Source organism: Mustela putorius, unplaced genomic scaffold (genome assembly GCF_011764305.1).
Source record: "Mustela putorius furo isolate JIRA1106 unplaced genomic scaffold, ASM1176430v1.1 tig00003957_pilon_pilon_pilon, whole genome shotgun sequence".
NCBI lineage: Eukaryota > Metazoa > Chordata > Mammalia > Carnivora > Mustelidae > Mustela > Mustela putorius.
Genome location: NW_025422101.1, coordinates 885,244 through 1,173,601, shown reverse-complemented (window position 1 = coordinate 1,173,601; position 288,358 = coordinate 885,244).

Genomic DNA, 288,358 nt, shown 5'->3' with positions numbered 1-288,358 from the left:
CTGGGCACTAATGCACTGTCTGACAACCTGAGCACAGACCTCGTGACCAACACCCAGACAGCTGTCCGCACCCTGAGCACATCAGACCCGCCATGGCCTTAGGTCATCATCTCTTCCCTACCTTTGTTTTCAGGCTTCAGAACCTAGACCTTATCTCCAATCACTGCCCAGGGGTGACTGTGATGCAGAAATCAGAACTCTTCCTTACCCATGGAAAGAAACCTTGTGGTTGGCATGTTGTCCAACGTTCAGTGTAGGAGAAACCAGCATTCACCCTGAGGGCCCGCCCAACCTTGAGTGCGACGAGGGCATAAACACACATTGTGACCCTCAGCGTGAGTCCTGTCCTCTAGTACGTCCTCTCAGTGGCTGGAACATTAGATGTCATAATGGGCTTGACATGTCCCTAGGCCCCAATTTTTAATCAGATTTATGGTTGTCCAGTCGCCCCTCCCCAGAGCTCTACTCTGGAATCCCTCATTTGTTGGGACACCTGAGGTTGAAAAACAGAACAAAACAAATCATAACAACAGAACAACGGACTTCTTCCATCCCACAGAATGATTCCAAACTCTTTGGACGGGGCCAAAGCCCCAGAGAGTAAGACCCGTCCATTTCCCATGAAGTCACCCGGAAATTTCACGACCATGAGTGACACGATATCCAGAGACAAAAACTTGAGCAAGAGCCTCACACTCGCCCTTTTTTCATATCCCGAAGAGTTCTCCTCATGATCTGTAGATCAGTCCTGCCATACCTATGACCCGAAACACAAGCCGAGTTTGTGTTTTCAGACAACTGTCCATCAGCCCTGGCCTACACACCCTAGAGGCTCAGGCCCCTGGAGCCAAACCTGACGACTGTGCTTGCCCTGTCCAAGAGACTTGTATGTGCCCATTCCAATGGCCACAACCCTACTAAGAGTATAAACCTCCAAAGTCCCTGAGGCCTTCCCAATATTTGTGGCTTCCCAAGACAAACAGGGGCAATCTGGGCCCATCTGAGCACCCACTTGCACTCAGATCCGTAGACTGATGTACCCCGAGTTAAAAAGGAACGAACAGGCCCCTAGGCACCTATCAGATCCATTGCTTTGGTTTCTAGGCATCTCTCCTCAGAGGCCTGAATTTCAATAACAGCATATGGCTGTTTCTAGACTCACCAACAGAACAAATTTCATCTACACATGGGAATGTGAGGTGTGCTACCCCAGCCATCCATCCTAGGAACCGTGCTCGGAGTCGTTGTCCTGGAGCCAACCAACAGGTCTCAATTGTCCTGCAGAAGAATCTTTGCAGTTGGGAGCTTTTCACAACTCCCATCTTGGGAAAACCCTCATGGCCTCGTGATCCACCCCCCCCTTCAAGAAGGGGCCATCAGGGACGAATGTCCAACTTGAGCGATCGGCTGATCCTCGCCCTCACTTCAGATGCACGAGATTCGATTCAGGTCTGCAGATTGTGCCTGCCATATCCTCACCCAGAAACCTAGGCCTAGCTTGGGTTCCCAGACTTCCGTCCTCAGACTACTGGCCCACAAGCCCTCCAATTTGGCAATTCAGACCTACAATGCAGCACTCTGCCTGCTGTCCTGAAGAACAGTATTGCCGTCTGGGGCTACCCAGGAACCCCAAATGAGGATCAACGGGGCACGCAATTCGGCTGTACCCCCAATATAGTCTGACCTGGGCACTAATGCCCTTTCTGACACAGCTTGATCCTGGACCTCCTGGCCCCACCAGACAGCTGGCCGCACACTGAGCACATCGGACCCGCCATGGCCTTAGGTCATCATCTCTTCCCTTCCTCAGTTTTCTTAGGTCGTCATCTCTTGTTAACCTCGGTTTTCAGGCTTCAGAACCTAGACCTTATCTGCAATCACGGCCCGGGTTTGAAAATGATGAAGAAATCAGAACTCTTTCCCCATGGCAAGAAAACTTGTGGTTGGCATGTTGTCCAAAGTTCAGTGTAGGAGAAACCAGCATTCACCCTGAGGCCCCGCCCATTCTTGAGTGCGACGAGGGCATAAACACGCATTGTGACCCTCAGCGTGAGTCCTGTCCTCTAGTACGTCCTCTCAGTGGCTGGACCATTAGATGGCATAATGGGCTTGACATGTCCCTAGGCCCCAATTTTTAACTGGATTTCTGGATGTCCAGACGCCCCTCCCTAGGGCTCTTCTCTGTAATCCCTCTTTTGTGGGACACACCTGAGGTTGAAAAACAAAACAAACAAATCAACAACAACAGAACAACGGACATCTTCCATCCCACAGAATGACCCCAAACTCTTTGGACGGGGCCAAGCTCCCAGGGAGTACGACTCGTCCATTTCCCATGAAGTCACCCGTAAATTTCACGACCATGAGTGACACGATATCCAGAGACAAAACTTGAGCAAGAGCCTCACACTCGCCCTTTTTTCATATCCTGAAGTCTTCTCCTCATGGTCTGTAGATCAGTGTGCCATACCTATGACCCGAAACATAAGCCGAGTTTGTGTTTTCAGACAACTGTCCAAACAGCCCTGACCTACACACCCAACAGGCTCAGACCCCTGGAGCCAAACCTGACGACTGTGATTGCCCGCTCCAAGGGAATTATATCTACCCATTCCAATGGCACAACCCTACTAAGAGTATAAACCTCCAAAGTCCCTGAGGCCATCCCAATATTTGTGGCTTCCCAGGAAAACAGGGGCAATCTGGGCCCATCTGAGCAACTACCGGCACTCAGACCCGTAGACTGATGTGCCCAGAGGGAAAAAGGAAAGAACAGGCACCTAGGCACCTATCGGATCCATTGCTTTGGTTTCCAGGCATCTCTCCTCAGAGGCCTGGATTTAATAACAGCATATGGCTGTTAATTGACTCACCCATCAGATAAAATCTCATCTACACATGGGAACCTTGCACGATGGAGCAATGTGAAAGCCTCTCTTTAGGAGAACCCTTCAGGGCCCCAGTGCCACCGCTTCATTCCAAGGTCTCCATAGACACAAAATCAAATTAGGACACATCCACGGGAGAGTCCATTTCAACTCAGCCTCCTCGGTTGCTCCCGCAGATCCAGCAGATCTAACCTGTCTTGTTGCTTGCAGACAATTGGAATGCGTGGTGGGCTACCCAGCCATCCATCCTTAGAACCCTGCTCGGAATCGTTGTCCTGGAGCCAACCAACAGGTCTCAATTGTCCTGCAGAAGAATCTTTGCAGTTGTGAGCTTCTCACAACTCCCATCGTGGGAAAACCCCCATGGCCTCGTGATCCACCCCCCCTTCAAGAAGGGGCCTTCAGGGACAGAATGTCTAACCTGAGCGATCGTCTGATCCTCGCCCTGACTTTAGATGCACGAGATCTCGATTCAGGTCTGTAGATTGTGCCTGCCATAACCTCACCCAGAAACCTAGGCCTAGCTTGGGTTCTCAGACTTCCGTCCTCAGACTATTGGTCCACAAGCGCTCCAGTTTGGCAATCCAGAACTACAATGCAGCACTCTGCCAGCCCTCCAGAAGAAAAACATTGCCCTCTGGGGCTACCCAGAATTCCCAAATGAGGATCAACCTGTACGCCATTCGGCTGTACCCCAAATATATAGGCTTACCTGGCCACTAATACCATTTCTGACACAGCCTGAGCCTGGGCCTCCTGGCCCCACACAGACAGTTGGCCGCACACTAAACAAATCAGACCCGCCATGTCCTTAGGTCGTTATCTCTTCTCAAACTCAGTTTTCAGGATTCAGAACCTAGACCTTATCTCCAATCATGGCCCGGGTTTGAAAAGGATGCAGAAATCAGAACTCTTTCCCGATGGCAAGAAACCTTGTGGTTGGCATGTTGTCCAAGGTTCAGTGTAGTTGAAATCAGTGTGGCCCATGAGGACCCGCCCATGCTTTCGGGCCACATTGGTCACAAACACTCATTGTGACATTCAGCCTGAGCCCAGTCCTCAGGTACGGCCTCTCAGTGGCTGGATGGAGAGACAGCATATTGGGCTTGCCATGCCCCTAGGCCCCAATTTTTAACCATAGTTCGGGTTGTCCCTTCACTCTTCCCCAGGGCTCTGCTTTGGAATTCCTCTTTTAGTGGGACACCTGATGTAACAAACCTGAAAGGAGTCCTCCCATACCACAGATTGACGAAAAACAATTGGGATCGGGCCAAATCCACAGAGAGCAAGATTCGTCCATGGCCCATGAGGCCTTCCCAACATTCCACCGCCATTGCTGCTACAGAATCCAGAGACAAAAGCCTGAGAATGAGCCTCAGACTCGCTCATTCTTCATATCCTGAAGAGTTCTTCAGATAAGAACCTACACGGCACTCGAATGCACCCAAAATATAGAGTCCAACCTGGGCACTAATGCACTGTCTCACAACCTGAGCCCGGACCTCATGACCAACACCCAGACAGCTGACCGCACACTGAGCACATCAGACCCGCCATGGCCTTAGGTCATCATCTCTTCCCTACCTCTGTTTTCAGGCTTCAGAACCTAGACCTTATCTCCAATCACTGCCCAGGGGTGACTGTGATGCAGAAATCAGAACTCTTCCTTACCCATGGCAAGAAACCTTGTGGTTGGCATGTTGTCCAACGTTCAGTGTAGGAGGAACCAGCATTCACCCTGAGGCCCCGCCCATTCTTGAGTGCGACGAGGGAATAAACACGCATTGCGATCCTCAGCATGAGTCCTGTCCTCTAGTACGTCCTCTCAGTGGCTGGACCATTAGATGTCATAATAAGCTTTACATGTCCCTAGGACCCAATTTATCGCCAGATTTCTGGATGTCCAGTCGCCCATCCCCAGGGCTCTACTCTGGAATCCCTCATTTGGTGGGACACCGGAGGTTGAAAAACAAAACAAAACAAATCAATAACAACAGAACAACGGACTTCTTCCATTCCACAGGATGACCCCAAACTTTTGGACGGGGCCAACGCCCAGAGTGTAAGACACGTCAATTTCCCATGAAGTCACCCGGAAATTTCACGACCATGAGTGACACGATATCCAGAGACAAAAACGTGAGCAAGGGCCTCACACTCGCCCTTTTTTCATATCCCGAAGAGTTCTCCTCATGGTCTGTAGTTCAGTCTTGCCATAACTATGACCCGAAACATACCCGAGTTTGTGTGTTCACACAACTGTCCAAACAGCCCTGGCCTACACACCCTACAGTCTCAGGCCCCTGGAGCCAATGTTGACGACTGTGCTTGCCCTCTCCAAGGGAATTGTATGTGCCCATTCCAATGGCCACAACCCTACTAAGAGGTTAAACCTCCAAAGTCCCAGAGGCTATCCCAATATTTGTGGCTTCCCAGGACAAACAGGGGCATACTGGGCCCATCTGAGCACCTACCTGCACTCAGACCCGTAGACTGATGTCCCCAGAGGGAAAAAGGAACGTACAGGCCCCTAGGCACCTATCAGATCCATTGCTTTGGTTTCCAGGCATCTCTCCTCAGAGGCCTGGATTTCAATAACAGCATATGGCTGTTTCTTGACTCACCCATCAGAACAAATCTCATCTACACATGGGAAACTTGCACGATGGAGCTGTGTGAAAGCCTCTCTTTAGGAGAACCCTTCAGGGCCCCAGTGCCACCGCTTCATTCCAAGGTCTCCATAGACACAAAATCATATTAGGACACATCCACGGGAGAGTCCATTTCAACTCAGCCTCCTTGGTTGCTCTCCCAGATCCAGCAGATCTAACCCGTCTTGTTGCTTGGAGACAATTGGAATTCCAGGTGGGCTACCCTGCCATCCATCTTTAGAACCCCTGCTCGGATCGTTGGCCTGGATCCAAAAAAACAGGCCTCAATTATCCTGCAGAAGAATCTTTGCAGTTGGGATCTTCTCAGAACTCCCATTGTGGGAAAACCCCCATGGCCTCGTGATCCACCCCCCCTTCAAGAAGGGGCCATCCTGAGCGATCGTCTGATCCTCGCCATGACTTCAGATGCACGAGATCTCGATTCAGGTTTGTAGATTGTGCCTGCCATATCCTCACCCAGAAACCTAGGCCTAGCTTGGGTTCTCAGACTTCCGTCCTCAGACAACTGGCCCACAAGCCCGCCAGTTTGGCAATCCAGAACTTCAATGCAGCACTCTGCCAGCCCTCCAGAAGAAAAACATTGCCCTCTGGGGCTACCCAGAAACCCCAAATGAGGATCAACCTGCACGCCATTCGGCTGTACCCCAAATATATAGGCTGACCTGGGCACTAATGCCCTTTCTGACACAGCCAAAGCCTGGACCTCCTGGCCCCACCCAGACAGCTGGCCGCACACTGAGCACATCGGACACGCCATGGCCTTAGTTCGTCATCTCTTCTCAATCTCGGTTTTCAGGCTACACAACCTAGACCTAATCCCCAATCACGGCCCGGGTTTGAAAATGATGCAGAAAATTAGAACTCTTTCCCCATGGCAAGAAACCTTGTGGTTGGCATGTTGTCCAAGGTTCATTGTACTTGAAACTAGTGTGGCCCATGAGGCCTCGCCTATGCCTTCGGACCACATTGGTCACAAACACACATTGTGACCCACAGCCAGAGCCTAGTCCTCAGGTAAGGCCTCTCAGTGGCTGGATGGAGAGACAGCATATTGGGCTTGCCATCCCCCTAGGCCCCAGTTTTTAACCGTAGTTCAGGTTGTCCCTTCACTCTTCCCCAGGGATCTCCTTTGAAATTACTCTTTTGGTGGGACACCTGAGGTAACACACCTGAAAGGAGTCTCCCATCCCACAGATTGACGGAAAAACAATTGGGATCGGGCCAAGTCCACAGAGAACAAGATTCGTCCATGGCCCATGAGGCCTCCCCAACATTCCACGGCCATCGCTGATACAAAATCCAGAGACAAAAGTCTTAGTTCATGCTTCAGACTCGCTCATTCTTCATATCCTGAAGAGTTCTTCAGATAAGAACCTACACGGCACTCTAAGGCACCCAAAATACATAGTCTAACCTGGGCACTAATGCATTATCTGACAACCAAACTGGAGGGCTTGTGAGCCAGTAGTCTGAGGACGGAAGTCTGAGAACCCTAGCAGGGCTCGGTTTCTGGGTGAGGATATAGCAGGCACAATCTCCAGACCTGAATCGCGATCTCGTCTATCTGACGTCAGGGCGAGGATCAGATTATCGCTCGGGTTGGACATTCTGTCCCTGATGGCCCCTTCTTGAGGGGGGGGGTTGATAACGAGGCCATGGGGGTTTTCCCAAGATGGGAGATGTGTGAAGCTCCCAACTGCAAAGATTCTTCTGCAGGGCAATTGAGACCTGTTGGTTGGCTCCAGGACAACAATTCCGAGCAGGGTTCTAAGGATGGATGCCTGGGTAGCCCACCTTCGCATTCCATTTGTCTCCAAGCAACAAGACAGGTTAGATCTGCTGGATCTGGGGGAGCAACCGAGGAGGCTGAGTAGAAATGGACTCTCCCGTGGATGTGTCCTAATATGATTTTGTGTCTATGGAGACCTTGGAATGAAGCGGTGGCACAGGGGCCCTGAAGGGTTCTCCTAAAGAGAGGCTATCACACAGCTCCATCCTGCAAGTTTCCCATGTGTAGATGAGATTTGTTCTGATGGGTGAGTCACGAAACAGCCATATGCTGTTATTGAAATCCAAGCCTCTGAGGAGAGATGCCTGTAAACCAAAGCAATGGATCCGATTGGTGCCTAGGGGCCTGTCCATTCCTTTTTACCTCTGGGGACATCAGTCTACGGGTCTGAGTTCCGGTAGGTGCTCAGATGGGCCCAGATTGCCCCTGTTTGTCCTGGGAAGCCACTAATATTGGGATGGCCTCAGGGACTTTGGAGATTTATCCTCTTAGTAGGGTTGTGGCCATTGGAATGGGCACATACAATTACCTTGGAGAGGGCAAGCACAGTCGTCAGGTGTGGCTCCAGGGGCCTGAGCCTGTAGGGTGTGTAGGTCAGGGCTCTTTGGACAGTTGTCTGAAGACACAAACTCAGCTTATATTTCGGGTCATACGTATGGCAGGACTGACCTCCAGACCATGAGGAGAACTCTTCGGGATATGAAAAAAGGGCGAGTGTGAGGCTCTTGCTCAAGTTTTTGTCTCTGGATATCGTGTCACTCATGGTTGTGAAATTTCCGGGTGACTTCATGGGAAATGGACGAGTATTACTCTAGGGATTTGGCCCCGTCCAAAATGTTTGGCGTCATTCTGTGGGATGGAAGAAGTCCGTTGTTCTGTTGTTGTTGATTTGTTTTGTTTTGTTTTTCAACCTCAGGTGTCCCAGCAAATGAGGGATTCCAGAGTAGAGCCCTGGGGAGGGGCGACTGGACAACCAGAAATCTGGTTAAAAATTGGGGCCAAGGGACATGTCAAGCCCATTATGACATCTAATGGCCCAGCCACTGAGAGGACGTTCTAGAGGACAGGACTCACGCTGAGGGTCACAGAGCGTGTTTATGTCCTCGTCGCATCAAGAATGGGCGGGGCCTCAGGGTGAATGCTGGTTTCTCCTACACTGAACGTTGGACAACATGCCAACCACAAGGTTTCTTGCCATGGGTAAGGAAGAGTTCTGATTCTGCATCATAGTCACCCCTGGGCAGTGATTGGAGATAAGGTCTAGGTTTGAAGCCTGAAAACTGAGGTAGGGAAGAGATGATGACCTAAGGCCATGGCGGGTCTGATGTGCTCAGTGTGCGGTCAGCTATCTGGGTTTTCGGCACTAGGTCCGGGCTCAGGTTGTCAGACAGTGCATTAGTGCCCAGGTTAGACTATATTTTTGAGTGCATTTGAGTGCCGTTTAGGTTCTGATCTGAAGAACTCTTCAGGATATGAAGAATGAGCGAGTCTGAGGCGCGTGCTCAGGCTTTTGTCTCTGGAGTTTGTATCAGCGATGGCCGTGGAATGTTGGGGAGGTCTCATGAGCCATGGACGAATCTTGCTCTCTGTGGATTTGGCCCGATCCCAATTGTTTTTCGTCAATCTGTGGGATTGGAGGACTCCGTTCAGGTTTGTTACCTCAGGTGTCCCACCAAAAGAGGAATTCCAAAGCAGAGCCCTGGGGAAGAGTGAAGGGACAACCCGAACTACGGTTAAAAATTGGGGCCTAGGGGCATGGCAAGCCCAAAATGCTGTCTCTCCATCCAGCCACTGAGAGGCCTTGCCTGAGGACTGGGCTCAGGCTGAGGGCTCACAATGCGTATTTGTGACCATTGTGGCCCGCAAGCATGGTCAGGGCCACATGGGCCACACTGGTTTCCACTACACTGAACCTTGGACAACATGCCAACCAGAAGGTTTCTTGCCATGTGGAAAGAGTTCTGATTTCTGCATCATTTGAAATCCGGGCCATGATGGGGGATAAGGTCTAGGTTCTGAAGCCTGAAAACCGAGGTTGAGAAGAGATGACGACCTAAGGCCATGGCGGGTCCGATGTGCTCAGTGTGCGGCCAGGTGTCTGGGTGGGGCCAGGAGGTCCAGGCTCAGGCTTTGTCAGAAAGTACATTAGTGCCCAGGTCAGACTATATATTTGGGGTAGAGCCGAATGGCGTGCAGGTTGATCCTCTTTTGCGGTTTCCGGGTAGCCCGAGAGGGCAATGTTTTTCTTCTGGAGGGCAGGCAGAGTGCTGCATTGTAGTTCTGGATTGCCACACTGGAGGGCTTGTGGGCCAGTAGTCTGAGGACGGAAGTCTGAGCACCCAAGCTAGGCCTAGGTTTCTGGGTGACATGAATCGAGATCTCGTGCATATGAAGTCAGGGCGAGGATCAGACGATCGCTCAGGTTGGACATTCTGTCCCTGATGGACCTTCTTGAAGTGGGGGTGGATCACGAGGGCATGGGGGTTTTCCCATGATGGGAGTTGTTAGAAGCTCCCAACTGCAAAGATTCTTCTGCAGGACAATTGAGACCTGTTGGTTGGCTCCAGGACAATGATTCGGAGCACGGTTCTAAGGATGGATGGCTGGGTAGCCCACCTCGTATTCCAATTGTCTCCAAGCAACAAGACAGGTTAGAACTGCTGGATCTGAGGGAGCAACCGAGGAGACTGAGAAGAAATGGACTCTCCTGTTGATGTGTCATAATATGATTTTGTGTCTATAGAGACCTTGGAATGAAGCAGTGGCCCTGGGGCCCTGAAGGGTTCTCCTAAAGAGAGGCTTTCACATAGCTCCATTGTCCAAGTTTCCCAAGTGTAGATGAGATTTGTTCTGATGGGTGAGTCAAGAAACAGCCATATGCTGTTATTAAAATCCAGGCCTCTGAGGAGAGATGCCTGGAAACCAAAGCAATGGATCCGATAGGTGACTAGGGGCCTGTTCGTTCCTTTTTACCTCTGGGCACATCAGTCTACGGGTCTGAGTGCCGGTAGGTGCTCAGATGGGGCCAGATTGCCCCATTTGTCCTGGGAAGCCACAAATATTGGGATGGCCTCAGGGACTTTGGAGGTTTATACTCTTAGTAGGGTTGTGGCCATTGGAATGGGCAGATACAATACCCTTGGAGAGGGCAATCACAGTCGTCAGGATTGGCTTCAGGGGCATGAGCCTGTAGGGTGTGTAGGCCAGGGCTATTGGACAGTTGTCTGAAAACACAAACTCGTTTTATGTTTCGGGTCATAGGTATGGCAGGACTGATCTACAGACCATGAGGAGAACTCTTCAGGATATGAAAAATGAGCGAGTGTGAGGCTCTGCTTAAGTTTTTGTCTCTGGATATCGTGTGACTCATGGTTGTGAAATCTCCGGGGACTTCATGGGAAATGGACAAGTCTTACTATCTGGAGGTTTGTCCCCGTCCAAAGATTTTGGGGTCATTCTGTGGGATGGAAGAAGGCCGTTGCTCTGTTGTTGTTGATTTGTTTTGTTTTGTTTTTCAACCTCAGGTGTCCCAGCAAATGAGGGATTCAAGAGTAGAGCCCTGGGGACGCGCGACTGGACTACCTGAAATCTGGTTAAAAATTGGGGCCTATGGACATGTCAAACCCATTATGACATCTAATGGTCCAGCCACTGAGAGGACGAACTAGAGGACAGGACTCACGCTGAGGGTCACAATGCGTGTTTATGCCCTCGTCGCACTCAAGAATGGGCGGGGCCTCAGGGTGGATGCTGGTTTCTCCTACACTGAACGTTGGACAATATGCCAACCGCAAGGTTTCTTGCCATGGGTAAGGATGAGATCTGATTTCTGCATCAAAGTCACCCCTGGGCAGTGATAGGAGATACGGTCTAGGTTCAGAAGCCTGAAAACTGAGATAGGGAAGAGATGATGACCTAAGGCCATGGCGGGTCTGATGTGCTCAGTGTGCGGTCAGCTGTCTGGGTGTTGGTCACAAGGTCCGGGCTCAGGTTGTCAGACAGTGCATTAGTGCCCAGGTTAGACTATATATTTTGGGTGCATTCGACTGCCCTGTAGGTTCTTATCTGAAGAACTCTTCAGGATATGAAGAATGAGCGAGTCTGAGGCGCATGCTCAGGCTTTTGTCTCTGGATATTGTATCAACGATATCCGTGGAATGTTGGGGAGGCCTCATGGGCTATGGGCGAATCTTGCTCTCTGTGGATTTGACCCGATCCCAATTGTTTTTCGTCAATCTGTGTGATGGGAGGACTCCTTTCAGGTTTGTTACCTCAGGGGTCCCACCAAAAGAGGAATTCCAAAGCAGAGCCCTGGGGAAGAGTGAAGGGACAACTCGAACTATCGTTAAAAATTGGGGCCTAGGGGCATGGCAAGCCCAATATGCTGTCACTCCATCCAGCCACTGACAGGCCTTACCGGAGGACTGGGCTCAGGCTGAAGGTCACAATGTGTGTTTGTGACCAATGTGGCCCACAAGCATGGGCGGGGCCTCATGGGCCACACTGGTTTCATGTACACTGAACTTTGGACAACATGCCAACCACAAGGTTTCTTGCCATGGGGAAAGAGTTCTGATTTCTGCATCATTTTCAAACCCGGGCCGTGATTGGAGATAAGGTCTAGGTTCTGAAGCCTGAAAACCGAGATTGAGGGGAGATAACGACCTAAGGCCATGGCGGGTACGAGGAGCTCAGGGTGCGGCCAGATGTCTGGGTGGGGCCAGGAGATCTAGGCTCAGGCTATGTCAGAAAGGGCATTAGTGCCCAGGTCAGCCCATGTATTTGGGGTACAGCCGAATGGCGTGCAGGATGATCCTCATTTGGGGTTTCTGGGTAGCCCCAGAGAGCAATGTTTTTCTTCTGGAGGGCAGGCAGAGTGCTGCATTGTAGTTCTGGATTGCCAAACTGGAGGGCTTGTGGGCCAGTAGTCTGAGGACGGAGAACTGAGAACCCAAGCAGGCCTCGGTTTCTGGGTGAGGATATGGCAGGCACAATCTACAGACCTGAATCGAGATCTCGTGCATCTGAAGTCAGGGCGAGGATCCGACGATCGCTCAGGTTGGACATTCTGTCCCTGATGGCCCCTTCTTGAGAGGGGGGTGGATCACGAGGCCATGGGTGTTTTCCCACGATGGGAGTTGTGAGAAGCTCCCAACTGCAAAGATTCTTCTGCAGGACCATTGAGACCTGTTGGTTGGCTCCACGACAATGATTCCGAACAGGGTTCTAAGGATGGATGACTGGGTAGCCCACCTCGCATTCCAATAGTCTCCAAGCAACAGGACAAGATAGATCTGCTGTACCTGGGGGAGCAACCGAGGAGGCTGAGTTGAAATGGACTCTCCCGTGGATGTGTCCTAATATGATTTTGTGTCTATGGAGACCTTGGAATGAAGCGGTGGCACTGGGGCCCTGAAGGGTTCTCCTAAAGAGAGGATTTCACATAGCTCCGTCGAGCAAGTATCCCATGTGTAGATGAGATTTGTTCTGATGGGTGAATCAAGAAAGCCATATGCTGTTATTGAAATCCAGGCCTCTGAGGAGAGATGCCTGGAAACCAAAGCAATGGATCCGATAGGTGCCTAGGGGCCTCTTCGTTCCTTTTTACCTCTGGGCATATCAGACTACGGGTCTGAATGCCGGTAGGTACTCAGATGGGCCGAGATTGCCCCATTTGTCCTGGGAAGCCACAAATATTGGGATGGCCTCAGGGACTTTTGAGGTTTATACTCTTAGTAGGGTTGTGGCCTTTGGAATGGGCACATACAATTCCCTTGGAGAGGGCAATGACAGTCATCAGGTTGGCTCCAGGGGCTGGAGCCTGTAGGGTGTGTAGGCCAGGGCTGTTTTGACAGTTGTCTGAAAACACAAACTCGGCTTATGTTTCGGGTCATAGGTATGGCAGGACTGATCTACAGACCATGAGGAGAACTCTTCGGGATATGAAAAAAGGGCTAGTGTGAGGCTCTTGCTCAAGTATTTATCTCTTGATATCATGCCATTCATGGTCATGAAATTTCCGGGTGACTTCATGGGAAATGGACGAGTCTTACTCTCTGGGGGTTTGCCCGAATCCAAAGAGTTTGGTGTCATTCTGTGGGACGGAAGAAGTCCGATTTTTTGTTTGTTGTTGTTTTTTTTTGTTTTTTTTTTCAAACTCAGGGGACCCACCAATGAGGGATTCCAGAGTAGAGCCCTTGGGAGGGGCGATTGGACAACCAGAAATCTGGTTAAAATTGGGTCCTAGTGACAGCTAGACTTGGGATTCAGGGCGAGGGAACGGCATGTACCCCCTGAAGATCTGAAGCAATATCTCATGCATCTGAAGTCAGAGCGAGGATCAGACGTTGGCTCAGCTTGAATTTTCTGTTCATGACGGCCCCTTCATAAAGGGAGCTGAATCTCGAGGCCGTGGAGTTTTTCCCACGTTGCGAGTGGTGGGATGCCCCCTCCAAGGATTCCTTCTGCGGAACAATTGAGACCTGTTGGACAGCTCCAGGACATCCCATATGGATGAGTCCAGACCAACGTTCGAGGATGGATGCCTGGGAAGCACGCCTCGCATTCCAATTGTCTCCTAGCGACAAGACAGTTTAGATCTGATGGCTCTGCGGGAGCAACCGGGGTGGCTGAGTTGAAATGGAAATTCCTGAGGATGGGTCTAATGTGTGTTTGTGTCCATGAGGGCCTTGGAATGGGGCGGTGGCACAAGGACCCTGAAGTATTCTCCTAAGCATTTGACATAGCTCCCCACACAAGTTTCCTTGTGGAGACGAGGATTGCTCTGATGGGTGGCTCAGGAAAAGCCCAATGCTGGTATTGGAATCCAGGGTTTTGAGGAGATATGCCTGTAAACCAAAGCAATGGATCCGATTTTGGCCTAGGGTCCTGTCTGGTTCAATCTTCTTCTCTGGGGACATCCTTCTAGGGTATGAGTGGAGTTAGATGCTCAGCTGGTGTCAGACTGCCCTTTTTTGTCCCGGGCGACTTATGGTATTAGGATGGCCTCAGGGACTTTGGAGGGTTCTCCTAATTTGTACGATTTTGGACAATGGAATGGGCAGAATTCCCATGGATTGGGTAGGCACAGTCCTAATGTGTGGCTCCAGGGTCCCCAGCCTGGAGGGTATGTGGCCCAGAACTTTGAGGACAGAAGTCTGAAAACACAATCTCAGCTTATGTTTGGGGACGAGGTATGGCAGGCCCGATCTACAAACCGTGACAAGGCATCTTCAGGATATGAAGATAGTGCGAGTCTGAGGTGCTTGCTTAGGCTTTTGTCTCTGGATTTTGTATCAGCGATGGCCGTGGAATGTCGAGGAGGCCTCATGGGCCATGGAGGAATCTTGCTCTCTGTGGATTTGGCCCGATCCCAATTGTTTTTCGTCAATCTGTTGGATGGAGGACTCCTTTCAGTGTTGTTACATCAGGTGTCCCCCCAAAAGAGGAATTCCAAAGCAGAGTCCTGGGGAAGAGTGAAGGGACAACACGAACTATGGTTAAAAATTGGGGCCTAGTGGCATGGCAGGCCCAATATGCTGTCTCTTCATCCAGCCACTGAGAGGCCTTACCTGAGGACTGGGCTCAGGCTGAGGGTCACAATGTGTGTTTGCTACCTATCTGGACTGCGATCATTGGCGGGGCCTCAAGGGACACACTGGTTTCCACTACACTGAACGTTGGACAACAAGCCAATCACAAGTTTTCTTGCCATCGGGAAGGAGTTCTAATCTGCAACATTTTCAAACCTGGGCAGTGATTCGAGATAAGGTCTAGGTTCTGAAGCCTGAAAACTGAGGTTGGGAAGGGATAATGACCTAAGGCCATGGGGGGTGTGAAGTTCTCAGTTTGTAGCTAGCTGTCTGGGTGGGCCTAGGAGGTCCAGGCTCAGGCTGTGTCTGAAAAGGGCATTATTGCCCAGGTCATCCTATATATTTTGGGTATAGCCAAGTGTCGTGCAGGTTGATCTTCATTTGGGGTTTCTAGCGAGCCCCCAGAGGGCAATGTATTTCTTCTGCAGGGCAGGTAGAGTGCTGCATTGTAGTTCTGGATTGCCAAACTGGAGGGCTTGTGAGCCAGTAGTCTGTGGACAGAAGTCTGAGACACAAGCAAGGCTTAGGTTTCTGGGTGAGGACATGGCAGGCACAATCTACAGACCTGAACCGAGATCTCCTGCATGTGAAGTCAGGGTGAGGATCAGACGATCGCTCAGTTTGGACCTTATGTCACTGATGGCCCCTTTATGAAGTGGGGGGGGGATCATGTGACCATAGGGTTCTCTCACGATGGGAGTTCTGAGAAGCTCCCAACTGCAAAGATTCTTCTGCAGGACAATTGAGACCTGTTGGTTGGCTCCAGGCCAACGATTTCGAGCAGGGTTTTAAGGATGGATGGCGGGGTAGGCCACCTCACATTCCAATTGTCTCCTAGCAACAAGACAAGTTAGATCTGCTGGATCTCGCGGAGCAACCGAATATGCTGAGTTGAATTGGACTCTCCCGTGCATGTGTCCTAATATGATTTTGTGTCTAAGGAGACCTGGAATGAAGCGGTGGCACTGGGGCCCTGAAGGGATCTCCTAAAAAGAGGCTTTGACACACCTCCCACGTGCAAGTTTCCCATGTTTAGATGAGTTTTGTTCTGATGGGTGAGTTAAGAAACAGCCATATGCTGGTACTGAAATCCAGGCCTCTGAGGAAGATGCCTGGAAACCAAAGCAATGGATCCGATTAGGGCCTAGGGGCCTGTTCATTCCTTTTTAACTCTGGGATATCAGTCTACGAGTGTGAGTGCAGGTAGGTTCTCAGATGGGCTCAGATTGCTCCTGTTTGTCCTGGGAAGCCACCACTATTGGGATGGCCTCAGGGACTTTGGAGGTTTATTCTATTAGTAGGGTTGTGGCCATTGGAATGGGCACACAGAATTCCCTTGGAGAGGGCAAGTACAGTCCTCAGGATTGCTCCAGGGGCCTGAGCCTTAGGGTGTGTAGGCCTGGGCTATTTGGACAGTTGTCTGAAAACACAAACTCGGATTATGTTTCGGGTCATAGGTATGGCAGGACTGATCTACAGACCATGAGGAGAACTCTTCAGGATATGAAAAAAGGGCGAGTGTGAGGCTCTTGCTCAAGTTTTTATCTCTGGATATCGTGCCATTCATGGTCATGAAATATCCGGGAGACTTCATGGGAAATGGAGGAGTCTTACTCTCTGGGGGTTTGGCCCCGTCCAAAGAGTTTGGGGTCATTCTGTGGGATCGAAGAAGTCCGTTTTTTTTTGTGTGTGTGTGTGTGTGTTGTTGTTGTTGTTTTTTTTTTTTTTTTTCAAACCCCACCAAATGAGGGATTCCAGAGTAGAGCCCTGGGGAGGGGCGATTGGACAACGAGAAATCTGGTTAAAAATTGGGGCCTAGGGACATGTCAAGCCCATTATGACATCTAATGGTCCAGCCACTGAGAGGACGTACTAGAGGACAGGACTCACGCTGAGGGTCCCAATGCGTGTTTATGCCCTCGTCGCACTCAAGAATGGGCGGGGCCTTAGTGTGAATGCTGGTTTCTCCTACACTGAACGTTGGACAACATGCCAACCACAAAGTTTCTTGCCATGGGTAAGGAAGAGTTCTGATTTCTGCATCACAGTCACCCCTGGGCAGTTATTGGAGATAAGGTCTAGGTTCTGAAGCCTGAAAACTGAGGTAGGGAAGAGATGATGACCTAAGGCCATGGCGGGTCTGATGCGCTCAGTGTGCGGTCAGCTGTCTGGGTGTTGGTCACGAGGTCCGGGCTCAGGTTGTCAGACAGTGCATTAGTGCCCAGGTTAGACTATATATTTTGGGTGCATTCGAGTGCTGTGTAGGTTCTTATCTGAAGAACTCTTCAGGATATGAAGAATGAGCGAGTCTGAGGCGCATGCTCAGGCTTTTGTCTCTGGATTTTGCATCAGAAATGGCCGTGGAATGTTGGGGGGCCTCAGGGGCCATGGACGAATCTTGCTCTCTGTGGACTTGGCACGATGCCAATTGTTTTTCGTCAATCTGTGGGATGGGAGGACTCCTTTCAGGTTTGTTACCTCAGGGGTCCCACCAAAAGAGGAATTCCAAAGCAGAGCCCTGGGGAAGAGTGAAGGGAAAACCCGAACTATGATTAAAAATGGGGCCTAGGGGCATGGCAAGCCCAATATGCTGTCTCTCCATCCAGCCACTGAGAGGCCTTACCTGTGGACTGGGCTCAGGCTGAGGGTCACAATGTTTGTTTGTGACCAATGTGGCCCGCAAGCATGGGCGGGGACTCATGGGCCACACTGGTTTCAACTACACTGAACCTTGGACAACATGCCAACCATAAGGTCTCTTGCCATGGGGAAAGCCTTCTGGGAAAGACTTCTGATTTCTGCATCATTTTCAAACCCGGGCCATGCTTGGAGATAAGGTCTAGGTTCTGAAGCCTGAAAACCGAGATTGAGAAGAGATGACGACCTAAGGCCATGGCGGATCCGATGTGCTCAGTGTGCGGCCAGCTGTCTGGGTGGGGCCAGGAGGTCCACACTCAGGCTGTCTCAGAAAGGGAATTAGTGCCCAAGTCAGCCTATATATTTGGGGTACAGCCGAATGGCGTGCAGGTTGATCCTCATTTGGGGTTTCTGGGTAGCCCCAGAAGGCAATGTTTTTATTATGGAGAACAGGCAGAGTGCTGCATTGAAGTTCTGGATTGCCAAACTGTAGGGCTTGTGGGCCAGTAGTCTGAGCACTGAAGTCTGAGAACCCAAGCTAGGCCTACGTTTCTGGGTGAGACCTGTATCGAGATCTCGTGCATCTGAAGTCAGGGCGAGGATCAGACGATCGCTCAGGTTGGACATTCTGTCCCTGATGGCCCCTTCTTGAAGGGGGGGGGGGTCGATCACGAGGCCACGGGGGTTTTCCCACGATCGGAGTTCTGAGAAGCTCCCAACTGCAAAGGTTCTTCTGCAGGACAATTGAGACTTGTTGGTTGGCTCCAGGACAACGATTCCGAGCAGGGTTCTAAGGATGGATGGCTGGGTAGCCCACCTCGCATTCCAATTGTCTCCAAGCAACAAGACAGGTTAGATCTGCTGAATCTGGGGGAGCAACCGAGGAGGCTGAGTTGAAATGGACTCTCCCGTGAATGTGTCCTAATATGATTTTGTGTCTATGGAGATCTTGGAATGAAGAGGTGGCACTGGGGCACTGAAGAGTTCTCCTAAAGAGAGGCTTTCACACAGCTCCATCATGCAAGTTTCCCATGTGTAGATGAGCTTTGTTCTGATGGGTGAGTCAAGAAACAGCCATGTGCTGTTATTGAAACCCAGGCCTCTGAGGAGAGATGCCTGGAAACCAAAGCTATGGATCCGATAGGTTCCTAGGGGCCTGTTCGTTCCTTTTTACTTCTGGGTACATCAGTCTACGGTCTGAGTGCAGGTAGGTGCTCAGATCGTCCCAGATTGCCCCTGTTTGTCCTGGGAAGCCACAAGTATTGGGATGGCCTCAGGGACTTTGGACGTTTATTCTATTAGTAGGGTTGTGGCCATTGGAATGGGCACACACAATTCCCTTGGAGAGGGCAAGCACAGTCGTCAGGTTTGGCTCCAGGGGCCTGAGCCTGTAGGGTGTTATGTCAGGGCTGTTTGGACAGTTGTCTGAAAACACAAACTCGGCTTATGTTTCGGGTCAGAGGTATGGCAGGACTGATCTACAGACCATGAGGAGAACTCTTCGGGATATGAAAAAAGGGCGAGTGTGAGGCTCTTGCTCAAGTTTTTGTCTCTGTATATCGTGTCACTCATCGTCGTGAAATTTCCGGGTGACTTCATGGGAAATGGAGGAGTCTTACTCTCTGGGGGTTTGGCCCTGTCCAAAGAGTTTGGGTTCATTTTGTGGGATGGAAGAAGTCCGTGGTTCTCTTGTTGTTGATTTGTTTTGTTTTGTTTTTCAACCTCAGGTGTCCCAACAAATGAGGGATTCCAGAGTCGAGCCCTGGGGAGGGGCGACTGGACAACCAGAAATCTGGTTAAATATTGGGTCCTAGGGACATGTCAAGCCCATTACGACATCTAATGGTCCAGCCACTGAGAGGACGTACAAGAGGACAGGACTCACGCTGAGGGTCCTAGGGACAGCTAGACTTGGGTTTCAGGGCGAGGGCACGGCATGTACCCCTTGAAGATCTGAAGCAATATCTCATGCATCTGAAGTCAGAGCGAGGATCAGACGTTGGCTCAGCTTGGATTTTCTGTTCATGACGGCCCCTTCATAAAGGGAGCTGAATCTCGAGGCCGTGGAGGTTTTCCCACGTCGGGAGTGGTGGGATGCCCCCTCCAAGGATTCCTTCTACGGGACAATTGAGACCTGTTGGACAGCTCCAGGACATCCCATATGGATGAGTCCAGACCAACGTTCGAGGATGGATGCCTGGGAAGCCCGCCTCGCATTCCAATTGTCTCCTAGCGACAAGACAGTTTAGATCTGATGGCTCTGCCGGATCAACCGGGGTGGCTGAGTTGAAATGGACTTTCCTGAGGATGGGTCTAATGAGTGTTTGTGTCCATGAGGGCCTTGGAATGGGGCGGTGGGAACCGGGACCCTGAAGTATTCCCCTAAGCTTTTGACATAGCTCCCATGCACAAGTTTCCTTGTGGAGACGAGGTTTGTTCTGATGGGTGCCTCAGGAAAACCCCAATGCTGGTATTGGAACCCAGGGTTTTGAGGAGACATGCCTGTAAACCAAAGCAATGGATCCGATTTTGGCCTAGGGTCCTGTCTGGTTCAATCTTCTTCTCTGGGGACATCCTTCTAGGGTATGAGTGGAGTTAGATGCTCAGCTTGTGTCAGACTGCCCTTTTTTGTCCCGGGCGGCCTATACTAGTAGGATGGCTTCAGGGTCTTTGGAGGGTTCTCCTAATTTGTACGATTTTGGAACTTTGAGGACAGAAGTCTGAAAACACAAACTCAGCTTATGTTTGGGGACGTAGGTATGGCAGGCCCGATCTACAAACCATGCGAAGGCAACTTCAGGATGTGAAGATAGTGTGAGTCTGAGGCGCTTGCTTAGGCTTTTGTCTCTGGATTTTGTATCAGCGATGGCCATGGAATGTTGGGGAGGCCTCATGGGCCATGGACTAATTTTGCTCTCTGTGGATTTGGCCCGATCCCAATTGTTTTTTTCGTCAATCTGTTGGATGGAGGACTCCTTTCAGGGTTGTTACATCAGGTGTCCCTCCAAAAGAGGAATTCCAAAGCAGAGCCCTGGGGAAGAGTGAAGGGACAACACGAACTATGGTTTAAAATTGGGGCCTAGGGGCATGGCAAGCCCAATATGCTGTCTTTCATCCAGCCACTGAGAGGCCTTACCTGAGGACTGGGGTAAGGCTGAGGGTAACAATGTGTGTTTGCTACCTATCTGGACCGCGAGCAATGGCGGGGCCTCAAGGGACACACTGGTTTCCACTAAACTGAACGTTGGACAACAAGCCAACCACAAGTTTTCCTGCCATTGGGAAGGAGTACTAATTTCTGCATCATTTTCAAACCTGGGCAGTGATTCGAGATAAGGTCTAGGTTCTGAAGCCTGAAAACTGAGGTTGGGAAGGGATAACGACCTAAGGCCATGGGGGGTCTGAAGTTCTCAGTTTGTAGCCAGCTGTCTGGGTGGGCCTAGGAGGTCCAGGCTCAGGCTGTGTCAGAAAGGGCATTATTGCCCATGTCATCCTATATATTTTGGGTATAGCCAAGTGTTGTGCAGGTTGATCTTCATTTGGGGTTTCTAGGTAGCCCCAGAATGCAATGTATTTCTTCTGCAGGGCAGGTAGAGTGCTGCATTGTAGTTCTGGATTGCCAAACTGAAGGGCTTGTGAGCCAGTAGTCTGTGGACAGAAGTCTGAGGACACAAGCAAGGCTTAGGTTTCTAGGTGAGGACATGGCAGGCACAATCTACAGACCTGAACCGAGATATCGTGCATCTGAAGTCAGGGTGAGGATCAGACGATCGCTCAGGTTGGACCTTATGTCACTGATGGCCCCTTTATGAAGGGGGGGGATCATGTGGCCATGGGGGTTCTCTCACGATTGGAGTTCTGAGAAGCTCCCAACTGCAAACATTCTTCTGCAGGACAATTGAGACCTGTTGGTTGGCTCCAGGCCCACGATTCTGAGCAGGGTTTTAAGGATGGATGGCGGGGTAGGCCACATCACATTCCAATTGTCTCCTAGCAACAAAACAAGTTAGATCTGCTGGATCTCGCGCAGCAACCGAATACGCTCAGTTGAAATGGACTCTCCTGTGGATGGGTCCTAATGTGTTTTTTGTGTCTATGGAGACCTTGTAATGGGGCAGTGGCACACAGGCCCTGAAGGATTCTCCTAACTGGAGGTTTTGAGACATCTTCAAAGGACAATTTTCCCATGTGGCGAAGAGATTTGTTCTGATTGCTGCCTCATGAAATCCCCATATGCTAATACTGGAAACCAGGCCTCTGAAGAGAGATACCTGTAACCGAAAGCAATGAATCTGATTCAGGCCTAGGGGCCTGTCTGATTCAATCTTCTTCTCTGGGCACATCCATCTACGTTGAGTAGAGGTAGATGCTCAGCTGGTTTCAGATGACCCTTGTTTGTCCTGGGCAGCCTACATTATTGGGATGTCCTTGGGGACTCTGGAGGTTTTTCCTAATTTGTACGATTGTGGACAATGGAATGGGCAGAATTCCCGTGGTATGGACAGGCACAGTCTTGATGTGTGGCTCCAGGCGCCCCAGCCTGAAGGGTCTGTGGGCCAGGAATGTGGGGACAGAAGTCTGAAAACACAAACTCGGCTTAGGTTTGAGAAGTAGGTATGGCAGGCCCGATTTACAGACCCTGAGGGGAACTCTTCGGGATACGACAAAAGAGCGAGTGTGAGGCGCTTGCTCAGACTTTTGTCTCTGGATTTGTTGTCAACGATGGCTGTGGAATCTCAGGGAGGCCTCTTGGGCCATGGACGAGACTTCCTCTCTGTGAATTTGGTTGAATCCCAATTGTTTTGGGTCAATCTGAAGGATGGGAGGAGTCCTTTTATTTTTTTTACCTCAGGCGTCCCACCAAAAGAGGGATTCCAAAGCAGAGCTCTGGGGAGAGATGAATGGACAACCCGAACAATCCAATTGGGGTGAGGTCGAGAACCGAGCAGGTTGATCCTCATTTGGGGTTTATGGAGATCCCCATAGAGCAACGTTTTTCTTCTGGAGGGCCAGCATAGGGCTGCATTTTGGTTCCAGAATTCCAAGTCTTGAGGACATGTTTGCCAGGAGTGTGAGGAAGGAAGTCTGAAAACACAAGGTAGCACGAGGTTTGGGCCCACTGTGCAGAGGCTGAATCGAGATCTCCTCCATCTGAGGTCAGGGCGAGTATCAGATGTTGCCTCAAGCTGGAGTTTGTGTCCATGACGGCCCCTTCCTGAAGGGGGTGGGGGCGTCATGAGGCCAGGGAGGTTTTCCCTACGCTGGGAGCTGTGAGCTGCTCCAAACTTCAAAGTTTCCTTCTTCAGGACAGTCGAGTACTATTGGATGGTTCCAGGATGCCCCATACAGAAAGACTCGGGAGCAGGGGCCTAAGCATGGATGCCGAGAAACGCCAACTCACCTTCCCATTGCCTGGTCAAGACAAGGCACGCTCAATCTGCGGGCTCTTGGGTGAGCTACCCAGAAGGATGAGTTTAAATGGACTTTCCTGAGGATGAGTCATAATGTGGGTTGGTGGCCATGGAGAACTTGGAATGTGGCAGTAGCTAAGTGACACTGCAGGATTCTCCAACCCGAAGGGTTTGACACAACTCCAACAAGGAAGCTTTCCATGCGGAGATGAGAGGTGTTCTGTCTGGTGCCTCCGGATTGCCCCATATGCTGGTCTTCGAACCCAGGCCTCTGAGGAGTGATACCTGGACACCAAAGCAAGAGTTCATAATAGGGCCTAGGGGCCTGTCTGGTTCAATCTTCTGTCTCTGCGGATATCAGTCTGTGTGTCTGCATGGAGGTAGTAGTTGCTCAGCTGGTGTCATAATGCCCCTGTTTGTCTAGTGCGGCTTGCGGTAGTGGGATGTCCTTGGGGACCTTGTGGTTTCTACTATTTTGTAGAGTTGTGGCCAATGGAATGGGCAGTTTCTTAGGAGAGAGCAGGCACAGTTCTGTGGTGTGGGTCCAGAGACCCCAGCCTGGAGGCGGTGTGGGCCACGGCTGTGCAGACAGACATCCAGAAACCCAAACACAGCTCAGGTTTGGGGCCGAGGTTATGGCAGGCCTGATCTACAGTCCGTGAGGGGAGCTCCTCTGGATATGAAAGAAGGGTGAGAGGGAGGCAGTCGCTCAGTCTTTTGTCTCTGGATATTTTGTCCACAATGGCCGTTTAATGTAGGAGTTGCCTCATGGGTCATAAAAGTCTCCCTCTCTGGTAGTTTGTCCAGCCCCCAAGTGTTTGGGGTCATTCTGTGGGAAGGGAAGAGTCCTGTTTTCTGCTTCATGTGTCCCCCCAGTAGAGGGATTCTGGAGCATAGCAGTGGGTACTGACAACTGGAATACTCGCTCTCTGGTTAAGCCTGGGGGGCTATGGATATGACAAGCCCCATATGCAGGATCTTGGTCCAGCCACTGAGAGGCGTTACTTTAATACGGGACTCACGCTACAGGTCACAATGCATGTCTGTGCCCTAGGCGGCCCTCAAGCACTGGCAGGGCCTTTCCGACAATGCAGGTTTTCCCACATTGAACGTTGGACAACATGCCAACCACAAGGTTTCTGGCCATGGGGAAGGAGGAATTCCAATTTCTGCATCACGTTCATCCCTGGGCAGTGATTGGAGATAAGGTTTAGGTTCTGAAGCCTGAAAACCGAGGTGGGGAAGAGATGACGAACTACAGCCATAGCGGGTCCCTTGTGTCCAGGTTGGAGCCAGCTGTCTAGGTGTCGTTTGGGATGTCTTGTCTCAGGCTGTGCCAGACAGACAGGGCATTCGTATTCAGGGTAGGCTGTATATTGCTTTACAGTCGAGTGGCATGCATTAGATAATCATTTGGGGTTTCTTATTAGCAGCATAGGGCAAAGTTTTTCTTCTGGAGGGCAGGCAGAGTGCTGCATTGTGGCTTCGGAATTCCCAAACTGGAGGGCTTGTGGGCCAGGAGAGTGAGGACGGAAGTCTGAGAACACAAGCTAGGCTTAGGTTTCGGGGAATGGACATGGCAGGCACACTCTGCAGAGCTGAATTGAGATCTCATGGGTCTGAAGTCAGGTCGAGGATCAGACTTTGGCTCAGGTTGGAGTTTCTGTCCATGTTGGCCCCTTCATGAAGGGGGGGGGCATTATGAGGCCATGGGGTTTTTTTTCCCACTATTAGAGTTGTGAGATACTCCAAACCGCAAGGATTCCTTCTGTGGGACAATTAAGATTTGTTGGATGGCTCCAGGACGTCTCCTAAGGTATTTTTCCAGAACAGGGTTCTAAGTATGGATGCCTGGGCAGACAGCCTCAATTCCAATTGTCTCCTAGCAACAAGAAACGTTTGATCTGCTGGCTTGGGGTAGCATCAGAGGGGGCTGAGTGGGAATGGACTTTCCTGAGGATGGTCTTAAATGAGTTGAAATGGACTTTCCTGAGGATGGTCTTAATGTTGGTTTGAGTCCATTGAGACCTTGGTATGGGGCAGTGGCACCAGGGCCCTGAAGGATTATCCTAACCAGAGATTATAACAAAGCTCCAATGAGCAAGTTTTCCATGGGGAGACGAGATTTGTTCTTATTGGTGCCTCAGGAAACCACCATTTGCTGGTATTGGAAATGAGGCCTCTGAGGAGAGATGCCTGGAAACCAAAGCAATGGATCTGATTAGGGCCTAGGGGCCTGTCCGGTTCAATATTCTTCTCTGGGGACATCTTTTGTCTGAGTGGAGGTAGTTGCTCAGCTGGTTTGAGATCACACCTGTTTGTCCTGGGCGGCCTACACTATTGGGATGGCTTCGGTAACTTTGGAGGTTTTTCCTAATTTGCAAGGTTGTGGCCAATGGAGTGGAAGAATTCTCTTGAAAGGGAAGCACAGTCCTGAGGTGTGGCTCCAGGGACCTAAGTGTGGAGCGTGTGTGGTCCAGGGCTATTTGGACAAAAGTCTGAAAACACAAACTCCACTTAGGTTTGGGTCTGTAGGTATGGCCGGCCAGATATATAGACCGTGAGGAGAACTCGCGGGATATGAACAAAGGGCGAAAGTGAGGTACTTGCTCATGCTTATTTTTTTCTGGATATGTGTCACCGATTGCCATGGAATGTCCGGGGGTCCTCATGGGCCATCGATGAGGCTCCCTTTTTGGGGATTTGACCCAATCCCAAGAGTTTGGGGTCATTCTGTGGGAAGGGAGGAGGCCTTTCTGTTTTTTTTTTTTTACCTCAGGTGGACCACCAAAAGAGGGAATCCACAGCAGAGTCGACTGGACAACCAGAACTCTGGTTAACATTGGGACCTAAGAACATGGCAAGCCCCATATGTGGGCTCTTGGTCCAGACACTGAGAGGCCTTCCTTGAGCATAGGGCTCACATTGAGTTTCACAATGTGTTTTTGTGCCCAAGGAGCCCCTCAAGTCAGGGCGTGGCCTAATGTACCATGCTGGTTTCTCCTACACTGAACGTTGCACAATATGGCAACCACAAGGTTTCTGGCCATGGGGAAGAAGGAGTTCTAATTTCTGCAACACTTTCACTCCTGGACTCTGATTGGATTTAAGGTCTAGGTTCTGAAGCCTGAAAACTGAGGTTTGGAAGAGATGAAGACCTAAGGCCATGGTGTGACTGATGTGCTCAGTGTTCGGCCAGCTGGTGAGTGTGGGTTGGCAGGTGCAGGCTCAGGCTGCGGCAAACAGGGAATTAGTGCCCAGGCTAGACTGTATCATTGGGGTGCAGTTGAGTTTCGTGCAGGTTGGTACTCATTTGTGGTTACTGGGTAGCCCCAGAGGGCAACGTTTTTCTTCTGGAAGGAAGACACAGTGCCACATAGTGGCTCCAGAATTCCAAAACTGGAAGTCTTGTGGGCCAGGAGTGTGAGGAAAAAAAATTCTGAGAACACAAGCCAGACTTAGATTTCGGGGTGAGGGGACGGCAGGAACCCTCTGCAGAGATGATTCGAGATCCCGTGTACCTGAAGACAGAGCCAGGATCAGACGTTGGCTCAGGTTGGAGTTTCTGTCCATGACGGCCCCTTCATGAAGGGGAGGGTGTCACGAGGCCATGGAGGTTTTCCCACGATGGGAATTGTGAGATGCTCCAAACCGCAATGATTCCTTCCGTGGGACAGTCGAGACCTGCTGGATGGCTCCAGGACATCCCATAAGGAAGTTATCCAGAGCAGGGTTGTAAGGATGGATGCCTGGGTAGCCTGCCTCCCACTCCAGGTGTCTCATAGCGCCAAGGCAAGTTCGATATGCTGGATCTAGTGGAGTAACCGAGGCGGGTGTGTTGAAATGGGTGATTTGAGGATGGGTCATGATGTGCATTTGTGTCCATGGAGACCTTGGAATGGGGTGCTTGATCCGGGGCCTTGAGGGATGTTCATAACCGGAGGTTTTGATGGAGCTCTAAAGAGTACGTTTCCTATGTAGAGAAGAGAATTGTTTTGATGAGTGCCTAAGGAATCTCCCATATGCTGGTATTGGAAACCAGGCCTCTGAGGAGATATGCCTGGAAACAAAGGCATTGGATATGATTAGGGCCTAGGTGCCTGTCCGGTTCAATCTCTTTCCTGGGGATACGTGTCTATGGATCTGAGGGGAGGTAGTTGCTCGGCTTGTGTCAGATCGCCCCTTTTTGTCCTGGGCAGCCTATAATATTGGGAATGGCCTCGGGTTTTGGAGTTTCTCCTAATCTATAGGGTTGTGGCCAATGGAATGGGCAGAAATCCCCTGGAGAGGGCAGGCACAGTTCTGAGTTTGGCTCTAGGGGCCCAGCCTTAAGGGTGTGTGGGGGCCAGGCCTGTGGGGACAGAAGTCTGAAAACACAAATTCCGCTTAGGATTGGGGACATAGGTATTGCACGCCCAATCTACAGACCGTGATAACACTTCAGGATATGTAAAAGGGTGAGTTTGAGGTGCTTGCTCAGATTTTGTCTCTGGATTTGTGTCAACAATGTGGGTCGAATGCTGGCATGGCCTCATGGGTTGTGGATGGCTTTCCTTCTCTGAGGATTTAACCCAATCCCAAGAGTTTGGGTACATTCTGTGGGATGGGAGGTGTCCTTTCTGTTTTTTTATTTTATTTTATGTACCTCATGTGTGCCAATAAAAGAGGGATTCCCGAGCAGAGTCCTTGGTAGGGACAACTGGATAACCCCACCTCTGTTTAAGTTTGGGGGCCTAGGGGCATGGCAAGTCCAATGTGTGGGCTCTTGATTCAGACACTGAGAGGTCTTCCTTAAGGACAGGGCTCATGCTGAGGGTCACAGTTCCTATTTGTGCCGAACAAGGCCCTCAAGCATGGGAAGGGCCTCATGGGCCACGCTGGATTCTCCTACACTGAACGTTGGAGAATATGCCAACCACAAGGTTTCCGGCCATGGCGAAGGAAGAGTTGTGATTTCTGCATCACGTTCACCCCTGGACAGTGATTGGAGTTTAGGTCTAGGTTCTGAAACCCGAAAACCGAGGTTGGGAAGAGATGAAGACCTAAGGACCTGATGGGTACAATGAGCTCAGTGTGTGGCTAGCTGTTGAGCGTAGGTCTGGAGGTGTGGGCTCATGCTGAGTCAGACAGGGCATTAGACAGGGTAGACTGTATATTTGGGGTGCAGTCGAGTGGCGTTCAGTTGATCCTCATTCGGGTTTCTAGGTAGCTCCATAAGGCAACGTTTTTCTTCTGGAGGGCAGGCAGAGTGCTGCATTGTGGCCCCAGTATTGCCAAATTGTAGGGCTTCTGGGCCAGGGGTGTGAGGACGGTAGTCTGAGAACACAAGCTAGGCTTAGGTTTTGGCGTGAGGGCACAGAAGGCACACTCTGCAGAGCTGAATCAAGATCTCATGCACCTGAAGCCAGGGCGAATATCAGACGTTTGCTCAGGTTGGAGTTTCTGTCCATGATGGCCCCTTTATAAAGTGGAGCGTCTCAAGAGGCCATGAAGATTTTCCCACAATGGGAGTTGTGAGATGCACCAGACTGCAAAGATTCCTTCTGTGGGACACCTGAGACCTGTTGGATGGCTCTAGGATGTCCCATATGGAACGACTCCAGAGTAGGGTTCTAAGGATGGATGCCTGGGCAGCCTGCCTCCCATTCTAGTTGTCTCCTAGCAACAAGGCAGGTTTGATCTGCAGGCCCTGGGGGAGAAACCAAGGGGGATGAGTTGACATGGACTCTACCGAGGATCGATCATAATGTGGGTTTAAGTCCATGGAGACCTTGGAATGGGGCGCTTGATCCGGGGCCCTGAAAGATTCTCCTAAACAGAGGTTTTTATAGAGCTCCAAAGAGTACATTTCCTATGTGGAGACGATATTTTTCTATGAGTGCCTCAGTAATCCCCCATATGCTGGTATTGGTAACCAGGCCTCTGAGGAGAGATGCCTGGAAACAAAAGCAATGGATCTGATTAGGGCCTAAGTGCCTGTCCAGTTCAATCTTATTCTATGGGGATATCTGTCTCTGGGTCTGAGTGGAGGTAGTTTCCTAACTTGTGAAAGATCATCCCTGTTTGTCCTGGGCAGCCAACACTATTGGGATGGCCTCGGGGAGTTTGGAGGTTTCTCCTAATCTATAGGGTTGTGTCCAATGGAAATGGCAGAATTCCCCTGGAGAGTGAAGCCACAGTCCTCAGGTGTGGCTCCAGGGGCCCCAGCTTGGATGGTGTGTGGGCCAGGACTGTGGGGACAGAAGTCTGAAAACACACAAACTCAGCTTAGGTATGGGGATGTATGTATGAAGGCTCGATCTACAGACCGTGAGAATTTTCCGGGCTATGAAGAGAAAGGGCGAGTATGTGGCGTTTGCTCAGGCTCTTGTCTCTGGTTTTTGTGCCTACGGTGGCCGTGGAATCACGGGGTGTCCTCAAGGGCCATGGACAAGTCTTTCTCTGGTGATTTGCCCTCATCCCAAGTGGTTGGGATCATTCTGTGGATGGGAAGAGTCCTTTCTGTATTTTTATTTTAACTCAGGTGTCCCACCAAAGAGGGATTCCAGAGCAGTGCCCTGAGTATGGTTGACTAGACATCTCTAACTCTGGTTGAGATTGGGGGAATAGGGGCTTGGCAAGCCCCATATGTGGGCTGTTGATCCAGTCACTAAGAGGCTTTACATGAGGATAGGGCTTACGCTGAGGGTCACAATGTGTGTTTGTGTGCAAATTGTAGCCCTCAGGGATAGGTGGGGCCTCATAGTCCATGCTGCTTTCTCCTACAATGAACGTTGGACCACATGCCAACCACAAGGTTTCTTGCCATGGCGAAGGAGAAGTTCTGATTCTTGTATCACGTTCACTCCTGAGCAGTGAGTGGAGATAAGGTCTAGGTTCTGAAGATGAAAACTGAGGTTGGGTAGAGATGATGGCCGAAAGCCATTTTGGGTTTGATATGCTCAGTGTACGGCCAGCTGTCTGGGTGTTGGACTGGAGGTCTGCCTTCAGGCTGTGTCAGACAGGGCTTTAGTGCACAGGCTAGATTGTAAAATTGGGGTATGGTCGAGTGGCATGCAGGTTGTTACTCATTTGGCGTTTCTGGTTAGCCCTATAGGGCAACATTTTTCTTCGGGAGGGCAGGCAGAGTGCCGCATTGTGTCTCCAGATTTGCCAAACTGGAGGGGTGTGGCCAGGATTGTGAAGACGGAAGTCTGAGAACACAAGTTAGGCTTAGGTTTCGGGGCGAGGGCACAGCAGGCACACTCTCAAGTGCTGAATCGAGATCTCGTGCTTCTGAATTCAGGGCGCGGATCAGACTTTGGCTTAGGATGGAGTTTCTGTCCATGATGGCCCATTTATGAAGGTGTGGGGGGCATCATGAGGAAATGGAGGTTTTCTCAGAGTGGGATTGTGTGATGCTTCAAACCACAAGGATTCATTCTGCGAGACAGTCAAGACAGGTTGGTTGGATTCAAGACGTCCCATAAAGTAATTCTCCAGAGCAGGGTTCTAAGGATGGATGCCTGGGCAGCCCACTTCGCATTCCAACTGTCTCCTAGTGACAAGGCAGGTTTGATCTGCTGGCTCTGGGTGAGCAGCAGAGGGGGCTGATTTGAAATGAACTCTCCTGAGGATGGATCATAGTGTAAGTTTGTGTCCCTGGAGACCTTGGAATTGGGCCATGGTGCCAGCGCCCTGAAGGATCCTCCTAACCTGAGGTAATGACACAGCTCCAAAGAGCAAGTTTCTCATGTGGAGATGAGATCTGTTCTGATTGTTTCCTTAGGAAACCCCCATATTGTGATACTGGAAACCTGGCCTCTGAGGAGAGATACATAGAAACCAAAGCAATGGATCAGAAGTTGGCTCAGGTTGGAGTTTCTGTCCATGATGGCCCCTTTATAAAGGGGAGCACCTCATGAGGCCATGTAGGTTTTCCCACGATAGGAGTTGTGAGATGCTCCAATCTGCAAGGATTCCTTCTGCAGGACAGTCAAGACCTGTTGGAAGGCTCCCAGGACATCCCATATGGAACGGCGCCAGAGCAGGATTCCAAATATGGTTGCCTAGTGAGTCTGCTTTGCATTCCAGTTGTCTCCTAGCAACAAGGCAGTTTTGATACTCTGGCTCTGGGGGAGTAATCAACGGGGCTGAGTTGAAATGTACTCTCCTGCCGAATTTAAATAATGCGGGTTGGTTTCCATGGAGACCTTGGAATAGGGCGGTGGCTCCGGTTACCTGAAGGTTTCTCCTAACTGGAGGTTTTTTACAGAGCTCCAACGGATAAGTTTCCCATGTGGGAGACAAGATTTGTTCTAATTGGTATCTCTGGAATTCCCCATATGCTGGTATTGGAAAACAGGCCTCTGAGGAGAGATGCTAAGAAACAAAAGCAATGGAACCAATTACGTTCTAGGGGCCTGACCAGTTTAATACCTTTCTCTTGGGATATCTGTCTACGGGTGAGTTGAGGTCGTTGCTCAGCTTGTGACAGATCACCCCTCTCTTTGTACTGGGCGGCCTACACTATTGGAATGGCCTCTGGGACTTTGGAGGTTTCTCCTAATCTGTAGGGTTGTGGCCAATGGAATGGGAAGAATTTCCTTGGAGAGGGCAGGCACAGTCCTGAAGTGTGGCTCCAGGGGCCTCAGCCTGGAGGGTGTGTGGGACAGGGATGTCAGGAAAGAAGTCTGAAAACACAAACTCGGCTTAGGTTTGGGGACGTAGGTATGGCAGGCCCGATCTACAGACTATGAGGATAATTTTTTGGGCTATGACCTAAGGGTGAGGCTTATGTTTCTGGATTTTGTGACAATAGTGGCCCTGGAATGTCGGGCTCGCCTCATGGGCCATGGACGATACTTTCTCTCTGGGGATGGCCTGATCCCAAGTGATTGGGGGTCATTCTGTGGGTGGGAGGAATCCTTCCTGTGTTTACTTATTCAAATGTCCCACCAAAGAGGGATTCCTGAGCAGAGCCCTGAGTAGGGGTGACTAGATGTCTCTACCTCTGGTTAAGATTGGGTGACTTGGGGCATGGCAGGCCCCATATGCGGGCTCATGGTCCAGCCACTGAGAGGATTTACTTGAGGACAGGGCTCAAACTGAGGGTCCCAATGTGTGTTTGTGAACAATGTGGCCCGCAAGCATGGGCGGGGCCTCATGGGCCACACTGGTTTCAAGTACAATGAACCTTGGACACATGCCAACCACAAGGTTTCTTGCCATGGGGAAAGAGTTCTTATTTCTGCATCATTTTCAAACCCGGGCCGTGATAGGGGATAAGTTCTAGGTTCTGAAGCCTGAAAACCGAGGTTGAGAAGAGATGATGACCTAAGGCCATGGCGGGTCCGATGTGCTCAGTGTGCGGCCAGCTGTCTGGGTGTGGCCAGGCGGTCCAGGCTCAGGCTGTGTCAGAAAGTGCATTAGTGCCCAGGTCAGCCTATATATATGTGGGGTACAACCGAATGGCGTGCAGGTTGATCTTCATTTGGGGTTTCTGGGTAGCCCCAGAGGGCAATGTTTTACTTCTGGATTGCAGGCCGAGTGCTGCATTGTAGTTCAGGATTGCCAAACTGGAGGGCTTGTGGGCCAGTAGTCTGAGGACGGAGAACTGAGAACCCAAGCTAGGCCTAGGTTTCTGGGTGAGGATATGGCAGGCACAATCTACAGACCTGAATCGAGATCTCGTGCATCTGAAGTCAGGGCGAGGATCAGACGATCGCTCAGGTTGGACATTCTGTACCTGATGGCCCCTTCTTGAAGGGGAGGTGGATCACGAGGCCATGGGGGTTTTCCCATGATGGGAGTTGTAAGAAGCCTCCAACTGCAAAGATTCTTCTGCAGGAGAACTGAGATCTGTTGGTTGGCTCCAGGACACAATGATTCCGAGCAGGGTTCTAAGGATGGATGGTTGGGTAGCCCACATCCCATTCCCATTTTCTCCATGAAACAAGACAGGTTAGATCTGCTGGATCTGCGGAGCAACCAAAGAAACTTAGTTGAAATGGACTCTCCCGTGGATGTGTCCTAATATGATTCTGTGTCTATGGAGACCTTGGAATGAAGCGGTGGCACTGGGGCCCTGAAGGGTTCTCCTAAAGAGAGGCTTTCACACAGCTCCATCGTGCAAGTTTCCCATGTGTAGATGAGATTTGTTCTGATGGGTGAGTCAAGAAACAGCCATATGCTGTTATTGAAATCCAGGCCTCTGAGGAGAGATGCCTGGAAACCAAAGCAATGTATCCGATAGGTGCCTAGGGGCCTCTTCCTTCCTTATTACCTCTGGGGATATCAGTCTACGGGTCTGAGTGCAGGTTGGTGTTCAGATGGGCTCAGATTGCCCCTGTTTGTCCTGGGAAGCCACAACTATTGGGAAGGCCTCAGGAATTTTGGAGGTTTATCCTCGTAGTAGGGTTGTGGCCATTGGAATGGGCCTCAGGAATTTTGTGCGGTCAGTTGTCTGGGTGTTGCTCAGGAGGTCCCGGCTCAGTTTGTGTCAGACAGTGCATTACTGCCCCGGTTTTGACTATATAATTTGGGTACATTCGAGTGCCGTGTAGGTTTATTGTCATTTAATGTGCCCGCGCAGCTCATTAGGCAATATATTTTTTCTAGATGGCACGCAGAGTGCTGCAATGATGGTCCAGAATTGCTAAACTTGTGACTTCGGGGCCAGGAGTGTGAGGATGGAAGTCTGAGAACACAAGCTAGACTTGGGTTTCAGGGCGAGGGCACGGCATGTACCCCCTGAAGATCTGAAGCAATATCTCATGCATCTGAAGTCAGAGCGATGATCAGACGTTGGCTCAGCTTGGATTTTCTGTTCATGACGGCCCCTTCATGAAGGGACCAGATTCTCGAGAGAGTGGAGGTTTTCCCCCGTTGGGAGTGGTGGGATGCCCCCTCCTAGGATTCCTTCTGCGGGACAATTGAGACCTGTTGGACAGCTCCAGGACATCCCATATGGATGAGTCCAGACCAACGTTCGAGGATGGATGCCTGGGAAGCCCGCCTCACATTCCAGTTGTCTCCTAGCGACAAGACAGTTTAGATCTGATGGCTCTGCGAGAGCAACTGTGGTGGCTGAGTTGAAATGGACTTTCCTAAGGATGGGTCTAATGTGTGTCTGTGTCCATGAGGACCTTGGAATGGGGCGGTGGAACCGGGACCCTGAAGTATTCTCCTAATCTTTTGACATAGCTCCCATGCACAAGTTTCCTTGTGGAGACGAGGTTTGTTCTGATGGGTGGCTCAGGAAAACCCCAATGCTGGTATTGGAATCCAGGGTTTTGAGGAGACATGCCTGTAAAACAAAGCAATGGATCCGATTTTGGCCTATGGTCCTGTCTGGTTCAATCTTCTTCTCTGGGGACATCCTTCTAGGATATGAGTGGAGTTAGATGTTCAGCTGGTGTCAGACTGCCCTTTTTTGTCCCGGGCGACCTATACTATTGGGATGGCCTCAGAGACTTTGGAGGGTTCTCCTAATTTGTACGATTTTGGACAATGGAATGGGCAGAATTCCCATGGATTGGGTAGGCACAGTCCTAATGTGTGGCTCCAGGGTCCCCAGCCTGGAGGGTGTGTGGCCCAGGTCTTTGAGGACAGAAGTCTGAAAACACAAACTCAGCTTATGTTTGGGGACGTAGGTATGGCAGGCGTGATCTACAAACCATGAAAAGACATCCTCAGGATATGAAGATAGTGCGAGTCTGAGGGGCTTGCTTAGGCTTTTGTCTCTGGATTTTGTATCAGCGATGGCCGTGGAATATCGAGGAGGCCTCATGGGCCATGGACGAATATTGCTCTCTGTGGATTTGGCCCATTCCCAATTGTTTTTCGTCAATCTGTGGGATGGGAGGACTCCTTTCAGGTTTGTTACCTCAGGTGTCCCACCAAAAGAGGAATTCCAAAGCAGGGCCCTGGGGAAGAGTGAAGGGACAACACGAACTACGGTTAAAAATTGGGGCCTAGGGGCATGGCAAGCCCAATATGCTGTCTCTTCCTCCAGCCACTGAGAGGCCTTACCTGAGGACTGGGCTAAGGCTGAGGGTCACAATGTGTGTTTGCTACCTATCTGGCCCGCGAGCAATGGCGGGGCTCAAGAAACACACTGGTTTCATGTACACTGAACCTTGGACAACAAGCCAACCACAAGTTTTCGTCCCCCATTGGGAAGGAGTTCTGATTTCTGCATCATTTTCAATCCCGGGCCGTGATTGGAGATAAGGTCTAGGTACTGAAGCCTGAAAACTGAGTTTGGGAAGGGATAACGACCTAAGGCCATGGGGGGTCTGATGTTCTCAGTTTATAGCCAGCTGTCTGGGTGGTCCTAGGATGTCCAGGCTCAGGCTCTGTCAGAGAGGGCATTATTGCCCAGGTCATCCTATACATTTTGGGTATATCCAAGTGTCGTGCAGGTTGATCTTCATTTGGGGTTTCTAGGTAGCCCCAGATGGCAATGTATTTCTTCTGCAGGGCAGGTAGAGTGCTGCATTGTAGTTCTGGATTGCCAAACTGGAGGGCTTGTGAGCCAGTAGTCTGTGGACAAAAGTCTGAGGACACAAGCTAGGCTTAGGTTTCTGGGAGAGGAAATGGCAGGCACAATCCACAGACCTGAACCGAGATCTCGTGCATCTGAAGTCAGGGTGAGGATCAGACGATCGCGCAGGTTGGACCTTATGTCCCTGATGGCCCCTTTATGAAGGGGGGGGATGATGAGGCCATGAGGGTTCTCTCACGATGGGAGTTCTGAGAAGCTCCCAATTGCAAAGATTCTTCTGCAGGACAAATGAGACCTGTTGGTTGGCTCCAGGCCAACGATTCTGAGCAAGGTTTTAAGGATGGATGGCGGGGTAGGCCCCCCTCATATTCCAATTGTCTCCTAGAAACAAGTCAAGTTAGATCTGCTAGATCTCGCGGAGGAACCGAATACGCTCAGTTGAAATGGACTCTCCTGTGGATGGGTCCTAATGTGTTTTTGTGTCTATGGAGACCTTGGAATGAAGCGGTGGCACTGGGGCCCTGAAGGGTTCTCCTAAACAGAGGCTTTGACACAGCTCCCACGTGCAAGTTTCCCATGTGTAGATGAAATTTGTTCTGATGGGTGAGTCAAGAAACAGCCATATGCTGTTATTGAAATCCAGGCCTCTGAGGAGAGATGCCTGGAAACCAAAGCAATGTATCCGATAGGGGCCTAGGGGCCTGTTCCTTCCTTATTACCTCTGGGGATATCAGTCTACGGGTCTGAGTGCAGGTAGGTTTTCAGATAGGCTCAGATTACTACTGTTTGCCCTGGGAAGCCACCACTATTGGGATGGCCTCAGGGACTTTGGAGGTTTATCCTATTAGTAGAGTTGTGGCCATTGGAATGGGCACACAGAATTCCCTTGGAGAGGGCAAGTAGAGTCCTCAGGTTGGCTCCAGGGACCTGAACCTGTAGGGTGTTTAGGCCAGGGTTCTTTGGACAGTTGTCTGAAAACACAAACTCGTCTTATGTTTCGAGTCATAGGTATGGCAGGACTGATCTACAGAACTTGAGGCGAACTCTTCAGGATATGAAAAAAAGGGCGAGTGTGAGGATCTTGCTCAAGTTTTTGTCTCTGGATATCGTGTCACTCATGGTCGTGAAATTTCCAGGTGACTTCATGGGAAATGGATGAGTCTTATTCTCTGGGTTTTGGCCTTGTCCAAAGAGTTTGAGGTCATTCTGTGGGATGGAAGAAGTCCGTTTTTTTTTTTGTTTTGTTGTTGTTGTTTTGTGTTTTGTTTTGTTTTTTAACCTCAGGTGTCCCACCAAATGAGGGATTCCAGAGTAAAGCCCTGGGAAGGGGCGACTGGACAACCAGAAATCTGGTTAAAATTGGGGAATAGGGACATGTCAAGCCCATTATGACATCTAATGGTCCAGCCACTGAGAGGACGTACTAGAGGACAGGACTCACGCTGAGTGTCACAATGCGTGTTTATGCCCTCTTCGCACTCAAGAATGGGCGGAGCCTCAGGGTTAATGCTGGTTTCTCCTACACTGATCGTTTGACAACTTTCTAACCACAAGGCTTCTTGCCTTGGGTAAGGAGGAGTTTGATTTCTGCATCACATTCAATCCTTTTCAGGGCTTGGAGTTAAAGTCTAAGTTCTGAAGCCAAAAAGTTAGGTTGGGAAGAGATAATGAGCTAAGACCATGGCGTGTGTGATGTTCTCAGTGTGCGGTCAGCTGTCTCGGTTTTGGTCAGGAGGTCCGGGCTCACTCTGTATCAGACAGTGTATTAGTGGCCAGGTTAGACTATCTAATTTGGGTACATTCGAGTGCCGTGTATGTCTATCCTCATTTGGGTTATGTGAGAAACTCCATAGGTCAAAATTTTTCTTCTGGAAGGCAGGCATAATGCTTCATTTTGTGTCCCGAATTTCCAAATGTGAGGGCTTGGGGGCCAGGAGTGTGAGGACGGAAATCTGAGAACACAAGCTAGTCATAGGTTTCAGGGCGAGGACAAGGAAAGCACACTCTGCAGAGCTGCATCGAGATCTCGTGCATCTGAATTCAGGGTGAAGATCAGACGTTGTCTTAGGTTGGAGTTCCTGTCCATGATTTCCCCTTCATAAATGGGGGTGGGGGGCATCGCTAAGCCATCTAGATTTTCCCAGGTTGGGAGTTGTGAGATGCTCCAAAACTCAAGGATTCCTTCTACTGGACATTTGAGACCTGTTGGATGGCTCCAGGACATCCCATACGGAACGGCGCCAGAGCAGAGCTCTAAGCATGGATGGTTGGGCAGCCCGCCTCGCATTCCAATGTCTCCTAGTCAAGACAGGTTCAGTGTGCTCGCTCTGGGGGAGCAACCAAGGGAGCTGAGTTGAAATGGAATTTCCTGCGGATGGGTTCTAATGTGGATTTCTGTCCATGGAGACCTTGTAATGGGGCAGTGGCACACAGGCCCTGAAGGATTCTCCTAACTGGAGGTTTTGAGACATCTTCAAAGGATAATTTTCCCATGTGGAGAAGAGATTTGCTCTGATTGCTGCCTCATGAAATCCCCATATGCTAATATTGGAAACCAGGCCTCTGAGGAGAGATACCTGTAACCGAAAGCAATGAATCTGATTCAGGCCTAGGGGCCTGTCTGATTCAATCTTCTTCTCTGGGGACATCCATCTACGCTGAGTAGAGGTACATGCTCAGCTGGTTTCAGATGACCCTTGTTTGTCCTGGGCGGCCTACATTATTGGGATGCCCTTGGGGACTCTGGAGGTTTTTCCTAATTTGTACGATTGTGGACAATGGAATGGGCAGAATTCCCGTGGTATGGACAGGCACAGTCCTGATGTGTGGCTCCAGGGGCCCCAGCCTGAAGGGTCTGTGGGCTAGGAATGTGTGGGGACAGAAGTCTGAAAACACAAACTCGGCTTAGGTTTGGGAAGTAGGTATGGCAGGCCCGATCTACAGACCGTGAGGAGAACTCTTCGGGATACGACAAAAGAGGGAGTGTGAGGCGCTTGCTCAGACTTTTGTCTCTGGATTTGTTGTCAACGATGGCTGTGGAATCTCGGGGAGGCCTCATGGGCCATGGACGAGACTTCCTCTCTGTGAATTTGATCCAATCCCAATTGTTTGGGGTCAATCTGAAGGATGGGAGGAGTCCTTTTAGTTTTGTTACCTCAGGTGTCCCACCAAAAGAGGGATTCCAAAGCAGAGCTCTGGGGAGGGATGAATGGACAACCCGAACAATCCAATTGGGGTGAGGTCGAGAACCGAGCAGGTTGATCCTCATTTGGGGTTTATGGAGATCCCCATAGAGCAACGTTTTTCTTCTGGAGGGCCAGCATAGGGCTGCATTTTGGTTCCAGAATTCCAAGTCTTGAGGACATGTTTGCCAGGAGTGTGAGGAAGGAAGTCTGAAAACACAAGGTAGCACGAGGTTTGGGCCCACTGTGCAGAGGCTGAATCGAGATCTCCTGCATCTGAGGTCAGGGGGAGGATCAGATGTTGCCTCAAGCTGGAGTTTGTGTCCATGACGGCCCCGTCCTGAAGGGGGTGGGGGCGTCATGAGGCCCGGGAGGTTTCCCTACGCTGGGAGTTGTGAGCTGCTCCAAACTTCAAAGTTTCCTTCTTCAGGACAGTCGAGTACTATTGGATGGTTCCAGGATGCCCCATACAGAAAGACTCGAGAGCAGGGGCCTAAGCATGGATGCCGAGAAACGCCAACTCACCTTCCCATTGCCTGGTCGAGACAAGGCACGCTCAATCTGCGGGCTCTTGGGTGAGCTACCCAGAAGCCTGAGTTTAAATGGACTTTCCTGAGGATGAGTCATAATGTGGGTTGGTGGCCATGGAGACCTTGGAATGTGGCAGTAGCTAAGGGACTCTGCAGGATTCTCCAACCCGAAGGGTTTGACACAACTCCAACAAGGAAGCTTTCCATGCGGAGATGAGAGGTGTTCTGTCTGGTGCCTCATGATAGCCCCATATGCTGGTCTTCAAACCCAGGCCTCTGAGGAGTGATACCTGGACACCAAAGCCAGAGTTCATAATAGGGCCTAGGGGCCTGTCTGGTTCAATCTTCTGTCTCTGAGGATATTAGTCTGTGTGTCTGCATGGAGGTAGTAGTTGCTCAGCTGGTGTCATAATGCCCCTGTTTGTCCAGTGCGGCTTGCGGTAGTGGGATGTCCTTGGGGACCTTGAGGTTTCTACTATTTTGTAGAGTTGTGGCCAATGGAATGGGCAGTTTTTCTTAGGAGAGAGCAGGCACAGTTCTGTGGTGTGGCTCCAGAGACCCCAGCCTGGAGGCGGTGTGGGCCACGGCTGTGCAGACAGACATCCAAAAACCCAAACTCAGCTCAGGTTTGGGGCCGAGGTTATGGCAGGCCTGATCTACAGTCCGTGAGGGGAGCTCCTCTGGATATGAAAGAAGGGTGAGAGGGAGGCAGTCGCTCAGTCTTTTGTCTCTGGATATTTTGTCCACAATGGCCGTTTAATGTAGGAGTCGCCTCATGGGTTGTAGAAGTCTCCCTCTCTGGTAGTTTGTCCAGCCCCCAAGAGTTTGGGGTCATTCTGTGGGAAAGGAAGAGTCCTGTTTTCTGCTTCATGTGTCCCCCCAGTAGAGGGATTCTGGAGCATAGCAGTGGGTACTGACAACTGGAATACTCACTCTCTGGTTAAGCCTGGGGGCCTATGGATATGACAAGCCCCATATGCAGGATCTTGGTCCAGCCACTGAGAGGCGTTACTTTAATACGGGACTCACGCTACAGGTCACAATGCATGTCTGTGCCCTAGGCGGCCCTCAAGCACTGGCAGGGCCTTTCCGACAATGCAGGTTTTCCCACATTGAACGTTGGACAACATGCCAACCACAAGGTTTCTGGCCATGGGGAAGGAGGAATTCTAATTTCTGCATCACGTTCACCCCTGGTCAGTGATTGGAGATAAGGTTTAGGTTCTGAAGCCTGAAAACCGAGGTTGGGAAGAGATGACGAACTACAGCCATAGCGGGTCCCTTGTGTCCAGGTTGGAGCCAGCTGTCTAGGTGTCGTTTGGGATGTCTTGTCTCAGGCTGTGCCAGACAGGGCATTCGTATTCAGGGTAGGCTGTATATTGCTTTACAGTCGAGTGGCATGCATTAGATAATCATTTGGGGTTTCTTATTAGCAGCATAGGGCAAAGTTTTTCTTCTGGAGGGCAGGCAGAGTGCTGCATTGTGGCTTCGGAATTCCCAAACTGGAGGGCTTGTGGGCCAGGAGAGTGAGGACGGAAGTCTGAGAACACAAACTAGGCTTAGGTTTCGGGGAATGGACATGGCAGGCTCACTCTGCAGAGCTGAATTGAGATCTCATGAGTCTGAAGTCAGGTCGAGGATCAGACTTTGGCTCAGGTTGGAGTTTCTGTCCATGTTGGCCCCTTCATGAAGGGGGGGGGCATTATGAGGCCATGGGGGTTTTCCCACTATTAGAGTTGTGAGATGCTCCAAACCGCAAGGATTCCTTCTGTGGGACAATTAAGATTTGTTGGATGGCTCCAGGACGTCTCCTAAGGTATTTTTCCAGAACAGGGTTCTAAGTATGGATGCCTGGGCAGACAGCCTCAATTCCAACTGTCTCCTAGCAACAAGAAACGTTTGATCTGCTGGCTTGGGGTAGCATCAGAGGGGGCTGAGTGGGAATGGACTTTCCTGAGGATGGTCTTAAATGAGTTGAAATGGACTTTCCTGAGGATGGTCTTAATGTTGGTTTGAGTCCATTGAGACCTTGGTATGGGGCAGTGGCACCAGCGCCCTGAAGGATTCTCCTAACCAGAGGTGATAACAAAGCTCCAATGAGCAAGTTTTCCATGGGGAGACGAGATTTGTTCTTATTGGTGCCTCAGGAAACCACCATTTGCTGGTATTGGAAATGAGGCCTCTGAGGAGAGATGCCTGGAAACCAAAGCAATGGATCTGATTAGGGCCTAGGGGCTTGTCCGGTTCAATATTCTTCTCTGGGGACATCTTTTGTCTGAGTGGAGGTAGTTGCTCAGCTGGTTTGAGATCACACCTGTTTGTCCTGGGCGGCCTACACTATTGGGATGGCCTCGGTAACTTTGGAGGTTTTTCCTAATTTGCAAGGTTGTGGCCAATGGAATGGGAAGAATTCTCTTGAAAGGGAAGCACAGTCCTGAGGTGTGGCTCCAGGGACCCAAGTGTGGAGCGTGTGTGGTCCAGGGCTATTTGGACAAAAGTCTAAAAACACAAACTCCACTTAGGATTGGGTCTGTAGGTATGGCCGGCCCGATACATAGACCGTGAGGAGAACTCTTCGGGATATGAACAAAGGGCGAAAGTGAGGTGCTTGCTCATGCTTATTTTTTTCTGGATATGTGTCACCGATTGCCATGGAATGTCCGGGGGACCTTATGGGCCATCGATGAGGCTCCCTTTATGGGGATTTGACCCAATCCCAAGAGTTTGGAGTCATTCTGTGGGAAGGGAGTAGGCCGTTCTGTTTTTTTTTTTTTTTTTTTTTTTTTTACCTCAGGTGGACCACCAAAAGAGGGATTCCACAGCAGAGTCCTGGGGAGGGGCGACTGGACAACCAGAACTCTGGTTAACATTGGGACCTAAGAACATGGCGAGCCCCATATGTGGGCTCTTGGTCCAGACACTGAGAAGCCTTCCTTGAGCATAGGGCTCACATTGAGTTTCACAATGTGTTTTTGTGCCCAAGGAGCCCCTCAAGTCAGGGCGTGGCCTAATGTACCATGCTGGTTTCTCCTACACTGAACGTTGCACAATATGGCAACCACAAGTTTTCTGGCCATGGGGAAGAAGGAGTTCTAATTTCTGCAACACTTTCACTCCTGGACTGTGATTGGATTTAAGGTCTAGGTTCTGAAGCCTGAAAACTGAGGTTTGGAAGAGATGAAGACCTAAGGCCATGGTGTGACTGATGTGCTCAGTGTTCGGCCAGTTGTTGAGTGCGGGTTGGGAGGTGCAGGCTCAGGCTGTGGCAGACAGGGAATTAGTGCCCAGGCTAGACTGTATCATTGGGGTGCAGTCGAGTTTCGTGCAGGTTGGTACTCATTTGTGGTTACTGGGTAGCCCCAGAGGGCAACGTTTTTCTTCTGGAAGGAAGACACAGTGCCACATAGTGGCTCCAGAATTCCCAAACTGGAAGGCTTGTGGGCCAGGAGTGTGAGGAAAAAAATTCTGAGAACACAAGCCAGACTTAGATTTCGGGGTGAGGGGACGGCAGGAACCCTCTGCAGAGATGATTCGAGATCGCGTGTACCTGAAGACAGAGCTAGGATCAGACGTTGGCTCAGGTTGGAGTTTCTGTCCATGACGGCCCCTTCATGAAGGGGAGGGTGTCACGAGGCCATGGAGGTTTTCCCACGATGGGAATTGTGAGATGCTCCAAACCGCAATGATTCCTTCCGTGGGACAGTAGAGACCTGCTGGATGGCTCCAGGACATCCCATAAGGAAGTTATTCAGAGCAGGGTTCTAAGGATGGATGCCTGGTCAGCCCGCCTCCCATTCTAGTTGTCTCCTAGCAACAAGGCAGGTTTGATCTGCAGGCCCTGGGGGAGAAACCAAGGGGGATGAGTTGACATGGACTCTACCGAGGATAGATCATAATGTGGGTTTAAGTCCATGGAGACCTTGGAATGGGGCGCTTGATCCGGGGCCCTGAAAGATTCTCCTAAACAGAGGTTTTTATAGAGCTCCAAAGAGTACATTTCCTATGAGGAGACGAGATTTTTCTATGAGTAACTCTATAATCCCCGATATGCTGGTATTGGTAACCAGGCCTCTGAGGAGAGATGCCTGGAAACAAAAGCAATGGATCTGATTAGGGCCAAGTGCCTGTCCAGTTCAATCTCATTCTATGGGGATATCTGTCTCTGGGTCTGATGGAGTTAGTTTCCTAACTTGTGAAAGATCATAACTGTTTGTCCTGGGCAGCCAAAACTATTGGGATGGCCTCGGGGAGTTTGGAGGTTTCTCCTAATCTATAGGGTTGTGGCCAATGGGAAATGGCAGAATTCCTCTGGAGAGGGAAGCCACAGTCCTCAGGTGTGCCTCCAGGGGCCCCAGCTTGAATGGTGTGGGCCAGGACTGTGGGGACAGAAGTCTGAATACACAAACTCAGCTTAGGTTTGGGGATGTATGTATGAAGGCTCGATCTACAGACCGTGAGAATTTTCCGGGCTATGAACAAAGGGCGAGTATGTGGCGTTTGCTCAGGCTTTTGTCTCTGGATTTTGTGCCTACGGTGGCCGTGGAATGTCGGGGTGTCCTCAAGGGTCATGGACAAGTTTTTCTGTGGTGATTTGGCCTGATCCCAAGTGGTTTGGGATCATTCTGTGGATGGGAAGAGTCCTTTCTGTATGTTTTTTTTTTTTTTACTCAGGTGTCCCACCAAAGAGGGATTCCAGAGCACAGCCCTGAGTAGGGGTGACTAGACATCTGTATCTCTGGTTGAGATTGGGGGACTAGGGGCTTGGCAAGCCCCATATGTGGACTGTTGTTCCAGTCACTAAGAGGCTTTACATGAAGATAGGGCTCACGCTGAGGGTCACAATGTGTGTTTGTGCAAATTGTAGCCCTCAGGGAGAGGTGGGGCCTCATAGTCCATGCTGCTTTCTCCTACAATGAACGTTGGACCACATGCCAACCACAAAGTTTCTTGCCATGGCGAAGGAGAAAGTTCTGATTCTTGTATCCCGTTCACTCCTGAGTAGTGAGTGGAGATAAGGTCTAGGTTCTGAAGGTGAAAACTGAGGTTGGGTAGAGATGATGGCCGAAAGCCATTGTGGGTTTGATTTGCTCAGTGTACGGCCAGCTGTCTGGGTGTTGGACTGGAGGTCTGCCCTCTGGCTGTGTCAGACAGGGCTTTAGTGCACAGGCTAGATTGTATAATTGGGGTATGGTCGAGTGGCATGCAGGTTGTTACTCATTTGGCGTTTCTGGTTAGCGCTATAGGGCAACATTTTTCTTCTGGAGGGCAGGCAGAGTGCTGCATTGTGTCTCCAGAATTGCCAAACTGGAGGGGTGTGGCCAGGATTGTGAAGACGGAAGTCTGAGAACACAAGTTAGGCTTAGGTTTCGGGGCGAGGGTACTGCAGGCACACTCTCAAGTGCTGAATCGAGATCTCGTGCTTCTGAATTCAGGGCGCGGATCAGACTTTGGCTTAGGATGGAGTTTCTGTCCATGATGGCCCATTTATGAAGGTGTGGGGCATCATGAGGAAATGGAGGTTTTCTCACAGTGGGATTGTATGATGCTTCAAACCACAAGGATTCATTCTGCGAGACAGTCAAGACAGGATGGTTGGATTCAAGACGTCCCATAAAGAAATTCTCCAGAGCAGGGTTCTAAGGATGGATGCCTGGGCAGCCCACCTCGCATTCCAACTGTCTCCTAGTGACAAGGCAGGTTTGATCTGCTGGCTCTGGGTGAGCAGCCGAGGGGGCTGATTTGAAATGGACTCTCCTGAGGATGGATCATAATGTAAGTTTGTGTCCTTGGAGACCTTGGAATTGGGCCATGGTGCCAGCGCCCTGAAGGATCCTCCTAACCTGACACAGCTCCAAAGAGCAAGTTTCTCATGTGGAGATGAGATCTGTTCTGATTGTTTCCTTAGGAAACCCCCATATTCTGATATTGGAAATAAGGCCACTGAGGAGAGATACATAGTAACCAAAGCAATGGATTAGTAGTTGGCTCAGGTTGGAGTTTCTGTCCATGATGGCCCCTTTATAAAGGGGAGCATCTCATGAGGCCATGTAGGTTTTCCCACGATAGGAGTTGTGAGATGCTCCAATCTGCAAGGATTCCTTCTGCGGGACAGTCAAGACCTGTTGGAAGGCTCCCAGGACATCACATATGGAACGGCGCCAGAGCAGGATTCCAACGATGGATGCCTAGAGAGTTTGCTTTGCATTCCAGTTGTCTCCTAGCGACAAGGCAGGTTTGACATTCTGGCTCTGGGGGAGTAATCAACGGGGCTGAGTTGAATTGTACTCTCCTGCCGAATGGTCATAATGCGGGTTTGTGTCCATGGAGACCTTGGAATAGGGCGGTGGCTCCGGTTACCTGAAGGTTTCTCCTAACTGGAGGTTTTTACAGAGCTCCAAAGGATAAGTTTCCCATGTGGAGACAAGATTTGTTCTGATTGGTATCTCTGGAATCCCCCATATGCTGGTATTGGAAAACAGGCCTCTGAGGAGAGATGCTTAGAAACAAAAGCAATGGAACCAATTACGTTCTAGGGGCCTGTCCAGTTTAATACCTTTCTCTTGCGATATCTGTCTACGGGTGTGTTGAGGTCGTTGCGCAGCTTGTGACAGATCACCCCTCTTTGTACTGGGCGGCCTACACTATTGGAATGGCCTCTGGGACTTTGGAAGTTTCTCCTAATCTGTAGGGTTGTGGCCAATGGAATGGGAAGAATTTCCTTGGAGAGGGCAGGCACAGTCCTGAGGTGTGGCTCCAGGGGCCTCAGCCTGGAGGGTGTGTGGGACAGGGATGTCAGGATAGAAGTCTGAAAACACAAACTCGGCTTAGGTTTGTGGACGTAGATATGGCAGGCCCGATCTACAGACTATGAGGAGAATTTTTTGGGCTATGACCTAAGGGTGAGGCTTATGTATCTGGATTTTGTGTCAATCGTGGCCGTGGAATGTCGGGCTGGCCTCATGGGCCATGGAAAAGTCTTTCTATCTGGGGATGGCCTGATCCCAAGTGATTGGGGTCATTCTGTGGGTGGGAGGAATCCTTTCTGTGTTTACTTACCTCAAATGTCCCGCCAAAGAGGGATTCCAGAGCAGAGCCTTTTTTTTTTTTTTTTTGAGCATGGGCAGGGCCTCAGGGACCCTACACTACCCTCAGGGGCCCTACTACTACTCCTGTAGGCCCTACAGGGGTCCTACACTGAACTTTGGATAAGATGCCAACCACAAGATTCTGGCGAGAGGGAAGGAGGAGTTATGATTTCTGCATCACGTTCACCCATGGGAAATGAGTAGAGATAAGGTCTAGGTTTCTGTAGACTGAAAACCAGGATGGAAAGAGATGGCAACCTAAGGTCATGGCAGTTCAGATGTTCTCAGTGTACGGCAAACTGTCTGGGTGTCGGTTGGGAATTCAGGCCTCAGGTTGTGGCAGACAGGGCATTAGTGCACAGGCTAGACTATATAATTGGTGTACAGTTGAGTGGCATGCAGGTTTATCCTCATTTGAGGTTTCTGGGGAGACCCATAGGGCAACGTATTTATTCTAGAGGGCAGGCAGAGTGCATCACTGTGTCATCGGAAATCCCAAAATGGAGGGCGTGTGGTCCAGGAGAGTGAGTACGGAAGTCTGAGAACACTAGCTATGCTTAGGTTTTGGGGTGAAGGCACACAGAAGGTACACTCTGAAGAGCTGAATCAAGATCTCGTGCATCTGAGGTCAAGGCGAAGATCAGCCGTTGGCTCAGGTTGGAGTTTCTTTACATGATCCGCATTCATGAAGATTGGGGGCATCATTTGACCTTGGAAGCTTTCCATGATATGAGTTGTGAGGTGGTCCATGCACAAGGACTCCTGTGGGACAGTCGAGGCCTGCTGGATGGCTCAAGGATGTCCAATAAGGAACGATGCAAGAGCAGGGTTCTAAGGGTTCTAAGGATCTCTAATGAGAGATGCCTGGAAACCAAAGCAATGGATCCGATAAGTGCCTATGGGCCTGTTCGTTCCTTTTTACCTCTGGGGACATCAGTCTATGGGTCTGAGTCCCGATAGGTGCTCAGATGGGCCCAATTGCCCCTGTTTGTCCTGGGAAACCACAAATATTGGGATGGCCTCAGGGACTTTGGAGGTTTATCCTCTTAGTAGGGTTGTGGCCATTGGAGTGGGCACATACAATTCCCTTAGAGAGGGCAAGCACAGTCGTCAGGTTTGGCTCCAGGGGCCTGAGCCTGTAGGGTGTGTAGGCCAGGGCTGTTTGGACAGTTGTTTGAAAACACAAACTCGGCTTATGTTTCGGGTCATAGGTATGGCAGGACTGATCTACAGACCATGAGGAGAACTCTTCGGGATATGAAAAAAGGGCGAGTGTGAGGCAATTGCTCAAGTCAATTTCTGTGGATATCGTGTCACCATGGTCGCGAAATTTCCGGGTGACATCATGGGAAATGGACGAGTCTTACTCTCTGGGGGTTTGGCCCCGTCCAAAGTGTTGGGGGTCATTCTGTGGGATGGAAGAAGTCCGTTGTTCTGTTGTTGTTGATTTGTTTTGTTTTTCAACATCAGGTGTCCCACCAAATGAGGGATTCCAGAGTAGAGCCCTGGGGAGGGGCGACTGGACAACGAGAAATATGGTTAAAATTGTGGCCTAGGGACATGTCAAGACCATTATGACATCTAATGGTCCAGCCATTGAGAGGACGTACTACAGGACAGGACTCACGCTGAGTGTCACAGTGCGTCTTTATGCCCTCGTCGCACTCAAGAATGGGTGGGGCCTCGTGGTGAATGCTGGTTTCTCCTACACTGAACGTTGGGCAACATGCCAACCACAAGGTTTCTTGCCATGGGTAAGGAAGTGTTCTTATTTCTGCATTACAGTGACACGTGGGCAGTGATTGGAGATAAGGTCTCGGTCCTTAAGCCTGAAAAATGAGGTAGGGAAGAGATGATGACCTAAGGCCATGCGGGTCTGATGTGCTCAGTGTGCGGTCAGCTGTTGGGTGTTGGTCACGAGTTCCGGGCTCAGGTTGTCAGGCAGTGCATTAGTGCCCAGGTTACACTATATATTTTGGTGCCTTCGAGTGCCGTGTAGGTTCTAATCTGAAGAACTCTTCAGGATATGTAGAATGAGCGAGTCTGAGGCGCGTGCTCAGGCTTTTGTCTCTGGATTTTGTATAAGCGATGGCCGTGGAATGTTGGGGGTCCTCATGGGCCATGGACGAATCTTGCTCTCTGTGGACTTGGCCCGATCCTCATTGTTTTTCCTCAATCTGTTGGATGGGAGGACTCCTTTCAGGTTTGTTACTTCAGGTGTCCCAACAAAAGAGGAATTCCAATGCAGAGCCCTGAGGAAGAGTGAAGGGACAACCAGAACTATGGTTAAAAACTGGTGCCTAGGGGCATGGCAAGCCCAATATGCTGTCTCTCCATCCAGCCCCTGAGAGGCCTTACCTGAGGACTGGGCTAAGGCTGAGGGTCACAATGTGTGTTTGCTACCTATCTGGACCGCGAGCAAAGGCGGGGCCTCAAGGGACACACTGGTTTCCACTACACTGAACGTTGTACAACAAGCCAACCACAAGTTTTCCTGCCGTCGGGAAGGAGTTCTGATTTCTGCATCATTTTCAAACCTGGGCAGTGATTGGAGATAAGGTGTAGGTTCTGAAGCCTGAAAACTGAGGTTGGGAAGGAATAACGACCTAAAGCCATGGGGGGTCCGAAGTTCTCAGTTTGTAGCCAGCTGTCTGGGTGGGCCTAGGAGGTCCAGGCTCAGGCTGTGTCAGAAAGGGCATTATTGCCCAGGTCATCCTATATATTTTGGGGTATAGCCAAGTGTCGTGCAGGTTGATCTTCATTTGGGGTTTCTAGGTAGCTCCAGAGGGCAATGTATTTCTTCTGCAGGGCAGGAAGAGTGATGCATTGTAGTTCTGGATTGCCAAACGGGAGGGCTTGTGAGCCAGTAGTCTGTGTACAGAAGTCTGAGGACACAAGCAAGGCTTAGGTTTCTAGGTGAGGACATGGCAGGCATAATCTACAGACCTGAACCGAGATCTCGTGTTTCTGAAGTCAGGGTGAGGATCGACGATATTTCAGGTAGGACCTTGTGTCCCTGATGGCCCCTTTATGAAGGGGGGGGATCATGTGGCCATGGGGGTTCTCTCACGATGCGAGTTCTGAGAAGCTCCCAACTGCAAATATTCTTCTGCAGGACAATTGAGACCTGTTGGTTGGCTCCAGGCCAACGATTCCGAGGAGGGTTTTAAGGATGGATGGTGTGGTAGGCCACCTCACATTCCAATTGTCTCCTAGCAACAAGACAAGTTAGATCTGCTGGATCTCGAGGAGCAACCGAATACACTCAGTTGAAATGGACTCTCCTGTGGATGGGTCCTAATGTGTTTTTGTGTCTATGGAGACCTTGTAATGGGGCAGTGGCACACAGGCCCTGAAGGATTCTCCTAACTGGAGGTTTTGAGACATCTTCAAAGGATAATTTTCCCATGTGGAGAAGAGATTTGTTCTGATTGCTGCCTCATGAAATCCCCATATGCTAATATTGATAACCAGGCCTCTGAGGAGAGATACCTGTAACCGAAAGCAATGAATCTGATTCAGGCCTAGGGGCCTGTCTGATTCAATCTTCTTCTCTGGGGACATCCATCTACGCTGAGTAGAGGTAGGTGCTCAGCTGGTTTCAGGTGACCCTTGTTTGTCCTGGGCGGCCTACATTATTGGGATGTCCTTGGGGACTCTGGAGGTTTTTCCTAATTTGTACGATTGTGGACAATGGAATGGGCAGAATTCCCGTGTTATGGAAAGGCACAGTCCTGATGTGTGGCTCCACGGGCCCCAGCCTGAAGGGTCTGTGGGCCAGGAATGTGGGGACAGAAGTCTGAAAACACAAACTCGGCTTAGGTTTGGGAAGTAGGTATGGCAGGCCCGATCTACAGACCGTGAGGAGAACTCTTCGGGATATGACAAAAGAGGGAGTGTGAGGCGCTTGCTCAGACTTTTGTCTCTGGATTTGTTGTCAACGATGGCTGTGGAATCTCGGGGAGGCCTCATGGGCCATGGACGAGACTTCCTCTCTGTGAATTTGATCCAATCCCAATTGGTTGGGGTCAATCTGAAGGATGGGAGGATTCCTTTTAGTTTTGTTACCTCAGGCGTCCCACCAAAAGAGGGATTCCAAAGCAGAGCTCTGGGGAGGGATGAATGGACAACCCGAACAATCCAATTGGGGTGAGGTCGAGAACCGAGCAGGTTGATCCTCATGTGGGGTTCATGGAGTTCCCCATAGAGCAACGTTTTTCTTCTGGAGGGCCAGCAGAGGGCTGCATTTTGGTTCCAGAATTCCAAGTCTTGAGGACATGTTTGCCAGAAGTGTGAGGAAGGAAGTCTGAAAACACAAGGAAGCACGAGGTTTGGGCCCACTGTGCAGAGGCTGAATCGAGATCTCCTGCATCTGAGGTCAGGGCGAGTATCAGATGTTGCCTCAAGCTGGAGTTTGTGTCCATGACGGCCCCTTCCTGAAGGGGGGGGGGGCGTCATGAGGCCAGGGAGGTTTCCCTAAGCTGGGAGTTGTGAGCTGCTCCAAACTTGAAAGTTTCCTTCTTCAGGACAGTCGAGTACTATTGGATGGTTCCAGGATGCCCCATACAGAAAGACTCGAGAGCAGGGGCCTAAGCATGGATGCCGAGAAACGTCAACTCACCTTCCCATTGCCTGGTCGAGACAAGGCACGCTCAATCTGCGGGCTCTTGGGTGAGCTACCCAGAAGGCCTCGTTTAAATGGACTTTCCTGAGGATGAGTCATAATGTGGGTTGGTGGCCATGGAGACCTTGGAATGTGGCAGTAGCTAAGGGACTCTGCAGGATTCTCCAACCCGAAGGGTTTGACACAACTCCAACAAGGAAGCTTTCCATGCGGAGATGAGAGGTGTTCTGTCTGGTGCCTCCGGATAGCCCCATATGCTGGTCTTCGAACCCAGGCCTCTGAGGAGTGATACCTGGACACCAAAGCAAGAGTTCATAATAGGGCCTAGGGGCCTGTCTGGTTCAATCTTCTGTCTCTGCGGATATCAGTCTGTGTGTCTGCATGGAGGTAGTAGTTGCTCAGCTGGTGTCATAATGCCCCTGTTTGTCCAGTGCGGCTTGCGGTAGTGGGATTGTCCTTGGGGACCTTGAGGTTTCTACTATTTTGTAGAGTTGTGGCCAATGGAACGGGCAGTTTCTTAGGAGAGAGCAGGCACAGTTCTGTGGTGTGGCTCCAGAGACCCCAGCCTGGAGGCGGTGTGGGCCACGGCTGTGCAGACAGACATCCAAAAACCCAAACTCAGCTCAGGTTTGGGGCCGAGGTTATGGCAGGCCTGATCTACAGTCCGAGAGGGGAACTCCTCTGGATATGAAAGAAGGGTGAGAGGGAGGCAGTCGCTCAGTCTTTTGTCTCTGGATATTTTGTCCACAATGGCCGTTTAATGTAGGAGTTGCCTCATGGGTCGTAGAAGTCTCCCTCTCTGGTAGTTTGTCCAGCCCCCAAGAGTTTGGGGTCATTCTGTGGGAAGGGAAGAGTCCTGTTTTCTGCTTCATGTGTCCCCCCAGTAGAGGGATTCTGGAGCATAGCAGTGGGTACTGCCAACTGGAATACTCGCTCTCTGGTTAAGCCTGGGGCCTATCGATATGACAAGCCCCATATTCAGGATCTTGGTCCAGCCACTGAGAGGCGTTACTTTAATACGGGACTCAGCTCAGCTACAGGTCACAATGCATGTCTGTGCCCTAGGCGGCCCTCAAGCACTGGCAGGGCCTTTCCGACAATGCAGGTTTTCCCACATTGAACGTTGGACAACATGCCAACCACAAGGTTTCTGGCCATGGGGAAGGAGGAATTCTAATTTCTGCATCACGTTCACCCCTGGTCAGTGATTGGAGATAAGGTCTAGGTTCTGAAGCCTGAAAACCGAGGTTGGGAAGAGATGACGAACTACAGCCATAGCGGGTCCCTTGTGTCCAGGTTGGAGCCAGCTGTCTAGGTGTCGTTTGGGATGTCTTGTCTCAGGCTGTGCCACACAGGGCATTCGTATTCAGGGTAGGCTGTATAATTGCTTTACAGTCGAGTGGCATGCATTAGATAATCATTTGGGGTTTCTTATTAGCAGCATAGGGCAAAGTTTTTCTTCTGGAGGGCAGGCAGAGTGCTGCATTGTGGCTTCGGAATTCCCAAACTGGAGGGCTTGTGGGCCAGGAGAGTGAGGACGGAAGTCTGAGAAGACAAGCTAGGCTTAGGTTTCGGGGAATGGACATGGCAGGCACACTCTGCAGAGCTGAATTGAGATCTCATGAGTCTGAAGTCAGGTCGAGGATCAGACTTTGGCTCAGGTTGGAGTTTCTGTCCATGTTGGCCCCTTCATGAAGGGGGGGCATTATGAGGCCATGGGGGTTTTCCCTCTATTAGAGTTGTGAGATGTTCCAAACCGCAAGGATTCCTTCTGTGGGACAATTAAGATTTGATGGATGGCTCCAGGACGTCTCATAAGGTATTTTTCCAGAACAGGGTTCTAAGTATGGATGCCTGGGCAGACAGCCTCAATTACAATTGTCTCCTAGCAACAAGAAACGTTTGATCTGCTGGCTTGGGGTAGCATCAGAGGGGGCTGAGTTGGAATGGACTTTCCTGAGGATGGTCTTAAGTGAGTTGAAATGGACTTTCCTGAGGATGGTCTTAATGTTGGTTTGAGTCCATTGAGACCTTGGTATGGGGCAGTGGCACCAGGGCCCTGAAGGATTCTCCTAACCAGAGGTGATAACAAAGCTCCAATGAGCAAGTTTTCCATGGGGAGACGAGATTTGTTCTTATTGGTGCCTCAGGAAACCACCATTTGCTGGTATTGGAAATGAGGCCTCTGAGGAGAGATGCCTGGAAACCAAAGCAATGGATCTGCTTAGGGCCTAGGGGCCTGTCCGGTTCAATATTCTTCCCTGGGGATATCTTTTGTCTGAGTGGAGGTAGTTGCTCAGCTGGTTTGAGATCACACCTGTTTGTCCTGGACGTCCTACACTATTGGGATGGCCTCGGTAACTTTGGAGGATTTTCCTAATTTGCAAGGTTGTGGCCAATGGAATGGGAAGAATTCTCTTGAAAGGGAAGCACAGTCCTGAGGTGTGGCTCCAGGGACCCAAGTGTGGAGCGTGTGTGGTCCAGGGCTATTTGGACAAAAGTCTGAAAACACAAACTCCACTTAGGTTTGGGTCTGTAGGTATGGCCGGCCCGATATATAGACCGTGAGGAGAACTCTTCGGGATATGAACAAAGGGCGAAAGTGAGGTACTTGCTCATGCTTATTTTTTTCTGGATATGTGTCACCGATTGCCATGGAATGTCCGGGGGTCCTCATGGGCCATCGATGAGGCTCCCTTTCTGGGGATTTGACCCAATCCCAAGAGTTTGGCGTCATTCTGTGGGAAGGGCAGAGGCCTTTCTTTTTTTTTTTTTTTTTTACCTCAGGTGGACAACCAAAAGAGGGATTCCACAGCAGAGTCCTGGGGAGGGGCGACTGGACAACATGAACTCTGGTTAACATTGGGACCTAAGAACATGGCAAGCCCCATATGTAGGCTCTTGGTCCAGACACTGAGAGGCCTCCCTTGAGCATAGGGCTCACATTGAGTTTCAGTTCAATGTGTTTTTTTGTGCCCAAGGAGCCCCTCAAGTCAGGGCGTGGCCTAAGTACCATGCTGGTTTCTCCTACACTGAACATTGCACAATATGGCAACCACAAGTTTTCTGGCCATGGGGAAGAAGGAGTTCTAATTTCTGCAACACTTTCACTCCTGGACTGTGATTGGATTTAAGGTCTAGGTTCTGAAGCCTGAAAACTGAGGTTGGGAAGAGATGAAGACCTAAGGCCATGGTGTGACTGATGTGCTCCCGTTTTCGGCCAGCTGTTGTGTGTGCGTTGGGAGGTGCAGGCTCAGGCTGTGGCAGACAGGGAATTAGTGCCCAGGCTAGACTGTATCATTGGGGTGCAGTCGAGTTTCGTGCAGGTTGGTACTCATTTGTGGTTACTGGGTAGCCCCAGAGGGCAACGTTTTTCTTCTGGAAGGAAGACACAGTGCCACATAGTGGCTCCAGAATTCCCAAACTGGAAGGCTTGTGGGCCAGGAGTGTGAGGAAAAAATTCTGAGAACAAAAGCCAGACTTAGATTTCGGGGTGAGGGGACGGCAGGAACCGTCTGCAGAGATGATTCGAGATCCCGTGTACCTGAAGACAGAGCTAGGATCAGACGTTGGCTCAGGTTGGAGTTTCTGTCCATGACGGCCTCTTCATGAAGGGGAGGGTGTCACGAGGCCATGGAGGTTTTCCCACGATGGGAATTGTGAGATGCTCCAAACCGCAATGATTCCTTCCGTGGGACAGTCGAGACCTGCTGGATGGTTCCAGGACATCCCATAAGGAAGCTATCCAGAGCAGGGTTCTAAGGATGGATGCCTGGGCAGCCTGCCTCCCATTCCAGGTGTCTCATAGCACCAAGGCAAGTTCGATCTGCTGGATCTAGGGGAGTAACCGAGGCGGGTGTGTTGAAATGTGTGAGTTGAGGATGGGTCATGATGTGCATTTGTGTCCATGGAGACCTTGGAATGGGGTGCTTGATCCGGGGCCTTGAGGGATGTTCATAACCGGAGGTTTTGATGGAGCTCTAAAGAGTACGTTTCCTATGTAGAGAAGAGAATTGTTTTGATGAGTGCCTAAGGAATCTCCCATATGCTGTTATTGGAAACCAGGCCTCTGAGGAGAGATGCCTGGAAACAAAAGCATTGGATATGATTAGGGCCTAGGTGCCTGTCCGGTTCATTCTCTTTCCTGGGGATACGTGTCTATGGATCTGAGGGGAGGTAGTTGCTCGGCTTGTGTCAGATCGCCCCTGTTTGTCCTGGGCAGCCTATAATATTGGGAATGGCCTCGGGATTTTTGAGTTTCTCCTAATCTATAGGGTTGTTGCCAATGGAATGGGCAGAAATCCCTTGGAGAGGGCAGGCACAGTTCTGAGTTTGGCTCTAGGGGCCCAGCCTTGAGGGTGTGTGGGCCAGGCCTGTGGGGACAGAAGTCTGAAAACACAAATTCCGCTTAGGATTGGGGACATAGGTATGGCACGCCCAATCTACAGACCGTGATAACACTTCGGGATATGAAAAAGGGTGAGTTTGAGGTGCTTGCTCAGGTTTGTCTCTGGATTTGTGTCAACAATGTGGGTCGAATGCTGGCGTGGCCTCATGGGTTGTGGACGGCTTTTCTTCTCTGAGGATTTGACCCAATCCCAAGAGTTTGGGTACATTCTGTGGGATGGGAGGTGTCCTTTCTGTTTTTTTTTTTTATTTTATGTACCTCATGTGTGCCAATAAAAGAGGGATTCCAGAGCAGAGTCCTTGGTAGGGACAACTGGATAACCCCACCTCTGTTTAAGTTTGGGGGCCTAGGGGCATGGCAAGTCCAATATGTGGGGGCTCTTGATTCAGACACTGAGAGGTCTTCCTTGAGGACAGGGCTCATGCTGAGGGTCACAATGCCTATTTGTGCCCAACAAGGCCCTCAAGCATGGGAAGGGCCTCATGGGCCACGCTGGATTCTCCTACACTGAACGTTGGAGAATATGCCAACCACAAGGTTTCCGGCCATGGCGCGAAGGAAGAGTTGTGATTTCTGCATCACGTTCACCCCTGGACAGTGATTGGAGTTTAGGTCTAGGTTCTGAAACCCGAAAACCGAGGTTGGGAAGAGATGAAGACCTAAGGACCTGATGGGTACAATGAGCTCAGTGTGTGGCTAGCTGTTGAGCGTAGGTCTGGAGGTGTGGGCTCATGCTGTGTCAGACAGGGCATTAGACAGGGTAGACTGTATATTTGGGGTGCAGTCGAGTGGCGTTCAGTTGATCCTCATTCGGGTTTCTAGGTAGCTCCATAAGGAAATATTTTTCTTCTGGAGGGCAGGCAGAGTGCTGCATTGTGGCCCCAGTATTGCCAAATTGTAGGGCTTTTGGGCCAGGGGTGTGAGGACGGTAGTCTGAGAACACAAGCTAGGCTTAGTTTTTGGGGTGTGGGCACAGAAGGCACACTCTGCAGAGCTGAATCAAGATCTCATGCACCTGAAGCCAGGGCGAATATCAGACGTTTGCTCAGGTTGGAGTTTCTATCCATGATGGCCCCTTTATAAAGTGGAGCGTCTCAAGAGGCCATGAAGATTTTCCCACAATGGGAGTTGTGAGATGCACCAGACTGCAAAGATTCCTTCTGTGGGACACTTGAGACCTGTTGGATAGCTCTAGGATGTCCCATATGGAACGACTCCAGAGTAGGGTTTTAAGGATGGATGCCTGGGCAGCCCGCCTCCCATTCTAGTTGTCTCCTAGCAACAAGGCAGGTTTGATCTGCAGGCCCTGGGGGAGAAACCAAGGGGGATGAGTTGACATGGACTCTACAGAGGATAGATCATAATGTGGGTTTAAGTCCATGGAGACCTTGGAATGGGGCACTTGATCCGGGGCCCTGAAAGATTCTCCTAAACAGAGGTTTTTATAGAGCTCCAAAGAGTACAATTCCTATGTGGAGACGAAATTTTTCTATGAGTGCCTCAGTAATCCCCCATATGCTGGTATTGGTAACCAGGCCTCTGAGGAGAGATGCCTGGATACAAAAGCAATGGATCTCATTAGGGCCTAAGTGCCTGTCCAGTTCAATCTTATTCTATGGGGATATCTGTCTCTGGGTCTGAGTGGAGGTAGTTTCCTAACTTGTGAAAGATCATCCCTGTTTGTCCTGGGCAGCCAACACTATTGGGATGGCCTCGGGGTGTTTGGAGGTTTCTCCTAATCTATAGGGTTGTGGCCAATGGAAATGGCACAATTCCCCTGGAGAAGGAAGCCACAGTCCTCAGGTGTGGCTCCAGGGGCCCCAGCATGGATGGTGTGTGGGCCAGGACTGTGGGGACAGAAGTCTGAAAACACAAACTCAGCTTAGGTTTTGGGATGTATGTATGAAGGCTCGATCTACAGACCGTGAGAATTTTCCGTGCTATGAATAAAGGGCGAGTATGTGGCGTTTGCTCAGGCTTTTGTCTCTGGATTTTGTGCCTACGGTGGCCGTGGAACGTCGAGGTGTCCTGAAGGGCCATGGACAAGTCTTTCTCTGGTGATTTGGCCTGATCCCAAGTGGTTGGGATCATTCTGTGGATGGGAAGAGTCCTTTCTGTATTTTTTTTTTTTTTTTACCTCAGGTGTCCCACCAAAGAGGGATTCCAGAGCAGTGCCCTGAGTAGGGGTGACTAGACATCTCTAACTCTGGTTGAGATTGGGGGACTAGGGGCTTGGAAAGCCCCATATGTGGGCTGTTGTCCAGTCATTAAGAGGCTTTACATGAGGATAGGTCTTACGCTGAGGGTCACAATGTGTGTTTTTGCAAATTGTAGCCCTCAGGGATAGGTGGGGCCTCATAGTCCATGCTGCTTTCTCCTACAATGAACGTTGGACCACATGCCAACCACAAGGTTTCTTGCCATGGCGAAGTAGAAGTTCTGATTCTTGTATCACGTTCACTCCTGAGCAGTGAGTGGAGATAAGGTCTAGGTTCTGAAGGTGAAAACAGAGGTTGGGTAGAGATGATGGCCGAAAGCCATTGTGGGTTTGATATGCTCAGTGTACGGCCAGCTGTCTGGGTGTTGGAATGGAGGTCTGCCTTCAGGCTGTGTCAGACAGGGCTTTAGTGCACAGGCTAGATTGTATAATTGGGGTATGGTCGAGTGGCATGCAAGTTGTTACTCATTTGGCGTTTCTGGTTAGCCCTATAGGGCAACATTTTTCTTCTGGAGGGCAGGCAGAGTGCTGCATTGTGTCTCCAGAATTGCCAAACTGGAGGGATGTGGCCAGGATTGTGAAGACGGAAGTCTGAGAACACAAGTTAGTCTTAGGTTTCGGGGCGAGGGCACAGCAGGCACACTCTCAAGTGCTGAATTGTGATCTCGTGCTTATGAATTCAGGGCGCAGATCAGACTTTGGCTTAGGATGGAGTTTCTGTCCATGATGGCCCATTTATGAAGGTGTGGGGCATCATGAGGAAATGGAGGTTTTCTCACAGTGGGATTGTGTGATGCTTCAAACCACAAGGATTCATTCTGTGAGACAGTCAAGACAGGTTGGTTGGATTCAAGACGTCCCATAATGTAATTCTCCAGAGCAGGGTTCTAAGGATGGATGCCTGGGCAGCCCACCTCGCATTCCAACTGTCTCCTAGTGACAAGGCAGGTTTGATCTGCTGGCTCTGGGTGAGCAGCCGAGAGGGCTGATTTGAAATGGACTCTCCTGAGGATGGATCATAATGTAAGTTTGTGTCCTTGGCGACCTTGGAATTGGGCCATGGTGCCAGCGCCCTGAAGGATCCTCCTAACCTGAGGTATTGACACAGCTCCAAAGAGCAAGTTTCTCGTGTGGAGATGTGATCTGTTCTGATTGTCCTTAGGAAACCCCCATATTATTATATTTGAAACCAGGCTTCTGAGTAGAGATACATATAAACCAAAGCAATGGCTCAGAATTTGGCTCAGGTTGGAGTTTCTGTCCATGATGGCTCCTTTATAAAGGGGAGCACCTCATGAGGCCATGTAGGTTTTCCCACGATAGGAGTTGTGAGATGCTCCAATCTGCAAGGATTCCTTCTGCAGGACAGTCAAGACCTGTTGGAAGGCTCCCAGGATATCCCATATGGAAAGGCGCCAGAGCAGGATTCCAAAGATGGATGCTTAGAGAGTCTGCTTTGCATTCCAGTTGTCTCCTAGGGACAAGGCCGGTTTGATATTCTGGCTCTGGGGGAGTAATCAACGGGGCTGAGTTGAAATGTACTCTCCCGCCGAATGGTCATAATGCGGGTTTGTGTCCATGGAGACCTTGGAATAGGGCGGTGGCTCCGGTTACCTGAAGGTTTCTCCTAACTGGAGGTTTTTTACAGAGCTCCAAAGGATAAGTTTCCCATGTGGAGACAAGATTTGTTCTGATTGGTATCTCTGGAATCCCCCATATGCTGGTATTGGAAAACAGGCCTCTGAGGAGAGATGCTTAGAAACAAAAGCAATGGAACCAATTACGTTCTAGGGGCCTGTCCAGTTTAACACCTTTCTCTTGGGATATCTGTCTACGGGTGAGTTGAGGTCGTTGCTCAGCTTGTGACAGATCACCCCTCTTTGTACTGGGCGGCCTACACTATTGGAATGGCCTCTGGGACTTTGGAGGTTTCTCCTAATCTGTAGGGTTGTGGCCAATGGAATGGGAAGAATTTCCTTGGAGAGGGCAGGCACAGTCCTGAGGTGTGGCTCCAGGGGCCTCAGCCTGGAGGGTGTGTGGGACAGGGATGTCAGGATAGAAGGCTGAAAACACGGTTTGGGGACGTAGTTATGGCAGGCCCGATCTACAGACTATGAGGAGAATTTTTGGGGCTATGACCTAAGGGTGAGGTTTATGTCTCTGGATTTTGTGTCAATAGTGGCCGTGGAATGTCCGGCTGGCCTCATGGGCCATGGAGGAGTCTTTCTCTCTGGGGATGGCCTGATCCCAAGTGATTGGGGTCATTCTGTGGGTAAGAGGAATCCTTTCTGTGTTTACTTACCTCAAATGTGCCACCAAAGAGGGATTCCAGAGCAGAGCCCTGAGTAGGGGTGACTAGATGTATCTACCTCTGGTTAAGATTGGGTGACTTGGGGCATTGCAGGCCCCATATGTGGGCTCATGGTCCAGCCACTGAGAGGCTTTACTTGAGGACAGGGTTCAAACTGAATGTCCCAATGTGTGTTTGTGCCCACCGCAGCTCTTAAGCATGGGCAGGGCCTCAGGGACCCTACACTACCCTAGGGGCCCTACTACTACTCCTGTAGGCCCTACAGGGGTCCTACACTGAACTTTGGATAAGATGCCAACCACAAGATTCTGGCGAGAGGGAAGGAGGAGTTATGATTTCTGCATCACGTTCACCCATGGGAAATGAGTAGAGATAAGGTCTAGGTTTCTGTAGCCTGAAAACCAGGTTGGAAAGAGATGGCAACCTAAGGCCATGGCGGTTCTGATGTTGTCAGTGTATGGCAAGCTGTCTGGGTGTCGGTTGGGAATTCAGGCCTCAGGTTGTCAGACAGGGAATTAGTGCACAGGCTAGACTATATAATTGGTGTACAGTTGAGTGGCATGCAGGTTTATCCTCATTTGAGGTTTCTGGGGAGACCCATAGGGCAACGTTTTTCTTCTAGAGGGCAGGCAGAGTGCAGCGCTGTGTCATCAGAAATCCCAAAATGGAGGGCGTGTGGTTCAGGAGAGTGAGGAGGGAAATCTGAGAACACTAGCTATGCTTAGGTTTTGGGGTGAGGGCACAGCAGGTACACTCTGAAGAGATTAATCAAGATCTCGTTCATCTGAAGTCAAGGCGAAGATCAGCCGTTGGGTCAGGTTGGAGTTTCTTTCCATGATCCGCCTTCATGAAGATTGGGGGCATCATGTGACCTTGGAAGCTTTCCATGATATGAGTTGTGAGGTGGTCCATGCACAAGGACTCCTGTGGGACAGTCGACAACTGTTGGATGGCTCAAGGATGTCCCATAAAGAACGACGCAAGACAGGGTTCTAAGGGTTCTAATGATCTCTAAGGAGAGATGCCTGGAAACCAAAGCAATAGATCCGATAGGTGCCTATGGGCCTGCTCGTTCCTTTTTACCTCTGGGGACATCAGTGTATTGGTCTGAGTGGCAGTAGGTGCTCAGATGGGCCCAGATTGCCCCTGCTTGTCCTGAGAAGCCACAAATATTGGGATGGCCTCAGGGACTTTGGTGGTTTATCCTATTAGTAGGGTTCTGGCCATTGGAATGGGCACATACAATTCCCTTGGAGAGGGCGAGCACAGTCTTCATGTTTGGCTCCAGGGTCCTGAGCCTGTAGGGTGTGTAAGCCTGAAAACCGAGTTTGAGAAGAGTTGACAAACTAAGGCCATGACGGGTCTGATGTGCTCAGTGTATGGCCAGCTTTCTGGGTGGGAACAGGAGGTGCAGGCTCAGGCTGTCAGAGGGGCCATTAGTGCCCAGGTCAGCCTATATATTGGGGGTACAGCCGAATGGCGTGCAGGATGATCCTCATTTGGGAATTCTGGGTAGCCCCAGAGGGCAATGTTTTGCTTCTGGAGGGCAGGCAGAGTGCTGCATTGTAGTTCTGGATTGCCAAATTGGAGGGCTTGTGGGCCAGTAGTCTGAGGACGGAAGCCTGAGAACCCAAGCTAGGCCTAGGTTTCTGGGTGAGGATATGGCAGGCACAATCTACAGACCTGAATCGAGTTCACGTGCATGTGAAGTCAGGGCGAGGTTCAGACGATCGCTCAGGTTGGACATTCTGTCCATGATGGCCCCTTCTTGAAGGGGGGGTAGATCACGAGGCCATGGGAGTTTTCCGACGATGGGAGTTGTGAGAAGATCCCAACTGCAAAGATTCTTCTGCAGGACAATTGAGACCTGTTGGTTGGCTCCAGGACAACGATTCCGAGCAGGGTTCTAAGGATAGAGGGCTGGGTAGTCCACCACGCATTCCAATTGTCTCCAAGCAACAAGACAGGTTATATCTGCCGGATCTGGGGGAGCAACCGATTTGGCTGAGTTGAAATGGACTCTCCCGTGGATGTGTCCTAATATGATTTTGTGTCCATGGAGACCTTGGAATGAAGCGGTGGCACTGGGGCCCTGAAGGGTTCTCCTAAAGTGAGGCTTTCACAAAGCGCCATCGTGCAAGTTTCCCATGTGTAGATGAGATTTGTTCTGATGGGTGAGTCAAGAAACAGCCATATGCTGTTATTGAAATCCAGGTCTCTGAGGAGAGATGCCTGGAAACCAAAGCAATGTATCCGTTAGGTGCCAAGGGGCATGTTCGTGCCTTTTTACCTCTGGGGACATCATTCTACGGGTCTGAGTGCCGGTAGGTGCTCAGATGGGCCCAGATTGCCCCTGTTTGTCCTGGGAAGCTGCAAATATTGGGATGGCCTCAGGGACTTTGGAGGTTTATCCTCTTAGTAGGGTTGTGGCCATTGGAATGGGCACACACAATTCCCTTGGAGAGGGCAAGCACAGTCGTCAGGTTTGGTTCCAGGGGCCTGAGCCTGTAGGGTGTGTAGGCCAGGGCTGTTTGGACAGTTGTCTAAAAACACAAACTCGGCTTATGTTTCGGCTCATAGGTATGGCAGGACTGATCTACAGACCATGAGGAGAACTCTTCGGGATATGAAAAAAGGGCGAGTGTGAGGCTCTTGCTCAAGTTTTTGTCTCTGGATATCGTGTCACTCATGGTCGTGAAATTTCCGGGTGACTTCATGGGAAATGGACGAGTCTTACTCTTTGGGGTGTTGGTCCCGTCCAAAGACTTTGGGGTCATTCTGTGGGATGGAAGAAGTCCGGTGTTCTGTTGATGTTGATTTGTTTTGTTTTGTTTTTCAACCTCAGGTGTCCCACCAAATGAGGGATTCCAGAGTAGAGCCCTGGGGAGGGGCGACTGGACAACCAGCAAGCTGGTTAAAAACTGGGGCCTAGGGACTTGTCAAGCCCATTATGACATCTAATGGTCCAGCCACTGAGAGGACGTACTAGAGGACAGGACTCACGCTGAGGGTCTCAATGCGTGTTTATGCCCTCGTCGCACTCAAGAATGGGCGGGGCCTCAGGGTGAAAGCTGGTGTCTCCTACACTGAACGTTGGACATCATGCCAACCACAATGTTTCTTTCCATGGGTAAGGAAGAGTTCTGATTTCTGCATCACAGTCACCCCTGGGCAGTGATTGTAGATAAGGTCTAGGTTCTGAAGCCTGAAAACTGAGGTAGGGAAGAGATGATGACCTAAGGCCATGGCGGGTCTGACGTGCTCAGTGTGCGGTCAGCTGTCTGGGTGTTGGTCACGAGGTCCGGGCTCAGGTTGTCAGACAGTGCATTAGTGCCCAGGATAGACTATATCTTTTGGGTGCATTCGAGTGCCTTGTATGTTCTTATCTGAAGTATTCTTCAGGATATGAAGAATGAGAGAGTCTGAGGCGAGTGCTCAGGCTTTTGTCTCTGGATTTTGTATCAGCGATGGCCGTGGAATGTTGGGGAGGCCTCATGGGCCATGGACGAATCTTGCTCTCTGTGATTTGGCCCGATCCCAATTGTTTTTCGTCAATCTGTGGGATGGGAGTACTCTTTTTCAGGTTTGTTACCTCAGGCGTCCCACCAAAAGAGGAATTCCAAAGGAGAGAACTGGGGAAGAGTGAAGGGACAACCCGAACTATGTTTAAAAATTGGGGCCTAGGGGCATGGCAAGCCCAATATGCTGTCTCTCCATCCAGCTACTGAGAGGCCTTACCTGAGGACAGGGCTCAGGCTGAGGGTCACAATGTGTGTTTGTGACCAATGTGGCCCGCAAGCATGGGCGGGGCCTCATGGGCCACACTGGTTTCAAGTACACTGAACCGTGGACAACATGCCAACCACAAGGTTTCTTGCCATGGGGAAAGAGTTTTGATTTCTGCATCATTTCCATACCCGGGCCGTGATTGGAGATAAGGTCTAGGTTCTGAAGCCTGAAAATCGAGATTGAGAAGAGATGAGGACCTAAGGCCATGGCGGGTCCGATGTGCTCAGTGTGCGGCCAGCTGTCTGGGTGGGGCCATGAGGTCCTGGCTTAGGCTGTGTCAGAAAGGGCATTAGTGCCAAGGTCAGCCTATATATTTGGGGTACAGCCAAATGGCGTGCAGGTTGATCCTCATTTGGCTTTCTGGGAAGCCCCAGAGTGCAATGTTTTTCTTCTGTAGGGCAGGCAGAGTGCTGCATTGTACTTCTGGATTGCCAAACTCGAGGGCTTGTGGGCCAGAAGACTGATCACGGAAGTCTGAGAACCCAAGCTAGGCCTAGGTTTCTGTTTGCGGATATGGCAGGCACAATCTATGGTCCTGAATCGAGATCTCGTGCATCTGAAGTCAGGGCAAGGATAAGACGATCGCTCAGGTTAGACATTCTGTCCCTGATGGCCCCTTCTTGCAAGGGGGGTGGATCACGAGGCCATGGGGGTTTTCCCAAGATGGGAGATGAGAGAAGCTCCCAACTGCAAAGATTCTTCTATAGGGCAATTGAGACCTGTTGGTTGGCTCCAGGACAACGTTTCCGAGCAGGGTTATAAGGATGGATGGCTGGGTAGGCCACTTCGCATTCCAATTGTCTCCAAGCAACAGACAGGTTATATCTGCTGGATCTGGGGGAGCAACCGAGGAGGCTGAGTTCAAATAAACTCTCCCGTGGATGTGTCATAATATGATTTTTTTCTATGAAGACCTTGGAATGAAGCGGTGGCACTGGGGCCCTGAAGGGTTCTCATAAAGAGAGGCTTTCACACATCTCCATCGTGCAAGTTTCCCATGTGTAGATGAGATTTGTTCTGATGGGTGAGTCAAGAAACAGCCATATGCTGTTATTGAAATCCAGGCCTCTGAGGAGAGATGCCTGGAAGCCAAACCAGTGGATCCGATATGTGCCTAGGGGCCTGTTCGTTCCTTTTTACCTCTGGGGACATCAGACTACGGGTCTGAGTGCAGGTAGGTGCTCAGATGGGCCCAGATTGCCCCGTTTGTCCTGGGAAGACACAAATACTGGCATGGCCTCAGGGACTTTGGAGGTATCTTCTTAGTAGGGTTGTGACTTTGGAATGGGCACATACAATTCCCTTGGAGAGGGCAATCGCAGTCGTCAGGTTTGGCAAAAGTGGCCTGAGCCTGTATGGTGTATAGGCCAGGGCTGTTTGGACAGTTGTCTGGAAACACAAACTCGGCTTATGTTTCAGGTCATAGGTAGGGCAGGACTGATCTACAGACCATGAGGAGAACTCTTCGGTATATGAAAAAAGGGCGAGTGTGAGGCTCTTGCTCAGGTTTTTGTCTCTCGATATCGTGTCACTAATGGTCATGAAATTTCCGGGTGACTTCATGGGAAATGGACGAGTCTTACTCTCTGGGGGTTTGGCCCCGTCCAAAGACTTTGGGGTCATTCTGTCGGATGGAAGAAGTCCTTTGTTCTGTTGTTGATGATTTGTTTTGTTTTGTTTTTCAACCTCCGGTGTCCCACCAAATGAGGGATTCCAGAGTAGAGCCCTGGGGAGGGGCGAATGGACAACCAGAAATGTGGTTAAAAATTGGGGCCTAGGGACATGTCAAGCCCATTATGACATCTAATGTTCCAGCCAGTGAGAGGACGTACTAGAGGACAGGACTCACAGTGAGGGTCACAATGCGTGTTTATGCCCTCGTCGCACTCAAGAATGGGCGGGGCCTCAGGGTGAATGCTGGTTTCTCCTACACTGAACGTTGGACAACATGCCCACCAGAAGGTTTCTTGCCATGGGTAAGGAAGAGTTCAGATTTCTGCATCACAGTCAGCCCTGGGCAGTGATTGGAGATAAGGTCTAGGTTCTGAAGCCTGAAAACAGAGGTAGGGAAGAGATGATGACCTAAGGACATGGCGGGTCTGATGTACTCAGTGTGCGGTCAGCTGTCTGGGTGTTGGTCACGAGGTCCGGGCTCATGTTGTCAGACAGTGCATTAGTGCCCAGGTTAGACTATATATTTTGGGTGCATTCCAGTGCCGTGTAGGGTCTTATCTGAAGAACTCTTCAGGATATGGAGAATGAGCGAGTCTGAGGCGCGTGCTCAGGCTTTTGTCTCTGGATTTTGTTACAGCGATGGCCCTGGAATGTTGGGGAGGCCTCATGGGCCATGAACGAATCTTGCTCTCTGTGGATTTGGCCCGATCCCAATTGATTTTCGTCAATTTGTGGGATGGGAGGACACTTTTTCAGGTTTGTTACCTCAGGGGTCCCACCAAAAGAGGAATTCCAAAGCAGAGCCCTGGGGAAGAGTGAAGGGACAACCCGAGCTACGGTTAAAAATTGGGGCCTAGGGCCATGGCAAGCCCAATATGCTGTCTCTCCATCCAGCCACTGAGAGGCCTTACCTGAGGACTGGGCTCAGGCTGAGGGTCACAATGTGTGTTTGTGACCAATGTGGCCCGCAAGCATGGGCGGGGCCTCATGGGCCACACTGGTTTAAAGTACACTGAACCTTGGACAACATGCCAACCACAAGGTTTCTTGCCATGGGGAAAGAGTTTTGATTTCTGCATCATTTCCATACCCGGGCCGTGATTGGAGATAAGGTCTAGGTTCTGAAGCCTGAAAATCAAGATTGAGAAGAGATGACGACCTAAGGCCATGGCGGGTCCGATGTGCTCAGTGTGCGGCCAGCTGTCTGGGTGGGGCCAGGAGGTCCTGGCTCAGGCTTGTCAGAAAGGGCATTAGTGCCAAGGTCAGTCTATATATTTGGGGTACAGCCAAATGGGGTGCAGGTTGATCCTCATTTGGCTTTCTGGATAGCCCCAGAGGGCAATGTTTTTCTTCTGGAGGGCAGGCAGAGTGCTGCATTGTACTTCTGGATTGCCAAACTCGAAGACTTGTGGGCCAGTAGACTGATCACGGAAGTCTGAGAACCCAAGCTAGGCCTAGGTTTCTGTGTGACGATATGGCAGGCACAATCTACAGTCCTGAATCGTATCTCGTGCATCTGAAGTCAGGGCGAGGATAAGACGATCGCTCAGGTTAGACATTCTGTCCCTGATGGCCCCTTCTTGAAGGGGGGGTGGATCACGAGGCCATGGGGGTTTTCCCAATATGGGAGATGTGAGAAGCTCCCAACTGCAAAGATTCTTCTACACGATAATTGATACCTGTTGGTTGGCTCCAGGATACCATTCCGAGCAGAGTTCGAAGGATGGATGGCTGGGTAGCCCACCTCGCATTCCAATTGTCTCCAAGCAACAAGACAGTTTAGATCTGCTGGACCTGGGGGAGAAACCGAGGAGGCTGAGTTGAAATGGACTCTCCCGTGGATGTGTCCTAATATGATTTTGCGTCTATGGAGACCTAGGAATGAAGCGGTGGCACTGGGGCCCTGAAGGGTTCTCCTAAAGAGAGGCTTTCACACAGCTCCATCGTGCAAGTTTCCCATGTGTAGATGAGATTTGTTCTGATGGGTAAGTCAAGATACAGCCATATACTGTTATTGAAATCCAAACCTCTGAGGAGATATGCCTGGAAACCAAAGCAATGGATCCGATAGGTGCCTAGGGGTATGTTCGTGCCTTTTTACCTCTGGAGACATCATTCTACGAGTCTGAGTGCAGGTAGGTGCTCAGATGGGCCCAGATTGCCCCTGTTTGTCCTGGGAAGCCACAAATATTGGGATGTCCTCAGGGACTTTGGATGTTTATACTCTTAGTAGGGTTGTGGCCATTGGAATGGGCACATACAATTCCCTTGGAGAAGGCAAGCACAGTCGTCAGGTTTGGCTCGAGGGGCCTGAGCCTGTAGGGTGTGTAGGCCAGGGCTGTTTTGACAGTTGTCTGAAGACACAAACTTGGTTTATGTTTCGGGTCCTAGGTATGGCAGGACTGATCTACAGACCATGAGGAGAACTCTTCGGGATATGAAAAAAGGGCGAGTGTGAGGCTCTTGCTCAAGTTTTTGTCTCTGGATATCGTGTCACTCATGGTCATGAAATTTCCGGGTGACTTCATGGGAAATGGACGAGTCTTACTCTCTGGGGGTTTGGCCACGTCCAAAGAGTTTGGGGTCATTCTGTGGGATGGAAGAAGTCCGTTGTTCTGTTGTTGTTGATTTGTTTTGTTTTGTTTTTCAACCTCAGGTGTCCCACCAAATGAGGGATTCCAGAGTAGTGCCCTGGGGAGGGGCGAGTGCAAACCAGAAATCTGGTTAAAAATTGGTGCCCCGGGACATGTCAAGCCCATTATGACATCTAATGTTCCAGCCACTGATAGGACGTACTAGAGGACAGGACTCACGCTGAGGGTCACAATGCGTGTTTATGCCCTCGTCGCACTCAACAATGGGCGGGGCCTCAGGGTGAATGCTGGTTTCTCCTACACTGAACGTTCGACAACATGCCAACCACAAGGTTTCTTGCCATGGGTACGGAAGAGTTCTGATTTCTGCATCACAGTCACCCCTGGGCAGTGATTGGAGATAAGGTCTAGGTTCTGAAGCCTGAAAACTGAGGTAGGGAAGAGATGATGACCTAAGGCCATGGCGGTTCTGATGTGCTCAGTGCGCGGTCAGCTGTCTCGGTGTTCGTCACGAGGTCCGGCTTCAGGATGTCAAAGAGTGCATTGGGGCCCACGTTAGACTATTTATTTTGGGTGCATTCGAGTGCCGTGTAGGTTCTTATCTGAAGAAATCTTCAGGATATGGAGAATGAGCGAGTCTGAGGCGCGTGCTCAGGCTTTTTTCTCTGGATTTTGTTACAGCGATGGCCCTGGAATGTTGGGGAGTCCTCATGGGCCATGGACGAATCTTGCTCTCGGTGGATTTTGCCCGATCCCAATTGTTTTTCGTCAATCTGTGGTATGGGAAGACTCCTTTCAGGTTTGTTACCTCAGGTGTCCCACCAAAAGAGGAATTCCAAAGCAGAGCCCTGGGGAAGAGTGAAGGGACAACCCAAACTACGGTTAAAAATTTGGGCCTAGGGGCATGGCAAGCCCAATATGCTGTCTCTCCATCCAGCCACTGAGAGGCCTTACCTGGGGACTGGGCTCAAGCAGAGGGTCACAATATGTGTTTGTGACCAATGTGGCCCGCAAGCATGGGCGGGGCCTTTGGGCCACACTGGTTTCTACTACACTGATCCTTGGACAACATGCCAACCACAAGGTTTCTTGCCATGGGGAAAGAGTTCTGATTTTTGCATCGTTTTCAACCGGGGCCGTGATTGGAGATAAGGTCTATGTTCTGAAGCCTGAAAACCGAGGTTGAGAAGAGATGACGACCTAAGGCCATGGTGGGTCCGATGTACTAAGTGTGCAATCAGCTGTCTGGTTGGGGCCCGGATGTCCAGGCTCAGGCTGTGTCAGAAAGGGCATTAGTGCCCCGGTCAGCATATATTTGTGGTACAGCGGAATGCCGTGCATGTTGATCCTCATTGGGGGTTTCTGGGTAGCCCCAGAGGGCAATGTTTTTCTTCTGGAGGGCAGGCAGAGTGCTGCATTGTAGTTCTGGATTGACAAACTGGAGGGCTTGTGGGCACGTAGTCTGAGGACGGAAGTCTGTAAACTCAAGCTAGGCCTAGGTATCTGGGTGAGGATATGGCAGGCACAATCTACAGACCTGAATCGAGATCTCGTGCATCTGAAGTCAGGGCGAGGATCAGACGATCGCTCAGGTTGGACATTCTGTCCCTGATGGCCCCTTCTTGAAGGGGGGGTCATCACGAGACCATGGGGTTTTTCCCATGATGGGAGATGTGAGAAGCTCCCAACTGCAAAGATTCTTCTATAGGGCAATTGAGACCTGTAGGTTGGCTCCAGGACAACGTTTCCGTGCAGGGTTCTCAGGATGGATGGTTGTGTATGCCACTTCGCATTCCAATTGTCTCCAAGCAACAGACAGGTTATATCTGCTGGATCTGGGGGAGAAACCGAGGAGGCTGAGTTGAAATGGATTCTCCCATGGATGTGTCCTAATATGATTTTGTGTGTATGGAGACCTTGGAATGAAGCGGTGGCACTGGGGCCCTGAAGGGTTCTCCTAAAGAGAGGCTTTCACACATCTCCATCGTGCAAGTTTCCCATGTGTAGATGAGATTTGTTCTGATGGGTGAGTCAAGAAACATCCATATGCTGTTATTGAAATCCAGGCCTCTGAGGAAATATGCCTGGAAGCCAAACCAATGGATCCGATAGGTGCCAAGGGGCCTCTTCATTCCTTTTTACCTCTGGGGACATCAGTCTACGAGTCTGAGTGCAGGTAGGTGCTCAGATGGGCCCAGATTGCCCCTGTTTGTCCTGGGAAGCCACCAATATTGGGATGGCCTCAGGGACTTTGGAGGTTTATCCTCTTAGTAGGGTTGTGGCCATTGGAATGGGCACATACAATTCCCTTGGAGAAGGCAAGCACAGTCGTCAGGTTTGGCTCGAGGGGCCTGAGCATGTAGGGTGTGTATACCAGGGCTGTTTGGACAGTTGTCTGAAAGCACAAGCTCGGCTTATGTTTCGGGTCATAGGTATGGCAGGACTGATCTACAGACCATGAGGAGAACTCTTCGGGATATGAAAAAAGGGCGAGTGTGAGGCTCTTGCTCAAGTTTTTGTCTCTGGATATCGTGTCACTCATGGTCATGAAATTTCCGGGTGACTTCATGGGAAATGGACGAGTCTTACTCTCTGGGGGTTTGGCCCCGTCCAAAGAGTTTGGGGTCATTCTGTGGGATGGAAGAAGTCCTTTGTTCTGTTGTTGATGATTTGTTTTGTTTTGTTTTTCAACGTAAGGTGTCCCACCAAATGAGGGATTCCATAGTAGAGCCCTGGGGAGGGGCGACTGGACAACCAGAAATGTGGTTAAAAATTGGGGCCTAGGGACATGTCAAGCCCATTATGACATCTAATGTTCCAGCCAGTGAGAGGACGTACTAGAGGACAGGAGTCACAGTGAGGGTCACAATGCGTGTTTATGCCCTTGTCGCACTCAAGAATGGGCGGGGCCTCAGGCTGAATGCTGGTTTCTCCTACACTGAACATTTGACAACATGCCAACCACAAGGTTTCTTGCCATGGGTAAGGAAGAGTTCTGATTTCTGCATCACAGTCACCCCTGGGCAGTGATTGGAGATAAGGTCTAGGTTCTGAAGCCTGAAAACTGAGGTAGGGAAGAGATGATGACCTAAGGCCATGGCGGGTCTAATGTGCTCAGTGTGCGTCAGCTGTCTGGGTGTTCGTCACGATGTCCGGGCTCAGGATGTCAGACAGTGCATTAGTGCCCAGGTTAGACTATATATTTTGGGTGCATTTGAGTGCCGTGTAGGTTCTTATCTGAAGAACACTTAAGGATATGAAGAATGAGCAAGTCTGAGGCGCGTGCTCAGGCTATTTTCACTGGATTTTGTATCAGCGATGGCTGTGGAATGGCGGAGGCCTCAAGGGCCATGGACGAATGTTGCTCTCTATGGATTTGGCCCGATCCCAATTGCTTTTCGTCAATCTGTGGGATGGGAGGACTCCTTTCAGGTTTGTTTCGTCAGGTGTCCCACCAAAGAGGAATTAGAAAGCAGAGCCCTGTGGAAGACTGAAGGGACAATCCGAACTATGGTTAAAAATTGGGGACTAGGGTCATGGCAAGCCCAATATGCTGTCTCTCCATCCAGCCACTGAGAGGCCTTACCTGAGGACTGGGCTCAGGCTGAGGGTCACAATGTGTGTTTGTGACCAATGTGGCCCGCAAGCATGGGCGGGCCTCATGGGCCACACTGGTTTCAACTACACTGAACCTTGGACAACACCAACCACAAGGTTTCTTGCCATAGGGAAAGACGTCTGATTTCAAATCTGGGCCTTGATTGGAGATAAGGTCTAGGTTCTGAAGCCTGAAAACCGAGGTTGAGAAGAGATCACGACCTAAGTCCATGACGGTTCCGATGTGCTCAGTGTGCGGCCAGCTGTCTGGGTGGGGCCAGGATGTCCAGGCTCAGGCAGTGTCAGAAAGGGCATTAGTGCCCAGGTCAGCCTATATATTTGGGGTACAGCCGAATGGCGTGCCCCGTTGATCCTCTTTTGGGGTTTCTGGGTAGCCCCATGTGGCAATGTTTTTCTTCTGTAGGGCAGGAAGAGTGCTGCATTGTAGTTCTGGATTGCCAAACTGGAGGGCTTATGAGCCAGCAGTCTGAGGACGGAAGTCTGAGAACCCAAGCTCGGCCTAGGTTTCTGGGTGAGGATATGACAGTCACAATCTACAGTCCTGAATCGAGATCTCGTGCATCTGAATTCATGGCGAAGATCAGAAGATCACTCAGGTTGGACATTCTGTCGCTAATGGCCCCTTCTTGAAGGGGTGGTGGATCACGAGGCCATGGGGGTTTTCCCACGATGGTAGTTGTGAGAAGCTCCCAACTGCAAAGATTCTTCTGCAGGACAATTGAGACCTGTTGGTTGGCTCCAGGACAACGATTCCGAGCAGGGTTCTAAGGATGGATGGCTGCGTAGCCCACCTCGCATTCCAATTGTCTCCAAGCAACAAGACAGGTTAGATCTGCTGGATCTGGGGGAGCAACCGAGGAGGCTGAGTTGAAATGGACTCTCCCGTGGATGTGTCCTAATATGATTTTGTGTCTATGGAGACCTTGGAATGAAGCGGAGGCACTGGGGCCCTGAAGTGTTCTCCTAAAGAGAGGCTTTCACATAGCTCCATCGTGCAAGATTCCCATGTGTAAATGAGATTTGTTCTGATGGGTGAGTCAAGAAACAGCCATATGCTGTTATTGAAATACAGCCCTCTGAGGAGAGATGCCTGGAAACCAAAGCAATGAATCCGATATGTGCCTAAGGGCCTGTTCGTTCCTTTTTACTTCTGGGGACAACAGTCTAAGGGTCAGAGGGCCGGTAGGTGCTCAGATGGGCCTAGATTGCCCCGTTTGTCCTGGGAAGACACAAATACTGGCATGGCCTCAGGGACTTTGGAGGTATCTTCTTAGTAGGGTTGTGACTTTGGAATGGGCACATACAATTCCCTTGGAGAGGGCAATCGCAGTCGTCAGGTTTGGCAACAGTGGCCTGAGCCTGTATGGTGTATAGGCCAGGGCTGTTTGGACAGTTGTCTGAAAACACAAACTCGGCTTATGTTTCAGGTCATAGGTAGGGCAGGACTGACCTACAGACCATGAGGAGAACTCTTTGGGATATGAAAAAAGGGCGGGTGTGAGGCTCTTGCTCAGGTTTTTGTCTCTGGATATCGTGTCACTCATGGTCGTGAAATTTCCGGGTGACGTCATGGGAAATGGACGAGTCTTACTCTCTGGGGGTTTGGCACAGTCTAAAGAGTTTGGGGTCAATCTGTGGGATGGAAGAAGTCCGTTGTTCTGTTGTTGTTGATTTGTTTTTTTTTTTTTTTTTTTTTTTCAACCTCGGGTGTCCCACCAAATGAAGGATTCCAGAGTAGAGCCCTTGGGAGGGGCGACTGGACGAGAAATCTGGTTAAAATTTGGGGCCTAGGGACATGTCAAGCCCATTATGACATCTAATGGTCCAGCCACTGAGAGGACGTACTAGAGGACAGGACTCACGCTGAGGGTCACAATGCGTGTTTATGCCCTCGTCGCACTAAAGAATGGGCGGGGCCTAAGGGTGAATGCTGGTTTTTTTCCTACACTGAACGTTGGACAACATGCCAACCACAAGGTTTCTTGCCATGGGTAAGGAAGATTTCTGATTTCTACATCACAGTGACCCATGGGAAGTGATTGTAGATAAGATCTAGGTTCTGAAGCCTGAAAACTGAGGTAGGGAAGAGATGTTGACCTAAGGCCATGGCGGGTCTGATGTGCTCAGTGTGCGGTCAGCTGTCTGGGTGTTGGTCACGAGGTCCGGGCTCAGGTTGTCAGACAGTGCATTAGTGCCCAGGTTAGACTATATATTTTGGGTGCATTCAAGTGCCGTGTAGGTTCTTATCTGAAGAACTCTTCAGGATATGAAGAATGAGCGAGTCTGAGGCGCGTGCTCAGGCTTTTGTCTCTGGATTTTATATCAGCGATGGCCGTGGAATGTTGCGGAGGCCTCATGGGCCATGGACGAATCGTGCTCTCTGTGGACTTGGCCCGATGCCAATGGCTTTTCGTCAATCTGTGTGATGGGAGGACTCCTTTCAGGTTTGTTTCGTCAGGTGTCCCACGAAAGAGGAATTCCAAAGCAGAGCCCTGTGGAAGACTGAAGGGACAACCCGAACTATAGTTAAAAATTGGGGCCTAGGGGCATGGCAAGCCCAATATGCTGTCTCTCCATCCAGCCACTGATAGGCCTTACCTGAGGACTGGGCTCAGGCTGAGGGTCACAATGTGTGTTTGTGACCAATGGGGCCCACAAACATGGGCGGGGCTTCATTGTCCACACTGGTTTCAACTACACTGTACCTTGGACAACATGCCAACCACAAGTTTTCTTGCCATAGGGAAAGAGGTCTGATTTCAAATCCGGGCCTTGATTGGAGATAAGGTCTAGGTTCTGAAGTCTGAAAACCCAGGTTGAGAAGAGATGACGACCTTAGACCATGATGGGTCGATGTGCTCATTGTGCGGCCAGCTGTCTGGGTGGGGCCAGGAGGTCCAGGCTCAGGCTGTGTAAGAAAGGGCATTAGTGCCCAGGTGAGCCTATATATTTGGGGTACAGCCGAATGGCGTGCCCCGTTGATCCTCATATGGGGCTTCAGTGTAGCCCCAGAGGGCTTTGTTTTTATTCTGGAGGGCAGGCAGAGTGCTGCATTGTCATTCTGGATTGCCAAACTGGAGGGCTTTGGGACAGTAGTCTGAGGACGGAAGTCTGAGAACCCAAGGCAGGTCTAGGTTTCTGGGTGAGGATATGGCATACACAATCTACAGACCTGAATCGAGATCTCGTGCATCTGAAGTCAGGGCAAGGATCAGACGATCGCTCTCAGTTGGGACATTCTGTCCCTGATGGCCCCTTCTTGAAGGGGGGGTGGATCACGAGGCCATGGGTGTTCCCACGATGCTAGTTGTGAGAAGCTCTCAACTGCAAAGATTCTTCTGCAGGACAATTGAGACCTGTTGGTTGGCTCCAGGACAACGATTCGGAGCAGGGTTCTAAGGATGGATGGCTGGGTAGCCCACCTCGCATTCCAATTGTCTGCAAGCAACAAGGCAGGTTAGATCTGCTGGATCTGGGGGAGCAACCGAGGAGGCTGAGTTGAAATGGACTCTCCCGTGGATGTGTCCTAATATGGTTTTGTGTCTATGGAGACCTTGGAATGAAGCGGTGGCAATGGGGCCCTGAAGGGTTCTCATAAAGAGAGGCTTTCACACAGCTCCATCATGAAAGTTTCCCATGTGTAGATGAGATTTGTTCTGATGGGTGAGTCAAGAACAGCCATATGCTGTTATTGAAATCCAGGCCCCTGAGGAGAGATGCCTGGAAACCAAAGCAATGGATCCGATAAGTGCCTAGGGGCATGTTCGTGCCTTTTTACCTCTGGGGACATCAGTCTACGGGTGTGAGTGCAGGTAGGTGCTCAGATGGGTCCAGATTGCACCTGTTTGTCCTGGGAAGCCACAAATATTGGGATGGTCTCAGGGACTTTGGAAGTTTATCCTATTAGTAGGGTTGTGGCCATTGGAATGGGCACAAACAATTCGCTTGGAGAGGGCAAGCACAGTCGTCAGGTTTGGCTCAAAGGGCCTGAGCCTGTAGGGTGTGTAGGCCAGGGGTGTTTGGACATTTGTCTGAAAACACAAACTCGGCTTATGTTTCGGGTCATAGGTATGGCAGGACTGATCTACAGACCATGAGGAGAACACTTCGGGATATGAAAAAAGGGCGAGTGTGAAGCTCTTGCTCAAGTTTTTGTCTCTGGATATCGTGTCACTCATGGTCGTGAAATTTCCGGGTGACTTCATGGAAAATGGACGAGTCTTACTCTCTGGGGGTTTGGCCCCGTCCAAAGAGTTTGGGGTCATTCTGTGGGATGGAAGAAATCCGTTGCTCTGTTGTTCTTGATTTGTTTTGTTTTTTTTTTTTTTTCAACCTCAGGTGTCCCACCAAATGTGGGATTCCAGAGTAGAGCCCTGGGGAGTTGTGACTGGACAACCAGAAATCTGGTTAAAATTTGGGGCCTAGGGACATGTCAAGCCCATTATGACATCTAATGGTCCAGCCACTGAGAGGACGTACTAGAGGACAGTACTCACGCTGAGGGTCACAATGCGTGTTTATGCCCTCGTCGCACTGAAGAATGGGCGGGGACTCAGGGTGAATGCTGGTGTCTCCTACACTGAACATTGGACAACATGCCAACAACAAGGTTTCTTGCCATGGGTAAGGAAGATTTCTGATTTCTACATCACAGTGACCCGTGGGAAGTGATTGGAGATAAGATCTAGGTTCTGAAGCCTGAAAACTGAGGTAGGGAAGAGATGTTGACCTAAGGCCATGGCGAGTGTGTTGTGCTCAGTGTGCGGTCAGCTGTCTGGGTGTTGGTCACGAGGTCCGGGCTCATGTTGTCATACAGTGCATTAGTGCCCAGGTTAGACTATATATTTTGGGTGCATTCGAGTGACGTGTAGGTTCTTATCTGAAGAACTCTTCAGGATATGAAGAATGAGCGAGTCTGAGGCGCGTGCTCAGCCTTTTGTCTCTGGATTTTGTATGATGGATGGCCTGGAATGTTGGGGAGGCCAAATGGGCCATGGACGAATATTGCTCTCTGTGGACTTGTCCCGATGCCAATTGCTTTTCGTCAATCTGTGTGATGGGAGGATTCCTTTCAGGTTTGTTTCGTCAGGTGTCCCACCAAAGAGGAATTCCAAAGCAGAGCCCTGTGGAAGACTGAAGGGACAACCCGAACTATGGTTAAAATTTGGGGACTAGGGTCATGGCAAGCCCAATATGCTGTCTCTCCATCCAGCCACTGAGAGGCCTTACCTGAGGACTGGGCTCAGGCTGAGGGTCACAATGTGTGTTTGTGACCGATGTGGCTCGCAAGCATGGCGGGGCCTCATGGGCCACACAGGTTTCGACTACACTGAAACTTGGACAACACCAACCACAAGGTTTCTTGCCATAGGGAAAGAGGTCTGATTTCAAATCGGGGCCTTGATTGGAGATAAGGTCTAGGTTCTGAAGCCTAAAAACCCAGGATGAGAAGATAGGACGAACTAAGGCCATGACGGGTCCGATGTGCTCAGTGTGTGGCCAGCTGTCTGGGTGAGGCCAGGATATCCAGACTCAGACTGTGTAAGAAAGGGCATTAGTGCCCAGGTCAGTCTATATATTTGGGTTACAGCCGAGTAGCGTGCCCCGTTGATCCTCATTTGGGGTTTCTGGGTAGCTCCAGATGGCAATGTTTTTCTTCTGGAGGGCAGGCAAAGTGCTGCTTTGTAGTTCTGTATTGCCAAACTGGAGGGCTTGTGGGCCAGCAGTCTGAGGACGGAAGTCTGAGAACCCAAGAAAGGCTTAGGTTTCTGGGTGAGGATACGGCAGGCACAATCCACAGACCTGAATCGAGATCTCGTGCATCTGAAGTCAGGGCGAGGATCAGACAATCGCTCAGGTTGGACATTCTGTACCTGATGGCCCCTTCTTGAAGGGGGGGGGTGGATCACATGGCCATGGGGGTTTTCCCACGATGGGAGTTCTGAGAAGCTCCCAACTGCAAAGATACTTCTGCAGTACAATTGAGACCTGTGGATTGGCTCCAGGACAACGATTCCGAGCATGGTTCTAAGGATGGTTGGCTGGGTAGCCCACCTCGCATTCCAATTGTCTCCAGTCAACAAGACAGGTTACATCTGCTGGATCTGGGGGAGCAACCGAGGAGGCTGAGTTGAAATGGACTCTCCCGTGGATGTGTCCTAATATGATTTTGTGTCTATGGAGACCTTGGAATGAAGCGGTGTCACTGGGGCCCTGAAGGGTTCTCATAAAGAGAGGCTTTCACACAGTTCCATCGTGCAGGTTTCCCATGTGTAGATTAGATTTGTTCTGATGGGTGAGTCAAGAACAGACATATGCTGTTATTGAAATCCAGGCCTCTGAGGAGAGATGCCTGGAAACCAAAGCAATGGATCCGATATGTGCCTAAGGGCCTGTTCGCTCCTTTTTACTTCTGGGGACAACAGTCTACGGGTCTGAGTGCAGCTAGGTGCTCAGATGGGCCCAGATTGCCCCGTTTGTCCTGGGAAGCCACAAATATTGGGATGGCCTCAACGACTTTGGAGGTTTATACTTTAAGTAGTGTTGTGGCCATTGGAATAGGCACACACAATTCCCTTGGAGAGGGCAAGCACAGTCGTCAGGTTTGGCTGCAGAGGCCTGAGCCTGTACGGTGTGTAGGCCAGGGGTGTTTGGACATTTGTCTGAAAACACAAACTCGGCTTATGTTTCGGGTCATAGGTATGGCAGGCCTGATCTACAGACCATGAGGAGAACAGTTCGGGATATGAAAAAAGGGCGAGTGTGAGGCTCCTGCTCAAGTTTTTGTCTCTGGATATCGTGTCACTCATGGTCGTGAAATTTCCGTGTGACTTCATGGGAAATGGATAAGTCTTACTCTGTGGGGGTTTGGCCCCCTCCAAAGAGTTTGGGGTCATTCTGTGGGATGGAAGAAGTCCGTTGTTCTGTTGTTGTTGATTTGTTTTCTTTTGTTTTTCAACCTCAGGTGTCCCACCAAATGAGGGATTCCAGAGTAGAGTCTTGGGGACGGGCGACTGGACAACGAGAAATCTGGTTAAAAATTGGGGCCTAGGGACGTAACAAGCCCATTATGACATCTAATGGTCTAGCCACTGAGAGGACGTCCTAGAAGATAGGACTCACGCTGAGGGTCACAATGCGTGCTTATGCCCTCGTCGCACTCAAGAATAGGCGGGGCCTCAGGGTGAATGCTGGTTTCTCCTACACTGATCGTTGGACCACATGCCAACCACAAGGTTACTTGCCATGGGTAAGGAAGATTTCTGAATTCTGCATCACAGTCACCCCTGGGCAGTGATTGGAGATAAGGTCTAGGTTCTGAAGCCTGAAAACTGAGGTAGGGAAGAGATGATGACCTAAGGCCATGGCGGGTCTGATGGGCTCAGTGTGCGGTCAGCTGTCTGGTTGTTGGTCACGAGGTTCGGGCTCAGGTTGTCAAACAGTGCATTAGTGCCCAGGTTAGACTATATATTTTGGGTGCATTCGAGTGCCGTGTAGGTTCTTATCTGACGAACTCTTCAGGATATGAAGAATGAGCGAATCTGAGGCGCGTGCTCAGGCTTTTGTCTCTGGATTTTGTGTCAGCGATGGACGTGGAATGTTGGGGTGGCCTCATGGGCCATGGATGAATCTTGCTCTATGTGGACTTGGCCCGATCCCAATTGTTTTTCGTCAATTGGTGGGATGGGAGGACTCCTTTCAGGTTTGTTACGTCAGGTGTCCCACCAAAAGAGGAATTCCAAAGCTGAGCCCTGGGGAAGAGTGAAGGGACAACCCGAACTATGGTTAAAAATTGGGGCCTGGGGCTTGGCAAGTCCAATATGCTGTCTCTCCATCCAGCCACTGTGAGGCCTTACGTGAGGACTGGGCTCAGGCTGAGGGTCACAATGTGTGTTTGTGACCAATGGGGACCGCATGCACAGGCGGGGCATCATGGGCCACACTGGTTCAACTATACTGAACCTTGGACAACATGCCAACCACAAGGTTTATTGCCATGGGAAAAAGTTCTGATTTCTGCATCATTTTCAAACCCGGGACGTGATTGGAGATAAGGTCTAGGTTCTGAAGCCTGAAAACCGAGGTTGAGAAGAGATGACGGCCTAAGGCCAAGGCGGGTCCGATGTGCTCAGTGTGCGGCCAGCTGTCTAGGTGGGGCCAGGAGGTCCAGGCTCAGGCTGTGTCAGAAAGGGCAATAGGGCCCAGGTCAGCCTATATATTTGGGTTACAGCCGAATATCGTGCAGGTAGATCCTCATTTGGGGTTTTGGGTAGCCCCGGAGGGCAATGTTTTTCTTCTGGAGGGCAGGCAGAGTGCTGCATTGTAGTTCTGGATTGCCTAACTGGAGGGCTTGTGGGCCAGTAGTCTGAGAACGGAAGTCTGAGAACCCAAGCTAGGCCTAGGTTTCTGGGTGAAGATATGGCAGGCACAATCTACAGACCTGAATCGACATCTCGTGTATCTGAAGTCATGGCGAGGATCAAACGATCGCCTTCTTGAAGGGGGAGGTGTATCACGAACCAAGGGTTTTTCCCACCATGGGAGTTGTGAGAAGCTCCCAACTGCAAAGATTCTTCTGCAGGACAATTGAGACCTGTTGGTTGGCTCCAGGCCAATGATACCAAGCAGGGTTCTAAGGATGGAATGCTGGATAGCCCACCTCGCATTCCAATTGTCCTCAAGCAACAAGACAGGTTAGATCTGCTGGATCTGGGGACGAACCGAGGAGGCTGATTTGAAATGGACTCTCCCGTTGATGAGTCCTAATATGATTTTGTGTCTATGGAGATCTTGAAATGAAGTGGTGGAACTGGGGCCCTGAAGGGTTCTCCTAAAGAGAGGCTTTCACACGTTTCCATCGTGCAAGTTTCCCATGTGTAGATGAGATTTGTTCTGATGGGTGAGTCAAGAAACAGCCATATGCTGTTATTGAAATCCAGGCCTCTGAGGAGAAATGCGTGGAAACCAAAGTAATGTATACGATAGCTGCCTAGGGGCCTGTTCGTAACTTATTACCTCTGGGGACATCAATCTACGGTTCTGAGTGCAGGTAGGTGCTCAGTTGGGCCCAGATTGCCCCTGTTTGTCCTGGGAAGCCACAAATATTGGGATGGCCTCAGGGACTTTGGAGATTTATACTATTAGTAGGGTTGTGGCCATTGGAATGGGCACACACAATTCCCTTGGAGAGGGCAAGCACAGTCGTCAGGTTTGGCTCTAGGGGCCTGAGCCTGTAGGGTGTGTAGAGCAGGACTGTTTGGACAGTTGTCTGAAAACACAAACTCGGCTTATGTTTCGGGTCATAGGTATGGCAGGACTGATCTGCAGACCATGAGGAGAACTCTTCGGGATATGAAAAAAGGGCGAGTGTGAGGCTCTTGCTCAAGTTTTTGTCTCTGGATATCGTGTCACACATGGTCTTGAAATTTCCGGGTGACTTCATGGGAAATGGACGAGTCTTACTCTCTGTGGGTTTGGCCCCGTCCAAGGACTTTGGGGTCACTCTGTGGGATGGAAGAAGTCTGTTTTTTTTTTTTTGTTGTTGATTTGTTTTGTTTTGTTTTTCAACCTCAGGTTCCCACCAAATGAGGGATTCCAGAGTAGAGCCCTGGGGAGTTGGGACTGGACAACCAGAAATCTGGTTAAAATTTGGGGCCTGGGGACATGTCAAGCCCATTATGACATCTAATGGTCCAGCCACTGTGAGGACGTACTAGAGGACAGGATTCACGCTGAGGGTCACAATGCATGTTTATGCCCACGTCGCACTCAAGAATGGGCGGGGCCTCAGGCTGAATGCTGGTTTCTCCTACACTGAACGTTGGATAACATGCCAAGCACAAGGTTTCTTGCCATGTGTAAGGAAGAATTCTGATTTCTGCATCACAGTCACCCCTGGGCAGTGATTGAAGATAAGGACTAGATTCTGAAGCCTGAAAACTGAGGTAGGGAAGAGATGATGACCTAAGGCCATGGCGGGTCAAATGTGCTCAGTGTGCGGTCAGCTCTCTGGGTGTTTGTCACGAGGTCCTTGCTCAGGTTGTCAGACAGTGCATTAGTGCCCAGGTTAGACTATATATTTGGGGTGCATTCGAGTGCCGTGTAGGTTCTTATCTGAAGAACTCTTCAGGATATGAAGTATGAGCGAGTCTGAGGCGCGTGCTCAGTCTTTTGTCTCTGGCTTTTATATCAGCGATGGCCGTGGAATGTTGGGGAGGCCTCATGGGCCATGGACGAATCTTGCTCTCTGTGGATTTGGCCCGATCCCAATTGTTTTTCCTCAATCTGTGGGATGGGAGGACTCCTTTCAGGTTTGTTACGTCAGGAGTCCCACCAAAAGAGGAATTCCAAAGCAGAGCCCTGGGGAAGAGTGAAGGGACAACCCGAACTATGGTTAAAAATTGGGGCCTAGGGGCATGGCAAGCCCAATATGCTGTCTCTCCATCCAGCCACTGAGAGGCCTTACCTGAGGACTGGGCTCAGGCTGAGGGTCACAATGTGTGTTTGTGACCAATGGGGCCCAGGAGAATGGGCGGGGCCTCATGGCCCACACTGTTTCAAGTACACTGAACCTTGGACAACATGCCAACCACAAGGTTTCTTGCCATTGGGAAAGAGTTCTGATTTCTGCATCATTTTCAAACCCAGGCCGTGATTGGAGATAAGGTCTAGGTTCTGAAGCCTGAAAACTGAGATTGAGAAGAGATGACGACCTAAGGCCATGGCTGGTCCATGTGCTCAGTGTGCGGCCAGCTGTCTGGGTGGGGCCAGGAGGTCTAGGATCAGGCCTTGTCAGAAAGGGCATTAGTGCCAAGGTCAGCCTATATATTTGGGGTACAGCCGAACGGCGTGCAGGTTGATCCTTATTTGGGGTTTCTGCGTAGCCCCGGAGGGCAATGTTTTTCTTCTGGAGGGCAGGCAGAGTGCTGCATTGTAGTTCTGAATTGCCAAATTGGAGGTTTTTTGGGCCAGTAGTCTGAGGACGGAAGTCTGAGAACCCAGGCTAGGCCTAGGTTTCTGGGTGAGGATATGGCCGGCACAATCTATAGTCCTGAATCTAGATCTTGTGCATCTGAAGTCAGGGTGAGGATTAGACAATCGCTCAGGTTGGACATTTTTTCCCTGAGGGGCCCATATTGAAGCTGGGGGATCACGAGGCCATGGGGGTTTTCCGACGATGGGAGTTGTGAGAAGGTCCCAATTGCAAAGATTCTTTCGCAGGACAAATGAGACCTGTTTGTTGGCTCCAGGACAACGATTCCGAGCAGGGTTCTAAGGATGGATGGCTGGGTAGCCCACCTCGCATTCCAATTGTCTCCAAGCAACAAGACAGGTCAGATCGGATGGAACTGGGGGAGCAACCGAGGAGGCTGAGTTGAAATGGACTCTCCTGGTTGTGACCTAATATGATTTTGTGTCTATGGAGACCTTGGAATGAAGCGGTGGCACTGGGGCCCTGAAGAGTTCTCCTAAAGAGAGGCTTTCACACAGCTCCATCGTGCAAGTTTCCCATGTGCAGATGAGATTTGTTTCTGATGGGTGAGTCAAGAAACAGCCATATGCTGTTATTGAAATCCAGGCCTCTGAGGAGAGATGCCTCGAAACCAAAGCAATGGATCCGATAGTTGCCTAGGGGCCTATTTGTTCCTTATTACCTCTGGGGATATCAGTCTACGGGTCTGAGTGCAGGTAGGTGCTCAGATGGGCTCAGATTGCCCCTGTTTGTCCTGGGACACCACCACTATTGGGATGGCCTCAGGAATTTTGGAGGTTTATCCTCTTAGTAGGGTTGTGGCCATTGGAATGGGCACATACAATTCCCTTGGAGAGGGCAAGCACAGTCTTCAGGTTTGGCCTCAGGGGCCTGAGGCTGTAGGGTGTGTAGGCCAGAGCTGTTAGGACAGTTGTCTGAAAACACAAACTCGGCTTATGTTTCAGGTCATAGGTATGGCAGGACTGATCTACAGACCATGAGGAGGACAGTTTGGGATATGGAAAATGGGCGAGTGTGAGGCTCCTGCTCACCTTTTTGTCTCTAGATATTGTGTCACTCATTGTCGTGAAATATCCGGGTGACTTCATGGGAAATGGACGAGTCTTACTCTCTGGGGGTTTGGCCCAGTCCAAGGAGTTTGGGGTCACTAAGTGGGATGGAAGAAGTCCGGTTTTTTTGTTGTTGTTGTTGATTTGTTTTGTTTTGTTTTTCAACCTCAGGTGTCCGACCAAATGATGGTTTCCAGAGTAGAGCCCTGGGGAGTTGTGACTGGACAACCAGAAATCTGGTTAAATATTGGGGCCTAGGGACATGTCAAGCCCATTATGACATCTAATGGTCCAGCCACTGAGAGGATTTACTAGAGGTCAGGAATCACGCGGAGGGTCACAATGCGTGTTTATGCCCTCGTCGCACTCAACAATGTGCGTGACCTCAGGGTGAATGCTGGTTTCTCCTACACTGAACGTAGGACAACATGGCAACACAAGGTTTCTTGCCTTGGGAAGCAGGAGTTCTGATTTCTGCATCACAGTCACCCCTGGGCAGTGATTGTAGATAAGGTCTAGGTTCTGAAGCCTGAAAACTGAGGTAGGGCAGAGATGATGACCTAATGCCATGGCAGGTCTGATGTGCTCAGTGTGCGGTCAGCTGTCTGGGTGTTGCTCAGGAGGTCCCGGCTCAGGTTGTGTCAGACAGTGCATTAATGCCCAGGTTAGACTATATAATTTCGGTACATTCGAGTGCCGTGTAGGTTTATTCTCATTTAATGTGCCCGGGCAGCTCATTAGGCAATCTATTTTTTCTAGAGGGCAGGCAGAGCGCTGCACTGATTGTCCGGAATTGCCAAATTAGTAGGCTTCTGGGCCAGGAGTGTGAGGTTGGAAGTCTGAGAACACAAGCTAGACTTGGGTTTCAGGGCGAGGGCATGGCATGTACCCCCTGAAGATCTGAATCAATATCTCATGCATCTGAAGTCAGAGCGAGGATCAGACGTTGGCTCAGCTTGGATTTTCTGTTCATGACGGCCCCTTCATAAAGGGAGCCGAATCTCGAGGCCGTGGAGGTTTTCCCACGTTGGGAGTGGTGGGATGCCCCCTCCAAGGATTCCTTCTACAGGACAATTGAGACCTGTTGGACAGCTCCAGGACATCCCATATGGATGAGTCAAGACCAACGTTCGAGGATGGATGCCTGGGAAGCCCACCTCGCATTCCAATTGTCTCCTAGCGACAAGGCAGTTTAGATCTGATGGCTCTGCGGGAGCAACCGGGGTGGCTGAGTTGAAATGGACTTTCCGGAGGATGGGTCTAATGTGTGTTTGTGTCCATGAGGGCCTTGGAATGGGGCGGTGGCACCGGGACCCTGAAGTATTCTCCTCTGCTTTTGTCATACCTCCCATGCACAAGTTTCCTTGTGGAGACGAGTTTGGTTCTGATGGGTGCCTCAGGAAAACCCCAATGCTGGTATTGGAATCCAGGGTTTTGAGGAGACATGCCTTTAAACCAAAGCAATGGATCCAATTTTGGCCTAGGGTCCTGTGTGGTTCAATCTTCTTCTCTGGGGACATCCTTCTAGGGTATGAGTGGAGTTAGATGCTCAGCTGTTGTCAGACTGCCCTTTTTTGTCCCGGGCGACCTATACTATTGGGATGGCCTCAGGGACTTTGGAGGGTTCTCCTAATTTGTACAGTTTTGGACAATGGAATGGGCAGAATTCCCATGGATTGGGTAGGCACAGTCATAATGTGTGGCTCCAGGGTCCCCAGCCTGGAGGGTATGTGGCACAGGACTTTGAGGACAGAAGTCTGAAAACACAAACTCAGCTTATGTTTGGGGACGTAGGTATGGCAGGCCCGATCTACAAACCATTAGAAGACATCTTCAGGATGTGAAGATAGTGCGAGTCTGAGGTGCTTGCTTAGGCTTTTGTCTCTGGATTTTGTATCAGCGATGGCCGTGGAATGTCGAGGAGGCCTCATGGGCCATGGACGAATCTTGCTCTCTGTGGATTTGGCCCGATCCCAATTGTTTTTCGTCAATCTGTTGGATGGAGGACTCCTTTCAGGGTTGTTGCATCAGGTGTCCCACCAAAAGAGGAATTCCAAAGCAGAGCCCTGGGGAAGAGTGAAGGGACAACATGAACTATGGTTAAAAATTGGGACCTGGGGGCATGGCAAGCCCAATATGCTGTCTCTTCATCCAGCCACTGAGAGGCCTTAGCTGAGGACTGGGCTTAGGCTGAGGGTCACAATGTGTGTTTGCTACCTATCTCGACCACAAGAAATGGCGGGTCCTCAAAGGACACACTGGTTTCCCCTCCACTACACTGAACGTTGGACAACAAGCCAACCACAAGTTTTCCTGCCATCGGGAAGGAGTTCTGATTTCTGCATCATTTTCAAACCTGGGCAGTGATTGGAGATAAGGTCTAGGTTCTGAAGCCTGAAAACTGAGGTTGGGAAGGGATAACGACCTAAGGCCATGGGGGGTCTGAAGTTCTCAGTTTGTAGCCAGCTGTCTGGGTGGGCCCAGGAGGTCCAGGCTCAGGCTGTGTCAGAAAGGGCATTATTGCCCAGGTCATCCTATATATTTTGGGTATAGCGAAGTGTCGTGCAGGTTGATCGTCACTTGGGGTTTCTAGGTAGGCCCAGAGGGCAATGTATTTCTTCTGCAGGGCAGGTAGAGTGCTGCATTGTAGTTCTGGATTGCCAAACTGGAGGGCTTCTGCGCCAGTAGTCTGTGGACAGAAGTCTGAGGACACAAGCAAGGCTTAGGTTTCTGGGTGAGGACATGGCAGGCACAATCTACAGACCTGAACCGAGATCTCGTGTATCTGAAATCAGGGTGAGGATCAGACGATCGCTCAGGTTGGACCTTGTGTCCCTGATGGCCCCTTATGAAGGGGGGGGGATCATGTGGCCATGGGGGTTCTCTCACGATGGGAGTTCTGAGAAGCTCCCAACTGCAAAGATTCTTCTGCAGGACAATTGAGACCTGTTGGTTGGCTCCAGGCCAACGATTCCGAGCAGGGTTTTAACGATCAATGGCGGGGTAGGCCACTTCACATTCCAATTGTCTCCTAGCAACAAGACATGTTAGATCTGCTGGATCTCGAGGAGCAATCGAATACACTCAGTTGAAATGCACTCTCCTGTGGATGGGTCCTAATGTGTTTTTGTGTCAATGGAGACCTTGTAATGGGGCAGTGGCATACAGGCCCTGAAGGATTCTCCTAACTGGAGGTTTTGAGACATCTTCAAAGGATAATTTTCCCATGTGGAGAAGAGATTTGTTCTGATTGCTGCCTCATGAAATCCCCATATGCTAATATTGGAAACCAGGCCTCTGAGGAGAGATACCTGTAACCGAAAGCAATGAATCTGATTCAGGCCAAGGGGCCTGTCTGATTCAAACTTCTTCTGTGGGGACATCCATCTACGCTGAGTATAGGTAGATGCTCAGCTGGTTTCAGATGACCCTTGTTTGTCCTGGGCGGCCTACATTATTGGGATGTCCTTGGGGACTCTGGAGGTTTTTCCTAATTTGTACGATGGTGGACAAACAGGGGCAATCTGATGTCGACAGAGGTAAAAAGGAACGAACCGGCCCCTAGGCACCTATCGGATCCATTGGTTTGGCTTCCAGGCATCTCTCCTCAGAGGCCTGGATTTCAATAATAGCATATGGCTGTTTCTTGACTCACCCATCAGAACAATCTCATCTACACATGGGAAACTTGCACGATGGAGCTGTGTGAAAGCCTCTATTTAGGAGAACCCTTCAGGGCCCCAGTGCCACCGCTTCATTCCAAGGTCTCCATAGACACAAAATCATATTAGGACACATCCACGGTAGAGTTCATTTCAACTCAGCCTCCTCGGTTGCTCCCCCCAGATCCAGGAGATATGACCTGTCTTGTTGCTTGCAGACAATTGGAATGCGAGGTGGGGTACCCGGCCATCCATCCTTAGAACCCTGAATGGAAACGTTGTCCTGGAGCCAACCACTAGGTCTCAATTGTCCTGCAGAAGAATCTTTGCAATTGGGACCTTCTCACAACTCCCATCGTCGGAAAACCCCCATGGCCTCGAGAACACCCCCTTCAAGTAGGGGCCCTCAGGGACAGAATGTCCAACCTGAGCGATGGTCTGATCCTCGCCCTGACTTCAGATGCACGAGATCTAGATTCAGGACTGTAGATTGTGCCTGCCATATCCTCACCCAGAAATCTAGCCCTAGCTTGGTTTCTCAGACTTCCGTTCTCAGACATCTGAACCACAAACCTTCCAGTGTGGCAATCCAGAACTACAATGCAGCACTCCGCCTGCCCTCCAGAAGAAAAACATTGCCTTCTGGGGCTACACAGAAACCGCAAATTAGGATCAACATGAACGCCATTCGGCTGTACCACAAATATATAGGCTGACCTGGGCACTAATGCCCTTTCTGACACAGCCTGAGCCTACACCTCCTGGCCCACCCAGACTGCTGGCCGCACACTGAGCACATCGGACCCGCCATGGCCTGAGGTCGTCATCTCTTCTCAATCTCGGTTTTCAGGCTTCAGATCCTAGACCTTATCTCCAATCACGGCCCCGGTTTGAAAATGATGCAGAAATAAGAACTCTTTCCCCATGGCAAGAAACCTTGTGGTTGGCATGTTGTCCAAGGTTCAGTGTACTTGAAACCAGTAGGGCCCATGAGGCCCCACCCATGATTGGGGGCCACATTGGTCACAAACACACATTTTGACACTCAGCCTGAGCCCAGTCCTCAGGTAAGGCCTCTCAGTGGCTGGATGGAGAGACAGAATATTGGGCTTTGCCATTCCCCTAGGCCCCAATTTTTAACCATAGTTCGGGTTGTCCCTTCACTCTTCCACAGGGCTCTGCTTTGGAATTCCTCTTTTGGTGGGACTCCTGAGTTAAGAAACCTGAAAGGAGTCCTCCCATCCCACAGAATGACGAAAAACAATTGGGATCGGGCCAAATCCACAGAGAGCGAGATTCGTCCATGGCCCATGAGACCTCCCCAACATTCCATGGCCATCGCTGATACAATATCCAGAGACAAAAGCATGAGCATGCGCCTCAGACTCGCTCATTCTTCATATCCTGAAGAGTTCTTCAGATAAGAACCTACACGGCACTCGAATGCACCCAAAATATATAGTCTAACCTGGGCACTAATGCACACTCTGAAAACCTGAGCCCGGACCTCGTGACCAACACCCAGACAACTGACTGCACACTGAGCACATCTGACCCGCCATGGCCTTAGGTCATCATCTCTTCCCTACCTCAGTTTTCAGGCCTCAGAACCTAGACCTTATCTCCAATCACTCCCCAGGGGTGACTGTGATGCAGAAATCAGAACTCTTCCTTACCTATGGCAAGAAACCTTGTGGTTGGCCTGTTGTCCAACGTTCATTGTAGGAGAAACCAGCATTCACCCTGAGGCCCCTCCAATTCTTGAGTGCGACGAGGGCATAAACACGCATTGTGACCCTCAGCGTGAGTCCTGTTCTCTAGTACGTCCTCTCAGTGGCTGGATTATTAGATGTCATAATGGGCTTGACATGTCCCTAGGCCCCAATTTTTAACCAGATTTTTGGTTGTCCAGTCACAACTCCCCAGGGCGCTACTCTGGAATCTCTCATTTAGTGGGACACCTGAGGTAGAAAAACAAAACAAAACAAATCAACAACAACAAAAATGGACTTCTTCCATCCCACAGAATGACCCCAAACTCTTTGGACGGGGCCAAAGCCCCAGAGAGTAAGACTCGTCCATTTCCCAAGAATTCACCCGGAAATTTCACGACCATGAATGACACGATATCCAGAGACAAAAACTTGAGCAAGAGTCTCACTCTCGCCCTTTTTTCATATCCCGAAGAGTTCTCTTCATGGTCTGTAGATCAGTCCTGCCATACCTATGACCCGAAACATAAGCCGAGTTTATGTTTTCAGACAACTGTCCCAACAGCTCTGGCCTACACACCCTACAGGCTCAGGTCCCTGAGGCCAAACCTGAAGACTGTGCTTGCCCTATCCAAGGGAATTGTATGTGCCCATTCCAATGGCCAAAACCCACTAAGAGTATAATCCTCCAAAGTCCCTAAGGCCATCACAATATTTGTGGCTTCCCAGGACAAACTGGGGCAATCTGGCCCCATCTGAGCACCTACCTGCTCTCAGACCGTAGACTGATGTCCCCTGAGGTAAAAAGGAACGAACAGGCCCCTAGGCACCTATCAGATCCATTGGTTTGATTCCAGGCATCTCTCCTCAGAGGCCTGGATTTCAATAACAGCATATGGCTCTTTCTTGATTCACCATCAGAACAAATCTCATCTACACATGGGAAACTTGCACGATGGAGCTGTGTGACAGCCTCTCTTTAGGAGAACCCTTCAGGGCCCCAGTGCCACCGCTTCATTCCAAGGTCTCCTTAGACACAAAATCATATTAGGACACATCCACGGGAGAGTCCATTTCAACTCAGCCTCCTCATTTGCTCCCCCAGATCCAGCAGATCTGTCCTGTCTTGTTGCTTGGAGACAATTGGAATGCGAGGTGGGCTACCCAGCCATCCATCCTTAGAACCCTGCTCGGAATCGTTGTCCTGGAGCCAACCAACAGGTCTTAATAGTCCTGCAGAAGAATCTTTGCAGTTGGGAGCTTCTCACAACTCCCTTCGTTGAAAACCCCCATGGCCTCACGATCCACATTGGTCACAAACACACATTGTGACCCTCAGCCTGAGCCCAGTCCTTAGGTAAGGCCTCTCAGTGGCTGGTTGGAGAGACAGCATATTGGTCTTGCCATGCCCCTAGGCCCCAATTTTTAACCATTGTTCGGGTTTTCCCTTCAATATTCCCCAGGGCTCTGCTTTGGAATTCCTATTTTGGTGGGACTCCTGAGGTAAGAAACCTGAAAGGAGTCCTTCCATCCCACAGATTGATGAAAAACAATTGGGATCGGGCCAAATCCACAGAGAGCGAGATTCGTCCATGGCTCATGAGGCCTCCCCAACATTCCACGGCCATCGCTGATACAAAATCCAGAGACAAAAGCCTGAGCACGCGCATCAGATTCGCTCATTCTTCAGATCCTGAAGAGTTCTTCAGATAAGAACCTACACGGCACTCGAATGCACCCAAAATATATAGTCTAACCTGGGCACTAATGCACTGTCTGACAACCTGAGCCCAGACCTCGTGACCAACACCCAGACAGCTGACTGCACACTGAGCACATCAGACCCACCATGGACGTAGTTCATCATCTATTTCCTACCTCAGTTTTCAGGCTTCAGAACCTAGACCTTATCTCCAATCACTGCCCAGGGGTGACTGTGATGCAGAAATCAGAACTCTTCCTTAACAATGGCAAGAAACCTTGTGGTTGACATTTTGTCCAACGTTCAGTGTAGGAGAAACCAGCATTCACTCTGAGGCCCTGCCCATTCTTGAGTGCCACGCGGGCATAAACACGCATTGTGACCCTCAGCGTGAGTCCTGTCCTCTAGTACGTCCTCTCAGTGGCTGGATCATTAGATGTCATAATGGGCTTGACATGTGCCTAGGCCCCAATATTTAACCAGATTTCTGGTTGTCCAGGCGCCCCTCCCCAGGGCTCTACTCTGGAATCCCTCATTTGGTGGGACACCTGAGGTTGAAAAACAAAACAAAAAAACAAAATCAACAACAAAAGAACAACGGACTTCTTCCATCCCACAGAATGACCCCAAACTCTTTGGACGGGGCCAAACCCCCAGAGAGTAAGAGTCGTCCATTTCCCAAGAAGTCACCCTGGATTTTCACGAACATGAGTGACACGATATCCAGAGACTAAAACTGTAGCAAGAGCCTCACACTCGCCCTTTTTTTATATCCCGAAGATTTCTCCTCATGGTCTTTAAATCAGTCCTGCCATACCTATGACACGAAACATAAGCCGAGTTTGTGTTTTCAGACAACTGTCCAAACAACCCTGACCTACACAACCTAAAGGCTCAGGTATCTGGAGCCCAACCTGACTACTGTTTTTGCCCTCTCCAAGGGAATTCTGTGTGCCCATTCCAATGGCCACAACCCTACTAATAGGATAAACCTCCAACGTCCTTGAGGCCATCACAATATTTGTGGCTTCCCATGACAAACAGGGCATCTGGGCCCATCTGAGCACCTACCGGCACTCAGACCCGTAGACTGATGTCCCCTGAGGTAAAAAGGAACGAACAGGCCCCTAGGCACCTATCAGATCCATTGCTTTGGTTTCCAGGCATCTCTCCTCAGAGGCCTGGGTTTCAGTAACAGCATATGGCTGTTTCTTGACTCACCCATCAGAACAAATCTCATCTACACATGGGAAACTTGCACGATGGAGCTGTGTGAAAGCCTCTCTTTTGGAGAACCCTTCAGTGCCCCAGTTCCACCGCTATATTCCAAGATTTCCATCACACAAAATCATATACGGTCACATCCACGGGAGAGTCCATTTCAACTCAGCATCCTCGGTTGCTCCCCCAGAACCAGCAGATCTGACCTGTCTTGATGCTTGGAAACAATTGGAATGCGAGGTGGGCTACCCAGCCATCCATCCTTAGAACCCTGCTCGGAATCGTTGTCCTGGAGCCTACCCACAGGTCTCAATTGTCCTGCAGAAGAATCTTTGCAGTTGGGAGCTTCTCACAACTCCCATCGTGGGAAAACACCCATGGCCTCGTGATCCACCCCACCTTCAAGTGGAGCCTCAGGGACAGAATGTCCAAACTGAGCGATCGTCTGATCCTCGCCCTGACTTCAGACGCACGACATCTCGATTCAGGTATGTAGATTGTGTCTCCCATGTGCTCACCCAGAATTCTAGGACTAGCTTGGGTTCTCAGACTTCCGTCCTCAGACTACTGAGCCACAAAACCTCCAGTTTGGCAATCCAGGACTACAATGCAGCACTCTGCCTGCCCTACAGAAGAAAAACATTGCCCTCTGGGGCTACCCAGAAACCCCCAATAAGTATCTACCTGCACGGCATTCGGATGTACCCCAAAAATATAGGCTGACCTGGGCACAAATGCCTTTTCTGACACAGCCTGAGCCTGGACCTCCTGGCCCCACCCAGACAGCTGGCTGCACACTGAGCACATCGGACCCCTCATGGCCTTAGGTCGTCCTCTCTTCTCAACCTCGGTTTTCAGGCTTCAGAACCAAGACCTTATCTCCAATCACGGCCCGGGTTTGAAAATGCATGCAGAAATCAGAACTCTTTCCCCATGGCAAGAAACCTTGTGGTTGGCATGTTGTTGTCCAAGGTTCAGTGTCGTTGAAACCAGTGTGGCCCATGAGGCCCCGCCCATGCTTGCGGGCCACATTGGTCACAAACACACCTTGTGACCCTCAGCCTGAGCCCAGTCCTCAGGTAAGGTCTCTCAGTGGCTGGATGGAGAGACAGCATATTGGTCTTGCCATGGGCCTAGACCCCAATTATTAACCGTAGTTCAGGTTGTGTCTTCACTCTTCCCCAGGGCTGTGCTTTGGAATTCCTCTTTCGGTAGGACACCTGAGGTAACAAACCTGAAAGGAGTCCTCCCTTCCCTCAGATTGACGAAAAACAATTGGGATCGTGCCAAATCCACAGAGAGCAAGATTCCTCCATGGCCCATGAGGCCTCCCCAACATTCCACGGCCATCGCTGATACAAAATCCAGAGACAAAAGACTGAGCACGCACCTCTGACTCACTCATTCTTCATATCTTGAAGTTCTTCAAATAAGAACCTACACTGCTCTCTAATGCACACATAATATTTAGTCTAACCTGGGCACCAATGCACTGTCTGACAACCTGAGCCCAGACCTCGTGACTAACACCCAGTCAGCTGACCGCACACTGAGCACTTCAGACCCGCCATGGCCTTAGGTCATCATCTCTTCCCTACCTCAGTTTTCAGGCTTCAGAACCTAGACCTTATCTCCAATCACTGCCCAGGGGTGACTGTGATGCAGAAATCAGAACTCTTCCTTACCAATGGCAAGAAACCTTGTGGTTGGCATGTTGTCCAACGTTCAGTGTAGGAGAAAACAGCATTCACCCTGAGTCCCCACCAATTCTTAGTGCGACAAGGGCATAAACACGCATTGTGACCCTCCGCGTGAGTCCTTTCCTCTAGTACGTCCTCTCAGTGGCTGGACCATTAGATGTCATAATGGGCTTGACATGTCCCTAGGCCCCAATTTTTAACCAGATTTCTGGTTGTCCAGTCGCCCCTTCCCAGGGCTCTATTCTGGAATCCATCATTTGGTGGACACCTGAGGTTGAAAAACAGAACAAAACAAATCAACAACAACAGAACAGGGGACTTCTTCCATCCCACAGAATGACCCCAAACTCTTTGGACGGGGCCAAACCCCCAGAGAGTAAGACTCGTCCATTTCCCATGAAGTCACCCGGAAATTTCACGACCATGTGTGACACGATATTCACAGACAAAGACTTGAGCAAGAGACTCACACTCGCCCTTTTTTCATATCCCAAAGAGTTCTCCTCATGGTCTGTAGATCAGTCCTGCCATACCTATGAACCGAAACATAAGCCGAGTAAGTGTTTTCAGACAACTGTCCAAACAGCCCATGCATACAAACCCAACAGGCTCAGGCCCCTGGAGCCAAACCTTACGACTGTGCTTGCCCTCTCCAAGGGAATTGAATGTCCCCACTCCAATGGCCACAACCCTACTAATATGATAAACCTCCAACGTTCCTGAGGCCTTCCCAATATTTGTGGCTTCCCAGGACAAACAGGGGCAGTCTGGGCCCATCTTAGCACCTACCTGCACTCAGACCCGTAGACTGATGTCCCCAGAGGTAAAAAGGAACGAACAGGCCCATAGGCACCTATCGGATCTATTGCTTTGGTTTCCAGGCATCTCTCCTTAGACATCCTTAGAACCCTTAGAACCCTGCTCTTGCGTCTTTCCTTATGGGACATCCTTGAGCCATCCAACAGGTGTCGACTGTCCCACAGGAGTCCTTGTTCATGACCACCTCACAACTCATATCATGGAAAGCTTCCAAGGTCTCATCATGCCCCCAATCTTCATGAAGTCGGATCATGGAAAGAAACTCAAACCTGAGCCAAAGGCTGATCTTCTAACTTGACTTCAGATGCACGAAATCTTGATTAAGCTATTCAGAGTGCTCCTGCTGTGCCCTCACCCCAAAACCTAAGCATAGCTAGTGTTTTCAGACTTCCGTCCTCACTCTCCTGGACCACACGCCCTCCATTTTGGGATTTCCGATGACACAGTGCTGCACTCTGCCTGCCCTCTAGAAGAAAAACATTGCCCTATGGGTCTACCCAGAAACCTCAAATGAGGATAAACCTGCATGCCACTCAACTGTACACCAATTATATAGTCTAGCCTGTGCACTAATGCCCTGTCTGACACAACCTGAGGCCTGAATTCCCAACCGACACCCAGACACCTTGCCGTACACAGAGAACATCTGAACCGCCATGGCCTTAGGTTGCCATCTCTTTCCAAACTGATTTTCAGGCTACAGAAACTTAGACTTTATCTCTACTCATTTCCCATGGGTGAACGTGATGCAGAAATCATAACTCCTCCTTCCCTCACGCCAGAATCTTGTGGTTGGCATCTTATCCAAAGTTCAGTGTAGGACCCCTGTAGGGCCTACAGGAGTAGTAGTAGGGCCCCTGAGGGTAGTGCAGGGTCCCTGAGACCCTGCCCATGCTTAAGAGCTGCGGTGGGCACAAACACACATTGGGACCCTCAGTTTGAGCCCTGTCCTCAAGTAAAGCCTCTCAGTGGCTGGACCATGAGCCCACATATGGGGCCTGCCATGCCCCAAGTCACCCAATCTTAACCAGAGGTAGAGACATCTAGTCACCCCTACTCAGGGCTCTGCTCTGGAATCCCTCTTTCGTGGGACTTTTGAGGTAAGTAAACACGGAAAGGATTCCTCCCACGCACAGAATGACCCCAATCAATTGGGATCAGGCCATCCCCAGAGAGAAAGACTCCTCCATGGCCGATGAGGCCAGCCCGACATTCCACGGCCACTATTGACACAAAATCCAGAGACATAAGCCTCACCCTTAGGTCATAGCCCAAAAAATTCTCCTCATAGTCTGTAGATCGGGCCTGCCATACCTACGTTCCCAAACCGTGTTTCAGACTTCTATCCTGACATCCCTGTCCCACACACCCTCCAGGCTGAGGCCCCTGGAGCCACACCTCAGGACTGTGCCTGCCCTCTCCAAGGAAATTCTTCCCATTCCATTGGCCACAACCCTACAGATTAGGAGAAACCTCCAAAGTCCCAGAGGCCATTCCAATAGTGTAGGCCGCCCAGTACAAAGAGGGGTGATCTGTCACAAGCTGAGCAACGACCTCAACTCACCCGTAGACAGATATCCCAAGAGGAAGGTATTAAACTGGACAGGCCCCTAGAACGTAATTGGTTCCATTGCTTTTGTTTCTAAGCATCTCTCCTCAGAGGCCTGTTTTCCAATACCAGCATATGGGGGATTCCAGAGATACCAATCAGAACAAATCTTGTCTCCACATGGAAAACTTATCCTTTGGAGCTCTGTAAAAACCTCCAGTTAGGAGAAACCTTCAGGTAACCGGAGCCACCGCCCTATTCCAAGGTCTCCATGGACACAAACCCGCATTATGACCATTCGGCAGGAGAGTACTTTTCAACTCAGCCCCGTTGATAACTCCCCCAGAGCCAGAATATCAAACCTGCCTTGTCGCTAGGAGACAACTTGAATGCAAAGCAGACTCTCTAGGCATCCATCGTTGGAATCCTGCTCTGGCGCCGTTCCATATGGGATGTCCTGGGAGCCTTCCAACAGGTCTTGACTGTCCTGCAGAAGGAATACTTGCAGATTGGAGCATCTCACAATTCCTATCGTGGGAAAACCTACATGGCATCATGAGATGCTCCCCTTTATAAAGGGGCCATCATGGACAGAAACTCCAACCTGAGCCAACTTCTGATCCATTGCTTTGGTTTCTATGTATCTCTCCTCAGAGGCCTGGTTTCCAATATCAGAATATGGGGGTTTCCTAAGGGAACAATCAGAATAGATCTCATCTCCTCATGAGAAACTTGCTCTTTGGAGCTGTGTCAATACCTCAGGTTAGGAGGATCCTTCAGGGCGCTGGCACCATGGCCCAATTCCAAGGTCTCCAAGGACACAAACTTACATTATGATCCATCCTCAGGAGAGTCCATTTCAAATCAGCCCCCTCGGCTGCTCACCCAGAGCCAGCAGATCAAACCTGCCTTGTCACTAGGAGACAGTTGGAATGCGAGGTGGGCTGCCCAGGCATCCATCCTTAGAACCCTGCTCTGGAGAATTTCTTTATGGGACGTCTTGAATCCAACCAACCTGTCTTGACTGTCTCGCAGAATGAATCCTTGTGGTTTGAAGCATCACAGAATCACACAATCCCACTGTGAGAAAACCTCCATTTCCTCATGATGCCCCAAACCTTCATAAATGGGCCATCAAGGACAGAACTCCATCCTAAGCCAAAGTCTGATCTGCGCCCTGAATTCAGAAGCACGAGATCTCGATTCAGCACTTGAGAGTGTGCCTGCTGTGCCCTCGCCCCGAAACCTAAGCCTAAATTGTGTTCTCAGACTTCCGTCTTCACAATCCTGTCCACACCCCTCCAGTTTGGCAATTCTGGAGACACAATGCAGCACTCTGCCTGCCCTCCAGAAGAAAAATGTTGCCCTATAGGGCTAACCAGAAACGCCAAATGAGTACCAACCTGCATGCCACTCGACCATACCCCAATTATACAATCTAGCCTGTGCACTAAAGCCCTGTCTGACACAGCCTGAAGGTAGACCTCCAGTCCAACACCCAGACAGCTGGCCGTACACTGAGCATATCAAACCCACAATGGCTTTCGGCCATCATCTCTACCCAACCTCAGTTTTCACCTTCAGAACCTATACCTTATCTCCACTCACTGCTCAGGAGTGAACGTGATACAAGAATCAGAACTTCTCCTTCGCCATGGCAAGAAACCTTGTGGTTGGCATGTGGTCCAACGTTCATTGTAGGAGAAAGCACCATGGACTATGAGGCCCCACCTATCCCTGAGGGCTACAGTTTGCACAAACACACATTGTGACCCTCAGCGTGAGCCCACCAACAGGTCTCAATTGTACTGCAGAAGAATCTTTGCAGTTGGGAGCTTCTCACAACACCCATCGTGGGAAAACCCCCATGGCGTCGTGATCCACCCCCATTTCAAGAAGGGACCATCAGGTACAGAATGTACAACCTGAGCGATCGTCTGATCCTCGCCCTGACTTCAGATGCACGTGATCTCGATTCAGGTCTGTAGATTGTGCCTGCCATATCCTCACCCAGAAACCTAGGCCTAGCTTGGGTTCTCAGACCTCCTTCCTCAGACTACTGGCCCACAAGCCCTCCAGTTTGGCAATCCAGAACTACAATGCAGCACTCTGCCTGCCCTACAGAAGAAAAACATTGCCCTCTGGGGCTACCCAGAAACCCCAAAGGAGGATCAACAGGGCACGCCATCCGGCTGTGCCCCAAATATATAGGCTGACCTGGGCACTAATGCCCTTTCTGACACAGCCTGATCCTGGACCTCCTGGCCCCACCCAGACAGCTGGCCGCACACTGAGCACATCGGACCCCTCATGGCCTTAGGTCGTCCTCTCTTCTCAACCTCGGTTTTCAGGCTTCAGAACCTAGACCTTATCTCCAATCACGGCCTGGGTTTGAAAATGATGCAGAAATCAGAACTCTTTCCCCATGGCAAGAAACCTTGTGGTTGGCATGTTGTCCAAGTTTCAGTGTAGTTGAAATAGTGTGGCCCATGAGGCCCCGCCCATGCTTGCGGGCCACATTGGTCACAAACACACATTGTGACCCTCAGCCTGAGCCCAGTCCTCAGGTAAGGCCTCTCAGTGGCTGGATGGAGAGACAGCATATTGGGCTTGCCATGCCCCTAGGCCCCAATTTTTAACCATAGTTCGGGTTGTCCCTTCACTCTTCCCCAGGGCTCTGCTTTGGAATTCCTCTTTTGGTGGGACACCTGAGGTAACACACCTGAAAGGAGTCTCCCATCCCACAGATTGACGGAAAACAATTGGGATCGGGCCAAGTCCACAGAGAACAAGATTCGTCCATGGCCCATGAGGCATCCCCAACATTCCACGGCCATCGCTGATACAAAATCCAGAGACAAAAGCCTGAGCACGCGCCTCAGACTCGCTCATTCTTCATATCCTGAAGAGTTCTTCAGATAAGAACCTACACGGCACTCGAATGCACCCAAAATATATAGTCTAACCTGGGCACTAATGCACTGTCTGACAACCTGAGCCCGGACCTCGTGACCAACACCCAGAAGCTGACCGCACACTGAGCACATCAGACCCGCCATGGCCTTAGGTCATCATCTCTTCCCTACCACAGTTTTCAGGTATCAGAACCTAGACCTAATCTCCAATCACTGCCCAGGGGTGACTGTGATGCAGAAATCAGAACTCTTCCTTACCCATGGCAAGAAACCTTGTGGTTGGCATTTTGTCCAACGTTCAGTGTAGGAGAAACCAGCATTCACCCTGAGTCCCCGACCATTCTTGAGTGCGACGAGGGCATAAACACGCATGGTGACCCTCAGCGTGAGTCCTGTCCTCTAGTACGTCCTCTCAGTGGCTTGACCATTAGATGTCATAATGGGCTTGACATGTCCCTAGGCCCCAATATTTAACCAATTTCTGGTTGTCCAGTCGCCCCTCCCCAGGGCTCTACTCTGGAATCCCTCATTTGGTGGGACACCTGAGGTTGAAAAACAAAACAAAACAAATCAACAACAACAGAACAACGGACTTCTTCCATCCCACAGAATACCCCAAACTCTTTGGACGGGGCCAAGCCCCCAGAGAGTAAGACTCGTCCATTTCCCATGAAGTCACCCGGAAATTACACGACCATGAGTGACATGATATCCAGAGACAAAAACTTGAGCAAGAACCTCACACTCGCCCTTTTTTCATATCCTGAAGAGTTCTCCTCATGGTCTGTTGATCAGTCCTGCCATACCTATGACCCGAAGCATAAGCTGAGTTTGTGTTTTCAGACTACTGTCCAAACAGCCCTGACCTACACACCCTACAGACTTTGGCCCCTGGAGCCAAACATGATGACTGTGCTTGCCCTCTCCAAGGGAATTATGTGCCCATTCCAGTGGCCACAACCCTACCAAGAGGATAAACCTGCAAAGTCCCTGAGACCTTCCCAATATATGTGGCTTCCCAAGACAAAAAGGAGCAATCTGGGCCAATCTGAGCACCTACCGGCACTCAGACCCGTAGACTGATGTCACCAGAGATAAAAAGGAATGAACAGGCCCCTAGGCACCTATAGGATCCATTGCTTTGGTTCCAAGGCATCTCTCCTCAGAGGCATGGATTTCAATAACAGCATATGGCTGTTTCTTGAATCACCCATCAGAACAATCTCATCTACACATGGGAAACTTGCACGATGGAGCTGTGTGAACGCCTCTCTTTAGGAGAAACCTTCAGGGCCCCAGTGCCACCGCTTCATTCCAAGGTCTCCATAGACACAAAATCGTATTAGGACACATCCACAGGAGAGTCCATTTCAACTCAGCCTCCTCGGTTGCTCCCCCAGATCCAGCAGATCTAAACTGTCTTGTTGCTTGGGGACAATTGTAATGCGAGGTGAGCTCCAGACATCCATCCTTAGAACCCTGCTCGGAATCGTTGTCCTGGAGCCAACCAACAGGTCTCAATTGTCCTGCAGAAGAATCTTGCAGTTGGGAGCTTCTCACAACACCCATCGTGGGGGAAACCCCCATGGCCTCGTGATCCACCCCCCTTTCAAGAAGGGGCCAACAGGTACAGAATGTCCTACCTGAGCGATCCTCTGATCCTCGCCCTGACTTCAGAGGCACGAGGTCTCGATTCAGGTCTCACCAAGAAACTGAGGCCTAGCTTGGATTCTCAGACTTCCGTCCTCAGACTACGGGCCCACAAGCCCTCCAGTTTGGCAATCCAGAACTACAATGCAGCACACTGCCTGCCCTCCAGAAGAAAAACATGTCCCTTGGGGCTACACAGAAACCCCAAATGAGGATCAACAGGTCACACCATTTGGCTGTACCCCAAATATATAGGCTAACCTGGGCACTAATGCCCTTTCTGACACAGCCTGAGCCTGCACCTCCTGGCCCCAACCAGTCAGCTGGCTGCACACTGAGCACATCGGACCCTCCATGGCCTTAGGTCGTCATCTCTTCTCAATCTCGGTTTTCAGGATTCAAAAACTATACCTTATCTCCAATCACTGCCCGGGTTTGAAATCAGAACTCTTTCCCTATGGCAGGAAACCTTGTGGTTGGCTTGTTTTCCAAGGTTCAGTGTAGTTGAAACCAGTGTGGCCCATGAGGCCCCGCCCATGCTTGTGGGCCACATTGGTAATAAACACACATTGTGACCCTAAGGCTGAAACCAGTCCTCAGGTAAGGCTTCTCAGTGGCTGGATGGAGATACAGCATATTGGGCTTGCTATGCCACTAGGCCCCAATTTTTAAACATAGTTCGAGGTTGTCCCTTCACTCTTCCCCGGGGCTCTGCTTTGGAATTCCTCTTTTGGTGGAACTCCTGAGGTAACAAAACTGAAAGGAGTCCTCCCATCCCACAGATTGACGAAAAACCATTGGGATCGGGCCAAGTCCACAGAGAGCAAGATTCGTCCATGGCCCATGAGGCCTCCCCAACATTCCACGGCCATCGCTGATACAAAATCCAGAGACAAAAGCATGAGCACGCACCTCAGACTCGCTCATTCTTCATATCCTGAAGAGTTCTTCAGATAAGAACCTACACGGCACTCGAATGCACCCAAAATATATATTCTAACCCGAGCACTAATGCACTGTCTGACAACCTGAGCCCAGACCTCGTGACCAACACCCAGACAGCTGACCGCACACTGAGCACATCAGACCCGCCATGGCCTTAGGACATCATCTCTTCCCTACCTCAGTTTTAAGGCTTCAGAACCTAGACCTTATCTCCAATCACTGCCCAGGGGTGACTGTGATGCAGAAATCAGGACTCTTCCTTAACCATGGCAAGAAACCTTGTGGATGGCATGTTGTCCAACGTTCAGTGTAGGAGAAACCAGCATTCACCCTGAGGCCCCGCCCATTCTTGAGTGTGACGAGGGCATAAACACGCATTGTGACCCTCAGCATGAGTCCTGTCCTGTAGTACGTCCTCTCAGTGGCTGGACCGTTAGATGTCATAATGGGCTTGACATGTACCTAGGCCCCAATTTTTAACCAGATATCTGGTTGTCCAGTCGTCCCTCCCCAGGGCTCTACTCTGGAATCCCTCATTTGGTGGGACACCTGAGGTTGAAAAACAAAACAAAACAAATCAACAACAACAGAACCACGGACTTCTTCCATCCCACAGAATGACCCCAAAATCTTTGGACGAGGCTAAACCCCCAGAGAGTAAGACTCGACCATTTCCCATGAAGTCACCCGGAAATTTCAGGACCATGTGTGAAACGATATCCAGAGACAAAAACTTGAGCAAGAGCCTCACCCTCGCCCTTTTTTCATATCCCGAAGAGTTCTCCTCATGTCTGTAGATCAGTCCTGCCATACCTATGACCCGAAACATAAGCCGAGTTTGTGTTTTCAGACAACTGTCCAAACAGCCCTGGCCTACACACCCTACAGGCTCAGGCCGCTGGAGCCAAACCTGACGATGGTGCTTGCCATCTCCAAGGGAATTGTATGTGCCCACTCCAATGGCCACAACCCTACTAATATGATCAACCTCCAAAGTCCCTGAGGCCATCCCAATATTTGTGGGTTCCCAGGACAAACTGGGGCAATCTGGGCACATCTGATCACCGACTGGCACTCAGACCCGTACACTGATGTCCCCAGAGGTAAAATGTACGAACAGGCGCCTGGGCACCTATCGGATCCATTGCTTTGGTTTCCAGACATCTCTCCTCAGAAGCCTGGATTTCAATAACAGCATATATCTGTTCCTTGACTCACCCATCAGAACAAATCTCATCTACTCAAGGGAAACTTGCACGATGGAGCTAAGTGAAAGCCTCTCTTTAGGAGAACCCTACAGGGCCCCAGTGCCACCGCTTCATTCCAAGGTCTCCATAGACACAAAATGATATTAGGACACATCCACGGGAGAGTCCATTTCAACTCAGCCTCCTCGGTTGCTCCCCCAGATCCAGCAGATCTAACATGTCTTGTTGCTTGGAGACAATTGGAATGCGAGTTGGGCTACCAAGACATCCATCCTTAGAACCCTGCTCGGAATCATTGTGCTGGAGCCAACCAACAGGTCTCAATTGTCCTGCAGATGAATCTTTGCAGTTGGGAGCTTCTCACAACTCCCATCGTGGGAAAACCCCCATGGCCTCGTGATCCACCCCCCCTTCAAGAAGGGGCCATCAGGGACAGAATGTCCAACCTGAGCGATCGTCTGATTCTCACCCTGACTTCAGAAGCATGAGATCTCGATTCAGGTCTGTAGATTGTGCCTGCCATATCCTCACCCAGAAACCTAGGCCTAGCTTGGGTTCTCAGACCTCCGTCCTCAGACTACTGGCCCACAAGCCCTCCATTTTGGCAATCCAGAACTACAATGCAGCACTCTGCCTGCCCTACAGAAGAAAAACATTGCCCTCTGGGGCTACCCAGAAACCCCAAAAGAGGATCAACAGGGCACGACATCCGGCTGTGCCCCAAATATATAGGCTGACCTGGGCACTAATGCCCTTTCTGACACAGCCTGATCCTGGACCTCCTGGCCCCACCCAGACAGCTGGCCGCACACTGAGCACATCGGACCCCTCATGGACTTAGGTCGTCCTCTCTTCTCAACCTCGGTTTTCAGGCTTCAGAACCTAGACCTTATCTCCAATCACGGCCTGGGTTTGAAAATGATGCAGAAATCAGAACTCTTTCCCCATGGCAAGAAACCTTGTGGTTGGCATGTTGTCCAAGTTTCGGGGTAGTTGAAATAGTGTGGCCCATGAGGCCCCGCCCATGCTTGCGGGCCACATTGGTCACAAACACACATTGTGACCCTCAGCCTGAGCCCAGTCCTCAGGTAAGGCCTCTCAGTGGCTGGATGGAGAGACAGCATATTGGGCTTGCCATGCCCCTAGGCCCCAATTTTTAACCATAGTTCGGGTTGTCCCTTCACTCTTCCCCAGGGCTCTGCTTTGGAATTCCTCTTTTGGTGGGACACCTGAGGTAACACACCTGAAAGGAGTCTCCCATCCCACAGATTGACGGAAAGCAATTGGGATCGGGCCAAGTCCACAGAGAACAAGATTCGTCCATGGCCCATGAGGCATCCCCAACATTCCACGGCCATCGCTGATTTAAAATCCAGAGACAAAAGCCTGAGCACGCGCCTCAGACTCGCTCATTCTTCATATCCTGAAGAGTTCTTCAGATAAGAACCTACACGGCACTCGAATGCACCCAAAATATATAGTCTAACCTGGGCACTAATGCACTGTCTGACAACCTGAGCCCGGACCTCGTGACCAACACCCAGACAGCTGACCGCACACTGAGCACATCAGACCCGCCATGGCCTTAGGACATCATCTCTTCCCTACCTCAGTTTTCAGTCTTCAGAACCTAGACCTTATCTCCAATCACTGCCCAGGGGTGACTGTGATGCAGAATCAGAACTCTTCCTTACCCATGGCAAGAAACCTTGTGGTTGTCATGTTGTCCAACGTTCAGTGTAGGAGAAACCAGCATTCACTCTGAGGCCCCGCCCATTCTTGAGTGCGACGAGGGCATAAACACGCACTGTGACCCTCAGCGTGAGTCCTGTCCTCTAGTACGTCCTCTCAGTGGCTGGACCGTTAGATGTCATAATGGACTTGACATGTCCCTAGGCCCTAATTTTTAACCAGATATCTGGTTGTCCAGTCGTCCCTCCCCAGGGCTCTACTCTGGAATCTCTCATTTGGTGGGACACCTGAGTTTGAAAAACAAAAAAAAACAAATCAACAACAACAGAAACACGGACTTTTTCCATCCCACAGAATGACCCCAAACTCTTTGGACGGGGCCAAACCCCCAGAGAGTAAGACTCGTCCATTTCCCATGAAGTCACCCGGAAATTTCACGACCATGTGTGAAACGATATCCAGAGACAAAAACTTGAGCAAGAGCCTCACCCTCGCCCTTTTTTCACATCCCGAAGAGTTCTCCTCATGGTCTGTAGATCAGTCCTGCCATACCTATGACCCGAAACATAAGCCGAGTTTGTGTTTTCAGACAACTGTCCAAACAGCCCTGGCCTACACACCCTACAGGCTCATGCCCCTGGAGCCAAACCTGACGACTGTGCTTGCCCTCTCCAAGGGAATTGTATGTGCCCACTCCAATGGCCACAACCGCACTAATAGGATCAACCTCCAAAGTCCCTGAGGCCATCCCAATATTTGTGGCTAACCAGGACAAACTGGGGCAATCTGGGCACATCTGAGCACCTACCGGCACTCAGACCCGTAGACTGATGTCCCCAGAGGTAAAAATGAACGAACAGGCCCCTAGGCACCTTTAGGATCCATTGCTTTGGTTTCCAGGCATCTCTCCTCAGAGGCCTGGATTTCAATAACTGCATATGGTTGTTTCTTGAATCACCCATCAGAACAAATCTCATCTACACATGGGAAACTTGCACGATGGAGCTAAGTGAAAGCCTCTCTTTAGGAGAACCCTCAGGGCCCCAGTGCAACCGCTTCATTCCAAGGTCTCCATAGACACAAAATGATATTAGGACACATCCACGGGAGAGTCCATTTCAACTCAGCCTCCTCGGTTGCTCCCCCAGATCCAGCAGATCTAACATGTCTTGTTGCTTGGAGACAATTGGAATGCGAGTTGGGCTACCAAGACATCCATCCTTAGAACCGTGCTCGGAATCGTTGTGCTGGAGCCAACCAACAGGTCTCAATTGTCCTGCAGATGAATCTTTGCAGTTGGGAGCTTCACACAACTCCCATCGTGGGAAAACCCCCATGGCCTCGTGATCCACCCCCCCTTCAAGAAGGGGCCATCAGGGACAGAATGTCCAACCTGAGCGATCGTCTGATTCTCACCCTGACTTCAGAAGCATGAGATCTCGATTCAGGTCTGTAGATTGTGCCTGCCATATCCTCACCCAGAAACCTAGGCCTAGCTTGGGTTCTTTGACTTCCGTCCTCAGACTACTGGCCCACAAGCCTTCCAGTTTGGCAATCCAGAACTACAATGCAGCACTCTGCCTGCCCTCCAGAAGAAAAACATTGCCCTCTGGGGCTACCCAGAAACCCCAAATGAGGATCAACGGGGCACGCCATTCGGCTGTACCCCAAACATATAGGCTGACCTGGGCACTAATGCCCTTTCTGACACAGCCTGATCCTGGACCTCCTGGCCCCACCCAGACAGCTGGCCACACACTGAGCACATCGGACCCCTCATGGCCTTAGTTCGTCATCTCTTCTCAACCTCGGTTTTCAGGCCTATACACCCTACAGGCTCAGGCCCCTGGAACCAAACATGAAGACTGGGCTTGCCCTTTCCAAGGGAATTGTATGTGCCCATTCCAATGGCCACATCCCTACTAATAGGATAAACCTCCAAAGTCCCTGAGGCCATCCCAATATTTGTGGCTTCCTAGGACAAACAGGGGCAATCTGGGCACATCTGAGCACCTACCGGCACTCAGACCCATAGACTGATGTCCCCAGAGGTAAAAAGGAACAAACAGGCACATAGGCACCTATCAGATCTATTGCTTTGGTTTCCAGGCATCTCTCCTTAGAGATCCTTAGAACCCTTAGAACCCTGCTCTTGCTTCGTTCCTTATGGGACATCCTTGAGCCATCCAACAGGTGTCGAATGTCCCACAGGATTCCTTGTTCATGGTCCACATCACAACTCATATCATGGAAAGCTTCCAAGGTCACATGATGCCCCCAATCTTCATGAAGTCGGATCATGTTAAGAAACTCCAACCTGAGCCAACAGCTGATCTTCGCCTTAACTTCAGATGCACGAGATCTTGATTATGCTCTTCAGAGTGCACCTGCTGTGCCCTCACCCCAAAACCTAAGCATAGCTAGTGTTCTCAGACTTCCGTCCTCACACTCCTGGACCATACGCCCTCCATTTTGGGATTTCCGATGACACAGTGCTGCACTCTGCCTGCCCTCCAGAAGAAAAACGTTGCCCTATGGGTCTACCCAGAAACCTCAAATGAGGATAAACCTGCATGCCACTCAACTGTACACCAATTATATAGTCTAGCCTGTGCACTAATGCCCTGTCTGACACAACCTGAGGCCTGAATTCCCAACCGACACCCAGACAGCTTGCCCTACACTGAGAACATCTGAACCGCCATGGCCTTAGGTTTCCATCTCTTTCCAACCTGGTTTTCAGGCTACAGAAACCTAGACCTTATCTCTACTCATTTCCCATGGGTGAACGTGATGCAGAAATCATAACTCCTCCTTCCCTCTCGCCAGAATCTTGTGGTTGGCATCTTATCCAAAGTTCAGTGTAGGACCCCTGTAGGGCCTACAGTAGTAGTATTAGGGCCCCTGAGGGTAGTGTAGGGTCCCTGAGGCCCTGCCCATGCTTAAGAGCTGCGGTGGGCACAAACACACATTGGGACCCTCAGTTTGAGCCTTGTCCTCAAGTAAAGCCTCTCAGTTGCTGGACCATGAGCCCGCATATGGGGCCTGCCATGCCCCAAGTCACCCAATCTTAACCAGAGGTAGAGACATCTAGTCACCCCTACTCAGGGCTCTGCTCTGGAATCCCTCTTTGGTGGGACATTTGAGGTAAGTAAACACAGAAAGGATTCCTCCCACGCACAGAATGACCCCAATCACTTGGGATCAGGCCATCCGCAGAAGAGAAAGACTCCTCCATGGCCCATGAGACCAGCCCGACATTCCACGGCCACTATTGACACAAAATCCAGAGACATAAGCCTCACCCTTAGGTCATAGCCCAAAAAATTCTCCTCATTGTCTGTAGATCGGGCCTGCCATACCTACGTCCCCAAACTTAAGCCGAGTTTGTGTTTTCAGACTTCTGTCCTGACATCCCTGTCCCACACACCCTCCAGGCCTAGGCCCCTGGAGCCACACCTCAGGACTGTGCCTGCCCTCTCCAAGGAAATTCTTCCCATTCATTGGCCACAACCCTACAGATTAGGAGAAACCTCCAAAGTCCCAGAGGCCATTCCAATAGTGTAGGCCGCCCAGTACAAAGAGCGGTGATCTGTCACAAGCAGAGCAACGACCTCAACTCACCCGTAGACAGATATCCCAGGAGAAAGGTATTCAACTGGACAGGCCCCTAGAACGTAATTGGTTCCATTGCTTTTGTTTCTAAGCATCCCTCCTCAGAGGCCTGTTTTCCAATACCAGCATATGGGGGATTCCCGAGATACCAATCAGAACAAATCTTGTCTCCACATGGGAAACTTATCCTTTGGAGCTCTGTAAAAACCTCCAGTTAGGAGAAAGCTTCAGGTAACCTGAGCACCGCCCTATTCCAAGGTCTCCATGGACAGAAACCCGCATTATGACCATTCGGCAGGAGAGTACATTTCAACTCAGCCCCGTTGATTACTCACCCAGAGGCAGAATATCAAACCTGCCTTGTCACTAGGAGACAACTGTAATGCAAAGCAGACTCTCTAGGCATCCATCGTTGGAATCCTGCTCTGGCGCCGTTCCATATGGGATGTCCTGGGAGCCTTCCAACAGGTCTTGACTGTCCTGCAGAAGGAATCCTTGCAGATTGGAGCATCTCACAACTCCTATCGTGGGAAAAACCTACATGGCTTCATGAGATGCTCCCCTTTATAAAGGGGCCATCATGGACAGAAACTCCAACCTGAGCCAACTTCTGATCCATTGCTTTGGTTTCTATGTATCTCTCCTCAGAGGCCTGGTTTCCAGTATCACAATATGGGGGTTTCCTAAGGAAACAATCAGAACAGATCTCATCTCCACATGAGAAACTTGCTCTTTGGAGCTGTGTCAATACCTCAGGTTAGGAGGATCCTTCAGGGCGCTGGCACCATGGCCCAATTCCAAGGTCTCCAAGGACACAAACTTACATTATGATCCATCCTCAGGAGAGTCCATTTCAAATCAGTCCCCTCGGCTGCTCACCCAGAGCCAGCAGATCAAACCTGCTTTGTCACTAGGAGACAGTTGGAATGCGAGGTGGGCTGCCCAGGCATCCATCCTTAGAACCCTGCTCTGGAGAATTTCTTTATGGGACGTCTTGAATCCAACCAACCTGTCTTGACTGTCTCGCAGAATGAATCCTTGTGGTTTGAAGCATCACACAATCCCACTGTGAGAAAACCTCCATTTCCTCATGATGCCCCACACCTTCATAAATGGGCCATCATGGACAGAAACTCCATCCTAAGCCAAAGTCTGATCCGCGCCCTGAATTCAGAAGCACGAGATCTCGATACAGCACTTGAGAGTGTGCCTGCTGTGCCCTCGCCCCGAAACCTAAGCCTAACTTGTGTTCTCAGACTTCCGTCTTCACAATCCTGGCCACACCCCTCCAGTTTGGCAATTCTGGAGACACAATGCAGCACTCTGCCTGCCCTCCAAAAGAAAAATGTTACCCTATAGGGCTAACCAGAAACGCCAAATGAGTAACAACCTGCATGCCACTCGACCATACCCCAATTTTACAATCTAGCCTGTGCACTAAAGCCCTGTCTGACACAGCCTGAAGGCAGACCTCCAGTCCAACACCCAGACAGCTGGCCGTACACTGAGCATATCAAACCCACAATGGCTTTTGGACATCATCTCAACCCAACCTCAGTTTTTTCCTTCAGAACCTAGACCTTATCTCCACTCACTGCTCAGGAGTGAACGTGATACAAGAATCAGAACTTCTCCTTCGCCATGGCAAGAAACCTTGTGGTTGGCATGTTGTCCAACGTTCATTGTAGGAGAAAGCAGCATGGACTATGAGGCCCCACCTATCCCCGAGGGCTACAATTTGCACAAACACACATTGTGACCCTCAGCGTGAGCCCTATCCTCATGTAAAGCCTCTTAGTGACTGGAACAACAGCCCACATATGGGGCTTGCCAAGCCCCTAGTCCCCCAATCTCAACCAGAGTTAGAGATGTCTAGTCACCCCTACTCAGGGCATTGCTCTGGAATCCCTCTTTGGTGGGACACCTGAGGTAAAAAAAAAAATACAGAAAGGACTCTTCCCATCCACAGAATGATCCCAACCACTTGGGAACAGGCCAAATCACCAGAGAAAGACTTGTCCATGGCCCTTGAGGACACCCCGACATTCCACGGCCACCGTATGCACAAAATCCAGAGACAAAAGCCTGAGCAAACGCCACATACTCGCCCTTTGTTCATAGCCCGGAAAATTCTCACGGTCTGTAGATCGAGCCTTCATACATACATCCCCAAACCTAAGCTGAGTTTGTGTTTTCAGACTTCTGTCCCCACAGTCCTGGCCCACACACTATCCAAGCTGAGGCCCCTGGAGCCACACCTGAGGACTGTGGCTTCCTTCTCCAGGGGAATTCTGCCATTTCCATTGGCCACAACCTCGGTTTTCGGGTTTCAGAACCTAGACCTAAACTCCAATCACTGTCCAGGGGTGAACGTGATGCAGAAATCACAACTCTTCCTTCGCCATGGCCGGAAACCTTGTGGTTGGCATATTCTCCAACGTTCAGTGTAGGAGAATCCAGCGTGGCCCATGAGGCCCTTCCCATGCTTGAGGGCCTTGTTGGGCACAAATAGGCATTGTGACCCTCAGCATGAGCCCTGTCCTCAAGGAAGACCTCTCAGTGTCTGAATCAAGAGCCCACATATTGGACTTGCCATGCCCCTAGGCCCCCAAACTTAAACAGAGGTGGGGTTATCCAGTTGTCCCTACCAAGGACTCTGCTCGGGAATCCCTCTTTTATTGGCACACATGAGGTACATAAAATAAAATAAAAAAACAGAAAGGACACCTCCCATCCCACAGACAGTACCCAAACTCTTGGGATTGGGTCAAATCCTCAGAGAAGGAAAGCCGTCCACAACCCATGAGGCCACGCCAGCATTCGACCCACATTGTTGACACAAATCCAGAGACAAAACTTGAGCAAGCACCTCAAACTCACCCTTTTTCATATCCCGAAGTGTTATCACGGTCTGTAGATTGGGCGTGCCATACCTATGTCGCTAATCATAAGCGGAATTTGTGTTTTCAGACTTATGTCCCCACAGGCCTGGCCCACACACACTCAAGGCTGGGCACCTAGAGCCAAACTCAGAACTGTGCCTGCCCTCTCCAGGGGATTTCTGCCCATTCCATTGGCCACAACACTATAGATTAGGAGAAACTCCAAAATCCCGAGGCCATTTCCAATATTATAGGCTGCCCAGGAGAAACAGGGGCGATCTGACACAAGCCGAGCAACTACCTCCCCTCGGATCCATAGACACGTATCCCCAGGAAGGAGATTGAACCGGACAGGCACCTAGGCCCTAATCATATCCATTGCTTTTGTTTCCAGGCATCTCTCCTCAGAGGCCTGGTTTCCAATACCAGCATATGGGAGATTCCTTAGGCACTCATCAAAAACAATTCTCTTCTCTACATAGGAAACGTACTCTTTAGAGCTCCATCAAAACCTCCGGTTATGAACATCCCTCAAGGCCCCGGATCAAGCACCCCATTCCAAGGTCTCCATGGACACAAATGCACATTATGACCCATCCTCAACTCACCCATTTCAACACACCCGCCTTGGTTACTCCCCTAGATCCAGCAGATCGAACTTTCCTTGGCGCTATGAGACACCTGGAATGGGAGGCAGGCTGCCCAGGCATCCATCCTTAGAACCCTGCTCTGGATAACTTCCTTATGGGATGTCCTGGAGTCATCCAGCAGGTCTCGACTGTCCCACAGAAGGAATCATTGCGGTTTGGAGCATCTCACAATTCCCATCGTGGGAAAACCTCCATGGCCTCGTGACACCCTCCCCTTCATGAAGGGGCCGTCATGGACAGAAACTCCAACCTGAGCCAACGTCGGATCCTAGCTCTGTCTTCAGGTACACGGGATCTCGAATCATCTCGGCAGAGGGTTCCTGCCGTCCCCTCACCCCGAAATCTAAGTCTGGCTTGTGTTCTCAGAATTTTTTCCTCACACTCCTGGCCCACAATCCTTCCAGTTTGGGAATTCTGAAGCCACTATGTGGCACTGTGTCTTCCTTCCAGAAGAAAAACTTTGCCCTCTGGGGCTACCCAGTGACCACAAATGAGTACCAACCTGCACGAAACTCGACTGCACCCCAATGATACAGTCTAGCCTGGGCACTAATTCCCTGTCTGCCACAGCCTGAGCCTGCACCCCCCAACCCACACTCAACAGCTGGCCGAACACTGAGCACATCAGTCACACCATGGCCTTAGGTCTTCATCTCTTCCCAACCTCAGTTTTCAGGCTTCAGAACCTAGACCTTAAATCCAATCACAGTCCAGAAGTGAAAGTGTTGCAGAAATTAGAACTCCTTCTTCCCCATGGCCAGAAAACTTGTGGTTGCCATATTGTGCAACGTTCAGTGTAGGAGAAACCAGCATGGTACATTAGGCCACGCCCTGACTTGAGGGGCTCCTTGGGCACAAAACCACATTGTGAAACTCAATGTGAGCCCTATGCTCAAGGAAGGCCTCTCAGTGTCTGGACCTAGAGCCCACATATGGGGCTTGCCATATTCTTAGGTCCCAATGTTAACCAGAGTTCTGGTTGTCCAGTCGCCCCTCCCCAGGACTCTGCTGTGGAATCCCTCTTTTGGTGGTCCACCTGAGGTAAAAAAAAAAAAAAAAAAAAAAAAAAAAAAAAGGCCTCCTCCCTTCCCACAGAATGACCCCAAACTCTTGGGATTGGGTCAAATCCCCAGAAAGGGATCCTCATCGATGGCCCATGAGGACACCCGGACATTCCATGGCAATCGGTGACACATATCCAGAAAAAAATAAGCATGAGCAAGCACCTCACTTTCGCCCTTTGTTCATATCCCGAAGAGTTCTCCTCACGGTCTATATATCGGGCCGGCCATACCTACAGACTAAAACCTAAGTGGAGTTTGTGTTTTCAGACTTTTGTCCAAATAGCCCTGGACTACACACGCTCCACACTTGGGTCCCTGGAGCCACACCTCAGGACTGTGCTTCCCTTTCAAGAGAATTCTTCCCATTCCATTGGCCACAACCTTGCAAATTAGGAAAAACCTCCAAAGTTACCGAGGCCATCCCAATAGTGTAGGCCGCCCAGGACAAACAGGTGTGATCTCAAACCAGCTGAGCAACTACCTCCACTCAGACAAAAGATGTCCCCAGAGAAGAATATTGAACCGGACAGGCCCCTAGGCCCTAATCAGATCCATTGCTTTGGTTTCCAGGCATCTCTCCTCAGAGGCCTCATTTCCAATACCAGCAAATGGTGGTTTCCTGAGGCACCAATAAGAACAAATCTCGTCTCCCCATGGAAAACTTGCTCATTGGAGCTTTGTTATCACCTCTGGTTAGGAGATTCCTTCAGGGCCCTGGTGCCACTGCCCCATACCAAGGTCTCAATGGACTTAAACCAACATTAAGACCATCCTCAGGAAAGTCCATTTCAACTCATTTAAGACCATCCTCAGGAAAGTCCATTCCAACTCAGCCCCCTCTGATGCTACCCCAAGCCAGCAGATCAAACGTTTCTTGTTGCTAGGAGACAATTGGAATTGAGGCTGTCTGCCCAGGCATCCATACTTAGAACCCTGTTCTGGAAAAATACCTTAGGAGACGTCCTGGAACCATCCAACAAATCTTAATTGTCCCACAGAAGGAATCCTTGCGGTTTGGAGCATCTCACAACTCTAATAGTGGGAAAACCCCCATGGCCTCATTATGCCCCCCCCTTCATGAAGGGGCCAACATGGACAGAAACTCCAACCTGAGCCAAAGTCTGATCCTCGACCTGACTTCAGACTCATGAGATCTCAATTCAGCTCTGCAGAGTGTGCCTGCCATGTCCATTCCCCGAAACCTAAGCCTAGCTTGTGTTCTCAGACTTCCTTCCTCACTCTCCTGGCCCACAAGCCCTCCAGTTTGGGAATTCCGAAGCCACAATGAAGCACTCTGCCTGCCCTCCAGAAGAAAAACTTTGCCCTATGCTGCTAATAAGAAACCCCAAATGATTATCTAATGCATGCCACTCGACTGTAAAGCAATTATACAGCCTACCCTGAATACGAATGCCCTGTCTGGCACAGCCTGAGACAAGACATCCCAAACGACACCTAGACAGCTGGCTCCAACCTGGACACAAGGGACCCGCTATGGCTGTAATTCGTCATCTCTTCCCAACCTCGGTTTGCAGGCTTCAGAACCTAGAACTTATCTCCAATCACTGCCCAGGGCTGAACGTGATGCAGAAATTAGAATTCCTCCTTCCCCATGGCCAGAAACCTTGTGGTTGGCATGTTGTCCAACGTTCAATGTGGGAAAACCTGCATTGTCGGAAAGGCCACGCCAGTGCTTGAGGGCCGCCTAGGGCACAGACATGCATTGTGACCTGTAGCGTGAGTCCCGTATTAAAGTAACGCCTCTCAGGGGCTGGACCAAGATCCTGCATATGGGGCTTGTCATATCCATAGGCCCCCAGGCTGAACCAGAGAGCGAGTATTCCAGTTGTCAGTACCCACTGCTATGCTCCAGAATCCCTCTACTGGGGGGACACATGAAGCAGAAAACAGGACTCTTCCCTTCCCACAGAATGACCCCAACGTCTTGGGGCCTGGACAACTACCAGAGAGGGAGACTTCTATGACCCATGAGGCAACTCCTACATTAAACGGCCATTGTGGACAAAATATCCAGAGACAAAAGACTGAGCGACTGCCTCCCTCTCACCCTTCTTTCAAATCCAGAGGAGCTCCCCTCACGGACTGTAGATCAGGCCTGCCATAACCTCGGCCTAAAACCTGAGCTGAGTTTGGGTTTTTGGATGTCTGTCTGCACAGCCGTGGCCCACACCGCCTCCAGGCTGGGGTCTCTGGAGCCACACCACAGAACTGTGCCTGCTCTCTCCTAAGAAACTGCCCGTTCCATTGGCCACAACTCTACAAAATAGTAGAAACCTCAAGGTCCCCAAGGATATCCCACTACCGCAAGCCGCACTGGACAAACAGGGGAATTATGACACCAGCTGAGCAACTACTACCTCCATGCAGACACAGAGACTGATATCCGCAGAGACAGAAGATTGAACCAGACAGGCCCCTAGGCCCTATTATGAACTCTGGCTTTGGTGACCAGGTATCACTCCTCAGAGGCCTGGGTTCGAAGAACAGCATATGGGGCTATCCTGAGGCACCAGACAGAACACCTCTCATCTCCGCATGGAAAGCTTCCTTGTTGGAGTTGTGTCAAACCCTTCGGGTTGGAGAATCCTGCAGAGTCCCTTAGCTACTGCCACATTCCAAGGTCTCCATGGCCACCAACCCACATTATGACTCATCCTCAGGAAAGTCCATTTAAACTCAGCCTTCTGGGTAGCTCACCCAAGAGCCCGCAGATTGAGCGTGTGCCTTGTCTCGACCAGGCAATGGGAAGGTGAGTTGGCGTTTCTCGGCATCCATGCTTAGGCCCCTGCTCTCGAGTCTTTCTGTATGGGGCATCCTGGAACCATCCAATAGTACTCGACTGTCCTGAAGAAGGAAACTTTCAAGTTTGGAGCATCTTACAACTCCCAGCGTAGGGAAACCTCCCTGGCCTCATGACGCCCCCACCCCCTTCAGGACGGGGCCGTCATGGACACAAACTCCAGCTTGAGGTAACATCTGATACTCGCCCTGACCTCAGATGCAGGAGATCTCGATTCAGCCTCTGCACAGTGGGCCCAAACCTCGTGCTAACTTGTGTTTTCAGACTTCCTTCCTCACACTTCTGGCAAACATGTCCTCAAGACTTGGAATTCTGGAACCAAAATTCAGCCCTATGCTGGCCCTCCAGAAGAAAAACGTTGCTCTATGGGGATCTCCATAAACCCCAAATGAGGATCAACCTGCTCGGTTCTCGACCTCAACCCAATTGGATTGTTCGGGTTGTCCATTCATCCCTCCCCAGAGCTCTGCCTTGGAATCCCTCTTTTGGTGGGACACCTGAGGTAACAAAACTAAAAGGACTCCTGCCATCCTTCAGATTGACCCAAAACAATTGGGATTGGACCAAATTCACAGAGAGGAAGTCTCGTCCATGGCCCATGAGGCCTCCCCGAGATTCCACAGCCATCGTTGACAACAAATCCAGAGACAAAAGTCTGAGCATGCGCCTCACACTCGCTCTTTTGTCGTATCCCAAAGAGTTCTCCTCACGGTCTGTAGATCGGGCCTGCCATACCTACTTCCCAAACCTAAGCCGAGTTTGTGTTTTCAGACTTCTGTCCCCACATTCCTGGCCCACAGACCCTTCAGACTGGGGCCCCTGGAGCCACACATCAGGACTGTGCCTGTCCATACCACGGGAATTCTGCCCATTCCATTGTCCACAATCGTACAAATTAGGAAAAACCTCCAGAGTCCCCAAGGACATCCCAATAATGTAGGCCGCCCAGGACAAACAAGGGTCATCTGAAACCAGCTGAGCAACTACCTCTACTCAGCGTAGATGGATGTCCCCAGAGAAGAAGATTGAATCAGACAGGCCCCTAGGCCTGAATCAGATTCATTGCTTTCGGTTACAGGTATCTCTCCTCAGAGGCCTGGTTTCCAATATTAGCATAGGGGATTTCATGAGGCAGCAATCAGAACAAATCTCTTCTCCACATGGGAAAATTATCCTTGGAAGATGTCTCAAAACCTCCAGTTAGGAGAATCCTTCAGGGCCTGTGTGCCACTGCCCCATTACAAGGTTTCCATAGACGCTAAAACACATTAGGACCCATCCACAGGAGAGTCCATTTCAACTCAGCGTATTTGTTGCTCCGCGAGATCTAGCAGATCTAACTTGTCTTGTTGGTAGGAGACAATTGGAATGTGAGGTGGCCTACCCGCCATCCATCCTTAAAACCATGCTCGGAATCATTGGCCTGGAGCCAACCAACAGGTCTCAATTGTCCTGCAGAAGAATCTTGGCAGTTGGGAGCTTCTCACAACTCCCATCGTGAGAAAACACCCATGGCCTCGTGATCCTCCCCACCTTCATGAAGTGGCCCTCAGGGACATAAGGTCCAACCTGAGCGATCGTCTGATCCTCACCCTGACTTCAGATGCACGAGATCTCGATTCAGCTCTGTAGATTGTGCCTGCCATGTCCTCACCCAGAAACCTAAGCCTAGCTTGTGTCCTCAGACTTCCATCCTCAGACTAATGGCCCACAAGCCCTCCAGTTTGGCAATCCAGAATTATAATGGAGCACTCTGCCTGCCCTCCAAAAGAAAAACATTGCCTTCTGGGGCTACCCAGAAACCCCAAATGAAGATCAACCTGCACGCCACTTGGCTGTAATCAAAATATATAGGCTGACCTGGGCAATAATGCCCATTCTGACAGAGCCTGAGCCTGGACCTCCTGGACCCACCCATACAGCTGGCCACTCACTGAGCACATGGGACCAGCCATTGCCTTAGGTCGTTATCTCTTCCCAGCCTCGGTTTTCAGGATTTATAACCTAGGCCTTATCTACAATCACTGTCCATGTTTGAATATGATGCAGAAATCAGAACTCTTTCCCGATATCAAGAAACCTTGTGGTAGGCTTGTTGTATAATGTTCAGTGTAATGGATACCAGTGTGTCCAATGAGACCCTGCCATTGCTCGCGGGCCACATAGGTGGCAAACACACATTGTGACCCTCAGCCTTAGCCCAGTCCTCAGGTAAGGCCTCTCAGTGGCTGGATGAAGAGACAGCATATTGGGCTTGCCATGCCCCTAGGCCCAGATTTTTAACAGTAGTTCGGGTTGTCCCTTCACTCTTCCGCAGGGCTCTGCTTTGGAACTCCTCTTTTGGTGGGACCCCTGATGTAACAACCCTGAAAGGAGTACTCCATCCAACAGATTGACGAAAAACAATTGGGATTGGGCCAAATCCACAGAGAGCAAGATTCGTCCATGGCCCATGAGGCCTCCTCGACATTCCACGGCCATCGCTGAAACAAACTCCAGAGACAAAAGCCTGAGCAAGCGCCTCAGACTCGCACTATCTTCATATCCTGAAGATGTCTTCTCATGGTTGATAGATCAGGCCTGCCATACCTACGTCCCCAAACATAAGCTGAGTTTGTGTTTTCAGACTTCTGTCCTCAAAGTCCTGGGCCACACACCATCCAGGCTTGGGACCCTGGAGCCACACATTGGGACTGTGCCTACCCAATCCATGGGAATTCTGCCCATTCCATTGTCCAAAATCGTACAAATTAGGAGAACCCTCCAAAGTCCCTGAGGCCATCCCAATAGTATAGGTCGCCCAGGACAAAAAAGGTCAGTCTGTCACCAGCTGAGCATCTACCTCCACTCATACCCTAGATGGATGTCCCCAGAGAAGAAGATTGAACCAGACAGGACCCTAGGCCAAAATCGGATCCACTGCTGCTTTGTTTTACAGGCATGTCTCCTCAAAAGCCTGGATTCCAATACAAGCATTGGGGTTTTCCTGAGGCACCCATCAGAACAAACCTTATCTCCACCAGGAAACTTGTGCATGGGAGCTATGTCAAAAGCTGAGGAGAATACTTCAGGGTCCCGGTGCCACCGCCCAATTCCAAGGCCCTCATGGACACAAACACACATTAGACCCATCCTCAGGAAAGTCCATTTCAACTCAGGCACCCCGGTTGCTCCCGCAGAGCCATCAGATCTAAACTGTCTTGTCACTAGGAGACAATTGGAATGCGAGGCGGGCTTCTAAGGCATCCATCCACGAACGTTGGTCTAGACTCATCCATATGGGATGTCCTGGAGCTGTCCAGCAGGTCTCAATTGTCCCGCAGAAGGAATCCTAGGAGGGGGCCTTCCACCACTCCAAACGTGGGAAAACCTCCACGGCCTCGAGATTCGGCTCCCTTCATGAAGGGGCCGTCATGAACAGAAAATCCAAGCTGAGCCAACGTCTGATCCTCGCTCTGACTTCAGATGCATGAGATATTGCTTCAGATCTTCAGGAGGTACATGCCGTGCCCTCGCCCTGAATCCCAAGTCTAGCTGGTGTTCTCAGACTTCCGTCCTCACACTCCTGGCCCCGAAGCCCACATGTTTGGCAATTCCGGACCATCATTGCAGCACTCTGCCTGCCCTCGAGAAACAAAATATTGCCCAATGAGCTGCCCGGGCACATTAAATGAGAATAAACCTACATGGTACTCGAAAGTACCCAAATTATATAGTCTAACCTGGGCAGTAATGCACTGTCTGACACAACCAGAGCTGGGACCTCCTGAGCAACAACCAGACAGCTGACCGCACACTGAGGACATGAGATCCGCCATGGCCTTAGGACAGCATCTCTTCCCTACCTCAGTTTTCAGGCATCAGAACCTAGACCTTATCTCCAATCACTGCCCAGGGGTGACTGTGATGCAGAAATCAGACCTCCTGCTTACCCAAGGCAAGAAACCTTGTGGTTGGCATGTTGTCCTACGTTCAGTGTAGGAGAAACAGGCATTCACCCTGAGGTCACGCCCATTCTTGAGTGTAACGAGGGCATAAACACGCATTGTGACCCTTAGCGTGATTCCTGACCTCTAGTAAATCCTCCAGTGGCTGGACCATTAGATGTCATAAAGGGCTTGACATGTCCCTAGGCCCCAATTTTTAACCAGATTTCTGGTTGGCCAGTCACAACACCCCAGGGCTCTACTTTGGAATCCCTCATTTGGTGGGACACCTGAAGTTGAAAAAAAAACAAAACAAATCAACCACAACAGAACAACGGACTTCTTCCATCACACAGAATGAACCCAAACTCTTTGGACGGGGCAAAACCCACAGAGAGTAAGACTCGTCCATTACCCATGAAGTCATCTGGAAATTTCACGACCATCAGTGACACGATATTCAGAGTAAAAACTTGAGCAAGAGCCTCACACTCGCCCTTTTTTCATATCCCGAGAATTCTCCTCATGGTCTGTAGATCAGTCCTGCCATACCTATGACCCGAAACATAAGCCAAGTTTGTGTTTTCAGACAACTGTCCAAAAAGCCCTGGCCTACACACCTTACAGGCTCAGGCCCTTGGAGCCAAACCTGACGACTGTGCTTGCCCTCTCCAAGGGAATTGTCTTGCCCATTCCAATGGCCGCAACCCTACTAATAGGATAAACCTCCAAAGTCCCTGAGGCCACCCCAATATTTATGGCTTCCCAGGAAAAACAGGGGCATTCTGGGCCCATCTGAGCACCTACCGGCACTCAGATTCGTAGACTGATATCCCCAGAGGTAAAAAAAGTAACGAACAGGCCCCAAGGCACCTATCCGATCCATTGCCTTGGTTTCCAGGCATCTCTCCTCAGAGGAATGGATTTCAATAACAGCATATGGCAGTTTCTTGACTCACCCATCAGAACAAATCTCATCTACACATGGGAAACTTGCACGATGGAGCTGTGTGAAAGCCTCTCTTTAGGAGAACCCTTCAGGGCCCCAGTTCCACCGCTTCATTCCAAGGTCTCCATAGACACAAAATCATATTAGGACACATCCACGAGAGAGTCCATTTCAACTCAGCCTCCTCGTTTGCTCCCCCAAATCCAGCAGATCTAACCCTACTTGTTGCTTGCAGAAAATTGGAATGCAATGTGGGCTCCACAGCCATCCATCCTTAGAACTCTGCTCGGAATCGTAGTCCTGGAGCCAACCATCAGGTCTCAATTGTATTGCAGAAGAATCTTTGCATTGGGAGCTTCTAACAACTCCCATCGTGGGAAAAACCCCATGGCCTCCTGATACACCCCCCCCTTCTGGAAGGGGCCATCAGGGACAGAATGTCCAACCTGTGTGATCGTCTGATCCTCGCCCTGACTTCAGATGAACGAGATCTTGATTCAGGTCTCACCCAGAAAACTAGGCCTAGCTTGGTTTCTCAGAATTCCGTCCACACAATACTTTCCCACAAGCCCTCCAGTTTGGCAATCCAGAACTACAATGCAGCACTCTTCCTGTTCTACAGAAGAAAAACATTGCCTTCTGGGGCTAACCAGTAACCCCAAATGAGGATCAACCTGCACGCCATTCAGCTGTACCCCAAATATATAGGCTGACCTGGGCACTAATGCCCTTTCTGAGACAGCCTGAATCTGGACCTCCTGGCCCCACCCAGAGAGCTGGCCGCACACTGAGCTCATCAGACCCGCCATGGCCGTAGGTCATCATCTCTTAACTACCTCAGTTTTCAGGCTTCAAAACCTAGACCTTATCTCCAATCACTGCCCAGGGGTGACTATGATGCAGAAGTCAGAACTCTTCCTTACCCAAGGTAAGAAACCATGTGGTTGGCATGTTGTCCAACGTTCAGTGTAGGAGAAACCAGCATTCACCCTGACGCCCCGCCCATTCTTGAGTGCGACGAGGGCATAAACACTTATTGTGACCCTCAGTGTGAGTCCTGTCCTCTAGTACGTCCTCTCAGTGGCTGGACCATTAGATGTCATAATGGGCTTGACATGTCCCTAGGCCCCAATTTTTAACCAGATTTCTGGTTGTCCAGTCGCCCTCCCAGGGCTCTACTCTGGAATCCCTCATTTGGTGGGACACCTGAGGATGAAAAACAAAACAAAACAAATAAAAAACAACAGAACTACGGACTTCTTCCATCCCACAGAATGACCCCAAACTCTTTGGACAAGGCCAAACCCCCAGAGAGTGAGACTCGTCCATTTCCCATGAAGTCACCCGGAAATTGCACGACCATGAGTGACACGATATCCAGAGACAAAAACTTGAGCAAGAGACTCACACTCACCATATTTTCATATCCCGAAGAGTTCTCCTCATGGTCTGTAGATCAGTCCTGCCATACCTATGACCCGAAACATAAGCCGAGTTTGTGTTTTCAGATAACTGTCCAAACAGCCCTGGACTACACACCCTACAGGCTCAGGCCCCTGGAGCCAAAACTGACGACTGTGCTTGCCCTCTCCAAGGGAATTGTGTGTGCCCATTCCAATGGCCACAACCCAACTAAGAGGATAACCTCCAAAGTCCCTGAGGCCAACCCAATATTTGTGGCTTCCTAGGACAAACAGGGGCAATCTGGGCCCATCTGAGCACCTACCGGCACTCAGACCCGTAGACTGACGTCCCCAGAGGTAAAAAGGAACGAACAGGCCCCTAGGCACATATCCGATCCATTGCTTTGGTTTCCAGGCATCTCTCCTCAGAGGAATGGATTTCAATAACAGCATATGGCTGTTTCCTGACTCACCCATCAGAACAAATCTAATCTACACATGGGAAACTTGCATGATGGAGCTGTGTGAAAGCCTCCCTTTAGGAGAACCCTTTAAGGCCCCAGGGCCACCGCTTCATTCCAAGGTCTCAATAGACACATAATCATATTAGGACACATCCACGGGAGAGTCCATTTTAACTCAGCCTCCTTGGTTGCTCCCCCAGATGCAGCAGATCTAACCTCTCTTGTTGCTTGCAGACAATTGGAATTCGAGGTTGGCTACCCAGCCATCCATCCTTAGAACCCTGCTCAGATTCGTTGTCCTGGAGCCAACCAACAGGTCTCAATTGTCCTGCAGAAGAATCTTTGCAGTTTGGAGCTTCTCACAACTCCCATCGTGGGAAAACCCCCATGGCCTCGTGATCTAACCCCCCTTCGAGAAGCAGCCATCAGGGACAGAATGTCCAAAATGAGCAATCATCTGATCCTCGCCCTGACTTCAGATGTTCGAGATCTCGATTCAGGTCTCACCCAGAATCCTAGGCGTAGCTTGGGTTCTCAGACTTCCGTCCTCAGACTACTGGCCCACAAGCCCTCCAGTTTGGCAATCCAGAACTCCAATGCAGCACTCTGCCTGTTCTCCAGAAGAAAAACATTGCTCTCTTTGCCTACCCAGAATCCCCAAATGATAATCAACCTGCACGCCATTCGGCTGTACCCCACATATATAGGCTGACATGGGCACTAATGCCCTTTCTGACACAGCCTGAGCCTGGACGTCCTAGCCCCACCCAGACTACTGGCCCCACACTGAGCACAACGGACCCCTCATGGCTTTAGGTCGTCATCTCTTCTCAACCTCGGTTTTCAGGCTTCAGAACCTAGACCTTATCTCCAATCACGGCCCGGGTTTGAAAATGATGCAGAAATCAGAACTCTTTTCCCATAGCAAGAAACCTTGTGTTTGGCATGATGTCCAAGGTTCTGTGTCGTTGAAACCAGTGTGTCCCACGAGGCCCCACCCATGCTTGCGGGCCACATTGGTCACAAATACACATTGTGACCCTCAGCCTGAGCCCAGTCCTCAGGTAAGGCCTCTCAGTTGCTGGATGGAGAGACAGCATATTGGGCTTGCCTAGCCCCTAGGCCCCAATTTTTAACCATAGTTCGGGTTGTCCCTTCACTCTTCCCCAGGGCTCTGCTTTGGAATTCCTCTTTTGGTGGGACACCTGAGGTAGCAAACCTGAAAGGAGTCCTCCCATCCCACAGATTGACGAAAAACAATTGAGATTGAGCCAAATCCACAGAGAGCAAGATTCGTCCATGGCCCATGAGGCCTCCCCAACATTCCACGGCCATTGCTGATACAAAATCCAGAGACAAAATCCTTAGTTCGTGCTTCAGACTCGCTCATTCTTCATATCCTGAAGAGTTCTTCAGATAAGAACCTACACGGCACTCGAAGGCACCCAAAATATATAGTCTAACTTGGGTACTAATGCACTGTCTGACAACCTGAGCCCGGACCTCGTGACCAACACCCAGACAGCTGACCGCACACTGAGCACATCAGACCCACCATGGCCTTAGGTCATCATCTCTTCCCTTCCTCTGTTTCTAGGCTTCAGAACGTAGACCTTATCTCCAATCACTGTCCAGGGGTGACTGTGATGCAGAAATCAGTACTCTTCCTTACACATGGAAAGAAACCTTGTGGTTGGCATGTAGTCCAATATTCAGTGTAGGAGAAACCAGCATTCACACTGAGGCCCCGCCCATTCTTGAATGCGACGAGGGCATAAACACGCATTATGACCCTCAGCGTGAGTCCTGTCCTCTAGGACGTCTTCTCAGTGGCTGGACCATTAGATGTCATAATGGGCTTGACATGCCCCCAGGCCCCAATGTTTAACCAGATTTCTGGTTGTCCAGTCGCCCCTCCCCAGGGCTCTACTCTGGAATCCCTCATTTGGTGGCACACCTGAGGTTGTTAAACAAAACAAAACAAATCAACAACAATAGAACAACGGACTTCTTCCATCCCACAGAATGACCCCAAACCCTTTGGACGGGGCCAAACCCCCAGAGAGTAAGCCTCGTCCATTTCCCATGAAGTCACCCGGAAATTTCACGACCATCACTGACACGATATCCAGAGACAAAAACTTGAGGAAGAGCCTCACACTCGCCCTTTTTTCATATCCCGAAGAGTTCTCCTCATGGTCTGTAGATCAGTCCTGCCATAGCTATGACCCGAAACATAAGCCGAGTTTGAGTTTTCAGACAACTGTCCAAACAGCCCTGGCCTACACACCCTACAGGCTCAGGCCCCTGGAGCCAAAGCTGACGATTGTGCTTGCCCTCTCCAAGGGAATTGTGTGTGCCCATTCCAATGGCCACGACCATACTAATAGGATCAACCTCCAAAGTCCCTGAGGCCATCCCAATATTTGTGGCTTCCCAGGACAAACAGGGGCAATCTGGGCCCATCTGAGCACCTACCTGCACTCAGTCCCGTAGACTGATGTCCCCAGAGGTAAAAAGGAACGAACAGGCCCCTAGGACATATCGGATCCATTGCTTTGGTTTCCAGGCATGTCTCCTCAGAGGCCTAGATTTCAATAACAGCATATGGCTGTTTCTTGACTCACCCATCAGAACAAATCTCATCTACACATGGGAAACTTGCACAATGGAGCTGTGTAAAAGCCTCTCTTTAGGAAAACCCGCAGGGCCCCAGTGACACCGCTTCATTCCTAGGTCTCCATAGACACAAAAATCATATTAGGACACATCCACGGGAGAGTCCATTTCAACTCAGCCTCCTTGGTTGCTCACCCAGATCCAGCAGATCTAACCTGTCTTGTTGCTTGGAGACAATTGGAATGCGAAGTGGGCTACCCAGACATCCATCCTTAGAAAGCTGTTCGGAATCGTTGTCCTGGAGGCAACCATCAGGTCTCAATTGTCATGTAGAAGATACTTTGCAGTTGGGAGCTTCTCACAACTCCCATCGTGGGAAAACCCCCATGGCCTCGTGATCCACTCCCCGTTCAAGAAGGGGACAACAGGGATAGAATGTCCAACCTGAGCGATCCAATGATCCTCGCCCTGACTTCAGAGGCACGAGGTCTTGATTGAGGACTCACCCAGAAACCTATGACTAGCTTGGGTTCTCAGACTTCCGTCCTCAGAATACTGGCCCACAAGCCCTCCAGTTTGGAAATCCAGAACTACAATGCAGCACTCTGCCTGACCTCCAGAAGAAAAACATAGCACTCTGGGGCTACCCATAAACCCCCAATGAGGATCAACCTGCACGGCATTCGGCTGTACCCCAAATATATAGGCTGACCTGAGCACTAATGCCCTTTCTGACACAGCCTGAGCCTGGACCTCCTGGCCCCACCCATACAGCTGGCCGCACACTGAGCACATCAGACCCGCCATGGCCATAGGTCGTCATCTATTCTCAACCTCGGTTTTCTGGCTTCAGAACCTAGACCTTATCTCCAATCACTGCCCAGCGGTGACTTTGATGCAGAAATCAGGACTCTTCCTTACCTATGGCAAGAAACCTTGTGGTTGGCATGTTGTCCAACGTTCAGATTAGGAGAAACCAGCATTCACACTGAGGCCCCGCCCATTCTTGAGTGCGACGAGGGCATAAACACGCATTGTGACCCTCAGCGTGAGTCCTGTCCTCTAGTACGTCCTCTCAGTGGCTGGACCATTAGATGTCATAATGGGCTTGACATGTCCCTAGGCCCCAATGTTTAACCAGATTTCTGGTTTTCCAGTCGCCCCTCCCCAGGGCTCTACTCTGGAATCCCTCATTTATTGGGACACCTGAGGTTGAAAAACAAAACAAAACAAATCAACCACAACAGAACAAGAGACTTCTTCAATCCCACAGAATGACCCGAAACTCTTTGGACGGGGCGAAAACCCCAGAGAGTAAGACTCGTCCATTTCCCATGAAGTCACCCGGATATTTCACGACCATGAGTGACACGATATCCAGAGGCAAAATCTTGAGGAAGAGCCTCACACTCGCCCTTTTTTCATATCCCGAAGAGTTCTCCTCATGGTCTGTAGATCAGTCCTGCCATACCTATGACCTGAAACATAAGCCGAGTTTGTGTTTTCAGACAACTGCCCAAACAGCCCTGGCCTACACACACCCTACAGGCTCAGGCCCCTGGAGCCAAACCTGATGGCTGTGCTTGCCCTCTCCAAGGGAATTGTATGTGCCCATTCCAAAGGCCACAACCCTACTAATAGGATAAACCTCCAAAGTCCCTGAGGCCATCCCAATATTTGTGGCTTCCCAGGACAAACAGGGGCAATCTGGGCCCATCTGAGCACCTACCGGCGCTCAGACCCATAGACTGATGTCCCCAGAGGGAAAAGGAACGAACAGGCCCCTAGGCAACTATCGGATCCATTGGTTTGGCTTCCAGGCTTCTCTCCTAAGAGGCCTGGATTTCAAAACAGCATATGCCTGTTTCTTGACTCACCCATCAGAACAAATCTCATCTACACATGGGAAACTTGCACGATGGAGCTGTGTGAAAGCCCCTCTTTAAGAGAACCCTTCAGGGCCCCAGTGCCACCGCTTCATTCCAAGGTCTCCATAGACACAAAATCATATTAGGACACATCCACCAGCGCATCCATTTCAACTCATCCTCCTTGGTTGCTCCACCAGATCCAGCAGATCTAAACTGTCTTGTTGCTTGGAGACAATTGGAATGCGAGGTGGGCTACCCAGACATCCATCCTTAGAACCCTGCTCGGAATCGTTGTCCTGGAGCCAACCAACAGGTCACAATTGTCCTGCAGAAGAATCTTTGCAGTTGGGAGCTTCTCAAAACTCCCATCGTGGGAAAACCCCCATGGCCCCGTGATCCACACCCCCTTCAAGAAGGGGCCATCAGGAACAGAATGTCCAACCTGAGCGATCGTCTGATCCTCGCCCTGTCTTCAGACGCACGAGATCTCGATTCAGGTCTGTAGATTGTGCCTGCCATATCCTCACTCAGAAACCTAGGCCTAGCTTGGTTTCTCAGACTTCCATCCACAAAATACTGGCCCAGAAGCTCTCAAGTTTGGCAATATAGAACTACAAAGCAGCACTCTGACTGCCCTCCAGAAGAAAAACATAGCCCTCTGGGGCTAACCAGAAACCCCCAATGAGGATCAACCTGCACGGCATGCGGCTGTACCCCAAATATATAGGCTGACCTGGGCACTAATGCTCTTTCTGACACAGCCTGAGCCTGGACCTCCTGGCCCCACACAGACAGCTGGCCGCACACTGAGCACATCGGACCCGCCATGGCTTAGGACGTCATTTCTTCTCAACCTCGGTTTTCAGGCTTCAGAACTTAGATCTTATCTCAAATCACTGCCCGGGTTTGAAAATGATGCAGAAATCAGAACTCTTTCCCCATGGCAAGAAACCTTGTGGTTGGCATGTTGTCCAAGGATCAGTGTAGTTGAAACCAGTGTGGCCCATGAGGCCCCGCCCATGCTTGGGGGCCACATTGGTCACAAACACACATTGTGACCCACAGCCTGAGCCCAGTCCTCAGGTAAGGCCTCTCAGTGGCTGGATGGAGAGACAGCATATTGGGCTTGCCATGCCCCTAGGACCCAATTTTTAACCGTAATTCAGGTTGTGTCTTCACTCTTCCCCAGGGCTCTGCTTTGGAATTCCTCTTTTGGTGGACACACCTGAGGTAACAAACCTGAAAGGAGTCCTCCCATCCCACAGATTGACGAAAAACAATTGGGATCGGGCCAAATCCAGAGAGAGCAAGATTCGTCCATGGCCCATGAGGCCTCCCCAACATTCCACGGCCATCGCTAATACAAAATCCAGAGATAAAACCTGAGCACGCACCTCAGACTCGCTCATTCTTTATATCCTGAAGAGTTCTTCAGATAAGAACCTACACGGCACTCGAATGCACCCAAAATATATAGTCTAACCTGGGCACTAATGCACTGTCTGACAACCTGAGCCCGGACCTCGTGACCAACAACCAGACAGCTGACCGCACACTGAGCACATCAGACCCGCCATGGCCTTAGGTCATCATCTCTTCCCTACCTCAGTTTTCAGGCTTCAGAACCTAGACCTTATCCCCAATCACTGCCCAGGGGTGACTGTGATGCAGAAATCAGAACTCTTCCTTACCCATGGCAAGAAACCTTGTGGTTGGCATGTTGTCCAATGTTCAGTGTACGAGAAACCAGCATTCACCCTGAGGCCCCGCCCATTCTTGAGTGCGACGAGAGCATAAACAAGCATTGTGACCCTCAGCGTGAGTCCTGTCCTCTAGTACGTCCTCTCAGTGCCTGGACCATTAGATGTCATAATGGGCTTGACATGTCCCTAGGCCCCAATGTTTAACCAGATTTCTGGTTGTCCAGTCGCCCCTCCCCAGGTCTCTACTCTGGAATCCCTCATTTATTGGGACACCTGAGGTTGAAAAACAAAACAAAACAAATCAACCACAACAGAACAACAGACTTCTTCCATCCCACAGAATGACCCGAAACTCTTTGGACGGGGCCAAAGCCCCAGAGAGTAAGACTCGTCCATTTCCCATGAAGTCACCCGGATATTTCACGACCATGAGTGACACGAAATCCAGAGACAAAATCTTGAGGAAGAGCCTCACACTTGCCCTTTTTTCATATCCCGAAGAGTTCTCCTCATGGTCTGTAGATCAGTCCTGCCATACCTATGACCCGAAACATAAGCTGAGTTTGTGTTTTCAGACAACTGTCCAAACAGCCCTGGTCTACACACCCTACAGGCTCAGGCCCCTGGAGGCAAATTTAACGACTGTGCTTGCCCTCTTCAAGGGAATTTTATGTGCCCATTCCAATGGCCACAACCCTACTCATAGGATAAACCTCCAAAGTCCCTGAGGACATTCAATTTTTGTGGCTTCCCATGACTAACAGGGGCAATCTGGGCCCATCTGAGCACCTTCCTGCACTCAGACCCGTAGTCTGATGTCCCCAGAGGTAAAAAGGAACGAATAGGCCCCTAGGCAACTATCGGATCCATTGGTTTGGCTTCCAGGCTTCTCTCCTCAGAGGCCTGGATTTCAATAACAGCATATGCCTGTTTCTTGACTCACCCATCAGAACAAATCTCATCTACACATGGGAAACTTGCACGATGGAGCTGTGTGAAAGCCTCCCTTTAGTAGAACCCTTCAGGACCCCAGTGCCACCACTTCATTCCATGAGGCCCCTTTTATGCTTGCGGGCCACATTGGTCACAAACACACATTGTGTCCCTCAGCCTGAGCCCAGTCCTCCGATAAGGTCTACAGTGGCTGGATGGAGAGACTGAATATTGGGCTTGCCATGCCCCTAGGCCCCAATTTTAAACCGTAGTTCGGGTTGTCCCTTCACTCTTCCCCAGGGCTCTTTTCTTTGGAATTCCTCTTTTGGTGGGACACCTAAGGTAACAAAACTGAAAGGAGTACTCCCATCCCACAGATTGACTAAAAACAATTGGAATCGGGCCCAATCCACATAGAAAAGATTCGTCCATGACCCTTGAGGCCTCCCCAACATTCCACGGCCATCGCTGATACAAAATCCATAGACAAAAGCCTGAGCACGCGCCACAGACTCGCTCATTCTTCATATCCTGAAGAGTTCTTCAGATAAGAAGCTATACGACACTCGAATGCACCCAATCAGAACAGCATATGGCTGTTTCTTGACTCATTCATCAGAACAAATCTCATCTACACATGGGAATCTTGCACGATGGAGCTCTGTGAAAGCCTCTTTTAGGTGAACCCTTCAGGGCCCCAGTGCAACTGCTTCATTCCAAGATCTCCATAGATGCAAAATCATATTAGGACACATCCACGGGAGAGTCCATTTCAACTCAGCCTCCTCGGTTGCTCCCCCAGATCCAGCAGATCTAATCTGTCTTGTTGCGTGGAGACAATTGAATGAGAGGTGGGCTACCCAGCCATCCATCCTTAGAACCCTGCTCGGAATAGTTGTAATGGAGCCAACCAACAGGTCTCAATTGTCCTGCAGAAGAATCTGTGCATTTGGGAACCTCTCACAACTCCCATCGTGGGAAAACTCCCATGGCCTCGTGATCCACCCCACCTTCTAGAAGGGGCATCAGGGTCAGAATGTCCAACCTGAGCGATCGTCTGATCCTCGCCCTGACTTCAGATGCACGAGATATCGATTCAGGGCTGTAGATTGTGCCTGCCATATCCTCACCAAGAATCCTAGTCCTAGCTTGGTTTCTCAGATTCCGTCCTCAATCTAATGGCCCACAAGCCCTCCAGTTTGGCAATCCAGATACAATGCATCACTATGCCTGCCCTCCAGAAGAAAAACATTGCCCTCTTGGGCTACCGAGAAACCCCAAATGAGGATCAGCCTGCACGCCATTCGGCTGTACCCTAAATATATAGGCTGACCTGGGCACTAATGCCCTTTCTGACACAGCCTGAGCCTAGACCTCCTGGCCCCACCCAGACAGCTGGCCGCACACTGCTCACATCGGACCAGCCATGGCCTTAGGACGTCATCTCTTCTCAACCTGGGTTTTCAGGCTTCAGAACCTAGACCTTATCTCCAATCACGGCCCGGGTTTGAAAATGATGCAGAAATCAGAACTCTTTCCCCATGGCAAGAAATCTTGTGGTTGGCATGTTGTCCAAGGTTCCGTGTAGTTGAAACCAGTGTGGCCCATGAGGCCCGGCCCATTCTTGCGGGCCATATTGGTCACAAACACACATTGTGACTCTCAGCCTGAGCCCAGACCTCAGGTAAGGCCTCTCAGTGGCTGGATGGAGAGACAGCATATTGTTCTTGCCATGCCCCTAGGCCCCAAATTTTAACCATAGTTCGGGTTGTGTCTTCACTCTTCCCCAGGGCTCTGCTTTCGAATTCCTCTTTTGGTGGGACACCTGAGGTAACAAACCTGAAAGGAGTCCTCCCATCCCACAGATTGACGAAAAACAATTGGGATCGGGCCAAATCCAGAGAGAGCAAGATTCGTCCATGGCCCATGAGGCCTCCCCAACATTCCACGGCCATCGCTAATACAAAATCCAGAGATAAAACCTGAGCACGCACCTCAGACTCGCTCATTCTTTATATCCTGAAGAGTTCTTCAGATAAGAACCTACACGGCACTCGAATGCACCCAAAATATATAGTCTAACCTGGGCACTAATGCACTGTCTGACCACCTGAGCCCGGACCTCGTGACCAACAACCAGACAGCTGACCGCACACTGAGCACATCAGACCCGCCATGGCCTTAGGTCATCATCTCTTCCCTACCTCAGTTTTCAGGCTTCAGAACCTAGACCTTATCTCTAATCACTGCCCAGGTGTGACTGTGATGCAGAAATCAGAACTCTTCCTTACCCATGGCAAGAAACCTTGTGGATGGCAAGTTGTCCAACGTTCAGTGTTGGAGAAACCAGCATTCACCCAGAAGCCCCGCCCATTCTTGAGTGCGACAAGGGCATAAACACGCATTGTGACCCTCAGCGTGAGTCCTGTCCTCTAGTACGTCCTCTCAGTGGCTGGACCATTAGATGTCATAATGGGCTTGACATGTCCCTAGGCCGCAATTTTAACCAGATTTCTGGTTGTCCAGTCGCCCCTCCCCAGGGCTCTACTCTGGAATCCCTCATTTGGTGGGACACCTGAGGTTGAAAAACAAAACAAAACAAAACAAATCAGCCACAAGAGAACAACAGACTTCTTCCATCCCACAGAATGACCCGAAACTCTTTGGACGGGGCGAAACCCCCAGAGAGTAAGCCTCGTCCATTTCCCATGAAGTCACCCGGATATTTCACGACCATGAGTTACACGAAATCCAGAGACAAAATCTTGAGGAAGAGCCTCACACTCGCCCTTTTTTCATATCCCAAAGAGTTGTCCTCATGGTCTGTAAATCAGTCCTGCCATACCTATGACCCGAAACATAAGCCGAGTTTGTGTTTTCAGACAACTGTCCAAACATCCCTGGCCTACACACCCTACAGGCTCAGGCCCCTGGAGCCAAACCTGATGACTGTGCTTGCCCTCTCCAAGGGAATTGTATGTGCCCATTTCAAAGACCACAACCCTACTAATAGGATAAACCTCCACAGTCCTTGAGGTCATCCCAATATTTCTGGCTTCCCAGGACAAACAGGGGCAATCTGGGCCTATCTGAGCACCTATCGGCGCTCAGACACGTAGAATGGTGTCCCCAGAGGTAAAAAGGAACGAATAGGCCCCTAGGCACCTATAGGATCCATTGGTTTGGCTTCCAGGCATCTCTCCTCAGAGGCCTGGATGTCAATAACGGCATATGGCTGTTTCTTGACTCACCCATCAGAACAAATCTCATCTACACATGGGAAACTTTCACGATGGAGCTGTGTTAAAGCCTCTCTTTAGGAGAACCCTTCAGGGATCCAGTGCCACCGCTTCAATCCAAGGTCTCCATAGACACATAATCATATTAGGACACATCCACGGGAGAGTCCATTTCAACTCAGCCTCCTCGGTTGCTCCCCCAGATCCAGCAGATCTAACCTGTCTTGTTGCGTGGAGAGAATTGGAATGCGAGGTGGGCTACCCAGCCATCCATCCTTAGAACCCTGCTCAGAATCATTGTCCTGGAGGCAACCAAGAGGTCTCAATTGTCCTGCAGAAGAATCTTTGCAGTTTGGAGCTTCTCACAACTCCCATCGTGGGAAAACAACCATGGCCTCCTGATCCAACCCATCAGGGACAGAATGTCCAACCTGAGTGATTGTCTGATCCTCGCCCTGACTTCAGATGCAAGAGATATCGATTCAGGCCTGTAGATTGTGCCTGCCATACCCTCACCGAGAATCCTAGGCCTAGCTTGGGTTCTCAGACTTCCGTCCTCAGACTACTGGCTCACAAGCCCTCCAGTTTAGCAATCCAGACTACAATGCAGCACTCTGTCTGCTTTCCAGAAGAAAAACATTGCCCTCTGGGGCTTCCCAGAAACCCCAAATGAGGATCAACCTGCACGGCATTCGGCTGTACCCCAAATATATAGGCTGACCTGGGCACTAATGCCTTTTCTGACACAGCTGAGCCTGGTTCTCCTGGTCCCACCCAGACAGCTGGCCGCAAACTGAGCACATCGGACCCACCATGGCCTTAGGACGTCATCTCTTCTCAACCTCGGTTTTCAGCCTTCAGAACCTAGACCTTATCTCCAATCACGGCCCGGGTTTGAAAATGATGCAGAAATCAGAACTCTTTCCCCATGGCAAGAAACCTTGTGGTTGGCATGTTGTCCAAGGTTCAGTGTAGTTGAAACCAGTGTGGCCCATGAGGCCCGCCCATGCTTGCGTGCCACATTGGTCACAAACACACATTGTGACCCTCGGCCTGTGTCCAGTCCTCAGGTAAGGCCTCTCAGTGGCTGGATGGTGAGACAGCATATTGGGCTTGCCATTCCCCTAGGCCCCAATTTTTATCCATAGTTCTGGTGTCCCTTCACTCTTCCCCAGGGCTCTGCTTTGGAATTCCTCTTTTGGTGGGACACCTGAGGTAACAAACTTGAAAGGAGTCCGCCCATTCCACCGATTGAAGAAAAACAATTGGGATCGGGCCAAATCCACAGAGAGAGCAAGATGCGTCCATGGCCCATGAGGCCTCCCCAACAGTCCACGGCCTTCGCTGATAAAATATCCAGAGACAAAAGCCTGAGCACGTGCCTCAGACTCGTTCATTCTTCATATATTGAAGAGTTCTTCAGATAAGAACCTATACTGCACTCGAATGAACCCAAAATATATCGTTTAACCTGGGCACTAATGCACTGTCTGACAACCTGAGCCCGGACCTCGTGACCAACACACAGACAGCTGACTGCACACTGTGCACATCAGACCCGCCATGGCCTTAGGTCATCATCTCTTCCCTACCTCAGTTTTCAGGCTTCAAACCTAGACCTTATATCCAATCACTACCCAGGGGTGACTGTGATGCCGAAATCAGAACTCTTCCTTACCCAAGGCAAGAAACCTTGTGGTTGGCATGTTGTCCAACGTTCAGTGTAGGAGAAACCAGCATTCACCCTGAGGCCCCGCCCATCCTTGAGTGCGACGAGGGCATAAACACGCATTGTGACCCTCACCGTGAGTTCTGTCCTCTAGTACGTCCTCAGTGGCTGGACCATTAGATGTCATAATGGGCTTGACATGTCCCTAGGCCCCAATGTTTAACCAGATTTCTGGTTGTCCAGTCGCCCCTCCCCAGGACTCTACTCTGGAATCCCTCATTTGGTGGGACACCTGAGGTTGAAATACAAAACAAAACAAATCAACAACAACAGAACAACGGACTTCTTCCATCCCACAGAATGACCCCAAACTGTTTGGATGTGGCTAAACCCAAAGAGTAAGACTCGTCCATTTCCCCTGAAGTCACCCGGAAATTTCACGACCATGTGTGACACGATATTCACAGACAAAAACTTGAGCAAGAGCCTCATACTCGCCCTTTTTTCATATCCCGAAGAGTTCTCCTCATGGTCTGTAGATTAGTCCTGCCATACTTATGACCCGAAACATAAGCTGAGTTTGTGTTTTCAGACAACTGTCCAAACAGCCCTGGCCTACACATCCTACAGGCTCAGGCCCCTGGAGCCAAACCTGACGACAGGGCTTGCCCACTCCAAGGGAATTGTATGTGCCCACTCCAATGGCCACAACCCTACTAATACTATAAACGTCCAAATTCCCTGAGGCCATCCCAATATTGTGGCTTCCCAGGACAAACAGGGGCAATCTGGGCCCATCTGAGCACTTACCTCCTCTCAGACCGGAAGACTGATGTCCCCAGAGGTAAAAAGGCAAGGACATGCCCCTAGGCACCTATCGGATCCATTGTTTTGGTTTCCAGGCATCTCTCCTCAGAGGCCTGGATTTCAATAACAGCATATGGCTGTTTCTTGACTCACCCATCACAACAAATCTCATCTACACATGGGAAACTTGCACGATGGAGCTGTGTGAAAGCCTCTCTTTAGGAGAACCTTTCAGGACCCAGGGCCACCGCTTCATTCCAAGGTCTCCATAGACACAAAATCATATTAGGACACATCCACGGGAGAGTCCATCTCAACTCATCCTCCTCGGTTGCTCCCCCAGATCCAGCAGATCTAAGCTGTCTTGTTGCTTGGAGACAATTGGAATGCCAGGTGGGCTACCCAGCCATCCATCCTTAGAACCCTGCTCGGAATCGTAGTTCTGGAGCCACCAAGAGGTCTCAATTGTCCTGCAGAAGATTCTTTGCATTTGGGAGCTTCTCACAACTCCCAGCATGGGAAAACCCCCAAGACCCCGTGATCCACCCCCGCCCACTTCAAGAAGGGGCCATCAGGGACAGAATGTCCAACCTGAGCGATCGTCTGATCCTCGCCCTGACTTCAGATGCACGAGATCTCGATTCAGGTCTGTAGATTGTGCCTGCCACATCCTCACCCAGAAACCGAGGCCTAGCTTGGGTTCTCAGACTTCCATCCTCAGACCTCATCCCAGGAGCCCTCCAGTTTCGCAATCCAGAACTAATAATGCAGCACTCTGCCTGCCCTCCAGAAGAAAAACATTGCCCTCTGGGGCACCCAGAATCCCCAAATGTGGATCAACCTGCACGCCATTTGGCTGTACACCAAGTATATAGGCTGACTTGGGCACTAATGCCCTTTCTGACACAGCCTGAGCCTGGACCTCCTGGACACACCCAGACAGCTGGTCGCACACTGAGCACATCGGACCCGTCATGGCCTTAGTTCGTCATCTCTTCTCAACCTCGGTTTTCAGGCTTCAGAACCTAGACCTTATCTCCAATCACGGCCCGGGTTTGAAAATGATGCAGACATCAGAATTCTTTCCCCATGGAAAGAAAACTTGTGGAAGGCATGTTGTCCAAGGTTCAGTGTTGTTGAAACCAGTGTGGCCCATGAGGCCCCGCCCATGTTTGCTGGCCACATTGGTCACAAACACACATTGTGACCCTCAGGCTGAGCCCAGTCCTCAGGTAAGGTCTCAGGGACGGATGGAGAGACAGCATATTGGGCTTGCCATGCCCCTAGGCCCCAATTTTTAACCGTAGTTCCGGTTGTCCCTTCATTCTTCCCCATGGCTCTGCTTTGGAATTCCTCTTTGGTGGGACATCTGAGGCAACAAACCTGAAAAGAGTCCTCCCATCCCACAGATTGACGAAAAACAATTGGGATCGGGCCAAATCCACAGAGAGCAAGATTCGTCCATGGCCCATGAGGCCTCCCCAACATTCCACGGCCATCGCTGATACAAAATCCAGAGACAAAAGCCTGAGCATGCGCCTCAGACTCGTTCATTCTTCATATCCTGAAAAGTTCATCAGATAAGAACCTACACGGCACTCGAATGCACCCAAAATATATAGTCTAACCTGGGCACTAATGCACTGTCTGACAAGCTGAGCCCGGACCTTGTGACCAACACCCAGACAGCAGACCGCACACTGAGCACATCTGACCCGCCATGGCCTTAGGTCATCATCTCTTCCCTACCTCAGTCTTCAGGCTTCAGAACCTAGACCTTATCTCCAATCACAGCCCAGGGGTGACTGTGATGCTGATTCACAACTCATCGTTACCCATGGCAAGAAACCTTGTGGTTGGCACGTTGTCCAACGTTCAGTGTACGAGAAACCAGCATTCACCCTGAAGCCCCGCCTATTCTTGAGTGCAAAGAGGGCATAAACATGCATTGTGACCCTCAGCGTGAGTCCTGTCCTCTAGTATGTCCTCTCAGTGGCTGGATCATTAGATGTCATAATGGGCTTGACATGTCCCTAGGCCCCAATGTTTAACCAGATTTCTGGTTGTCCAGTCGCCCCTCCCCACGGCTCTTCTCTGGAATCCCACATTTGGTGGGGCACCTGAGGTTGAAAAACAAAACAAAACAAATCAACAACAACAGAACAACGACTTCTTCCATCCCACAGAATGACCCCAAACTCTTTGGACGGGGCCAAACCCCCGAGAGTAAGACTCGTCCATTTCCCATGTAGTCACCCGGGAATTTCACGACCTTGAGGGACACGATATCTAGAGACAAAAACTTGAGCAAGAGCCTCACACTCGCCCTTTTTTCAAATCCTGAATAGTTCTCCTCATGGTCTGTAGATCAGTCCTGCCATACCTATGACCCGAAACATAAACCGAGTTTCTGTTTTCAGACAACTGTCCAAACTGCCCTGGCCTACACACCCTACAGGCTCAGGCCCCTGGAGCCAAACATAAAGACTGGGCTTGCCCTCTCCAAGGGAATTGTATGTGCCCATTCCAATGGCCACAACCCTACTAATAGTATAAACCGCAAAAGTCCCTGAGGCCATCCCAATATTTGTGGCATCCCAGGACAAACAGGGGCAATCTGGGCCCATCTGAGCACCTACCTGCACTCAGACCCGTAGACTGATGTCCCCAGAGGTAAAAAGGAACGAACAGGCCCATAGGCACCTATCGGATCCATTGCTTTGGTTTCCAGGCATCTCTCCTTAGAGATCCTTAGAACCTTTAGAATCCTGCTCTTGCGTCGTTCCTTATGGGTCATCCTTGAGCCATCCAACAGGTCTCGACTGTTCCATAGGAGTACTTGTGCATGGACCACCTCACAACTCATATCATGGAAAGCTTCCAAGGTCACATGATGCCCCCAATCTTCATGAAGGCGGACCATGGAAAGAAACTCCAACCTGAGCCAACGGCTGATCTTCGCCTTGACTTCAGATGCACGAGATCTTGATTAAGCTCTTCAGAGTGCACCTGCTGTGCCCTCACCCCAAAACCTAAGCATAGCTAGTGTTCTCAGACTTCCGTCCTCACTCTCCTGGACCACACGCCCTCCATTTTGGGATTTCCGATGACACAGTGCTGCACTCTGCCTGCCCTCTAGAAGAAAAAAAACGTTGCCCTATGGGTCTACCCAGAAACCTCAAATGAGGATAAACCTGCATGCCACTCAACTGTACACCAATTATATAGTCCAGCCTGTGCACTAATGCCCTGTCTGAAACAACCTGAGGCCTGAATTCCCAACCGACACCCAGACAGCTTGCCGTACACTGAGAACATCTGAACCGCCATGGCCTTAGGTTGCCATCTCTTTCCAACCTGGTTTTCAGGCTACAGAAACCTAGACCTTATCTCTACTCAATTCCCATGGGTGAACATGATGCAGAAATCATAACTCCTCCTTCCCTCTCGCCAGAATCTTGTGGTTGGCATCTTATCCAAAGTTCAGTGTAGGACCCCTGTAGGGCCTACAGGAGTAGTAGTAGGGCTCCTGAGGGTAGTGTAGGGTCCCTGAGGCCCTGCCCATGCTTAAGAGCTGCGGTGGGCACAAAACACACATTGGGACCCTCAGTTTGAGCCGTGTCCTCAAGTAAAGCCTCTCAGTGGCTGGACCATGAGCCCGCATATGGGGCCTGCCATGCCCCATGTCACCCAATCTTAACCAGAGGTAGAGACATCTAGTCACCCCTACTCAGGGCTCTGCTCTGGAATCCCTCTTTGGTGTGTCATTTGAGGTAAGTAAACACAGAAAGGATTCCTCCCACCCACAAAATGACCCCAATCAATTGGGATCAGGCCATCCCCAGAGAGAAAGACTCCTCCATGGCCCATGAGGCCAGCCCGACATTCCACGGCCACTATTGACACAAAATCCAGAGACATAAGCCTCACCCTTAGGTCATAGCCCAAAAAATTCTCCTCATAGTCTGTAGATCGGGCCTGCCATACCTACGTCCCCAAACCTAAGCCGAGTTTGTGTTTTCAGACTTCTATCCTGACATCCCTGTCCCACACACCCTCCATGCTGAGGGCCCTGGAGCCACACCTCAGGACTGTGCCTGCCCTCTCCAAGGAAATTCTTCCCATTCCATTGGCCACAACCCTGCAGATTAGGAGTAACCTCCAAAGTCCCAGAGGCCATTCCAATAGTGTAGGCCGCCCAGTACAAAGAGGTGTGATCTGTCACAAGCTGAGCAACGACCTCAACTCACCCGCAGACAGATATCCCAAGAGAAAGGTATTAAACTGGACAGGCCCCTAGAACATAATTGCTTCCATTGCCTTTGATTCTAAGCATCGCTCCTCAGAGGCCTGTTTTCCAATACCAGCATATGGGGGATTCCAGAGATACCAATCAGAACAAATCTTGTCTCCACATGGGAAACTTATCCTTTGGAGCTCTGTAAAAAACCTCCAGTTAGGAGAAAGCTTCAGGTAACCGGAGCCACCGCCCTATTCCAAGGTCTCCATGGACACAAACCCGCATTATGACCATTCGGCAGGAGAGTACATTTCAACTCAGCCCCGTTGATTACTCCCCCAGAGCCAGAATATCAAACCTGCCTTGTCGCTAGGAGTCAACTGGAATGCAAAGCAGACTCTTTTGGCATCCATCGTTCCATATGGGATGTCCTGGGAGCCTTCCAACAGGTCTTGACTGTCCTGCAGAAGGAATCCTTGCAGATTGGAGCATCTCACAACTCCTATCGTGGGAAAACCTACATGGCCTCATGAGAGGCTCCCCTTTATAAAGGGGCCATCATGGACAGAAACTGCCACCTGAGCCAAATTCTGATCCATTGCTTTGGTTTCTATGTATCTCTCCTCAGAGGCCTGGTTTCCAATATCAGAATATGGGGGTTTCCTAAGGAAACAATCAGAACACATCTCATCTCCACATGAGAAACTTGCTCTTTGGAGCTGTGTCTATACCTCAGGTTAGGAGGATCCTTCAGGGCGCTGGCACCATGGCCCAATTCCAAGGTCTCCAAGGACACAAACTTACATTATGATCCATCCTCAGGAGAGTCCATTTCAAATCAGCCCCCTCCTCGGCTGCTCACCCAGAGCCAGCAGATCAAACCTGCCTTGTCACTAGGAGACAGTTGGAATGCGAGGTGGGCTGCCCAGGCATCCATCCTTAGAACCCTGCTCTGGAGAATTTCTTTATGGGACGTCTTGAATCCAACCAACCTGTCCTGAATGTCTCGCAGAATGAATCCTTGTGGTTTGAAGCATCACACAATCCCACTGTGAGAAAACCTCCATTTCCTCATGACGCCCCACACCTTCGTAAATGGGCCATCATGGACAGAAACTCCATCCTAAGCCAAAGTCTGATCCGCGCCCTGAATTCAGAAGCACGAGATCTCGATTCAGCACTTGAGAGTGTGCCTGCTGTGCCCTCGCCCCGAAACCTAAGCCTAACTTGTGTTCTCAGACGTCCGTCTTCACAATCCTGGCCTCACCCCTCCAGTTTGGCAATTCTGGAGACACAATGCAGCACTCTGCCTGCCCTCCAGAAGAAAAATGTTGCCCTATAGGGCTAACCAGAAACGCCAAATGAGTAACAACCTGCATGCCACTCGACCATACCCCAATTATACAATCTAACCTGTGCACTAAAGCCCTGTCTGACACAGCCTGAAGGCAGACCTCCAGTCCAACACCCAGACAGCTGGCCGTACACTGAGCATATCAAACCCACAATGGCTTTCGGCCATCATCTCTACCCAAACTCAGTTTTCACCTTCTGAACCTAGACCTTATCTCCACTCACTGCTCAGGAGTGAACGTGATACAAGAATCAGAACTTCTCCATCGCCATGGCAAGAAACCTTGTGGTTGGCATGTGGTCCAAACTTTCATTGTAGTAGAAAGCAGCATGGACTATGAGGCCCCACCTATCCCTGAGGGCTACAATTTGCACAAACACACACATTGTGACCCTCAGCGTGAGCCCTATCCTCATGTAAAGCCTATTAGTGACTGGAACAACAGCCCACATATGGGGCTTGCCAAGCCCCTAGTCCCCCAATCTCAACCAGATTTAGAGATGTCTAGTCACCCCTACTCAGGGCACTGCCCTGGAATCCCTCTTTGGTGGGACACCTGAGGTAAAAAAAAAAAAAAAAATACAGAAAGGACTCTTCCCATCCACAGAATGATCCCAACCACTTGGGATCAGGCCAAATCACCAGAGAAAGACTTGTCCATGGCCCTTGAGGACACCCCGACATTCCACGGTCACCGTAGGCACAAAATCCAGAGACAAAAGCCTGAGCAAACGCCACATACTCGCCCTTTGTTCATAGCCCGGAAAATTCTCACGGTCTGTAGATCGAGCCTTCATACATACATCCTCAAACCTAAGCTGAGTTTGTGTTTTCAGACTTCTGTCCCCACAGTCCTGGCCCACACACCATCCAAGCTGGGGCCCCTGGAGCCACACCTGATGACTGTGGCTTCCTTCTCCAGAGGAATTCTGCCATTTCCATTGGCCACAACCCTATAGATTAGGAGAAACCTCCAAACTCCCCGAGGCCATCCCAATAGTGTTGGCTGCCCGGGACAAACAGGGATGATCTTTCACAAGTTAGGAAACTACCTCCACTGAGACCCAGAGACTGATATCCCCATAGAATAAGATTGAACTGGACAGGCACTTAGGCCCTAATCAGATCCATTGCTTTTGTTTCCAGGCATCTCTCCTCAGAGGCCTGGTTACCAATACCAGCATATGGGGGATTACTGAGGCACTCATAGAGAAATCTCGTCTCCCCATAGGAAATGTACTCTTTGGAGCTCTATAAAAACACCTCTGTTTAGGAGAATCTTTCAGGGCCCCGGGATCATCAAGCGCCCCATTCCAAGGTCTCCATGGACTTAAACCCACATTATGATCTATCCTCGGTAGAGTCCATGTCAACTCATCCCCCTTGGTTTCTCCCCCAGGGCCTGCAGATCAAACCTGCCTTGTTGCTAGGAGACAACTAGAATGGGAGGCGGGCTGCCCAGGCATCCATCCTTAGAACCCTACTCTGGAGTCTTTCCATATGGGACATCCTAGAGCCATCCAACAGGTCTCAAGTGTCCCACAGAAGGAATCTTTGCAGTCTGGTGCATCTCACAACTCCCATTGTGGGAAAATCTTCATGGCCTCTTGAGACGCTCCACTTTATAAAGGGGCCATCATGGACAGAAACTCCAACCTGAGCAAACGTCTGATATTCGCCCTGGCTTCAGGTGCATGAGATCTTGATTCAGGTCTGCAGAGTGTGCCTTCTGTGCCCTCACCCCAAAAAAACTAAGCCTAGCTTGTGTTCTCAGACTACCGTCCTCACACCCCTGGCCCCAAAGCCCTACAGTTTGGCAATACTGGGGCCACAATGCAGCACTCTGCCTGCCCTCCAGAAGAAAAAAACGTTGCCTTATGGAGCTACCTAGAAACCCCCGAATGAGGATCAACTGAACGCCACTCGACTGCACCCAAAATATACAGTCTACCCTGTCTAATGCCCTGTCTGACACAGCATGAGCCCACACCTCCAGACCTACGCTCAACAGCTAGCCACACACTGAGCTCATTGTACCCATCAGGTCCTTAGGTCTTCATCTCTTCCCAACCTCGGTTTTCGGGTTTCAGAACCTAGACCTAAACTCCAATCACTGTCCAGGGGTGAACGTGATGCAGAAATCACAACTCTTCCTTCGCCATGGCCGGAAACCTTGTGGTTGGCATATTCTCCAACGTTCAGTGTAGGAGAATCCAGCGTGGCCCATGAGGCCCTTCCCATGCTTGAGGGCCTTGTTGGGCACAAATAGGCATTGTGACCCTCAGCATGAGCCCTGTCCTCAAGGAAGACCTCTCAGTGTCTGAATCAAGAGCCCACATATTGGACTTGCCATGCCCCTAGGCCCCCAAACTTAAACAGAGGTGGGGTTATCCAGTTGTCCCTACCAAGGACTCTGCTCGGGAATCCCTCTTTTATTGGCACACATGAGGTACATAAAATAAAATAAAAAAACAGAAAGGACACCTCCCATCCCACAGAATGTACCCAAACTCTTGGGATTGGGTCAAATCCTCAGAGAAGGAAAGCCCGTCCACAACCCATGAGGCCACGCCAGCATTCGACCCACATTGTTGACACAAATCCAGAGACAAAACCTGAGCAAGCACCTCAAACTCACCCTTTTTCATATCCCGAAGTGTTATCACGGTCTGTAGATTGGGCGTGCCATACCTATGTCCCCAATCCTAAGGGGAATTTGTGTTTTCAGACTTCTGTCCCCACAGGCCTGACCCACACAACCTCCAGGCTGGGCCCCTAGAGCCAAACTCAGAACTGTGCCTGCCCTCTCCAGGGGATTTCTGCCCATTCCATTGGCCACAACCCTATAGATTAGGAGAAACTCCAAAATCCGGAGGCCATTCCCAATATTATAGGCTGCCTAGGACAAACAGGGGCGATCTGACACAAGCCGAGCAACTACCTCCCCTCAGATCCATAGACACGTATCCCCAGGAAAGAGATTGAACCGGACAGGCACCTAGGCCCTAATCATATCCATTGCTTTTGTGTCCAGGCATCTCTCCTCAGAGGCCTGGTTTCCAATACCAGCATATGGGAGATTCCTTAGGCACTCATCAAAACAATTCTCTTCTCTACATAGGAAAACGTAATCTTTAAGCTCCATCAAAACCTCCGGTTATGAACATCCCTCAAGGCCACGGATCAAGCACCCCATTCCAAGGTCTCCATGGACACAAATGCACATTATGACCCATCCTCAACTCACCCATTTCAACACACCCGCCTCGGTTACTCCCCTAGATCCAGCAGATCGAACTTGCCTTGGCGCTATGAGACACCTGGAATGGGAGGCAGGCTGCCCAGGCATCCATCCTTAGAACCCTGCTCTGGATAACTTCCTTATGGGATGTCCTGGAGCCATCCAGCAGGTCTCGACTGTCCCACGGAAGGAATCATTGCGGTTTGGAGCATCTCACAATTCCCATCGTGGGAAAACCTCCATGGCCTCGTGACACCCTCCCCTTCATGAAGGGGCCGTCATGGACAGAAACTCCAACCTGAGCCAACGTCTGATCCTAGCTCTGTCTTCAGGTACACGGGATCTCGAATCATCTCTGCAGAGGGTTCCTGCCGTCCCCTCACCCCGAAATCTAAGTCTGGCTTGTGTTCTCAGAATTTTTTTCCTCACACTCCTGGCCCACAAGCCTTCCAGTTTGGGAATTCTGGAGCCACTATGTGGCACTGTGTCTTCCTTCCAGAAGAAAAAACGTTGCCCTCTGGGGCTACCCAGTAACCACAAATGAGTACCACCCTGCACGAAACTCGACTGCACCCCAATGATACAGTCTAGCCTGGGCACTAATTCCCTGTCTGCCACAGCCTGAGCCTGCACCTCCCAACCCACACTCAAACAGCTGGCCGAACACTGAGCACATCAGTCACACCATGGCCTTAGGTCTTCATCTCTTCCCAACCTCAGTTTTTCAGGCTTCAGAACCTAGACCTTAAATCCAATCACAGTCCAGGAGTGAAAGTGTTGCAGAAATTAGAACTCCTTCTTCCCCATGGCCAGAAAACTTGTGGTTGCCATATTGTGCAACATTCAGTGTAGGAGACCAGCATGGTACATTAGGCCACGCCCTGACTTGAGGGGCTCCTTGGGCACAAAAAACACATTGTGAAACTCAATGTGAGCCCTATGCTCAAGGAAGGCCTCTCAGTGTCTGCACCAAGAGCCCACATATGGGGCTTGCCATGTTCTTAGGTCCCAATGTTAACCAGAGTTCTGGTTGTCCAGTCGCCCCTCCCCAGGACTCTGCTGTGGAATCCCTCTTTTGGTGGTCCACCTGAGGTAAAAAAAAAAAAAAAAAAACCAAAAAAAACCAAAGGGCCTCCTCCCTTCCCACAGAATGACCCCAAACTCGTGGGATTGGGTCAAATCCCCAGAAAGGGAGCCTCATCGATGGCCCATGAGGACACCCGGACATTCCATGGCAATCGGTGACACATATCCAGAAAAAAATAAGCATGAGCAAGCACCTCACTTTCGCCCTTTGTTCATATCCCGAAGAGTTCTCCTCAAGGTCTATATATCGGGCCGGTCATACCTACAGACCCAAACCTAAGTGGAATTTGTGTTTTCAGACTTTTGTCCAAATAGCCCTGGACCACACACGCTCCACACTTGGGTCCCTGGAGCCACACCTCATGACTGTGCTTCCCTTTCAAGAGAATTCTTCCCATTCCATTGGCCACAACCTTGCAAATTACGAAAAACCTCCAAAGTTACCGAGGCCATCCCAATAGTGTAGGCCGCTCAGGACAAACAGGTGTGATCTCAAACCAGCTGAGCAACTACCTCCACTCAGACAAAAGATGTCCCCAGAGAAGAATATTGAACCGGACAGGCCCCTAGGCCCTAATCAGATCCATTGCTTTGGTTTCCAGGCATCTCTCCTCAGAGGCCTCATTTCCAATACCAGCAAATGGCGGTTTCCTGAGGCACCAATAAGAACAAATCTCGTCTCCCCATGGAAAACTTGCTCATTGGAGCTTTGTTATCACCTCTGGTTAGGAGAATCCTTCAGGGCCCTGGTGCCACTGCCCCATACCAAGGTCTCAATGGACTCAAACCAACATTAAGACCATCCTCAGGAAAGTCCATTTCAACTCATTTAAGACCATCCTCAGGAAAGTCCATTCCATCTCAGCCCCCTATGATGCTACCCCAAGCCAGCAGATCAAATGTTTCTTGTTGCTAGGAGACATTTGGAATTGAGGCTGTCTGCCCAGGCATCCATACTTAGAACCCTTTTCTGGAAAAATACCTTAGGAGACGTCCTGGAGCCATCCAACAAATCTTAATTGTCCCACAGAAGGAATCCTTGCGGTTTGGAGCATCTCACAACTCTAATAGTGGGAAAACACCCATGGCCTCATAATGCCCCCCCCCTTCATGAAGGGGCCAACATGGACAGAAACTCCAACCTGAGCCAAAGTCTGATCCTCGACCTGACTTCAGACTCATGAGATCTCAATTCAGCTCTGCAGAGTGTGCCTGCCATGTCCATTCCCCGAAACCTAAGCCTAGCTTGTGTTCTCAGACTTCCGTCCTCACTCTCCTGGCCCACAAGCCCTCCAGTTTGGGAATTCCGAAGCCACATTGCAGCACTCTGCCTGCCCTCCAGAAGAAAAAAACTTTGCCCTATGCTGCTAATAAGAAATCCCAAATGATTATCTAATGCATGCCACTCGACTATAAAGCAATTATACAGCCTACCCTGAATATGGATGCCCTGTCTGGCACAGCCTGAGACAAGACATCCCAAACGACACCTAGACAGCTGGCTCCAACCTGGACACAAGGGACCCGCTATGGCTGTAGTTCGTCATCTCTTCCCAACCTCGGTTTGCAGGCTTCAGAACATAGACCTTATCTCCAATCACTGCCCAGGGGTGAACGTGATGCAAAAATTAGAATTCCTCCTTCCCGATGGCCAGAAACCTTGTGGTTGGCATGTTGTCCAACATTCAATGTGGGAAAACCTGCATTGTCGGAAAGGCCACGCCAGTGCTTGAGGGCCGCCTAGGGCACAGACATGCATTGTGACCTGTAGCGTGAGTCCCGTATTAAAGTAACGCCTCTCAGTGGCTGTACCAAGATCCTGCATATGGGGCTTGTCATATCCATAGTCCCCCAGGCTTAACCAGAGAGCTAGTATTCCAGTAGTCAATACCCACTGCTATGCTCCAGAATCCCTCTACTGGGGGGACACATGAAGCAGAAAAACAGGACTCTTCCCTTCCCACAGAATGACCCCAAACTCTTGGGGGCTGGACAAACTACCAGAGAGGGAGACTTCTACGACCCATGAGGCAACTCCTACATTAAACGGCCATTGTGGACAAAATATCCAGAGACAAAAGACTGAGCGACTGCCTCCCTCTCACCCTTCTTTCATATCCAGAGGAGCTCCCCTCACGGACTGTAGATCAAGCCTGCCATAACCTCGGCCCCAAACCTGAGCTGAGTTTGGGTTTTTGGATGTCTGTCTGCACAGCCGTGGCCCACACCGCCTCCAGGCTGGGGTCTCTGGAGCCACACCACAGAACTGTGTCTGCTCTCTCCTAAGAAACTGCCCGTTCCATTGGCCACAACTCTACAAAATAGTAGAAACCTCAAGGTCCCCAAGGACATCCCACTACCGCAAGCCGCACTGGACAAACAGGGGCATTATGACACCAGCTGAGAACTACTACCTCCATGCAGACACACAGACTGTTATCCGCAGAGAAAGAAGATTGAACCAGACAGGCCCCTAGGCCCTATTATGAACTCTTGCTTTGGTGTCCAGGTATCACTCCTCAGAGGCCTGGATTTGTAGACCAGCATATGGGGCTATCCTGAGGCACCAGACAGAACACCTCTCATCTCCACATGGAAAGCTTCCTTGTTGGAGTTGTGTCAAACCCTTCGGGTTGGACAATCCTGCAGAGTCCCTTAGCTACTGCCACATTCCAAGGTCTCCATGGCCACCAACCCACATTATGACTCATCCTCAGGAAAGTCCATTTAAACTCAGCCTTCTGGGTAGCTCACCCAAGAGCCCGCAGATTGAGCGTGCCTTGTCTCGACCAGGCAATGGGAAGGTGAGTTGGCGTTTCTCGGCATCCATGCTTAGGCCCCTGCTCTCGAGTCTTTCTGTATGGGGCATCCTGGAACCATCCAATAGTACTCGACTGTGTCTGAAGAAGGAAACTTTGAAGTTTGGAGCAGCTCACAACTCCCAGCGTAGGGAAAACTCCCTGGCGTCATGACGCCCCCACCCCCTTCAGGAAGGGGCCGTCATGGACACAAACTCCAGCTTGAGGCAACATCTGATACTCGCCCTGACCTCAGATGCAGGAGATCTCGATTCAGCCTCTGCACAGTGGGCCCAGACCTCGTGCTACCTTGTGTTTTCAGACTTCCTTCCTCACACTCCTGGCAAACATGTCCTCAAGACTTGGAATTCTGGAACCAAAATGCAGCCCTATGCTGGCCCTCCAGAAGAAAAACGTTGCTCTATGGGGATCTCCATAAACCCCAAATGAGGATCAACCTGCTCGGTTCTCGACCTCACCCCAATTGGATTGTTCGGGTTTTCCATTCATCCCTCCCCAGAGCTCTGCTTTGGAATCCCTCTTTTGGTGGGACACCTGAGGTAACAAAACTCAAAGGACTCCTCCCATCCTTCAGATTGACCCCAAACAATTGGGTTTGGACCAAATTCACAGAGAGGAAGTCTCGTCCATGGCCCATGAGGCCTCCCCGAGATTCCACAGCCATCGTTGACAACAAATCCAGAGACAAAAGTCTGAGCAAGCGCCTCACACTCGCTCTTTTGTCGTATCCCGAAGAGTTCTCCTCACGGTCTGTAGATCGGGCCTGCCATACCTAGTTCCCAAACCTAAGCCGAGTTTGTGTTTTCAGACTTCTGTCCCCACATTCCTGGCCCACAGACCCTTCAGGCTGGGGCCCCTGGAGCCACACATCAGGACTGTGCCTGTCCATACCACGGGAATTCTGCCCATTTCATTGTCCACAATCGTACAAATTAGGAAAAACCTCCAGAGTCCCCAAGGTCATCCCAATAATGTAGGCCGCCCAGGACAAACAAGGGTCATCTGAAATCAGCTGAGCATCTTCCTCTACTCAGCGTAGATGGATGTCCCCAGAGAAGAAGATTGAATCAGGCTCCTAGGCCTGAATCAGATTCATTGCTTTCGGTTACAGGTATCTCTCCTCAGAGGCCTGGTTTCCAATATTAGCATATGTGGATATCATGAGGCAGCAATCAGAACAAATCTCTTCTCCACATGGGAAAATCATCCTTTAAAGATGTCTCAAAACCTCCAGTTAGGAGAATCCTTCAGGGCCTGTGTTCCACTGCCCCATTACAAGGTCTCCATAGACACAAAACACATTAGGACCCATCCACAGGAGAGTCCATTTCAACTGAGCGTATTCGGTTGCTCCGTGATATCCAGCAGATCTAACTAGTCTTGATGCTAGGAGACAATTGGAATGTGAGGTGGACTACCCCGCCATCCATCCTTAAAACCCTGCTCGGAATCGTTGGCCTGGAGCCAACCAACAGGTCTCAATTTTCCTGCAGAAGAATCTTTGCAGTTGGGAGCTTCTCAGAACTCCCATTGTGAGAGAACCCCCATGGCCACATGATCCCACCCCCTTCATAAAGGGGCCATCAGTGACATAAGGTCCAACCTGAGCGATCGTCTGATCCTCACCCTGACTTCAGATGCACGAGATCTCTGTTCAGGTCTGTATATTGTGCCTGCCATGTCCTCACCCAGAAACCTAAGCCTTGCTTGTGTCCTCAGACTTCTGTACACAGACTACTGGCTCACAAGACCTCCAGTTTGGCAATCCAGAACTACAATGCAGCACTCTACCTGCCCTGCAGAAGAAATACATTGCCCTCTTGGGCTACCTAGAAACCCCAAATGAAGATCAACCTGCACGACACTTGGCTATACCCAAAATATATAGGATGACCTTGGCAATAATGCCCTTTCTGACGCAGCCTGAGCCTGGACCTCCTAGGCACACCCAGACAGCTGGCTACAAACTGAGAACTTCAGACCCCCAATGGCCTTAGGTCGTTATCCCTTCCCAACCTCAGTTTTCAGGCTTCAGAACCTAGAACTTATCTCCAATCACTGCCCAGGTTTGAAAATGATGCAGAAATCACAACTCCTTCCCGATGGCAGGAAAACTTGTGGTTGGCTTGTTGTCCAACGTTCAGTGTAGTGGAAACCAGTGTGTACCGTGAGGCCACGCCATTGCTCGCGGTCCAGATAGGTAGCAAACACACATTGTGACCCTCAGCCCTAGCCCAGTCCTCAGGTAAGGCCTCTCAGTGGCTGGATGAAGAGACATCATATTGGGCTTGCCATGCCCCTAGGCCCCAATTTTTAACCATAGTTCGTGTTGTCCCTTCACTCTTCCCCAGGACTCTGCTTTGGAATTCCTCTTTTGGTGGGACACCTGATGTAACAACCCTGAAAGGAGTCGTCCATCCAACAGATTCACGAAAAACAATTGGGATATGGCCAAATCAACAGAGAGCAAGATTCGTCCATGGCCCATGAGGCCTCCTCGACATTCCACGGACATCGCTGATACAAAAACCAGAGACAAAAGCCTAAGCAAGCGCCTCAGACTCGCACTATCTTCATATCCTGAAGATGTCTTCTCATGGTTTGTAGTTCGGGCCTGCCATACCTACGTCTCCAAACAAAAGCTGAGTTTATGTTTTCAGACTTCTGTCCTCAAAGTCCTGGGCCACATACCCTCCAGGCTGGGGACCCTGGAGCCACACATTAGGACTGTGACTACCCAATCCATGGGAATTCTGCCCATTCCATTGTCCAAAATCGTACAAGTTAGGAGAACCCTCAAAAGTCCCTGAGGCCATCCCAATAGTATAGGTCGCCCGGGACAAAAAAGATCAGTCTGACACCAGCTGAGCATCTACTTCCACTCATACCCTAGATGGATGTCCCCAGAGAAGAAGATTGAACCAGACAGGACCCTAGGCCAAAATCGGATCCATTGCTTTGGTTTAAAGGCATGTCTCCTCAAAATCCTGGATTCCAATACCAGCATTGTGGTTTTCCTGAGGCACCCATCAGAACAAATCTCGTCTCCACAAGGAAACTTGTGCATGGGAGCTATGTCAAAAGCTTAGGAGAATACTTCAGGGTCCCGGTGCCACCGCCCCATTCCAAGGCCCTCATGGACACAAACACACATTAGACCCATCCTCAGGAAAGTCCATTTCAACTCAGCCACCCCGGTTGCTCCCGCAGAGCCATCAGATCCTAACTGTCTTGTCGCTAGGAGACAATTGGAATGCGAGGCGGTCTTCCCAGGCATCCATCCTCGAACGTTGGTCTGGACTCATCCATATGGGATGTCCTGGAGCTGTCCAACAGGTCTCAATTGTCCCGCAGAAGGAATCGTAGGAGGGGGCATCCCACCATTCCCACCGTGGGAAAACCTCCACGGCCTCGAGATTCGGCTCCCTTCATGAAGGGGCCGTCATGAACAGAAAATCCAAGCTGAGCCAACGTCTGATCCTCGCTCTGACTTAAGATGCATGAGATATTGCTTCAGATCTTCAGGGGGTACATGCCATGGCCTCGCCCTGAATCCCAAGACTAGATGTCCCTAGGACCCAATTTTAACCAGATTTCTGGTTGTCCAATTGCCTCTCCCCAGGGCTCTACTCTGGAATCCCTCATTTGGAGGGACGCCTGAGTTTGAAGAACAAAACAATACAACAACAACAACAAGAAAAAACGGACTTATTCCGTCCCACAGACTGACCCCAAACTCTTTGGATTGGGCCAAACCCCAAGGGAGTAAGACTCGTCTATTTCCCATGAAGTCACCCGGAAATTTCATGACCATGAATGGCTTGAAATCCAGAGATAAATACTTGAGCAAGAGCCTCACACTCGCCCTTTTTTCATATCCCGAAGAGTTCTCCTCATGGTCTGTAGATCAGTCCTGCCATACCTATGACCCGAAACATAAGCCGAGTTTCTGTTTTCAGACAACTGTCCCAACAGCTCTGGCATACACACCCTACAGGCTCAGGCCCCTGAGGCCAAACGTGAGAACTGTGCTTGCCCTCTCCAAGGGAATTGTATGTGCCCATTCAATGGCCACAACCCTACTAAGAGGATAAACCTCCAAAATTCCTGAGGCCATCCAAATAGTTGTGGCTTCCCAACAAACAGGGGCAATCTGAGCCCATCTGAGCATCTACCTGCACTCAGACCCGTAGACTGATATCCCCAGAGGTAATAAGGAACGAACAGGCCCCTAGGCACCTATCAGAACCATTACTTTGGTGTCGAGGCATCTCTCCTCAGAGGCCTGGATTTCAATAACAGCATATGGCTGTTTCTTGACTCACCCATCACAACAAATCTCATCTACACATGGGAAACTTGCTTGATGGAGCTGTGTGAAAGCCTCTCTTTAGGAGAATCTTCAGGTCCCCAGTGCCACCACTTCATTCCAAGGTCTCCATAGACACAAAATCATATTAGGTCACATCCACGGGAGAGTCCATTTCAACTCAGGCTCCTCGGTTGCTCCCCCAGATCCAGCAGATCTGACCTGTCTTGTTGATTGGAGACAATTGGAATGCGAGGTGGGCTACCCAGCCATCCATCCTTAGAACTCTGCTCGGAATCTTTGTCCTGGAGACAACCAACTGGTCTCAATTGTTCTGCAGAAGAATCTTTGCAGTTGGGAGCTTCTCACAACTCCCATCGTGGGAAAACCCCCATGGCCTCGTGATCCACCCCCCTTTCAAGAAGGGGCCATCAGGGACAGAATGTCCAACCTGAGCGATCGTCTGATCCTCGCCCTGACTTCAGATGCACGAGATCTCGATTCAGGTCTGTAGATTGTGCCTGCCATATCCTCACCCAGAAACCGGGGGCCTAGCTTGGGTTCTAAGACCTCAGTCCTCAGACTCCTGGCACACAAGCCCTCCAGTTTGGCAATCCAGAACTACAATGCAGCACTCTGCCTGCCCTCCAGAAGAAAAACATTGCCCTCTGGTACTACCCAGAAACCCCCAATGAGGATCAACCTGCACGGCATTCGGCTGTATAGGCTGACATGGGCACTAATGCCCTTTCTGACACAGCCTGAGCGTGGACCTCCTGGCCCCACTCAGACAGCTGGACACACACTGAGCACATCGGACCCGCCATGGCCTTAGGTTGTCATTTCTTCTCAACCTCGGTTTTCAGGCTTCAGAACCTGGACCTTATCTCCAATCACTACCCGGGTTTGAAAATGATGCAGAAATAAGAACTCTTTCCCCATGGCAAGTAACCTTGTGGTTGGCATGTTGTCCAAGTTTCAGTGTAGATGAAACCAGTGTGGCAGATGAGGCCCCGCCCATTCTTGCGGGCCACATTGGTCACAAACACACATTGTGACCCTCAGCCTGAGCCCAGTCCTCAGGTAAGGCCTCTCAGTGGCTGGATGGAGAGACAGCATATTGGGCTTGCCATGCCCCTAGGCCTCAATTTTTAACCATAGTTCGGGTTGTCCCTTCACTCTTTCCAGGGCTCTGCTTTGGAATTCCTCTTTTGGTGGGACACCTGAGGTAACAAACATGAAAGGCGTCCTCCCATCCCACACACATTGCCGAAAACGATTGGGATCGGGCCAAATCCACAGAGAGAAAGATTCGTCCATGGCCCATGAGGCCTCCCCAACATTCCACGGCCATCGCTGATACAAAATCCAGAGATAAAATCCTGAGGACGCACCTCAGACTCGCTCATTCTTCATATCCTCAAGAGTTCTTCAGATAAGAACCTACACGGCATTCGAATGCACCCAAAATATATAGTCTAAACTGGGCACTAATGCACTGTCTAACAACCTGAGCCCAGACCTCGTGACCCACACCCTGACAGCTGACCGTACACTGAGCACATCAACCCGCCATGGCCTTAGGTCATCATTACTTCCCTACCTCAGTTTTCAGACTTCAGAACCTAGAGCTTATCTCCAATCACTACCCAGGGGTGACTGTGATGCAGAAATCAGAACTCTTCCTTACCCATGTCTAGAAACCTTGTGGTAGGCATGATGTCAAGCGTTCAGTGTAAGAGAAACCAGCATTCACCCTGAGGCCCCGTCGATGCTTGAGTGCGACGAGGGCATAAACACGCATTGTGACCCTCAGCGTGAGTCCTGTCCTCTAGTACGTCCTCTCAGTGGCTGGCCCATTAGATGTCATAATGGGCTGGACATGTACCTAGGCCCCAATTTTAACCAGATTTCTGGTTGTCCATCGCCCCTCCCCAGCGCTCCACTCTGGATTCCCTCATTTGGTGGGACACCTGAGGTTGAAAAACAAAACAAAACAAATCAACAACAACAGAACAAAGGACTTCTTCCATCCCACAGAATGACCCCAAACTCTTTGGACGGGGCCAAACCCCCAGAGAGTAAGACTCGTCCAATTCCCATGAAGTCACCCGGAAATTTCACGACCATGAGTGACACGATATCCAGAGACAAAAAACTTGAGCAAGAGCCTCACAGTCGCCCTTTTTTCATATCCAGAAGAGTTCTCCTCATGGTCTGTAGATCAGTCCTGCCATACCTATGACCCGAAACATAAGCCGAGTTTGTGTTTTCAGACTACTGTCCAAACAGCCCTGGCCAACACACCCTACAGGCTCAGGCCCCAGGAGCCAAACCTGACGACTGAGCTTGCCCTCTCCAAGGGAATTGTATGTGCCCATTCCAATGGCCACAACCCTACTAAGAGAATCAACATCCAAAGTCACTGAGGCCATCCCAATATTTGTGGCTTCCCAGGACAAACAGGTGCAATCTGGGCCCATCTGAGCACCTACCTGCACTCAGACCCGTAGACTGATGTCCCCAGAGGTAAAAAGTAACGAACGGGCACCTAGGCACCTATCGGATCCATTGGTTTGGATTCCAGGCATCTCTCCTCAGAGGCCTGGATTTCAATAACAGCATATGGCTGTTTCTTGACTCACCCATCAGAACAAATCTCATCTACACATGGGAAACTTGCACGATGGAGCTGTGTGAAAGCCTCTCTTTAGGAGAATCTTCAGGGCCCCAGTGCCACCGCTTCATTCCAAGATCTCCATAGACACAAAATCATATTAGGACACATCCATGGGAGAGTCCATTTAAACTCAGCCTCTTCGGTGGCTCCCCCAGATCAAGCAGATCTAACATGTCTTGTTGCTTGTAGAAAATTGGAATGCGAGGTGGGCTACCCAGGCATCCATCCTTAAAACCATGCTCAGAATTGTTGTCCTGGAGCCATCCAACAGGTCTCATGGTCCTGCAGAAGAATCTTTGCAGTTGGGAGCTTCTCACAACTCCCATCGTGGGAAAAGCCCCATGGCCTCGTGATCCAACCCCCCTTCAAGAAGGGGCCATCAGGGACAGAATGTCCAACCTTAGCGATCGTCTCATCCTCGCCCTGACTTCAGATGCATGAGATCTCGATTCGGGTCTGTAGATTGTGCCTGCCATATCCTCACCCAGAAACCGAGGACTAGCTTGGGTTCTAAGACCTCAGTCCTCAGACTCTTGGCCCACAAGCCCTCCAGTTTAGCAATCCAGAACTACAATGCAGCACTCTGCCTGCCCTCCAGAAGAAAATCATTGCCCTCTGGGGCTACCCAGAAACCCCCAATGAGGATCAACCTGCACGGCATTCGGCTGTATAGGCTGACCTGGGAACTAATGCCCTTTCTGACACAGCCTGAGCGTGGACCTCCTGGCCCCACCCAGACAGCTGGCCGCACACTGCGCACATCTGACCCGCCATGGCCTTAGGTCGTCATTTCTTCTCAACCTCGGTTTTCAGGCTTCAGAACCTAGACCTTATCTCCAATCACGGCCCGGGTTTGAATATGATGCAGAAATAAGAACTCTTTCCCCATGGCATGTAACCTTGTGGTTGGCATGTTGTCCAAGTTTCAGTGTAGATGAAACCAGTGTGGCTGATGAGGCCCCGCCCATTCTTGCGGGCCACATTGGTCACAAACACACATTGTGACCCTCAGCCTGAGCCCAGTCCTCAGGTAAGGCCTCTCAGTGGCTGGATGGAGAGACAGCATATTGGGCTTGCCATGCCCCTAGGCCCCAATTTTTAACCATAGTTCGGGTTGTCCCTTCAGTCTTCCCCAGGGCTCTGCTTTGGAATTCCTCTTTTGGTGGGACACCTGAGGTATCAAACATGAAAGGCGTCCTCCCATCCCAAGGATTGCTGGAAAACAATTGGGATCGGGCCAAATCCACAGAGAGAAAGATTCGTCCATGGCCCATGAGGCCACCCCAACATTCCACGGCCATCGCTGATACAAAATCCAGAGATAAAAGCCTGAGCACAGCATATGGCGGTTTATAGTCTCATCCATCAGAACAAATCTCATCTACACATGGGAAACTTGCACGATGGAGCTCTGTGAAAGCCTCTCTTTAGGAGAACAATTAAGAGGCCCTGTGCCACCGCTTCATTCCAAGGTCTCCATAGACACAATCATATTAGGACACATCCACGGGAGAGTCCATTTCAACTCAGCCTCTTCGGTTGTTCCACGAGATCCAGCAGATCTAACCTGTCTTGTTGCCTGGAGACAATTGGAATGCGAGGTGGACTACGAAGCCATCCATCCTTAGAACACTGCTCGGAATTTTTTCCTGGAGCCAAACAACAGGTCTCAATTTTCCTGCAGAATAAACTTTGCAGTTGGGAGCTTCTCACAACTCCCATCGTGGGAAAACCCCCATGGCCTCGTGATCCACCCCCCTTTCAAAAAGGGGCCATCTCGATTCAGGTCTGTAGATTGTGCCTGCCATATCCTCACCCAGAAACCTATGCCTAGTTTGGGTTCTCAGACTTCCGTCCTCAGACTACTGGCCCACAAGCCCTCCAGTTTGGCAATCCAGAACTACAATGCAGCATTCTGCGTGACCTCCAGAAGAAAAACATAGCGCTCTGGGGCTACCCAGAAACCACAAATGAGGATCAACCTGCATGCCTTTTGCCTGTACGCCAAATATATAGGCTGACCTGGGCACTAGTGCCCTTTCTGACACAGCCTGAGACTGGAACTCCAGGCCCCACCCAGACAGCTGGCCGCACACTGAGCACTTCCGACCCGTCATGGCCTTAGTTCGTCATCTCTTCCAATCCTCGGTTTCAGGCTTCAGAACCTAGACCTTATCTCCAATCACGGCCGGGGTTTGAAAATGATGCAGGAATCAGAACTCTTTCCCCATGACTAGAAATCTTGTGGTTGGCATGTTGTCCAAAGTTCGGTGTAGTTGAAACCAGTGTGGCCCATGAGGCCCCGCCCATGCTTGCGGGCCACATTGGACACAAACACACATTGTGACCCTCAGACTGAGCCCAGTCCTCATGTAAGGCCTCTCAGTGGCTGGATGGAGAGACAGCATGTTGGGCTTGCCATGCCCCTAGGCTGCAAGTTTTAAACATAGTACGGGTTGTCCCTTCACTCTTCCACAGGGCTCTGCTTTGGAATTCCTCTTTTGGTGGGACACGTGAGGTAACAAACCTGAAAGGAGTCCTCCCATCCCACAGATTGACGAAAAACAATTGGGAATGGGCCAAGTCCACAGAGAGCAAGATTAGTCCATTGCCCATGAGGCCTCCCCAATATTCCACGGCCATCTCTGATACAAAATCCAGATACAAAAGCCTGAGCCCGTGCTTCAGACTCGCGCATTCTTCATATCCTGAATAGTTCTTCAGATAAGAACTTACACGGCACTCGAATGCACCCAAAATATATAGTCTAAACGGGGCGCTAATGCACTGTCTGACAACCTGAGCCCGGACTTCGTGACCAACACCCAGACAGCTGACCGCACACTGAGCTCAACAGACCCGCCATAGCCTTAGGTCATCATCTCTTCCCTACCTCAGTTTTCAGGCTTCAGAACCTAGACCTTATCTCCAATCACTGCCCAGGGTTGACTGTGATGCAGAAATCAGAACTCTTCCTTACCCATGGCAAGAAAGCTTGTGGTTGGCATGTTGTCCAACGTTCAGTGAAGGAGAAACCAGATTTCACCCTGAAGCCCCACCCATTCTTGAGTGCGAGGAGGGCATAAACATGCATTGTGACCCTCAGTGTGAGTCCTGTCCTCTAGTACGTCCTGCCAGTGGCTGGACCATTAGATGTCATAATGGGCTTGACAACTCCCTAGGCCCCAATTTTTAACCAGATTTCTGGTTGTCCAGTCGCCCCTCCCCAGGGCTCTACTCTGGAATCACTCATTTGGTGGGAACCCTGAGGTTGAAAAACAAAACAAAAGAAATCAACAACAACCGAACAACGGACTTTTTCCATCCCACAGAATGACCCCAAACTCTTGGACGGGTCAAACCCCGAGAGAGTAAGACTCACCATTTCCCATGAAGTCACCCGGAAATTTTACGACCATGAGTGACAGGATATCCAGAGACAAAAACTTGAGCAACGCCTCACACTCGCCCTTTTTTCTTATCCCGAAGAGTTCTCCTCATGGTCTGTTGATCAGTGTGCCACACCTATGACCCGAAACATAAGCTGAGTATTTTTTTCAGACAACTGTCCAAACAGCCCTGGCCTACACACCCTACAGGCTCATGCCCCTGGAGCCAAACCTGACGACTGTGCTTGCCCTCTCCAAGGGAATTGTATGTGCCCTTTCCAATGTCCACAACCCTACTAATAGGATAAACCTCCAAAGTCCCTGCGGCCATCCCAATATTTGTGGCTTCCCAGGACAAACAGAGGCAATCTGGGCCCATCTGAGCACCTATCGGCTCTCAGACCCGTAGACTGACATCCCCAGAGGTAAAAAGGAACGTACAGGACTAGGCACCTAACGGATCCATTGCTTTGGTTTCCAGGCATCTCTCCTCAGAGGCCTGGATTTCAATAACAGCATATGACTGTTTCTTGACTCACCCATAAGAACAAATCTCATCTACACATGGAAAACTTGCACGATGGAGCTGTGTGAAAGCCGCTCTTTCGGAGAACCCTTCAGGGCCCCAGTGCCACCGCTTCATTCCAAGGTCTCCATAGACACAAATCATATTAGGACACATCCACGGAAGAGTCCATTTCAACTCAGGCTCCTCGGTTGCTCCCCCAGATCCAGCAGATCTAACCTGTCTTGTTGCTTGGAAACAATTGGACTGCGAGGTGGGCTACCCAGACATCCATCCTTCGAACCCTGCTCGGAATCGTTGTCCTGGAGCCAACCAACAGGTCTCAATTGTCCTGCAGAAGAATCTTTGCAGTTGGGAGCTTCTCACAACTCCCATCGTGGGAAAACCCCCAAGGCCTCAAGATCCACCCCCCTTCAAGAAGGGGCCATCAGGGACAGAATGCCCCACGAGAGCGATTGTCTGATCCTAGGCCTGACATTAGATGCACGATATCTCGATTCAGGTCTGTAGATTGTGCCTGCCATATCCTCACCCAGAAACCTAGGCCTAGCTTGAGTTCTCAGACTTCCGTCCTCAGACTACTGGCCCACAAGCCCTCCAGTTTGGCAATCCAGAACAACAATGCAGCACTCAGTCTGCCCTCCAGAAGAAAAACATTGCCCTCTGGGGCTACCCAGAACGCCAAAATGAGTATCAACCTGCACGCCATTCGGCTGTACCCCAAATATATAGGCTGACCTGGGCACTAATGCCCTTTCTGTCACAGCCTGAACCTGGACCTCCTAGCCCCACTCAGACTGCTGGCCGCACACTGAGCACATCGGACCCGCCATGGCCTTAGGTCGTCATCTCTTCTGAACCTCGGTTTTCAGGCTTCTGAACCTATACCTTATCTCTAATCACGGCCCGGATTTGAAAATGATGCAGAAATAAGAACTCTTTCACAATGGCAAGAAACCTTGTGGTGGCATGTTGTCCAAGGTTCAGTGTAGTTGAAACCAATGTGGCCCATGAGGCCCCGCCCATGCTTGCGGGCCACATTGGTCACAAACACACATTGTGACCCTCAGTCTGAGCCCAGTCCTCAGGTAAGGCCTCTCAGTGGCTGGATGGAGAGACAGCATATTGGGCTTGTCATGGCACTAGGCCACAATTTTTAACCATAGTTCGGGTTGTCCCTTCACTCTTCCCCAGGGCTCTGCTTTGGAATTCCTCTTTTGGTGGGACACCTGAGGTAACAAACCTGAAAGGAGTCCTCCAATCTCACAGGTTGACGGAAAACAATTGGGATCGGGCCAAGTCCACCGAGAGCAAGATTCGTCCATGGCCCATGAGGCCTCCCCAACATTCCACGGCCATCGCTGATACAAAATCCAGAGACAAAAGCCTGAGCACGCACCTCTGACTCACTCATTCTTCATATACTGAAGAGTTCTTCAAATTAGAACCTACAAGGCACTCGAATGCACCCAAAATATATAGTCTAACCTCGGCACTAATGCACTGTCTGACAACCTGAGCCTGGAACTTGTGACCAAAACCCAGACATCTGACCGCAAACTGAGCACATCTGAACCTCCATGGCCTTAGGTCATCATCTCTTCCCTACCTCAGTTTTCAGTCTTCAGAACCTAGACCTTATCTCCAGTCACTGCCCAGGGGTGACTGTGATGCAGAAATCAGAACTCTTCCTTACCCATGGCAAGAAACCTTGTGGTTGGCATGTAGTCCAAAGTTCAGTGTAGGAGAAACCAGCATTCACCCTGAGGCCCCGCCCATTCTTGAGTGCGACGAGGGCATAAACACGCATTGTGACCCTCAGCGTGAGTCTTGTCCTCTAGGACGTCCTCTCAGTGGCTGGACCATTAGATGTCATAATGGGCTTGACATGTCGCTAGGCCCCAATTTTTAACCAGATTTCTGGTTGACAAGTCGCCCCTCCCCAGGACTCTACCTTGGAATCCCTCATTTGTTGGGACACCTGAGGTTGAAAAACAAAACAAAACAAATCAACAACAACAGAGCAACGGAATTCTTCCATCCCACAGAATGACCCCAAACTCTTTGGACGGGGGCAAACCCCCAGAGAGTAAGACTCGTCCATTTCCCATGAAGTCACCCGGAAATTTCACGACCATGAGTGACACGATATCCAGAGACAAAAACTTGAGAAAGAGCCTCACACTCGCCCTTTTTACAAATCCCGAAGAGTTCTCCTCATGGTCTGTTGATCAGTCCTGCCATACCTATGACCCGAAACATAAGCCGAGTTTGTGTTTTCAGACAACTGTCCAAACAGCCTGTCCTACACACCCTACAGGCTCAGGCCCCTGGAGCCAAACAAGACGACTGTTTTTGACCTCTCCAAGGGAATTGTATGTGCCCATTCCAATAGCCACAACCCTACTAATAGGATAAACCTCCAAAGTCCCGGAGGCCATCCCAATATTTGTGGCTTCCCAGGACAAACAGGGGCAATCTGGGCCCATCTGAGCACCTACCGGCACTCAGACCCGTAGACTGATGTCCGCAGAGGTAAAAAGGAACGAACAGGCCCATAGGCACCTATCAGATCCTTTGGTTTGCCTTCCAGGCATCTCTCCTCAGAGGCCTGGATTTCAATAACAGCATATGGCTGTTTCTTGAGTCACCCATCAGAACAAAACTCATCTACACATGGGAAACTTGCACGATGGAGCTGTGTGAAAGCCTCTCTCTTTTTTTTTATTTTTTATTTTTTATACACATATATTTTTATCCCCAGGGGTACAGGTCTGGGAATCACCAGGTTTACACACTTCACAGCACTCACCAAATCACATACCCTCCCCAATGTCCATAATCCCACCCCCTTCTCCCAAACCCCCTCCCCCCGGCAACCCTCAGTTTGTTTTGTGAGATTAAGAGTCACTTATGGTTTGTCTCCCTCCCAATCCCATCTTGTTTCATTTATTACTCTTCTACCCACTTAAGCCTCCATGTTGCATCACCACTTCTTCATATCAGGGAGATCATATGATACTTGTCTTTCTCTGCTTGACTTATTTCGCTAAGCATGATACTCTCTAGTTCCATCCATGTTGTTGCAAATGGCAAGATTTCATTTCTTTTGATGTCTGCATAGTATTCCATTGTGTATATATACCACATCTTCTTGATCCATTCATCTGTTGATGGACATCTAGGTTCTTTCCATAGTTTGGCTATTGTGGACATTGCTGCTATAAACATTCGGGTGCATGTGTCCCTTTGGATCACTACATTTGTATCTTTAGGGTAAATACCCAATAGTGCAATTGCTGGGTCATAGGGCAGTTCTATTTTCAACATTTTGAGGAACCTCCATGCTGTTTTCCAGAGTGGCTGCACCAGCTTGCATTCCCACCAACAGTGTAGGAGGGTTCCCCTTTCTCCGCATCCTCGCCAGCATCTGTCATTTCCTGACTTGTTGATTTTAGCCATTCTGACTGGTGTGAGGTGATATCTCATTGTGGTTTTGATTTGTATTTCCCTGATGCCGAGTGATATGGAGCACTTTTTCATGTGTCTGTTGGCCATCTGGATGTCTTCTTTGCAGAAATGTCTGTTCATGTCTTCTGCCCATTTCTTGATTGGATTATTTGTTCTTTGGGTGTTGAGTTTGCTAAGTTCTTTATAGATTCTGGACACTCGTCCTTTATCTGATATGTCGTTTGCAAATATCTTCTCCCATTCTGTCAGTTGTCTTTTGATTTTGTTAACTCTTTCCTTTGCTGTACAAAAGCTTTTGATCTTGATGAAATCCCAGTAGTTCATTTTTTTTTCCCTTGCTTCCCTTGCCTTTTGCGTTGTTCCTAGGAAGATGTTGCTGCGGCAGAGGTGGAAGTGGTTGCTGCCCGTGTTCTCCTCAAGGATTTTGATGGATTCCTTTCGTACATTGAGGTCCTTCATCCATTTTGAGTCTATTTTTGTGTGTGGTGTAAGGAAATGGTCCAATTTCATTTTTCTGCATGTGGCTGTCCAATTTTCCCAGCACCATTTATTGAAAAGGCTGTCTTTTTTTCCATTGGACATTCTTTCCTGCTTTGTCGAAGATTAGTTGACCATAGATTTGAGGGTCTATTTCTGGGCTCTCTATTCTGTTCCATTGATCTATGTGTCTGTTTTTGTGCCAGTACCATGCTGTCTTGATGATGACAGTTTTGTAATAGAGCTTGAAGTCCGGAATTGTGATGCCACCAACGTTGGCTTTCTTTTTCAATATCCCTTTGGCTATTCGAGGTCTTTTCTGGTTCCATATAAATTTTAGAATTATTTGTTCCATTTCTTTGAAAAAGATGGATGGTACTTTGATAGGAATTGCATTAAATGTGTAGATTGCTTTAGGTAGCATAGACATTTTCACAATATTTATTCTTCCAATCCAGGAGCATGGAACATTTTTCCATTTCTTTGTGTCTTCCTCAATTTCTTTCATGAGTACTTTATAGTTTTCTGAGTATAGATTCTGTGTCTCTTTGGTTAGGTTTATTCCTAGGTATCTTATGGTTTTGGATGCAATTGTAAATGGGATTGACTCCTTAATATCTCTTTCTTCTGTCTTGCTGTTGGTGTAGAGAAATGCAACTGATTTCTGTGCATTGATTTTATATCCTGACACTTTACTGAATTCCTGTATAAGTTCTAGCAGTTTTGGAGTGGAGTCTTTTGGGTTTTCCACATATAGTATCATATCATCTGCGAAGAGTGATAATTCGACTTCTTCTTTGCCGATTTGGATGCCTTTAATTTCCTTTTGTTGTCTGATTGCTGAGGCTAGGACCTCTAGTACGATGTTGAATAGCAGTGGTGATAATGGACATCCCTGCCGTGTTCCTGACCTTAGCGGAAAAGCTTTCAGTTTTTCTCCATTGAGAATGATATTTGTGGTGGGTTTTTCATAGATGGCTTTGATGATATTGAGGTATGTGCCCTCTATCCCTACACTTTGAAGAGTTTTGATCAGGAAGGGATGTTGTACTTTGTCAAATGCTTTTTCAGCATCTATTGAGAGTATCATATGGTTCTTGTTCTTTCTTTTATTGATGTCTTGTATCACATTGACTGATTTGCGGATGTTGAACCAACCTTGCAGCCCTGGAATAAATCCCACTTGGTCGTGGTGAATAATCCTTTTAATGTACTGTTGAATCCTATTGGCTAGTATTTTGTTGAGTATTTTCGCATCTGTGTTCATCAAGGATATCGGTCTATAGCTCTCTTTTTTGGTGGGATCCTTGTCTGGTTTTGGGATCAAGGTGATGCTGGCCTCATAAAATGAGTTTGGTAGTTTTCCTTCCATTTCTATTTTTTGGAACAGTTTCAGGAGAATAGGAATTAGTTCTTCTTTAAATGTTTGGTAGAATTCCCCAGGGAAGCCGTCTGGCCCTGGGCTTTTGTTTGTTTGGAGATTTTTAATGACTGTTTCAATCTCCTTACTGGTTATGGGTCTGTTCAGGCTTTCTATTTCTTCCTGGCTCAGTTGTGGTAGTTTATATGTTTCTAGGAATGCATCCATTTCTTCCAGATTGTCAAATTTATTGCCGTAGAGTTGCTCATAGTATGTTCTTATAATAGTTTGTATTTCTTTGGTGTTAGTTGTGATCTCTCCTCTTTCATTCATGATTTTATTTATTTGGGTCCTTTCTCTTTTCTTTTTGATAAGTCGGGCCAGGGGTTTATCAATTTTATTAATTCTTTCAAAGAACCAGCTCCTAGTTTCGTTGATTTGTTCTATTGTTTTTTTTTGGTTTCTATTTCATTGATTTCTGCTCTGATCTTTATGATTTCTCTTCTCCTGCTGGGCTTAGGGTTTCTTTCTTGTTCTTTCTCCAGCTCCTTTAGGTGTAGGGTTAGGTTGTGTACCTGAGACCTTTCTTGTTTCTTGAGAAAGGCTTGTAGCGCTATATATTTTCCTCTCAGGACTGCCTTTGTTGTGTCCCACAGATTTTGAACCATTGTATTTTCATTATCATTTGTTTCCATGATTTTTTTCAATTCTTCTTTAATTTCCCGGTTGACCCATTCATTCTTTAGAAGGATACTGTTTAGGCTCCATGTATTTGGGTTCTTTCCAAACTTCCTTTTGTGGTTGAGTTCTAGCTTTAGAGCATTGTGGTCTGAAAATATGCAGGGAATGATCCCAATCTTTTGATACCGGTTGAGTCCTGATTTAGGACCGAGGATGTGATCTATTCTGGAGAATGTTCCATGTGCACTCGAGAAGAATGTGTATTCTGTTGCTTTGGGGTGAAATATTCTGAATATATCAGTGATGTCCATCTGGTCCAGTGTGTCGTTTAAGGCCTTTATTTCCTTGCTGATCTTTTGCTTGGATGACCTGTCCATTTCAGTGAGGGGAGTGTTAAAGTCCCCTACTATTATTGTATTATTGTTGATGTGTTTCTTTGATTTTGTTATTAATTGGTTTATATAGTTGGCTGCTCCCACATTGGGGGCATAGATATTTAAAATTGTTAAATCTTCTTGTTGGACAGACCCTTTGAGTATGATATAGTGTCCTTCCTCATCTCTTTTTATAGTCTTTGGCTTAAAATATAATTGATCTGATATAAGGATTGCCACTCCTGCTTTCTTCTGATGTCCATTAGCATGGTAAATTCTTTTCCACCCCCTCACGTTAAATCTGGAGGTGTCTTCGGGCTTAAAATGTGTTTCTTGGAGGCAACATATAGATGGGTTTTGTTTTTTTTATCCATTCTGATACCCTGTGTCTTTTGACAGGGGCATTTAGCCCATTCACATTCAGGGTAACTATTGAGAGATATGAATTTAGTGCCATTGTATTGCCTGTAAGGTGACTGTTACTGTATATGGTCTCTGTTCCTTTCTGATCTACCACTTGTAGGCTCTCTCTTTGCTTAGAGGACCCCTTTCAATATTTCCTGTAGAGCTGGTTTGGTATTTGCAAATTCTTTCAGTTGTTGTTTGTCCTGGAAGCTTTTAATCTCTCCTTCTATTTTCAATGATAGCCTAGCTGGATATAGTATTCTTGGCTGCATGTTTTTCTCGTTTAGTGCTCTGAAAATATCATGCCAGCTCTTTCTGGCCTGCCAGGTCTCTGTGGATAAGTCAGCTGCCAATCTAATATTTTTACCATTGTATGTTACAGACTTCTTTTCCCGGGCTGCTTTCAGGATTTTCTCTTTGTCATTGAGACTTGTAAATTTTACTATTAGGTGACGGGGTGTGGGGCCTATTCTTATTGATTTTGAGGGGCATTCTCTGAACCTCCTGAATTTTGATGCTCGTTCCCTTTGCCATATTGGGGAAATTCTCCCCAATAATTCTCTCCAGTATACCTTCTGCTCCCCTCTCACTTTCTTCTTCTTCTGGAATCCCAATTATTCTAATGTTGTTTCGTCTTATGGTGTCACTTATCTCTCGAATTCTCCCCTCGTGGTCCAGTAGCTGTTTGTCCCTCTTTTGCTCAGCTTCTTTATTCTCTGTCATTTCGTCTTCTACATCACTAATTCTTTCTTCTGCCTCATTTATCCTAGCAGTTAGAGCCTCCATTTTTGATTGCACCTCATTAATAGCTTTTTTGATTTCACCTTGGTTAGATTTTAGTTCTTTTATTTCTCCAGAAAGGGCTTTTATATCTCTCGAGAGCGTTTCTCTAATATCTTCCATGCCTTTTTCGAGCCCGGCTAGAACCTTGAGAATTGTCATTCTGAACTCTAGATCTGACATATTACCGATGTCTGTATTGATTAGGTCCCTAGCCTTCGGTACTGCCTCTTGTTCTTTTTTTTGTGTTGAATTTTTACGTCTTGTCATTTTGTCCAGATAAGAGTAAGTGAAGGGGCAAGTAAAATACTAAAAGGGTGGCAACAACCCCAGGAAAATATGCTTTAACCAAATTAGAAGAGATCCAAAATCGTGAGTGGGGAGAAAGGGGATAAAAAGAGGTTCATAAAGGAAGAAAGAAAAAAAAAACAAAAAGAAAAGAAAAAAAAAGAAAAGAAAAGAAAAGAATTTTTTAAAAAAAGAATACACCTAAGAAAAATGTAAAAAAGAAAAAATATATATATTAGATAAACTAGTATAAAATCGTTAAAAAAGAAAAAGGTAACAGTTAAAAAAAAATTTTACCCAAGGCGAGAAAGAAAAAAAAAATGAAAAAGAAAAAATTAAATTAACTGTAAGACTAAAAAAAATCACAGGAAAAAAGCCATGAGTTCCGTGCTTGGCTTTCTCCTCATCTGGAATTCTGCTGCTCTCCTTGGTATTGAAACCGCAATCCTTGGTAGGTGAACTTGGTCTTGCCTGGATTTCTTGTTGATCTTCTGGGGGAGGGGCCTGTTGTAGTGATTCTCAAGTGTCTTTGCCCCAGGCAGAATTACACCGCCCTTACCCGGGGCCGGGGTGAGTAATCCGCTCGGGTTTGCTTTCAGGAGCTTTTGTTCCCTGAGCGCTTTCCATAGAGTTCCAGAGGACGGGAATACAAATGGAGGCCTCCTGGTCTCCGGCCCGGAGGAGCCGAGAGCCCAGGGCCGCACTCCTCAGTGCACGCTCAGAGAACCGCGCCCAGTTACTCCCGTCTGCCTGACCTCCGGCCGCGCTCTGAGCTCACCGAGCCTACGACCGGTTCAAGGTAACACGGACCTGTGAGCTTACTGTCGGCTCTGTCTCTGTAGCCGGCTTTCCCGTTCCAATACCCGCAAGCTCTGCGACACTCAGACACCCCCGATCCTTCTGTGACCCTGCGGGACCTGAGGCCACGCTGACCCCGCGTGGGCTTTGCCCCGGTTTAGCCTCTGGAGCGATGTCCCTCAGCGGAACAGACTTTTAAAAGTCCTGATTTTGTGCACGGTTGCTCCGCCGCTTGCCGGAAGCCGGCCCCTCCCCCCGGGGTCTATCTTCCCGTCGCTTTGGATTCACTTCTCCACCAGTCCTACCTTTCAGAAAGTGGTTGTTTTTCTGTTTCCAGAATTGCTGTTTTCTTCTCTTCGAACTGCCGATGGATTTTCAGGTGTTTGCAATCTTTAGATAAGGTATCTATCTGATCTCCGGCTGGCTGAAGCAGTCTCAGCTTGCTACTTCTCCACCATCTTGACTCCTCCCCTACACTCGCCCTTTTTTCATATCCCGAAGTGTTCTCCTCATGGTCTGTAGATCAGTCCTGCCATACCTATGACCCGAAACATAAGCCGAGTTTTTTTTTCAGACAACTGTCCAAACAGCCCTGGCCTACACACCCTACAGGCACATGCCCCTGGAGCCAAACCTGACGACTGTGATTGCCCTCTCCAAGGGATTGTATGTGCCCATTCCAATGGCCACAACCCTCCTAAGAGTATAAACCTCCAAAGTCCCTGAGGCCATCCCCATATTGCGGCTTCCCAGGACAAAATGGGGCAATCTGGGCCCATCTGAGCACCTACTTGCACTCAGACCCTTAGACTGATGTGCCCAGAGGTAAAAAGGAACGAACAGGCCCTTAGGCATCTATCGCATCTATTGCTTTGGTTTCCAGGCATCTCTCCTCAGAGGCCTGTCTTTCAATAACAGCATATGGCTGTTTCTTGACTCACCCATCAGAACAAATCTCATCTACACATGGGAAACTTGCACGAAGGAGCTATGTGAAAGCCTCTCTTTAGGAGAACCCTTCAGGGCCCCAGTGACACCGCTTCATTCCAAGGTCTCCAGACACAAAATCATATTAGGACACATACACGGGAGAGTCCATTTCAACTCAGCCTCCTCGGTTGCTCCCCCAGAACCAGCAGATCTAACATGTTTTCTTGCTTGGAGACAATTGGAATGCGAGGTTGGCTACCCAGCCATCCATCCTTAGAACCCTGCTCGGAATCATTGTCCTGGAGCCAACCAACAGGTCTCAATTGTCCTGTAGAAGAATCTAGCAGTTGGGAGCTTCTCACAACTCCCATCGTGGGAAAACCCCCCTTGGCCTCGTGATCCACCCCCCCTTCAAGAAGGGGCCATCAGGGACAGAATGTCCAACCTGAGTGAACTCTGATCCTCGCTGTGACTTCAGATGCACGAGATCTCGATTCAGGTCTGTAGATTGTGCCTGCCATATCCTCAACCATAAACCTAGGCCTAGAATGGGTTCTCAGACTTTCATCCTCAGACTACTGGCCCACAAGCCCTCCAGTTTAGCAATCCAGAACTACATTGCAGCACTCTGCCTGACCTGCAGAAGAAAAACATTGCCCTCTGCGGCTACCCAGAAACCCCCAATGAGGATCAACCTGCACGCCATTCGGCTGTACCCCAAATATATAGGCTGACCTGGGCACTAATGCCCTTTCTGACACAGCCTGATCCTGGACCTCCGGGCCCCACCCAGACAGCTGGCCGCACACTGAGCACATCGAACCCGCCATGGCCTTACGTCGTCATCTCTTCTCAACCTCGGTTCTCAGGCTTCAGAACCTAGACATTATCTCCAATCAAAGCCCGGGTTTGAAAATGATGCAGAAATCAGAACTCTTTCCCCATCGCAAGAAACCTTGTGGTTGACATGTTGTCCAAGGTTCAGTGTCGTTGAAACCAGTGTGGCCCATGAGGCCCCACCCATGCTTGCGGGCCACATTCGTCACAAACACACATTGTGACCCTCACCCTAGCCCAGTCCTCAGGTAAGGCCTCTGAGTGGCTGGATTGAGAGACAGCATATTGGGCTTGCCATGCCCCTAGGCCCCAATTTTTAACCATAGTTCGTGTTGTCCCTTCACTCTTCCCCAGGGCTCTGCTTTGGAATTCCTCTTTTGGTGGGACACCTGAGGTAACAAACCTGAAAGGAGTCCTCGAATCCCACAGATTGACGAAAAACAATTGGGATCTGGCCAAATCCACGGAGAGCAAGAATCGTCCATGGCCCATGAGGCCTCCCCAACATTCCACGGCCATCGCTGATACAAAATCCAGAGACAAAATTCTGAGCAAGTGCCTCAGACTCGCACTTTCTTCATATCCTGAAGATGTCTTCTCATGGTTTGTAGATCGGGCCTGCCATACCTACGTCCCCAAACATAAGCTGAGTTTGTGTTTTCAGACTTCTGTCCTCAAAGTCGTGGGCCACATACCCTCCAGGCTGGGGACCCTGGAGCCACACATTAGGACTGTGCCTAACTAATCCATGGGAATTCTGCCCATTCCATTGTCCAAATTCGTACAAATTAGGAGAACCCTCCAAAGTCCCTGAGGCCATCCCAATAGTATAGGTCGCCCGGGACAAAAAAGGGCAGTCTGACACCAGCTTAGCATCTACCTCCACTCATACCCTGGATGGATGTCCCCAGAGAAGAAGATTGAACCAGACAGGACCCTAGGCCAAAATCGAATCCATTGCTTTGGTTTACAGGCATGTCTCCTCAAAACCCTGGATTCCAATACCAGCATTGGGGTTTTCCTGAGGCACCCATCAGAACCAAACACGTCTCCACAAGGAAACTTGTGCATGGGAGCTATGTCAAAAGCTGAGGAGAATACTTCAGGGTCCCGGTGCCACCGCAACATTCCAAGGCCCTCATGGACACAAACACACATTAGACCCATCCTCAGGAAAGTCCATTTCAACTCAGCCACCCTGGTTGCTCCCGCAGAGCCAGCAGATCTAAACTGTCTTGTCACTAGGAGACAATTGGAATGCGAGGCGGGCTTTCCAGGCATCCATCCTCGAACGTAGGTCTGGACTCATCCATATGGATTGTCCTGGCAACGTCCAACAGAACTCAATTGTCCCACAGAAGGAATCCTTGGAGGGGGCATCCCACCACTCCCAACGTGGGAAAACCTCCATGCTCTCTAGAATCCGCTCCCTTCATGAAGGGGCCGTCATGAACAGAAAATCCAAGCTGAGCCAACGTCTGATCCTCGCTCTGACTTCAGATGCATGAGATATTGCTTCAGATCTTCAGGAGGTACATGCTGTGCGCTTGCCCTGAAACCCAAGTGTAGCTTGTGTTCTCAGACTTCCATCCTCACACTGCCGGCCCCGAAGCCTACAAGAGTGGCAATTCCAAACCATCATTGCAGCACTCTGCCTGCCCTCTAGAAAAAATATATTGCCTAATGAGCTGCCCAGGCACATTAAATGAGAATAAACCTACACGGTACTCGAATGTACCCAAATTATATAGTCTAACCTGGGCACTAATGCACTGTCTGACACAAACTGTGCCGGGACCTCCTGAGCAACACCCAGACAGCTGACCGCACTCTGAGCACACCAGACCCGCCATGGCCTTAGGTCATCATCTCTGCCCTACGTCAGTTTTCAGGCTTCAGAACCTAGACCTTATGTCCAATCACTGTCAAGGGGTGACTGTGATGCAGAAATCAAAACTCCTGCTTACCCAAGGCAAGAAACCTTGTGGTTGCCATGTTGTCCTACGTTCAGTGTAGGAGAAACCAGCATTCACCCTGAGGTCACGCGCATTCTTGAGTGCGACAAGGGCATAAACACGCATTGTGACCCTCAGCGTGATTCCTGACCTCTAGTAAATCCTCTCAGTGGCTGGACCATTAGATGTCATAATGGGCTTGACATGTCCCTAGGCCCCAATTTTTAAACAGTTTCTGGTTGTCCAGTCACAGCTCCCCAGGGCTCTACTCTGGAAACCCTCATTTGGTGGGACACCTGAGGTTGAAAAACAAAACAAAACAAATCAACAACAACAAAAAAAAAACGGACTTCTTCCATCCCACAGTGTGACCCCAAAATCCTTGGACGAGGCCACACCCCCAGAGAGTAAGACTCGTCCATTTCCCATGAAGTTATCCGGAAATTTCACGACCATGAGTGACACAATATCTAGAGACAAAAACGTGAGCAAGAGCCTCACACTCGCCCATTTTTCATATCCCAAAGTGTTCTCCTCATGGTCTTTACATCAGTCCTGCCATACCTATGACCTGAAACATAAGCCGAGTTTGTGTTTTCAGACAACAGTCCCAACAGCTCTGGCCTACACATCCTACAGGCTCAGTCCCCTGAGGCCAAACCTGAAGACTGTGTTTGCCCTCTCCAAGGGAATTGTATGTGCCCATTCCAATGGCCACAAACCTACTAAGAGGATAAACCTCCAAAATTCCTGAGGCCATCGCAATATTTGAGCCTATCTGAGCACCTACCTGCACTCAAACCCTTGGACTGATATCCCCAGAGGTAATAAGGAACGAACAGGGCCCTAGGCACCTATCGATTCCATTGCTTTGGTTGCAAAGCATCTCTCCTCAGATGCCTGGATTTCAATTACAGCATATGGCTGCTTCTTGACTCACACATCAGAACAAATCTCATCTACACATGGGAAACTTGCACGACTGAGCTGTGTGAAAGCCTCTATTTAGGAGAACCATTCAGGGCCCCAGTGCCACTGCTTCATTCCAAGGTCTCCATAGACACAAAATCATATTAGGTCACATGCAAGGGAGAGTCCATTTCAACTCAGCCTCCTTGGTTGCTCCCCCAGATCCAGCAGATCTGAACTGTCTTGTTGCTTGGAGACAATTGGAATGCGAGGTGCGCTACCCAGGCCTCCATCCTTAGAACCTTGCTCGGAATCGTTGTCCTGGAGCCAACCAACAGGTCTCAATTGTCCTGCAGAAGAATCTTTGCAATTGGGACCTTCTCACAACTCCCATCGTTGGAAAATCCCCATGGCCTCATGATCCCCCCCCTCAAGAAGGGGCCCTCAGGGACAGAATGTCCAACCTGAGCGATCGTCTGATCCTCGCCCTGACTTCAGATGCACGAGATCTAGATTCAGGACTGTAGATTGTGCCTGCCAAATCCTCACCCACATAACTAGGCCTAGCTTGGATCTCAGACTTCCGTACTCAGACTACTGGCCAACACGCCCTCCAATTTGGCAATTTAGAACTACAATGCAGCACTCAACCTGCCCTCCAGAAGAAAAAACATTGCCCTCTGGGGCTACCCAGAAACCCCAAATGAGGATCAACCTGCACGCCATTCGGCTGTACCCCCCAAATATAGGCTGACCTGGGCACTAATGCCCTTTCTGACGCAGCCTGAGCCTGGACCTCCTGGCCCCACCCAGACAGCTGGCCGCACACTGAGCACATCGGACCCGCCATGGCCTTAGGTCGTCATCTCTTCACAACCTCGGTTTTCAGGCTTCAGAACCTAGACCTTATCTCCAATAACGGCCCGGGTTTGAAAATAATACAGAAATCAGAACTCTTTCCCCATGGCAAGAAACTTTGTGGTTGGGATGTTGTCCAAGAATCAGTGCAGTTGAAACCAGTGTGGCCCAAGAGGCCCCGCCCATGCTTGCGGGACACATTGGTCACAAACACACACATTGTGACCCTCAGCCAGTACCCAGTCCTCAGCTAAGGCTTCCAATGCTTTGGTTTCCAGGCATCTCTCCTCAGAGGAATAGATTTCAATAACAGCATATGGCTGTTTCTTGACTCACCCATCAGAACAAATCTCATCTACACATGGGAAACTTGCACGATGGAGCTGTGTGAAAGCCTCTCTTTAGGAGAACCCTTCAGGGCCCCAGTGCCACCGCTTCATTCCAAGGTCTCCATAGACATATTATCATATTAGGACACATCCACGGGAGAGAGATTTCATTTCAACTCAGCCTCCTCGGTTGCTCCCCCATATCCAGCAGATCTAACCTGTCTTGTTGCTTGGAGACAATTGGAATGCGAGATGGGCTACCCAGCCATCCATCCTTAGAACCCTGCTCGGAATCGTTGTCCTGGAGCCAACCAACAGGTCTCAATTGTCCTGCAGAAGAATCTTTGCAGTTGGGAGCTTCTCACAACTCCCATCGTGGAAAAAAAAACGCCATGGCCTCGTGATCCACGCCCCCCTTCAAGAAGGGGCCATCAGGGACAGAATGTCCAACCTGAGTGATCGTCTGATCCTCGCCCTGACTTCAGATGCACGAGATCTATATTCCGGTCTCACCCAGAAACCTAGGCCTAGCTTGGGTTCTCAGACTTCCGTCCTCAGACTACTGGCCCACAAGCCCTCCAGTTTGGCAATCCAGAACTACAGTGCAGCACTCTGCCTGCCTTCCAGAAGAAAATCATTGCCGTCTGGGGCTACCCAGAAACCCGAAATGAGATTCAACCCGCACGCCATTCGGCTGTACCCCAAATATATAGGCTGACCTGGGCACTAATTCCCTTTCTGAGACAGCCTGAGTCTGGACCTCCTGGCCCCAACCAGACAGCTGGCCGCACACTGAGTTCATATGACCTGCCATGGCCTTAGGACTTCATTTCTTCTCAATCTCGGGTTTCAGGCTTCAGAACCTAGACATTATCTCCAATCACGGCCCGGGTTAGAAAATGAAGCAGAAATCAGAACGCTTTCCCCATGGCAAGAAACCTTGTGGTTGGCATGTTGTCCAAGGTTCAGTGTACTTGAAACCAGTGTGGCCCATGAGGCCCCGCCTATGCTTGTGGGCAACATTGATCACAAACACTCATTGTCACCCTCAGCCTGAGCCCAGTCCTCTGGTAAGGCCTCTCAGTGGCTGGATGGATAGACAGCATATTGGGCTTGCCATGCCCCTAGGACCCAATTTTTAACCATAGTTCGGGTTGTCCCTTCACTCTTCCCCAGGGCTCTGATTTGGAATTCCTCTTTTGGTCGGACACAGGAGGTAACAAACCTAAAAGGAGTCCTCCTATCCCACAGATTGACGAAAAAACAATTGGGATCGGGCCAAGTCGACAGAGAACAAGATTCGTCCATGGCCCATGAGGTCTCACCAACATTCCACGGCCATCGATGATACAAAATCCAGAGACAAAAGCCTGAGCACGCGCCTCAGACTCGCTCATTCTTCATATCCTGAAGAGTTCTTCAGATAAGAACCTACACGTCACTCGAAGGCACCCAAAATATATAGTCTAACCTGGGCACTAATGCACTGTCTGACAACCTGAGCCCGGACCTCTTGACCAACACCCAGACAGCTGACCGCACACTGAGCACATCAGACCCGCCATCGCCTTAGGTCATCATCTCTTACCTACCTCAGTTTTCAGTCTTCAGAACCTAGACCTTATCTCCAATCACTGCCCACGGGTGACTATGATTCAGAAATCAGAACCCTTCCTTACCCAAGGCAAGAAACCATGTGGTTGGCATGTTGTCCAACGTTCAGTGTAGGACAAACCAGCATTCACCCTGACGCCCCGCCCATTCTTGAGTGCGTCGAGGGCATAAAAACGCATTGTGACCCTCAGTGTGAGTCCTGTCCTCTAGTACGTCCTCTCCAACGCTGGACCATTAGATGTCATAATGGGCTTGACATGTCCCTAGGTCCCAATTTTAAAGCAGATTTCTGGTTGTCCAGTCGCCCCTCCCAGGGCTCGACTCTGGAATCCTTCATTTGCTGGGACACCTGAGGTTGAAAAACAAAACAAAACAAATCAATAACAACAGAACAACGGATTTCTTCCATCCCACAGAATGACCCCAAACTCTTTGGACGGGGCCAAAGCCCCAGAGAGTAAGACTCGTCCAATTCCCATGAAGTCACCCGGAAATTTCACGACCATGAGTGACACGATAACCAGAGATAAAAACTTGAGCAAGAGCCTCACACTCGCCCTATTTTCATATCCCGAAGAGTTCTCCTTATTGTCTGTAGATCAGTCCTGCCATACCTATGACCCGAAATATAAGCCGAGTTTGTGTTTTCAAACAACTGTCCAAAGCCCTGGTCTACACACCAAACAGGCTCAATCCCCTGGAGCCAAACCTGACAAATGTGCTTGCCCTAAACAAGGGAATTGTATGTGCGCATTCCAATGGCCACAAACCTACTAAGAGGATAAAACTCCAAAGTACCTGAGGCCATCACAATATTTGTGGCTTCCCTGGACAAACAGGGGCAATCTGGGCCCATCTGAGCACCTACCGGCACTCAGACCCGTAGACTGATGTCCCAAGAGGTTAAAAGGAACGAACAGGCCCCTAGGCACATATCCGATCCATTGCTTTGGTTTCCAGGCATCTCTCCTCAGAGGAATGGATTTCAATAACAGCATATGGCTGTTTCTTGACTCACCCATCAGAACAAATCTCATCTACACATGGGAAACTTGCACGATGGAGCTGTGTGAAAGCTTCTCTTTAGGAGAACCCTTCAGGGCCCCATTGCCACCGCTTCATTACAAGGTCTCCATCGACACAAAATCATATTGGGACACATCCACGGGACAGTGCATTTCAACTCAGCCTCCTCGGTTGCTCCCCCATATCCAGCAGATCTAACCTGTCTTGTTGCTTGCAGACAATTGGAATGCGAGATGGGCTACCCAGCCATCCATCCTTAGAACCCTGCTCGGAATCGTTGTCCTGGAGCCAACCAACAGGTCTCAATTGTCCTGCAGAAGAATCTTTGCAGTTGGGAGCTTCTCACAACTCCCATCGTGGGAAAACCCGCATGGCCTCGTGATCCACGCCCCCCTTCAAGAAGGGGCCATCAGGGACAGAATGTCCAACCTGAGCGATCGTCTGATCCTCGCCCTGACTTCAGATGCACGAGATCTAGATTCCGGTCTCACCCAGAAACCTAGGCCTAGCTTGGGTTCTCAGACTTCCGTCCTCAGACTACTGGCCCACAAGCCCTCCAGTTTGGCAATCCAGAACTACAATGCAGCACTCTGCTTGCCCTCCAGAAGAAAAACATTGCCGTCTGGGGCTACCCAGAAACCCGAAATGAGATTCAACCTGCACGCCATTCGGCTGTACCCCAAATATATAGGCTGACCTGGGCACTAATGACCTTTCTGAGAGCGCATGAGTCTGGACCTCCTGGCTCCACCCAGACAGCTGGCCGTACACTGAGCTCATATGACTTGCCATGGCCTTCGGTCTTCATCTCTCTCAATCTCGGGTTTCAGGCTTCAGAACCTAGACCTTATCTCCAATCACGGCCCGGTTTTGAAAATGATGCAGAAATCAGAACGCTTGCCGCATGGCAAGAAACCTTGTGGATGGCATGTTGTCCAAGGTTCAGTGTAGTTGAAACCAGTGTTGCCCATGAGGACCGGCCCATGCTTGCGGGCCACATTGGTCACAAACACACATTGTGACCCTCAGCCTGAGCCCAGTCCTCAGGTAGGCCTCTCAGTGGCTGGATGGAGAGACAGCATATTGGGCTTGCCATGCCCCTAGGCCCCCATTTTTAACCATACTTCGGGTTGTCCCTTCACTCTTCCCCAGGGCTCTGATTTGGAATTCCTCTTTTGGTCGGACACCTGAGGTAACAAACCTAAAAGGAGTCCTCCCATCCCACAGATTGACGAAAAAAAACAATTGGGATCGGGCCAAGTCCACAGAGAGCAAGATTCGTCCATGGCCCATGAGGCCTCCCCAACATTCCACGGCCATCGCTGATACAAAATCCAGAGACAAAAGACTGAGCACGCGCCTCAGACTCGCTCATTCTTCATATCCTGAAGGGTTCTTCAGATAAGAACCTACACGTCACTCGAAGGCACCCAAAATATATAGTCTAACCTGGGCACTAATGCACAGTCTGACAACCTGAGCCCGGACCTCGTGACCAACACCCAGACAGCTGACCGCACACTGAGCACATCAGACCCGCCACAGCCTTACGTCATCATCTCTTACCTACCTCAGTTTTCAGTCTTCAAAACCTAGACCTTATCTCCAATCACTGCCCAGGGGTGAGTATGATGCAGAAATCAGAACTCTTCCTTACCCAAGGCAAGAAACCATGTGGTTGGCATGTTGTCCAAGGTTCAGTGTAGGAGAAACCAGCATTCACCCTGACGCCCCGCCCATTCTTGAGTGCGATGAGGGCATAAAACACGCATTGTGACCCTCATTGTGAGTCCTGTCCTCTAGTACGTCCTCTCAGTGGCTGGACCATTAGATGTCATAATGGGCTTGACTTGTCCCTAGGCCCCAATTTTTAACCAGATTTCTGGTTGTCCAGTCGCCCCTCCCATGGCTCTACTCTGGAATCCCTCATTTACTGGGACACCTGAGGTTGAAAAACAAAACAAAACAAATCAAAAACAACAGAACAACGGACTTCTTCCATCCCACAGAATGACCCCAAACTCTTTGGACGGGGCCAAACCCCCAGAGAGTAAGACTCGTCCATTTCCCATGAAGTCACCCGGAAATTTCACGACCATGTGTGACACGATATTCACAGACAAAAACTTGAGCAAGAGCCTCACACTCGCCCTATTTTCATATCCCGAAGCGTTCTCCTCATGGTCTGTAGATCAGACCTGCCATACCTATGACCCAAAACATAAGCCGAGTTTGTGTATTCAGACAACTGTTCAAACAGCCCTGGCCTACACACCCTACAGGCTCAGGCCCCTGGAGCCAAACCTGACGACTGTGCTTGCCCTCTCCAAGGAAATTGTGTGTGCCCATTCCAATCGCCACAACCCAACTAAGAGGATAAACCTCCAATGTCCCTGAGGCCATCCCAATATTTGTGGCTTCCCAGGACATACAGGGGCAATCTGGGCCCATCTGAGCACCTACCGGCACTCAGACCCATAGACTGATGTCCCCAGAGGTAAAAAGGAACGAACAGGCCCCTAGGCACATATCCGATCCATTGCTTTGGTTTCCAGGCATCTCTCCTCAGAGGAATGGATTTCAATAACAGCATATGGCTGTTTCTTGACTCACCCATCAGAACAAATCTCATCTACACATGGGAAACTTGCACGATGGAGCTGTGTGAAAGCTTCTCTTTAGGAGAACCCTTCAGGGCCCCAGTGCCACCGCTTCATTCCAAGGTTCCATAGACATATTATCATATTAGGGCACATCCACGGGAGAGTCCATTTCAACTCAGCCTCCTCGGTTGCTCCCCCATATCCAGCAGATCTAACCTGTCTTGTTGCTTGCAGACAATTGGAATGCGAGGTGGGTTACCCAGCCATCCATCCTTAGAACCCTGCTCGGAATCGTTGTACTGGAGCCAACCAACAGGTCTCAATTGTCCTGCAGAAGAATCTTTGCAGTTGGGAGCTTCTCACAACTCCCATCGTGGGAAAACCCGCATGGCCTCGTGATCCACGCCCCCATCAAGAAGGGGCCATCAGGGACAGAATGTCCAACCTGAGCGATCGTCTGATCCTCCCCCTGACCTCAGATGCACGAGATCTAGATTCAGGTCTCACCCAGAAACCTAGGCCTAGCTTGGGTTCTCAGACTTCCGTCCTCAGACTACTGGCCCACAAGCCCTCCAGTTTGGCAATCCAGAAGTACAATGCAGCACTCTGCCTGCTCTCCAGAAGAAAAACATTGCCGTCTGGGGCTACCCAGAAACCCCAAATGAGATTCAACCTGCATGCCATTCGGCTGTACCCCAAATATATAGGCTGACCTGGGCACTAATGCCCTTTCTGAGACAGCCTGAGTCTGGACCTCCAGGCCCCACCCAGACAGCTGGCCGCACACTGAGCTCATATGACCTGCCATGGCCTTAGTTCTTCATCTCTTCTCAATCTCGGGTTTCAGGCTTCAGAACCTAGACATTATCTCCAATCACGGCCCGGGTTTGACAATGATGCAGAAATCCGAACGCTTTCAGCATGGCAAGAAACCTTGTGTTTGGCATGTTGTCAAAGGTTCAGTGTACTTGAAACCAGTGTGGCCCATGAGGCCCCACACATGCTTGCGGGCCACATTCGTCACAAACACACATTGTGACCCTCAGCCTGAGCCCAGACCTCAGGTAAGGCCTCTCAGTGGCTGGATGGAGGGACAGCATATTGGGCTTGCCATGCCCCTAGGCCCCCATTTTAACCATTGTTCGGGTTGTCCCTTCACTCTTCCCCTGGGCTCTGATTTGGAATTCCTCTTTTGGTCGGGCACCTGAGGTAACAAACCTAAAAGGTGTCCTCCCATCCCACAGATTGACAACAAACAATTGGGATCGGGCCAAGTCCACAGAGAGCAAGATTCGTCCATGGCCCATGAGGCCTCCCCAACATTCCACGGCCATCGCTGATACAAAATCCAGAGACAAAAGTCTGAGCACGCGCCTCAGACTCGCTCATTCTTCATATCCTGAAGGGTTCTTCAGATAAGAACCTACACGTCACTCCAAGGCACCCAAAATATATAGTCTAACCTGGGCACTAATGCACTGTCTGACAACCTGAGCCCGGACCTCGTGACCAACACCCAGACAGCTGACCGCACACTGAGCACATCAGACCTGCCACGGCCTTAGGTCATCATCTCTTACCTACCTCAGTTTTCAGTTTTCAAAACCTAGACCTTATCTCCAATCACTGCCCAGGGGTGACTATGATGCAGAAATCAGAACTCTTCCTTACCCAAGGCAAGAAACCATGTGGTTGGCATGTTGTCCAAGGTTCAGTGTAGGAGAAACCAGCATTCACCCTGACGCCCCGCCCATTCTTGAGTGCGATGAGGGCATAAACATGCATTGTGACCCTCATTGTGAGTCCTGTCCTCTAGTACGTCCTCTCAGTGGCTGGACCATTAGATGTCATAATGGGCTTGACTTGTCCCTAGGCCCCAATTTTTAACCAGATTTCTGGTTGTCCAGTCGCCCCTCCCATGGCTCTACTCTGGAATCCCTCATTTACTGGGACACCTGAGGTTGAAAAACAAAACAAAACAAATCAATAACAACAGAACAACGGACTTCTTCCATCCCACAGAATGACCCCAAACTCTTTGGACGGGGCCAAACCCCCAGAGAGTAAGACTCGTCCATTTCCCATGAAGTCACCCGGAAATTTCACGACCATGTGTGACACGATATTCACAGACAAAAACTTGAGCAAGAGCCTCACACTCGCCCTATTTTCATATCCCGAAGCGTTCTCCTCATGGTCTGTAGATCAGTCCTGCCATACCTATGACCGAAACATAAGCAGAGTTTGTGTTTTCAAACAACTGTCCAAACAGCCCTGGCCTACACACCCTACAGGCTCAGGCCCCTGGAGCCAAACCTGACGACTGTGCTTGCCCTCTCCAAGGGAATTGTGTGTGCCCATTCCAATGGCCACAACCCTACCAATAGGATAAACCTCCAAAGTCCCTGAGGCCATCCCTATATTTGGGGCTTCCCAGGACAAACAGGGGCAATCTGGGCCCTACTGAGCACCTACTGGCACTCAGAGCCGTAGACTGATGTCCCCAGAGGTAAAAAGGAACGAACAGGCCCATAGGCACCTTTCGGATCCATTGCTTTGGTTTCCAGGCATCTCTCCTTAGAGATCCTTAGAACTCTTAGAATCCTGCTCTTGCGTCGTTCCTTATGGGATATCCTTGAGCCATCCAACAGGTCTCGACTGTCTCACAGGAGTCGTTTTGCATGGACCACCTCACAACTCATATCATGGAAAGCTTCCAAGGTCACATGATGCCCCCAATCTTCATGAAGGCGGATCATGGAAAGAAACTGCAACCTGACCCAACGGCTGATCTTCACCTTGACTTCAGATGCACGAGATCTTGATTAAGCTATTCAGAGTGCACCTGCTGTGCCCTCACCCCAAAACCTAAGCGTAGCTAGTGTTCTCAGACTTCCGTCCTCACTCTCCTGGACCACACGCCCTCCATTTTGGGATTTCCGATGACACAGTGCTGCACTCTGCCTGCCCTCTAGAAGAAAAACGTTGCCCTATGGGTCTACCCAGAAACCTCAAATGAGGATAAACCTGCATGCCACTCAACTGTACACCAATTATATAGTCTAGCCTGTGCACTAATGCCATGTATGACACAACCTGAGGCCTGAATTCCCAACCAACACCCAGACAGCTTGCCGTACAATGAGAACATCTGAACCGCCATGGCCTAGGTTGCCATCTCTTTCCAACCTGGTTTTCAGGCTACAGAAACCTAGACCTTATCTCTACTCATTTCCCATGGGTGAACGTGATGCAGAAACCATAACTCCTCCTTCCCTCTCCAGAATCTTGTGGTTGGCATCTTATCCAAAGTTCAGTTTAGGACCCCTGTAGGGCCTACAGGAGTAGTAGTAGGGCCCCTGAGGGTAGTGTACAGTCCCTGAGGCCCTGCCCATGCTTAAGAGCTGCGGTGGGCACAAAACACTTTGGGAACCTCAGTTTGAGCCCTGTCCTCATGTAAAGCCTCTCAGTGGCTGGAACATGAGCCCGCATATGGGGCCTGCCATGCCCCAAGTCACCGAATCTTAACCAGAGGTAGAGACATCTAGTCACCCCTACTCAGGGCTCTGTTCTGGAATCCCTCTTTGGTGGGACATTTGAGGTAAGTAAACACAGAAAGGATTCCTCCCACCCACAGAATGACCCCAATCACTTGGGATCAGGCCATCCCCAGAGAGAAAGACTCCTCCATGGCCCATGAGGCCAGCCCGACATTCCACGGCCACTATTGACACAAAATCCAGAGACATAAGCCTCACCCTTAGGTCATAGCCCAAAAAATTCTCCTCATAGTCTGTAGATCGGGCCTCCCATACCTACATCCCCAAACCGTGTTTTCAGACACACCCTCCAGGCTGAGCCACACCTCAGGACTGTGCCTGCCCTCTCCAAGGAAATTCTTCCCATTCCATTGGCCACAACCCTACAGATTAGGAGAAACCTCCAAAGTCCCAGAGGCCATTCCAATAGTCTAGGCCGCCCAGTACAAAGAGGGGTGATCTGTCACAAGCTGAGCAACGACCTCAACTCACCCGTAGACAGATATCCCAAGAGAAAGTTATTAAACTGGACAGCCCCCTAGAACGTAATTGGTTCCATTGCTTTTGTTTCTAAGCATCTCTCCTCAGAGGCCTGTTTTCCAATACCAGCATATGGGGGATTCCAGAGATACCAATCAGAACAAATCTTGTCTCCACATGGGAAACTTATCCTTTGGAGCTCTGTAAAAACCTCCAGTTAGGAGAAACCTTCAGGTAACCGGAGCCACCGCCCTATTCCAAGGTCTCCATGGACACAAACCCGCATTATGACCATTCGGCAGGAGAGTACATTTCAACTCATCCCCGTTGATTACTCCCCCAGAGCCAGAATATCAAACCAGCCTTGTCACTAGGAGACAACTTGAATGCAAAGCAGACTCTCTAGGCATCCATCGTTGGAATCCTGCTCTGGCGCTGTTCCATATGGGATGTCCTGGGAGCCTTCCAACAGGTCTTGACTGTCCTGCAGAAGGAATCCTTGCAGATTGGAGCATCTCACAACTCCTATCGTGGGAAAACCTACATGGCCTCATGAGAGGCTCCCCTTTATAAAGGGGCCATCATGGACAGAAAGTCCAACCTGAGCCAACTTCTGATCCATTGCTTTGGTTTCTATGTATCTCTCCTCAGAGGCCTGGTTTCCTATATCAGAATATGAGGGTTTCCTAAGGAAACAATCAGAACAGATCTCATCTCCACATGAGAAACTTGCTCTTTGGAGCTGTGTCAATACCTCAGGTTAGGAGGATCCTTCAGGGCGCTGGCACCATGACCCAATTCCAAGGTCTCCAAGGACACAAACTTACATTATGATCCATCCTCAGGAGAGTCCATTTCAAATCAGCCCCGTCGGCTGATCACCCAGAGCCAGCAGATCAAACCTTCCTTGTCACTAGGAGACAGTTGGAATGCGAGGTGGGCTGCCCACGCATCCATCCTTAGAACCCTGCTCTGGAGAATTTCTTTATGGGACGTCTTGAATCCAACCAACCTGTCTTGACTGTCTCGCAGAATGAATCCTTGTGGTTTGAAGCATCACACAATCCCACTGTGAGAAAACCTCCATTTCCTCATGATGCCCCACACCTTCATAAATGGGCCATCATGGACAGAAACTCCATCCTAAGCCAAAGTCTGATCCGCGCCCTGAATTCAGAAGCACGAGATCTCGATTCAGCACTTGAGAGTGTGCCTGCTGTGCCCTCGCCCCCCCGAAACCTAAGCCTAACTTGTGTTCTCAGACTTCCGTCTTCACAATCCTGGCCACAGCCCTCCAGTTTGGCAATTCTGGAGAAACAATGCAGCACTCTGCCTGCCCTCCAGAAGAAAAATGTTGCCCTATAGGGCTAACCAGAAACGCCAAATGAGTAACAACACCTGCATGCCACTCGACCATACCCCAATTATACAATCTAGCCTGTGCACTAAAGCCCTGTCTGACACAGCCTGAAGGCAGACCTCCAGTCCAACACCCAGACAGCTGGCCGTACACTGAGCATATCAAACCCACAATGGCTTTCGGCCATCATCTCTACCCAACCTCAGTTTTCACCTTCAGAACGTAGACCTTATCTCCACTCACTGCTCAGGAGTGAACGTGATACAAGAATCAGAACTTCTCCTTCGCCATGGCAAGAAACCTTGTGGTTGGCATGTTGTCCAACGTTCATTGTAGGAGAAAGCAGCATGGACTATGAGGCCCCACCTATCCCTGAGGGCTACAATTTGCACAAACACACATTGTGACCCTCAGCGTGAGCCCTATCCTCATGTAAAGCCTCTTAGTGACTGGAACTACAGCCCACATATGGGGCTTGCCAAGCCCCTAGTCCCCCAATCTCAACCAGAGTTAGAGATGTCTAGTCACCCCTACTCAGGGCACTGCTCTGGAATCCCTCTTTGGTGGGACACCTGAGGTAAAAAAAAAAAAAAATACAGAAAGGACTCTCTTCCCATCCACAGAATGATCCCAACGACTTGGGATCAGGCCAAATCACCAGAGAAAGACTTTTCCATGGCCCTTAAGGACACCCCGACATTCCACGGCCACCGTAGTCACAAAACCCAGAGACAAAAGCCTGAGCAAACGCCACATACTCGCCCTTTGTTCATAGCCCGGAAAATTTTCACGGTCTGTAGATCGAGCCTTCATACATACATCCCCAAACCTAAGCTGAGTTTGTGTTTTCAGACTTCTGTCCCCACAGTCCTGGCCCCACACACCATCCAAGCTGGGGCCCCTGGAGCCACACCTGAGGACTGTGGCTTCCTTCTCCAGGGGAATTCTGCCATTTCCATTGGCCACAACCCTATAGATTAGGAGAAACCTCCAAACTCCCCGAGGCCATCCCAATAGTGTTGGCTGCCCAGGACAAACAGGGATGATCTTTCACAAGTTAGGAAACAACCTCCACTCAGACCCAGAGACAGATATCACCATAGAATAAGATTGAACTGGACAGGCACTTAGGCCCTAATCAGATCCATTGCTTTTGTTTCCAGGCATCTCTCCTCGGAGGCCTGGTTACCAATACCAGCATATGGGGGTTTACTGAGGCACTCATAGAAAAATCTCATCTCCACATAGGAAATGTACTCTTTGGAGCTCTATAAAAACCTCTGTTTAGGAGAATCTTTCAGGGCCCCGGATCAAGCGCCCCATTCTAAGGTCTCCATGGACTTAAACCCACATTATGATCTATCCTCGGTAGAGTCCATGTCAACTCATCCCCCTTGGTTTCTCCCCCAGGGCCTGCAGATCAAACCTGCCTTGTTGCTAGGAGACAACTAGAATGGGAGGCGGGCTGCCCAGGCATCCATCCTTAGAACCCTACTCTGGAGTCGTTCCATATGGGACATCCTAGAGCCATCCAACAGGTCTCAAGTGTCCCACAGAAGGAATCTTTGCAGTCTGGTGCATCTCACAACTCCCATTGTGGGAAAATCTTCATGGCCTCTTGAGACGCTCCACTTTATAAAGGGGCCATCATGGACAGAAACTCCAACCTGAGGAAACGTCTGATATTCGCCCTGGCTTCAGGTGCATGAGATCTTGATTCAGGTCTGCAGAGTGTGACTTCTGTGCCCTCACACCAAAAACTAAGCCTAGCTTGTGTTCTCAGACTACCGTCCTCACACCCCTGGCCCAAAAGCCCTACAATTTGGCAATACTGAGGCCACAATGCAGCACTCTGCCTGCCCTCCAGAAGAAAAACGTTGCCTTATGGAGCTACCTAGAAACCCGAATGAGGATCAACTGAACACCACTCGACTGCACCCCAAATATACAGTCTACACTGTCTAATGTCCTGTTTGACACAGCATGAGCCCACACCTCGAGACCTACACTGAGCTCATTGTACCCATCAGGTCCTTAGGTCTTCATCTCTTCCCAACCTCGGTTTTCGGGTTTCAGAACCTAGACCTAAACTCCAATCACTGTCCAGGGGTGAACGTGATGCAGAAATCACAACTCTTCCTTCGCCATGGCCGGAAACCTTGTGGTTGGCATATTCTCCAACGTTCAGTGTAGGAGAATCCAGCGTGGCCCATGAGGCCCTTCCCATGCTTGAGGGCCTTGAGGGCACAAATAGGCATTGTGACCCTCAGCATGAGCCCTGTCCTCAAGGAAGACCTCTCAGTGTCTGAATCAAGAGCCCACACATTGGACTTGCCATGCCCCTAGGCCCCCAAACTTCAACAGAGGTGGGGTTATCCAGTTGTCCCTACCAATGACTCTGCTCGGGAATCCCTCTTTTATTGGCACACATGAGGTACATAAAATAAAATAAAAAAACAGAAAGGACACCTCCCATCCCACAGAATGTACCCAAACTCTTGGGATTGGGTTAAAATCCTCAGAGAAGGAAAGCCGTCCACAACCCATGAGGCCACGCCAGCATTCGACCCACATTGTTGACACAAATCCAGAGACAAAACCTGAAAAAACACCTCAAACTCACCCTTTTTCATATCCCGAAGTGTTATCACGGTCTGTAGATTGGGCGTGCCATACCTATGTCCCCAATCCTAAGGGGAATTTGTGTTTTCAGACTTCTGTCTCCACAGGCCTGGCCCACACACCCTCAAGGCTGGGCCCCTAGAGCCAAACTCAGAACTGTGCCTGCCCTCTCCAGGGGATTTCTGCCCATTTCATTGGCCACAATCCTATAGATTAGGAGAAACTCCAAAGTCCCGAGGCCATTCCCAATTGTATACGCTGCCCAGGACAAACAGGGGTGATCTGACACAAGCCGAGCAACTACCTCCCCTCAGATCCATAGGCACGTATCCCCAGGAAAGAGATTGAACCGGACAGTCACCTAGGCCCTAATCATATCCATTGCTTTTGTTTCCAGGCATCTCTCCTCAGAGGCCTGGTTTCCCATACCAGCATATGGGAGATTCCTTAGGCACTCATCAAAACAATTCTCTTCTCTACATAGGAAACGTACTCTTTAGAGCTCCATCAAAACCTCCAGTTATGAACATCCCTCAAGGCCCCGGATCAAGCACCGCATTCCAAGGTCTCCATGGACACAAATGCACATTATGACCCATCCTCAACTCACCCAATTCAAGACACCCGCCTCGGTTACTCCCCTAGATCCAGCAGATCGAACTTGCCTTGGCGCTATGAGACACCTGGAATGGGAGGCAGGCTGCCCAGGCATCCATCCTTAGAACCCTGCTCTGGATAGCTTCCTTATGGGATGTCCTGGAGCTGTCCAGCAGGTCTTGAGTGTCCCATGGAAGGAATCATTGCGGTTTGGAGCATCTCACAATTCCCATCGTGGGAAAACCTCCATGGCCTCGTGACACCCTCCCCTTCATGAAGGGGCCGTCATGGACAGAAACTCCAACCTGAGCCAACGTCTGATCCTAGCTCTGTCTTCAGGTACACGGGATCTCGAATCATCTCTGCAGAGGGTTCCTGCCGTGCCCTCACCCCGAAATCTAAGTCTGGCTTGTGTTCTCAGAATTTTTTCCTCACACTCCTGGCCCACAAGCCTTCCAGTTTGGGAATTCTGGAGCCACTATGTGGCACTGTGTCTTCCTTCCAGAAGAAAAACGTTGCCCTCTGGGGCTACCCAGTAACCACAAATGAGTACCACCCTGCACGAAACTCGACTGCACCCCAATGATACAATCTAGCCTGGGCACTAATTCCCTGTCTGCCACAGCCTGAGCCTGCACCTCCCAACCCACACTCAACAGCTGGCCGAACACTGAGCACATCAGTCACACCATGGCCTTAGGTCTTCATCTCTTCCCAACCTCAGTTTTCAGGCTTCAGAACCTAGACCTTAAATCCAATCACAGTCCAGGAGTGAAAGTGTTGCAGAAATTAGAACTCCTTCTTCCCCATGGCCAGAAAACTTGTGGTTGCCATATTGTGCAACGTTCAGTGTAGGAGAAACCAGCATGGTACATTAGGCCACGCCCTGACTTGAGGGGCTCCTTGGGCACAAAAACACATTGTGAAACTCAATGTGAGCCCTATGCTCAAGGAAGGCCTCTCAGTGTCTGGACCAAGAGCCCACATATGGGGCTTGCCATGTTCTTAGGTCCCAATGTTAACCAGAGTTCTGGTTGTCCAGTCGCCCCTCCCCAGGACTCTGCTGTGGAATCCCTCTTTTGGTGGTCCACCTGAGGTAAAAAAAAAAAAAAAAAAAAAAAAAAAAAAAAAAAAAAAAAGAAAGGCCTCCTCCCTTCCCACAGAATGACCCCAAACTCGTGGGATTGGGTCAAATCCCCAGAAAGGGAGCCTCATCGATGGCCCATGAGGACACCCAGACATTCCATGGCAATCGGTGACACATATCCAGAAAAAAATAAGCATGAGCAAGCACCTCACTTTCGCCCTTTGTTCATATCCCGAAGAGTTCTCCTCACGGTCTATATATCGGGCCGGCCATACCTACAGACCCAAACCTAAGTGGAGTTTGTGTTTTCAGACTTTTGTCCAAATAGCCCTGGACCACACACGCTCCACACTTGGGTCCCTGGAGCCACACCTCAGGACTGTGCTTCCCTTTCAAGAGAATTCTTCCCATTCCATTGGCCACAACCCTGCAAATTAGGAAAAACCTCCAAAGTTACCGAGGCCATCCCAATAGCGTAGGCGGCCCAGGACAAACAGGTGTGATCTCAAACCAGCTGAGCAACTACCTCCACTCAGACAAAAGATGTCCCCAGAGAAGAATATTGAACCGGACAGGCCCCTAGGCCCTAATCAGATCCATTGCTTTGGTTTCCAGGCATCTCTCCTCAGAGGCCTCATTTCCAATACCAGCAAATGGTGGGTTCCTGAGGCACCAATAAGTACAAATCTCGTCTCCCCATGGAAAACTTGCTCATTGGAGCTTTGTTATAACCTCTGGTTAGGAGAATCCTTCAGGGCCCTGGTGCCACTGCCCCATACCAAGGTCTCAATGGACTCAAACCAACATTAAGACCATCCTCAGGAAAGTCCATGTCAACTCATTTAGGACCATCCTCAGGAAAGTCCATTCCAACTCAGCCCCCTCTGATGCTACCCCAAGCCAGCAGATCAAACGTTTCTTGTTGCTAGGAGACAATTGGAATTGAGGCTGTCTGCCCAGGCATCCATACTTAGAACCCTGTTCTGGAAAAATACCTTAGGAGACGTCCTGGAGCCATCCAACAAATCTTAATTGTCCCACAGAAGGAATCCTTGCGGTTTGGAGCATCTCACAACTCTAATAGTGGGAAAACCCCCATGGCCTCATAATGCCCCCCCCCCTTCATGAAGGGGCCAACATGGACAGAAACTCCAACCTGAGCCAAAGTCTGATCCTCGACCTGACTTCAGACTCATGAGATCTCAATTCAGCACTGCAGAGTGTGCCTGCCATGTCCCATTCCCCGAAACCTAAGCCTAGCTTGTGTTCTCAGACTTCCGTCCTCACTCTGCTGGCCCACAAGCCCTCCAGTTTGGGAATTCCGAAGCCACAATGCAGCACTCTGCCTGCCCTCCAGAAGAAAAAACTTTGCCCTATGCTGCTAATAAGAAACCCCAAATGATTATCTAATGCATGCCACTCGACTGTAAAGCAATTATACAGCCTACCCTGAATGCGAATGCCCTGTCTGGCACAGCCTGAGACAAGACATCCCAAACGACACCTAGACAGCTGGCTCCAACCTGGACACAAGGGACCCGCTATGGCTGTAGTTCGTCATCTCTTCCCAACCTCGTTTTTCAGGCTTCAGAACCTAGACCTTATCTCCAATCACTGCCCAGGGCTGAACGTGATGCAGAAATTAGAATTCCTCCTTCTCCATGGCCAGAAACCTTGTGGATAGCATGTTGTCCAACGTTCAATGTGGGAAAACCTGCATTGTCGGAAAGGCCACGCCCAGTGCTTGAGGGCCGCCTAGGGCACAGACATGCATTGTGACCTGTAGCGTGAGTCCCGTATTAAAGTAACGCCTCTCAGTGGCTGGACCAAGATCCTGCATATGGGGCTTGTCATATCCATAGGCCCCCAGGCTTAACCAGAGAGCGAGTATTCCAGTTGTCAGTACCCACTGCTATGCTCCAGAATCCCTCTACTGAGGGGACACATGAAGCAGAAAACAGGACTCTTCCCTTCCCACAGAATGACCCCAAACTCTTGGGGGCTGGACAAACTACCAGAGAGGGAGACTTCTACGACCCATGAGGCAACTCCTACATTAAACGGACATTGTGGACAAAATATCCAGAGACAAAAGACTGAGCGACTGCCTCCCTCTCACCCTTCTTTCATATCCAGAGGAGCTCCCCTCACGGACTGTAGATCAGGCCTGCCATAACCTCGGCCCCAAACCTGAGCTGAGTTTGGGTTTTTGGATGTCTGTCTGCACAGCCGTGGCCGCACACACACCGCCTCCAGGCTGGGGTCTCTGGAGCCACACCACAGAACTGTGCCTGCTTTCTCCTAAGAAACTGCCCGTTCCATTGGCCACAACTCTACAAAATAGTAGAAACCTCAAGGTCCCCAAGGACATCCCACTACCGCCGCAAGCCGCACTGGACAAACAGGGGCATTATGACACCAGCTGAGCAACTACTACCTCCATGCAGACACACAGACTGTTATCCGCAGAGAAAGAAGATTGAACCAGACAGGCCCCTAGGCCCTATTATGAACTCTTGCTTTGGTGTCCAGGTATCACTCCTCAGAGGCCTGGGTTTGTAGACCAGCATATGGGGCTATCCTGAGGCACCAGACAGAACACCTCTCATCTCCACATGGAAAGCTTCCTTGTTGGAGTTGTGTCAAACCCTTCGGGTTGGAGAATCCTGCAGAGTCCCTTAGCTACTGCCACATTCCAAGGTCTCCATGGCCACCAACCCACATTATGACTCATCCGCAGGAAAAAGTCCATTTAAACTCAGCCTTCTGGGTAGCTCACCAAGAGCCCGCAGATTGAGCGTGCCTTGTCTCGACCAGGCAATGGGAAGGTGAGTTGGCGTTTCTCGGCATCCATGCTTAGGCCCCTGCTCCCGAGTCTTTCTGTATGGGGATTCCTGGAACCATCCAATAGTACTCGACTGTCCTGAAGAAGGAAACTTTGAAGTTTGGAGCAGCTCACAACTCCCAGCGTAGGGAAACCTCCCTGGCCTCATGACGCCCCCACCCCCTTCAGGAAGGGGCCGTCATGGACACAAACTCCAGCTTGAGGCAACATCTGATACTCGCCCTGACCTCAGATGCAGGAGATCTCGATTCAGCCTCTGCACAGTGGGCCCAAACCTCGTGCTACCTTGTGTTTTCAGACTTCCTTCCTCACACTCCTGGCAAACATGTCCTCAAGACTTGGAATTCTGGAACCAAAATGCAGCCCTATGCTGGCCCTCCAGAAGAAAAACGTTGCTCTATGGGGATCTCCATAAACCCCAAATGAGGATCAACCTGCTCGGTTCTCGACCTCACCCCAATTGGATTGTTCGGGTTGTCCATTCATCCCTCCCCAGAGCTCTGCTTTGGAATCCCTCTTTTGGTGGGACACCTGAGGTAACAAAACTAAAAGGACTCCTCCCATCCTTCAGATTGACCCAAAACAATTGGGATTGGACCAAATTCACAGAGAGGAAGTCTCGTCCATGACCCATGAGGCCTCCCCGAGATTCCACAGCCATCGTTGACAACAAATCCAGAGACAAAAGTCTGAGCATGCGCCTCACACTCGCTCTTTTGTCGTATCCCGAAGAGTTCTCCTCTCATGGTCTGTAAATCGGGCCTGCCATACCTACTTCTCAAACCTAAGCCGAGTTTGTGTTTTCAGACTTCTGTCCCCACATTCCCGGCCCACAGACCCTTCAGGCTGGGGCTCCTGGAGCCACACATCAGGACAGTGCCTGTCCATACCACAGGAATTTTGCCCATTCCATTGTCCACAATCGTACAAATTAGGAAAAACCTCCAGTGTGCCCAAGGACATCCCAATAATGTAGGCCGCCCAGGACAAACAAGGGTCATCTGAAACCAGCTGAGCATCTACCTCTACTCAGCGTAGATGGATGTCCCCAGAGAAGAAGATTGAATCAGACAGGCCCCTAGGCCTGAATCAGATTCACTGCTTTCGGTTACAGGTATCTCTCCTCAGAGGCCTGGTTTCCAATATAAGCATATGGGGATTTCATGAGGCAGCAATCAGAACAAATCTCTTCTCCACATGGGAAAATTATCCTTTGAAGATGTCTCAAAACCTCCAGTTAGGAGAATCCTTCAGGGCCTGTGTGCCACTGCCCCATTACAAGGTCTCCATAGACACAAAAACACATTAGGCCCCATCCACAGGAGAGTCCATTTCAACTGAGCGTATTCGGTTGCTCCGCGAGATCCAGAAGATCTAACTTGTCTTGTTGCTAGGAGACAATTGGAATGTGAGGTGGCCTACCCCGCCTTCCATCCTTAAAACCCTGCTCGGAATCGTTGGCCTGGAGCCAACCAACAGGTCTCAATTGTCCTGCAAGGAATCTTTGCAGTTGGGAGCTTCTCAGAACACCCATCGTGAGAGAACCCCCCCATGGCCACATGATCCCCCCTCTTCATAAAGGGGCCATCAGGGACATAAGGTCCAACCTGAGCGATCGTCTGATCCTCACCCTGACTTCAGATGCACGAGATCTCGGTTCAGGTCTGTATATTGTGCCTGCCATGTCCTCACCCAGAAACCTAAGCCTAGCTTGTTTCCTGAGACTTCTGTCCACAGACTACTGGCTCACAAGCCCTCCAGTTTGGCAATCCAGAACTACAATGCAGCACTCTACCTGCCCTGCAGAAGAAATACATTGCCCTCTGGGGCTACCTAGAAACCCCAAATGAAGATCAACCTGCACGACACTTGGCTATACCCAAAATATATAGGATGACTGGGCAATAATGCCCTTTCTGACACAGCCTGAGCCTGGACCTCCTAGGCCCACCCAGACAGCTGGCTACAAACTGAGAACTTCAGACCCCCGATGGCCTTAGGTCGTTATCCCTTCCCAACCTCAGTTTTCAGGCTTCAGAACCTAGACCTTATCTCCAATCACTGCCCAGGTTTGCAAATGATGCAGAAATCAGAACTCCTTCCCGATGGCAGGAAAACTTGTGGTTGGCTTGTTGTCCAACGTTCAGTGTAGTGGAAACCAGTGTGTCCCGTGAGGCCCCGCCATTGCTCGCGGTCCAGATAGGTAGCAAACACACATTGTGACCCTCAGCCTTAGCCCAGTCCTCAGGTAAGGCCTCTCAGTGGCTGGATGAAGAGACAGCATATTGGGGCTTGCCATGTCCCTAGGCCCCAATTTTTAAACATAGTTCGTGTTGTCCCTTAACTCTTCCCCAGGGCTCTGCTTTGGAATTCCTCTTTTGGTGGGACACCTGATGTAACAACCCTGAAAGGAGTCCTCCATCCAACAGATTGACGAAAAAAAAAACAATTGGGATCGGGCCAAATCCACAGAGAGCAAGATTCGTCCATGGCCCATGAGGCCTCCTCGACATTCCACGGCCATCGCTGATACAAATCCAGAGACAAAAGCCTAAGCAAGCGCCTCAGACTCGCACTATCTTCATATCCTGAAGATGTCTTCTCATGGTTTGTAGATCGGGCCTGCCATACCTACGTCCCCAAACATAAGCTGAGTTTGTGTTTTCAGACTTCTGTCCTCAAAGTCCTGGGCCACATACCCTCCTGGCTGGGGACCCTGGAGCCACACATTAGGACTGTGACTACCCAATCCATGGGAATTCTGCCCATTCCATTGTGTCCAAATCGTACAAATTAGGAGAACCCTCCAAAGTCCCTGAGGCCATCCCAATAGTATAGGTCGCCCGGGACAAAAAAAAGGCCGTCTGACACCAGCTGAGCATCTACTTCCACTCATACCATAGATGGATGTCCCCAGAGAAGAAGATTGAACCTGACAGGACCTAGGTTAAAATTGGATCCATTGCTTTGGTTTACAGGCATGTCTCCTCAAAACCCTGGATTCCAATACCAGCATTGGGGTTTTCCTGAGGCACCCATCAGAACAAACCTCGTCTCCACAAGGAAACTTGTGCATGGGAGCTATGTCAAAAGCTTAGGAGAATACTTCAGGGTCCCGGTGCCAAAGCCCCATTCCAAGGCCCTCATGGACACAAACACACATTAGACCCATCCTCAGGAAAGTCCATTTCAACTCAGCCACCCCGGTTCCTTCCGCAGAGCCAGATCAGATCTAAACTGTCTTGTCGCTAGGAGACAATTGGAATGCGAGGCGGGCTTCCCAGGCATCCATCCTCGAACTTTGGTCTGGACTCATCCATATGGGATGTCCTGGAGCTGTCCAACAGGTCTCAATTGTCCCGCAGAAGGAATCCTTGGTGGGGGCATCCCACCACTCCCAAAGTGGGAAAACCTACACGGCCTCGAGATTCGGCTCCCTTTATGAAGGGGCCGTCATGAACAGAAAATCCAAGCTGAGCCAACGTCTGATCCTCGCTCTGACTTCAGATGCATGAGATATTGCTTCAGAACTTCAGGGGGTACATGCCGTGCCCTCGCCCTGAAACTGAAGTCTAGCTGTCCCTAGGACCCAATTTTAACCAGATTTCTGGTTGTCCAATCGCCCCTCCCCAGGGCTCTACTCTGGAATCCCTCATTTGGTGGGACCCCTGAGTTTGAAAAACAAAACAAAACAAAACAACAACAACAACAACAACAAAAAACGGACTTCTTCCGTCCCACAGAATGACCCCAAACTCTTTGGATTGGGCCAAAACCCCAGGGAGTAAGACTCGTCCATTTCCCATGAAGTCACCCGGAAATTTCATGACCATGAATGGCATGATATCCAGAGATAAATACTTGAGCAAGAGCCTCACACTCACCCTTTTTTCATATCCCAAAGAGTTCTCCTCATGGTCTGTAGATCAGACCTGCCATACCTATGACCCGAAACATAATCCGAGTTTGTGTTTTCAGACAACTGTCCAAACAGCCCTGGCCTACACAGCCTACAGGCTTAGGCCCGTGGAGCCAAGCTGAGGACTGTACTTGCCCTCTCCAAGGGAATTCTGTGTGCCCATTACAATGGCCACAACGCTACTAATAGGATAAACCTCCAAAGTCCCTGAGGCCATCCCAATAGTGGTGGCTTCCCAGGACAAACAGGAGCAATCTGAGCCCATCTGTGAACGTACCTTCACTCAGACTTGTAGACTGATATTCCCAGAGGTAAAAAGGAACGAACAGGCCCCTAGGCCCTAATCGGATCCATTGCTTTAGTTTCCAGGCATCTCTTCTAAGAGGCCTGGATTTCAGTACCAGCATATGGCTGTTTCTTGACTCACCCACCAGAACAAATCTCATCTACACATGGGAAACTTGCACGTGGGAGTGATGTCAAAAGCCTCTGTTTAGGAGAACCCTTAATGGCCCCAGTGCCACCGCGTCATTCCAAGGTATCCATAGACACAAAAACACATTAGGGCCCATCTACAGGAGAGTCCATTTCAACTGAGCGTATTCGGTTGCTCCGCGAGATCCAGCAGATCTAACTTGTCTTGTTGCTAGGAGACAATTGGAATGTGAGTTGGGCTACCCAGCCATCGATTCTTAGAACCCTGCTCGGAATCGTTAGCCCGGAGCCTACCAACAGGTCTAAATTGTCCTGCAGAAGAATCTTTGAAGTTGGGAGCTTATCACAACTCCCATCGTGAGAAAACACCCATGGCCTCGTGATCCCCCCCCCTTCATGAAGCGGCCTTCAGGGACATAAGGTCCAACCTGAGCGATCGTCTGATCCTCACCCTGACTTCAGATGCACGAGATCTCGGTTCAGGTCTGTATATTGTGCCTGCCATATCCTCACCCAGAAACCTAAGCCTAGCTTGTATCCTCAGACATCCGTCCTCAGACTAAGGCCCACAAGCCCTCCAGTTTGGCAATCCAGAATTACAATGCAGCACACTGCTTGCGCTCCAAAAGAAAAACATTGCCCTCTGGCGCTACCCAGAAACCCCTAATGAAGATCAACCTGCACGCCACTTGGCTGTACCCAAAATATATAGGCTGACCTGGGCAATAATGCCCTTTCTGACAGAGCCTGAGCCTGGACCTCCTGGCCCCAGCCAGACAGCTTGCCGCTCACCGAATACATCGGACCAGCCATTGCCTTAGGTCGTTATCTCTTCCTAACCTAGGTTTTCAGGATTCAGATCCTAGACCTTATCTCCAATCACTGCCCAGTTTTGAAAAATGATGCAGAAATCAGAACTCCTGCCCAAATGCAAGAACCTTGTGGTTGGCTTGTTGTCCAACGTTCAGTGTAGTGGAAACCTGTTTGTCCGATGAAGCCTCGCCATTGCTCGCGGGCCACATAGGTGGCAAACTCACATTGTGACCCAGCCCTTAGCCCAGTCCTCAGGTAAGGCCTCTCAGTGGCTGGATGAAGAGACAGCATATTGGGCTTGCCATGCCCATAGGCCCCAATTTTTAACCATAGTTCGGGTTGTCCCTACACTCTTCCCCAGGGCTCTGCTTTGGAATTCCGCTTTTGGTGGGACACCTGAGGTAACAACCCTGAAAGGAGTCCTCAATCCAACAGAGCAACGGACTTCTTCCATCCCACCGAATGACCCCAAAATCTTTGGACGGGGCCAAACCCCCAGAGAGTAAGACTCACCCATTTCCCATGAAGTCACCCGGAAATTTCACGACCATGAGTGACACGATATCCAGCGACAAAAACTTGAGCAAGAGCCTCACACTCGCCCTTTTTTCATATCCCGAAGAGTACTCCTCATGGTCTGTAGATCAGTCCTGCCATACCTATGACCCGAAAGATAAGTCGAGTTAGTGTTTTCAGACAACTGAACAAACAGCCCTTGCCTACACACCCTACAGGCTCAGGCCCCTGGAGCCAAACCTGACGACGGTGCTTACCCTCTCCAAGGAATTGTCTGTGCCCATTCCAATGGCCACAACCCTACTAATAGGATAATCCTCCAAAGTCCCTGAGGCATTCCCAATATTTGTGGCTTCCCAGGACAAATGGGGCAATCTGGGCCATCTGAGCGCCTACCGGCACTCAGACCCGTAGACTGATGTCCCCGGGGTAAAAAGGAACGAACAGGCCCCTAGGCACCTATCGGATCTATTGCTTTGTTTTCCAGGCATCTCTCCTCAGAGGCCGGGATTTCAATAACAGCATATGGCTGTTTCTTGATTCACCCATCAGAACAAATCTCATCTACACACGGGAAACTTGCACGAGGGAGCTGTGTGAAAGCCTCTCTTTAGGAAAACCCTTCAGGGCCCCGGTGCCACCGCTTCATTCCAAGGTCTCCATAGACACAAAATCATATTAGGACACATCCACGGGAGAGTCCATTTCAACTCAGCCTCCTCGGTTGCTCAACCAGATCCAGCAGATCTAAAATGTCTTGTTGCTTGGAACAATTGGATTGTGAGGTGGGCTACCCAGCCATCCATACTTAGAACCCTGCTCGGAATCGTTGTCCTGGAGCCAACCAACAGGTGTCAATTGTCCTGCAGAAGAATCGTTGCAGCTGGGAGCTTCTCACAACTCCCATCGTGGGAAATCCCCCATGGCCTCGTGATCCACCCCCCTTTCAAGAAGGGGCCATCAGGGACAGAATGTACAACCTCAGCGATCGTCTGATCCTCGCCCTGACTTCAGATGCACGAGATCTCGATTCAGGTCTGAAGATTGTGCCTGCCATATCCTCACCCAGAAACCGAGGACTAGCTTGGGTTCTCAGACTTCGGTCCTCAGACTACTGGCACACAAGCCCTCCAGTTTGGCAATCCAGAACTACATTGCAGCACTCTGCCTGCCCTCCAGAAGAAAAACATTGCCCTCTGGGGCTACCCAGAAACCCCAAAAAGAGCATCAACAGAGCACACCATTCGGCTGTACCCCAAATATATAGGCTGACCTGGTCACTAATGCCCTTTCTGACACAGCCTGATCCTGGACATCCTGGCCCCACCCAGACAGAGGGCCACACACTGAGCACATCGGACCCGCCATGGCTTAGGTCGTCATCTCTTCTCAACCTCGGATTTCAGGCTTCAGAACCTAGACCTTATCTCCAATCACGGCCCGGGTTTGAAAATGATGCAGAAATAAAACTCTTTCCCCATGGCAAGAAACCTTGTGGTTGGCATGTTGTCCAAGGTTCAGTGTAGTTGAAACCAGTGTGGCACATGTGACTCCGCCCATGCTTGCGGGCCACATTGGTCACAAACACACATTGTGACCCTCAGCCTGAGCCCAGTCCTCTTGTAAGGCCTCTCAGTGGCTGGATGGAGAGACAGCATATTGGGGCTTGCCATGCCCCTAGGCCCCAATTTTTAAACATAGTTCGGGTTGTCCCTTCACTCTTCTCCAGGGCTTGCTATGGAATTCCTCTTTTGGTGGGACACCTGAGGTAACAAACCTGAAAGGAGTCCTCCCATCCCACAGATTGACGAAAAAAACAATTGGGATCGGGCCAAGTCCACAGAGACCAAGATTCGTCCATGGCCCATGAGGCCTCCCCAATACTCCACAGCCATCGCTGATACAAAATCCAGAGACAAAAGCCTGAGCACGCGCCTCAGAATCGCTCATTCTTCATATCCTGAAGAGTTCTTCAGATAAGAATTTATACGGCACTCGAATGCACCCAAAATGTATAGTCTAACCTAGGCACTAATGCACTGTCTGTCAACCTGAGCCCGGACCTCGTGACCAACACCCAGACAGCTGACCGCACACAGAGCACATCAGACCCGCCATGGCCTTAGGTCATCATCTCTTCCCTACCTCAGTTTTCAGCCTTCAGAACCTAGACCTTATCTCCAATCACTGCCTATGGGTCACTGTGAAGCAGAAATCAGAACACTTCCTTACCCATGGCAAGAAACCTTGTGGTTGGCATGTTGTCCAACGTTCAGTGTAGGAGAAACCAGCATTCACCCTGAGGCCCCGCCCATTCTTGTGTGCGACGAGGGCATAAACACGCATTGTGACCCTCAGTGTGAGTCCTGTCCTCTAGTACGTCCTCTCAGTGGCTTGACCATTAGATGTCCTAATGGGCTTGACATGTCCCTAGGCCCCAATTTTTAACCAGATTTCTGGTTGTCCAGTCGCCCCTACCCAGGGCTCTACTCTGGAATCCCTCATTTGGTGGGACACCTGAGGTTGAAAAACAAAAAAACAACAAACAAACAACAACAGAGCAACGGACTTCTTCCATCCCACAGAATGACCCCAAACTCTTTGGACGGGGCTAAACCCCAAGAGAGTAAGACTCGTCCATTTCCCATGAAGTCACCCGGAAATTTCACGACCATGAGTGACACGATATCCAGAGACAAAAACTTTATTAAGAGCCTCACACTCGCCCTTTTTCATATCCCGAAGAGTTCTCCTCATGGTCTGTAGATCCGTCCTGCCATACCTATGACCTGAAACATAAGCCGAGTTTGTGTTTTCAGACAACTGTCCAAACAGCCCTGGCCTACACACCCTACATGCTCCGGCCCCTGGAGCCAAACCTGACGACTGTTCTTGCCCTCTCCAAGTGAATTGTATGTGCCCATTCCAATGGCCACAACCCTACTAATAGGATAAACCTCCAAAGTCCCTGAGGCCATCCCAATATTTGTGGCTTCCCAGGACAAACAGGGGCAATCTGGGCCCATCTGAGCACCTACCTGCACTCAGACCCGTAGACTGATGTCCCCAGAGGTAAAAAGGAACGAACAGGACCCTAGGCAACTATCGGATCCATTGCTTTGTTTTCCAGGCATCTCTCCTCAGAGGCCTGGATTTCAATAACAGCATATGGCTGTTTCTTGACTCACCCATCAGAACAAATCTCATTTACACACGGGAAATTTGCACGATGGAGCTGTGTGAAAGCCTCTCTTTAGGAGAACCCTTCAAGGCCCCAGTGCCACCGCTTCATTCCAAGGTCTCCATAGACTCAACATCATATTAGGACACATCCACGGGAGAGTCCATTTCAACTCAGCCTCCTCGGTTGCTCCCCCAGATCCAGTAGATCTAACCTGTCTTGTTGCTTGGAGACAATTGGAATGCGGGGTGGGATACCCAGCCATCCATCCTTAGAACCCTGCTCGGAATCGTTGACCTGGAGCCAACCAACAGGTCTCAATTGTCCTGTAGAAGAATCTTTGCAGTAAGGAGCTTCTCACAACTCCCATCGTGGGAAAACCCCCATGGCCTCGTGATCCACCCCCCCCCTTCAGAAGGGTCCATCAGGGGCAGACTGTCCAACCTGAGCGATCATCTGATCCTCGCCCTGACTTCCGATGCACGAGATCTCCATTCAGGTCTGTAGATTGTGCCTGCCATATCCTCACCCAGAAATCCTAGGCCTAGCTTGGGTTCTCAGACTTCCGTCCTCAGACTACTGGCCCAAAATCCCTCTAGTTTCGCAATCCAGAACTACAATGCAGCACTCGGCCTGCCCTCCAGAAGAAAAACATTGCCCTCTGGGGCTATCCAGAAACCCCAAATGAGGATCAACCTGCACGCCATTCGGCTGTACCCCAAATATATATGCTGACCTGGGCACTCATGCCCTTTCTGACACAGCCTGTGCCTGGACCTCCTGGCCCCACCCAGACAGCTGGCCGCACACTGAGCACCTCGGACCCTGTCGCTCTTGGCCCGCAAAAGGACCCGCAGACGAGGTGAGTGGCAAGCTTCTTTTATGAGTAATGGCGGCCGCGCCGCACCAAGCACTTTCAGCAGTATTTATTCACGAAGTTCACCCGTTCTCGCCTCCCTATTTTGCCAATCATAACGCCGTGCACGCAGTGTCCTTGTGGACCCTTATGTAACCATACAGGACTCTATTGTTCTCTAGCGGTGATCATGCGTTTATCTCTTGGCTCCTGGTGCTGTGTGCGTCAGCCACGAGCGCACCCACATCCTCCTAAACCAATCATTCTCAGTTCCTCAATCTTCAGGCACTCCCGTCTACGTGACTCCTTGCATCTGCTGGATGGATCTCCACAGCTCCCCCCCCCTTTTTATTGTTTATATGGCAGGGATCGTGCCTGTCTTAGGTTGCCAATCCTCAGCACACAGGCTTACCCGTCATCGGGTACTCCCCCTGGCCGAGGAGCCCCTGTCTTAAGTTGCTATGGTGAGGGATCAGTCTTACCCGTCTTTGGGTACCGACCCAGCATACTAAGCCATATTTGGGGGGGGAGGTGCCAGCCTCCAGAGCCATCATGGCTTAGACCAAAGCCTGTTGCTGTAGCCGTTGTTGTCGCGCGATGCATTGTAGAAGGAGCACTTGAGCCAGAATCATCATCATAATCAGGGCTCCTATGCCTGCCCAGTTTTTGAGGAATGAGACTGATTGTTATAACATACTAACCAATTCGCTGACGGAGCCAAGAGATACCTGGGTGGCGTTCAAGGTGACATTCTGAGCCCACAGCGGTTGATTAGTTGATGGTTACGTATGATGGCTCTTATTTTACAAACTTCTGCGAGTATAATTTTAACCGCACAAGGCAAGAGGCACATGAAAAGAACAATTACCACTAGCACTCCTATAATTGTTCCTACAACATACCATGCATGCGTCAGGGAAGGAAAGTGAGAAATCAAGGAGCTTACAAAGTTTTCAGCAAGCTGAGCAACAGTTAACTTGGCATGAGGAGCTTCTTCAATATCTAATATTTCTTGATGTAATTGCAACAGATCAAGGGATAGATTAGAGTTAGACCATACCCCCTCGAGATGGCGTTGTACTCGGTCCCACGAAGTCTCAGAGGCATTATATTTTTTAGAGGTTATGCAAATCCAGTGATAATCGCTATGACACCGGATCCTGGTGCGCAATTTTAAGCTCTGAATTTCCTCCCCTAGAAATCTAACAGTATCATATAGTGCATTTAACCGGGTTTCAACCCTTTTATCTATATCTTTCTGAATTCCCAGCACGGCAGAAGTGTTATGTGCGAGCTGATCCACAGTATCAGCAGTATGCACAGCCTGAGCAAGGGACACAGATGCTGTGGTAGCTGTTGCAATTAGGGTGATTAAGGAGACTATCCCGAGTAACAACAATCCTAGCTCTCGTCGGGGTCGGCTTAGGGCAGCCTGTACACGCTCCCACAACTCTAAGCCTGGGTCAGAATAGCATGGTTTGGAGATATTAACTGGGATCATAACAAATGGGGGCTGTTTTACCACTAATAATACATCGCCTGGCAGCACTCCTCAAATACAATTGGTTAGGGTACAGTCATAACAAGAGAAATGATAAGTGGCATTTTCCTTTTTTACTGTAAGGTTTCCTACAACTAGCATGAATGGATGGGGCACGCAGGCTTGGGGGTATCTGAGTATTTGTCCAATATTCTCATATCCAAATATGGTCTTAGCGTTACTGGTTTGCGGGACAAGGAGGGTGGCGCCTCCAAAGGCGGCAATAAGTTTCCAAATCTCAGTTTGCACCGGATAGCCACGTTGAGGAGTGAGAATTGGGGGTATTTTCGGACGGCATTCAGGACATCCGGAAGATATTATAGACCCCCAATCCCAAAGCTCATATCTATCCTCTAGTGAGTACTTAGTAGCTTTTTGTCCTAGGCAGAGCCTCCAGGGTACTCCAATCCCCTTAGCTATACTTAAGTTAGCTGCACAAAGTGGAATATCCCGTGGGGCTATACCAGAAGTCACTATGGTGCTATAGGTAGTGTCAAGGCCAGCTATACTCACACCACTATAACCAGATCGCGGGGAAACACTTAAACAGCGTGGTATTGTGCGCTTCATCGCAAAGCATATGGGATATACATCAGAATAGCCCTTGTAAGATATGGCAGCCTGCTGTGGCCGGAGATGAACAGAAGAGGGAGGGCCTAGCAAGACAGTATCATTAACATATACAGGAATAGAACTCACATCCCAACCCACGGGCTGTAACAGGGGTGGATCGGGGACATATGCCCAATATAATGAGCCCTGGGCTGCCAACACCCGTTGCATAAAAATAAGCGTCAGTAGCAAACATGAGTTCGGGTGAGAAGAATGCACTCTATGCTGAGCCATTTGAAGAAGGGCCTGAAGCTGGGCAGTCTCTTGTCTCGGCCACAGTTGGACTGGCTCCGCCTTCATGGGAACAGGCTGCAGGACAGTCGTCGTCGCTATCATCATCATCACCAGCATCCTCCACAGGTTCCACGGCCACCAGCCTGGTGAGGCGTTCCGGCACCCAGAGTGGAGCAGGCGCATCCTGTGGGAAAACACAAAGGGAACCTCGGTGCCACCGAAGCACCGGGTCAGGTCCCTTCCATAAGCCAGTAAGGACATCCTTCCATTTCACCATTGACTGCTGCATTTTCTGTTGGCCCCAATGACGTTCCGCGGCCGAAGTGCCGTCCTTGTCAACCGTGAGAAAATTTAAAATAAAGGTGACCAGATTGGTGAGGTCATTGGGTGTACGATACTCCTCTCCAATTCCCCCTTTTAGTATTTTTTGCAAGGTAGTTTTATTAAAGGTCAGGTGCGCGCGTTCCACAATGCCCTGGCCTCGAGGATTATATGGTATGCCTGTAACATGCTGGATATTGTAGCAGGCCATGAAGCTGCGAAAGCCTGCAGAAGTGTAAGCAGGGGCATTGTCTGTTTTCAAGTGCTTTGGCACTCCCCAGCGGGCAAAGCTGCACCGGCAATGGGACATCACATTTTTGACATTTTCCCCTCGCAAGGGGGTCGCGCTAACAATCCCCAAGCAAGTGTCTACACTTAAATGGACGTATCTTTGTTGTCCGAAGGAAGGAACATGTGTTACATCCATTTGCCATAGGTGGTTAGGTAAGAGCCCTTTGGGATTTACCCCTAGGGAGGGCATAGGCAAATGTGTTACACAATTACCACAAGACTTCACGATGTCTCGTGCATCAGCTCTTGAGATGTTAAAACGCATATTTAAAGTTTGGGCATTGACATGCCACCTTTTATGATAGGTTCTCGCGTCTTCCAAGGCGCTACAGACATGAAAGCGTGCGGCCGTGTCAGCTATTCGGTTTCCCTTAGCCATAGGCCCTGGGAGGTCCGAGTGTGCTCTGAGATGTCCGATATAAAAAGGGGCACCATGAGAGAGAATGAGGTCTTGCAATTCAATCAGCAGGGAGGAAATTTCTGATTGACTGGCTGAGATAATGGCAGTCTCAACAGATCTGGTAGCTACAACTGCATATTTACTGTCTGAAATAATATTGATAGGCTGATTTTGAAACCTTTGTAAAACACACATAATTACCAACAATTCAGTTCTTTGAGCTGAGGTTGATGGCACAACAACCGGAACTACCTCTCCTTCCACCACGTAGGCACCAGTTCCCCAGATTTGCTACCATCTGTAAACACCGTGAGGGCATCAAACAATGGCTCTAATCGGCAGGATTTAGGCCATATGAGGGGTGTATTTTTGTAAAATCCAATTAGGGGGTGTGAGGGATAATGATTATCAAATGTGACAGGATAAGCGATCGTCAAAATGGCCCAATCATCATTTTCATGTGTTAGAATGTTCGCTTGGGTTTTGTCATAAGGGACTATACACGCATCGGGCAGTCTCCCGAGGACCTGTATGCTAGCTTTGAATATTTTGCTTGCTATCATAGCTACAGCTGTAGCATACGGGGTGATGACACGGCTAAGATTATGGGGCAGGTAAATCCATAACAGGGGTCCTCCCTGCCATAGTGCTCCTGTGGGTGATCCAGGGGATGGGATAACTACGGCATTTATAGGCTTTTCCAGGTCACATCTATCTGCTGCAGTTAAGGCTAGTCTGCTTTCAACCAACTGTAATGATCTAATGGCAGCTGGGGTAAGAGTTCTTGGGGAGTCTAATTTAGAATCTCCAGGCAGGATATCAAATAAGGGTTTCAATTCTGCTGTAGTGATTTTTATATATGGTCGGATCCAATTAATGTCTCCTAGAAGTTTCTGGAAGTCATTCAATGTGTGCAGGTGATCCCTACGGATCTGGACCAATTGAGGTTTTACTGTTGCGTTAGAGAGCTGCATACCAAGGTATTTCTGTAGGTTACCTGCGTGGATCTTTTCAGGGGATATAGTTAGTCCCCACTCTGCCAATTGCTTCTGTAGGAAGGTTAGAGCCGAGGGCAGAGACCTCTCATCTGGCCCACAGATCAGGATGTCATCCATATAGTGATAACAAAGTAGGTTTGGAAATGCTTTTCGAAAAGGTTCCAATGCTCGACTCACATACAACTGACATAAGGTGGGGCTATTAGCCATCCCTTGAGGGAGTACTCTCCATTCATATCTTAGATCTGGCTCAGCATGATTAATGGATGGCAGAGTAAAGGCAAAAGCGCTCCATATCCACAGGGTGTAAAGGAATGGAGAAGAAACAGTCTTTGATATCTATTATGATAGAGGGCCAATTTTTGGGTAACGCTGTCATGACTGGGAGCCCCAACTGAAGGGGTCCCATGACCTGCATTTGACCATTAATTTGTCGCAGGTCATGTAACAATCGCCATTTGCCTGATTTCTTTTTTATCACAAATATGGGAGTATTCCACGGGGACGTGGATTCTTGAATGTGTCCTGCTTTGAGTTGCTCTTGGACTAATTCTCTTGCCGCTCGTACCTTGTCTTTTGTTAAAGGCCACTGAGGCACCCAGCGCGGCTCCTGTTGTTTCCAAGTTATTCGAATTGCCTCAGTGGCCGCTAGGAAAAACCCTGACCTCCCATGGAAGGGGGATCGGGATCTCCCTGGCCCTTGGCTCCAAGGCCCTGGCCAGGCTTATATCCCATGTTCCTCATTATGGTTTGGGAGGCCCCACTATACAGTTTTTCAGTAGTAAGTCTAATATCCATCTGCTCCAGCACATCGCATCGCCACAGAGAAACGGGGGGTGGCACAAAAACATACGGTTGGAAAATGCCTTTATGACCCTCCTCATCTTCCCAATCTAAGGATGCGGCACTAATATCTGGGCTGGTAGCTACCCCTAATCCTCGGAGGGTTTGATTAGCCTTAATCAGGGCCCAGGCCTTTGGCCAATCTAGATGATTTATAATACTTTTGTCTGCTCCTGTATCTAGGAGCCCCCAGAATGGTCTTCCTCTGATCCTTAATTTAAGCATGGGCCTCTCTTTCATGCCCATGGTAAGGCACGCGAGGGAAGATCCTGTGGATCCTAGGCCACCTTTCCTCGCCTGGCCTGTGGATGGATATTTTTCGTGATGGCGGGGCAAAATTAAGAGCTGTGCGACCCTATCCCCTGGATTTATAATGTTAATACTCCTCGGAGATGAAATCAGAATTTTAACCTCCCCTTCAAAATCGGGATCAATGACTCCCAGGTGGACCTGAAGTACCCGCATAGTGGAGGAGCTCCTACCAAGGAGGAGCCCCACCGTTCCTTTTGGAGGCCCTCCATGCAGGTCAGATGGCACGGCCTGCACTCCCATTTCAGGTGTTAGGACCATTCGGGTGGTGGCACAGACGTCAAGTCCGGCGGAACCTGTTGTGGCTCTCCTGGGCCCTGCGTGGATTGACTCCCCTGATCGGAGGGTGGGAAAACCCATCGCGGCTTGGTAGGTAGGGACATTGCCACCCCGTACATTTGATTCGGGCCCCGGGGGGTGGGGCCCTGCCTCCCGTTTTTTTTGATTCCCCCAGTTGTTAGGAGGCAACGGGTTCCCCTCAGTGTCCTCCATGGAGCGACATTCATGTGCCCAGTGATTTCCCTTCCTACATCGCGGGCAACGCCGAGGCCTTAAGCCTTCTGGCGGTACTTTTGGGTGCGCTCTTCCTGCCTGGGTTCCACGCTGCAGGCAATTCCTCTTAACGTGTCCTTCCTGGCCACATTGAAAGCATCCTTTGGGGTGGACTACTTCCTGGCCGTACATGGCTTGTGTGAATGCCGCTGCCATAACCTGTCCCTGAATTATAGGCCCCGTTATATCTCTACAGACTTTGATGTAGGCTGATAAGTCCTTTGATCTCCAGGGTCTGATAGCCTCTCTACACCATTTATTGGCATTCTCATAGGCTAACTGCTTGATAAGTGGCATTGCTGTATCAACATCCCCGAACATTCTACCTGTGGTCTGTATCAACCTGTCCACAAAATCAGCATAGGGCTCGTTAGGCCCTTGCAATACTTTGGATAATTGGCCTTGCAAGTCTCCTGCCCCTCTCAAAGTCTTCCAAGCCTTGAGGGCTGCCGTAGCTACCTGTTGATACACCGCAGGGGGGTATGTACTGTGCACATGGGCCCCAAGGTATGGCCCCGTGCCCGTCAGCATTTCCAAACTCCATTGTGGGTTACCTGCAGCCGCATTTCTCCGAGCTGTGTCCTGACAATTGTCCTGATTTTGGATTTTTCATTCTAGATATTGTCCTCCACTTAATACCGCTCTGGTCAAGTTAGCCCAATCCTCAGGAGCGAGGTAAAGTGTTCCCAGCGACTCCACAAGGGAGACAGTGAAAGCTGCCTTGGGTCCATAGGCGCTGACTGCCTCCTTAAGCTGCTTTACCAACTTGAAATCTAGTGGCTGGTGGTACCTCTGCTGATTCTGATCTTCTAACACTGGAAAAAAGCCTTTTCCTGGGCCAAGGACCTCTCTCCAATTTTCCGCGGTACAGCCCGAACAATAGCACGTCTTGGCGCAGCTGGGCCTATAAGGCGGGGGCCACTCAAGGGGTGGCGCCATGGGCCTAGAATGCGGAAGCGGTGTAACTTCCGTTTTTAATTTGGACTGCGCCACAACTGCGGCTTCCGCCCCCGTTTTCAGCTGCGCCATTACTTCTCCCTGCACTCTTAATTCTCCTAATGCCTTTTGCAATTCCGCCTTCTTTTCCTCAAGTTGCTGCCTCACGGTCTCCAAGTCTGTCTGGAGACCGGGAGATTCCCTTTTCTTGTTATTTGCCTCTATTTTTCCTAGCTCCTGTAACTCGCGTTCGGACATCCCTTCTGAGCTTTCGCTTTCGGATTCAGAATCTCGGGAGGAGCCCTTACGGGACTCTTCCTTCATTTGCTCAAAGACTTTGCCCCCCTGTCGTACAGCTCGCTGCAAGGGCCCTCGGGGGGATTGCAAACATACCTTCACCAAGGACCACACAGCTAGAGTCCCCGGGGATGTAGAGGGGCAGCGTTTTAAGTCCTCACCCAGGTTTTTCCCACTGTGGCACATTTAGGAGCCCTTCTTCAATAAACCAGGGGGCAATCTCTTCTACTTCTTTCAAAAAGGCCCTCGCTGTTTTGGCCTTTAAGAGGGTACCGTTCGTCTTGAGGACATCTTTAAAGGAGTCCTCCAAGCGAGAAAGATCGTTCCCCATTCCGAGGAAACTTTACCTTATCGTCCCCGTAGAACTTCACAAACACCCTAAAGTCTTATCGTCTACGGGGAACTTCTTATCGTCCCTGAAGAACTTCATAAACAGCCTTACGTCCGATCGTCTTCAGGGAACTTCCCTGTCAATAGACAGAAATAGGTGCACTCTTTACCTTATCGTTGCTCTTATCTCGATCCTCGTTCTGTGTCTGGAGATAGGGATGCCGGGTTTCGGCACCAGTTATCGCTCTCGGCCCGCAAAAAAAACGACCCGCAGACGAGGTGAGTGGCAAGCTTATTTTATGAGTAATGGCGGCCGCGCCGCACCCAAAGCACTTACAGCAGTATTTATTCACGAAGTTCACCCGTTCTCGCCTCCCTATTTGGCCAATCATAACGCCGTGCACGCAGTGTCCTTGTGGACCCTTATGTAACCATACAGGACTCTATTGTTCTCTAGCGGTGATCATGCGTTTATCTCTTGGCTCCTGGTGCTGTGTGCGTCAGCCACGAGCGCACCCACATCCTCCTAAACCAATCATTCTCAGTTCCTCAATCGTCAGGCACTCCCGTCTACGTGACTCCTTGCATCTGCTGGATGGCTCTCCACAGGACCCGACATGGCCTTAGGTCGTCATCTCTTTTCAACCTCGGTTTTCAGGCTTCAGAACCTAGACCTTATCTCCAATTAAGGCCCGGGTTTGAAAATGATGCAGAAATCAGAACTCTTTCCCCATGGCAAGAAACCTTGTGGTTGGCATGGTTTCCAAGGTTCAGTGTAGTTGAAACAAGTGTGGCCCATGAGGACCCGCCCAAGCTTGCGGGCAACATTGGTCACAGACACACATTGTGACCCTCAGCCTGAGCCCAGTCCTCAGGTAAGGCCTCTCAGTGGCTGGATGGAGAGACAGCATATTGGGCTTGCCATGCCCCCAGTCCCCAATTTTTAACCATAGTTCGTTTTGTCCCTTCACTCTTACCCAGGGCTCTGCTTTGGAATTCCTCTTTTACTGGGACACCTGAGAGGTAATAAACCTGAAAGGAGTCGTCGCATCCCAAGATTGACGAAAAACAATTGGGATCGGGCCAAGTCCACAGAGACCAAGATTCGTCCATGGCCCATCAGGCTTTCAGGCTTCCCCAACATTCCACGGCCATCGCTGTTACAAAAAACCAGAGACAAAAGCCTGAGCACACGCCTCATACTCGCTCATTCTTCATATCCTGAAGAGTTCTTCAGATAAGAACCTACACGGCACTCCAATGCACCCAAAATATATAGTCTAACCTGGGCACTAATGCAATATCTGACAACCTGAGCCCAGACCTCGTGACCAACACCCAGACAGACAGCTGACCGCACACTGAGCACAACAGACCCGACAAGGCCTTAGGTCATCATCTCTTCCCTACCTCAGTTTTCAGGCTTCAGAACCTAGACCTTATCTCCAATCACTGCCCAGGGGTGACTGTGATGCAGAAATCAGAACTCTTCCTTACCCATGGCAAGAAACCTTGTGGTTGGCATGTTATCCAACGTTCAGTGTAGGAGAAACCAGCATTCACCCTGAGGCCCCGCCCCATTCTTGAGTGCGACGAGGGCATAAACACGCATTGTGACCCTCAGCGTGACTCCTGTCCTCTAGTACGTCCTCTCAGTGACTGGACCATTAGATTTCATAATGGGCTTGACATGTCCCTAGGCCCCAATTTTTAACCAGATTTCTGGTTGTCCAGTCGCCCCTACCCAGGGCTCTACTCCGGAATCCCTCATTTGGTGGGACACCTGAGGTTGAAAAACAAAACAAAACAAATCAAGAACAACAGAACAACGGACTTCTTCCATCCCACAGAATGACCCAAAACTCTTTGGACGGGGCCAAAACCCCAGAGAGTAAGACTCGTCCATTTCCCATTAAGTCACCCGGAAATTTCACGATCATGAGTGACACGATATCTAGAGACAAAAACTTGATCAAGAGCCTCACACTCGCCCTTTTTTCAAATCCCTAAGTGTTCTCCTCATGTCTGTAGATCAGTCCTGCCATACATATGACTCGAAACATAAGCCGAGTTTGTGTTTTCAGACAACTGTCCAAACAGCCCTGGCCTATACACCCTACAGGCTCAGGCCCCTGGAGCCAAACCTAACGACTGTGCTTGCCCTCTCCAAGGGAATTGTGTGAGCCCATTCCAATGGCCACAACCCTATTATTAGGATAAACCTCCAAAGTCCCTGAGGCCATCCCAATATTTGTGGCTTCCCAGTACAAACAGGGGCAATCTGGGCCCATCTGAGCACCTACCGGCACTCAGACCCTTAGACTGATGTCCCCAGAGTTAAAAAGGAAAGAATAGGCCCCTAGGCATCTATCAGATCCATTGCTTTGGTTTCCAGGCATCTCTCCTCAGAGGCCTGGATTTCAATAACAGCATATGGCTGTTTCTTGACTCACACATCAGAACAAATCTCATCTACACATGGGAAACTTGCACGATGGAGCTGTGTGAAAGCCCCTCTTTAGTAGAACCCGTCAGGGCCCCAGTGCCACCGCTTCATTCCAAGGTATCCATAGACACAAAATCATATTAGAACACATCCACGGGAGAGTCCATTTCAACTCATCCTCCTCGGTTGCTTCCCCAGATCCAGCAGATCTAACCTGTAATGTTGCTTGGAGACAATTGGAATGCGAGGTGGGCTACCCAGCCATCCATCCTTAGAACCCTGCTCGGAATCGTTGTCCTGGAGCCAACCAACAGGTCTCAATTGTCCTGCAGAAGAATCTTTGCAGTTGGGAGCTTCTCACAACTCCCATTGGGAGAAGCCCCATGGCCTCGTGTTCCACCCCCCCCCCCCATTCAGGAACATTCCACGGCCAACGCTGATTCAAAATCCAGAGACAAAAGCCTGAGCACACGCCTCAGACTCGCTCATTCTTCATATCCTGAGGAGTTCTTAAGATAAGAACCTACACGGCACTCGAATGCACCCAAAATATATACTATAACCTGGGCACTAATGCACTGTCTGACAACCTGAGCCCGGACCTGGAGACCAACACCCAGACAGCTGACCGCACACTGAGCACATCAGACCAGCCATGGCCTTAGGTCATCATCTCTTCCCTACCTCAGTTTTCAGGCTTCAGAACCTAGACCTTATCTCCAATCACTGCCCAGTGGTGACTGTGTTGTAGAAATCAGAACTCCCATGATGGCCCCTTTTTGAAGGGGGGGTGGATCACGAGGCCATGGGTGTTTTTTCCCACGATGGGAGTTGTGAGAAGCTCCCAACTGCAAAGATTCTTCTGCAGGACAATTGAGACCCTTTGGTTGCTCCAGGACAACGATTCTGAGCAGGGTTCTCAGGATGGATGGCTGGGTAGCCCACCTCGCATTCCAATTGTCTCCAAGAAACAAGACAGGTTAGATCTGCTGGATCTGGGGGAGCAATCGAGGAGGCTGAATTGAAATGGACTCTCCCGTGGATGTGTCCTAATATGATTTTGTGTCTATGGAGACCTTGGAATGAAGCAGTGGCACTGGGGCCCTGAAGGGTTCTCCTAAAGAGAGGCTTACACACAGCTCCATCGTGCAAGTTTCCCATGTGTAGATGAGATTTGTTCTGATGGGTGAGTGAAGAACAGCCATATGCTGTTATTGAAATCCAGGCCTCTGAGGACAGATGCCTCGAAATCAAAGCAATGGATCCGATAGGTGCCTAGGGGCCTGTTCGTTCCTTTTTAGCTCTGGGGACATCAGTCTACGGGTCTGAGTGCCGGTATGTGCTCACATGGGCCAAAATTGCCCCTGTTTGTCCTGGGAAGCCACAAATATTGGGATGGCTTCAGGGAATTTGGAGGTTTATCCTATTAATAGGGTTGTGGCCATTGGAATGGGCACACACAATTCCCTTGGAGAGGGCAAGCACAGTCGTCAGGTTTGGCTCCAGGGGCCTGAGCCTGTGGGGTGTGTAGGCCAGGGCTGTTTGGACAGTTGTCTGAAAACACAACCTCGGCTTATATGTTTGGGGTCATAGGTATGGCAGGACTGATCTACAGACCATGAGGAGAACTCTTCGGGATATGAAAAAAAGGGCGAGTGTGAGGCTCTTGCTCAACTTTCTGTCTCTGGATATCGTGTCACTCATGGTCGTGAAATTTCCGGGTGACTTCATGGGAAATGGACGAGTCTTACTCTCTAGGAGTTTGGCCCCGTCCAAAGAGTTTGGGGTCGTTCTGTGGGATGGAAGAAGTCCGTTGTTCTGTTGTTGTTGATTTGTTTTTTTTGTTTTTTTCAACCTCAGGTTTCCCACCAAATGAGTGATTCCTGAGTAGAGCCCTGGGTAGGGGGACTGGACAACCAGAAATCTGGATAAAATTGGGGCCTAGGGACATGTCAAGCCCATTATGACATCTAATGGTCGAGCCACTGAGAGGACGTACTAGAGGACAGGACTCACGCTCCGGGGTCAAAATGCGTGTTTATGCCCTAGTCGCACTCAAGAATGGGCAGGGCCTCAGGGTGAATGCTGGTTTCTCCTACACTGAACGTTGGACAACATGCCGACCACAAGGTTTCTTGCCTTGAGTAAGGAAGAGTTCTGATTTCTGTATCACAGTCACCCCTGGGCAGTGATTGGAGATAAGGTCTAGGTTCTGAAGCCTGAAAACTGAGGTAGGGAAGAGATGATGATATTACGCCATGGCGGGTCTGATGTGCTCAGTGTGCGGTCAGCTGTCTGGGTGTTGGTCACGAGGTCCGGGCTCAGGTTGTCAGACAGTGCATTAGTGCCCAGGTTAGACTATATATTTCGGGTGCATTCGAGTGCCGTGTAGGTTCTTATCTGAAGAACTCCTCAGGATATTAAAAATGAGCCAGTCTGAGGCGCGTGCTCAGCCTTTTGTCCTTGGATTTCGTATCAGCGATGGCCGTGGAATGTTGGGAAGGCCTCATGGGCCGTGGACGAATCTTGCTCTCTGTGGACTTGGCCCGATCCCAATTGTTTTTCGTCAATCTGTGGGATGGGAGGACTCCTTTCAGGTTTGTTACCTCAGGTGTCCCACCAAAAGAGGAATTCCAAAGCAGAGCCCTGGGGAAGAGTGAAGGGACAACCCGAACTATGGTTAAAAATGGGGGCCTAGGGGCATGGAAAGCCCAATATGCTGTCTCTCCCATCCAGCCAATGAGATGCCTTACCTGAGGACTGGGCTCAGGCTGAGGGTCACAATGTGTGTTTTGTGAACAATGTGGGCCGCAAGCATGGGTGGGGCCTCTTGGGCCACACTGGTTTCAACGACACTGAACCTTGGACAACATGCCAACCACAAGGTTTCTTGCCATGGGGAAAGAGTTCTGATTTCTGCACATTTTCAAACCCGGGCCGTGATTGGAGATAAGGTCTAAGTTCTGAAGCCTGAAAATCGAGGTTGAGAAGAGATGACCACCTAAGGCCATGGTGGGTCCGATGTGCTCATTGTGCGGGTCAGCTGCCTGGGTGGGGGGGCAGGAAGTACAGGCTCAGGGCCGTGTCAGAAAGAGCATTAGGTCCCAGGTCAGCCTATATATTTGGGGTACAGCCGAATGCCGTGCAGGTTCATCCTCATTTGTGGTTTCTGGGTAGCCCAGAGGGCAATGTTTTTTTTCTTCTGGAAGGCAGGCAGAGTGCTGCATTGTAGTTCTGGATTGCCAAACTGGAGGGCTTGTGTGCCAGAAGTCTGAGGACGGAAATCCGAGGACCCAAGCTAGGCCTAGGTTTCTGGGTGAGGATATGGCAGGCACAGTCTACAGACCTGATCGAGATATCGTGCATCTGCAGTCAGGGCGAGGAACAGACGATCGCTCAGGTTTGAAATTCTGTCGCTGATGGCCCCTACTTGAAGGGGGGGGTGGATCACGAGGCCATGAGTGTTTTCCCACGATGGAGGTTGTGAGAAGCTTCCAACTGCAAAGATGGTTCTTCAGAACAATTGAGACCTGTTGGTTGGCTCCATGACAACGAATCCGAGCAGGGTTTAAGGATGGATTGCTGGGTAGCCCACCTCGCATTCCAATTGTCTCCAAGCAACAAGTCAGGTTAGATCTGCTGGATCTGAGGGAGCAACCGAGGAGGCTGAGTTGAAATGGACACTCTGATGGGTGAGACAAGAAACAGCCATAAGCTGTTATTGAAATCTAGGGCTCTGAGGAGAGATGCCTGGAAACCAAAGCAATGGAACCGATAGGTGCCTAGGGGCCTGTTCGTTCCTTTTTACCTCTGGGGACATCAGTCTACGGGTCTCAGTGCCGGTATGTGCTCAGATGAGCCCAGATTACCCCATTTGTCCTGGGAAGCCACAAATATTGGGATGGCCTCAGGGACTTTGGAGGTTTATACTCTTAGGTGGGTTGTGGCCATTGGAATGGGCAGATACAATTCCCTTTGAGAGGGCAATCACATTCGTCAGGTTTGGCTCTAGGGGCCTGAGACTGTAGGGTGTGTAGGCCAGGGCTGTTTGGACAGTTGCCTGAAAACACAAACTCGGGCTTATGTTTCGGGTCATAGGTATGGCAGGACTGATCTACAGACCATGAGGAGAACTCTTCGGGATATGAAAAAAGGGTGAGTGTGAGGCACTGCTCAACTTTTGTCTCTGGATATCGTGTCAATCATGGTCGTGAAATTTCCGGGTGACTTCAGGGGAAATGGGTGAGTCTTACTCTCTGGGGGTTTTGGCCCCGTCCAAAGAGTTTGGGGTCATTCTGTGGGATGGAAGAAGTCCGTTGCTCTGTTGTTGTTGATTTGTTTTTGTTTTGTTTTTCAAAACTCAGGTGTCCCACAAAATGAGGGATTCCAGAGTAGAGCCCTGGGGAGGGGCGACTGGACAACCAGTAATCTGGTTAAAAATTGGGGCCTAGGGACATGTGAAGCCCATTATGACATCTAATGGTCCAGCCACTGAGAGGACGTACTAGAGGACAGGACTCACGCTGAGGGACACAATGCGTGTTTATGCCCTCGTCGCACTCAAAAATGGGCGGGGCCTAAGGGTGAATGCTGGTTTCTCCTACACTGAACGTTGGACAGCATGCCAACCACAAGGTTTCTTGCCATGGGTAAGGAAGAGTTCTGATTTCTGCATCACAGTCACCGCTGGGCAGTGATTGGAGATAGGGTCTAGGTTCTGAAGCCTGAAAACTGAGGTAGGGAAGAGATGATGACCTAAGGCCATGGCGGGTCTGATGTGCTCAGTGTGCGGTCAGCTGTCTGGGTGTTGGTCACGAGGTCCGGGCTCAGGTTGTCAGACAGTGCATTAGTGCCCAGGTTAGACTATATATATTGGGTGCATTCGAGTGCCGTGTAGGTTCTTATCTGAAGAACTCTTCAGGATATGAAGAATGAGCGAGTCTGAGTCGCGTGATCAGGCTTTTGTCTCTGGATTTTGTATCAGCGATGGCCGTGGAATGTTGGAGAGGCCTCTAGGGCCATGGACGAATCTTGCTCTCTGTGGACTTGGCCCGATCCCAATTGTTTTTTTTCGTCAATCTGTGGGGATGGGAGGATTCCTTTCAGGTTTGTTTCCTCAGGTGTCTCACCAAAGAGGAATTCCAAAGCAGAGCTTTGGGGAAGAGTGAAGGGACAACCCGAACTATGGTTAAAAATTGGGCCCTAGGGGCATGGCAAGCCCAATATGCTGTCTCTCCATCCAGCCGCTGAGAGGCCTTACCTGAGGACTGGGCTCAGGCTGACGGTCACAATGTGTTTTTGTGACCAATGTGTGCCGCAAGCATGGGCGGGTCCTCAGGGGGGCACACTGGTTTCAAGTACACTGACCCTTGGACAACATGCCAACCACAAGATTTCTTGCCATGGGGAAAGAGTTCTGATGTCTGCATCATTTTCAAACCCGGGCCGTGATTGGGGATAAGGTCTAGGTTCTGAAGCCTGTAAAACCGAGGTTGAGAAGAGATGACGACCTAAGGCCATGGCGGGTCCGATGTGCTCAGTGTGCGGCCAGCTGTCTGGGTGGGGCCAGGATGTCCAGGCTCAGGCTGTGTCAGAAAGGGCATTAGTGCCCAGGGCAGCCTATATATTTGGGGTAGAGCCGAATTGCGTGCAGGTTGATCTTCATTTGGGGATTCTGGGTAGCCCCAGAGGGCAATGTTTTTTCTTGGAGGGCAGGCAGAATGCTGCATTGTAGTTCTGGATTGCCAAACTGGAGGGCTTGTGGGCCAGTAGTCTGATGACGGTAGTATGAGAACCCAAGCTAGGCCTAGGTTTCTGGGTGAGGATTTGGCAGGCACAATCTACAGACCTGAATCGAGGTCTCGTGCATCTGAAGTCAGGGCGAGGATCAGATGATCGCTCAGGTTGGACATTCTGTCCCTGATGGCCCCTTCTTGAAGGGGCGGTGGATCACGTGGCCATGGGGGTTTTTCCCACGATGGGACTTGTGAGAAGCTGCCAACTGCAAAGATTCTTCTGCACGACAATTGAGACCTGTTAATTGGCTCCAGGCCAACGATTCCGAGCAGGCTTCTAAGGCTGGATGGCTGGGTAGCCCACTTCGCATTCCAATTGTCTCCAAGCAACAAGAGAGGTTAGACCTGCTGGATCTGGGGGAGCAACAGTGGAGGCTTAGTTTTAATGGACTCTCCCGTGGTTGTGTCCTAATATGATTTTGTGTCTATGGAGACCTTGGAATGAAGCGGTGGCACTGTGGCCCTGAAGGGTTCTCCTAAACAGAGGCTTTCACACAGCTCCAACGTGCAAGTTTCCCATGTGTACATGAGATTTTTTTCTGATGGGTGAGTCAAGAAACAGCCATATGCTGGTTTTGAAATCCAAGCCTCTGAGGAGAGATGCCTGCAAACCAAAGCAATGGATCCGAAAGCTGCCTAGGTGCCTGTTCACTCCTTATTACCTCTGGGGACATCAGTCTACGGGACTGAGTGCAGGTAGGTGCTCAGATGGCTTCAGATTGCCCTGTTTGTCCTGGGAAGCCACAACTATTGGGATGGCCTCAGGAATTTTGGAGGTTTATCTTATTAGTAGGGTTGTGGCCATTGGAATGACATATACAATTCCCATGGAGAGGGCAAGCACAGTCGTCAGGTTTGGCCTCAGGGGCCTGAGCCTGTAGGGCGTGTAGGCCAGTGCTGTTGGGACAGTTGTCTGAAAACACAAACTCGGCTTATGTTTCGGGTCATAGGTATGGCAGGACTGATCTAAAGACCATTAGGAGAACTCTTTGGGATATGAAAAATGGGCGAGTGTGTGGCTCTTGCTCAAGTTTTTGTCTCTAAATATCATGTCACTCATGGTCCTGAAATTTCCGGGTGACTTCATGGGAAATGGACGAGTCTACTCTCTAGGGGTTTGGCCCCGTCCAAGGATTTTGGCCTCACTCTGTGGGATGGAAGAAGTCCGTTTTTTTTGTTGTTGTTGATTTGTTTTTTTTTTTGGTTTTCAACCTCAGATGTCCCACTAAATGAGGGATTCCAGAGTAGAGCCCTGGGTAGGGGCGACGGACAACCAGAAATCTGGATAAATTTGGGGCCTAGGGACATGTCAAGCCCATTATGACATCTAGTGGTCCAGCCACTGAGAGGACGTACTAGAGGACAGGAATCATGCTGAGGTTCACAATGCGTTTTTATGCCCTCGTCGCACACAAGAATGGGCGGGGCCTCAGTGTGAATGCTGGTTTCTCCTACACTGAATGTAGGACAACATGGCAACCAAAAGGTTTCTTGCCATGGGTAAGCTGGAGTCTGATTTCTGCATCACAGTCACCCCTGGGCAGTGATTGGAGATATGGTCTAGGTTCTGAAGCCTGAAAACTGAGGTAGGGCAGAGATGATGACCTTAGGCCATGGCGGGTCTGATGTGCTCAGTGTGCGGTCAGCTGTCTGTGTGTTTCTCAGGAGGTTTCTGGCTCACGTTGTGTCAGACAGTGCATTACTGCCCAGTTTAGACTCTATAATTTGGGTACATTCGAGTGCCTTGTAGGTTTATTCTCATTTCAGCTGCCTGGGCAGCTCATTAGGCAATATATTTTTTCTAGAGTGCAGGCAGAGTGCTGGATGCCTGGGAAGCCCGCCTCGCATTCCAATTGTCTCCTAGCGACAAGACAGTTTAGATCTGATGGCTCTGCGGTAGCAACCAGGGAGGCTGAGTTGAAATGGACTTTCCTGAGGATGGGTCTAATGTGTGTTTGTGTCCATGAGGGCCTTGGAATGTTGCGGTGGCACCGGGACCCTGAAGTATTCTCCTCAGCTTTTGACATAGCTCCCATGCACAAGTTTCCTTGAGGAGACGAGTTTGGTTCTGATGGGTGCCTCAGGAAAACCCCAATGCTTGTATTGGAACCCAGGGTTTTGAGGAGACATGCCTGTAAACCAAAGCAATGGATCCGATTTTGGCCAGGGTCCTGTCTGGTTCAATCTTCTTCTCTGGGGACATCCATCTAGGGTATAAGTGGAGGTAGATGCTCAGCTGGTGTCAGACGGACCTTTTTTGTCCCTGGCGACCTAAACTATTGGGATGGCCTCAGGGACTTTGGAGGGTTCTCCTAATTTGTACGATTTTGGACAATGGAATGGGCAGAATTCCCATGGATTGGGTAGGCACAGTCCTAATGTGTGGCTCCAGGGTCCCCAGCCTGGATGGTGTGTGGCCCAGGACTTTGAGGACAGAAGTATGAAAACACAAACTCAGCTTATGTTTGGGGACGTAGGTATGGCAGGCCCGATCTACAAACCATGAGAAGACATCTTCAGGATATGAAGATAGTGCGAGTCTGAGGCGCTTGCTCAGGCTTTTGTCTCTGGATTTTGTTTCCACGATGGCCGAGGAATATCGAGTGGGCCTCATGGGCCATGGACGAATCTTCCTCTCTGTGGATTTGGCCCAATCCCAATTGTTTTTCGTCAATCTGTTGGATGGAGTACTCCTTTCAGGGTTGTTACATCAGGTGTCCCACCAAAAGCGGAATTCCAAAGCAGAACCCTGCGGAAGAGTGTAGGGACAACCCGAACTATGGTTAAAAATTGGGGCCTAAAATAATTCTAAAATTTATATGGAACCAGAAAAGACCTCGAATAGCCAAAGGGATATTGAAAAAGAAAGCCAACGTTGGTGGCATCACAATTCCGGACTTCAAGCTCTACTACAAAGCTGTCATCATCAAGACAGCATGGTACTGGCACAAAAACAGACACATAGATCAATGGAACAGAATAGAGAGCCCAGAAATAGACCCTCAAATCTATGGTCAACTAATCTTCGACAAAGCAGGAAAGAATGTCCAATGGAAAAAAACACAGCCTTTTCAATAAATGGTGCTGGGAAAATTGGACAGCCACATGCAGAAAAATGAAATTGGACCATTTCCTTACACCACACACAAAAATAGACTCAAAATGGATGAAGGACCTCAATGTACGAAAGGAATCCATCAAAATCCTTGAGGAGAACACGAGCAGCAACCTCTTCGACCTCTGCCGCAGCAACATCTTCCTAGGAACAACACAAAAGGCAAGGGAAGCAAGGGAAAAAATGAACTACTGGGATTTCATCAAGATCAAAAGCTTTTGCACAGCAAAGGAAACAGTTAACAAAATCAAAAGACAACTGACAGAATGGGAGAAGATATTTGCAAACGACATATCTGATAAAGGACTAGTGTCCAGAATCTATAAAGAACTTAGCAAACTCAACACCCAAAGAACAAATAATCCAATCAAGAAATGGGCAGAAGACATGAACAGACATTTCTGCAAAGAAGACATCCAGATGGCGAACAGACACATGAAAAAGTGCTCCATATCACTCGGCATCAGGGAAATACAAATCAAAACCACAATGAAATATCACCTCACACCAGTCAGAATGGCTAAAATCAACAAGTCAGGAAATGACAGATGCTGGCGAGGATGCGGAGAAAGGGGAACCCTCCTACACTGTTGGTGGGAATGCAAGCTGGTGCAGCCACTCTGGAAAACAGCATGGAGGTTCCTCAAAATGTTGAAAATAGAACTGCCCTATGACCCAGCAATTGCACTATTGGGTATTTACCCTAAAGATACAAATGTAGTGATCCAAAGGGACACATGCACCCGAATGTTTATAGCAGCAATGTCCACAATAGCCAAACTATGGAAAGAACCTAGATGTCCATCAACAGATGAATGGATCAAGAAGATGTGGTATATATACACAATGGAATACTATGCAGCCATCAAAAGAAATGAAATCTTGCCATTTGCAACAACATGGATGGAACTAGAGCGTATCATGCTTAGCGAAATAAGTCAAGCAGAGAAAGACAACTATCATATGATCTCCCTGATATGAGGAAGTGGTGATGCAACATGGAGGCTTAAGTGGGTAGAAGAAGAATAAATGAAACAAGATGGGATTGGGAGGGAGACAAACCATAATTGACTCTTAATCTCACAAAACAAACTGAGGGTTGCCGGGGGGAGGGGGTTTGGGAGAAGGGGGTGGGATTATGGACATTGGGCAGGGTATGTGCTTTGGTGAGTGCTGTGAAGTGTGTAAACCTGGTGATTCACAGACCTGTACCCCTGGGGATAAAAATATATGTTTATAAAAAATAAAAAATTAAAAAAAAAAAATTGGGGCCTATGGGCATGGCAAGCCCAATATGCTGTCTCTTCATCCAGCCACTGAGAGGCCTTACCTGAGGACTGGGCTAAGGCTGAGGGTCACAATGTGAGTTTGCCACCTATGTGGCCCGCGAGCAATGGCGAGGCTTCATCGGACAAACAGGTCTCCACTACACTGAACGTTGGACAACAAGCCAACCACAAGGTTCTTGCATTTGGGCAGGAGTTCTGATTGCTGCATCATTTTTCAAAACTGGGCAGTGATTGGAGATAAGGTCTAGGATCTGAATCCTGAATACCTAGGTTAGGAAGAGATAACGACCTAAGGCAATGGCTGGTCCGATGTACTCAGTGAGCGGCAAGCTGTCTGGCTGGGGCCAGGAGGTCCAGGCTCAGGCTCTGTCAGAAAGGGCATTATTGCCCAGGTCAGCCTATATATTTTGGGTACAGCCAAGTGGCGTGCAGGTTGATCTTCATTTGGGTTTCTGGGTAGCGCCAGAGGGCAATGTTTTTCTTTTGGAGCGCAAGCAGTGTGCTGCATTGTAATTCTAGATTGCTAAACTGGAGGGCTTGTGGGCCATTAGTCTGAGGACGGAAGTCTGAGGATACAAGCTAGGCTTAGGTTGCTGGGTGAGGACATGGCAGGCACAATATACAGACCTGAACCGAGATCTCGTGCATCTGAAGTCAGGGTGAGGATCAGACGATCGCTCAGGTTGGACCTTATGTCCCTGAAGGCCACTACATGAAGGGGGGGGGGATCACGAGGCCATGGGTGTTTTCTCACGATGGGAGTTGTGAGAAGCTCCCAACTTCAAAGATTCTTCTGCAGGACAATTGAGACCTGTTGGTAAGCTCCAGGCTAACGATTCCGAGCAGGGTTCTAAGGATCGATGGCTGGGTAGCCCACCTCGCATTACAATTGTCTCCTAGGAACAAGACAAGTTAGATCTGCTGGATCTCGCGGAGCAAACGAATACGCTGAGTTGAAATGGACTCTCCTGTAGATGGGTCCTAATGTGTTTTTGTGTCTATGGATACCTTGGATTGACGCGGTGGCACTGGGGCCATTAAGGGTTCTCCTAAACAGAGGCTTTGACATCACTCCCACGTGCAAGTTTCCCAAGTGTAGATGAGATTTGTTCTGGTGGGTGAGTCAAGAAACAGCCATATGCTGGTACTGAAATCCAGGCCTCTGAATAGAGATGCCTGAAAACTATAGCAATGGATCCGATTAGTGCCTAGGGGCCTGTTCGTTCCTTATTACCTCTGGGGATATCAGTCTACAAGTCTGAGTGCAGGTACGTTCTCAGATGGGCTCAGATTGCTCCTGTTTGTCCTGGGAAGCCACCACTATTGGGATGGCCTCAGGGACTTTGGAGGTTTATCCTATTAGTAGCATTGTGGCCATTGGAATGGGCACACAGAATTCCCTTGGAGAGGGCAAGTACAGTCCTCTACTTGGCTCCAGGGGCCTAAGCCTGTAGGCTGTGTAGGCCAGGGCTGTTTGGACAGTTGTCTGAAAACACAAACTCGGATTTTGTTTCGGGTCATAGGTATGGCAGGTCTGATCTACAGACCATGAGGAGAACTCTTTGGGATATGAAAAAAGGGTGAGTGTGTGGCTCTTGCTCAAGTATTAATCTCTGGATATCATGCCATTCATGGTCATGAAATTTCCGGGTGACTTCATGGGAAATGGACGAGTCTTACTCCCTGGGGGTTTGGCCCAATCCAAAGAGTTTGGGGTCATTCTGTGGGACGGAAGAAGTCCGTTTTTTTTTGTTGTTGTTGTTTTGTTTTGTTTTGTTTTTCAAACTCAGGGGTCCCACCAAATGAGGGAATCCAGAGTAGAGCCCTGGGGAGGGGCGATTGGACAACCAGAAATCTGGTTAAAATTTGGTCCTAGGGACAGCTAGACTTGGGTTTCAGGGCGAGGGCACGGCATGTACCCCCTGAAGATCTGAAGCAATATCTCATGCATCTGAAGTCAGAGCGAGTATCAGACGTTGGCTCAGCTTGGATTTTCTGTTCATGACGGAGCTCCTCTGGATATGAAAGAAGGGTGAGAGGGAGGCAGTCGCTCAGTCTTTTGTCTCTGGATATTTTGTCCACAATGGCCGTTTAATGTAGGAGTTGCCTCATGGGTCGTAGAAGTCTCCCTCTCTGGTAGTTTGTCCAGCCCCCAAGAGTTTGGGGTCATTCTGTGGGAAGGGAAGAGTCCTGTTTTCTGCTTCATGTGTCCCCCCAGTAGAGGGATTCTGGAGCATAGCAGCGGGTACTGACAACTGGAATACTCGCTCTATGGGTAAGCCTGGGGGCCTATGGATATGACAAGCCCCATATGCAGGATCTTGGTCCAGCCATTGAGAGGCGTTACTTTAATACGGGACTCACGCTACAGGTCACAATGCATGTCTGTGCCCTAGGCGGCCCTCAAGCACTGGCAGGGCCTTTCCGACAATGCAGGTTTTCCCACATTGAACGTTGGACAACATGCCAACCACAAGGTTTCTGGCCATGGGGAAGGAGGAATTCTAATTTCTGCATCACGTTCACCCCTGGGCAGTGATTGGAGATATGGTCTCGGTTCTGAAGCCTGAAAACCGAGGTTGGGAAGAGATGACGAACTACAGCCATAGCGGGTCCCTTGTGTCCAGGTTGGAGCCAGCTGTCTAGGTGTCGTTTGGGATGTCTTGTCTCAGGCTGTGCCAGACAAGGCATTCGAATTCAGGGTAGGCTGTATATTGCTTTACAGTCGAGTGGCATGCATTAGATAATCATTTGGGGGTTCTTATTAGCAGCATAGGGCAAAGTTTTTCTTCTGGAGGGCAGGCAGAGTGCTGCATTGTGGCTTTGGAATTCCCAACTGGAGGGCTTGTGGGCCAGGAGAGTGAGGACGGAAGTCTGAGAACACAAGCTAGGCTTAGTTTTCGGGGAATGGATATGAAAGGCACACTCTGGAGAGCTGAATTGAGATCTCATGAGTCTGAAGTCAGGTCGAGGATCAGACTTTGGCTCAGGTTGCACTTTCTGTCCATGTTGGCCCCTTCATGAAGAGGGGGGGCATTATGAGGCCATGGGGGTTTTCCCACTATTAGAGTTGTGAGATGCTCCAAACCGCAAGGATTCCTTCTGTGGGACAATTAAGATTTGTTGGATGGCTCCAGGACGTCTCCTAAGGTATTTTTCCAGAACAGGGTTCTAAGTATGGATGCCTGGGCAGACAGCCTCAATTCCAATTGTCTCCTAGCAACAAGAAACGTTTGATCTGCTGGCTTGGGGTAGCATCAGAGGGGTCTGAGTGGGAATGGACTTTCCTCAGGGTGGTCTTAAATGAGTTGAAATGGACGTTCCTGAGGATGTTCTTAATGTTGGTTTGAGTCCATTGAGACCTTGGTATGGGGCAGTGGCACCAGGGCCCTGAAGGATTCTCCTAACCAGAGGTGATAACAAAGCTCCAATGAGCAAGTTTTCCATGGGGAGACGAGATTTGTTCTTATTGGTGCCTCAGGACCACCATTTGCTGGTATTGGAAATGAGGCCTCTGAGGAGAGATGCCTGTAAACCAAAGCAATGGATCTGATTAGGGCCTAGGGGCCTGTCCGGTTCAATATTCTTCTCTGGGGACATCTTTTGTCTGAGTGGAGGTAGTTGCTCAGCTGGTTGGAGATCACACCTATTTGTCCTGGGCGGCCTACACTATTGGGATGGCCTCGGTAACATTGGAGGTTTTTCCTAATTTGCAAGGTTGTGGCCAATGGAATGGGAAGAATTCTCTTGAAAGGGAAGCACAGTCCTGAGGTGTAGCTCCAGGGACCCAAGTGTGGAGCGTGTGTGGTCCAGGGCTATTTGGACAAAAGTCTGAAAACACAAACTCCACTTAGGTTTGGGTCTGTAGGTATGGCCGGCCCGATATATAGACCGTGAGGAGAACTCTTTTGGATATGAACAAAGGGCGAAAGTGAGGTGCTTGCTCATGCTTATTTTTTCTGGGTATGTGTCACCGATTGCCATGGAATGTCCGGGTGTCCTCATGGGCCATCGATGAGGCTCCCTTTATGGGGATTTGACCCAATCCCAAGAGTTTGGGGTCATTCTGTGGGAAGGGAGGAGGCCTTTCTGTTTTTTTTTTTTTTTTTTTTTTACCTCAGGTGGACCACCAAAAGAGGGATTCCACAGCAGAGTCCTGGGGAGGGGCGACTGGACAACCAGAACTCTGGTTAACATTGGGACCTAAGAACATGGCAAGCCCCATATGTGGGCTCTTGGTCCAGACACTGAGAGGCCTTCCTTGAGCATAGGGCTCACATTGAGTTTCACAATGTGTTTTTCTGCCCAAGGAGCCCCTCAAGACAGGGCGTGGCCTAATGTACCATGCTGGTTTCTCCTACACTGAACGTTGCACAATATGGCAACCACAAGTTTTCTGGCCATGGGGAAGAAGGAGTTCTAATTTCTGCAACACTTTCACTCCTGGAGTGTGACTGGATTTAAGGTCTAGGTTCTGAAGCCTGAAAACTGATGTTGGGAAGAGAAGAAGACCTAAGGCCATGGTGTGACTGATGTGCTCAGTGTTCGGCCAGCTGTTGAGTGTGGGTTGGGAGGTGCTGGCTCAGGCTGTGGCACACAGGGAATTATTTCCCAGGCTAGACTGTATCATTGGCGTGCAGTCGAGTTTCGTGCAGGTTGGTACTCATTTGTGGTTACTGGGTAGCCCCAGAGGGCAACGTTTTTCTTCTGGAAGGAAGACACAGTGCCACATAGTGGCTCCAGAATTCCCAAACTGGAAGGCTTGTGGGCCAGGAGTGTGAGGAAAAAATTCTGAGAACACAAGCCAGACTTAGATTTCGGGGTGAGGGGACGGCAGGAACCCTCTGCAGAGATGATTCGAGATCCCGAGTACCTGAAGACAGAGCTAGGATCAGACGTTGGCTCAGGTTGGAGTTTCTGTCCATGACGGCCCCTTCATGAAGGGGAGGGTGTCACGAGACCATGGAGGTTTTCCCACGATGGGAATTGTGAGATGCACCAAACCGCAATGATTCCTTTCGTGGGACACTCGAGACCTGCTGGATGGCTCCAGGACATCCCATAAGGAAGTTATCCAGAGCAGGGTTCTAAGGATGGATGCCTGGGCACCCTGCCTCCCATTCCGGGGGTCTCATAGCGCCAAGGCAAGTTCGATCTGCTGGATCTAGGGGAGTAACCGAGGCGGGTGTGTTGAAATGGGTGAGTTGAGGATGGGTCATAATGTGCATTTGTGTCCATGGAGACCTTGGAATGGGGTGCTTGATCCGGGGCCTTGAGGGATGTTCATAACCGGAGGTTTTGATGGAACTCTAAAGAGTACGTTTCCTATGTAGAAATGAGAATTGTTTTGATGAGTGCCTAAGGAATCTCCCATATGCTGGTATTGGAAACCAGGCCTCTGAGGAGAGATGCCTGGACACAAATGCAATGGATATGATTAGGGCCTAGGTGACTGTCCGGTTCAATCTCTTTCCTGGGGATACGTGTCTATGGATCTGAGGGGAGGTAGTTGCTCGGCTTGTGTCAGATCGCCCCTGTTTGTCCTGGGCAGCCTATAACATTGGAAATGGCCTCGGGATTTTGGAGTTTCACCTAATCTATAGGGTTGTGGCCAATGGAATGGGCAGAAATCCCCTGGAGAGGGCAGGCACAGTTCTGAGTTTGGCTCTAGGGGCCCAGCCTTGAGGGTGTGTGGGCCAGGCCTGTGGGGACAGAAGTCTGAAAACACAAACTCCAATTAGGATTGGGGACATAGGTATGGCACGCCCAATCTACAGACCGTGATAACACTTCGGGATATGAAAAAGGGTGAGTTTGAGGTGTTTGCTCAGGTTTTGTCTCTGGATTTGTGTCAACAATGTGGGTCGAATGCTGGCGTGGCCTCATGGGTTGTGGACGGCTTTCCTTCTCTGAGGATTGGACCCAATCCCAAGAGTTTGGGTACATTCTGTGGGATGGGAGGTGTCCTTTCTGTTTTTTTATTTTATTTTATGTACCTCATGTGTGCCAATAAAAGAGGGATTCCCGAGCAGAGTCCTTGGTAGGGACAACTGGATAACCCCACCTCTGTTTAAGTTTGGGGGCCTAGGGGCATGGCATGTCCAATATGTGGGCTCTTGATTCAGACACTGAGAGGTCTTCCTTGAGGACAGGGCTCATGCTGAGGGTCACAATGCCTATTTGTGCCCAACAAGGCCCTCAAGCACGGGAAGGGCCTCATGGGCCACGCTGGATTCTCCTACACCGAATGTTGGAGAATATGCCAACCACAAGGTTTCCGGCCATGGCGAAGGAAGAGTTGTGATTTCTGCATCACGTTCACCCCTGGACAGTGATTGGAGTTTAGGTCTAGGTTCTGAAACCCGAAAACCGAGGTTGGGAAGAGATGAAGACCTAAGGACCTGATGGGTACAATGAGCTCAGTGTGTGGCTAGCTGTTGAGTGTAGGTCTGGAGGTGTGGGCTCATGCTGTGTCAGACAGGGCATTAGACAGGGTAGACTGTATATTTGGGGTGCAGTCGAGTGGCGTTCAGTTGATCCTCATTCGGGTTTCTAGGTAGCTCCATAAGGCAACGTTTTTCTTCTGGAGGGCAGGCAGAGTGCTGCATTGTGGCCCCAGTATTGCCAAATTGTAGGGCTTTTGGGCCAGGGGTGTGAGGACGGTAGTCTGAGAACACAAGCTAGGCTTAGTTTTTGGGGTGAGGGCACAGAAGGCACACTCTGTAGAGCTGCATCAAGATCTCATGCACCTGAAGCCAGGGCGAATATCAGACGTTTGCTCAGGTTGGAGTTTCTGTCCATGATGGCCCCTTTATAAAGTGGAGCGTCTCAAGAGGCCATGAAGATTTTCCCACAATGGGAGTTGTGAGATGCACCAGACTGCAAAGATTCCTTCTGTGGGACACTTGAGACCTGTTGGATGGCTCTAGGATGTCCCATATGGAACGACTCCAGAGTAGGGTTCTAAGGATGGATGCCTGGGCAGCCCGCCTCCCATTCTAGTTGTCTCCTAGCAACAAGGCAGGTTTGATCTGCAGGCCCTGGGGGAGAAACCAAGGGGGATGAGTTGACATGGACTCTACCGAGGATAGATCATAATGTGGGTTTAAGTCCATGGAGACCTTAGAATGGGGCGCTTGATCCGGGGCCCTGAAAGATTCTCCTAAACAGAGGTGTTTATAGAGCTCCAAAGAGTACATTTCCTATGTGGAGACGAGATTTTTCTATGAGTGCCTCAGTAATCCCCCATATGCTGGTATTGGTAACCAGGTCTCTGAGGAGAGATGCCTGGAAACAAAAGCAATGGATCTGATTAGGGCCTAAGTGCCTGTCCAGTTCAATCTTATTCTATGGGGATATCTGTCTCTGGGTCTGAGTGGAGGTAGTTTCCTAACTTGTGAAAGATCATCCACGTTTGTCCTGGCCAGCCAACACTATTGGGATGGCCTCGGGGAGTTTGGAGGTTTCTCCTAATCTATAGGGTTGTGGCCAATGGAAATGGCAGAATTCCCCTGGAGAGGGAAGCCACAGACCTCAGGTGTGGCTCCAGGTGCCCCAGCTTGGATGGTGTGTGGGCCAGGACTGTGGGGACAGAAGTCTGAAAACACAAACTCAGCTTAGGTTTCGGATGTATGTATGAAGGCTCGATCTACAGACCGTGAGAATTTTCCGGGCTATGAACAAAGAGCGAGTATGTGGCATTTGCTCAGGCTTTTGTCTCTGGATTTTGTGCCTACAGTGGCCGTGGAATGTCGGGGTGTCCTCAAGGGCCATGGACAAGTCTTTCCCTGGTGATTTGGCCTGATCCCAAGTGGTTGGGTTCATTCTGTGGATGGGAAGAGTCCTTTCTGTATTTTTTTTTTTTTTTTACCTCAGGTGTCCCACCAAAGAGGGATTCCAGAGCAGTGCCCTGAGTAGGAGTGACTAGATATCTCTAACTCTGGTTGAGATTGGGGGACTAGGGTCTTGGCAAGCCCCATATGTGGGCTGTTGTTCCAGTCACTAAGAGGCTTTACATGAGGATAGGGCTCACGCTGAGGGTAACAATGTGTGTTTGTGCAAAATTCTAGCCCTCAGGGATAGGTGGGGCCTCATAGTCCATGCTGCTTTCTCCTACAATGAACGTTGGACCACATGCCAACCACAAGGTTTCTTGCCATGGCGAAGGAGAAGTTCTGATTCTTGTATCACGTTCACTCCTGAGCAGTGAGTGGAGATAACGTCTAGGTTCTGAAGGTGTAAACTGAGGTTGGGTAGAGATGATGGCCGAAAGCCATTGTGGGTTTGATATGCTCAGTGTACGGCCAGCTGTCTGGGTGTTGGACTGGAGGTCTGCCTTCAGGCTGTGTCAGACAGGGCTTTAGTGCACAGGCTAGATTGTATAATTGGGGTATGGTCGAGTGGCATGCTGTTTGTTACTCATTTGGCGTTTCTGGTTAGCCCTATAGGGCAACATTTTTCTTCTGGAGGGCAGGCAGAGTGCTGCATTGTGTCTCCAGAATTGCCAAACTGGTGGGGTGAGGCCAGGATTGTGAAGACGGAAGTCTGAGAACACAAGTTAGGCTTAGGTTTCGGGGCGAGGGCACAGCAGGCACACTCTCAAGTGCTGAATCGAGATCTCGTGCTTCTGAATTCAGGGCGCGGATCAGACTTTGGCTTAGGATGGAGTTTCTGTCCATGATGGCCCATTTACGAAGGTGTGGGGCATCATGAGGAAATGGAGGTTTTCTCACAGTGGGATTGTGTGATGCTTCAAACCACAAGGATTCATTCTGCGAGACAGTCAAGACAGGTTGGTTGGATTCAAGACGTCCCATAAAGAAATTCTCCAGAGCAGGGTTCTAAGGATGGATGCCTGGGCAGCCCACCTCGCATTCCAACTGTCTCCTAGTGACAAGGCAGGTTTGATCTGCTGGCTCTGGGTGAGCAGCTGAGGGGGCTGATTTGAAATGGACTCTCCTGAGGATGGATCATAATGTAAGTTTGTGTCCTTGGAGACCTTGGAATTGGGCCATGGTGCCAGCGCCCTGAAGGATCCTCCTAACCTGACGTATTGACACAGCTCCAAAGAGCAAGTTTCTCATGTGGAGATGAGATCTGTTCTGATTGTTTCCTTAGGAAACCCCCATATTCTGATATTGGAAACCAGGCCTCTGAGGAGAGATACATAGAAACCAAAGCAATGGATCAGAAGTTGGCTCAGGTTGGAGTTTCTGTCCATGATGTCCCCTTTATAAAGGGGAGCATCTCATGAGGCCATGTAGGTTTTCCCACTATAGGAGTTGTGAGATGCTCCAATCTGCAAGGATTCCTTCTGCAGGACAGTCAAGACCTGTTGGAGGGTCCCACGGACATCCCATATGGAACGGCGCCAGAGCAGGATTCCAACGATGGATGCCTAGAGAGTCTGCTTTGCATTCCAGTTGTCTCCTAGCGACAAGGCAGGTGTGATATTCTGGCTCTTGGGGAGTAATCAACGGGGCTGAGTTGAAATGTACTCTCCTGCCGAATGATCATAATGCGGGTTTGTGTCCACGGAGACCTTGGAATAGGGCGGTGGCTCTGGTTACCTGAAGGTTTCTCCTAACTGGAGGCTTTTACAGAGCTCCAAAGGATAAGTTTCCCATGTGGAGATAAGATTTGTTCTGATTGGTATCTCTGGAATCCCCCATATGCTGGTATTGGAAAACAGGCCTCTGAGGAGAGATGCTTAGAAACAAAAGCAATGGAACCAATTACGTTCTAGGGGCCTGTCCAGTTTAATAACGTTCTCTTGGGATATCTGTCTACGGGTGAGTTGAGGTCGTTGCTCAGCTTGTGACAGATCACCCCTCTTTGTACTGGGCGGCCTACACTATTGGAATGGCCTCTGGGACTTTGGAGGTTTCTCCTAATCTGTAGGGTTGTGGCCAATGGAATGGGAAGAATTTCCTTGGAGAGGGCAGGCACAGTCCTGAGGTGTGGCTCCAGGGGCCTCAGCCTGGAGGGTGTGTGGGACAGGGATGGCCTGATCCCAAGTGATTGGGGTCATTCTGTGGGTGGGAGGAATCCTTTCTGTGTTTACTTACCTCAAATGTCCCACCAAAGAGGGATTCCAGAGCAGAGCCCTGAGTAGGGGTGACTAGATGTCTCTACCTCTGGTTAAGATTGGGTGACTTGGGGCATGGCAGGCCCCATATGCGGGATCATGGTCCAGCCACTGAGAGGCTTTACATGAGGACAGGGCTCAAACTGAGGGTCCCAATGTGTGTTTGTGCCCCACCGCAGCTCCTAATCATGGGCAGGGCCTCAGGGACCCTACACTACCCTCAGGGGCCCTACTACTACTCCTGTAGGCCCTACTGGGGTCCTACACTGAACTTTGGATAAGATGCCAACCACAAGATTCTGGCGAGAGGGAAGGAGGAGTTATGGTTTCTGCATCACGTTCACCCATGGGAAATGAGTAGAGATAAGGTCTAGGTTTCTGTAGCCTGAAAACCAGGTTGGAAAGAGATGGCAACCTAAGGCCATGGCGGTTCAGATGTTCTCAGTGTACGGCAAGCTGTCTGGGTGTCGGTTGGGAATTCAGGCCTCAGGTTGTGTCAGACAGGGCATTAGTGCACAGGCTAGACTATATAATTGGTGTACAGTTGAGTGGCATGCAGGTTTATCCTCATTTGAGGTTTCTGGGGAGACCCATAGGGCAACGTTTTTCTTCTAGTGGGCAGGCAGAGTGCAGCACTGTGACATCGGAAATCCCAAAATGGAGGGCGTGTGGTCCAGGAGAGTGAGGACGGAAGTCTGAGAACACTAGCTATGCTTAGGTTTTGGGGTGAGGGCACAGCAGGTACACTCTGAAGAGCTTAATCAAGATTTGTGCATCTGAAGTCAAGGTGAAGAACAGCCGTTGGGTCAGGTTGCAGTTTCTTTCCATGATCCACCTTCATGAAGATTGGGGGCATCATGTGACCTTGGAAGCTTTCCATGATATGAGTTGTGAGGTGGTCCATGCAAAACGACTCCTGTGAGACAGTCGAGACCTGTTGGATGACTCAAGGATGTCCCATAAGGAACGACGCAAGAGCAGGATTCTAAGAGTTCTAAGGATCTCTAAGGAGAGATGCCTGGAAACCAAAGTAATGGATCCGAAAGGTGCCTATGGGCCTGTTCGTTCCTTTTTACCTCTGTGGACATCAGTCTACGGGTCTGAGTGCCGGTAGGTGCTCAGATGGGCCCAGATTGCCCCTATTTGTCCTGGGAAGCCCCAAATATACGGATGGCCTCAGGGACTTTGGAGATTTATCCTATTAGTAGGGTTGTGGCCATTGGAATGGGCACATACAATTCCCTTGGAGAGGGCAAGCACAGACTTCACGAGGTCCGGTCTCAGGCTGTCAGACAGTGCATTAGTGCCGAGGTTAGACTATATATTTTGGGTGCCTGCGTGTGACGTGTAGGTTCTTATCTGAAGAACTCTTCAGGATATGAAGAATGAGCGAGTCTGAGGCGCGTGCTCAGGCTTTTGTCTCTGGATTTTGTATCAGCGATGGCCGTGGAATGTTGGGGAGGCCTCATGGGCCATGGACGAATCTTGCTCTCTGTGGACTTGGCCCTATCCAAATTGTTTTCGTCAATCTGTGGGATGGGAGGACTCCTTTTAGGTTTGTTACCTCAGGTGTCCGACCAAAAGAGGAATTCCAAATGAGAGCCCTGGGGAAGAGTGAAGGGACAACCCGAACTATGGTTAAAAATTGGGGCCTAGGGGCATGGCAAGCCCAATATGTTGTCTCTCCATCCAGCCACTGAGAGGCCTTACCTGAGGACTGGGCTCAGGCTGAGGGTCACAATGTGTGTTTGTGACCAATGTGGCCCGCAAGCATGGGCGGGGCCTCATGGGCCACACTGGTTTCAAGTACACTGAACCTTGGACAACATGCCAACCACAAGGTTTCTTGCCATGGGGAAAGCGTTCTGATTTCTGCATCATTTTCAAACCCGGGCCGTGATTGGAGATAATGTCTAGGTTCTGAAGCCTGAAACCCGAGATTGAGAAGAGATGAAGTCCTAATGCCATGGCAGGTCCTATGAGCTCAGTGTTTGCCCAGCTGTCTGGGTGGGGCCAGGAGGTCCAGACTCAGGCTGTCTCAGAAAGGGCATTAGTGCCCAGGTCAGCCTATATATTTGGGGTACAGCCGAATGGCGTGCAGGTTGAATCTCATTTGTGGTTTCTGGGTAGCCCCAGACAGCAATATTTTACTTCTGGAGGGCAGGCAGAGTGCAGCACTGTAGTTCTGGATTGCCAAATTGGAGGGCTTGTGGGCCAGTAGTCTGAGGACGGAAGTCTGAGAACCCAAGCTAGGCCTAGGTTTCTGGGTGAGACCTGAATCTAGATACCGTGCATTTGAAGTCAGGGCGAGGAACAGACGATCACTCAGGTTGGACATTCTGTCCCTGATGGCCCCTTCTTGAAGGGGGGGTGGATCACGAGGCCAAGGGGGTTTTCCCACGATGGGAGTTGTGAGAAGCTCCCAACTGCAAAGATTCTTCTGCAGGACAATTGAGACCTGTTGGTTGGGTCCAGGACAACGATTCCGAGCAGGCTTCTAAGGATGGATGGCTGGGTAGCCCATCTCGCATTCCAATTGTCTGCAAGCAACAAGACAGGTTAGATCTGCTGCTGATCTGGGGGAGCAACCGAGGAGGATGAGTTGAAATGGACTCTCCCGTGGATGTGTCCTAATATGATTTTGTGTCTATGGAGACCTTGGAATGAAGCGGTGGCACTGGGGCCCTGAAGGGTTCTCCTAAAGAGAGGCTTTCACACAGCTCCATCGTGCAAGTTTCCCATGTGTAGATGAGATTTGTTCTGATGGGTGAGTCAAGAAACAGCCATATGCTGTTATTGAAATCCATTCCTCTGAGGAGAGATGCCTGGAAACCAAAGCAATGGATCGGATATGTGCCTAGGGCCCTGTTCGTTCCTTTTTACCTCTGGGGACATCAGTCCAAGGGTCTGAGTGCCGGTAGGTGCTCAGATGGGCCCAGATTGCCCCTGTTTGTCCTGGGAAGCCACAAATATTGGGATGGCCTCAGGGACTTTGGAGGTTTATCCTCTTAGTTGGGTTGTGGCCATTGGAATGGGCACACACAATTCCTTTGGAGAGGGCAAGCACAGTCGTCAGGTATGGCTCCAGGCGCATGAGACTGTAGGGTGTGTTGGCCAGGGCTGTTTAGACAGTTGTTTGAAAACACAAACTCGTCTTATGTTTCGGGTCATAGGTATGGCAGGACTGATCTACAGACCATGAGGAGAACTCTTCGGGATATGAAAATAGGGCGAGTGTGAGGCTCTTGCTCAAGTTTTTATCTCTGGTTATCGTGTCACTCATGGTCGTGAAATTTCCGGGTGACTTCATGGGAAATGGACGAGTCTTACTCTCTGGGGGTTTGGCCCCGTCCAAAGAGTTTGGGGTCATTCTGTGGGATGGAAAAAGTCCGTTGTTCTGTTGTTATTGATTCGTTTTGTTTTGTTTTTCAACCTCAGGTGTCCCAGTTAATGAGGGATTCCAGAGTAGAGCCCTGGGAGGGACGACTGGACAACCAGAAATCTGGTTAAAAATTGGGGCCTAGGGACATGTCAAGCCCATTATGACATCTAATGGTCCAGCCACTGAGAGGACGTACTAGAGGACAGGACTCACACTGAGGGACACAATGCGTGTTTATGCCCTCTTCGCAATCAAGAATGGGCGGGGGCGTCAGGGTGAAAGCTGGTTTCTTTCCTACACTGAACGTTGGACAACATGCCAACCACATGGTTTCTTGCCTTGGGTAAGGAAGAGTTCTGATTTCTACATCATAGTCACCCCTGGGCAGTGATTGGAGATAAGGTCTAGGTTTTAAAGACTGAAAACTGAGGTAGGTAGGTAAGAGATGATGACCTAAGCCATGGCGGGTCTGATGTGCTCAGTGTGCGGTCAGCTGTCTGGGTGTTGGTCACGAGGTCCGGGCTCAGGTTGTCAGACAGTGCATTAGTGCCCAGGTTAGACTATATATTTTGGGTGCCTTCGAGTGACGTGTAGGTTCTTATCTGAAGAACTCTTCAGGATATGAAGAATGAGCGAGTCTGAGGCGCGTGCTCAGGCTTTTGTCTCTGGATTTTGTATCAGCGATGGCCGTGGAATGTTGGGGAGGCCTCATGGGCCATGGACGAATCTTGCTCTCTGTGGACTTGGCCCGATCCCAATCGTTTTTCGTCAATCTGTGGGATGGGAGGACTCCTTTTAGGTTTGTTACCTCAGGTGTCCGACCAAAAGAGGAATTCCAAATCAGAGCCCTGGGGAAGAGTGAAGGGACAACCCGAACTATGGTTAAAAATTGGGGCCTAGGGGCATGGCAAGCCCAATATGCTGTCTCTCCATCCAGCCACTGAGAGGCCTTACCTGAGGACTGGGCTCAGGCTGAGGGTCACAATGTGTGTTTGTGACCAATGTGGCCCCTAAGCATGGGCGGTGCCTCAAGGGCCACACTGGTTTCAGGACACTGAACCATGGACAACATGCCAACCACAAGGTTTCTTGCCATGGGGAAAGCGTTCTGATTTCTGCATCATTTTCAAACCCGGCCGTGATTGGAGATAATGTCTAGGTTCTGAAGCCTGAAACCCGAGATTGAGAAGAGATTAAGTCCTAAGGCCATGGCAGGTCATATGAGCTCAGTGTGCGGCCAGCTGTCTGGGTGGTGCCAGGAGGTCCAGACTCAGGCTGTCTCAGAAAGGGCATTAGTGCCCAGGTCAGCCTATATATTTGGGGTACAGCCGAATGGCGTGCAGGTTGAATCTCATTTGGGGTTTCTGGGTAGCCCTAGACGGCAATGTTTTTCTTCTGGAGGGCAGGCAGAGTGCTGCACTGTAGTTCTGGATTGCCAAACTGGAGGGCTTGTGGGCCAGTAGTCTGAGGACGGAAGTCTGAGAACCCAAGCTAGGCCTAGGTTTCTGGGTGAGACCTGAATCTAGATCTCGTGCATCTGAAGTCAGGGCGAGGATCAGACGATCGCTCAGGTTGGACATTCTGTCCCTGATGGCCCCTTCTTGAAAGGGGGCGTGGATCACGAGGCCATGGCGGTTTTTTCCACGATGGGAGTTGTGAGAAGCTCCCAACTGCAAAGATTCTTCTGCAGGACAATTGAGACCTGTTGGTTGGCTCCAGGACAACGATTCCGAGCAGGGTTCTAAGGATGGATGGCTGGGTAGCCCATCTCGCATTCCAATTGTCTCCAAGCAACAAGACAGGTTAGATCTGCTGGATCTGGGGGAGCAACCGAGGAGGCTGAGTTGAAATGGACTCTCCCGTGGATGTGTCCTAATATGATAATATGTCTATGGAGACCTTGGAATGAAGCGGTGGCACTGGGGCCCTGAAGGGTTCTCCTAAAGAGAGGCTTTCACACAGCTCCATCGTGCAAGTTTCCCATGTGTAGATGAGATTTGTTCTGATGGGTGAGTCAAGAAACAGCCATATGCTGTTATTGAAATCCATTCCTCTGAGGAGAGATGCCTGGAAACCAAAGCATTGGAAGCCTTAGCTGAGGACTGGGTACTGGCTGAGGGTCACAATGTGTGTTTGTGACCAATGTGTCCCGCAAGCATGGGCGGGGCCTCTTGGGCCACACTGGTTTCAACTGCACTGATTCTTGGACAACATCCCAACCACAAAGTTTCTTGCCATGGGGAAAGAGTTCTGATTTCTGTATTATTTTCAAACCCGGGCCGTGATTGGAGATAAGGTCTAGGTTCTGAAGCCTGAAAACCGAGGTTGTGAAGAGATGACGACCTAAGGCCATGGCGGGTCCGATGTGCTCTCAGTGTGCGGCCAGCTGTCTGGGTGGGGCCAGGAGGTCCAGGCTCAGGCTGCGTCAGAAAGGGCATTAGTGCCCAGGTCAGCCTATATATTTGGGGGTACAGCCGAATGGCGTGCAGGTTGATCCTCATTTGGGGTTTCTGGGTAGCCCCAGAGGGCAATGTTTTTCTTCTGGAGGGCAGGTTGAGTGCTGCATTGTAGTTCTAAATTGCCAAATTGGAGGGCGTGTTGGCCAGTAGTCTGAGTACGGAAGTCTGAGACCCAAGCTAGGCCTAGTTATGTGGGTGAGGATTTGGCAGGCACAATCTACAGTCCTGAATCTAGATCTCGTGCATCTGAAGTCAGGGCGAGGATCAGACGATCGCTCAGGTTGGACATTCTGTCCCTGAGGGCCCCTTCTTGAGGGGGGGGGGATCATGAGGCCATGGGGATTTTCCAACGATGGGAGTTGTGAGAAGGTCCCAATTGCAAAGATTCTTCTGCAGGACAATTGAGACCTGTTGGTGGTTGGCTCCAGGACAACGATTCCGAGCAGGGTTCTAAGGATGGAGGGCTGGGTAGCGCACCTCGCATTCCAATTGTCTCCAAGCAACAAGACAGTTCAGATCTGCTGGATCTGGGGGAGCAACCAAGGAGGCTGAGTTGAAATGGACTCTCCCTTGCATGTGACCTAATATGATTTTGTGTCTATGGAGACCTTGGAATGAAGCAGTGGCACTGGGGCCCTGAATGGTTCTCCTAAATAGAGGCTTTCACACAGCTCAGTCGTGCAAGTTTCCCATGTGTAGATGAGATTTGTTCTGATGTGTGAGTCAAGAAGCAGCCATATGCTGTAATTGAAATCCAGGCATCTGAGGAGAGATGCTTTGCAACCAAAGCAATGGAATCGATAGGTGCCTAGGGCCCTGTTCGTTCCTTATTACCTCTGGGGATATCAGTCCAAGGGTTTTGAGTGCAGGTAGGTGCTCAGATAGGCTCAAATATTGCGATGGCCTCAGGAATTTTGGAGGTTTATCCTCTTAGTAGGTTTGTGGCCATTGGAATGGGCACATACAATTCCCTTGGAGAGGGCAAACACAGTCTTCAGGTTTGGCCTCAGGGGACTGAGCCTGTAGGATGTGTAGGCCAGAGCTGTTGGGACTGTTGTCTGAAAACACAAACTCGGCTTATGTTTCAGGTCATAGGTATGGCAGGACTGATCTAAAGACCATGAGGAGAACACTTTGGGATATGAAAAATGGGCGCGAGTGTGAGGCTCTTGCTCACGTTTTTGTCTCTAGATATTGTGTCACTCATGGTCGTGAAATTTCCGGATAACTTCATGGGAAATGGACGAGTCTTACTCTCTGGGGGTGTGGCCTCGTCCAAGGATTTTGGGGTCACACTGTGGGATGGAAGAAGTCCGTTTTTTTTTGTTGTTGTTGATTTGTTTTGTTTTGTTTTTCAACCTCAGGTGTCCCACCAAATGAGGGTTTCCAGAGTAGAGCCCTGGGGAGCTGTGACTGGACAACCAGAAACCTGTTTAAAAATTGGGGCCTAGGGACATGTCAAGCCCATTATGACATCTAATGGTCCAGCCACTGAGAGGATTTACTAGAGGTCAGGAATCACGCTGAGGGTCACAATGCGTGTTTATGCCCTTGTCGCACTCAAGAATGCGCGTGACCTCAGGGTGAATGCTGGTTTCTCCTACACTGAACGTAGGACAACATGGCAACCACAAGGTTTCTTGCCTTGGGTAAGCAGGAGTTTTGATTTCTGCATCACAGTCACCCCTTGGCAGTGATTGGACATAAGGTCTAGGTTCTGAAGCCTGAAAACTGACGTAGGGCAGAGATGATGACCTAAGGCCATGGCGGGTCTGGTGTGCTCAGAGTGCGGTCAGCTGTCTGGGTGTTGCTCAGGAGGTCCCGGCACAGTTTGTGTCAGACAGTGCATTAGTGCCCAGGTTAGACTATATAATTTGGGTACATTCGAGTGCCGTGTAGGTTTATTCTCATTTAATGTGCCTGGGCAGCTCATTAGGCAATATATTTTTTCTAGAGGGCAGGCAGAGTGCTGCAATGATGGTTTGGAATTGCCACTCTTGTAGGCTTCGGGGCCAGGAGTGTGAGGATGGAAGTCTGAGAACACAAGCTACACTTGGGTTTCAGGGCAAGCGCACAGCATGTACCTCCTGAAGATCTGAAGCAATATCTCATGCATCTGAAGTCAGAGCGAGGATCAGACGTTGGCTCAGCTTGGATTTTCTGTTCATGACGGCCCCTTCATGAAGGGAGCGGATTCTCGAGAGCGTGGAGGTTTTCCCACGTTGGGAGTGGTGGGATGCCCCCTCCAAGGATTCCTTCTGTGGGACAATTGAGTTCTGTTGGACGTTGCCAGGACAATCCATATGGATGAGTCCAGACCAACGTTCGAGGATGGATGCCTGGAAAGCCCGCCTCGCATTCCAATTGTCTCCTAGTGACAAGACAGTTTAGATCTGCTGGCTCTGCGGGAGCAACCAGGGTGGCTGAGTTGAAATGGACTTTCCTGAGGATGGGTCTAATGTGTGTTTGTGTCCATGAGGGCCTTGGAATGTTGCGGTGGCACCGGGACCCTGAAGTATTCTCCTCAGCTTTTGACATAGCTCCCATGCACAAGTTTCCTTGTGGAGACGTGTTTGGTTCTGATGGGTGCCTCAGGAAAACCCCAATGCTGGTATTGGAATCCAGGGTTTTGAGGAGACATGCCTGTAAACCAAAGCAATGGATTCGATTTTGGCCTAGGGTCCTGTCTGGTTCAATCTTCTTCTCTGGGGACATCCATCTAGGGTATGAGTGGAGGTAGATGCTCAGCTGGTGTCAGACTGCCCTTTTTTGTCCCGGGCGACCTATACTATTGGGATGGCCTCAGGGACTTTGGAGGGTTCTCCTAATTTGTACGAATTTGGACAATGGAATGGGCAGAATTCCCATGGATTAGTTAGGCACAGTCCTAATGTGTGGCTCCAGGGTCCCCAGCCTGGAGGGTATGTGGCCCAGGACTTTGAGGACAGAAGTCTGAAAACACAAACTCAGCTTATGTTTGGGGACGTAGGTATGGCAGGCCCGATCTACAAACCATGAGAAGACATCTTCAGGATATGAAGAAAGTGCGAGTCTGAGGCACTTGCTCAGAATTTTGTCTCTGGATTTTGTATCAGCGATGGCCGTGGAATGTTGGGGAGGCCTCATGGGCCATGGACGATTCTTGCTCTCCGTGGATTTGGCCCGATCCCAATTGTTTTTCGTCAATCTGTGGGATTCGAGGACTCCTTTCAGGTTTGTTACCTCAGGTGTCCCACCAAAAGAGGAATTCCAAAGCAGAGCCCTGGGGAAGAGTGAAGGGACAACACGAACTATGGTTAAAAATTGGGGCCTAGGGGCATGGCAAGCCCAATATGCTGTCTCTCAATCCAGCCACTCAGAGGCCTTACCTGAGGACTGGGCTAGGGTGAGGGTCACAATGTGTGTTTGTGACGAATGTGGCCCGCAAGCATGGGTGGGGCCTCATGGGCCACACTGGTTTCAACGACACTGAACCTTGGACAACATGTCAACCACAAGGTTTCTTGCCATGGGGAAAGAGTTCTGATTTCTGCATCATTTTCAAACCCGGGCTTTGATTGGAGATAATGTCTAGGTTCTGAAGCCTGAGAACCGAGGTTGAGAAGAGATGATGACGACGTAAGGCCATGGCGGGTTCGATGTGCTCAGTGTGCGGCCAGCTGTCTGGGTGGGGCCCGGAGGTCCAGGATCAGGCTGTGTCAGAAAGGGCATTAGTGCCCAGGTCAGCCTATATATTTGGGGTACAGCCGAATGGCGTGCAGGTTGATCCTCATTGGGGGTTTCTGGGTAGCCGCAGAGGGCAATGTTTTTCTTCTGCAGGTCAGGCAGAGTGCTGCAATGTAGTTCTGGATTGCTAAACTGGAGGGCTTGTGGGCCAGTAGTCTGAGGACGAAAGTCTGAGAACCCATTCTAGGCCTAGGTTTATGGTTGAGGATATGGCAGGCACAATCTACAGACCTGAATCGAGATCTCGTGCATCTGAAGTCACAGCGAGGATCAGAGTTCACTCAGGTTGGACATTCTGTCCCTGATGGCCCCTTCTTGAAGGGGGGGTGGATCACGAGGCCAAGGGGGTTTTCCCACGATGGGAGTTGTGAGAAGCTCCCAACTGCTAGATTCTTCTACAGGACAATTGAGACCTGTTGGTTGGCTCCAGGACAACGATTCCGAGCAGGGTTCTAAGGATGGATGGCTGGGTAGCCAACCTCGCATTCCAATTGTCTCCAAGCAAGAAAACATGTTAGATCTGCTGGTTCTGGGGGAGCAACCGAGGAGGCTGAGTTGAAATGGACTCTCCCGTGTATGTGTCCTAATATGATTTTGTGTCTGGAGACCTTGGAATGAAGCGGTGTCACTGGGGCCCTGAAGGGTTCTCCTAAAGAGAGGCTTTCACATAGCTCCATCGTGCAAGTTTCCCCCTGTGTAGATGAGATTTGTTCTGATGGGTGAGTCAAGAAACAGCCATATGCTGTTATTGAAAGACAGGCCTCTGAGGAGAGATGCCTGGAAACCAAAGCAATAGATGCGATAGATGCCTAAGGGCCTGTTCGTTCCTTTTTACCTCTGGGCACATCAGTCTAAGGGTCTGAGTGCAAGTAGGTGCTCAGATGGGCCCAGATTGCCCCATTTGTCCTGGGAAGCCGCAATATGGGGATGGCCTCAGGGACTTTGGAGGTTTATACTCTTAGGAGGGTTGTGGCCATTGGAATGGGCACATACAATCCCTTGGAGAGGGCAATCACAGTCGTCAGGTTTGGCTCCAGGGGCATGTGCCTGTAGGGTGTGTAGGCCAGGGCTGTTTGGACAGTTGTCTGAAAAAAAAACTCGGCTTATGTTTCGGGTCATAGGTATGGCAGGACTGATCTACAGACCATGAGGAGAACACTTCGGGATATGAAAAAAGGGCGAGTGTAGGGGAGGAGTCAAGATGGTGGAGAAGTAGCAAGCTGAGACTGCTTCAGCCAGCCGGAGATCAGATAGATACCTTATCTAAAGATTGCAAACACCTGAAAATCCATCGGCAGTTCGAAGAGAAGAAAACAGCAATTCTGGAAACAGAAAAACAACCACTTTCTGAAAGGTAGGACTGGTGGAGAAGTGAATCCAAAGCGACGGGAAGATAGACCCCGGGGGGAGGGGCCGGCTCCCGGCAAGCGGCGGAGCAAACCGTGCACAAAATCAGGACTTTTAAAAGTCTGTTCCGCTGAGGGACATCGCTCCAGAGGCTAAACCGGGGCAAAGCCCACGCGGGGTCAGCGTGGCCTCAGGTCCCGCAGGGTCACAGAAGGATCGGGGGTGTCTGAGTGTCGCAGAGCTTGCGGGTATTGGAACGGGAAAGCCGGCTACAGAGACAGAGCCGACAGTAAGCTCACAGGTCCGTGTTACCTTGAACCGGTCGTAGGCTCGGTGAGCTCAGAGCGCGGCCGGAGGTCAGGCAGACGGGAGTAACTGGGCGCGGTTCTCTGAGCGCGCACTGAGGAGTGCGGCCCTGGGCTCTCGGCTCCTCCGGGCCGGAGACCAGGAGGCCGCCATTTGTATTCCCGTCCTCTGGAACTCTATGGAAAGCGCTTAGGGAACAAAAGCTCCTGAAAGCAAACCCGAGCGGATTACTCACCCCGGCCCCGGGTAAGGGCGGTGTAATTCTGCCTGGGGCAAAGACACTTGAGAATCACTACAACAACAGGCCCCTCCCCCAGAAGATCAACAAGAAATCCAGCCAAGACCAAGTTCACCTACCAAGGATTGCGGTTTCAATACCAAGGAGAGCAGCAGAATTCCAGAGGAGGAGAAAGCCAAGCACGGAACTCATGGCTTTTTTCCTGTGATTTTTTTTAGTCTTACAGTTAATTTAATTTTTTCTTTTTCATTTTTTTTTTTTTTTCTCGCCTTGGGTAAAATTTTTTTTTAACTGTTACCTTTTTCTTTTTTAACGATTTTATACTAGTTTATCTAATATATATATTTTTTTTTTTTTTTACATTTTTCTTAGGTGTATTCTTTTTTTAAAAAATTCTTTTCTTTTCTTTTCTTTTTTTTTCTTTTCTTTTTTTTTTTTTTTTTTTTTTCTTTCTTCCTTTATGAACCTCTTTTTATCCCCTTTCTCCCCACTCACGATTTTGGATCTCTTCTAATTTGGTTAAAGCATATTTTCCTGGGGTTGTTGCCACCCTTTTAGTATTTTACTTGCCCCTTCACTTACTCTTATCTGGACAAAATGACAAGACGTAAAAATTCAACACAAAAAAAAGAACAAGAGGCAGTACCGAAGGCTAGGGACCTAATCAATACAGACATCGGTAATATGTCAGATCTAGAGTTCAGAATGACAATTCTCAAGGTTCTAGCCGGGCTCGAAAAAGGCATGGAAGATATTAGAGAAACCCTCTCGAGAGATATAAAAGCCCTTTCTGGAGAAATAAAAGAACTAAAATCTAACCAAGGTGAAATCAAAAAAGCTATTAATGAGGTGCAATCAAAAATGGAGGCTCTAACTGCTAGGATAAATGAGGCAGAAGAAAGAATTAGTGATGTAGAAGACGAAATGACAGAGAATAAAGAAGCTGAGCAAAAGAGGGACAAACAGCTACTGGACCACGAGGGGAGAATTCGAGAGATAAGTGACACCATAAGACGAAACAACATTAGAATAATTGGGATTCCAGAAGAAGAAGAAAGTGAGAGGGGAGCAGAAGGTATCCTGGAGAGAATTATTGGGGAGAATTTCCCCAATATGGCAAAGGGAACGAGCATCAAAATTCAGGAGGTTCAGAGAATGCCCCTCAAAATCAATAAGAATAGGCCCACACCCCGTCACCTAATAGTAAAATTTACAAGTCTCAATGACAAAGAGAAAATCCTGAAAGCAGCCCGGGAAAAGAAGTCTGTAACATACAATGGTAAAAATATTAGATTGGCAGCTGACTTATCCACAGAGACCTGGCAGGCCAGAAAGAGCTGGCATGATATTTTCAGAGCACTAAACGAGAAAAAACATGCAGCCAAGAATACTATATCCAGCTAGGCTATCATTGAAAATAGAAGGAGAGATTAAAAGCTTCCAGGACAAACAACAACTGAAAGAATTTGCAAATACCAAACCAGCTCTACAGGAAATATTGAAAGGGGTCCTCTAAGCAAAGAGAGAGCCTACAAGTGGTAGATCAGAAAGGAACAGAGACCATATACAGTAACAGTCACCTTACAGGCAATACAATGGCACTAAATTCATATCTCTCAATAGTTACCCTGAATGTGAATGGGCTAAATGCCCCTGTCAAAAGACACAGGGTATCAGAATGGATAAAAAAAACAAAACCCATCTATATGTTGCCTCCAAGAAAACACATTTTAAGCCCGAAGACACCTCCAGATTTAAAGTGAGGGGGTGGAAAAGAATTTACCATGCTAATGGACATCAGAAGAAAGCAGGAGTGGCAATCCTTATATCAGATCAATTAGATTTTAAGCCAAAGACTATAATAAGAGATGAGGAAGGACACTATATCATACTCAAAGGGTCTGTCCAACAAGAAGATTTAACAATTTTAAATATCTATGCCCCCAATGTGGGAGCAGCCAACTATATAAACCAATTAATAACAAAATCAAAGAAACACATCAACAATAATACAATAATAGTAGGGGACTTTAACACTCCCCTCACTGAAATGGACAGGTCATCCAAGCAAAAAGATCAGCAAGGAAATAAAGGCCTTAAACGACACACTGGACCAGATGGACATCACTGATATATTCAGAATATTTCACCCCAAAGCAACAGAATACACATTCTTCTCGAGTGCACATGGAACATTCTCCAGAATAGATCACATCCTCGGTCCTAAATCAGGACTCAACCGGTATCAAAAGATTGGGATCATTCCCTGCATATTTTCAGACCACAATGCTCTAAAGCTAGAACTCAACCACAAAAGGAAGTTTGGAAAGAACCCAAATACATGGAGCCTAAACAGTATCCTTCTAAAGAATGAATGGGTCAACCGGGAAAATTAAAGAAGAATTGAAAAAAATCATGGAAACAAATGATAATGAAAATACAACGGTTCAAAATCTGTGGGACACAACAAAGGCAGTCCTGAGAGGAAAATATATAGCGCTACAAGCCTTTCTCAAGAAACAAGAAAGGTCTCAGGTACACAACCTAACCCTACACCTAAAGGAGCTGGAGAAAGAACAAGAAAGAAACCCTAAGCCCAGCAGGAGAAGAGAAATCATAAAGATCAGAGCAGAAATCAATGAAATAGAAACCAAAAAAACAATAGAACAAATCAACGAAACTAGGAGCTGGTTCTTTGAAAGAATTAATAAAATTGATAAACCCCTGGCCCGACTTATCAAAAAGAAAAGAGAAAGGACCCAAATAAATAAAATCATGAATGAAAGAGGAGAGATCACAACTAACACCAAAGAAATACAAACTATTATAAGAACATACTATGAGCAACTCTACGGCAATAAATTTGACAATCTGGAAGAAATGGATGCATTCCTAGAAACATATAAACTACCACAACTGAGCCAGGAAGAAATAGAAAGCCTGAACAGACCCATAACCAGTAAGGAGATTGAAACAGTCATTAAAAATCTCCAAACAAACAAAAGCCCAGGGCCAGACGGCTTCCCTGGGGAATTCTACCAAACATTTAAAGAAGAACTAATTCCTATTCTCCTGAAACTGTTCCAAAAAATAGAAATGGAAGGAAAACTACCAAACTCATTTTATGAGGCCAGCATCACCTTGATCCCAAAACCAGACAAGGATCCCACCAAAAAAGAGAGCTATAGACCGATATCCTTGATGAACACAGATGCGAAAATACTCAACAAAATACTAGCCAATAGGATTCAACAGTACATTAAAAGGATTATTCACCACGACCAAGTGGGATTTATTCCAGGGCTGCAAGGTTGGTTCAACATCCGCAAATCAGTCAATGTGATACAACACATCAATAAAAGAAAGAACAAGAACCATATGATACTCTCAATAGATGCTGAAAAAAGCATTTGACAAAGTACAACATCCCTTCCTGATCAAAACTCTTCAAAGTGTAGGGATAGAGGGCACATACCTCAATATCATCAAAGCCATCTATGAAAAACCCACCACAAATATCATTCTCAATGGAGAAAAACTGAAAGCTTTTCCGCTAAGGTCAGGAACACGGCAGGGATGTCCATTATCACCACTGCTATTCAACATCGTACTAGAGGTCCTAGCCTCAGCAATCAGACAACAAAAGGAAATTAAAGGCATCCAAATCGGCAAAGAAGAAGTCGAATTATCACTCTTCGCAGATGATATGATACTATATGTGGAAAACCCAAAAGACTCCACTCCAAAACTGCTAGAACTTATACAGGAATTCAGTAAAGTGTCAGGATATAAAATCAATGCACAGAAATCAGTTGCATTTCTCTACACCAACAGCAAGACAGAAGAAAGAGATATTAAGGAGTCAATCCCATTTACAATTGCATCCAAAACCATAAGATACCTAGGAATAAACCTAACCAAAGAGACACAGAATCTATACTCAGAAAACTATAAAGTACTCATGAAAGAAATTGAGGAAGACACAAAGAAATGGAAAAATGTTCCATGCTCCTGGATTGGAAGAATAAATATTGTGAAAATGTCTATGCTACCTAAAGCAATCTACACATTTAATGCAATTCCTATCAAAGTACCATCCATCTTTTTCAAAGAAATGGAACAAATAATGCTAAAATTTATATGGAACCAGAAAAGACCTCGAATAGCCAAAGGGATATTGAAAAAGAAAGCCAACGTTGGTGGCATCACAATTCCGGACTTCAGGCTCTATTACAAAGCTGTCATCATCAAGACAGCATGGTACTGGCACAAAAACAGACACATAGATCAATGGAACAGAATAGAGAGCCCAGAAATAGACCCTCAAATCTATGGTCAACTAATCTTCGACAAAGCAGGAAAGAATGTCCAATGGAAAAAAGACAGCCTTTTCAATAAATGGTGCTGGGAAAATTGGACAGCCACATGCAGAAAAATGAAATTGGACCATTCCCTTACACCACACACAAAAATAGACTCAAAATGGATGAAGGACCTCAATGTACGAAAGGAATCCATCAAAATCCTTGAGCAGAACACGGGCAGCAACCTCTTCGACCTCTGCCGCAGCAACATCTTCCTAGGAACAACGCAAAAGGCAAGGGAAGCAAGGGAAAAAATGAACTACTGGGATTTCATCAAGATCAAAAGCTTTTGCACAGCAAAGGAAAGAGTTAACAACATCAAAAGACAACTGACAGAATGGGAGAAGATATTTGCAAACGACATATCAGATAAAGTACTAGTGTCCAGAATCTATAAAGAACTTAGCAAACTCAACACCCAAAGAACAAGTAATCCAATCAAGAAATGGGCAGAGGACATGAACAGACATTTCTGCAAAGAAGACATCCAGATGGCCAACAGACACATGAAAAAGTGCTCCATATCACTCGGCATCAGGGATATACAAATCAAAACCACAATGAGATATCACCTCACACCAGTCAGAATGGCTAAAATCAACAAGTCAGGAAATGACAGATGCTGGCGAGGATGCGGAGAAAGGGGAACCCTCCTACACTGTTGGTGGGAATGCAAGCTGGTGCAGCCACTCTGGAAAACAGCATGGAGGTTCCTCAAAATGTTGAAAATAGAACTGCCCTATGACCCAGCAATTGCACTATTGGGTATTTACCCTAAAGATACAAATGTAGTGATCCAAAGGGGCACATGCACCCGAATGTTTATAGCAGCAATGTCCACAATAGCCAAACTATGGAAAGAACCTAGATGTCCATCAACAGATGAATGGATCAAGAAGATGTGGTATATATACACAATGGAATACTATGCAGCCATCAAAAGAAATGAAATCTTGCCATTTGCAACAACGTGGATGGAACTAGAGCGTATCATGCTTAGCGAAATAAGACAAGCAGAGAAAGTCAACTATCATATGATCTCCCTGATATGAGGAAGTGGTGATACAACATGGAGGCTTAAGTGGGTAGAAGATGAATAAATGAAACAAGATGGGATTGGGAGGGAGAAAAACCATAAGTGACTCTTAATCTCACAAAACAAACTGAGGGTTGCCGGGGGGAGGGGGTTTGGGAGAAAGGGGTGGGATTATGGACATTGGGGAGGGTATGTGATTTGGTGAGTGCTGTGAAGTGTGTAAACCTGGTGATTCACAGACCTGTACGCCTGGGGATAAAAATATATGTTTATCAAAATAAAAAATTAAAAAAAAAAAGAATGCTGCATTGTAGTTCTGCATTGCCAAACTGGAGGGCTTGTGGGCCAGTAGTCTGAGGACGGAAGTCTGAGAACCCAAGCTAGGCTGAGTTTTCTGGGTGAGGATATGGCAGGCACAATCTACAGACCTGAATCGAGATCTCGTGCATGTGAAGTCAGGGCGAGGAACATTCGATCGCTCAGGTTGGACATTCGGTCCCTGATGGCCCCTTCTTGAAGGGGGGGTGGATCTCGAGGCCTTGGGGGTTTTCCCACGATGGGAGTTGTGAGAAGCTCCCAACTGCAAAGATTCTTCTGCAGGACAATTGAGACCTGTTGGTTGGCTCCAGGACAACGATTCTGAGCAGGGTTCTAAGGATGGATGGCTGGGTAGTCCACCTCACATTCCAATTGTCTCCAAGCAACAAGATATGTTAGATCTGCTGGATCTGGGGGAGCAACCGTGGAGGCTGAGTTGAAATGGACTATACTGTGGATGTGCCTGATATGATTTTGTGTCTATGGAGACCTTGGAATGAAGCGGTGGCACTGGGGCCCTGAAGGTTTCTCCTAAAGAGAGGCTTTCACACAGCTCCATCGTACAAGTTTCCCATGTGTAGATGAGATTTGTTCTGATGGGTGAGTCAAGAAACAGCCATATGCTGTTATTGAAAGCCAGGCCTCTGAGGAGAGATGCCTGGAAACCAAAGCAATGGATCTGATAGGTGCCTAGGGGCCTGTACCTACCTTTTTACCTCTGGGGTCATCAGTCTACAGGTCTGAGTGCCCGTAGGTGCTCAGATGTGGCCAGATTGCCCCTGTTTGTCCAGGGAAGCCACAAGTATTGGGATGGCCTCAGGGACTTTGGAGGTTTATCCCGTAGTACAGTTTTGGCCATTGTAATGGGCACATACAATTCCCTTGGAGAGGGCAAGCACAGTCGTCAGGTTTGGCTCCTGGGGCCTGAGCCTGTAGGGTGGGTAGGCCAGGGCAGTTTGGACAGTTGTCTAAAAACACAAACTCGGCTTATGTTTCGCGTCATAGGTATGGCAGGACTGATCTACAGACCATGAGGAGAACTCTTCGGGATATGAAAAAAGGGCGAGTGTGAGGCTCTTGCTCAAGTTTTTGTCTCTGGATATCGTGTCACTCATGGTCGTGAAATTTCCGGGTGACTTCATGGGAAATGGACGAGTCTTACTCTCTGGGGGTTTGACCCCGTCCAAAGAGATTGGGGTCATTCTGTGGGAAGGAAGAAATCCCTTGTTCTGTTGTTGTTGATTTGTTTTGTTTTGTTTTTGAACCTCAGGTGTCCCATAAAATGAGGGATTCCAGAGTAGAGCCCTGGGGAGGGGCGACTGGACAACCAGAAATCTGGTTAAAAATTGGGGCCTAGGAACATCTCCAGCCCATTATGACATCTAATGGGCCAGCCCCTGAGTGGACATACTAGTGGACAGGACTCACGCTGAGGGTCACAATGCGTGTTTATGCCCTCGTCGCACTCAAAAATGGGCGGGGCCTCAGGGTGAAGGCTGGTTTCTCTTACACTGAACGTTTGACATCATGCCAACCACAAGGTTTCTTGACATGGATAAGGAAGAGTTCTGATTTCTGCATCACATTCACCCCTGGGCAGTGATTGGAGATAAGGTCTAGGTTCTGAAACCTGAAAACTGAGGTAGGGAAGAGATGATGACCTAAGGCTATGGCAGTTCTGAAGTGTTCAGTGTGCGGTCAGCTGTCTGCTTGTTGGTCACGAGGTCCGGCCTCAGGTTGTCAGACAGAGCATTAGTGCCCATGTTAGACTATATATTTTGGGTGCTTTCAAGTGCCGTGTAGGTTCTCATCTGAAGAACTCTTCAGGATATGAAGAATAATCGAGTCTGAGGCGCGTGCTTAGGCTTTTATCTCTGGATTTTGATTCAGCGATGGCCGTGGAATGTTGGGGAGGCCTCATGGGCCATGGACGAATCTTGCTCTCTGTGGATTTGGCCCGATCCCAATTGTTTTCCAGCAATCTGTGGGATGGGAGGACGCCTTTCATGTTTGTTACCCCAGGTGTCCCACCAAAAGAGGAATTCCAAAGCAGAGACCTGGGGAAGAGTGAAGGGACAACCCGAACTATGGTTAAAAATTGGGGCCTAGGGGCATGGCGAGCCCAATATGCTGTCTCTCCATGCAGCCACTGAGAGGCCTTACCTGAGGACTGGGCTCAGGCTGGGGGTCACAATGTGTGTTTGTGACCAATGTGGCCCGCAAGAATGGGCGGGGCCTCATCTGCCACACTGGTTTCATCTACACTGAAACTTGGACAACATGCCAACCACAAGGTTACTTGCCATGGGGAAAGAGTTCGGATTTCTGCATCATTTTCCTCACCCAGAAACCTAGGCCTAGCTTGGGTTCTCAGACTTCCGTCCTCAGACTACTGGTCCAGAAGCCCTCCAGTTTGGCAATATAGAAATGCAATGCAGCACTCTGCCTACCGTCCAGAAGAAAAACATTGCCCTCTGGGGCTACCCAGAAACCCCCAATGAGGATCAACCTGCTGCACCCCAAATATATAGGCTGACTTGGGCACTAATGCCCATTCTGACAAGGCTGAGCCTGGACTTCCTGGTCCCACCCAGACAGCTGGCCGCACACTGAGCACATCGGATCCGCCATGGCCTTAGGTCGTCATCTCTTCTCAACTTCGGTTTTCAGGCTTCAGAAACTAGACCTTATCTCCAATCACTGCCCAGGGGTGACTGTGATGAAGAAATCAGAACTCTTCCTTACCCATGGCAAGAAACCTTGTGGTTGGCATGTTGTCCAACGTTCAGTGTAGGAGAAACCAGCATTCACCCTGAGGCCCCGCCCATTCTTGTTTGCGACGAGGGCATAAACACGCATTGTGACCCTCAGCGTGAGTCCTGACGTCTAGTACGTCCTCTCAGTGGCTGGACCATTTGATGTCATAATGGGCTTGACATGTCCCTAGGCCCCAATTTTTAACCAGATTTCTGGTTGTCTAGTCGCCCCTCCCCAGGTCTCTACTCTGGAATCCCTCTTCGGTGGGACACCTGAGGTTGAAAAAAAAAAAAAAACAAAACAGAACAACGGATTTCTTCAATCCCACAGAATGACCCCAAACTCTTTGGACGAGGCCAAACCCCCAGAGAGTAAGACTCGTCCTTTTCCCATGAAGTCACCCGGAAATTTCAAGACCATGAGTGACACGATGTCCAGAGAGAAAAACATGAGCAAGAGCCTCACACTCGCCCTTTTTTATATCCCGAGGAGTTCCTCTCATCGTCTGTAGATCCGTCCTGCCATACCTATGACCGGAAACATAAGCCTAGTTTGTGTTTCCAGACAACGGTCCAAACAGCCGTGGCCTAAACACCCTACAGGCTCAGGGCCCTGGAGCCAAACCTGACGACTGTGCTTGCCCTCTCCAAGGGAATTGTATGTGCCCATTCCAATGGCCATAACCCTACGAAGAGGATAAACCTCCAAAGTCCCTGAGGCCATCCCAATATTTGTGGCTTCCCAGGACAAACAGGGGCAATCTGGGCCCATCTGAGCACCTACCTGCACTCAGACCCGTAGACTGATGTCCCCAGAGGTAAAAAAGGAAGGAACAGGCTCCTCTGCACCTATCGGATCCATTGATTTGTTTTCCAGGCATCTCTCCACAGAGGCCTGGATTTCAATAACAGCATATGGCTGTTTCTTGACTCACCCATCGAAACAAATCTCATCTACACATGGGAAACTTGCACGATGGAGCTGTGTGAAAGCCTCTCTTTAGGAGAACCCTTCAGGGCCCCAGTGCCACCGCTTCATTCCAAGGTCTCCATAGACACAAAATCATATTAGGACACATCCACGGGAGAGTCCATTTCAACTCAGCCTCCTCGGTTGCTCCCCCAGATCCAGCGGATCTAACTGTCTTGTTGATTGGAGACAATTTTAATGCGAGGTGGGCTACCCAGCCATCCATCCTTAGAACCCTGCTCGGAATCGTTGTACTGGAGCCAACCAACAGGTCTCAATTGTCCTGCAGAAGAATCTTTGCAGTTGGGAGCTTCTCACAACTCCCATCGTGGGAAAACCCCCATGGCCTCATGATCCACCCCCCCCCCCTTCAAGAAGGGGCCATCAGGGACAGAATGTCCAACCTGAGCGATTGTCTGATCCTCGCCCTGACTTCAGATGCACGAGACATCGATTCAGGTCTGTAGATTGTGCCTGCCATATCCTCAACCAGAATCCTAGGCCTAGCTTGGTTTCTCAGACTTCCATCCTCAGACTACTGGCCCACAAGCCCTCCAGTTTGGCAATCCAGACTACAATGCAGCACTCTGCCTACCCTCCAGAATTAAAACATTGACCACTGGGCTTACCCAGACACACCCAATGACGATCAACCTGTACGGAATTCGGCTGTACCCCAAATATATAGGCTGACCTGGGCACTAATGCCCTTTCTGACACAGCTGAGCCTGGTCCTCCTGGCCCCACTCAGACAGCTGGTCGCACACTGAGCACATCGGACCGGCCATGGCCTTAGGTCGTCATCTCTTCTCAACCTCGGTTTTCAGGCTTCAGAACCTAGACCTTATCTCCAATCATGGCCCGGGTTTGAAAATGATGCAGAAATCCGAACTCTTTCCCCATTGCAAGAAACCTTGTGGTTGGCATGTTGTCCAAGTTTCTCTGTAGTTGAAATCAGTGTGGCACATGAGGCAACGCCCATGCTTGCGGGCCACCTTGGTCACAAACACACATTGTGACCCTCAGCCTGAGCCCAGTCCTCACGTAAGGCCTCTCAGTGGCTTGATGGAGAGACAGCATATTGGGCTTACCATGCCCTTAGGCCCCGATTTTTAACCATAGTTCGGGTTGTCCCTTCACTCTTCCCCAGGGCTCTGCTTAGGAATTCCTCTTTTGGTGGGACACCTGAGGTAACAACATGAAAGGAGTCCTCCCATCCCACAGATTGACGAAAAACAATTGGGATCGGGCCAAATCCACAGAGAGCAAGATTCGTACATGGCCCATGAGGCCTCCCAAACATTCCACGGCCATAGCTGATACAAAATCCAGAGACAAAAGCCTGATCACGCGCCTCAGACTCGATCATTCTTCATATCCTGAAGAGTTCTTCAGATAAGAACGTACACGACACTCGAATTCACCCAAAATATATAGTCTAACCTGGGCACTAATGCACTGTCTGACAACCTGAGCCCGGACCTCGTGACCAACACCCAGACAGCTGACCGCACACTGAGCACATCAGACCCGCCATGGCCTTAGGTCATCATCTCTTCCCTACCTCAGTTTTCAGGCTTCAGAATCTAGACCGTATTTCCAGTCACTGCCCAGGGGTGACTGTGATGCAGAAATCAGAACTCTTCCTTACCCATGGCAAGGAACCTTGTGGTTGGCATGTTGTCCAACGTTCAGTGTAGGAGAAAGCAGCAGCATCACCCTGAGGCCCCGCCCATTCTTGTGTGCGACGAGGGCATAAACACGCATTGTGACCCTCAGCGTCAGTCCTCTCCTCTATTACGTCCTCTCAGTGGCTGGATCATTAGATGTCATAATGGGCTTGACATGTCCCAAGGCCCCAATTTTTAAGCAGATTTCTGGTTATCCCGTCGCCCCTCCCCAGGGCTCTACTCTGGAATCCCTCATTTGGTTTGACACCTGAGTTTGAAAATCAAAAGATAACAAATCAACAACAACAGAGCAACGGACTTCTTCCATCCCACAGAATGACCCCAAAATCTTTGGACGGGGTCAAACCCCCAGAGAGTAAGACTCGTCCAGTTCCCATGAAGTGACCCGGAAATTTCACGACCATGACTGACACGATATCCAGAGACAAAAACTTGAGCAAGAGCCTCACACTCGCCCTTTTTTCATATCCCGAAGAGTTCTCCTCATGGTCTGTAGATCAGTCCTGCCATACCTATGACCCGAAACATAAGCCGAGTTTGTGTTTTCAGACAACATTCCAAACAGCCGTGGCCTACACATCCTACAGGCTCAGGCCCCTTTAACCAAACCTGACGACTGTACTTGCCCTCTCCAAGGGAATTGTGTGTGCTCATTCCAATGGCCACAACCCTACTAAGAGGATAAACCTCCAAAGTCCCTGAGGCCTTCCCAGGACAAACAGGGGCAATCTGGGCCCATCTGAGCACCTACTGGCACTCAGACCCGTAGACTGATGTACCCAGAGGTAAAAAGGCACGAACATGCCCCTAGGTACCTATCGGATATATTGCTTTGGTTTCCAGGCATCTCTCCTCAGAGGCCTGGATTTCAATAACAGCATATGGCTGTTTCTTGACTCACCCATCAGAACAAATCTCATCTACACCTGGGAAACTTGCACAAGGATGTTTGTGAAAGCCTCTCTTTAGAGGAACCCTTCAGGGCCCCAGGGCCACCGCTTCATTCCAAGGTCTCCATAGACACAAAATCATATTAGGACACATCCAGGGGAGAGTCCATTTCAACTCAGCCACCTCGGTTGCTCCCCCAGATCCAAGAGATCTAACCTGTCTTGTTGCTTGGAGACAATTGGAATGCGTGGTGGGCTACCCAGCCATCCATCCTTAGCACCCTGCTCGGAATCGTTGTCCTGGAGCCAACCAAAAGGTCTCAATTGTCCTGCAGAAGAATCTTTGCCGTTGGGAGCTTCTCACAACTCCCATCGTGGGAAAATCCCCATGCCCTCGTGATCCACCCCCCCTTCAAGAAGGGGCCATCAGGGACAGAATGTCCAACCTGAGCGATCGTCTGATCCTCGCCCTGACTTCAGATGCTTGAGATCTCGATTCAGGTCTCACCCACAAACATAGGCCTAGCTTGGGTTCTCAGACTTCTGTCCTCAGACTACTGGCCTACAAGCCCTCCAGTTTGGCAATCCAGAACTACAATGCAGCACTCTGCCTGTACTCCAGAAGGAAAACATTGCCCTCTGGGCCTACCCAGAATCCCCAAATGAGGATGAACCTGCACACCATTCGGCTCTACCCCACATATATAGGTTGACATGGGCACTAATGCCCTTTCTGACACAGCCTGAGCCTGGAACTCCTGGCCCCTCCCAGACAGCTGGCAGCACACTGAGCACAAGGGACCCGCCATGGCCTTAGGTTGTCATCTCTTCTCAATCTCGGTTTTCAGGCTTCAGAACCTAGACCTTATCTCCAATCACGGCCTGTGTTTGAAAATGATGCAGAAATCAGAACTCTTTCCCCATGGCAAGAAACCTTGTTGTTGGCATGTTGTCCAAGGTTCAGGGTACTTGAAACCAGTGTGGCCCATGAGGCCCCGCCCATGCTAGCGGGCCACATTGGTCACAAACACACATTGTGACCCTCAGCCTGAGCCCAGTCCTCATGGAAGGCCTCTCAGTGGCTGGATGGAGAGACAGCATATTGGGCTTGCTAAGCCCCTAGGCCCCTATTTTTAACCATAGTTCGGGTTGTCCCTTCACTCTTCCGCAGGACTCTGCATTGGAATTCCTCTTTTGGTGGGACCCCTGAGGTAACAAACCAGAAAGGAGTCCTCCCATCCCACAGATTGACGAAAAACAATTGGGTTCGGGGCAATTCCACAGAGAGCAAGATTCGTCCATGCCCCATGAGGCCTCCGCAACATTCCATGGCCATCGCTGATACAAAATCCAGAGAGAAAAGTCTGAGCATGCGCCTCAGACTCGCTCATTCTTCATATCCTGAAGAGTTCTTCAGATAAAAACCTACACGGCACTCGAATGAACCCAAAATATATAGTTTAACCTGGGCTCTAATTCACTGTCTGACAACCTGAGCCCGGACCTCGTGACCAACACCCAGACAGCTGACCGCACACTGAGCACATCAGACCCGCCATGGCCTTAGGTCATCATCTCTTCCCTACCTCTGTTTTCAGGCTTCAGAACCTAGACCTTATCTCCAATCACTGCCCAGGGGTGACTGTGATGCAGAAATCAGAACTCTTCTTCTCCCATGGCAAGAAACCTTGTGGTTGGCATGTTGTCCAACGTTCAGTGTAGGAGAAAGCAGCATTCACCCTGAGGCCCCGCCCATTCTTGAGTGCGACGAGGGCATAAACACGCATTGTGACCCTCAGCGTGAGTCCTGTCCTCTAGTACGTCCTATCAGTGGCTGGACCATTAGATGTCATAATGGGCTTGACATGTCCCTAGGCCCCAATTTTTAACCAGATTTCTGGTTGTCCAGTCGCCCCTCCCCAGGTCTCTACTCTGGAATCCCTCATTTGGTGGGACACCTGAGGTTGAAAAACAAAAAAAAAAAACAAATGAACAACTACAGAACAACGGACTTCTTCCATCCCACAGAATGACCCCATTCTCTTTGGACGGGGCCAAACCACCAGAGAGTAAGACTCGTCCATTTCCCATGAAGTCACCCGGAAATTTCACGACCATGTGTGACACGATATCCAGAGACAAATACATGAGCAAAAGCCTCACACTCGCATTTTTTTTATATCCCGAAGAGTTCTCCTCATGGTCTGTAGATCGGTCCTGCCATACCTATGACCCGCAACATAAGCCGAGTTGTGTTTTTAGACAACTGTCCAAACAGTCCTGGCCTACACACCCTACAGGCTCAGGCCCCTGCAGCCATACCTGAGGACTGTGCTTGCCCTCTCCAAGGGAATTGTGTGTGCCCATTCCAATGGCCTAAACCCTACTAATAGGATAAACCTCCAAAGTCCCTGAGGCAATCCCCATATTTTTGGCTTCCCAGGACAAACAGGGGAAATCTGGGCCCATCTGAGCACCTACCGGCACACAGACCCGTAGACTGATGTCCCCAGAGGTAAAAGGCACGAACATGCACCTAAGCACATATCGGATCCATTGCTTTGGTTTCCAGGCATCTCTCCTCAGAGGAATGGATTTCAATAACAGCATATGGCTGTTTCTTGACTCACCCATCAGAACAAATCTCATCTACACATGGGAAACTTGAACAATGGAGCTCTGTGAAAGCCTCTCTTTAGGAGAACCCTTCAGGGCCCCAGTTCTACCGCTTCATTCCAAGGTCTCCATAGACACAAAATCATATTAGGACACATCCACGGGAGAGTCCATTACAACTGAGCCTCCTCGGTTTCTCCTCCAGATCCAGCAGATCTAACCTGTCTTGTTGCTTGCAGACAATTGGAATGCGAAGTGGGCTACCCAGCCATCCATCCTTAGAACCCTGCTCGGAATCGCTGTCCTGGAGCCAACCAACAGGTCTCAATTGTCCTGCAGAAGAATCTTTGCAGTTGGGAGCTTCTCAGAACTCCCATCGTGGGAAAACCCCCATGGCCTCGTGATCCACCCACCCTTCAAGAAGGGGCCATCAGGGACAGAATGTCCAACCTGAGCGATCGTCTGATCCTCGCCCAGACTTCAAATGCTCGAGATCTCGATTCAGGTCTCACCCAGAAACCTAGGCCTAGCTTGGGTTCTCAGACTTCCGTCCTCAGACTACTGGCCCACAAGCCCTCCAGTTTGGCAATCCAGAACTACAATGCAGCACTCTGCCTGCACTCCAGAAGAAAAACATTGCCCTCTGGCGCTAACCAGAAACCCCAAATGACGATCAATGGGGCACGCCATTCGGCTGTACCCCAAATATATAGGCTGACCTGGGCACTATTGCCCTTTCTGACATAGCCTGAGGCTGGACCTCCTGGCCCCACCCAGACAGCTGGCCTCACATTGAGCACATGGGGCCCGCCATGGCCTTAGGTCGCCATCTCTTCTCAACCTCGGTTTTCAGGCTTCAGAACCTAGACCTTATCTCCAATCACGGCCCGGGTTTGAAAATGATGCAGACATCAGAACTCTTTCCCCATGGCAAGAAACCTTGTGGTTGGCATGTTGTTCAATGTTCAGTGAACTTGAAAACAGTGTGGCCCATGAGGCCCCGCCCATGCTTGCTGGCCACATTGGTCACAAACACACATTGTGACCCTCAGCCTGAGCCTAGTCCTCATGTAAGGCCTCTCAGTGGCTGGATGGAGAGACAGCATATTGGGCATGCCATGCCCCTAGGCCCCAATTTTTAACCATAGTAGTTCGGGTTGTCCCTTCACTCTTCCCCAGGGCTCTGCTTTGGAATTCCTCTTTTGGTGGGACACCTGAGGTTACAAACCTGAAAGGAGTCCTCCCAACCCACAGATTGACGAAAAACAATTGGGATCTGGCCAAGTCCACAGAGAGCAAGATTCTTCCATGGCCCATGAGGCCTCCGCAACATTCAACGTCCATCGCTGATACAAAATCCAGAGACAAAAGCCTGAGCACGCGCCTCAGACTCGCTCATTCTTCATATCCTGAAGAGTTCTTCAGATAAGAACCTACACGGCACTCGAATGCACCTAAAATATATAGTCTAACCTGGGCACTAATGCACTGTCTGACAACCTGAGCCCGGTCCTCGTGACCAACACCCAGACAGCTGACCGCACACTGAGCACATCAGAACCGCCATGGCCTTAGGTCATCATCTCTTCCCTACCTCAGTTTTCAGGCTTCAGAACCTAGACCTTAACTCCAATCACTGCCCAGGGGTGACTGTGATGCAGAAATCAGAACTCTTCCTTACCCATGGCAAGAAACCTTGTGGTTGGCATGTTGTCCAATGTTCAGTGTAGGAGAAACTAGCTTTCACCCTGAGGCCCCACCCATTCGTGAGTGTGACGAGGGCATAAACACGCATTGTGACCCTCAGCGTGAGTCCTGTCCTCTAGTACGTCCTCTCAGTGGCTGGACCATTAGATGTCATAATGGGCTTGACATGTCCCTAGGCCCCAATTTTTAACCAGATTTCTGGTTGTCCAGTCGCCCCTCCCCAGGGCTCTACTCTGGAATCCCTCATTTGGTGGGACAACTGAGGATGAAAAACAAAATAACACAAATCAACACCAGAACAACGGACTTCTCCCATCCCGCAAAATGACCCCAAACTCTTTAGACGGGGCCAACATCCCAGAGAGTAAGACTCGTCCATTTCCCATGATGTCACCCGGAAAATTCACGACCATGACTGACACGATATCCAGAGTCAAAAACTTGAGCAAGAGCCTCACACTCGCCCTTTTTTCATATCCCTAAGTGTTCTCCTCATGGTCTGTAGATCAGTCCTTCCATACCTATGACCTGAAACATAAGCCGAGTTTGTGTTTTCAGACAAATGTCCAAACAGCCGTGGCCTACACACCCTACAGGCTCAGGCCCCGGAGCCAAACCTGACAACTGTGCTTCCCCTCTCCAAGGGAATTGTATATGCCCACTCCAAGGGCCATATCCCTACTCATACGATAAACCTCCAAATTACCTGAAGTCATACCAATATTTGTGTCTTCCCAGGACAAAGAGGGGCAATCTGGGCCCATCTGAGCACGTACCTTCTCTCAGACCGGAAGACTGATATCCCCAGAGGTAAAAAGGAAAGAAAAGGCCCCTAGGCACCGATCGGATCCATTGCTTTGGTTTCCAGGTATCTCTCCTCAGAGGCCTGGTTTTCAATAACAGCATATGGCTGTTTCTTGACTCACCCATCAGAACAAATTTCATCTACACATGGGAAACTTGAACAATGGAGCTCTGTGAAAGCCTCTCTTTAGGAGAACCCTTCAGGGCCCCAGTGCCACCGCCTTATTCCAAGGTCTCCATAGACACAAAATCATATTAGGACACATCCACGGGAGAGTCCATTTCAAATGAGCCACCTCGGTTGCTCCCCCAGATCCAGCAGATCTAACCTGTCTTGTTGCTTGGAGACAATTGGAATGCGAGGTGTGCTACCCAGCCATCCATCCTTAGAACCCTGCTCAGAATCATTGTCCTGGAGCCAACCAACAGGTCTCAATTGTCCTGCAGAATAATCTTTTTTTTAAAGCATTTTTTTTTATTTTTTTTTAAGATTTTTTATTTATTTGACAGACAGAGATCACAAGTAGCCAGAGAGGCAGGCAGAGAGAGAGGAGGAAGCAGGCTCCCCGCTGAGCAGAGAGCCCCATGTGGGGCTCGATCCCAGGACCCTGGGATCATGACCCGAGCCGAAGGCAGAGGATTTAACCCACTGAGCCACCCAGGCGCCCCTGCAGAATAATCTTTGCAGTTGGAAACTTCTCACAACTCCCATCGTGGGAAAACGCCCAGGGCCTCGTGATTCACCCCCCCCCCTTCAAGAAGGGGCCATCAGGGACAGAATGTCCAACCTGAGTGATCGTTTGATCCTCGCCCTGACGTCAGATGCACAAGATCTCGATTCAGGTCTGTAGATTGTGCCAGCCATATCCTCACCCAGAAACCTAGGTCTAGCTTGGTTTCTCAGACTTCCGTCCTCAGACTACTGGCCCACAAGCTCTCCAGTTTGGCAAACCAGAACTACAATGCAGCACTCTGCCTGCCCTCCAGAAGAAAACCATTGCCCTCTGGGGCTACCCAGAAAACCCAAATGAGCATCAACCTGCACGTCATTCGGTTGTACCCCCAATATATAGGCTGACCTGGGCACTAAAGCCCTTTGTGGCACACCCTGAGCCTGGACCTCCAGGTCCCACCCAAACACTTGGCCGCACACATAGAACATCGGACACGTCATGGCCTTAGTTCGTCATCTCTTCTCAACCACGGTTTTCAGGCCTACACACCTACAGGCTCAGGCCCCTGGATCCAAACATGAAGACTGGGCTTGCCCTCTCCAAGGGAATTGTATGTGCCCATTCCAATGGCCACAACCCTACTAAGAGGATAAAACTCCAAAGTCCCTGAGGCCATCCCAATATTTGTGGCTTCCCAGGACAAACAGGGGCAATCTGGGCCCATCTGAGCACCTACCGCCACTCAGACTCGTAGACTGATGTCCCCAGAGGGCAAAGGAAAGAACAGGCCCATAGGCACCTATCGGATCTATTGCTTTGATTTCCAGGCATCTCTCCTTAGAGATCCTTAGAACCCTTAGAACCCTGCTCTTGTGTCGTTCCTTATGGGACATCCTTGAGCCATCCAACAGGTGTAGACTGTCCCACAGGATTCCTTGTTTATGGACCACCTCACAACTCATATCATGGAAAGCTTCTAAGGTCACATGATGCGTCCAATCTTCATGAAGTCGGATCACGGAAAGAAACTCCAACCTGAGCCAACAGATGATCTTCGCCTAGACTTCAGATGCACGAGATCTTGATTAAGCTCTTCAGAGTGCACCTGCTGTGCCCTCACTCCAAACCCTAAGCATAGCTAGTGTTCTCACACTTCCGTCCTCACTCTCCTGGACCACACGCCCTCCATTTTGGGATTTCCGATGACACAGTGCTGCACTCTGCCTGCCCTCTAGAAGAAAAACGTTGCCCTATGGGTCTACCCAGAAACCTCAAATGAGGATAAACCTGCATGCCACTCAACTGTACACCAATTATATAGTCTAGCCTGTGCACTAATGCCCTGTCTGACACAACCTGAGGCCTGAATTCCCAACAGACACCCAGACAGCTTGCCGTACACTGAGAACATCTGAACCGCCATGGCCTTAGGTTGCCATCTCTTTCCAACCTGGTTTTCAGGCTACAGAAACCTAGACCTTATCTCTACTCATTTCCCATGGGTGAACGTGATGCAGAAATCATAACTCCTCCTTCCCTCTCGCCAGAATGTTGTGGTTGGCATCTTATCCAAAGTTCAGTGTAGGACCCCTGTGGGACCTACAGGAGTAGTAGTAGGGCCCCTGAGGGTAATGTAGGGTCCCCGAGGCCCTGCCCATGCTTAAGAGCTGCGGTGGGCACAAACACACATTGGGACCCTCAGTTTGAACACTGTCCTCAAGGAAAGCCTCTCAGTGGCTGGACCATGAGCCCACATATGGGGCCTGCCATGCCCCAAGTCACCCAATCTTAACCAGAGGTAGAGACATCTAGTCACCCCTACTCAGGGCTCTGCTCTGGAATCCCTCTTTGGTGGGACATTTGAGGTAAGTAAACACAGAAAGGATTCGTCCCACCCACAAAATGTCCCCAATCACTTGGGATCAGAGAGAAAGACTCCTCCATGGCCCATGAGGCTAGCCCGACATTCCACAGCCACTATTGACACAAAAGCCAGAGACATAAGCCTCACCCTTAGGTCATAGCCCAAAAAATTCTCCTTATACTCTGTAGATCGGGCCTGCCATACCTACGTCCCCAAACCGTGTTTTCAGACTTCTATCCTGACATACCTGTCCCACACACCCTCCAGGCTGAGGCCCCTGGAGCCACACCTCAGGACTGTGCCTGCCCTCTCCAAGGAAATTCTTCCCATTCCATTGGCCACAACCCTGCAGATTAGGAGAAACCTCCAAAGTCCCAGAGGCCATTCCAATAGTGTAGGCTGCCCAGTACAAAGAGGGGTGATCTGTCACAAGCTGAGCAACGACCTCAACTCACCCGTAGACAGATATCCCAAGAGAAAGGTATTAAACTGGACAGGCCCCTAGAACGTAATTGGTTCCATTGCTTTTGTTTCTAAGCATCTCTCCTCAGAGGCCTGTTTTCCAATACCAGCATATGGGGGATTCCAGAGATACCAATCAGAACAAATCTTGTCTCCACATGGGAAACTTATCCTTTGGAGCTCTGTAAAAACCTCCAGTTAGGAGAAACCTTCAGGTAACCGAAGCCACCGCCCTATTCCAAGGTCTCCATGGGCACAAACCCGCATTATGACCATTCGGCAGGAGAGTACATTTCAACTCAGCCCCGTAGATTACTCCCCCAGAGCCAGAATATCAAACCTGCCTTGTCGCTAGGAGACAACTGGAATGCAAAGCAGACTCTCTAGGCATCCCTCGTTGGAATCCTGCTCGGGCGCCGTTCCATATGGGATGTCCTGGGAGCCTTCCAACAGGTCTTGACTGTCCTGCAGAAGGAATCCTTGCAGATTGGAGCATCTCACAACTCCTATCGTGGGAAAAAAACCTACATGGCCTCATGAGATGCTCCCCTGTATAAAGGGGCCATCATGTACGGAAACTCCAACCTGAGCCAACTTCTGATCCATTGCTTTGGTTTCTATGTATCTCTCCTCAGAGGCCTGGTTTCCAATATCAGAATATGGGGGTTTCCTAAGGAAACAATCAGAACAGATCTCATCTCCACATGAGAAACTTGCTCTTTGGAGCTGTGTCAATACCTCAGGTTAGGAGGATCCTTCAGGGCGCTGGCACCATGGCCCAATTCCAAGGTCTCCAAGGACACAAACTTACATTATGATCCATCCTCAGGAGAGTCCATTTCAAATCAGCCCCCTCGGCTGCTCACCCAGAGCCAGCAGATCAAACATGCCTTGTCACTAGGAGACAGTTGGAATGCGAGGTGGGCTGCCCAGGCATCCATCCTTAGAAACCTGCTCTGGAGAATTTCTTTATGGGACGTCTTGAATCCAACCAACCTGTCTTGACTGTCTCGCAGAATGAATCCTTGTGGTTTGAAGCATCACACAATCCCACTGTGAGAAAACCTCCATTTCCTCATGATGCCCCACACCTTCATAAATGGGCCATCATGGACAGAAACTCCATCCTAAGCCAAAGACTGATCCGCGCCCTGAATTCAGAATCATGAGATCTCGATTCAGCACTTGAGAGTGTGCCTGCTGTGCCCTCGCCCCGAAACCTTAGCCTAACTTGTGTTCTCAGACTTCCGTCTTCACAATCCTGGCCACACCCCTCCAGTTTGGCAATTCTGGAGACACAATGCAGCCCTCTGCCTGCCCTCCAGAAGTACAATGTTGCCCTATAGGGCTAACCAGAAACGCCAAATGAGTAACAACCTGCATGCCACTCGACCATACCCCAATTATACAATCTAGCCTGTGCACTAAAGCCCTGTCTGACACAGCCTGAAGGCAGACCTCCAGTCCAACACCCAGACAGCTGGCCGTACACTGAGCATATCAAACCCAAAATGGCTTTCGGCCATCATCTCTACCCAACCTCAGTTTTCACCTTCAGAACCTAGACCTTATCTCCACTCACTGCTCAGGAGTGAACGTGATACAAGAATCAGAACTTCTCCTTCGCCATGGCAAGAAACCTTGTGGTTGGCATGTGGTCCAACGTTCATTGTAGGAGAAAGCAGCATGGACTATGAGGCCCCACCTATCCCTGAGGGCTACAATTTGCACAGACACACATTGTTACCCTCAGCGTGAGCCCAATCCTCATGTAAAGCCTCTTAGTGACTGGAACAACAGCCCACATATGGGGCTTGCCAAGCCTCTAGTCCCCCAATCTCAACCAGAGTTAGAGATATCTAGTCACCCCTACTCAGGGCACTGCTCTGGAATCCCTTTTTGGTGGGACACCTGAGGTAAAAAAAAAAAAATACAGAAAGGACTCTTCCCATTCACAGAATGATCCCAACCACTTGGGATCAGGCCAAATCACCAGAGAAAGACTTGTCCATGGCCCTTGAGGACACCCCGACATTCCACGGCCACCGTAGGCACAAAATCCAGAGACAAAAGCCTGAGCAAACGCGACATACTCGCCCTTTGTTCATAGCCCGGAAAATTCTCACAGTCTGTAGATCGAGCCTTTATACATGCAGGCCCAACCCTAAGCTGAGTTTGTGTTTTCAAACTTCTGTCCCCACAGTCCTGGCCCACACACCATCCAAGCTGGGGCCCCTGGAGCCACACCTGAGGACTGTGGCTTCCCTCTCCAGGAGAATTCTGCCATTTCCATTGGACACAACCCTATAGATTAGGAGAAACCTCCAACCTCCCCGAGGCCATCCCAATAGTGTTGGCTGCCCAGGACAAACAGGGATGATCTTTCACAAGTTAGGAAACTACCTCCACTCAGACCCAGAGACAGATCCCCATAGAATAAGATTTAACTGTACAGGCACTTAGGCCCTAATCAGATCCATTGCTTTTGTTTCCAGGCATCTCTCCTCAGAGGCCTGGTTACCAATACCAGCATATGGGGGATTACTGAGGCACTCATAGAAAAAATCTCGTCTCCACATAGGAAATGTACTCTTTGGAGCTCTATAAAAAACCTCTGTTTTAGAGAATCTTTCAGGGCCGCAGATCAAGCGCCCCATTCCAAGGTCTCCATGAACTTAAACCCACATTATGATCTATCCTCGGTAGAGTCCATGTCAACTCATCCCCCTTGGTTTCTCCCCCAGGGCCTGCAGATCAAACCTGCCTTGTTGCTAGGAGACAACTAGAATGGGAGGGGGGCTGCCCAGGCATCCATCCTTAGAACCCTACTCTGGAGTCGTTCCATATGGGACATCCTAGAGCCATCCAACAGGTCTCAAGTGTCCCACAGAAGGAATCTTTGCAGTCTGGTGCATCTCACAACTCCCATTGTGGGAAAAATCTTCATGGCCTCTTGAGACGCTCCACTTTATAAAGGGGCCATCATGGACAGAAACTCCAACCTGAGCAAACGTCTGATATTCGCCCTGGCTTCAGGTGCATGAGATCTTGATTCAGCTCTGCAGAGTGTGCCTTCTGTGCCCTCACCCCAAAAACTAAGCTTAGCTTGAGTTCTCAGACTACCATCCTCACACCCCTGGCCCAAAAGCCCTACAGTTTGGCAATACTGGGGCCACAATGCAGCACTCTGCCTGCCCTCCAGAAGAAAAACGTTGCCTTATGGAGCTACCTAGAAACCCGAATGAGGATCAACTGAACGCCACTCGACTGCACCCCAAATATACAGTCTACCCTGTCTAATGCCCTGTCTGACACAGCATGAGCCCACACCTCCAGACCTACGCTCAACAGCTAGCCACACACTGAGCTCATTGTACCCATTAGGTCCTTAGGTCTTCATCTCTTCCCAACCTCGGTTTTCGGGTTTCAGAACCTAGACCTAAACTCCAATCACTGTCCAGGGGTGAACGTGATGCAGAAATCACAAGTCTTCCTTCATCATGGCCGGAAACCTTGTGGTTGGCATATTCTCCAACGTTCAGTGTAGGAGAATCCAGCGTGGCCCATGAGGCCCTTCCCATGCTTGAGGGCCTTGTTGGGCACAAATAGGCATTGTGACCCTCAGCATGAGCCCTGACCTCAAGGAAGACCTCTCAGTGTCTGAATCAAGAGCCCACATATTGGACTTGCCATGCCCCTAGGCCCCCAAACTTAAAAAGAGGAGGGTTTATCCAGTTGTCCCTACCAAGGACTCTGCTCTGGAATCCCTCTTTTATTGGCACACATGAGGTACATAAAATAAAATAAAAAACATAAAGGACTCCTCCCATCCCACAGAATGTACCCAAACTCTTGGGATTGGGTCAAATCCTCAGAGAAGGAAAGCCGTCCACAACCCATGAGGCCACGCCAGCATTCGACCCACATTGTTGACACAAATCCAGAGACAAAACCTGAGCAAGCACCTCAAACTCACCCTTTTACATATCCCAAAGTGTTCTCACGGACTGTAGATTGGGCGTGCCATACCTATGTCCCCAATCCTAAGCGGAATTTGTGTTATCAGACTTCTGTCCCCAGAGGCCTGGCCCACACACCCTCAAGGTTGGGCCCCTAGAGCCAAACTCAGAACTGTGCCTGCGCTCTCCAGGGGATTTCTGCCCATTCCATTGGCCAAAACCCTAAATATTAGGAGGAACTCCAAAGTCCCGAGGCCATTCCCAATATTATAGGCTGACCAGGACAAACAGGGGCGATCTGACACAAGCCGAGCAACTACCTCCCCTCAGATCCATAGACACGTATCCCCAGGAAAGAGATTGAACCGGACAGGCACCTAGGCCCTAATCATATCTATTGCTTTTGTTTCCAGGCATCTCTCCTCAGACGCCTGGTTTCCAATACCAGCATATGGGAAATTCCTTAGGCACTCATCAAAACAATTCTCTTCTCTACATAGGAAACGTACTCTTTAGAGCTCCATCAAAACCTCCGGTTATGAACATCCCTCAAGGCCCCGGATCAAGCACCCCATTCCAAGGTCTCCATGGACACAAATGCACATTCTGACCCATCCTCAACTCACCCATTTCAACACACCCGCCTCGGTTACTCCCCTAGATCCAGCAGATCGAACTTGCCTTGGCGCTATGAGACACCTGGAATGGGAGGCAGGCTGCCCAGGCATCCATCCTTAGAACCCTGCTCTGGATAACTTCCTTATGGGATGTCCTGGAGCCATCCAGCAGGTCTCGACTGTCCCACGGAAGGAATCATTGCGGTTTGGAGCATCTCACAATTCCCATCGTGGGAAAACCTCCATGGCCTCGTGACACCCTCCCCTTCATGAAGGGGCCGTCATGGACAGAAACTCCAACCTGAGCCAACGTCTGATCCTAGCTCTGTCTTCAGGTACACGGGATCTCGAATCATCTCTGCAGAGGGTTCCTGCCGTGCCCTCACCCCGAAATCTAAGTCTGGCTTGTGTTCTCAGAATTTTTTCCTCACACTCCTGGCCCACAAGCCTTCCAGTTTGGGAATTCTGGAGCCACTATGTGGCACTGTGTCTTCCTTCCAGAAGAAAAACGTTGCCCTCTGTGGCTACCCAGTAACCACAAATGAGTACCAACCTGCACGAAACTCGACTGCACTCCAATGATACAGTCTAGCCTGGGCACTAATTCCCTGTCTGCCACAGCCTGAGCCTGCACCTCCCAACCCACACTCAACAGCTGGCCGAACACTGAGCACATCAGTCACACCATGGCCTTAGGTCTTCATCTCTTCCCAACCTCAGTTTTCAGGCTTCAGAACCTAGACCTTAAATCCAATCAGAGTCCAGGAGTGAAAGTGTTGCAGAAATTAGAACTCCTTCTTCCCCATGGCCAGAAAACTTGTGGTTGCCATATTGTACAACGTTCCGTGTAGGAGAAACCAGCATGGTACATTAGGCCACGCCCTGACTTGAGGGGCTCCTTGGGCACAAAAACACATTGTGAAACTCAATGTGAGCCCTATGCTCAAGGAAGGCCTCTCAGTGTCTGGACCAAGAGCCCACATATGGGGCTTGCCATGTTCTTAGGTCCCAATGTTAACCAGAGTTCTCGTTGTCCAGTCGCCCCTCCCCAGGACTCTGCTGTGGAATCCCTCTTTTGGTGGTCCACCTGAGGTAAAAAAAAAAAAAAAAACCGGAAAGGCCTCCTCCCTTCCCACAGAATGACCCCAAACTCTTGGGATTGGTTCAAATCCCCATAAAGGGAGCCTCATCGATGGCCCATGAGGACACCTGGACATTCCATGCAATCGGTGACACATATCCAGAAAAAAATAAGCATGAGCAAGCACCTCACTTTCGCCCTTTGTTCATATCCCGAAGAGTTCTCCTCACTGTCTATATATCGGGCCGGCCATACCTACAGACCCAAACCTAAGTGGAGTTTGTGTTTTCAGACTTTTGTCCAAATAGCCCTGGACCACACACGCTCCACACTTGGGTCCCTGGAGCCACACCTCAGGACTGTGCTTCCCTTTCAAGAAAATTCTTCCCACTCCATTGGCCACAACCTTGCAAATTAGGAAAAACCTCCAAAGTTACCGAGGCCATCCCAATAGTGTAGGCCGCCCAGGACAAACAGGTGTGATCTCAACACAGCTGAGCAACTACCTCCACTCAGACAAAAGATGTCCCCAGAGAAGAATATTGAACCGGACAGGCCCCTAGGCCCTAATCAGATCCATTGCTTTGGTTTCCAGGCATCTCTCCTCAGAGGCCTCATCTCCAATACCAGCAAATGGTGGTTTCCTGAGGCACCAATAAGAACAAATCTCGTCTCCCCATGGAAAACTTGCTCATTGGAGCTTTGTTATCACCTCTGGTTAGGAGAATCCTTCAGGGCCCTGGTACCACTGCCCCATACCAAGGTCTCAATGGACTCAAACCAACATTAAGACCATCCTCAGGAAAGTCCATTACAACTCATTTATGACCATCCTCAGGAAAGTCCATTCCAACTCAGCCCCCTCTGATGCTACCCCAAGCCAGCAGATCAAACGTTTCTTGTTGCTAGGAGACAATTGGAATTGAGGCTGTCTGCCCAGGCATTCATACTTAGAACCCTGTTCTGGAAAAATACCTTAGGAGACGTCCTGGAGCCATCCAACAAATCTTAATTGTCCCACAGAAGGAATCCTTGCGGTTTGGAACACAGACTGATATCCGCAGAGACAGAAGATTGAACCAGACAGGCCCCTAGGCCCTATTATGAACTCTTGCTTTGGTGTCCAGGTATCACTCCTCAGTGGCCTGTGTTCGAAGACCAGCATATGGGGCTATCCGGAGGCACCAGACAGAACACCTCTCATCTCCGCATGGAAAGCTTCCTTGTTGGAATTGTGTCAAAACCTTCGGGTTGGAGAATCCTGCAGAGTCCCTTAGCTACTGCCACGTTCCAAGTTCTCCATGGCCACCAACCCACATTATGACTCATCCTCAGGAAAGTCCATTTAAACTCAGCCTTCTGGGTAGCTCACCCAAGAGCCCGCAGATTGAGCGTGCCTTGTCTCAACCAGGCAATGGGAAGGTGAGTTGGCGTTTCTCGGCATCCATGCTTAGGCCCCTGCTCTCGAGTCTTTCTGTATGGGGCCTCCTGGAACCATCCAATAGTACTCGACAGTCCTGAAGAAGGAAACTTTGAAGTTTGGAGCAGCTCACAACTCCCAGCGTAGGGAAACCTCCCTGGCCTCATGACGCCCCCACCCCCTTCAGGAAGGGGCCGTCATGGACACAAACTCCAGCTTGAGGCAACATCTGATACTCGCCCTGACCTCAGATGCAGGAGATCTCGATTCAGCCTCTGCACAGTGGGCCCAAACCTCGTGCTACCTTGTGTTTTCAGACTTCCTTCCTCACACTTCTGGCAAACATGTCCTCAAGACTTGGAATTCTGGAACCAAAATGCAGCCCTATGCTGGCCCTCCAGAAGAAAAACATTGCTCTATGGGGATCTCCATAAACCCCAAATGAGGATCAACCTGCTCGGTTCTCGACCTCATCCAATTGGATTGTTGGGGTTGTCCATTCATCCCTCCTCAGAGCTCTGCTTTGGAATCCCTCTTTTGGTGGGACACCTGAGGTAACAAAACTAAAAGGACTCCTCCCATCCTTCAGATTGACCCCAAACAATTGGGATTGGACCAAATTCACAGAGAGGAAGTCTCGTCCATGGCCCATGAGGCCTCCCCGAGATTCCACAGCCATCGTTGATAACAAATCCAGAGACAAAAGTCTGAGCAAGCGCCTCACACTCGCTCTTTGTGTTGTATCTCGAAGAGTTCTCCTCACGGTCTGTAGATCGGGCCTGCCATTCCTACTTCCCAAACCTAAGCCGAGTTTGTGTTTTCAGACTTCTGTCCCCACATTCCTGGCCCACAGACCCTTCAGGCTGGGGCCCCTGGAGCCACACATCAGGACTGTGCCTGTCCATACCACGGGAATTCTGCCCATTCCATTGTCCACAATCGTACAAATTAGGAAAAACCTCCAGAGTCCCCAAGGACATCCCAATAATGTAGGCCGCCCAGGACAAACAAGGGTCATCTGCAACCAGCTGAGCATCTACCTCTACTCAGCGTAGATGGATGTCCCCAGAGAAGAAGATTGAATCAGACAGGCCCCTAGGCCTGAATCAGATTCATTGCTTTCGGTTACAGGTATCTGTTCTCAGAGGCCTGGTTTCCAATATTAGCATATGGGGATTTCATGAGGTAGCAATCAGAACAAATCTCTTCTCCACATGGGAAAATTATCCTTTGAAGATGTCTCAAACCTCCAGTTAGGAGAATCCTTCAGGGCCTGTGTGCCACTGCCCCATTACAAGGTCTCCATAGACACAAAAACACATTAGGACCCATCCACAGGAGAGTCCATTTCAACTGAGCGTATTTGGTTGCTCCGCGAGATCCAGCAGATCTAACTTGTCTTGTTGCCAGGAGACAATTGGAATGTGAGTAGGCCTACCCCGCCATCCACCCTTAAAACCCTGCTCGGAATCATTGGCCTGGAGCCAACCAACAGGTCTCAATTGTCCTGCAGAAGAATCTTTGCAGTTGGGAGTTTCTCACAAATCCCATCATGAGAGAACCCCCATGGCCACATGATCCCCCCCCCCTTCATAAAGGGGCCATCAGGGACATAAGGTCCAACCTGAGCGATCGTCTGATGCTCACCCTGACTTCAGATGCACGAGATCTCGCTTCAGGTCTGTAGATTGTGCCTGCCTTGTCATCACCCAGAAACCTAAGCCTAGCTTGTGTCCTCAGACTTCTGTCAACAGACTACTGGCTCACAAGCCTTCCAGTTTGGCAATCCAGAACTACAATGCAGCACTCTACCTGCCCTGTAGAAGAAATACACTGCCCTCTGGGGCTACCTAAAAACCCCAAATGAAGATCAACCTGCACGCACTTGGCTATACGCAAAATATATAGGATGACCTGGGAAATAATGCCCTTTCTGACACAGCCTGAGCCTGGACCACCTGGGCCCACCCAGACAGCTGGCTACATACTGAGAACTTCAGACCCCCCATGGCCTTAGGTCGTTATCCCTTCCCAACCTCAGTTTTCAGGCTTCAGAACCTAGACCTTCTCTCCAATCACTGCCCACGTTTCAAAATGATGCAGAAATCAGAACTCCTTCCCGATGGCAGGAAAACTTGTGGTTCGCTTGTTGTCCAACGTTCAGTGTAGTGGAAACCAGTGTGTCCCTTGAGGCCCCTCCATTGCTCACGGTCCAGATAGGTAGCAAACACACATTGTGACCCTCAGCCTTTGCCCAGTCCTCAGGTAAGGCCTCTCAGTGGCTGGATGAACAGACAGCATATTGGGCTTGCCAAGCCCCTAGGCCCCAATTTTTAACCATAATTCGTGTTGTCCCTTCACTCTTCCCCAGGGCTCTGCTTTGGAATTCCTCTTTTGGTGGGACACCTGATGTAACAACCCTGAAAGGAGTCCTCCATCCAACAGATTGACGAAAAACAATTGGGATCGGGCCAAATCCACAGAGAGCAAGATTCGTCCATGGCCCATGAGGCCTCCTCGACATTCCACGGCCATCACTGATACAAAATCCACAGACAAAAGCCTAAGCAAGCGCCTCAGACTCGCACTATCTTCAGATCCTGAAGATGTCTTCTCATGGTTTGTAGATTGGGCCTGCCATACCTACGTCCCCAAACACAAGCTGAGTTTGTGTTTTCAGACTTCTGTCCTCAAAGTCCTGGGCCACATACCCTCCAGGGTGGGGACCCTGGAGCCACACATTAGGACTGTGCCTACCCAATCCATGGGAATTCTGCCCATTCCACTGTCCAAAATCGTACATGTTAGAAGAACCCTCCAAAGTCCCTGAGGCCATCCCAATAGTATAGGTCGCCAGCAACAAAAAAGGACAGTCTGACACCAGCTGAGCATCTAACTCCACTCATACCCTAGAAGGATGTCCCCAGAGAAGACGATTGAACCAGACAGGACCCTAGGCCAAAATCGGATCCATTGCTTTGGTTTACAGGCATGTCTCCTCAAAACCCCTGGATTCCAATACCAGCATAGGGGTTTTTCCTGAGGCACCCATCAAAACAAACATCGTCTCCAAAAGGATACTTGTGCATGGGAGCTATGTCAAAAGCTTAGGAGAATACTTCAGGGTCCCGGTGCCACCGCCCCATTCCAAGGCCCTCATGGACACAAACACACATTAGACCCATCCAGGAAAGTCCATTTCAACTCAGCCACCCCGGTTGCTCCCGCAGAGCCATCAGATCTAAACTGTCTTGTCGCTAGGAGACAATTGGACTGTGAGGCGGGCTTCCCAGGCATCCATCCTCAAACGTTGGTCTGGGCTCATCCATATGGGATGTCCTGGAGCTGTCCAACAGGTCTCAATTGTCCCGCAGAAGGAATCCTTGGAGGGGGCATCCCACCACTCCCAACGTGGGAATACCTCCACGGCCTCGAGATTCGGCTCCCTTTATGAAGGGGCCGTCATGAACAGAAAATCCAAGCTGAGCCAACGTCTGATCCTCGCTATGACTTCAGATGCATGAGATATTGCTTCAGATCTTCAAGAGGTATATGCCGTGCCCTCGCCCTGAATCCCAAGTCTAGCTTTTGTTCTCAGACTTCCGTCCTCACACTCCTGGCCCCGAAGCCCACAAGTTTGCCAATCCGGACCATCATTGCAGCACTCTGCCTGCCCCGAGAAACTAAATATTGCCCAATGAGCTGCCCGGGCACATTAAATGAGAATAAACCTACACGACACTCGAATGTACCCAAATTATATAGTCTATACTGGGCAGTAATGCACTGTCTGACATACCCTGAGCCGGGACCTCCTGAGCAACACCCAGACAGCTGACCGCACCCTGAGCCCATAAGACCCGCCGTGGCCTTAGGTCATCATCTCTTCCCTACCTCAGTTTTCAGGCTTCAGAACCTAGACCATATCTCCAATCACTGCCCAGGGGTGAGTGTGATGCAGAAATCAGAACTCTTCCTTACCCATGGCAAGAAACCTTATGGTTGGCATGTTGTCCAACGTTCAGTGTAGGGGAAACCAGCATTCACCCTGAGGCCCCGCCCATTCTTGAGAGCGACGAGGGCATAAACACACATTGTGACCCTCAGCGTGAGTCCTGTCCCCTAGTACATCCTCTCAGTGGCTAGAACATTAGATGCCATAATGGCTGGACATGTCCCTAGGCCCCAAATTTAAACCAGATTTCTGGTTGTCCAATCGCCCCTCCCCAGGGCTCTACTCTGGAATCCCTCATATGGTGGGGTTTGAAAAACAAAACAAAACAACAACAACAACAACAAAAAAAACGGACTTCTTCCATCCCACAGAATGACCCCAAACTCTTTGGACGGGGCCAAACCACCAGAAAGTATGACTCGTCCATTTCCCCTGAAGTCACCCTGATATTTCATGAACATGAATGGCACGATATCCAGAGATAAAAACATAAGCAAGAGCCTCACACTCGCCCATTTTTCATATCCCGAAGAGTTCTCCTCATGGTCTGTAGATCAGTCTTGCCATACCTATGATCCGAAACATAATCCGAGTTTGTGTTTTCAGACAACTATCCAAACAGCCCAGGCCTACACACCCTACAGGCTCAGGCCCCTGGAGCCAACCTGAGGACTATACTTGCCCTCTCCAAGGGAATTCTGTGTGCCCATTCCAATGGCCACAACCCTACTAATAGAATAAACCTCCAAAGTCCCTGAGGCCATCCCAATAGTGGTGGCTTCCCACGACAAACAGGAGCAATCTGAGCCCATCTGAGAACCTACCTGCACTCAGACTCGTAGACTGATATCCCTAGAGGTAAAAAGGAATGAACAGGCCCCTAGGCCCTAATCGGATCCATTGCTTTGGTTTCCAGGCATCTCTCCTCAGAGGCCTGGATTTCAATAACAGCATATGGCTGTTTCTTGACTCACCCATCAGAGCAAAACTCATCTACACATAGGAAACTTGCACGTGGGAGGTGTGTCAAAGCCTCTTTTTAGGAGAACACTTCAGGGCCCCAGTGCCACCGCTTCATTCCAAGGTCTCCATAGACACAAAATCATATTAGAACACATCCACGGGAGAGTCCAATTCAACTCAGCATATTCAGTTGCTCCGCGAAATCCAGCAGATCTAACTTGTCTTGTTGCTAGGAGACAATTGGAATGCGAGGTGGGCTACCCCGCCATCCATCCTTAGAACCCTGCTCAGAATCATTGGCCTGGAGCCAACCAACAGGTCTCAATTGTCCTGCAGAAGAATCTTTGCAGTTGGGAGCTTCTCACAACTCCCATCGTGAGAAACCCCCATGACCTCGTGATACCCCCCCCTTCATGAAGGGGCCTTCAGGGACATAAGGTACAACCTGAGAAATAGTCTGATCCTCACCCTGACTTCAGATGCACGAGATCTCAATTCAGGTCTATATATTGTGCCTGCCATGTCCTCACCCAGAAACCAAAGCCTAGCTGGTGTCCTCAGACTTCCATTCTCACACTAATGGCCCACAAGCCCTCCAGTTTGGTCATGAAGGGGCCGTCATGAACAGAAAATCCAAGCTGAGCCAACGACTGATCCTCGCTCTGCCTTCAGATGCATGAGATATTGCTTCAGATCTTCAGGAGGTACATGCCGTGCCCTCGCCCTGAATCCCAAATCTAGCTTGTGTTCTCAGACTTCCGTCTTCACATCCCTGGCACCGAACCCCAGAAGTTTGGCAATTCCGGACCATCATTGCAGCACTCTGCCTGCCCTCGAGAAACAAAATATTGCCCAATGAGCTGCCCGGGCACATTAAATGAGAATAAACCTACACGGCACTCGAATGTACCCAAATTATATAGTCTAACCTGGGCAGTAATGCACTGTCTTAAACACCCTGAGCCAGGACCTCCTGAGCAACACCCAGACAGCTGACCGCACCCTGAGCCCATAAGACCCGCCGTGGCCTTAGGTCATCATCTCTTCCTACCTCAGTTTTCAGGCTTCAGAACCTAGACCTTATCTCCAATCACTGCCCAGGGGTGACTGTGATGCAGAAATCAGAACTCCTGCTTACCCAAGGCAAGAATCCTTGTGGTGGCATGTTGTCCAACGTTCAGTGTAGGGGAAACCAGCATTCACCCTGAGGTACGCCCATTCTTGAGTGCGACGAGGGCATAAACACGCATTGTGACCCTCAGCGTGAATCCTGTCCTCTAGTACGTCCTCTCAGTGGCTGGACCATTAGATGTCATAATGGGCTTGACATGTCCCTAGGCCCCAAAATTAAACCAGATTTCTGGTTGTCCAATACCCCTCCCCAGGGCTCTACTCTGGAATACATCATTTGGTGGGGTTTGAAAAACAAAAAAAACAAATCAACAACAACAAGAATAACGGACTTCTTCCATCCCACAGAGTGACCCCAACTCCTTAGACGGGGCCAAACCCCCAGATAGTAAGACTCATCCATTTTCCATGAAGTCACCCGGAAATTTCACAACCATGAGTGAAACAATATCTAGAGACAAAACGTGAGCAAGAGCCTCACAATCGCTCATTCTTCATATCCCAAAGTGTTCTCCACATGGTCTGTAGATCAGACCTGCCATACCTATGACCTGAAACATAAGCCGAGTTTGTGTTTTCAGACAACTGTCCCAACAGCTATGGCCTACACACCCTACAGGCTCAGGCCCCTGAGGCCAAACCTGAAGACTGTGCTTGCCCTCTACAAGGGAATTGTATGTGCCCATTCCAATGGCCACAATCCTACTAAGAGGATAAACCTGCAAAATTCCTGAGGCCATCCCAATAGTTGTGCCTTCCCAGGACAAACAGGGGCAATCTGGGCCCATCTGAGCACCTACCTGCACTCAGACCCGTAGACTGATATCCCCAGAGGTAACAGGCCCCTAGGCACCTATCGGATCCATTGCTTTGGTTTCCAGGCATCTCTCCTCAGAGGCCTGGATTTCAAAAACAGCATATGGCTGTTTCTTGACTCACCCATCAGAACAAATTTCATCTACACATGGGAAACATGCACGATGGAGCTGTGTGAAAGCCTCTCTTTAGGAGAACCCTTCAGGGCCCCAGGGCCACCGCTTCATTCCAAGGTCTCCATAGACACAAAATCATATTAGGTCACATCCACGGGAGAGTCCATTTCAACTCAGCCTCTTCGGTTGCTCCCCAAGATCCAGCAGATCTGACCTGTCTTGTTGCTTGGAGACAATTGGAATGTGAGGTGGGCTACCCAGCCATCCATCCTTAGAACCCTGCTCGGAATCGTTGTCCTGGAGCCACCCAACAGGTCTCAATTTTCCTGCAGAAGAATCTTTGCAATTGGGACCTTCTCACAACTCCCATCTTCGGAAAACCCCCATGGACTCGTGATCCCCCCCCTTCAAGAAGGGGCCATCAGGGACAGAATGTCCAATCTGAGCGATCGTCTGATCCTCGCCCTCACTTCAGATGCACGAGATCTCGATTCAGGTCTCACCCAGAAACCTAGGCCTAGCTTGTGTTCTCAGACTTCCGTCCTCAGTCTACTTGCCCACAAGCCCTCCATTTTGGCAATCCAGAACTACAATGCAGCACTCTGCCTGCCCTCCAGAAGAAAAACATTGCCCTCTGGGGCTACCCAGAAACCCTGAATGAGGATCAACCTGCACGCCATTCGGCTGTACCCCAAATATAGGCTGACCTGGGCACTAATGCCCTTACTGACACAGCCTGAGCCTGGACCTCGTGGCCCCACCCAGACAGCTGGCCGCATACTGAGCACATCGGAACCGCCATGCCCTTAGGTCGTCATCTCTTCCAAACCTCGATTTTCAGGCTTCAGAATGTAGACATTATCTCCAATCATGGCCCGGGTTAGAAAATGATGCAGAAATCAGAACTCTTTCCCCATGGCAAGAGACCTTGGGGTTGGCATGTTGTCCAAGGTTCAGTGTACTTGAAACCAGTCTGAATATGAGGCCACGCCCATGCTTGCGGGCCACATTGGTCACAAACACACATTGTGACCCTCAGGCTGAGCCAAGTCCTCAGGTAATGCCTCTCGGTGACTGGATGGAGAGACAGCATATAGGGCTTGCCATGCCCCTAGGCCTCAATTTTTAAACATAGTTCGGGTTTTCCCTTCAGTTATCCCCATGGCTCTGTTTTGGAATTCCTCTTTTGGTGGGAAACCTGAGGTAACAAACGTGAAAAGAGTCCTCACATCCCACAGATTGACGGAAAACCATTGTAATGAGCCAAATCCACAGAGAGCAAGATTCGTCCATGTACCATGAGGCCTCCCCAACATTCCATGACCATCGCTGATACAAAATCCAGAGACAAAAGCCTGAGCACACGCCTCAGACTCGCTCATTCTTCATATCCTGAAGAGTTCTTCAGATTAGAACCTACACGGCACTCGAAGGCACCCAAAATATATAGTCTAACTTGTGCACTAATGCACTGTCTGACAAGCTGAGCCCGGACCTCGTGACCAACACCCAGACAGCTCTCCGCACACTGAGCACATCAGTCCTGCCATGGCCTTAGTTCATCATCTCTTCCCTACCTCAGTTTTCAGGCTTCTGAACCTAGACCTTATCTCCAATCACTGACAGGGGTGACTGTGATGCAGAAATCGGAAATCTTCCTTACCCATGGCAAGGAACCCTGTGGTTGGCATGTTGTCCAACGTTCAGTGTAGGAGAAACCAGCATTCACCCTGAGGCCCGGCCCATTCTTCAGTGCGACGAGGGCATAAACACGCATTGTGACCCTCAGCCCGAGTCCTGTCCTCTAGTACGTCCTCTCAGTGGCTGGACCATTAGATGTCATAATGGGCTTGACATGTCCCTAGGCCCCAATTTTTAACCATATTTCTGGTTGTCCATTAGCCCGTCCCCAGGGCTCTACTCTGGAATCCCTCATTCGGTGGGACACCTGAGGTTGAAAAACAAAACAAAAACAAATCAACAACAACAGAACAACGGACTTCTTCCATCCCACAGAATGACCCCAAACTCTTTGGACGGGGCCAAACCCCCAGAGAGTAAGACTCGTCCATTTCCCATGAAGTCACCCGGAAATTTCAGACCATGTGTGACACGATATCCAGAGACAAATACATGAGCAAGAGCCTCACACTCGCCATTTTTTCATATCCCGAAGAGTTCTCCTCATGGTCTGTAGATCATTCCTGCCATACCTATGACCCAAAACATAAGCCGAGTTTGTGTTTTCAGACAACTGTCCAAACAGCCCTGGCCTACTCACCCTAAAGGCTCAGGCCCCTGGAGCCAAACCTGACGACTGTGCTTGCCCTCTCCAAGGGAATTGTGAGTGCCCCTTCCAATGGCCACAACCCTACTAAAAGGATAATCCTCCAAAATCCCTGTGGCCATCCCAATATTTGTGGCTTCCCAGGACAAACAGGGGCAATCTGGGCCCATCTGAGCACCTACCGGCCCTCAGACGCGTAGACTGATGTCCCCAGAGGTAAAAAGGAACGAACAGGCCCCTAGGCACATATCGGATCCATTGCTTTGGTTTCCAGGCATCTCTCCTCAAAGGCCTGGATTTCAATAACAGCATATGGCTGTTTCTTGACTCACCCATCAGAACAAATCTCATCTACACATGGGAAACTTGCACGATGGAGCTGTGTGAAAGCCTCTCTTTAGGAAAACCCTTCAGGGCCCCAGTGCCACCGCTTCATTCCAAGGTCTCCATAGACACAAAATCATATTAGGACACATCCATGGGAGAGTCCATTTCAACTCAGCCTCCTCGGTTGCTCCCCCAGATCCAGCAGATCTAACCTGTCTTGATGCTTTGTGACAATTGTAATGCGAGGTGGGCTACCCAGCCATCCATCCTTAAAACCCTGCTCGGAATCGTTGTCTGGGCCCAACAAACAGGTCTCAAATGTCCTGTAGAAGAATCTGTGCAGTTGGGAGCTTCTCACAACTCCCATCATGGGAAAAAACATTGGCCTCGTCATCCAGCCCCTCTTCAAGAAGGGGACATCAGTGACAGAATGTCCAACCTGAGCGATCCTCTTATCCTCGCCCTCACTTCAGATGCACGAGATCTCGATTCACGTCTCACCCAGAAATCTAGGCCTAGCTTGGGTTGTCAAACTTCCGTCCTCAGACTACTGGCCCACAAGCCCTCCAGTTTGGCAATCCAGAACTACAATGCAGCACTCTGCCTGCCCTCCAGAAGACAAACATTGCTCTCTGGGGCTACCCAGAAACCCCCAATGAGGATCAACCAGCACGGCATTCGGCTGAACCCCAAATATATATGCTGACCTGGGCACTAATGCCCTTTCTGAGACAGCCTGAGCCTGGACCTCCTGGCCCCACCCAGACAGCTGGCCGCACACTGAGCTCATATGACCTGCCATGGCCTTAGGACTTCAGCTCTTCTCAATCTCGGGTTTCAGGCTTCAGAACCTAGACATTATCTCCAGTCACGGCCCGGGTTTGAAAATGATGCAGAAATCCGAACGCTTTCCCCATGGCAAGAAACCTTGTGGTTGGCATGTTGTCCAAGATTCAGTGTACTTGAAACCAGTGTGGCCCATGAGGCCCGCCCATGCTTTCGGGCCACATTGGTCACAAACACACATTGTGACCCTCAGCCTGAGACCAGTCCTCAGGTAAGGCCTCTCAGTGGCTGGATGGAGAGACAGCATATTGGGCTTGCCATGCACCTAGGCCCCAATTTTTAACCATAGTTCGGGTTGTCCCTTCACTCTTCCCCAGGGCTCTCATTTGCAATTCCTCTTTTGGTCGGACACCTGAGGTAACAAACCTGAAAGGAGTCCTCCCATCCCACAGATTGACGAAAAGCAATTGGGTCGGGCCAAATCCGCAGAGAGCAAGATTCGTCCATGTCCCATGAGGCCTCCCCAACATTCCACGGCCATCGCTGATAAAAAATCCAGAGACAAAAGCCTGAGCACGCGCCTCACACTCGCTCATTCTTCATATCTTGAATAGTTCTTCAGATAAGAACCTACACGGCACTCGAATGCACCCAAAATATATATTCTAACCTGGGCACTAATGCACTGTCTGACAACCTGAGCCCGGACCTCGTGACCCACACCCAGACAGCTGACCGCACACTGAGCACATCAGACCCGCCATGACCTTAGGTCATCATCTCTTCCCTACCTCAGTTTTCAGGCTTCAGAACCTCGACCTTACTCCAATGACTGCCCAGCGGTGACTCTGATGCAAAAATCAGAACTCTTCCTTACCCATGGCAAGAAACCCTGTGGTTGGCATGTTGTCCAACGTTCAGTGTAGGAGAAACCAGCATTCACCCTGAGGCCCCGTCCATTCTTGAGTGCGACGAGGGCCAAAACACGCATTGTGACCCTCAGCGTGAGTCCTGTCCTCTAGTACGTCCTCTCAGTGGCTGGACCATTAGATGTCATAATGGACTTGACATGTCCCTAGGCCCCAATATTTATCCAGATTTCTGGTTGTCCAGTCGCCCCTCCCCAGGGCTCTATTCTGGAATCCCTCATTTGGTGGGACACCTGAGGTTGAAAAACAAAACAAAACAAATCAACAACAACAGAACAACGGACTTCTTCCATCCCACAAAATGACCCCAAACTCTTTGGACGGGGCCAAACCCCAGAGAATAAGACTCGTCCATTTCCCATGATGTCACCCGGAAATTTCACGACCATGAGTGACACGATATCCAGAGACAAAAACGTGAGCAAGAGCCTCACACTCGCCCTTTTTTCATATCCCGAAGAGTTCTCCTCATGGTCTGTAGATCAGTCTTGCCACTCCTATTACCCGAAACATAAGCCGAGTTTGTGTTTTCAGACAACTGTCCAAACAGCCCTGGCCTACACACCCTACAGACTCAGGCCCCTGGAGCCAAACTTGACGACTCTGCTTGCCCTATCCAAGGGAATTGTATGTGCCCATTCCAATGGCCACAATCCTACTAAGAGGATAAACCTCCAAAGTCCCTGAGGCCATCCCAATATTTGTGGCTTCCCAGGACAAACAGGGGCAATCTGGGCCCACCTGAGCACCTACCGGCACTCAGAACCGTAGACTGATGTCCACAGAGCTAAAAAGGAATGAACAGGCCCCTAGGCACATATCGGATCCATTGCTTTGGTTTCCAGGCATCTCTCCTCAGAGGCCTGGATTTCAATAACAGCATATGGCTGTTTCTTGACTCACCCATCAGAACAAATCTAATCTACACATGGGAAACATGCACGATGGAGCTGTGTGAAAGCCTCTCTTTAGGAGAACTCTTCATGGCCCCAGTGCCACCGCTTCATTCCAAGGTCTCCATAGACACAAAATCATATTAGGATACATCAACGGGAGAGTCCATTTCAACTCAGCCTACTAGGATGCTCCCCCAGATCCAGCAGATCTAACCTGTCTTCTTTATTGGAGACAATGGGAATGCGAGGTGGGCTACCCAGCGATCCATCCTTAGAACCCTGCTCGGAATCGTTGTCCTGGAGCCAACCAACAGGTCTCAATTGTCCTGCAGAAGAATCTTTGCAGTTGGGAGCTTCTCACAACTCCCATCGTGGGAAAACCCCCATGGCCTCATGATCCTTCCCCCCTTCAAGAAGGGGCCATCAGGGACAGAATGTCCAAACTGAGCGATCGTCTGATCCTCGCCCTGACTTTAGATGCACGAGATCTCGATTCAGGTCTGTAGATTGTGCCTGCCATAACTTCACCCAGAAACCTAGGCCTAGCTTGGTTTCTCAGACTTCCGTCCTCAGACTATTGGCCCACAAGCGCTCCAGTTTGGCAATCCAGAACTACAATGCAGCACTCTGCCAGCCCTCCAGAAGAAAAAAAATTGCCCTCTGGGGCTACCCAGAATCCCCAAATGAGGATCAACCTGTACGCCATTCGGCTGTACCCCAAAATATATAGGCTTACCTGGCCACTAATACCATTTCTGACACAGCCTGAGCCTGGGGCCACCTGGCCCCACTCAGACAGCTGGCCGCACACTAATCAAATCAAATCGGACGTGCCATGTCCTTAGGTCGTTATCTCTTCTCAACCTCAGTTTTCAGGATTCAGAACCTAGACCTTATTTCCAATCATGGCCCGAGTTAGAAAAGGATGCAGAAATCAGAACTCTTTCCCCATGGCAAGAAACCTTGTGGTTGGCATGTTGTCCAAGGTTCAGTGTAGTTGAAAAAACAGTGTGGCCCATGAGGACCCGCCCATGCTTTCGGGCCACATTGGTCACAAACACACATTGTGACCTTCAGCCTGAGCCCAGTCCTCAGGTACGGCCTCTCAGTGGCTGGATGGAGAGACAGCATATTGGGCTTGCCATGCCCCTAGGCCCCAATTTTTAACCATAGTTCGGGTTGTCCCTTCACTCTTCCCCAGGGCTCTGCTTTGGAATTCCTCTTTTGGTGGGACACCTGATGTAACAAAACTGAAAGGAGTCCTCCCATCCCACAGATTGACAAAAAACAATTGGGATAGGGGGAAATCCACAGAGAGCAAGATTCGTCCATGGCCCATGAGGCCTTCCCAATATTCCACGGCCATTGCTGCTACAGACCCAGAGTCAAAAGCCTGAGCATTCGCCTCAGACTCGCTCATTCTTCATATCCTGAAGAGTTCTTCAGATAAGAACCTACACGGCACTCGAATGCACCCAAAATATATAGTCCAACCTGGGCACTAATGCAATGTCTCACAACCTGAGCCCGGACCTCGTGACCAACACCCAGACAGCTGACCGCACACTGAGCACATCAGACCCGCCATGGCCTTAGGTCATCTTCTCTTCCCTACCTCTGTTTTCAGGCTTCAGAACCTAGACCTTATCTCCAATCACTGCCCAGGGGTGACTGTGATGCAGAAATCAGAACTCTTCCTTACCCATGGCAAGAAACCTTGTGGTTGGCATGTTGTCCAACGTTCAGTGTAGGAGAAACCAGCATTCACCCTGAGGCCCCGCCCATTCTTGAGTGCGACAAGGGCATAAACACGCATTGTGACCCTCAGCCCGATTCCTGTCCTCTAGTACGTCCTCTCAGTGGCTGGACCATTAGATGTCATAATGGGCTTGACATGTCCCTAGGCCCCAATTTTTAACCAGATTTCTGGTTGTCCATTAGCCCGTCCCCAGGGCTCTACTCTGGAATCCCTCATTCGGTGGGACACCTGAGTTTGATAAACAAAACAAAACAAATCAACAACAACAGAACAACGGACTTCTTCCATCCCACAGAATGACCCCAAACTCTTTGGACGGGGCCAAACCCCCAGAGAGTAAGACTCGTCCATTTCCCATGAAGTCACCCGGAAATTTCAGACCATGTGTGACACGATATCCAGAGACAAAAACATGAGCCAGAGCCTCACACTTGCCATTTTTTCATATCCCGAAGAGTTCTCCTCATGGTCTGTAGTTCAGTCTTGCCATAACTATGACCCGAAACATACCCGAGTTTGTGTGTTCAGACAACTGTCCAAACAGCCCTGGCCTACACACCCTACAGTCTCAGGCCCCTGGAGCCAACCTGACGACTGTGCTTGCCCTCTCCAAGGGAATTGTATGTGCCCATTCCAATGGCCACAACCCTACTAAGAGGATAAACCTCCAAAGTCCCAGAGGCCATCCCAATATTTGTGGCTTCCCAGGACAAACAGGGGCATACTGGGCCCATCTGAGCACCTACCTGCTCTCAGACCCGTAGACTGATGTCCCCAGAGGTAAAAAGGAACGTACAGGCCCCTAGGATTCTATCGGATCCATTGCTTTGGTTTCCAGGCATCTCTCCTCAGAGGCCTGGATTTCAATAACAGCATATGGCTGTTTCTTGACTCACCCATCAGAACAAATCTCATCTACACATGGGAAACTTGCACGATGGAGCTGTGTGAAAGCCTCTCTTTAGGAGAACACTTCAGGGCCCCAGTGCCACCGCTTCATTCCAAGGTCTCCATAGACACAAAATCATATTAGGACACATCCAAGGGAGAGTCCATTTCAACTCAGCCTCCTTGGTTGCTCTCCCAGATCCAGCAGATCTAACCTGTCTTGTTGCTTGGAGACAATTGGAATTCGAGGTGGGCTACCCTGCCATCCATCCTTAGAACCCTGCTCGGATCGTTGTCCTGGATCCAAACAACAGGCCTCAATTGTCCTGCAGAAGAATCTTTGCAGTTGGGATCTTCTCAGAACTCCCATCGTGGGGGAAAACCCCCATGGCCTCATGATCCACCCCCCCCTTCAAGAAGGGGCCATCCTGAGCGATCGTCTGATCCTCGCCATGACTTCAGATGCACGAGATCTCGATTCAGGTTTGTAGATTGTGCCTGCCATATCCTCACCCAGAAACCTAGGCCTAGCTTGGGTTCTCAGACTTCCGTCCTCAGACTACTGGCCCACAAGCCCTCCAGTTTGGCAATCCAGAACTTCAATGCAGCACTCTGCCAGCCCTCCAGAAGAAAAACATTGCCCTCTGGGGCTACAATGAAACCCCAAATGAGGATCAACCTGCACGCCATTCGGCTGTACCCCAAATATATAGGCTGACCTGGGCACTAATGCCCTTTCTGACACAGCCAAAGCCTGGACCTCCTGGCCCCACCCAGACAGCTGGCCGCACACTGAGCACATCGGACACGCCATGGCCTTAGGTCGTCATCTCTTCTCAACCTCGGTTTTCAGGCTAAAGAACCTAGACCTAATCCCCAATCACGGCCCGGGTTTGAAAATGATGCAGAAATTAGAACTCTTTCCCCATGGCAAGAAACCTTGTGGTTGGCATGTTGTCCAAGGTTCATTGTACTTGAAACTAGTGTGGCCCATGAGGCCCCGCCTATGCCTTCGGACCACATTGGTCACAAACACACATTGTGACCCACAGCCAGAGCCTAGTACTCATGTAAGACCTCTCAGTGGCTGGATGGAGAGACAGCATATTGGGCTTGCCATCCCCCTAGGCCCCAGTTTTTAACCGTAGTTCAGGTTGTCCCTTCACTCTTCCCCAGGGATCTCCTTTGAAATTCCTCTTTTGGTGGGACTCCTGAGGCAACAAACCTGAAAGGAGTCCTCCCAAACCACAGATTGACGAAAAACAATTGGGATCGGGCCAAATCCACAGAGAGCAAGATTCGTCCATGGCCCATGAGGCCTCCCCAACATTCCACGGCCATCGCTGATACAAAATCCAGAGACAAAAGCCTTAGTTCGTGCTTCAGACTCGCTCATTCTTCATATCCTGAAGAGTTCTTCAGATAAGAACCTACACGGCACTCTAAGGCACCCAAAATATATAGTCTAACCTGGGCACTAATGCATTGTCTGACAACCAAACTGGAGGGCTTGTGGGCCAGTAGTCTGAGGACGGAAGTCTGAGAACCCAAGCTAGGCCTCAGTTTCTGGGTGAGGATATGGCATGCACAATCTCCAGACCTGAATCGAGATCTCGTCTATCTGAAGTCAGGGCGAGGATCAGATTATCGCTCGGGTTGGACATTCTGTCCCTGATGGCCCCTTCTTGAGGGGGGGGGTTGATAACGAGGCCATGGGGGTTTTCCCAAGATGGGAGATGTGTGAAGCTCCCAACTGCAAAGATTCTTCTGCAGGGCAATTGAGACCTGTTGGTTGGCTCCAGGACAACAATTCCGAGCAGGGTTCTAAGGATGGATGCCTGGGTAGCCCACCTCGCATTCCAATTGTCTACAAGCAACAAGACAGGTTAGATCTGCTGGATCTGGGGGAGCAACCGAGGAGGCTGAGTTGAAATGGACTCTCCCGTGGATGTGTCCTAATATGATTTTGTGTCTATGGAGACCTTGGAATGAAGCGGTGGCACTGGGGCCTGAAGTGTTCTCCTAAAGAGAGGCTATCACAAAAGCTCCATCCTGCAAGTTTCCCATGTGTAGATGAGATTTGTTCTGATGGGTGAGTCACGAAACAGCCATATGCTGTTATTGAAATCCAAGCCTCTGAGGAGAGATGCCTGGAAACCAAAGCAATGGATCCGATTTGGTGCCTAGGGGCCTGTTCATTCCTTTTTACCTCTGGGGACATCAGTCTACGGGTCTGAGTTCCGGTAGGTGCTCAGATGGGCCCAGATTGCCCCTGTTTGTCCTGGGAAGCCACAAATATTGGGATGGCCTCAGGGACTTTGGAGATTTATCCTCTTAGTAGGGTTGTGGCCATTGGAATGGGCACATACAATTTCCTTGGAGAGGGCAAGCACAGTCGTCAGGTGTGGCTCCAGGGGCCTGAGCCTGTAGGGTGTGTAGGTCAGGGCTCTTTGGACAGTTGTCTGAAGACACAAACTCAGCTTATATTTCGGGTCATACGTATGGCAGGACTGACCTCCAGACCATGAGGAGAACTCTTCGGGATATGAAAAAAGGGCGAGTGTGAGGCTCTTCCTCAAGTTTTTGTCTCTGGATATCGTGTCACTCATGGTTGTGAAATTTCCGGGTGACTTCATGGGAAATGGACGAGTCTTACTCTGGGGCTTTGGCCCCATCCAAAATGTTTGGCGTCATTCTGTGGGATGGAAGAAGTCCGTTGTTCTGTTGTTGTTGATTTGTTTTTTTTTTTGTTTTTCTACCTCAGGTGTCCCACCAAATGAGGGATTCCAGAGTAGAGCCCTGGGGAGGGGCGACTGGACAACCAGAAATCTGGTTAAAAATTGGGGCCTAGGGACATGTCAAGCCCATTATGACAACTAATAGTCCAGCTTCTGAGAGGACGTTCTAGAGGACAGGACTCGCGCTGAGGGTCACAGAGCGTGTTTATGCCCTCGTCGCATCAAGAATGGGCGGGGCCTCAGGGTGAATGCTGGTTTCTCCTACACAGAACGTTGGACAACATGCCAACAACAAGGTTTCTTGCCATGGGTAAGGAAGAGTTCTGATTTCTGCATCATAGTCACCCCTGCGCAGTGATTGGAGATAAGGTCTAGGTTCTGAAGCCTGAAAACTGAGGTAGGGAAGAGATGATGACCTAAGGCCATGGCGGGTCTGATGTTCTCAGTGTGCGGTCAGCTGTCTGGGTTTTCGGTACGAGGTCCGGGCTCAGGTTGTCAGACAGTGCATTAGTGCCCAGGTTAGACTATATTTTTGAGTGCATTCGTGTGCCGTTTGGGTTCTGATCTGAAGAACTCTTCAGGATATGAAGAATGAGCGAGTCTGAGGCGCGTGCTCAGGCTTTTGTCTCTGGAGTTTGTATCAGCGATGGCCGTGGAATGTTGGGGAGGCCTCATGGGCCATGGACGAATCTTGCTCTTTGTGGATTTGGCCCGATCCCAATTGTTTTTCGTCAATCTGTGGGATTGGAGGACTCCGTTCAGGTTTGTTACCTCAGGTGTCCCACCAAAAGAGGAATTACAAAGCAGAGCCCTGGGGAAGAGTGAAGGGACAACCCCAAACTACGGTTAAAAATTGGGGCCTAGGGGCATGGCAAGCCCAAAATGCTGTCTCTCCATCCAGCCACTGAGAGGCCTTGCCTGAGGACTGGGCTCAGGCTGAGGGCTCACAATGTGTGTTTGTGACCATTGTGGCCCGCAAGCATGGTCAGGGCCTCATGGGCCACACTGGTTTCCACTACACTGAACCTTGGACAACATGCCAACCAGAAGGTTTCTTGCCATGTGGAAAGAGTTCTGATTTCTGCATCATTTGAAACCCGGGCCATGATGGGGGATAAGGTCTAGGTTCTGAAGCCTGAAAACCGAGGTTGAGAA